General features: G+C 38.7%; 2 protein-coding genes and 1 pseudogene across 2 annotated transcripts; 1 reads left to right on the top strand and 2 right to left on the bottom strand.

Moving 5' to 3' along the window:
- Positions 1-30,777: 30,777 nt before the first annotated feature.
- On the top strand, positions 30,778-106,493 carry PIGK (phosphatidylinositol glycan anchor biosynthesis class K). The gene is made up of 11 exons (XM_016216789.2): positions 30,778-30,888; positions 34,171-34,224; positions 38,519-38,610; positions 47,721-47,856; positions 49,735-49,846; positions 50,998-51,094; positions 51,569-51,686; positions 52,751-52,861; positions 57,044-57,216; positions 76,410-76,494; positions 102,795-106,493. Exons 1-11 carry the CDS (start codon positions 30,796-30,798, stop codon positions 102,909-102,911), a joined length of 1,188 nt encoding a protein of 395 aa, XP_016072275.1. The 5' UTR covers positions 30,778-30,795; the 3' UTR covers positions 102,912-106,493.
- Positions 106,494-111,315: 4,822 nt separating this feature from the next.
- Positions 111,316-111,814, bottom strand: LOC107540078 (large ribosomal subunit protein uL24 pseudogene; annotated as a pseudogene).
- Positions 111,815-123,738: 11,924 nt separating this feature from the next.
- ST6GALNAC5 (ST6 N-acetylgalactosaminide alpha-2,6-sialyltransferase 5) lies at positions 123,739-265,274 on the bottom strand. Its single transcript, XM_016216790.2, has 5 exons — positions 265,201-265,274; positions 264,169-264,402; positions 139,386-139,795; positions 133,262-133,369; positions 123,739-124,189 (listed from the first exon to the last, which is right to left on the bottom strand). Exons 1-5 carry the CDS (start codon positions 265,213-265,215, stop codon positions 123,958-123,960), a joined length of 999 nt encoding a protein of 332 aa, XP_016072276.2. The 5' UTR covers positions 265,216-265,274; the 3' UTR covers positions 123,739-123,957.
- Positions 265,275-266,594: the final 1,320 nt, after the last annotated feature.

The raw sequence follows: 266,594 nt of genomic DNA, 5'->3' as shown, positions 1-266,594 counted from the left end.
TTAGTTAGGAGCCAACTAGTAAATTATCTCCATAGAGAGGAATGGGAAGGTGGAGCGGAGAAGTGGGTGGTGGTGGAAAGCTGGGGATTGCTGAAATTGGAACCGTGACTAGTAGGTGGGGTGGGTGGCATCATTGTTAATTAGATCTGAGGAGTACGCACCCAGTGGGCCATCAGAGCACCCAGGGTGAGTATGGGTGGGTGCATTAAAGCACCAATGTGGGTAAAGGATCTTTGTGTTGCAGACCATTGTCAAGGTGTAGCCATCTTCTTCCTGTCTCCCAAGATGACTCATTTCCTCCATTAAAATATCTTTTCACTGACTGTTTGAAAGATGGTCCATGCCACCCTTTAACTGTGTGCAAGGCTTGACTCTGTGGGAGGGTGTGTGAAAGAAAGGGAGGCTCCGCTCGGAACTCACATCTGGGGTCTGGCCAGAAGAAGCTGTACTGCAACTGTTTCCAAAACATGTCTCTGAATGTCCATTTCAAGTTCATCTTTGCAGACCTTTTCTTGGTTCCATTTCTTCTCATGCAAACATCTGTTTCTCAAGCCTTCCCTATAGCTGCGGTTTTGCTTTACCCAAGGGAGGGAAATCAAGAAATAATTGAGTTTTGTAAAGTAAAGGAAGTTTTTTTGAGCACTTGTGAAGCCATGTGTCAAATGGTAGTCTTGAATGAGGCAGGTGTTCCGGTTCCAGGGAAATTGGTTTCTGCCCTCACAATATGCCACGTCACTTACCAGGCCCAGCTTCCATGTCTTTCTTCATGGTATAGCTAAAGCATTGTCTCTTCCCTAATCAACAGTGCCTGAAAAGTGCCAGCATCCATGGCTTACTTTGTGAACAGGCACAGCTGACATGAAGCCATTAGGACTGAAGAGGCCACTTTCTGCAGGACCTGTCAAGGTCATCCTTTACAGAAAAGAATCTGGCAGAGCTCAGCTCACATATTCCCTCCAGGGGAGGAATGTATCCTAAATTCACATTAGTGTCATCGAGCAAGGATGGCAGCTTGCTTGCATGAAGAGAGTAAATAAGAAAGACTGCATTGCACTAAATATTCTAGACATCCTGAAAAACGTAGTAACTGGAGATATGGCAGATTTTCAGGTAGACTTACGCACTGACAATCAGTACTTTTTGGTGTGTTCCAGATATAAGAAGGAGGTGAGATGTTCATAATTACTTCTGCAAAGGGAATGGTGGCCTAGTAGGGGAGGGCTACATGATGCTCGCAAGCCAGGCTGATGGTTTGGAAGAAAGGAAAGATAAATGACAAGGAACAACAAATACATCCTTGCCATGGGAAAGCTGGCCTATGATTCCCTGCTATGAAGTTCTGAGGTGGGATATATAAAGGGTTCAGGGCCCTTTGCTCTTTGTTTACTCGGGGATGCATTCCTGCAAGTGCTAACAAATCAAGATGATTGCTGCATGTCTGGTGTCTCCACATAGAATCTCTTCTGCTCCCACGTTGGGAGAGTGTGCTGGGTTCTGAGACACAACATCGAATAAGACTGATATAATCCCTGCTGTCAAGGAACTTACATTCTACTGGAGAGTGCGTGTAACCCGTACAGATGGGCAATAAGCAAATAAAAATGCATAAACAACATCCGATAGAGATAAATGAAAAGCAAATAAACAATTAAAATACCCCCCAAAGACATAAACAAGAATATATCAGATAGTGATTAATCAAATGATGGAAAGGAAACACACTTAATTTTGGTTTGAAAGCAAGGAGGCAGAGAGTTCAGATTTGTTTGCTGGAAGTGGCAGAGAAAGTGAGAATGGGGATAAACATTGGGACATAACTAGAACTTTCCAAAGGTCCAGACATCCTTGAGGAAGAGGCTGTTGGTGGGAATGTTTCTCTGGGTGATTACTAAAGAGGGCTCACTGCTGACATATGAGCTTTGTCTCAGCAGAGGGCCAAACCTGCTCTCTCCCTATTAATCAAGCGTCTGTTGGTAGGCACCATTTGCTCTATCCACACAAAGAAGGCTCGAGGGCTCTAGACCCTGAACAGCACTTCCCAAACCTCACACTTGGCTGGAGCCTATGCTTATTCCCTCCCTCATCCACTCCCCACAGATATTTATGCCATGTATAATTTAACTGAGGCCAGTTTAACTATAGAAAATTTTAGCAATAAAGTGCAAAATATTTCTTATGTTGCAGTTCCTTGCCCCAGGAGAGGAGCCTAATGGGATCAGCCATAGGCACTAGTGCGAATAATAATGACATGGTGACAAGTCTGGCCATGATACAAGGTAAGAATATAATGAGTGTTTGTTATGAGTCAAGCACTGTGATAAACATTTTATAAAGTATATTACATATTTATATATGTCATATTTAATTCTTAATCTGTAATATATGTGTTAGTTTCATTATATAAATGAAATCACTCAGACTCAGAGCATCTAATTTCAAGGTAATACTAACAGTGTCAGTCCACCTGCAAAACCCTATGCATCTTCATCCCTTCGGACAGCATCCTCATAATGCCTTTTAAGTTTACAAAGCCCTGCAACAGTATTTTCTTTGTACCTTTTAGTGTTTACCTAAGGGTCCTTTCATTCTTCCTTTCCCTTTTCCTTCCTTCCTTTTTCCCCCCCAGCAGATGTCATTTTGTATTTGGGTTGTGTGTGTTACTTAAAACACAAGCATAACAAAACGTATATAAGAACAAGTTTATCCCAGTAGATTTTCTAATCGTTCAGGGTCCTTTTCTGTTTGAAAGGCTCTGCTTGGTTCAGAGGTTGAACAGACAACACAACTTTTCTATTTATTGAATTTTTGAGTGTTGACTTTTTCTCATTTAGCACAAAAAACCCGAGTATCCTCCTCCTAATTATTCTATTTCCCTCACTAATTGACAACCTACTGGGCCATTTGTATATTCTGGGCAATTTGTAAATATTTTGTTTACCCAGAGAAAACCTAAATATGTAAGACCTTCTATATGTGTATATATTGCCCTGATAAATACAACCCTTGTTTATGTTACAAGACAGTGAAAAGCTAGGAAAATTCCAGGCTGGAGGAACAGGGAAACTGAGAAAAAGTTAAAAAAAAAAAAGGCCAAACAGTGTGGGCTGTTTGCAGCTGGCTTGTAAATAACAAGCCATTATCTTCCCCAGCCAAGGACACTTGAGAGAAAATGGTTAAAAGCCTCCCTAAATGAGAGAATGCAGGAAAGGAGGGGGGAAGGGGAAAGGAAAAAAGGGCAGTTTTATTTTCTTTGCTCCCTAACAGAGAAGCCAGCAGTCTCAGGGCTTGACAAGATAAAATTGCCAGGTGCTTCTCATGAATTCTGGGAAGGCCACAACAAATAAAAAGGGACCTTGAGATTTAATCTGTACCAAGATATTCTAAAGAGGAATTTGAAACCTCTAAACTGGAGGGTATATAATGCCTCAAACCCCCACCCAACTCACTCTTCAGATAACCTGAGAGCCCATTTGTGCTTCATAAGCCAGATAGATGTATGGATTTGCTTGCCTTGCTTCTTTAATAAATGTGCATGCTTTAATTTTTTAATAAATTGGCTTTATCACAACACAATCATCTGGAGTCACTCATTTAAATTCATTTATACAAGCAGGATAAGAACCGAGGTGGGGACAGCCCTCTCCTGACTCAGGGGCTGCTGGATAACACCTTTTCTGGAGTCTCTGTGCTGCCTGTAACATTTATATGTATTCTTTTTAGAAGGTCTTTCTGAGGCTTTTACTTTTTTTGTTTGTGTGGAGTGTACACACAGATCTGGGGTAAATGCAGGCTGAAATAATGGTGAATACCACAATTCTTTGGCCAAAGCAGATTCTTTCCTATTCTCTGTTTTCCTACACTGGCTGAGGAGCTGAGCCAGACTCTTGGATTCTAGATCTCAAAGACCTCTAGGAATTCTTGAGTTAGAGGGGGGTTAGAGAGTAAAAGATGTTAAACTCTGCCCTAATGTCTGAAAGCATTAGGAAAATTTCCAAGTATGTAATAACATATACTAAGAATAGCTAAGATTTGTAAAATCTTCTTTATTTGCCTATCCATGAATTAATGCACTTATTAATCAAACAGTTATGAAATATCCTTTTAGGTCCCAGGCCTGTTTGGAGCTGGGAATATAAAAATAAGACTCAAGGGGTTCACAGTCTAGTAGGAAGAGATGGCCTTATAATAATTAAGTACTGATAAATGTAATAATATGCTTTAATCATATGACAGAAGTAAACATGTGGAGGAAGATTGTTATGGTGGGGACACAAAGGTACATGACTCATATAAATCTGTATTATGGTAAAAAGCACTTAGAAAGTTTTAAAAATAGACTTTCTTTCAATGTTTTTTCACCACCCTTAAAAAATTATTCAGTTTTTAGCTGTTTTCCCTTCCAGTTTCCCCCACTAAATACATAGCTTTTTAGAAACATCGTCACACAGGGAATCTCACACATTTCCATGCTCTACGTAGCCACCTTTGAAAATGGCTGTGTGAGAGTCCACTGAGGAGCTTTGGCACAGCAACCTCGCCATTTCCTCCCAGGGCAGCAAACTGTGGTTGCTCCCACTGCTCTGCTGCTGTAAGCAACTCTGAGATGAAGAGCTCTGTGCATATATTTTAGCCTTTTAAATGATTATTCAAAAAAATTCCCAAAAGTAGGTTACTGGATACAATGGGAAATGCATTTTATGGTTATTGATTTAGTTATCAAATTTCCAGAAGGGCCTAATCCATTTATAGTGCCATCAGCAAAGTTTGAGTGGCTGAGAGTTCGGTTTACTACACTCTCACTAATAAGGAATTGCATTTTTTTATTCTTAATTTTACCTTAATAGATTAAAATTACATATTAAAAAATTTCATCATACCTTAATTCTTATCTACCTTGCTAAGGCCTACCTTCTGTCATTTTCCTTCTAACCTGGACACTATATATATATATATATATATATATATATATATATATATATATCAATATCACCTTTTTCTTCCATTATTTATTCTTCTGCTGCTCTCCCATATCATGCTTTTGTTTATGAGTCTACTATAACATTTGTCATGTTCTCTCTTATAAAACAGTTACCTTCTAGAAGGCATTTATCTCTGTATCTGCTGCAGTGCCCAGTACAGCGTCTATACACATTGTGAGGCCTAAAGTATGGAGCACTTTACCACATTGTCTCATTTAATTCACACAATAACTTGAATGAGGCATTATTTTACACTTCTAGATAAGAAAAAAGTGAAAATGAGTCAAAGATCACACCAGTAAAAACTGACTGAAATATATTCACAAAAATCAATTCCAGATGGATTTCAGATCTAAATATAAATGGTAAAGCCATAAAGCTTTTAGAATAAAACGTACTTGTGACCAAGGAGTACGCAAATACTTCTTAAAGGTTTCATTAAAGGTATTTGTAATAAAAGAATAAATTATAAATCAGATTACATTAAGAGTTAAGAGCTTCTGTTCCTCAAAAGATACCATAAAGAAAATGAAAAGTCACTCTATTGAGTAGGAGAAAATATTTGCAGTATGTATATACAATAAAGGACTCAAATATACAACTTCCACAAATCAGTTAAAAAAAAAGACAATCTAATAGAAAAATAAACAAAAGACTTGAGCAAACATTTCACAAATTCAAGTTCAAATGGCCAATAAATATGTAAAAGGTAATAATTTCATTAGTTATCAGGAAAATGCAAAATAAACAATGTGATACCACTATATATCCACTGGAATGCTTAAATTGAAAAACAAAAACCAAAACCAACAGTAAATACCAGTGCTAATGAGCCTGTGGAGTAATCAGAACTCACATTCTGCTGGGGGAATGTAAACTTGCATAACCACTTTGGAAAACTGTTTGGAAATAACTATTAAAGATGAACATATATATTTTTGTATTCACCAAACATATGAATTACAATCTTCATGGAAGCCCTATTCTAAATAGCCCCAAGATGGAAACTACTCCAGTGTTCACCAACAGTAGAACACATAAATTGTGTTACATTCACAAAGTGGAGTACTCTAAGCAACTGGAATCAGCAGTCTACAGCCACGTCTAACAATATGGACGGGTCTCCCAAACATATTAAAGAAGCCCCAGGTATAAAACATATAAACTATATGATTTCATTTACATAAAGTACAAAAACAGGCAAAACAAACCTATACTGTCAGAAATCAGAACAATGGTTTACCCACGGGGAGGCAAAGTGACAAAGCAAGAGCTCAAGGAGGGTTTTGGGGATAAAGCTCACGTTCTGTTCCTTGATTTGGGTGCAGGTTACATGGGTAAGTTCATCTTGTGGAAACTCATTCAGCTGTACAAATAGGATGTGCAATTTCTGTATGTTATACTACAATAAAGAGATAGAGTAAAAAGTAAAAGATGGTGAAATATAGAATTCAAACCCAAAACTATGTTAAAGTCCATGCCCTCCTAGCCGTTCCTTGCTATTTTATCATTTAATAAGCAGATCAAAAGTGAAGTTGCAGTCCATTGCCCTTTGCTTGTGCCTTTATTATTGCACTTAGAGTCAAATTGCTGCTCCCAGCACCACGATCCTTGTTTTTAAGCAGTAATTTATTTACAGCTTAGTCTCTCTCACTGTGAGGTTCTGAGCTCCTCATAAATAGGGACCATCACCTAGGAATCTTTCATTTCTCAGTGCTGCGGACACTGCTTGGCCTAAAATAGATGCACATGAATGAGGGAATGAACTATCTATATCTGTATCTATAGAGTACTTAGGACTCAGCCGCAGGCATTTAGAAAGATACCCTAGCAGGAAAAAGTAAACCTTCTAATATTTAAAAAAATAAACATGTTGAAGCCTTTTTTTAAATCACACCATGATGACTTGAAAGAGTTAATTCCATTTATAGGGATTCTTGATTTACCATGTGGGAATATCTTTAGGTGCTAAGAGAATCTAGTTCAAGCAATGTGTTTGTAATGTCTAGAAATACAATGGTTTATATATACATGATTAGGTTACACAGGTTACAATGAAGATACTGTAATGTTTTATGATGATTCATTCAGTCAGTTATTTCTTGGGTACTAATTATGTCCCAGGGATTGCTGGCACCACTGTGCTGTGAGGCTTGTAGGTAAATAAAACACATGCATGGAACATACAGGGTTGAGCAAAAGTAAGTTTATATAGAAAAGAACACAATAATTAATAACTTATTTATAATAATAATTAATTAATTAATAATAGAAGAATAAATTCACATACTCAACAACTGTAAACTTACTTTTGCCCCATGCTGTATATCTAGAAGAGGGAAAAATAAACAACATAGGTCATAATTAAATATGTTATTTATTAGAAAGTGATAAATGCCATAGGTAAAAAGAGTAAGGAGGGCCAGAAGCTTGTTACAATTTTGAACAGAGTGGTGAGGGAAGGTGTCATGGAGAGGATGACATTCCAGCAAAGATTTGAGGAGTTAGGGAGTGAGCCAATATCTTGGGGAGCAGCCAGTTCAAATGTTGCGGGGAGGGAGGATGCCTAACTCATTCCGGCAACAGCAAGGAGGCCCGTGTGGCTGGAACAGGGTAAAGGCGGAGAAGGGTAGGAGGAATGGGGCCAAATCACAGAGGACCTTGTAAATTGTGGCAAGTTCTCTGAACCAAACAGGAAATGAGTGAAAGGTTTTGAGCTGAGACTAACATGATCTGACATTTCAAAAAGAACATCTATCTGCCGATTTAGGAAGAGGTAAGAGAACAAAGTAGGGGCAGGCAAAGCAGTGGGGAGGCGATGTGATTCAGAGGAGATGGAGTCAGTAGGGGCAATGGGAACTAGTTTAATTCTAGCTATATTTTGAAGATGGAATAAACAGGATTTCTGGACAGATTGAGTGTGGTATATGAGAGAAATGGAAATCATCAAGGATGACTTCATGTTTTTTGGCTGGAGGATAGGAGAAAACTATTAACTAATTGGCCACAAGTAACTTACTAATTTACAAAGGCAGACACACAGAGAACTGAGACCTGCTGTGAAGGGGTCTGGCACGTGGCGGGTTCTCCCTATTACTTACTGACCACATTTCCGTCTTCATCCACAGTCTGGCTTGTGGCACCCATCTGGGCTCATGTTGCACAAGTTAACCTCTTGTACAAGTGGAAGAGAGGAATGTCCACCTATTGCAGAAATATACTTGGAATTTGCTGTTTTAGAATTTTAGTGTCCATTCATCTGCATAAATATTTTACCTACCAATAGAAAATCTATAATTCCATCAAATCTATTCTTTATTATGTCAACCTAAAAAAATGGGGGGGCATTTGTAATACTTTCAACAGTAAAGATAAATTAAAATATATATGTGTATATATATAAATAAGGAAACAATATGAATTCCGGGAAGTCTCTAAATTTAAAAGCTACAGCTAAAACACATACAGAAGCATTATCTTGATTTAAATAAATGTTCTGAAATATGCTTTGAAATAAAAGCTTTTTTAGTCCATTATAGGCCCCAGAGAAAAACAAATATATGACATCAATTTATTTTTTAAAGATTGTTTTTGCAGAAAATAACACATTTGAGTTTTTATTTTTTATCATTATTGACAAATGGCAGTTCTGTGAGCCTAATGGCCTAATATTTCTAAGTCATGCATATGTGTCAGGACCATTATGCCCTTTTGAGTGTCTACATTGCTTATTTTTGTATTTTTACTATGTCTCATGAACTATGAGTAATACATGCATTAATCAGTTTAGGATGAGTAAAATGTAATCTTTCCACCCAAGGAATGAAATGTGTTGTTTCTTAACAGTCACGAGGCATTCTTGTTGATGTGCTAGAAAATTTTAAAATATATGAGAATTTACTATCTGCTACTGTTTTTTAAAAATCTATTTCATTTAGCCATGTTTCTTCTATTAATTGTTCTGTGATACAATCAATTGAAACTCACAGTGTTTTTCTAATTAGATTAAATCACAAATCTGAAAATCTAGTGGAGATTACAGGAGCAGTGATTATTTAAAGAGATCTCTTCCCCAAATAAATCAACATTTTAGATTGTGCAGAGGAAAACTAATATGAAAGCATTTCTCCAATCATGTCACTCTTTTGTGCAAAAATTTCAGTGGTTAGCATTTTCTGCACTGTCCAATAGGGTACCCACAATCCATGTGTGACTATTTAAATTTAATATATTATTTAATAATGATTTTAATATAATAAAATTAAAACTTCAGGTTCTCAGTTGAACTAGTCACATTCCAAGTACTAAAGAACCATGTGTAGAAGTGGCTAAAATGTTGGTTAGTACAGATATAGATCATATCTATTATCCCAGAAAGTTCTATTGGATAGTGCTGGTCTAAAGAATAAATTGCAGATTTTTTTAGCATAGATTTCCAAGCCCTTCATAATTTCATTCCAGTTTCCATTACTTAGTATATCTTATATCGTATAGATCACATGGACCCATTCATCCTATATATTTTTTTTTTCCTGAGCCCTCACTTATTTGATTCTTGCAGCTTAAAATTAGTTTCTTCTGTTTTACACTTAGTGAAATATTTCCATGTCTACAAGGTTCCACTTAAATGCACTTTCTTCAAAAAGGCCACCTTTATTTGGCCCTAAAAGATTTAATTATTTACTTCCTTTGTGTTCTCTGGAATATTCTTGTATCTCTATCTTACATTGTACCTTATTTATGTATGTTTTTTTCTATCATGTGCTCCAGCCTCCAAAGTATACCTTCATGATTGTATCCCTATACATCTTATCACAGTCATGTACATAATAAATACTCTAAAATGCTGATTTGAGTGTTATGATAAATTTAAATATTCTATTCTGTCAGCATTTGCAGCCCATTATTTGATGTGTTTTGAATTTGTAACTTTATTTGCTCCATTATTGTTTAGAATTATTGTTTTCCAATCCCATCTACATTGACTAGCCTAGATGGGGGTGGGGGGGGCACTAATTGCATCAAGCTATAGACGGAAGTTTCTCTTTTCTTGACTGTAGTTTCGTGCTTGAGCATTTCAGTTGCCTTTGCTGTTACACCTCTTGCCTACAGCCAGTAAACAGAATGAAATTTAAATCAAACAAACAGAGAGTGTCCACTAATCCCTGATAATTGGTGCTAGGTGCTAGGTGTCTTCCCACTCAGCTGCCTCTGGTCACTGGTTTTGCAGAATCACACAATTATCAGGACAGGAAAATGTTATGACCTTGCTCATGCCTTTCTGAAAAAAACTGTTGGCCATTGCTGTACTTCCATGATTTAAAGCAAAACGAAGCCTCATATTAGTTCATCTATTTTCAAATTTCAGACTCCAAATGGAGCCCCGGATGTCATCGCTCCTCTAATTTTCAGGAAATACAGCACAAGACCATGGCATATTCTTTTAAAGGAATTTTCAAATTGTGTTTCTCTTATTTCCCACAGTGTTCTCATTTGTAATTTTCAGAAATTGGCAAGTGTTATTTGTGCAGATTATTTCATGCTAATGAAATGTTGAAAGTACCAATGCTGGAACTACCTTTGCAAATGAGAAGAGGAAGTGTTCGTCTATCTCTGTTGTCCTGAGTATCTGTTTTCAAAGGGTGTTTCCTAACATGGCCCTTGGCTTCATGGGGGCAGTCATCCTCATGTCTTTGGGCTTGATAGCTACCACTCAACAAGAGTGGGAAGAAAAAGTATTCCTATGCTCACCCAGAAGTCAGTGTATTCAAATAAATACCTTTAAATACCTTTAAACTCATCTGTCTTATGGCTACACCAATGACCTCTCTTAGTAGGTGACTTCTACATTTGTGTATCTCCAGCCTTGGCCTCTTTCCTGTGCTCCAATTCTGCCATGAATCTGGGTTGCTAAATATTCATTCTTTTATTCAGCTAACATTTATTGATCACATACTGTATGCCAAGTACTGTGCTCATTTTTTAGGAAACAAAAACATAGCCAGTGTGACAAAATGCTCGAGGTCTCCACAGAGGAAAAGGCTCCTAAACCAAAGACGACAATGCAGCAAAGGACATTGCAGAGTGGAAAGAGCATAAGCCGTGGGGTCAGTTTTCAGCCTTGTCTCTTTCTTACCCAGCTATCTGATGTGCACAAGTTCTTAACCAGCCTGAGCCTCAGTTTTCTCCTTTATAAAAATGGGAATATTATTCTCTAAGTCATTGAGTTATTGTGAGGGCTAATTGATCTGGTTAAGTGCAGAGTCGAAGCTTAACCTAATTCTCTGCCTTCAAATTCCAGTTTGTTGCTTATTGAATTTCTTATTCTATCATTAAGACTCTGATTCTAATTATCCATTGTTCCCTCTCCCACACTAAGCTCCTGCTAAACTGATTTGCCTACTGTTCCTTGGATACACTTGCCTGATGCCTCCTTGCCTTTGCTCGGGCTCTTCCTTCTGCCTGGAATAGTTCCCAATTCAACATGTCTAAATTCTTCTTGCGCCAAGGCTCTTAACGAAATGTAGTCTTCTTCATAAAGCTTTCTTTGGTTTCTGCAGCATGAGGAATCTGCTTTCTATAAAATCCTGTAGCATTTTTTTTTCTCTTATCAGTCAGTTTTTATTTTTTTATTTTTAAATTTTATTTTTGTTTAAAATATTACAGATGTCTCTTTTTCTCCCCAATGACCCGTTCCACCCCGTTCCTTCCCCCTCCCCAGACCCCCTCCCCACCATTGTCCGTGTCCTTGGGTTGTGCATATCTAAATATAAATTCTTTGGTTACTCCCCCCCCTCCACCCACCCGCCCTCCTCCATCCCTCTGACATTCGTCAGTCTCATCTATGCCTCCATGTCATTGAATCTATTCTGTTCATCAGTTTATTAAGTTCTTTAGATTCCACATATAAGCAAGATCATGTGATGTTTATCTTTCTCTGCCTGGCTTATTTCACTCAGCATAATTTTCTCCAGGTCCCTCCATACTGTCCCAAAGGGTATGAGAGTCTTCTTCTTTACAGCTGCATAGCACTCCATGGTGTGAATGTCCCACAGCTTTTTATCCACTCATCTACTGATAGGCATTTGGGCTGTTTCCAGATCTTAGCTATTGTAAACTGTGCTGCTATGAATATTGAGGTACATATATTCTTTCTGATTAGTGTTTCAGGATTCTTGGGATACATTCCTAAGAGTGGAATCACTGGGTCAAAAAGCAGCTCCATTTTTAATTTTTTGAGGACATTTTGCTCAAACTTTTAAACAAATTATGTTTTTTTATCATTCAAGGTAGTTCAAGCACTAGTATGCTATTATAACTTGGGCAATAGTTTGTTCTTGAGTTTGAGGAAAATGTGGTGGCATAATCTTACCTCCAAAATGAAAAAATAAACTAATGGAGTGTGGAACAAGGATGCTCACCTTTTCCCATATCCAACCCTTGTGTGTACACGATTCTCACTTCGTCATATTTATTTTCTTCTCATTATCTTCAGAAAGATGCTTATATGTTTTAAAGTAAATTTAAAATGGTAGTAATAAACTAGGCATAAAAACTAGCTGATATTAGTCCTCGTGAACAACTTTAAAGTGGGCACTTTATTTTTTATTTTCATTTATTTATTTTTGATATTTTTTATTTTTAAATTACACTTGACATATAATATTATATTGGTTTCAGGTGTACAACCCTGTGATTAGACATTTATATACCTTATGAAGTGATCACTCTGGTAAACCCAGTGCTCATCAGATGCAATATATAGTTATTACAATATTATTGACTATATTCCCCTTTCTGTAACTACCAATTTGTCCTTCTTAATCCCTTCATCTTTTTTACCCCCTTTTCCCCTCCCCCATCTGGAAGCTGTCAAAGTGTTCTCGGTATCTATGAGTCTGCTTGAAGTAGGCATTTTAGCTGTTACCCTGGTTCTTGGTAACTGAGTTTGTTGGCTTATTTTTCCTTTAACCATCTCTCAAAACTCTTGAATGCTTGGAAAGATGTGAATCTCTAGAGTTTCAAAGTTCAGTTATTAAATAAAAAGTGGATTTCACAGGTAATCTCAATTGCTTCATATGCCATGGGACGATCAAACAGTAAATAGGTTAAAACTTCGCAAATAATAAATTTTTTCCATAGCAGCAATTTGGTACCTATTGTAAAGTTTGAGACTATGCAATGAATTAAATTATTCATTGCCAAAATAACCTCCTTTTGTGTTTGTACAAATACCAGTAAAGCCCATAGCTCTTTGTTGGATGCCTAGGCTCTCTGACAGGCGAACATGATTTGATGGTGAATTATCACCACTTTCCTGGCAGCCATCACCAGCCAGGCAGGAACCAGCGGGTGCTGGGGCCAAACCCGTGGGCAGCCCCGTATAATTTTACTCGTCCAGTGATACTGCCAATTGTGCCTTCCTTTGCAGGAGTGGCCGTCAGCTCCACTTTTCCCTTAATATGAATATGTATGAATGACGATGTACAATACAGATGTACATATGAATAGGTACAAATGGTTTTGACGAACTCTGTGAGCAACTCTACTGCATTCAGCCTAATTCACAGATATCCTTTCACAGATAAACTTTGCATTGGAGCAAATGAACTTTTCCTGTTTGCTTCCTTGTACAGTTTCTGCCTCACTCGTTGCTAGATTATGAGAACACTGTTCATTTAGCCTCTCTATACATTAAATTTCAAAATCTTGGTCATTTTGTCTGTCTCTATCAGCCAGGCTGCAGACTGCGTAGTGTAAATACTTTCTCTCGAGACTGCCACAGACTTTAAGTTCTTTACTTTTTAAGTTCTTTAGAATTTTATATCTGTTAATAGCAAAATATTTTTGCATTGAATATCTCTGCTACATATTTTCCACATTCTCTAAGATTTGATATCTATTTCTCTTGTTTATTTGATCTCTTTTTAAAATTTAATTGTTGATAGTATTACAGATGTCCCCCAATCCTCCCCCTTCACCTCCCTCCTCCCAGCTCTTGCCCCATCCCAGGCCTTCACCACACTGTTGTCTGTGTTCATTCTGATCTCTTTATTGAACTAGAATTCGGAATGATTTTTAGTTTGTATAAAAGGCCTATGTTATTCAACTGAGCCATGGATAACGGTGGTCTGCTGATGGCCACTCCCCACTGCTGAATGTCTGTATGAGGCATTTCAGTTTGAAATACTTGATCCATGATAATATCAGGGACTGGTGATGTGATTGTTAAACCCTTTTTCTTTTCAATTATATTCACATGCAGCAGCTTCATCTTCACCTTAACCTCAGCTGTGCTGTGTAGTTCCCAGCCTGGGCACCCTCCTGGAAGACAGGAGGTAGCTCTAATGGACGGATCAACTGATGCCACTGGGGAGGTGATTTCTTCTTAAGTGGCACTTACCAGTTTCTCACTCATGGTTATGAGAACAGACTCTGGTAATAATCTGTTGAGTATTTAATACGAGCTGAGAGCACTTCCTTCTCCATGGCCTCCGACTTGCCATGACTGGAAGTTTGAATGTGAGCAGAGCGAGAAGGAATCTCACTTTCCTCCTATGGGAGCCTCCTTGCTGGAAAAAAACTATTTGACCTGACAGTTACATAACCTCTCTACTTTTGCAGCACCACATGGCAACATCTAAAGGATTCTAAGGAGACTGGGAAATCTATTCTACACATGATTATGAACCAACTAGAGAAAAGATTCCACCGGTGTCTTTATGGAACCAGGCAGGCTGGTATCTTAAACTATTCTGGAACCAGTAAGTTCACAGCTGACTTATAATCATTTCCCTTCATGTGGTTTGAACTGTGAGTCATCTGTTCCTCTGAAATTGTGGACACACTGGTGTATTTTTAACTTACTATGAGCCACTCTTCTAGAATAAAACAGAGCAGAGATGCTATATGCAGTTGTCGAGGGGGAAATGGTGGACAAGGTCTTGAGCGGAGAGCTATGCCCTGGGTCTTTCAGGAGCTGATGCAGGGGTATCTTTCCAATCCAGGAGATGAATAAACACAGTTCCCAGTGTGAGTCATTCCTTGGGGCTCCTGTGGCCCTTGGTTTCTGTATCTCTCTCCTTTCTGGTCCCTGGCTTATTCCCCTTTGCAGCTCCCAAACCAAACACTGGTGTCTAAGCCATCATAGAATCTGCATACATACATGTTGAAGCCATTCACCTGTTCATTCCTTTATTTAGCAGGTATTTGTTAAGCACCTATTATGTGCAAGAGCCTGTGCTAGGCATTGGGGATGCTACAGAGAACAGAACAGCTGAATTTAGTGTGTCAAGGGTGGGGGAAGTCAGACTATACATGAAAAATTACACAAATAATTCCAGCTGCCACATTTATAAGTGCTCTAAAGGACTAGAAAGTCCTGACCAAACTCTGCTAATTAACTAGGAATATAACACTGGCCAAATTACTTAAACCTCTCCAAGTTTCAGGGTTTTTTTACTTATAAATAAGAGATTTGTATGAGTTGATGTCTGAAGTCTGTTTTAGGCCTGAACTTCATGATTCTGTGCTTGCATAGTGAAAATATATGTTTTGTATCAAGAGCAGTTGATAAAAATTATTCATTAAATAATAATACCAGTAATAATTATCAGAAGTTTATTTTATAAATTTTCAAACCCTTCGTGGCTATAATGGGAACCTCACTACACTGAAAGAAAGGAAGTAGGTGACCCACTAAATTAAAAAAACCAAACCAAACAAAAACACAGTTACATTAAGAATTAGAGTAAAATGAATGAAATGCCTTGAATCTTAAATATCTTGGTGTCATTTTGGATGAGTAACAGGGTAGTGTGAAGTATTAACTGAAATCTTTTATAGCTCTAGAAGGTTTCAAATAGTGCAGGGATTACAAAAGGGATAACATCTTTCTGAGAAGAAAATTATGAAATTTGCCAATGCTGTGTTTCAACGGGCCCACTTCTTGGCGAGGGACTCCTGGTTTGTTCCCACGTGAAAGGGAAAAATTGAATTGATGACGCTTACCAGTGAGACACACAGAGGAGGTGGAAGACTGGGAAAGGAGAGTGTTTTAGGGGTTATTGCCTCTTCCCCACGGAGGAAGGAAGGGAGGTGCTCAAATGCTTTCTTTACTTGAAGCTGAGGGAAGGCAGCCCAAAAAATTCCCTTCTAACATTTGCAGGGTAGCTGGTAGACAGAACAGACTGACATCTCAAAGCCTGGTGGTTGTCTGCTGACTCCTGGCTAGCTGAGCTGCCCTAGGGCTGCTAGAGTGAAGGAAAGAACCCTAGGAAGAGAAGATGTGACTGTGGTAAGCCGGGTGGCCCCAGGGCAGGAACCTTCCTTGCAAGATCACTGCTCCCAAGAGGCACAGCACATACCTGTGAGCAGATGGGCCTCACCAGAGTGTCCGTGAGACGGGGGTGGGGAAGAGACTCGTTAGGGACTGCTGCGGCATGAGGCAAACAGCACACATGCAACAGGGATGCAGTATGAGGCTAAATAGAGACCTTCCAACTGAGCAGGTCCAGTCTCATAAGGTACCACCAGTGACCCAGGGGAGTTTTAGGGACCTGAGTACTTTATCATAGGGTCTGCTGGGTAGCCTCAGTCACTCCATACTGAGGCAATGGATTGGAAGCCAGATCAGCGGTGATATTCACAGAAAGGGGACAACTCCGCCACCACCAAGGTGGATGTGTTCCTAAAAGGGAATAATGGTGACATTCAAGAAAGATGAAATCGTCCTCGCCCTGGCTGGGTAGCTCAGCTGGCCGGAGCATCATCCCGATATGCCAAGGTGGCAGGTTCGATCTCCAGTCAGGGCACACACAAGAAGCAACCAATGAATATATGGCGAGGTGGAACAATGAATTGATGTCTCTCTCTTCCTTTTTCTTTCTAAAATCAATCAATAATTTTTTTTTTTTTTAAAGATAAAATCAATCATGTATCCCTGGGCAGTCAAGGAAGGAAACTTTTGTCTCTTTCTCTTGCCTGAGATGAGGCTTAGTTAGTCAGGGAGAAGGACTGGCTCCTGACCAAGCCAATAGGTCCCAGATCATAAATTATACCAGCGTCAGGGTTAGGGTTCCAGAGGCCCAAAGTGAAGCAGCAGCTGAACAGAGGACATCGCCCAGGAATCGGGGAAAGCAGAGGACCTGAAGCCTGAGAACTCCAACTCTTCCCTGGCACCTCCTCACCTGGGATCACGTTCACTGCTGTGTTGAGAACAGAGGTGGGCAGCAGAGCACGGAAGCAGGGAGACCTGTCAGGAGGGTATTGCAACAACGCAGCTGAGGAATGATGGTACTCAGCCCATGCGATCCGATCACCTGGGATACACAAATGAAAACCACAAGGAGATACTGCGACACACCTGTTGGAATGGCTGTTATCGGGAGACAAGAGATAACAAGGGTTGGCAGAAGGGAACCTTTGTACACTGCTGGTGGGAATGTAAATTAGTACAGCCACTATGCAAACAATACGGAGGCTCCTCAAACAATTAAAAGTGGAACTAGTATATGATGAAGAAATCCCACTTAGTAAATATTTGAAGGAAATGGAATCATTATCTCAAAGAGATATCTGCACCCCAAGTTCATTGTAGCATTCTTCACAACAGAATACATGGAAACAACGTAATTATCATCGATAAAGAAATGGATAAAGGAAATGTGGAATATAATAATGGAATATTATTCAGTCATAAAACAAAGAAATCCTGCTTTATGAGAAAACATGGATGACACTTAAGAGCATTATGCCAAATGAAATAAGACAGACAGAGAAAGACAAATATTATATTATCTCATTTATACACGGAATCTGGAAAAGCTGAATTTATAGAAACAGAGAGTAGATGGGTGACTGCCAGAGGCTGGGGGATGGAGAAATGGGTGAAGGTGGTCAAAGGGTACAAAATTCCAGTTATAAGATGAGAAAGTTCTGGGGATCTAATGTACAGCTTGGTGACTATAGTTAACAACACTGTATTGTATACTTTAAAGTTGCTAAGAGATGATCCATGAGTTCCAGAAGGCATAGGGCTCCCTCTTCTTTCCTGACACTGGAAAGCAGAGGCTGGGAGCCTGGTGGTCTTATTTCAAGAGTCCTCTTAGCAAGCATAAACTTAACAGGCTTTTGGAATTCATGAATCTGTGTTAGCAGAATATATATTCTTTTGGAGATTTTATATATATATATAATCATATATACACACACACACACGCACACACACACAAATATATAGAGATAGAGGTGGGGGAGAGAGAGAGAAACAACCATGTGAGAGAGAAACATTGATTGGTTGCCTACCATACTCGCTCTGACCTGGGATAGAACCCGAAACCTGGGCATGTGCCCTGACCTAGAATCAAATGCACAACCTTTCAGTGTACAGGACAACACTCCAACCAACTGAGACACACCATCCAGGGCTCCTTTTGGATTTTGAAAGTGGAAATGTCTTTTGCCTTTTAGGATTAATACACATGGTCTACTCTAGTAAGGATCTAGATGTAGAACCATTCCACATACCCACTATAGGTTTTCTGTAATGGGCACCTGAAGGGACTCATTAAAAACAGAAAAAAGAACCCATTTGGACTGATGATGGTCCCCTAGGACTAAGACTATTAAAGCAAATATCAAGGAACAGAGACTTCCCGAACCTCTCAGCAAGTCCCCTGTTTGGTAGAAGAGAGATGAGGTTCCTGGAACATTTTGTGGTGCAAAACTGATAGATTTCAGCAATTCTGTGAGATAAAAGTTCAGAGCCAAAGATTGTATTCATTACCTAGTTTTTGTTATGCTCACCCCTTGACATCTGCAATCTGGTTGGGGTGCCTGAGAAAGCCAGGATTGCATATATTTTAAATGGATCAAATCTGAAAATGCTTGGTACTAAAGCAGCACGCTGCTCTTTTCTTTCTTTTCTTAATTGAGTTATATTTTCTTTATAAAAGCTTTTTTTTCAATATTAAAATGCATCATCACTACACTCACAACCATCAGCTGGAATAATGTAATGGATTTTTAAAAGCACTTTCTTCCTTGATGTATCATTTTGGGGTAAAAATCGATCCTGTGTCCAAGTAATTTCAAAAGCATTTAATTGATTTGTTTCTGGAACATTCCATTTCTACATTCTTAGAATAGAAATTGAATGGTATTTGACATACTTAAACTGTACAGTGTATTTAGCATTCTTTCTAGATATCGTTGGAAGAGCAGTAATGAAAATTGAGTGGATATATTACTTAATTATATACAACGGAATAAAAAATTTATTTTTCTCTGACACCCATAACCTCATATATAACCCTTGTGGCACAGTTACATATTGCTTAGGTACAATTTTATCCTTAATTCTCAGCAGTTTTGTGCCCTTTTAAATCTGCATCACAAGTAGAATATGGTAATTACTCAGGGAACATGATAGTTGCCAGGCTTGTATGTGCAGCAGGTGCAAATTTCACAGAGACAAGCTAATGTGTGCAAAAGATGACAACTCACTTTATTTTCCCATAAATAAATTTAATTTCTATTTTTAGCTCTTGTTTTTAACTGATGGAAGAAAGCATTATCTTGTACACTCTGGCAAACACAGTAACTCCTCAGTCATTTAGGTTTAAATGTGATCCAGTGCTGTCCCTTCTCTTATTTTGCATCTTAATTAATGAGGGAGAGAAAGGGAACAGGATTTGGGAGTGGGGGTAATACATGGCATTATGACATTGGATAAGCAGAGAATTCTGCTCTGGAATTCTCTGAGGTGGCTGGTAATTGTTCATGTGGACATACACTAGGTCTGCATCTGCTTTCCTGTTTGCAGAGTCCACACCGATACCTTCAGATGTGATCCCTCTTAAGGATTATCAGACCCTTTGTGTGTCTGGCTCTCTACTTTATATATTTTGTTCTCCGAAGCAAGGACAAGGTTTGGCCATTGCTCCTCACTTCTCTAAGGCTGGAAGTGACCCAGAACTGTCCCTGGGTTTCTGTGTTCCACTGTCTTCACTCATTGCGGCCCAAGGCAATTCTTTGGGATTCTCTGAACTTCACTTGCAGAGCTCTAGATGTGAAAGAGACACAAGTCCCTTCTCTAGGAGACTCCTCCCCCAGGTTTACAGGGTGGGCCTGTTCCAATCCACCACCCTTCCCCAAGACCAGCTTTTGGAGGGGGCAGGGATAAGGCCTCTGGTAAGGACCTGCCAAAATTTAAGCTTTCTCCTTTCACTCTTGAATCTCTTCTACAAGGAGGTAAGTGGATGTTACTCTGGCTCTTTTATTTTAGGCCTCAATTCTTCTGGAGCCCAGGCTTTTAAAACTCAAAAACCTACTAGTTTTAAGGACCTACTTTGGAATTCAAAATCTAAGTGTTGAGTATTTCTCTTTATGTCCCAGCTGTCTTCTGGAGGCAGTGGGTGCCCTGACCAAGTGGAGGGGGCTACTAATATGAGCAAGTGTGGGAAATGGGCCAAGGAGAATGTAGAGATGAGTGGAGGACACGCTGCTGAGCACCTGACACTCTTACGCCACAGCTCCTGCTCTGACCTGGTGACCATCTCCATTTATACATTCCTCTCTAGGCTGTGTGACATTAGTCTATTTTAATTTTCTTCCTACCTCTTCAATTAGTTCCTTTTGCTCCCTTTCTACTTTTGTCTCAAACAGAGAGGTTCTGGTTTAGGCTTTTGATTTTTCTCTTTTCTTAGCCTCTGTTTTTTGTTTTTTTTTGAAATTTCATGCATTTCAATACATTCATTTGGTATATCTATACAAACAGTGCCTACCTCCATTCTTGACTTAATTTCACATTTCTGCTTGGACCTAGGCTTACCTCAAAATAACATGTCTAATAACAAATTCATTATCTTCCTGTCACCTTTCTAACCTAGTGCCTGCTTTTCTCCCTGTTTCTATTAATGGCATCGCCATTCTTGTAGTGACTATCTTCAGAACTCTTCTTCTTGGCACTCAACATTCATCAAATCTCATGTGTTCTTACTCTGAAATATCTCCGATGTTCGCAACCCCATCCCGTTCTGACTCTCACCCCTGGACTGTGGCAGCTTCTTATCTCAGTATCTGTACTCTGACTTCGCCTCGCCTCTTCCTGCCATGTCCATCCCCTTAAGATCTCTTGGTTACTCTCACCCTGTTTTGATTCTATACCTTGGCTCTTACATTCTATCTTGCTTCTTAGATGAGTGAACAGATTTTGGATATTCTAGTCCGGCTCTGTTTCTGAGTGTCTTTCAGGATATTCTTCAGTTTTGTGTGCCAACACTTGATGAGGATCCCACTTGATAGAACCTAGTCATCACCTGACCCTTACCCAACTGGGAAAGAGTTTCCAATGAACTCACGTTGCTGCCAGCAGTGTGCCGAACACCATCCTCAGATTAATGGTAGTCTTATCCTGTCTTTTCATTTCTTTCTTTCTCAGGGATTCTTAATTACTTACAGGAGAAGATTCAAACATGGTGAATCTTGCATTTAAGTTCCTCCACGTTTTGTCACCAACCAGCTTCTAGCTTTACTATTAATGACTGTCATAAAAGAACGCTTAATCAGCCCCATTAAATTGGTCTAATTACCATCTCTCCAGCACTTTTTGCTTTTGGATATCTGCAAAATTTTTGGTATCATTTCATATATCTGAAATCCCAGCCTCAATTCCACCTATAAAAAACATATTCTTGTTTCAAATTTTGGCTTAAATTCCTTCCTGAAGCTTTTCTCCCAGCTTACTGTATCTCTCCGACTAGAAACAAAATACAATAACAGGAACAGAAACAATGAACCATTATAAACATGTAAACAGAAATATAAAATATAAAGATATCTATACATAACAGTTGCATGTACTGATTGTTACTGCAATTGGATTGGTCAAGCTTTGGATAGGTTTCTGTAGAAAACGAGAGACGATTTTTAATTTCTCTAGCAAAGGTCATAAGGACCTCTAAATCCCCAAATTTAATCTTCCTCAGCCTCTTCCTTCTTGATGTTTATTGCATGCATCCTCCCCAATATCCTACTCCTCCCCCCAGTTCCCTATTGGTCCTTTATTTTCTTCTTCAATGACTGCCTCTTTTCAGGCTGTTTTTCCATCTTTCTTTGCCTAAACCCTGATCTGCAGGTGCTCCCTGAGTGACATCTCCATTGACTCCAAGGACCAACTTATGAGTCACACATGTTGACTTCTGCTTTTGACTCTTCTAGGCATAAGGTCAATCTAGACCAGTGCTTCTAGCTTAGAGGTTCTGTAAGTAATTCACACTCTAACTGTCCCAAACCAAACTCACTATTACGCTCCACAACTCCAGTTTGCTCTGTCTCCTATATTTACCACCTGTGATGGAAATAGCGTCATCTTCTCAGTCACCCAGTCTGAAAGAATCCTCAACTTCGCCTTCTCTTCCCTCAACACCAATCCACTCCTCTCCTTGAAACCCTTCGGGCCAGCTCATTACACTCAGGTTTATGTCAAAATTTTTGTCATGGCCTTAAATGTCCTTCACAAACTGTCATCTTCCTAATTCTCCAACCTTATTTCATGCCACTATTCTCCTTTTGCCAAATTCTAACAACTCAGATTTTTTATTTTATTTTATCTGTGGCTAGCTCATTAGGATTCTTCATATCTTAGTTTAAAGACCACTTTTTCATAGCTACAACTGACCTAACTGAAGTGGCTTTCCTTCTATTATTTCCTATCACTATTTATTTATTTATTATTTATTTATCTTCCATCATCATTTATCCCCTCTATGCCCTCTTCTACCTTCACCCCACCCACCCCCTGCAATCACCACACCGTTGTCTGTGTCCATGAATTCCCTTTTTTTTCTTTTTTGCTCAATCCTTCCACCCCCTCTAAGATTCCCTCCCCCGACCAGAGCTGTCTGCCTGCTCTCAATCTGTGAGCCTGTCTCTATTTTGCTTGTTAGTTCAGTTTGTTCATTAAATTATACATATGAGTGGAAATCATATGATTGCTTTCTGTCTTTGTTCTTACTATGAACCACATATGGTGTGCTCTTCCACTGGCAAACAAGCTTCATGAAAACAGGTGCCATGTCTATTTTTTCACTGTTACAGTTGCAGGTGATTTCCATGGAGTAGGCACTTAATAATTTTCTTTGAATTCTACTTTCAGAATGCCTCTTGAATAAAACTTCCCTCTCCCTTCTTATTGCTTTTTCTCTAGTTTGACTCCATTACTTGAGAAGCAGTGAAGAAGTGTTTAAATATGTGGACTTAGGAGTAAGACTTTTTGGGCTTAATCCTAGCCTCAGCACTAGCTATGGAACCTTAAACAAATTATTTAACAACTGCATACCTAAAATGGAGATAATAATAGCATCTGCCTTATGGGATTGTCATAAGAATTCACATAAATTAGGCAAAAAATGAGCATCTGCACATAATAAGCGTTATGTGTTAGTTATTATTACTTTTTCTACATAAACTCTTATTGTAGCCTCCTAACTATCTCTAGCATCTTTACTGCTGTCTTCCTAAAACATAAATCTGATCCTAGTACTTTGCTACGTGAACATTTTTAATGGCTGTGTACTGTCCACAGCATGCAGTTCAGCACTCAGCGTTTAGCACAACGTTCTTCACAGTCCAGCACCATTTCCCACACTCAGACCCACGCTCCCATGCTCCAGTTACTTGGGTTACTCGTCCTTCCTCAAAAGTTAACAGCATGGCTGTCCCTAATTCTGTCTCTTGGCTCTGCCTGGAATGACCCTTGCCCCTTCCAAAGAGGCAAATTCTTACTCCCTCCCCCTAGCTTTCAACACCGAGTTCTAATGTTGCCTGCTCAGTGAAACCTTCCCTGATTTTACTTAATAATAATGATAGCAATACTAAAAATAATCACAGCCATTAAACTCAGTGAGTACTTGCCATATGCCATTTATTCAAGTGACTGCTGTCTGCCTCCCCTCCTGCAGATTGAGCCCCTTGCAAGAACCATGCCATTCAGCTTGCTATCTGCGGGGCTCACTGATGCCTGTGGTATGGTAGTTAGAAAGTGCTTTCTCTTTCGTGAATTGTGTCCTCACTAAGGTATCCAAAGTCAGTTTTAGACAACTTTCTCTATGTGTAAAATTTCCTTTTAATCGTTGAAATTGGCTTAAAATTGCCACAACTGTGCTTTTTGAAATAAATAATTATAAGCCCCCTTTAAAGAGAAAATGAGAGAGCCACGTGGGGACATAAAATTTGTTTTAGTTATTTGAAATCAACTTAGCCTTCAAATAATAACAAGCTTTAACAGTAAAAAGAAATAAAATGTAAACAAAACATTTATATTCATTTTGTGGTACTGACACAATATAGAAGGAGTAAAAGTGCACTTTGTTATGATTAAATTTGTTCCGATACATCTATACCTAACAGTGCCCTTAAGAACTAAAGTAATTTTTGTTTTTTATTTTCTTGAAACAATATAATGCAGTTATAGAAATTTACTGACATAATAACCCTACATATCTTTCACTGATGGGTACTTCTCTATTCACAAAAATTTATGTTACTGGCAAAGAAGCTTTTGAAACTACACATGGAAAGATTGAATTTTATCATCAGAACTGACAGATAAAATTAGTTCTATGAAAGACTTAGTTTATGTGAAAAATTTTATTTATTTTTTTGCCAGAATATGTCACCACAGAGAGAGATGTCTGGCAATGTGAACTACAACTTTATTTTATTTATACTATTCCCTTGGATAGAAATATTAGAAATACTAATTTGAATTTTGCAGAGATTTCTTCAAAGTTATGGGAAAAACAAGAACATTGAAAATATTTTATTAATTAAGTGAATCTCAGGAAGGCAGTGGAAGTAAATTTTGCAGTGCAGTTACAGATCAGACAGAGTAATTTTTGCCTCTGTAGACCTGCAATTTGGTGTTCTATTGATGCAGGCAGAGAATAAAGTAGAGAACTTGCTAGAGGCAGGGAATCGAGCTGGCCATAGGGATGGGAGGAAGGAAATATTAATAACTAACATAAACTGAGTACTTCTCGTATATCAGACGCTGAGCTGAGAATTTTAGCATGCATATATATGCAATGTCTCAAGAAGTAGGCATTATTGTTTTTTCCACTTTATGTGTGAGAAAACCAAAGCTAAGCAGAGTTATATAACTCACCCAAGGAGACATAGTTAGTGATGTCTAGCTGAGACCAAAACCCAGGTAATTCTGACTCTGCTGGCTGCACCTCTAACCACTGTGCTATAACAGACTCCAGAGGCCCAAAGGTGTGTGCTACAGTTTCTCTGTTCAGTTTTAGCCTCCATAAACAGTAATTCATGGTGATTATATGTAAGATATTAAGTTCAAACTAAGAAATTCAGCAAATAGGAAGTTGAGAAAAGCACTTCTCATCAAGACTGATCAGTGTTGGTCTTGGGGACATAGGAAGAGGCTCCATGTTTTAAGTATGCAACTTAGACAATAAGAAAATTAAATGCACACATAAAAAGATTAAGGTATACATGTAGAATCATACAATTTTTTTATGGCAACTGAAGAGGTCTTACTGCCGAAACCATTATAAAGATACAATCTTCACAATATTCTCAAAATTCTTCAGAGGAGGTAGTTCACAGTCTCCCTAAAAAATATTATACTCATCAACTTCTTTCTGATTTATAATCTAAATCTATCAAACTAAAATTGAAACCCATAATTCCCTTAAGTATAAATGATGAATATTTGCTCATCTATATAGATTCAAGGACACTATACAAAATGCAGAATATAACTCTGCAGGGACATGGTGACATTTGGTTAAGTTCAGGGTCATCACTGGGAAGAATTTTTAAACTGGTGAAAAATTTTATGTTTCAAAGAATTTCTCCATTGTTGATTAATTTGTCAAGTGTTGAGATATAGCTAACTGTCCCATATAATTGTTCTGCTTATTTGCTATTAAAATCTATCCATCTTGCTGTTTGTTAGCTGATGTGGTTAAAAATGTTTGTCAGTAGTTAAAACAACACTCGACTACAATAAACTTATATATCACACATAGAATCATCATTTTAAAATATGCTTTTTTTTTTACTAATAATGAGCTTATTTTGCCTTCTTTGACGTACCATGTCACTTCCTTTTAGATTAATTCACTGCATTTGGCCCTTGCCAATTGTCTTTTCTTGTTTTGTAACAATAACATAGTTGGTCCTTTTTATTGATGTGCTTTATTTTTTTAATAGACTTTACTTCTTAGAGAAGTTTTAGATTCACAGCAAAACAGTGGAAAGTACAGAGTTCCCATATATCCTCCGCCCGCCATCCCCATACATACAACTTCCCACACTACAGACATTTCACCACAGTGGTTACAATTGATGAACCCATATTAATGCATCATTATCACCCCAAATCCATAGTTTATATTAGGGTTCACTCTTGGTGGTCTACATTCTATGGGTTTGGATAAATGTATAATGACATGTATCCACTGTTTTAGTATCATATAGAATATTTTCACAGCCCTAAAAATCCTCTGTGTGCCTATTTGTCCCTCCCTCTCCCCAATCCTTGGCAGCTACTGACCATTTTAATAGTTTCTTTAGTTTTGCCTTTTTCAGAATGTTGTATAGTTGGAATAATAGATTGATTGTATGTAGCCTTTTCAAATTGGTTACTTTCACTTAGTAATATACAGTTAAGATTCCTCCATGCCTTTTCATGGCTTGATAGCTTATTTCTTTTTAGTGCTGAATAATATTCCATTGTCTGGATGTACTACAGCTCATCCATTTACCTACTGAAGGATATCTTTGTTGCTTCCAAATTTTGGCAAATAACATAACTTATTATGTCATCATTATTATGTTATTTCTACGTTGTGATATATTATTTGTTAAACATAGGCACATTTATGCCGATTCTCATTGAAGAAAATCACCACTTGAAATGTTACAGACACCTAGAGAAGCGAGCAAACAAAAAGGATCATTTAAAGAAAACTGGTAACATTTTACTTATTTAACCATTTTGGTAGCATGGTATTTATTAATAGGTTCTATTTTTCTTCCTTTTGATTTTCCTAGAGATGTTATTCCTTAACGACAAACATCCTTAGGGCACATTTATTACAGAGATGTTATTTTCCCTTCTCCCCTTCAGAAGGTAATCTCCAATTACAGTTTGGAAAATTACCACTTATCTGAAAATTGTAACAGAAGATTTTAATGGTGAAAAATTTGGAGTTCTTATTTTTTAATATCTAGTTATTTCATTTGTAAATTCCTTTGAGAAAAATGCCTTTAGTGATATACTTTGTGCTGATTTCAAAATAACTTTTGTCTTTTGTTCCTTCATGTATGTTCCTTAATCTGATAAAAATACAACTTCAACTGGCAAAGAATCTGGGGTCTTATTTTATTCAAGGTCCATAGTAAGTGCATTTCACAAGCTCTTCTTCATAGATTGACTGCCAACTGGTAATATATCTAATAGCTTCTTAATGCAAACTTTGGACAAGAAGGCTATTTAATCATTATTTTATTTTACTTTTTTGTCCAGTGGCTTCAATTTATTAACTTAAGTATTTCATTTGACTGAAATATTTGAGAGAGAAGGAGAATGTCTGATCATTAAACTAAATTTGGCTAAATCAAGCCAAGTGAACAGACCATTTCCAGCACTGAGCTGTTACCAGATAGAAAGAGAAAGAGGAATGTTAGCTATTCCTTTAAAAAACACTAAAAGTATTCATTATTTATGATAATAAAAGTGATATGTGCTCTTTTTAAAAAATAAGAAAAATTTATTTCCCATCTCTGGTAAATTCCTATTTATCCTTTAGTTCTTACATGACGTTTCTTGGGACAGCATTCCCTGACTAGTTAGGCTACCCTGATACATGATGTCACTTGTACTTCTCCTTTGTTGAATTTATCAGAATTCGTTAATAATTTGTGTAATTATCTACTTAATATCTGCTTTCTCTATTATGTCTAAGTTCCATGAGGGCTGGGATTGTGTGTGTCTTATTACCAACTGTATTCTCAGTTCCCAACATATTCTCTAGCACAGAGTAGAATCTCAATAAATAACTTTTGAGAGATAAATGGATAAATGAAAATAGAATGTTCATAGTCTCAATACTCAGAGACTGATAATGTTATCAGTTAAAAACTGGTAACGTTAAAAAAAACCCCACTTGAAATGATCTTAATGTCCATCAAGGACGTACTGGCCATGGCATGAGATGAGGGAGAGCTGTGTGTAAGAGTGTGTGGTGTGTACTTTTCAAAAAGTGATGACATATGTCAGTACAAACAATTTTTACTGGATGGGTGGATACTCAATAAACAAATGAAGATGGTAATTTTTGGGAAGAGGGATTGTAAATGAGGACTGAGGACAGCTTTACTTTTCATTTTATACTATACAGAATTATTTTACTCTTTTCATGGTATTGTATTATTTTATGCTTTAATTATTTTTACTGTTATCAGTGGGGAGAGCTCCTTGCGATATCCAGAGAAAAAGAATTTCTTGACACTTGCACAGGAGGATGAGATATTGTAGAAAGCTTTATTTCTGTGGAATTACACCCAAATATCCAAGATCCCATTTCTCTCTGTCCCACCACAGAAGTGTAGCTGTGGCTTCAGGAGAGCTAGGATCAAAGCCGTAGCTCAGTTTTCATTCCATGCTGGAGCACAGGTGCAGTCCAGCACTAAGCTAGCTTAATATATGTTCCAGTTGCAGTCCATCAGTCCATTGTGTGGGGTCCACAGTGCCACATGGCTATGGAGGGAACACAGGCAGGAATAAAATGGGAGCAAAGAACCAAGAGCCAAGAGCTCCCAGAGCCGGATCTCCTTTTTCTAGGACTCTAGAGGACTATGTATTCCCAAATTTTCTAGGGTTTGTATTGGCCCTGCTCACTCTGGCCAATGAGCTCTGTTCCCAGGTTTGACTGACAGGCATATTCCCTATGTCATCCTGACTTTACTGTGCACGAGCCCATCTTCCTCTTTGTTGGATCTCTTCCCCTAATGATTTGTAGAGAATGGGCCAGTGGTTCCTTGGGCAGTGCAATAGCATAAAATATGACAAGGGTTAATCTCAACTTTTTATAAAGACCTCATTCAGATTCCTATGTAAAACAAAGCTATAAACAAAATTTACATTACAGGACATACAGACAGTTTATGGACACAAGGGAAGACATTAGATCTTCACAGTAAGCAAAGAACTAGAAGTATAACAACCTTGAAGGAACTTTGTACCACAGAATTTAGAGGTGAAAAAATGGCATAATTTGCTGTTAGGTTGTATATTTTGATGGCACTGTAAATCTGTACATTTTGGAAAGCAACATCGATAGCCACTAAAATTTTTGTATCTTTTAACTCAAGTTTTCCATTATAGAAAAGTTATGCAAATAATTCAACAAACGTTAAAAGCAAATGCATGAAGATATTCTTTACAATATTTTTATAGTAAAACTTAGAAAATTTATATTGTCCAATAGAAGGGTAATTGGTTTGGCCAAGGCATCCATAGGGATGGAATTCCATGTTAAAATTAAATGTTAAAATTGTGAAGATTATGAAGCCGCTGTTGACACAGAAGGGGCCATATACTAAATCTGAGAAGCTCCATGGAGGCCTGCATGGTAGGCCTTACAAACTCCGAGACCTTAAGTGACCATAGAGGCTGGTCTGAAATTAAAATTTACTAACTGAAAGCCAGTCACAGCGGGTAGTTAAGTCCTAGGCTGATATCTTCCTTGACAAAGGTCAATGTTTATAACTGAGCCTATTGTCTTTTTGCATCTATGCAAACATACCTTTGGCATAATGTCAGGATAATTTCCCTTTTTCAGACCCCTCAGGGCACAGTGTCCCAAGAGAGCAGGAGACCACAGAACCCCTCATTGTTGTTATCATGTTAATTGTTAACTATTAACTATGGTCTACCCATCAATGTAAAAGAAGTATGTTTCTATTTGTTTTACTATTTATCGAATCCCTGAGATTTCCTCGTTTTGCTTTTTCCCACCTATATCACCAATAGATTTCATGTGACCCCCTTAGGTCCTCTTTGATTCTGCTTCCTGGCAGTTTTCGTCAGTTTGGCTCAAATAAACTCATAAAAATTCTAAAAGGTTCGGACAGCCCTTACCTTGACACAACATAAACACGTTTATGTCATGCTACTTGAAAAACAGAATTTAAAATTGAATGCATATAATGAACATAACTAAACAAATATACACCATCTTATTAAATCCTCAGGCTGTCTTTGAGATAAGTTTTAGCTTCACAATTACGGAAGAAACAAAAATGTAACTAATTCCTACTTGTTCATACTTCATAAGTAATAGACCCCAAACCTGTGGCAACACCCACCTGTTTCTATTTGCAACTGACCCAGTGAATCACGTTTTCGCGCCTACATGCTGGCTCTTCCCACTGCATCCTGATTCACACATCCAAAGAATTGGCAGCACTACGCGAAAAAGGAATTCGCTTCTGCAAGTTTATGGGGTCACAGGTTTTCCTCGCCTTTCAAACTTGTATGTCAACTTTATACCTATTTTACCATGTAAAAACTGGAAATGCAGTTAAGAAAAAGGACCGACGCCCTCCAGCTTCACCCAGCAACGCAGGCAGCTCCAGGCTGGGGATGCGCCGACTTCCTAAAGCTGGGAGACAGCCCGGCCTCGAGGACCGGAGGCTGATGTCGCAAAAACACGCAAAACCAGACGCGCTGCTTTACGGCACGCGCCCCGCCCCCTCCAGGTGCGGGAGGCAGAAATCCGCAAACATGGTCGGCGCCTGCCCCTGCGGCTGGGGTGGGACTGCCCTGGCCGGGTGGTTGCTCTTGTCCTTCGGCAGCTTGGCCACTAGTCAGATCGAGGTAGGAGTCCGGCCCTCCGAGCGCCCGGGCCCTGGGAGGACGGCTTTGTCGTGGCGGTGAGCGCCCCAGCGGACGGCCGGTGCCCGGAAGCCAAGGGGCGCCGCCTGGAGTCGTTAGCCTCTTCCGAGGCGACTGGGCTGTGGGAGGGCGTCGCCGGGGGTGGCGTAGGACACGTCGGTCTGTTTCAGCTTTTGAAAACGAGGAGTTTAAAAGAATCAAACCCTGGGAGACGGGGGAGGACCTGCCCCTTTGCGCCGCCGGCGTGTAGCCCCAGCAGGTGCAGCGGGAGCGCGGAGCGCGGCGCTCACCTGCCTGCTCGGCGACCGCGCTCCCTTTACGGGAGTCCCGCGGGTACAGTGTGTTCTTTTTGGCTCGCAGGACGTGCTGGCCTTTCTTAACGCTTTTACTGTTCCCTGCGCTCTGATGCAGTCTAGATCTCTAGCATCATTTTCGGACCTGCCTATCAGGCACTTGGAAAAGTGTGCAAAGTTTAATCTGTCCACCCCATTTCCCGTGGGGTCGCTCCTAGGCTGGAAACCTGGGGCTTAAAAGAAAACAAAATCCTCTCTTTCTATCTCACTTTTTAATCAAAGCTAAATGCTGTGTTCTGAACTTTTAAAATTGCTTTTACCTGTTTCATTCCGCTGGCTTAATGCAGGCCTGGTCGTTTCTTGCCTAGACTACTGCAGTTACTTTATCTTGTTTTACCCCAGGCTTCCAACCCCCCCGCACTAAGATGCTAGATTAGTCTTCATAAAATGTAAACCTGATCGGGTTCTTCTGATTGAATCCTTTCAATGCTTTTCCAGTGCATACAGAATAAGGTTAACATCATGATCCGGCCTCTGTCTGCTGCTCCAGCCTTCACATTGGAGCCCATTCTGCCCACCACCTCAGTACATTCGGCTTAGACCAGTGGACTCCAGACTTTAAAAGGATATTGAGCATGCACTCTATCTATTAATGAATTACTGCCAATTTACATATTCAGTGTTTATAAAGCATATTTTTGAGATACTGTAAATATGAATAGAGGTTCTATTTTGCTCCTTTATTCTAGTGGATTATCTTGTATATTTCATTTTGGATATCATTACTCTTTTTTCTTATTTTTTTTTGACTGTTACTGTGCTTTTTCACATTACCATGTTTTATACCTTCTGTTCTATCCATTTGTTAAGATACAGTAAAAGCGTAACTTCTTTAGAACCTTTCTCTATCCCTTTGATTTTACTGTTGTAATTTGTACATTAAGCTAGTATAACACTCATCGATTATAAACCCATGTATGCTTTGTACTATTATTTCATCATTTTTCACTTGTAGTGCAATAGCTCCCTAACTAGTCCACATCAAGCCATTCTTTCTTCCTTCCAGTCTGTTCTCCAAGCTGCAGCCAGAGTAACTCTTAAAAGTGCAAATCTGATCTTGTCACCCATGTACGTCTTAACATTGCTTTAAGGGTAAAGAACACAATGTCTGTTATGACCCTTAAACAAGGCCCTGCATACCTTGACCCCTGCCTACACCCCCAGTTCTCTCTCTCTTTCAAACTTTTAGTTATGCTAATCTTTCCGTTTCTCAAAACCTTTAAGCCCCACCTGCCATTAGGGCCCATGTTTCCTTGTCTGGAACTATCCTTCCACTTTTCTTCATCTTTTGGATCCTAACCCAAATACCACTTCTCTAGGGAAACCTTCCCTAACCCTCCTCCACCCCCTTATACTCTTTCATGATACTGTATATCTTACATTTATAGAATTTATAGGTTGTAATCTGCTTAATGTATCTAGCAAATAGGATAGTAACCTCTTTGGAGGCAAGTACTATGATTGTTTTTGCCCATCATTGTATTCTGAGCACTCAGGACAGTGACTGGCACATGGCTCCAATGAAATGATGAATGAATGAATGAATAAATGTTACATTGTAGTGTATTGTGTTTGCATGGTTGTCTTCTTTATTGAACTCTGGGATTCTTGAGAGAAAGCAGCATGCTCCTCAATGATTTTTGTATTACTGTACATTACATGGTATCTGGCACATAGTAGGTGCTCCACTAACTATACATAGAATGAATAAGTAACTTTGCAGTGCCTATATTGTTTAAACAATCACAAAAGAGTTTTACCATCTCAACATTTTCCCTAAAGTCCTAATAATGTAAGAATTTTGGAAGTGGAAGGGTCATTCAGCTCTCATTTTGTACACAAGAAAAGTCAAGTCTAAAGAGCTGAATGACTTACCCCAGTACCGACAGGTGAGGGATATGACCTGGGCTAAAACCCAGATCTTCAAATCCCTAAACAAGTGCTTTATCACTAAAGCACATTGCTTTTTTTAAGTATCTAGGTAGCTGTTGAGAAAGGTTAAAATGTGTGTGTGTGTATGTGTATGTGTGTATATGACACACACACATTTGAGTGAATTTTTTGTTTGTTTCATTCTCCCTGAAATTTCTTGCCAGCTGAAAATTAAAACAGCTAACACTCGTTATACAATTACTAGGTTCCAGGCACCTTTCCTATATTCTGTGAGTTAGATAACATTACCATTTTATAGATGGGGAAATGGAGGCACAGAGAAGTTGAGCAGCTTTCCTAAGTTTATGCCGGTAGTAAGTCATAGGACCCAGATTCGAATCCAGCCAGTCTGACTGAGCTAGTAATTAATACTGCTTGGGAGCAGATCTGAGGTAATTATGGTTTATATTCATTACTATTTTAATATGTAATGAAAGTCATGTTCATTAGGTATTTGGATGGTGAGGTTTTTAATGTTTTATGCTAGCACATATAATTCAGATTCACTCTAACAGATTGGTGAAATGATACATGGCAGTATGCCAGAGAATGTGCTCTGTCAAATACATTGGTGAGTTCAAATAAAGAATTGGCAGCACCCAGCACAGAGTATGGATGAATGTTGACTGTAATTTCAACAGGAAAGATATTAATTGTTATGTTTTGAATCAAGATATGAAATAAGTCATTCACAGTTTGAAGACTGAATGGAAAACTAGAAGCTTATAAATAAGAAATGACTGGGATAAAATGTTTAAAAACAGACAGCCCCTCCCCCAAATTATGCCCCTTAACAAAAAAATAAAACTCATTATAGGTCCTTCATAAGGTCAAAAACTAGCATCTTCATAAACTTATAAAATGATGACTTATTGTTATTACAGCTGTAAAACTCCGTGAATCTTGTCTGTCCTTTGCCATCCTTTAGTCTGGGAAATGTGGCTTGCTCCTAATCTTTTTGCTATTATTTGACTGATAGGAACAAGCAGAGCAGTTCTTTAGAAGCGGCCACACAAACAACTGGGCTGTTCTGGTAAGTCTGTTCTATAAAGGTATAGCATATGTGTCTAAGAAATTCTGTGTGAATTAAATTTTTGAAACTAAAATTTATCGTATACTAGAAATTCTTTATTTTGATTTGCTATATTTTAAATTGACCATATCAACTAGTAATAGTCATTTCCTTCAGTATATCTGTCAAGTGTGATGTGTTAATAACTATAAGAATAAATTAGAGGTGCTGTTGGTAAACAAAGCATTATATAAGATATAGTTATTTTAATGATGGAAACTAGTACTTGTATTTCTTATTTATAGTGTTAGTTTATAGATACTCTCTACTTAGGCTATTTTATTTTTATTAAAATTTTTTTTCTCTTTACAAAAGTATATAGTCATTATAAAAAATTCAAATTATATAGAAAAGCTTAGAAGACAGAGATTAATTTTATGTTATGTGAATTTCACCTCAAATAAAAAAAGAAAGGAAAAATGTCTTCAAGTCCCACATGCCAGAGTCAACATTTCGATGAACATTCATCTAAACTCTCTCTTCATATATAGGCACAAATTATATGATTTTCTGTAACAGGGATCATATTATACCTATTATTTACAACTCTATAGTAGTATATTTTGGGGAATCTTTCGCTGCCAGTAGATATGGAGAAACATAATCTTTTCAAAGGTTGTATTGTTTTCTGCTTTGTGAATGTACCATAATATGCAGTTCATGGGCTTTTAAATTCTAAATTTTCCATTATTTTAAATGGGGCTATGTTGGACATCCTTATACATACATCTTTGTGAACTTGACTGATTTTCTCTTGAGGGTAAACTCCCAGGCATAAGGCTATGAAGCCACAGAGCACAATTGCCCTCTAGAAATGCTATACCTTTTTCTAATCCCAAGCCAACTGTGTACTATTAATTTTTAATCTTTTCTTTTTGACTGCTAGGCCACAAATTAAATTTTGTTTTAATCTGCATTGCTTTGATTCTTAGTAAGTTTTGCTTATTAGCTCCGTTTTTTCCTTCTGCCTTTCGTTGTTGTTGCTGGTGTGAATTATCTTTAATTTCTTTGGATTTATAAATTAGTGTTTTTAATTTCCCAAATAGAATACATGTAATCAATTTTGTTTTTCTTGTGCTTCAAAAGTATTTGGATGAGGGTTTCACTACTGGAGATTCATTTAATGATATTTACATGATTAGAAGATAAAATAAATTTAACTTAATGAAAAAAATGTATCAAAGGGTCCACTGGAAGAAAGGATGAAATAAAGAAGCAAGAAAGGAAGGCGATATTTGTGAAAGAGGAAGGGAGCAGAGGATGTGTAGCATTTCACAGCCAGTAACTCTTATTGGAAAGGAAGGAAAATTGGGGAACTAAGGTGAGAATGTAAAGGAGGTGGTTAGAGGAATTCAATTGAAAGTGTAGAATAACCATAGTCACCTATAATTGACTTTACTAAAATCAAAGGGAGATTGTCTGAATGTTTGAGATCTTGTAAGTTTATTGAGAATAATTTTGTAAAAGTATTTACCTACTGGTTGCTTGAAGTAAGTAAATAGTAATTAGAGTTGGTATAAATTTTTGTACTCCATATAATTTTATTATGATTAAATAGAACAGTATAGTGTGGGCTTATGGCTCATTTTCTTGTTCTCCAGGAAAGAGTACCTTCTGTATGCTGCCCCTAACGAGAGATTGTATGAAGGAATTGGACAGAAGCTGTTCAAGAGAGGAGACAGGTTTTCAGTGACCACTTAAAAGTGGGGAAAACTATCAGGAGGCAGGCCATGACTTACCAGTTTTAGAGGATAAATTGCTCTGCAGGAAACTAAACGCTCTTCCATGATTATCCTCTCTATGGGAATTCTTAAAACGGAATGACTGCCTATGTGTAGACAACTAATCGCCACAGAGGCTCATTCTTTAGAAGAGGAGCCTATTAGGTGATACTACACACACATTAAAGCCTTCTTTGTTTTGGGAAACCTCTAACCAAGTCCCTCTCCAATCTCAGTAACTTGGGTTTCAGGTGAGAAATAGAGGTGAAAAAGGATTATTACTGAGCATTTCACAGTAACTGTGGTTTTCATATTTTGTGCAATATTTTACACATGAACTCAGACTTAGTATAGTGAGACTTCAATAAGTTGTACTTTCTTAAATGGAAAATTGTGAAATTTGACCAGGGCCAACTTGAAAGTACTAAACATGCATTTCTTTCAGTGTTACAAAGTTCAGATTTAAAAAAAAAAAAGTATTTCCCCCCAGTTAGTCTTGTCTAGATGACCAGAGGTAAATAAAATGCCCTTTGCTCTTGTAGTATGACTGAGAAAACTTTTGCCACCAGAGGGAGATGAAAGAAAACTGGCTTCTATTTTAGTCTCAGGATCTACTTTGAATAAAATATTTTGCCTCTATTTAATAAAAAAAGTTATAAAAATTTTTTTAAAGTACAGTATCAAAGGAGGTAAACTGAAAAGTTATTGTACCCCTCTTTGACTCCCATTTTTATTCTTTTTAATGATTATTATCAGTTTCTTGAAATTTCCAATTGATGTAATCACATTTGGGTCTACCCCTCCCTTTAAAAAGATGAATGTATCATACCACATATTTTTTTACGATTTGCTTCTTTTTTGTATTCCATTCAGTGAATATGTGATAATGTAAATTGGCATTTCCTTGTCTCATCTCTTTTTTCCACCTTAACTTTGTGTCTTGTAAATTGCTGATTAAAATGAGGGCAATTTCTTAGGTTTATACTCTTAAATACTGTAATAGATGACAAAAGCCTTTTGGGTATAGTAAAGTGCACTGAACATACTGGCTTTTGTTCTAATTAGTTCAGATATAAATTATCCTGTTTCTGCTCAAGTTAGGGAACCTGTAGATTCTTTGCTACTGATGGGTAGTGATTTCATTTCTAGCTTTTTGGTTTTGATTTTTGCTGATACAGGCAGTGTTATGAAAATCCTTGAATATATGTTTTTGCATACTTCTCTGAGCTAAGTCAAAAGATAAGTACATTTTCAAACTTGATGGATATTGCATATTACCCTTTCAGAAGATTTATTTTACATTCCCATCAGTAGGATATAAGTATTCATTCCTTTACACTTATCACAATACTATGAATTGTCAGATTTTTGGATACTTATCAATTCGATTTGTGTTTTTTAAATTGTGACAAGTTGAGCATCCTTAAGAGTTTTATTGTCCATTTTTAATACTGTTGTTATGAAATGCTTGCTCTCATCCTTTGCCCAGTTTTCAAAATTTGGTTTTCTTATTGCATTATGGTTATTTCAAGTTTTTCATTTCAGTTAGGATTTTATGGTATTTTTTGCACATGAAGTTTTAGATTTTTATGTAGTAAAAAATTTTAGTCTTTTTCTTATTGGATTCCAGGTTGAACATTTATTTTAATAAAAAAAACCTTGCGGTTCCTTTTATTTGCAAGGACAAGAACATTTACACTATTCTCAAAACTGTTATACACTTGCCATCAACAAAGACATATGTTAGGAGGTAGGAGGGTGCTTGGTGGGTAGGTATATTACCACCTGACCCCAGTCTCTTACCTCTTTTGGAATGGATTCTCAAGAGGGCTGACTTTTGAGACATGGTGTTAGATTTTAAGACTTTTGGTATTATTTTTAGAAATGTTTCTTTTTTTAAAATGCCATTTTGTGTCACTTTTTAGAACTTGTATTTTCTATATCATAATATAAAAAATAATTGCAAAACATTCTACTAGTGAAGTTTTTAAGTGTGAAACTAATTTGAATTGTTTCTAGTTTTCTGTTCAGTTTAACAGCTGTATAACACATTCTTTATGTACCTATAAATCTGTTTTGTATGTTATATTTTAGTCTCTGTTTTATGTTTTTCACAACTAAATTAGGAAGCAATCTAGAGTAAAAGGCATATTATATAACCCAAGGTAGCTATTTTTTTCCCTATTCTGTGAAGGGATTATGTGCACTGTCTTTGATTTTAATCGTTTAGAAATGAGAACATTATAGAATCATATAAATTGAAGGTAAATAAGTTGGTTCACATTTGATTGAATTCCCCAAAGATTTGTTTTCTCTTAAGCTGAGTGGTCTTTTTATTTAATGCTAGTTATGAAAGACCTCTCTCTAGAGATACTGGTTTTATTGACAATTCTTTATGTGCCTTGCTGTTTCTAAGCCTGGATTATGATATACTCTTTCTTTAGACATCTCTTTGTCTTACCTAAAGAGAAAGAATTCTGTAACTTTGTGGCTTATTTTGATTCAAAAATAATATATCTGTTTTAATACTTTAGGTGTGTACATCCCGATTCTGGTTTAATTATCGACATGTTGCAAATACTCTTTCTGTGTATAGAAGTGTGAAGAGGCTAGGTATTCCTGACAGGTAAGAATTCTAATAAAGCTTAACTCTGAACTTTAGTAAAAACCACCCTTGTATGATTGTTATTATATTTGTATTTTTGTGCTGCTTTTGAAAAAGATAAGGAAACTTGAAGGTTTGTTTCTTTTTATTGTTGTTAGAACATACCATCATGTATAAAGTAACTTACTTAAGACCATGATGGTAAATTATATAAAACATCAATCAGTACTAAGGTAAAAATATTTGATAAAGTACAATTGTTTAGTGTCATTTATTTAATCATTAAATGCCTCAATGTGGGGTTTTAATTGTAGACAACAGAAGACAATTTTGACTGATTGAAGTAGAAAAGGAATTTACTGAAAACATATTGATTAGTATACCAAATTGATGGGAAGGCTGTAGCTTTAAATAGTCAGGAATAAGGAAGACCAGGTAGCATAGAAGAAATTTCTAAAAACGATGACATAAAACCAATCCATTGATGGTAATATAGCTGTGAATTGCTGAAGTCTAGACTCAGTCAGCTACTGCATAGCTGCTGCTGTTGCCTTTGGAAACTTAATGTTGGTACTCCTGCCTGCTGTCAGCATCCAGCCTTTGCTGTCTCAGCTTCTTACAGCCTCTAGTTCTTAATTAAGAGCCCTTGGAGGGATGTCATATTGGCAGAGCGTAAATTAAGTGCGCTTGTTCATGCTCCGGGGGTTGGGGAGTGACAGGAAGAACAACTACATGGCATTGCTAGCTTCTGTTAAGGGAGGTGGGCTCTGCTTTCTATGAAGACTCATAAAGTGGGGTATTTCCTAATTCCATGGGGGAGTTCAGGTACCAGGCAGAACCTCCACACCTTTACCCTCAGATATATGTCCTCTACATTTGGTCTGTCACATACGATAGATCTATTTTTGCTATTACAAAGCAGTTGTAGAAGAAAGTGCAGTTAATTCAGTTGTCTAGGTTTGATCTCTTTAGCCCCATGTTTCTCTACCTGTGAGACAGTGTGGAAAGAGCTTTGCAGTCAGACAAATCTGAGTTTGAAATCTGGGTTCAGTGGTGATTTTGGTTAAGTCACTTGGCCATGCTAAGCCTGTTTCCTCAGCTATTATGTGGTGATAATAGTACCTTCTTTGCAGGACTCAGGCACTTGCAATAAAAAGCAAAAGCAAATAGAGATATGTAGAAAGTGCTGCAGGAGCAGAAAGGCAGTGAATAGATTATTTTAGCCTGGGAAGCTGACAAGAACTGTAATTGAATTCCTGTATTTTAAATAGAAATTAAGGCAACTCTGTAATTATCATTTTTGAAAAAAGCACATTAAATCTGAGAAAGGGTGATTTGTTATATCAAGTATACTAGTATTATTCTTATAATTAGCCAATTATTATAATTTGTTAATTGGTCCTCCTTAGTAGGTCTGTATGGTTAATCCTTTGGTTTTTAACTCATGTTGCTTTTATACTGTGTGCTCCTCCAGGGAGCTACTATGTATGGTTTGGCAATAGTTTTCACTGTGATAAATGAGTCTTTATTTGATCTATAAGTAATTAGGAAATGTTTAAATGGTTTAAGTAAGATTTAGATGGACTTTTAATAAGTAGAATATTAGCCCAGCTGGCATGGCTCATTGGTTGAGCATCGACCTGTGATCCAGGAGAGCACGGTTCGATTTCTGGCCCCCTCACGTGCCCTGTTTGAGGGCTTGATCCACAGTGGGGGGCATGCAGGAGGCAGCCGATCAATGACTCTCATCATTGATGTTTCTATCTCTCCCTCTCCCTTCCTGTCTCTGAAATCAGTAAAAATATATTTAAAAAAAGTAGAATATGACTATAGGATGTATTTTATGTTTTATAATTAGTAGGTTTGTCCCTATGTTTCCGAGGAATATTATTTAAAAGCTTATTCTTGTTTCAAGTGATTGCCTGTCTTCATCTCTGTTTATAAAGTCTTTGTTGGGGAATGAATTGGAGGTTTAAACAGTTGATGGTTTAAACCACTTGTTATTTAACTAACAGAAATCAAAGAAAAGAGTCTGTTTGGCTTTTCAACTATTATGGTGACTACTCCTCTTATTTGGTGACTTATCCTACTTTACTTCTACCTGGAATTAAGTATAAAAATATAATTACAAGTAAATTTTTATTCAGAAAGTAAAAAATTATTATAAATTAACAGTTTGGAAACAAAATCATTAAGAATAATTTTCAGTTTTAAAGTTTGAATTCAGAATACATTTGAATTTATTTTATACATTATGGAACTTTTTCAAGTTAAAACAACATTATTATAACTTCTGTCATATTCCAGATATGTATACTGAGAAAAATTATTGGTCACTATATTTAATAACAATTAGGATTAGAGCTTTGGGTTTTAAAAAATTTGTTTGCCTTTTTAAAGGAGGATTTTACGTTTGTTTTGAAATGTGAAGTATTTGCATTTAGTTTTCCCATTCGTTTCAGTGAGAAATTAGTTCATGTCAAAAATCATTTACTAAAATACATGTCACATTACCTTTTTGAAAGTTGCCATCAATTTGATAGTTCCATAGATCCTGTGTGAAATGTCTCATTAGTGATGTCACTGCTTTTGGTTTCTCTCTGTTCTTTTGTCTGTATTTCACAGACTCTGATAGTCTTGAGCTGTTCTCTCTGTCTGGAGTGGTTGTTTATACTTCTAGTTCAGGGCTGCCTAACCCTGGCTTTGATTCCAAATCACTTGTGGTGCACGTGGAAAATACTGATTTCTCAGCTTTACCTCTGGAGATTCTAATTTATTAAACGTGAAGTGAGGCCCAGATCAGGTCTATATGTGGTTCTGATACACCGTCAAGTTTAGGAAGCACAGCTTTAACTTTTACCTGACCTTTCAAATTCACTTTAATACTTCAGAAAGCATTTCCTGTTCCCCTTTTTTCCTTCTATGGTATCCTGTGTATACTTTGATTATAACATGATTATACTAATTAGTGTGTTTCCCTTATTAGATTATAAATTCCTTGAAGGGAACAAGGATTGTATTTTATTTCACGTTGTACTTCCAGCATCTAGCACAGTGCCTGCCACATAGTATGTGCTCAGTGAGTATTGGATAAACACATGACTGGGAAATACTTTATCAGTTAGGCACAACAAACACAAGTTTGTACTTTAGAGTAAAAACATTTCTGTCACAGAAATTGTGTTAGCCTAGTTTTTATCAGGTGTTAATCTGATATAAAAGACATTTTAATAAATAGGTTGTCATAATTTTATAATACTATTTCAAAATATTAACTCAGGGAAAAGGGATTTCAGTGGTTATGGGGGAAAATAAAAAGACATGTTCATAAGATATTCACAACTGCCCTGCAGCTTGACTCTTATCATTTTTATACCTAAGTTCCGTGGGGGACAGGCGTCTTGCACTTTGTGTCCGTGCTTTCCGCAATCTTACCCAACCTCAGAGATTTTGTTGTTATTTGCTTGGTGTCAGCTTCCTGAAACATTTCACTATCTTTAGGAAATTTTTTGCCCTCAAATAATTGTTTTGGACAAACCCTCTGTTTCACTATCTCTAGTATGTTTAATGTGCTTAAGATGAGGAAGATAAAAGGCATTATTTTATTTATCTTTTAAAAATATGCTTTTATGGATTTCAGAGAGAGGAAGAAAGAGAGCGAGATAGAGAGATAGAAACATCAGTGATGAGAGAGTCATTGATTGGCTGCTTCCTGCACTCCCCCTACCTGGGACTGAGTGTGCAACCCGGGCATGTGCCCTGACCAGGAATCGAACTGTGATCTCCTGGTTCGTGGGTCACTGCTCAACCACTGAGCCATGCCAGCTGGGCAAGAGAAAAGGCATTATTAAACAGGATTAGTTTTAAAGTCAGTATATGATTTCAGTAAGGGTGAACTGGTTCAAATGATAAGCACATTTCAAATACAGAACAGCAAGAATCTTGCGCTAAGTGTCTAAATGGGTTGATCATAACATAGAGGTTCTGTCAAGCATCTAACCTGGTAAAACTGCCTGTCAGTGTTCTTGTAAAAGCTAATTTTGACTTATTCACCAAGCTAACTTCTTGGCTAATATGTACAACAAATTAGATCACGTCTGAAGTCTCACTTCCAAGACTGTAGCATGATGCACCCCCGGTTTTATTGGCTGTTGAAGTTTTTGCAGCACAGACACATTTTAGAGTGATACTTCTCTAAATACACAAGTTGCTTGATATTAAAAGCTCCACGCTGCTTTTGTCTTACGATCTTTACTGCATCTTCATGTTTCATCCCACCTTCTGTTAATCTCGGGGCAACAAGCATGGAGCTCTCCTGAGGCTGTAACATAATGAACAACCATGTTCTTCACAAAACTTGATTTTTTTTACAAGACTTAACCAGTCATCAACAATCTAGTTTGGGAGGTGGTGCACCTTCGTTAAAAGCCAGTCAAGAACATGGGTGCCTTCTTTTTCTATAAGAACTGTGTCATAGATTGCTTTACATGCTCTTACTATTGTGGTAACTCTATACTTAAGTTTCTCAATAACTTCGTTTAAGGTCTCATTGGTTGTATTGCATATAAAAGAAATATCATGTGTTTGTATGTGACTTCATGGGGAGGCAGTTCTCTCAAGCGATGTTAGTTTAGTTACAGAATAAGGGGTTATGAAAGAATTTTAAAAAGCAAATACAGAAATGATGTAAAGAAACTTCAACGTACTCCACTTGAAATTCTCAGTGCTTTGAAGCTAGGAGCAGTGGGAAATGAAATGAACCTCCAAACAAGAAGCAAATCTTCAGTCCGTAATACTGAGCAATAGAAAGGAAGGGCACTGAGACTTAATCCATTGAGGTCAGAACTGGAAAATGCTGTGCATATTTCAATTCAACACTTCTGTGTACAGGTTAACTGCTCTTGCGTGGCTTCTTGGTGAAATAGCAACAACTTTTTACAGTTCTCTTGTCCTCATAAAGGTTATGCTCTGCTTGGTAGTAATCTTCATTGTCCTTCAGAAACTCCATAAACGTGTGGTGACAAAAAGGAATATGTTTAGTCCTTGAAAATTGTGGCTTAATCATACACAGTGGGTACTGAGGTGGCAGTGACATAGGCGCAGTGGCTGTGGCCACAGGGCAAGGGGTCCACAGTGGTCACATGCAGGATGGAGGCAGTGCAGGTGTTTACAGAGGCACCTCAAGCATTCTTAGTCAGGTTTTATTGTAATTAAAAAGGTTTTGGGAAAATTTTTCAGTTTTTTAAGGGCAAGAACATACTTAAAATCTATAGCTATAAAATTAAATGATTTCTTTATTTAAAATTTAAGAAGTATTTGTAATGAAGTTTAAAGCATAAATACTGGGTATGAGATAATGCTTGTAATGTGCTTAATTTATTAGTGCAGTGCTTGAAATATATCAAATGCTCAGTAAATTTTAGTTATCATATTATACTAAAACACATGTGACTTTGAATATATGAGCCTTAGCTAGCTAACTGTACCCTCATGTAACATGTGTGCTGCTGTTGACTTCCTGTCTCTGCAGTGCAGTTTCTTTCTTTCTTTTTTTTGTTTAAATGTATCTTTATTGATTTCAGAGAGAGGAAGGGAGAGGGAGAGAGAGAGAGAAACCTCAATGATGAGAGAGAGAGTCACTGATCAGCTGCAGCCCCCAACCCGAGCATGTGCCCCGACCAGGAATCGAACCCTGATCTCCTGGATCCTAGGTCGACGCTCAACTGCTGAGCCACGCCCGGCCGGACTGCAGTGCAGTTTCTTGAGTTTTATTTTTAATAAGTTCAAAATACCTGGTGTCATATAGTCTAGTAATGCTAATTGTTTGACATTTGGCAAGTTGAAAGTAATTCCTAAAGTCTTGATGACCTAGCACCTGCGGCTAATAGGATTGTTATGCTTAGCTCATGGTGCCTCGGTGGCAGGATTTATTAACTTGGAGGTTTCTCAGCACATGGGAGAGGAGAAAGAGAAGCCTAACAGCGAATTAGTCTGGCGTCAAGCTAATGGTGAAATAACAAAATTTGTTGCATTTGCTTGATCCAACAGTCATTAAATTCCTGAAGAAGCAATAATATACTGAGTATCCTGAATAATTTATGTCAGGGGGAAAAAAAAAAAGACACCCATGAGCAGAAACCCTGAGATTTAAGAGAGCATCGAAGATCCCTGTGATTCTGAGCCTGCTGCTTTAACTTCAGCTGTTGTTCTGGGTGGGAACGGTGATGTTGTTGCAGATAAGCCTGGTGATCCTAGCTCTGGTGGCTAAAGGTGCTCTATGGTAGTATTACCTGATTAGTAGCATGGCTTTAGAATGTATAGCAATTTTAAGTGAATAGTTTAAAAACCTTTTGACCAATATGTAGTAATTTATTTAAATTAATTTCAGTGAAAAATTTTTATTAAGGTTATCAGTCCATTATAAATGAAAAGTTACGGTTTCTGAAATTTCACACTCTAATGGTCTATGGTGGTAAAAGAGTATTCATCTATTAAAATATATATTTTAACCCACTGGTTCCTGCCTCCTGGTACCTGGTTGGGCCAAGGAAGAACTTCAGGGAGATGGGTAAAGGGCCCTAGCAGTCCCAATGCAGGGCTTACCTGTTCCTTCAATGTTTGGCAAAGATGGTAATGAGAAAGTATTTCTTTAGAACCGCCCCCCACACACATACATTTCTTTTTTGACAAGTTTTAAATTTTCATTTTTATAGTTCTCATTTTTATAATCTATAAAATCATGATCAAATTATTCTATTTAGACTATATCCAAAGAGTGGTAAGGGAAGAAAATATTACCAGTTTCTTTTTTTTTAATCTATAAAAGGAAAGAAATTATGCTTCACTGATATTTATTATATATATTTAAAGTAGTAAATACATATGACTTAGAAATTAGCAGATATATATGGGTTTGACCTCACATTTTTTTTTTTTTACTTGGAGTGCATGATTTAAAAAATATGAAAACTACGTATGTAAATAACCACTGTATTGTTTGGATTCAAACCCAGTTTGAACTTCATACAATTTCAGTTCTCACTTATTATTTTGGTTTTGTGTTGAGAGAAGGCCTATCACTGATGCTTTGTTGTGTGATGGACGTTTTTGTAGGGTCTTGAATAAAAATTGAGTCATCACGCCTGGTAGTACAAAATTGACAAACTCTAAGAATACCATATTCTTGTATTGATTGGATATATTTGAAGGATTTTGTCTTAATTTTAATAAGATACAACTTCCTATTATTATTTATAGGGATAGAGTAGTATGTCTTCAGTGTGGATTGTCTTGGTTTTAATTCCAGCAGTGATTCAATACCCACTCAGTGAAGACTTAAATAACTGCTGTGACGCTAACCTGGTATTCAAGTGAAAAAGACACTTTAAGGAGTCAAGTTAGATCTCAAGATAACTGGTGTTCAAAGAATGTTTATTGGCAAAAGTGTAGTTAAATATAAGATCTGATGCTCCTGAAAAGTAAACAGAGTCTGGAAGTTATGAATTGCATTTTATACAACATATTTTGGTGAACAGACTTCCCATATCATCAAATTATATTGTAGTGTGGATGTCAAAATAGAGAAAAATATGAACTAGAGCCAGGCCTGATGTTCTCTCTTTCTCCTGTTAAATATAACAGTAGTCATTTAGTTTTAGCAAAATACTATCATCCTTCAAATGGAATTAATGTTTTTAAAGTATTATTAGTTTTGTAGTTTTGTTTAATTTATAATTTGATATTTATTTATAGTTTTATAAGAACTATAAGCCTAAGGAGTTTACCTTCATGTATATATTCAAGTATCATACAAATAATTTAACGCTTGGACCAAGTGAGAAATTTTTTTTTTTTTCCTTCCAGAAAACAGTTCTGAATGTTTTTTTAAGTTTTAGAAACTGAACAGAGTGTCTGGTTGGACTTCTAAACCTTTAAAATCCAGTCTATTTCCTGTCCTATTTTTCATTTATTATCCACAAATATAATGGTTTTTAAATGGTATATTGATTATATTAACAGATGGTTATAGTACTTATACTGAGGCTCAAAAATATCTGTAGGAAAACTTGAAACTAATATAATATTGTATGTCATCTGTAATTGAAAAATAGGTTAAAACATCTGTAGGAAAAATGTTGATTGAATTTATAATTTGAAGCTGAAATTACTGCTTTATGATATAGACATTGGGTAGATATTGAATCTTAAACCATAAACATAACCTAAAGGAATATTCTTATTTTTATACTGAGATTAGGAGGTCAGTTCAGTCTTATTTAATAGTGGCTGATAACAAAAAAGATATGATTAATAACTTAATGTAAGTTAATCATCTTAAATTATTAAAAAGAAGATATATTTTCCATTTTAAGAGGAATATCTTTCATCATTCTGTGAATATGAATCAGTAACAGCTGAAGATGTGATCTTTGAATGTGGCAGAGTTGGAACCCTTACAAAATACAAATCTAGCCAATTTTCAAGAAAAATCACAATGATTCAGTTTTGAACTTTAATGTATTTGGAACATATGCAGCAGAACATTTTCTTCTTGTTATCTCCTGCCAAGCTAGTGCATATGCCACATTAATGTTCCCCTTATGTTTGGGAAGCTCAAGTATATGGTAGAATAAAGAATTGTCTGAGTCATGTCCAGTAGTTTTAACGGTAAGATTAAATTTTGTAATTTTCCCTCAAAGAAAATATATGCAAGAATGAAAATATTTCATTCACTCAACATATGATATCCCAGGCTCTATCACTTACTAATCCAGAGTGTTACAGTGGTGAGTAGGATAGAGAAATCCCTGCCCTCAGAAAGTTTGTATTCTGATGGGGGTGGGGGTGGGAAATGATGGGGATTTCAGATTCATAAATTACCTGTAGAAAATAAAACAGGAAAAAAATTTAAATGAGTAACTTCAAGTTCTGCGGGTAAATTCATGCCAGATTTCTCCAATTTCTCTACTTTAAAACTTATACTGAAAAAAATAGTTCTTTTAAATATGTACACAATAATTATTTTTAATGAAGATAAGAGTGAAAATAATTGCCACATGGTATAAACAAAATGTATCTGTTTTTAACTTTTTGGTTTTAAATAATGTATTTTCTGGATTTTTTTTGTCTAGCCACATTGTTCTGATGCTTGCAGATGATATGGCCTGCAACCCTAGGAATCCCAAACCAGCTACAGTATTTAGTCACAAGAATATGGAACTAAATGTATATGGAGATGATGTGGAAGTAGATTATAGAAGTTATGAGGTAAATTGTTTAATTTAGCAACATTTTTGAAATGTAGTTATTGTTACTTTTAAGATCTAAAATAGTGGTAGAATAAAGGTCTTATTTTTTGTCTTTGAACTTGGTACATAATTGTTACTGAAGCCTTGATAATGATTTTGTCTCTGGAGTTCATATTAAGGAAACTATAAGTAAAACTATCACAACATGAATAGTTTAAATATGTATTTAGGATAAAACAATTTTATCTTGGTTTTTATGAGTATTTTAGTGAGGTTTCATGTATTAACTTTTACAGTAAATGTATTATTTGTTTTTCACATTTGATCTAAAATTTTAAGTTTTATATTTTTAGTAAATATATTAATTGTGGAAAAATTAAAATGACTAACAAAAAATTCACCAATATTTCCACTACTTAGAGTTAACCAGTTTTAATATGCTTCTAGTGTTTTTGTGCATATATGATTAAAAATAAAAATGTAAATTTGAATAGTAGCATTATACTATATTTTCTCCTGTGAAACATCATTTTAAGTTTAATAGATTGTGAATACGTTTAAAATTTGAAGTATTGTTTGATGAAGTCTTCCTTGACAATCCTTCTTTTACCAAGCCTACCAAAAGTAAGACACAATTTCCTGTGTTCCCAGATTTGTTTTGCAGCAGTTTAAAAAGTATATCTATCTCCTCCCAGGCTGTAAGATCCTTGAGGACGTGGCTTATATTTTACTTATCTTATATCTAGCAAGTACCTATAGCCCTTTGGAGCATTAAAGAATGTTTGTTCAACAATTAAATGTGTATGAATGTTGGACTTTTTACTTGTTTATTTAGTCATTATAAAATGTAGACCAAAAATTTTCCTTCCTTGTTAGCCAATAAGAAGTTCTGTTAAAACACTTAACATTTTGCTGTCTTCTGGGATAAATTTAAACCAAAGAGCTTACACACACATATACACTCTTATATATACCCATGATCTAGAGATTTTTAGAGAGTGGGAGGGAGGGAGGAAGAGAAGAGAGCGAGAAATGTTGATTTGGGAGACACACATCAATTGATCACCTCCTGCACTCACCTGGACTGGCTGGGGACCTCAGTTAGGGATCGAACTTGCAACCCAAGTACGTGCCCTTGACTGGGAATTGAACCTGCAAGCCTTCGGTGTGCAGGCCGTTGCTCTAACCATTGAACAACAGTGACTAGGACAGGTTTCCTGTTTTTTAAATTTAGATCTGAATACTGTAACTTTAAATTAGCATCACATTCTCCAGTGACTAAATATGCTTTCAAAGAACCCAGAGGTCCAGAAATTCCAGGTTGGGAGATCTAGGTAAAGCAGTATGAATTTTTTACATGTTAAAGATATCCTTAGTGAAATTTAAGTAACAAAATGCACTAAAAAAATCAAACTGATTTATTGTGGAATGTCTTTTATGGTTAATCTAGAATTGACTAAGTAGTTGTACAGATTAACTGCAATAGTTATGTAGCTGAATTTATTTACAAGTTTCTATATATTTTTTATCTTCCAAAAGAATTGCCTATGAAGACAGATTTATAATTTTAAGTTTTTGGCAATACTTTGCATAGCTTTAAAGTTTTAAACTTAGAATTAACTTTTTCCCCCTCCAAGTAGTTTTTACTTGTTAGTTTTTAGTATATATTTTTCAGTGGAAGCAGTAAGTGCAGTAACTTTGATGTGAATATTTAAATAAATATATTTTGAGCTTTTTTCTCTCAAATAAATATATATTTGAGCTTGTGTTTTATTTTCAGTTTATGCTGAGTAATACATAGAGAAAGGATAAAGGATGTTTTTGAAAGTAAAACAAAAAAAAATTATCAGGTTTCCCTAAGTTCTATTTTATCCGATTTCTCACTTTTCCCCCCCAGGTAACCGTGGAGAATTTTTTGCGAGTATTAACTGGGAGGATCCCACCTAGTACTCCTCGGTCAAAACGTCTTCTTTCTGATGATAGGAGCAATATTCTTATTTATATGACAGGTAATTTCAGAATTTAGATACTTAATAATAGAATATATTGCTACTCTTTTCAACAAGAAATTTGCATAGAAAGAAATTTAAACAACTTAAATGGTTTTTGGTTAAAATCATTTGTTATGTAGTTCTCTTTTCTCGTATAACAACGTGAAATAATACTTGAAAATAGTGTAACATTTTGTGCCGTCCCTTAGTTTCTTATTTCTATTCTTTTTACTGTTACCCTGGTAAAGCTTACTACCTTTTATTTAGTATCCTGTTGTAGCCTCTTTGCCTCCAGTTTTGTCTCCTGTTAATCATCCTATTAAAGTATTTAATAGAAATTGCAAATCTGTCCCCCCTCTTCTTAAACCTCTGGTTTCCAGTGATGGAGTCTCAAGTTTTAGTGTGTATAAGGATTACCCAAATGCAGCTACTTAGGCCTTTTCCTGAAATTCTGAATTAGTTTTGCTCCAGAGTGTGGCTCATGAAACTGCATTTTAAATATACTTCCCCAATATGAGCTGCTGTAGTCTTTTGTCTATACTTTGATGATTATTGTAGATAAAGTCCTCCATAATATAGTTAATTATTTAACTATATTATGGCCCTGGCCCCAGAAGAAGTTTGCCAACCCATGGAAGAGAATAAGAGGGCTGATAATTATAATGTGATAATAAAAATGATAGTAGCCAGTATTTATTGAGTTTTACTGTGTGTAAAGTGATATTCTGAACCACTGTAATTCATTTCATCCTCACAGCAACTCAGAGATTTAGGTGCTGATATTCAGAGCTGATACACAGTTGTGTGGGTCGTGCACTGCACAGGAGTCTGGGCAGGGAGATGAGTGGCAGCTGAAATCCAGCATCTGTTTACACTTACTAAGCTTAATAATGGAGCCAGTGGAAAAAAATAAATGTGTGTTTCTATAATTGAATGATAGAAAAACTCTTAAAGGTATTATATCCAGTATTTTTATACAGTCTATCATTATTCTCTTTTTAGTTGGTATAAAACTAAATTTATTTGTTTTCATAGTATTTTTCACTTTAGAGTATAAAATAATAAATAGTATTAAAAATCGCCATGAGTGAAGTAAATATTTATATCTGGATGTATGCAGTTTGCATTGAAAAATGTATTCATTTGATCTTTTGGACTCTTCCTTTAAGGACATGGTGGAAATGGTTTCTTGAAATTTCAAGACTCTGAAGAAATTACCAACATAGAGCTTGCAGATGCTTTTGAACAAATGTGGCAGAAAAGACGGTAATTAGCAAATAACTACTTTTCACAAGATAAGTTAATACCTAATTTTTCCATGGTTACTAGATTTGTAGATCTTATTTTATGAGATTTTAATTTATTTGAATTATTTCTTTTAGATTTATTTTGGAGTTATTTTTAAAAGAAAAACTCAGGGCAGTTTGAGTACCAAATATGTGTGTTGAATTCAATATTCAGTATTCATTTGGATTCTGAATTGTGTGGCAGTGGTAAGGGGGGAGTCAGAGTGGGAGCACGACCACCACTCCCTGTTGTGGTTTTCCTGGACAGAACTATACTTTTAATATTTCTAATGTCAAATTTGTACTGGGAATTCTACTGAGAAGTCTCAATTTTTAACTATGAAATGACTAAGATATAACTTCAACATTATGTTATGGAAGTATTGTAAAAGTACTAGTCAATGTATGATTAACAGCATGATTCATGTCAAAGATATTATCACTTTTCTTTCAGCTACAACGAGCTGCTGTTTATTATTGATACTTGTCAAGGAGCATCCATGTATGAGCGGTTTTATTCTCCTAACATAATGGCTTTGGCTAGTAGCCAAGTGGGAGAAGATTCACTCTCGGTAGGTGATTTTTCCCATTTGTAAACTGCATTGTCTTTGGAATGTGTAGCTATTTCTCAAATTGCTCATATGCTTAATGAGTATATCTTCTATTTCTTAGTTTTTTTTTAACACAAGGAAATTTTGACTACATTTAAAACATTTGTTATAATGATGCTATTAGACATACACTTTTTTGCTTTGCTTTTAATAAAATTTTTTTTCTTTTTATTAATTTTTAAAAACATTTTTCAATTACAGTTTACATTCAGTATTATTTGGTTTTAGTTTCAGGTGTACAGCATAGTAGTTAAATAATCATGTACTTTACAAAGTGATTCCCTCTATATTTCAAGTACCCACCTGGCACCACACATAGTTTTTACAGTATTATTGACTATATTCTCTATGCTGTGATTTACACCTCTGTGACTGTTTTGTAACTACCAATTTGTACACCTTTTTTTAAAAAAATTTATCTTTATTGTTGAAAGAATTACAGATGTCCCTCTTTTTCCCCCCATTGATCCCTTCCTCCCTGAATCTGACTCCCCCCCAGTTTATATGCATATAAGATTTTTATTGTGGTGTAATTGAAGTACAACATTATATTGGTGTCAGGTGTATAACATGATTTGATATTTGTGTATTGTGAAATAATCACCACAATAAGTATATTTAACATCTGTCACCGTAGACAGAGAATTTTTTTTTATATAATGGAAATTTTAAGATCTGCTCTCTTAGCAACTTTCAAATATGCGATACAATGTTATTAATGATAGTTGCCATGTTATACGCTATATACTCATGACTTATTTTTTTACAACTGGAGGCTTGTACCTTTTGACTCCCTTTAGCCATTTGGCCCACCCTCCACTCCCATGATTCTGGCAACAGCCAAATCTGTTCTCTGTATCTATGAGCTTGTTTTATTTTTACTTACTTTTGTTCCACATGTAAGTGAGATCATATGGTATCTTTCTCTGCCTTATTTCACTTAGCTCACTGCCCTCAAGGTTCATCCACTTTATTCTGCCTGTGGTTGAATACTACGCCATTGTATACACTTTGCTTTTTCATAGCATCAACCTGATCCTGCCATTGGAGTTCACCTTATGGATAGATACACATTTTATGTCTTGGAATTTTTGGAAGAAATCAATCCAGCTAGCCAAAATAATATGAATGACCTTGTAAGTATGAGCTTGATTTGATTATAGCACTTAGGTATGCTAATCTTAATGAAGTCTGTTATTCCCAGTGCTACGTGGGTACTGTGTCATGGTGGCCTTGTAAAACTGTTTTGAATCTCCCTTTACAGTAGTATCTCTTTCTTTACTATGGGAGGCCTAAAGATTTAGCCCAGTTAACTTGCTGTTCCCTGAGGTACTTTTCTGTTTTCATTCATTTGTTCTGTTCTTTTCCCTACCAGAAATGTACTTTTTTTAGGTTCACATATTGAGATTCTGCCTATTTTTCAGGAGTCAGATCAGGTACTGCCTTCTTCAGGAAGTCTCCCCAAATTCTTCCCTGTTGGAATTTGCATAAAATAAATAAAGATTTTCAGAGTTTTATTTCTCTTTTGTACCATTTATCATAGTCCATCTTGTTTTGGACTTACTAATTGAGTGTAAGTGTCTTTTTCTCACTTAATGGGAAGTTCATGGAGGAGAGGAACATTCTCTTATATATTTTTGTTCACCCTACAACTTCTAGTACAGTGTTTTGATATGAATCAAGCTCACTTTTTCCCTTGACCTTTCTGCACTGGTTGTATCTTTTTAAGTAAATCTGCTTTGAAGTTGCTATCGAAAGGAGGCATAACAAAAAACTTGAAACAAGAATTCTAGATTGGATAATTACTGTGCATCAATGACATTCACTCTTTTTCCCCATTAATTTATATCTTATTCATTCATTCAAGTATTTCTTGAGTTATTGCTGAGTGCCAGGCTCTGGCTATACCCTTGTGAAAGAGGTAGGCACTGTCTCTGCCTTCATGTAGCCTTGAGAATGAAGGAAGTGCTGAGTAGGCAGGTCTCTGGACTCTAGCACTTTAGCCAAGTAGCTTTACATTGATCTCTTTTATTATATAGAAAACTTTTAGGTAAATTTTTTCTTATTAAAGGAGTTCTACTGCAAAATTCTGAAAACCACTGCTATAAGCTATCAAATTTGATAACATAGTATTACTTACTAATTACTTTTTTAAGGTTATATGTCTTTTAGGCCTGTTAAAATTAATATGAATTTTAATATTAAAACTTGGTATAATTCTACTTTAACTATAAGAAAATTATAGTCACCTACATTCCAGTTACTTTAATTAAGCTTATTCACATTTTTGGATTATACATTTTATGTAACGCATGTCATACAGTCTCAAAAGTTCACAATAAATCCACCTCCCACTTTAAATGTCTAGTAGATTAAAAAATGCTTCTTCCATTGAGATTATATATGAAAGACTGAGGAAACCTTTTATATTGCTCAAAATTGTTATTTTTTTATTTAAGTATAGTCAGTATATAATATTATGTTAGTTATATTAGTTTCAGGTGTACAGTATAGTGATTCAACAGTTTTATACCTTACAGTGTGATCACCCCACCAATTCTGGTGATCACCTATCACAGTGCAAACTTATCACAGTATTATTGACTATATTCCCCTTCACCTTTTTTTACCCCTCCCCTCCCCTCCCCTCCCCTCCCCTCCCCTCCCCTCCCCTCCCCTCCCCTCCCCTCCCCTCCCCTCCCCCTCTCCCTCTCCCTCCCCCTCTCCCCTCTGGCAACTCCCTCTTTGGTCTCTGTTTCTATGCGTCTGTTTTTGTGTTTTTTGGTTTGTTAATTCATTTGTTTTACATTTTTATATTCCACGTATAAGTGAAACCATATGGTATTTGTCTTTGTCCGACTTATTTCACTTAGCATATTACCCTCTAGGTCTATCCATGTTATCTCAAATGGCAAGACTTCATTATTTTTTATTGCTGCATAATATTTAATTTATAATAAATATTCCTCTCTAATTTCATCTGGTCGTTCTACCTCGGTTCTTTAATTGAATTTTAATTGAATGATTATTATAATCCTGTTTAGTAAGAATGATCTGTTTCCTTGAAGTTAAGTAGTGTAGTGATTTGACGTATCTCTAGATATTGTGTAATACCTATTTTCTGTTGGGTTATGTGTATAGAGTAAAACTAATTGAGTATCAGCTATATTCAGAGTACTTTATTAAGGGCTTCGGGAGCAGAAATATTAGACGGCTTGTTGTTTAGTCCCTTAAAAATGTATAGTGTCATTGGTAACAATTGAGGAGCACATTTATAGAGGATCATCTGTTATGTGAAGTCTCTGGATCCTCTAGGCAAGTTCTTTCCTTTCTGAACATATAACTCTTGCTGTGTACCTTTATTATGCTTTTAATATTGCTGTGTAATTGTTTATGATTGTAATGTTCCCTTGAGGCTTTGAGCTTCTTAAGTAAGAGGTATAAGCATCATGCTTTGTACATCTTACTACCCACAGAGTTTAATTACATATAGTAACTGGTTTTACTATGCATTATTATATATGTGTATGTATAGTAATTGTAGGTGCTCAGTGAATGTTTAGTGAATGAATGAAGGGCGTGATGACAATACCCGTTTATATGGTTCTTTTGAATACAGTGGAATTAATGATTAAATTTTTTCTGGGAAGTGGTAACTTTTCAAGCTCATTTGGCTGTGCTTTTCCTACTTTCCTCTCCTGGTGCCTAATAGACCCCTCCAAGTTGCTCACACAGGGGCGCCTTCAGTATGCCTAGGACTTCAGTCTTTATTTTACCTTTTCCTTTGTTTCTTCAGCCTTTCATCTGTTCTGGCCTGTTTGTTTGGCATTTTAGTTTCTTGCACTTCCCCCAACTTTGTTTCCTCCTTTGCTTCTTAATTTATATCCTGCGGTCGTCTTTGTATTTCCTTTTATTGCTTTCCTGAGTTGGGAAGGCAGTGTGATGGTAGGCAAATGACTTAATCTCTTTGAGCCTTAGTTTGAAGTAGAGGTAATAATTTTTATGTGCCTCAAAGTTGTTGGTGAGCTTAAATGAGAATGTGTGCAGGTTGCTTAGCATAGTGCTTGGAGCCCTTGCTTCATAAAGTGTAGCTGCTCTGCCGGTCCCCGGTCTCTCATCGAGGCTGTGATGACCTGGTCGGATGGTCCTGTCTGCACAGGTGGGAAGTGCTGTGGGCCCTGGGCCCTACCCGCAGGCCTGTAACGTGTTCTCCATGTGTCTTGTGTTTCTCCCGAGCTAGGTTATTTGCCTTGCACGTCTCTGCATCTGTAGCTTTATTAGGCATGCTTTTTTTTTTTTAAAAAAAATATCCCATCTGTTAATATTCCCTTTCCTTCAGAAAACAGCTGAAAGACCACTCCCTCTCTTTTTCTTACCAAACTATTGGAAACTCGTTCTTCTCTGAATTAGAACCTGTCACCTTTTTTTCTGCCTGGCTATGTTTGTTTATCTCTGACTGGACTTAAAGCCTGAGGACAGGATCATGTCTTAACAATTTTTGTATCTTCTGTGAAGGTAACAGTAGGAATAGGTATTTTTTTTGTACTTTGCTGAGTGAATGACTGTGTGTCTGTCCTTGGTGATTCGCTGATGTGGGATATCAGGGAGAAGATTAACTTAAAAATTATTATGAGATCTGTGTAGCGATGAAGTCATGTCTTTAGATTGTATTCTTTGGAGCACTGGTGTCGGGAGGCTCTGCGGGTTTATTCTCATCGTGAATAAACTAAACAAGTTACTTGATTTATGGAAAGGTTTCCTTAGGTTCACAGCAGGAGAACAAAGGGAATACGTAGTGGGGAGGCTACGCTTGAATTCCCTGCAATCCAGAGCACCGCCACTTTAAACTTCTTTTACATATTGGGCTGCCATGTAATGTTTTATTTGAGTTTAAAGTTTGAATGAAGGGTCATGATTACAAAATGTTTAAAAAAACCACTTGGGTAGAGCACTCCCCCAAGATGGATATAGATGCAGAAAAAAAGTAATTCTCTTGTCATAGTGTTGCATTTGAGTTCTTTCTCTTACATTTGAGGGTTTAAAATATACTTTGTAGCATATAATTCAAAAAGGTTAGTGTTTTTTCCCCACCCTGGATGCTTCCCTTTTTATCACCTGTCTTATGTCTGTGCAGCTTTTTTAGAATGTCAAGCACTACGATAGCAATGAAACTTTTATCTTTAGAAACAGTAGCATCTTTAGGTTGGGAGAGCTTTAAAAATATACTTCGTTCTACCATATAGTATTATTGGATTTAATAAAAGCTGTATGTGTGTGTAGGCACATGTATATTTATTATTCATACATATTTTTTTCAGTTTCAGGTATGTCCGAAAAGTCTGTGTGTGTCTACTCCTGGACATCGCACTGATCTTTTTCAGAGGGATCCTAAAAATGTTCTGATAACTGATTTCTTCGGAAGCGTACGGAAAGTGGAAATTACAACAGAGACTATTAGTTTGCAACCAGATTTAGGAATCATGGAAAGCAGGTATTCATCTTAAATTATTATTTGAATAGAATATTCTCATCTCACAATTTATAAATTTTTATGTAACATAAAAATAAGAGATGAAAGTTTGTGTTTGTAAATAAAATTGCACATTTCTACCCAGTTTTCATTTTATGTAGGCCCTATGCTTTCAGATTTGTGGGCAGAAGCTGTACTGTCAGTGAGAAGCTATGATCATAATTAGGATTATGCTGTAACTCCAAAATACAAAGTTTGTAGTAGCGTGATTTGAGACTTGATAAAAATGACTAAAATGTTCCCTATAACTGGCTGTCTCGCAGCCATACTTTTTTGTTGATGGAGGTGTATACAGTGGCTCAGAAGACCTTCATGTAAGGTGAGGTATGTGAACATTTAAAACGTTAATCTCTAATGAATGTGTCTGCTGTCACCAGTTGAAGGAGAAGGTGCTAAATGATGTGACATTGAATAGGGAAGTTGGCAGCTGGGCATTCAGAGTGTAATAGGGGCCCTAGGAATCTGGCAGATGCAGGCAGATAAACATAAAATGGGGAAGTGAGCGCCAAAAGAATGCAGGTGCCAAATACAGAGTACTTCAAACTCAGTGTTTCTATGTTCAGAATTTCTTTGGGCTCCAGCAATCTGATTAGTTCTCTGAGTGCCATGTATTTTGGTTTCTAGAGCCTGGGTGGTCTGTGAGTCTGGTTCAGTTATATCTCTGGCTTTTCCCTGTGCTGTATTCTCTTAATCTGGAACGATTTATCTGGGGCTATTGTAAATTAGAAGTGATCCTCCATCAACAGGTGCCACTGTTTAGGATTTATTTTGGAGGCTCTTGGTAAAGGAATGAAAGAGGGAGGTATAAGCCAGGTACTCCCTTCTTGAGGAGTGGATTGTATGTGAGTGAGCAGTGAGTTTGCATTCATACACGTGTGTAGGTATGTATGTGTGTGTATGTGAGAGAGAGACTGAGAGAAGTAGGTTGATTTTGGGTACGTGAATTTTAGAAATATTTATAATGTTCTGTTTGTTTTTTTCTCTGTAAACATTTTTAAAGGCAAAATACTTTGTTAGGATTAAATAGTGTCTCAGTTAATAGCCATTTTCTTGAAATACATATTTTACTAGGTATTGAACTTTGTTATTTGTGATCGTCTACTGCTGTTTGTTGGAATCTCACACTCCAGGAAACTTTTTTGGATTTCCAGTAGGCAACAACATGTAAATAACTCTGATTTTTGAAATAAAGATTTGTAACTGAGCTTATGAACATTTTAGGAATAAATTTAAAATTTAGCACAAAATGCATCTTTTAAATTTAAAATTGATGTTATTATTAATTATTTTCTATTCTGGATATTCAAGGCCTATGATTTTTTTTCTTTTTTAATTTTCTAGAGCTATTGGTTTTTAAAAAATATTTTCTTAGAACAGCAGATAATAACACTTTTATTTACTGTTTAAATACTGACTTTCAAATTAGCTTTGTAAAATAGCTGAACTGTATCTTAATGCTTAGCAACTAAAATTGAAATTGAGCCACTGTATGTCTTTTACCAAATTCATTTTGTAATTTCCCTTGAATTTGAGTCTATAAGATATGATATATCTTCTCTTTCTCTTTTTTTAAAAATATATTTTTATTGATTTCATAGAGAGGAAGGGAGAGGGAGAGAGAGATAGAGACATTAATGATGAGGAAGTCATTGATTAGCTGCCTCCTGCACACCCCCTACTGGAGATTGAGCCCACAGCCCGGGTATGTGCCCTGACCGGGCATCAACTGAACTGTGATCCCCTGCTCAACTGCTGGCCACTCCGGCTGGGTGATATATCTTCTCTTAACCTTATGAGCACTGCACTAACTTCCTTTATAGGCAGGAACCATATTTATATTTCTTCTGTACTTTTTTCTGTTTTCCCCACCTAACAAAATATTAAGTATATAATATTGTACAATAAAAAATGATTTCAGTGGAATTCTACTGTTTTATATATTTTGGAAGAATGGAATTTTGTCTCATAAATTATCGCCATGTACTATTTCGGATATAAAAACAGGTGGTGCTAAAGAGTATTTTAATTTATTTTTAATTGAGAAAATCATTTTAAGCCTCAAAGCCAGACACCAGGCACTGTTGAATTAGAGCACCCTCTAGTGTTTATAAATAAATTTACTTAGAACATTGCTTACAGATGGTTTCATGATTGAATACTGGTATAGGATATGCAATTAATTTAGAAAAATTAAATTCCCAACATGCTTCAGGAATTTCTGCATGGATGCTACAAATGTTATCTTTTATGTGGTGCTATTTGTATGCAAATGTGAACGACAATCAGTGTTTTGAGAAAAGTACATTCGTGAGAGATCAGATATTGTGAAAGTGATTTTATTAAGCGAATTATTGGCTAGAATATTTATGTACTTTTTCAGATCTTAATTTAAAAATATAAATACAGTCGATGCTATTAAATTGTCAGTTATACTTTAAAAAATAATACTTTCTACATTTATTAGGGAAGCAACAGAACTAATTTGTTCAGACTATATTTCATATTTTGTGTACTAGAGTATACTAGACTAAAACCTGAAATGATGAGTAACTTAGTACATAAATCGACTGAAGCAACTATATGAAATAATTGTTTTTATATGTCTTCTGGAACTTAGAAATTGAGTAAGGTACAGTATATAGTTAGTAACAACACTTTGTTTCTGCATATGTCTTATTAATTGTGTTATTGTATTTGCAAGAACAAATGAGGTAAAGTGTGGATTGATTGTAATAATCTTGGCTTATGTAATTTGATTCTAACTTCTACATCTGAGTTGACTTTTGATAAGTATGCAGACAAGTAAATAGCCTGCCCTCCTGAAAGAAGTGACCTTTCTAGAAACTCCTTGTAAGTCCATGTCAGAATTACTCAGATTACCAGTTTTTTGTCTTTATTGTGTAGGGAAAATAGCCTCCAGGTCATCGCTGTGAAAATTCAGGCACATTTTAGTGTTCCAAAATGTAGACATTGAAATTCCTTAGGCATTGCTCAAGAAAAAACAGAGTACTTTTTTCTTTTTTTATAAATGAGTAAACTGTGGCCAAGAAAGGTTAAGAAACCTGTCTAAAGTCACACATCTAATAAATGGTATAGCCAAGATATAAATGCCGCATACATCTAAAAATATATATATATTTATATTATTCTTTTATAATTTACCCTGAGTTTCTTAGCTTGTTTTCTTTTAAAAGGATGTAAAATATAAATGATAGCTCAATGAAGTATCACAAAATAACCACTCATGTAACCACCTGAAAAAAGGAGAACAGTGCCAGTACACTTGAAGCTGCCCCATCCCTTGTGCCCTTTCCCAATTTCTACCCTCTTACACCCCCTTAAAGTTAACCACTCTCCTAAATTTGTAGACCTTTCTCCCTCTCACTCCCTCCCTCTCTATGATATTTTTTCCATTGCTTTTCAGAGAGAGTGGAAGGGGGAGAGAGAGAGAGACATCCATTGGTTGCCTCCTGTACTCGCCTCGACCCGGGGCCAGGGATTAAGGTCTGTAACCAACATACTTGCCCTTGACCACATTTAAACCTGGGATCCTTCAGTCGGCGGGCCGACGCTCTAACCCCTGAGGCCAAACTCACCAGGGCTGGAATTTATTTTTTTGCTCTTCATTTTAGTTATATCACCTAAATATTATGTTTTGATTCTTTTGTCAATATTATGTTTTTGGAATTCACTTATGTTGTATGCAACTGTAGTTTGTACATTTCGTTGAGTTTTTAAAAATTGAGGTATAATTTACTTACAAAAAAATCACCCTTTTTAGTATACCATTCTGAGTTTTGACAAATGCATGCACTTGGGCAATCACCATGACAATCCATCACCACAAGAAATTTCCTTATGCCTCTTTTTATCCAATCCTTCCCTCATATCCCTGAAAACCACTGATCTGTTTTCTGTCCCTGTGGTTTTGCTTTTCCCAGAGTGTCATGTTGATGGAATCAAACATTCTGTAAGTTTTGGAATCTGGCTGCTTTTACTGGCATAATGCAGTTCAGATACATACCTGTTGGTTGTCACATGTATTAGTAGTTCCTTTTTATTGCTGAACAATACATGTGATACAATTTATCCATTCATCAAGTAAAGGATATTTGTTTTTGCCCCCCTCAGTTTTTGGCAATTATGAATAAAGCCACTATAAACATTTGCGTACAAACATAAGTTTTCATTTCACTTGAGTTAAATATGTAAGCGTAGGTTTGCTGGGTCATGTGGAAGTGCATGTTTAACTTTATAAGAAACTTCCAAACTATTTTTAAAGTCATTATACCATTTTGCATTTCTACAAATAGTTGTTCCATATTCTTAATTATACTTAGTGTTGTTTTTTTAATTTAGTCTAATAGGTATGTAATATCCCATTATGATTTTAATTTGCATATTCCTGATGACTGAGGATGCTGAGCGTCATTTCATGTACTTATTTGTCATTCATACATGTTTCATGAAGTGCCTATTAAAGTGTTTTGCTTATTTAAAACAACTAGATTGTTTTCTTACTAAATTAGAAGATTTCTTTATATATTCTAGATATAAGTTCTTTGTCCAATATATGTATTGCAAATACTTTTTCTTAATCTTTGTCTTTCATTTTCTTAATGTCTTTTGAAGAGTAGACTTAATGTTGATGACATTCATTTATGAATTTTTTCTTTATGCTTAATGCCCTTTGTGCAAGGAATCTTAACCTTAACTCAAGGTCATGAAAACTTTCCTTTATGTTTTTATAGAAGTTTTATAGTTTTAGCTTTTATGTTTAGGTTTATGATTTACTTTGAATTAATTTTTGAGTATAGTATTAGGTAGGGGTTGAGATTCATTTTTTCCATATTCCAACACCATGTGTCAAAAAGATTGAATTCCTTATTGAATTATATTGGTGCCTTTGTATAAAAATCACATGTCCATACATGCGTGGGTCTATTTCTGGACTTAGAGTTGCATTGACCTATGTGTCTGTTTATACTACTCTTATACTGTGTTGATTATTTTAGCTTTATAGTCAGTTTTAAATCAGGATGTAAGTCCTTAACCAGTTTTTATTTTTCAAGGTTCTTTTAATGATTCTAGATCCTTTGTGTTTCTAAATTTGAGGAGTATGGACACCTTAACAATATTGAGTCCTCTGATCCATGAACATATCTCTACATTTATTTAGATCTATAATTTCTCTCTGTGTTGTTTTATAGTTTTTAGTGTAGGTGTCTTTCATAATTTATGTTAAATTTATTTCTAAGTATTTTTGGTATTGATGCTATTTTAAAATTTTATTTTCCATTTGTTGCTCAAATATAGAAGGATAATTAATTTTTATATTGACTGCATTCTGGGACCTTCAATCCCAATAAAAATCCTAGCAGGCTTTTTTTATAGAGATTAACAAACTGATAGAAAAATTTATATGAAATTATAAAGGACCTACAGTACTTAATATATCATTGAACATGTGAATTCTAGTCACTGTGTATAAAGTTTACTGGGAAATAAAATAAAAATTTAAATGTACGTAATCAGTAGAAACATCTATTTTGGAGCTGGGCAAAGTAGATTGTGAGAAATATGAAACTTTGTTATCAAACTATTCACTGAAAATTGCTTATAGTAAATTGGTATGATTATGAAACTATGAACTAAGGATTCACCGAAATGGCTCAAACCGTAGTTGACAGGAGTTCTCCCCTACTACTCTACATACTACTCTATTTTTCAAAGTGATTAATTTATTCTTCAGTATAATTCTGTATTATCTAAAGTATCTTATTGGGCCATTTATTTTATAGTGTTATTTATAACTTAGTCACTTCATTTATTCAAGATTTCATGAAAGCAGACTTTCAGAACATAAATTAGATGTGATTTATTTGATTTATAAAGAAACCAAAACTGATAAATTATCCATTTTCTCATTTTACATACATATAAGGTTCTTATTGTTTTGTTTTCAAGATAATATGTTGATCATTTCATGGGAAGATTTTTAAAAACAATTTATTTCACTATCTACAATTAACAAAACATCCATTGAGTTGGTTTATGACTTTTAAGAATAAGTATATGTAATACTATAGCAGAATATAGTACTCTGTCCCTTTGTATAAGTAAACCTCTCAATGTAAATTAGTAGATATGTTTACTAGGGATAGTAATTTCCAATGAGTGTTTATTAATATTTAAACTGTATCAAAGCAGAGTTAGTTTTAATTTAAACATTAAACATATAGAACCTAAAATTTTTAAATTGTGAATAATCTCAAAATGGTATGGTATAATTTATAAAATATAACATTAGAACTTAATCTATTGGGATGTTTAGGGAGTAAAAGTCTGAATTATATGGAAAGGTAGATTCTGGGACCTTTAAGGTTTCTTTTAACTTGTTGAACCTATGTTTTGTGATTCTCTTGGTCTATTTACTAATTATATTATTGCTCTACTCCACCAAATTAATGTCCTAAATGAGTTAAATCAACTTCGTGTCTGTTATATGCCATTATAGAGGGTATTACAGCATAGTAATCAAAGTCAAGATCATTGGAATCAGCTCCTGAATTCAGAGCCTCTGCCATTTACTAACTGTGTAACCTTGGGCAGACTGCTTGACTTCTTTGAGTCTCCATTTTCTCATCTTTAAAGTGAGAGTAATAACTCCATTTCAGGATAATTAATTTTCATTTTGTTTTAAAGCTCTTACAGTTCTGTGCCTCAAATATAGTAACATGCTTAATAAGTGTTCAGCATTATTGAAAGAACATATTGCATGTACTGGTAGCAGTTATTGCTAGAATCCCATTTTGAGTATATTTTTGGCTATTTGCAAAATTCTGCTTTAATTAATCTAGTATTAGAAAGTATTTCATAACTGGAGGTTTCTCATTTGGAGTACTGTGAAGAATTGGGAAGTTGTGTTTTACCAGAAGGTGGCAGTAGCATTACATATCTACATATGGAACACATTTTTTTTTTTTTTTAATGATGAAGATTGAAGGTAGATTATACCACCAAATAAATCATGATATTTGTTTCTTCAGACCACTGACAGAAGAAAAAGACTTTTAATATTGAATTACCAGTTTAAAAAAAGATGGTAAAAATTTCTTTCTGTATGTAAGTTGTTTTGCTTTAATAAGCCTAATACAGTAGTATGGAACTTTGGTTATAAAATAGGTAAAATAACAGGATCCTTTTGAATCACTGCTCTTCTGACATATTTTTAGGAATAGTTTGCATATTGTTAAATACTTAATAAGAAATTGAAGGTTCAAAAAAATCTTATGTTTGTGTGAAGATTATTTATGATTAATTGATAATAAAGTAAAGCAGTTATAATTTATCAGTGGGGAAAACTCAATTGAAGTTTTAAAAAAATTGATTTATATATAACACTTTAGGTTTGTAGCTGTTAGGGAAAGCAGGAGGCAGAAGATATTTCCATTAATAATATAAATCTGTAATCCCATTCCAGAAATTGCCATTTTTGTTGAAATCATGGTATGCTTTCTTGCCTGATTTTCAAGTATTCTGTAGGTGGGATACTGCCAAGTTGTCTCTCCCAGTGCCAGATGGAACCTTTAAGGCAATTTGATATAGTAGAGAGAGTATGGAGGTGAATGGACTTGCATTCAAATTTAGTTTAGTTTTTTGCTTTATCTTTTCAGGCATATTACTTAATCTGTCTGAAACTCAGATATTTTATCTGGAAGAGGGTGATTGACACTCTACCTTCGTAGTTATCGTGAGGATTGGGAATAATGTATGTAAGACGAGCATACGTTGTCAGTGTATTTTTAAGAGCATGCCATGTAAAACTCATCGCAGCCAGGCTGAGGTCTCTCTTCTAGTGCAAAAGGTTATAGTGGGAGTGTCACCATATTTATCTGGTGTATTATAGCTCTATTTCTATAACTTGATTTGTATTTTTATCATCCATGATGCATATTGTCCATTCTGGCCTTCCCATACTTACCTATATAGTTGATTTAAAAAACCCCAAAACACTATTTCAGGACTTTATGCTTATTTCATTGTGTGTGTTTTTCTTACCAATAATTATCTTAGGAATATTAATCTTTATTGTAACCTATAATACTTTTTTATAATACTCATTCTGATCTCATAATGTTGGCATTAAACATCTATAGGTTTTATTGTGGGGGTAATAAGGACCTGGAAAAATGACAGGGCCTTGAGGTCTTTGCTAGCCATATCCTTCGTGATCGATACCAATTTTGAGGCACACCTCTTAAGGGAATTGGAATACTATGATTTTCTCAGAGGTAATCAATAATTTGAAATTTCATGACGAATTATTTTTAATAAAGCCAAACTGTCTAAAACTGTAAGTAAAGTCATTTATGTGAGTTTTCATTAAATTGATATAGTAAATATTTAAAATGTGTTTTTTACAAATGGAATAGATACATTTCTGCAGTTAATTAAAAAATGCTTATTTTAAAATTAATTTTCTCACAAAAATAAAAATCATCAGGAGACTGAAAAAAAAATCATATTTGTTTTTGCCAGGTCTTAGTAATATAAATAATTAATGTTTATGTAAGAAAGGGAACATACTATGTTTCTTCATGAAGCAAACGTTAATGATTAATTCTGTCCTCCATCTTTCTCTTTTTGAAATTTAGGTATACAAAGTTCTTGTCATACTTGGTGATATTCTAAATTTCTTACCTTCTTTACTTGGATGACATTGTCACATATTATTCTGAAAGTACTTTCACTAAGGGAAGCATGCAGCTGCTATTGTTATGGAATGTCTTTTTCAGTGAGATTGATCAACCTCATTTTAATGTCAATATTAAGAGCCTCTCTTTGTCCTTCATCTGATGAATTAGCTTCTAATGTTAACATTTTCCAGTATGGGTTCTCAAAAGTGATGACAAACTAAAGTTAATGAAATACAGGAGTTCAAAGTATATGATCTTGGACTACCTGAAATTGTCATGTGATAACTAAGTGTGGATGCTGGCTGGAGAATTACTTTAGTGAACCTAGTTTAATTGGTCTGAATGACTTTACCAGTCAGAGATTCAGATACTTGGTGAGCAGTTTAAACTGGATTGTATTAAAGTATGCATATCTAATTTTTAAAATGTTTATTTCTTTATACCAAAGATATGTATGTTAAGATTATATATTTGAGAGATGGAGTAAATTTCTATTAGGTGATTTAAAGATTGCATGGTTTAGGACAATCATTTGCACTTTTGCTCTAAGGTATTGAGACAGGTAATAATGAGCTATATGTGAGAAATAAATTATGAATATAGGCAATCTCTGACTTAGTGATACCACCCTCAAGTTCTGTTCCATGTAATAAAAGGAGTTATAAATGCTCTAACTGCTTTGCATAAACATGATATATACATTTAAAATCTTGTATCTAATGATAGGGAAAGCTCTAACTTAGGCTTTAAAAATAATTGATGTGCATAATGATTTCTCTTTAGTATAATAAATATCTCCTAAATTATGATTTAGAAAATGATTAAAATGGTTCTTGTATAATTTTAGTGTTAAAGGTAGTTTTTTCTTCCTTTCTAAATCTTTGAAAATTAGGCACAGTAAAACCTTGAGTATCCAGAAATTAGGTAACTTTTAGTAATAAAGTTGTCAGCAAAGTTCGCTCTAAATATGAGAAATCCCATTTTTACCTTAGATATAAAAACACAGCTTGACTTTAATGGCCTTTGACATCCATAGGTTGAAATTTCATTAGAAGAAAACATTTCTCAATAAAAGGATACCCTAGAATAGTCAGAATTAGGTGGAACATTTCACTTTTTCCAGAACAAGAGATATAAATGAGTTAGGGAAGTGGTTTGAAGTTAATAATAAAGAACAATCAGTTGACTTCATTTTTGGTATTATTACTGACTGGACTTTTCTGAAAAACTCTTCTGTTATAAAGTACCTAGATACTCCATAAATTGCTAAAAAAAAGCATCTTTAAATACATAGCTGAACTAGCAAGAAAGTAGTTGTGTGGAGACAAAAAAATGCTGTTTGATAAATGGCATTTCTGGCTTTTCCAGATTGAAATAAGAGTGGTGGCGCCCCCTTGTTCAGTAGAAGGTGCTGCAGAGGCGTAACTTCCCGCAGTGTTCCTCCATAGTCGGAGCTGATGTTCCAACATGCAGCTTTCCTAAGCAGTTGGCAGTGAGCTCGGACTCTTCTGTCTCTCTTTGCAAGGTCTGCTTAGATTTACCATAAAAAGATTGTCTGTGGGTGGGGTTCCTCTGATAAGAGCTAACCCTTGATGTGTCCAGTGGCACCTTAATCCCAGCACACTTTTACAGGGGATCGTGTGCTTTATGCTGCTTCCGGCCCTAATATCTGTGAGGCAGAAAGTATTTGCAAGAGCCCGTTGCTGAACGGTGCCTCTCAATAGTAAGCTCCACTTTCCTCAGTAAAAGGGAAATCTCTTGGAGAAAAACATATAAGGGGCTAGAACCCATGTGATAAGTAAACACGGAAGACAAGGCTTCCTAAGTGGTAACTGCTGATACAGAAATGCAGAGTTTTGAGTTGGAATGGCTTTGTGGTGAGGGTCAGGACATAAGGCTGGGACCATTTGTTAGCAGCTAAGCTTAAGAAAATTACTGTCAGCTTAAAATTGGTTACCCAGCTAAACTATCGTTAATAAATGAAAAATAAGGACGTTTTCAAACACACGAACTGAGAGGATTTGAATCAGTACACCCTTAATTAAACAACATCTAAAAGAATAAACTTTTTGAAGAAGACAGGAGCTGGAAGGAGAAGTGTTTTTGTAGAAGGGGGAGTGCTTTGCTCATGAATTAGTAAAAATGTAAGTTGAAGTAAAAACTAAGCCTTTTTTATGATTGTAATGATAATAGTGATGATGATAATTATTTGGGAAGTAGGATAAAGTACTAATGTATTTAATAACAATATTGTATAAGGAGAGGAAATGATTGGTTTTAAAGCATTCTGAGGGTTTCTTTTAGGAGCTTTAGCTAGTAAGGTAAGAATTAATTTTACATTTTGAGAAAGACCACTAAATGAACAGAGGAAATAAGATAAAAAACAGTACAGGAGAAAAATAGAATTTAAAAAGGTGGTCATATCAAATTAAAAACAAAGCCCTCAAATATGCTGTTTACATGAGACATCTTCAATAGATGGGTACAGATATTACTTGGAATGTGGCTAAAGTAATACTTAGAGGGGATTTAGAGGAAAAAGTACTTTAAAAATAGCCATCAAGTAAAATAAAAAATAAAAATCTTTTTTTTCCAATTGTAAAAAAATATGTACCCTCTCCCCAAAAACTGCAAACAAATAATAGGATTAGGTGGTTATTACCTGTGACATTTATCAAACTCATGTGGGGCTGACATATATGAACAGAATGAAAAAAGAAAGCATGTTACCTAACTTCTTGGATGGAACTAGTTAATTTTGAAATCAAAACTAGACAAGGAGAGTATGAAAAAAATACAGAACCAACCCCACTTATGATCATAGATGTACAAATCTTAAATAAAATTCAAATCTAGTAATGTATAAAAAAAATACTTCAAAAAAATAAAAATAGAAGCTATCTTAAAATTGCAGGAGTTACTTAGGATTAGAAGATAGATTAATGATCCAGCCAGCTTGGCTCAGCAGTTGAGTATCAATGTAGGATCCAGGAGATCGTGGTTTGATTCCCGGTCAGGGCATGTGCCCAAGTTTCGGGCTAGGTCCCCAGCAGGGCCCATGCAGGAGGCAGCCGATCAGTGACCCTCTCTCATCATTGATGTTTCTATCGCTCCCTCTCTTTGAAATCAATTAAAATAAAAAAAATAGATTAATATATTTCATCATATTATTACAGTAAATGAAAGAGATTTTGTAATTGTTTCAGTAGATGCAGAGAAAGCATTTGATTAAAATTCATCAATCATTAATGATTAAAAAAAGCAACATGACTTAGCAAACTAGAAATAAAAGGGAGCTGCTTTGACTTAATAAAGGCTGTGTATCTAAAGCCAGTAGCGAACATTATACTTTAGGGTGAACCTGTAGAAGCATCTGAATGAAAGCCAGACAAGATAAGGTGCTATAATTCCATCTACTCATCATGGCATAAGAAATCCCAACTAATGCAAGAAGACGGGGATAGAATAGGAGGTATAAGAATCAGGAATATGCAAACGTTCTCTGTGTTTGTTACAAACCAAATAATAGAAAACCTAAGAATCTACCATTTAATAATTATTAAACTTAATAAGAGTAGAGAAATAGTAAGAAAAGATGTCATACTACCCAATACAAAGCAAATAAAAGATTGATAAAGTTTACTGCAACAAAATTAAAATATCATACATAGCAAAGAAAAGAGCAAACAGTTAAAAGAGAAGGAAAATCTGGGTGAAATTATTTGCAACATATATGTCAAAGAATTTCTGTCCAGGTTATATAAGTAACTCTGCACATTGGTTAAAAAAACACCACCACCACCATAGAAAAATGACCAAAGGAAATACAGTGTGAGAAAGAGGAAAGACTCATGTTCAGTGACCATATAAATATGTATTTAAAAGGGAAATGGAAATTAAAACAGTGAGATACAGTTACTTGTAGAAAATTAAGTGGTGATGTTGGATGGAAATGGGAACTTAATGCATTTCTGGTGGGAGTGTAAATTCATACAGCCCTGTTGGATAGCATTGTGGTTGTTTCTAGCAAAATTTAATAGGTACACAAGTTATGACCCAGGAAGTGCACATCTAAATAATTACTCTAGCACTGGGATTGGCAAACTTTCTGTAAAAGGCCATATAGTAAATATTTTAGCCATTGTAAGTCATATGGTCTCCTTGCAAATACTCTGCTGTATTGAAAAAGTGATCATAGACAATACATTAACAAATGAATGGCTATGTTATAATTAAAGTTTATTTACAAACACTAAAATTTGAATTTTGTATAAGTTTCATTTGGCATGAAATAGTATTCTTCTTTGGATTTATTTTTCAGCCATTAAAAAATATAAAAACCATTCTTAGCTCACCGGCCATGTAAAAATAGGTTACAGGCCAGATTTGGCCTGTGGGCTACGGTTTACCCCTTTTGTAGAATATCACTTGTACATGTAGATGAAGGATATTTATTGCAAAATTATTTCTAAAAAAAAAATAATTGGAAGCAGATGTCCATCAATATTAGAATGTCTAAATAAAATGGAGCATTTTCATATACCATATAGCTATTAACAGTAATGAGCTATAATTGATAATCATGCTGACATGCTTAGATCTCAAAAACAATATTGAGAAAAGTGGCTGAATTATACATAGACTGTAATTTATTAATGACACTATGGATATTCTAAATACTTTTCATGATTACAGAGATATGTACGTAAAAGCAAAGTGAAACGACTAGAACAATGCACATGCAACTTTAGTTATATATGCCTAGTAGAGTGTCTTGCACGGGGTAAGGGCTCGAACATTCTGACAGGTCTTTCTCTGACCGCTTCTCACAACTCTTATTTTAGAATTGCCTTTGACTCTACAAAGATAATTCCATATGTATACAAGTTAGCTGGTATTGTGAACTTTTGGAAAGCCTGCCTACAACTTCTGCCAGTTAAGAGGTTACTTCTAAAGTTCCTCAATGAGAACTAGAGCTTGTTTTCTGGAATTTTGTTACAACTGCTTTACTGCGTTGCTTGGGAGGTATTTTTTAACTAGCATGTGTATTTTTATACTGCACTGCAAGCTGACAGTAAATTAGATGCATTTCAACAACTGGGCCATGAATTAACGTAACTTAGATCTCTTGGGACTTGACTTTCTGTTTTCTGTGTCAAATTATGTCTCTTTCTCCTGGCTCATCACTTTCCGTGTGCTTCTTCAAAGTTATGTTTTAATATCTTCTCTCACAAGGTTTTCATTTTGATAATTAGAAGAACGGTTATGCTGTGAGCTTAGGAGGGGATCTCATTTCAAGGAAGATGATGCATTAGATTGTTGTCTCATTGCTATAAAACCTGTCTTCACAACAGTAATCTTCAGTGACTCTTGGGACCTGTCTGGAATTGTAATAGCTTTTTGTGTTTGTCTCTATTGACCAATAAAATTGAATTCTCTTCTCCCTTAGAGTGTCTTTAAACTTTCAGGAATGTCATAGGGTCCCAGGTTTGTCAAGTATCTCTTGTACAACAATATGTGTTGCCATTTATATGAATGCTTGAGCATTTTAAAAAATGCCATGTAGGAGTAGGGATTTTTCTACCCTTTTTTTTACCAAGAAGATAAAATTAAATTAATTTGGTTTCTCTATGTAGTTTTAGTTTCAGATAATTCTTTTGAGCTATGATGTTTCAGAGGTTACACTCACTGGCTAGCTTCCAGTGTTTGTTTTTGATATGTTTAAATAATTTCCTCTTAATAACTTTGGATTACCCTAAATGACGTGTCTTGAATTATTTATTGATCTTCTTAATTTTTAGTTTGTATTTGGCACAGCACAGTGCCCCTGCTTTCCTCTTCTTTTAGTTGTGTATATATATTTCTAGTGTTGGAAAAGATGTTTTGGCCTTCTGCACACAGTAAGTGATGTCATTTTATACATGATAATCTAATCTCAGTGTCTCAATATAGAATAAAAAGTTCACCTCTTTCTGAATCAGCGTTGGCCTTAGATGTGGACACAGTAAGTAATTTCACAGTGTAATTCAGGAGTGCTTCGATAGCACAGAAGAGGAAGAGTTTTGAGGACACCGGGCATCTCTGAAAGTAAAAGAACACAAAAGAGATGAGAGTTTGTAAAGACTAACTTCTTAGGTTTCAGAATTTTTGCCAGCAGTATTATTTTACTTACTTATACAGAGGATTTTGACAATATTTCTGTTGCATTGTGACTTGAGATGGTAGCATTACTGTATTAGATCCACAATCCTTTCATCGTATAAACAAATTCCATTTATTATTGTTTTCTACAAAAACACAGTTAAAAATAGTAAAGTAAAAAATAGGAATACACAGCTTTTTCCATGTGGAAATTATTCCCTTATTAAATTATTTAAGTATATCTTCTTACTGAAGGATCTTGAAAAGAGATAATACAAAAAGTCTTTCCTTTTAGGAGGGACTCAAAATGTTAAATGAGAGCAATAATAGATGGCTTTAAGAAAGAAAACTACCATTTTGTGAGAGAAAATTCAGGTCCCCTCAGGATGGTGGCCATATATAAACTGAAATTAACATTTGTAGTTTTCTCAGTTTCTGACTTACAAGCCCTGGGTTCTGAGGGCTTGAGAGGTGGGACTCAGAAAGTGTGGGTGACCTTGGGTGACAGTCTTGGGAAAGCACTAACTCTGAGAGAATGGAAGGTACCTTTCAGAGGCAGCGGGGGTTCCTTGGAGGCTCAGTGATGAAGGGAAAGAAAGAAGCAGCTGAAGCTGAGTTCAAAGGAAATATGATAAATGAAAAAAAAAAGGACAAATTCTGTTCCCACCACCATCACGAAAGGTACCATTTATTAATGAAACCACACTCCAGTGTTGTCACAGAAGAGGGTGCCCTTGAATTGAGAAACCTAATAAGCCAACTTCTCTCCTTTCTTCCCCCATCACAAGATAACTTGCTATTGCTGGTCCTGGAAAAAAATCTTCAACAGAAAAAAAAAGAAACATCTGTACAGAGTTACTGGGGGGGCGGGGAGAGGGAATGAAAGGACAAATAAAAAGAAAGGAAAGAAAAGAAAACCCACAAAATAGGAAACGAGAAACTCGGCACTGGAACACAAATAACCTATATTAAACAAGCAGTTGCATTATGAAATGACACCATAAAGCAGACACTCCAATACTCACAGTTGAAATGGACAAACAGGAAGATGTATGAAACAGGAGCTGACTGAACTCTAGAAAGAAATTGATGAAAGAATACAAGAATCATTTCTGAAGTGAAAACTAAATTACAAGGTACCCAAGGAATGATAGATATTACCAGAAGTTCAGTAAAAGATATAAAGAATAGAAATGAAATAGAGTCAAGAAACTGAAACTGAAATGAGAGCTAAAAGGATCAGAGAGAAAGTGATGGAGAAAATCCAATCCAAGAACTTGAACCAGAAGAACAAATGAAAAATGAACAGAAACAATATTTCAAATTATGATGAAAAAACTTTTCAGAAATAAAAGGAGATCTGAATTTCCATACTGAAAGGACTCCTATGTGTCTGGGAGAATTGATCTAGAACAATTTAACTTTTAGCTGTGTCTTAGTATTAGTATTAGCTGTATCTTAGTATTAGGCCTTAAGTTAAAAGGAAAAAGAGACCACTTGAGTCTCCAAGCTAAAAAAATAATAAATAATTTAAAAATATAAAATAAAAATGAAAATAATAAAAATGGAAAGTTAGCTTGACATCACTCTTCTAGCAACATACAAAGCAAGAAAATGATAAACATTTTCAAGAAATTAAAAATGAGTAATAATTTTAATTTATTGTGAAACATTGAATATGTAAGAAGCTCCTAAGTCTGTATTGATACCCAAGATTACTTGTGAATTGTGCTTTGTGTGACTTTGAAAAAATGTCCAGCAGTTATAAAGAACATTTTCAAACCTATCTTTGGTTGATGCATGCTGAAGTGTTTAGATGTGAATTGTCATATCTGCAACCACAAAAAAAATTAAAGAAAATATAGAAACATGTTTGGAATGTTTCATAATAGTTACTTGGCATTTATAAAATGTCATTCAAATTGTTAGATTTCCAATTTTTTAAATCTTTTATATTGACTGAGAGATACTTTGTGGGTATAAAGCATTTCATCCTATACATGTTACTTTAGATTTTTGGAATAAACAACGAAGAGTGTCTTTTTCATATTTCTGTATACTTCTAGAATTACTTCAATGATTAATCTTTTTTTTTTAGAAGATATTTATTGAAGCTGTTGGTGCCTTAATTGGAATCAAGGCACTGGCACCAAACGGTGCTGACTAGTCATTGTACTCTTCTCCGCCACAGACATACAGTAAAAAAGAAACAAGCAATAGTTATTTATATATGCTTGGTACAAATCCTTTTTCAGATATATGATTTGCAAAAATTTCCATTCTATGGGTTTTTTTTTACTTAATGTCTTTTGAAGCACAATGTGTCAAATTTTGATGATGCTCAATATATCTATTTTCCTTTTGTTTCTTGGTATGTGTTTTATTTACCTAAAATTGTAGATAGACTTTTAAAATGTACAGTGTGAAATGTTTTAAAATAATATTTCCTTTTGTCAGTGAATGTTTTATTTAATTGTGGTAAAATATACTGTGTTAGTTTGTGAGGGCCCTTGTAACAAAGTACTACAGACTGGGCAGTTTAAACAACAGAAATTTATTTCCTCATAATTCTGGAGGCTAGAAGTCCAAGGTCAAGGTGTTGGCAGTATAAGTTTCTTCTGAGGCCTCTCTCCTTGATTTATAGATGGCCAGGTCCCCCAGGGTCTTCAGATGGCCTTTACCCTGCCTCTGTGGTCTAGTCTCTTCCTGTAAGGACACTGTCATACTGGATAGGGCCCAACCCTGATGACCTTGTTCTCACCTTAATTACCTCTTTAAAGACCCTTTCTTCAAATGTAGTCACATCGGAGGGGTTCAAGATTAGGGCTTCAAAGTACAAATTTGAGGAGGGCACATAACATATACATAACGAAATTTACCATTCTAACCACTTCTAGGTTTGCCGTTAAGTGGCGTATGGGCATTAACATTCTCCTGTAGCTGTCAGCACCATCCACCTCCAGAACTTCTTCCCCTTTCGGTGATGAAACTGACCTTGGACAGTAACTCCCCACCCTCCCCTTCTTTGCCCCTGGCAGCCACCATTCTACTTACTGTTTCTATAAAACATTGTTTTGAGACAAATTTTTTTCATCATCAGTGAGACTCTTCAGAGTTTCCCAAATTAATTGTTTGCTAATTCTGCCAGGAACACACAGACTTTTACATAGCTAAGAGGCTCTTTAAGCTCTGAAATCATATGCGAAATTTTGTCATTTGTTTTTTTAAGTTTACTTTTTAATCACAATTTACATTCAGTATTATTCTGTGTTAGTGTCAGATGTACAGCAAAGTGGTTCTTGGGAGAGATTCCAGATTTTTCATTATTAGATTATTTAACTACAGCCCTAGAGACTTAGACCAGTCGTCTTTGATTGTTTTTCAAGATAATTCAAGGTTTCAATTTTTAAAATTTAATTTTTAAGTTGATATGTAATTTATAGAGAAAAAAGGTAAAAGGAACTTTAAATATGTGAGGTCTTATTGTTTCGAAATATGTTTATTTGCAATTTTGAAAAGGATCAATAATTTAAAAAATATCTTTTCTAATTCTTTTCATTTGAGGAGATTTTTATTACTATTCTACACTTTGCTATTTTATACTGTATTAGATATGTATTATGTCAACTGTGCATATTATTGTAAATATAGATATTAAAATATTTCCATATAAAATAACCTCTCATAGGGTTATTATCATCTTTATTTTTTTCATATTTTCATTCAGCAAACATTTATTGAATATTATGTGGTAAACATTGGATATACCACAAAGAAGAATAAGACATGGTTTTTGTCTTTAAGGAGATACAAAATGTACCTAGCTGGGTCTAAACAAATTATTATATTTGAAAGAAGGAATTGGTGTTTGGTCCGAACAGGCAACGGTGGAGAAGAGCAGAGTGGAGGAGCTGCCAGGCCGCTGGACTGGGTACGGGTGGAGCCGCGGGCTGGGGCAGGGAGGCACTGTGGCGATGGGGCTGGAGCATGGCTGGAGCACGGGCTGTGAAGAGCTTTCCTCTGATCAAAAGCACACCCTGTCCACAGGGAGCTCTTAGACGTTTTTAAGCCTTAGAGTAAGAGGCAGGACCTGAGAATATTAGGTGATGTTAGCTAATTTTATTACTTAGTAATTAAGTGCAGTCTGAATGCACTTATATCATTTAAAAATTACCATTAGGTGGTTTTTCATAGGTTATTGATAAATACTGATTATTTCAAAAACAGCCGTATATATTTGGCATATTTAAATATTTGCTGTTTTTAGATATAGTACTTACCTTCGCTTTGTGTTTTTTAATTCCTTTTTTCCAGGGATAAGGAGGACTGGGTGGATGAGGAACTAGTGGAGCCCCTGAGATATGCCGAGCAACTTCCTGTAGCCCAGATAATACACCAGGTTTGCTTCCAGTTTATTCTTTCTAAAGAAACACGATTTTTGATCTCTGCAAAGTAATTGCCTTTGTTCGGTTTCTCAGAATTGATGGCGATAGCTGAGAGGCCTTCCCGGCCGCCTGTCCCCGTTTAGACTCCACCTATTACAGTTGGGAGTCTCATTCAGAGCACAGTATTAAAAGGCTCCTTGCTGTGTAACAGAATTCTTATAGGAAATACAGGGCAAAATCAGAATTATCTTTTGTGCATTAACAATAAGACTAAATTTTAGAAAACTTTCATTTGAACCACTGTATATAGTAGTTGTTACTGACAAGGAAAAAGAAAAAGTATAATTTGGTGTAATTTTTTGGTGTAAATTACACCAAATTATATTTGTTGAAAACTATAATTTGGTGTAATTTTTATGACTAGGTAAAATGAGAAAACAGTATTTCCCTACTCTTCCACCCCACCCCATTATCAACTCTTGTGAAATGTAATTTTAAATGTCATGTGGGCAGTTTTTTCATTTCCAGTTATAGTGACTTTATCATCCCTTCTACATAACTGTAATCTTAGAAAAGGCAGTGTGGTATTTAATACAGAAGTATTAAAACTTCTATTTCGTACTGTGATTTTGACAGCATATAAAGTCTGCCCTGCTGGGCTAGAATCTGAGACTTTTAAATGGTCTGTTGACAAGAGTTATGGCCTTTAGACATATCAAAATTTTCAGGATCTATAGATTATAGGAAATATTAAAAGTCCTTGGAGATCAGAATTTCTCAGAATTTTAATGAATGTTGTTATTATGAGTCTTTCCATATATCTTTGTTAATCACAATAATTTTTATTTAGCTGAGATAGGTTGATTAGAAGATATGCCAGTTTGAACTTATTAAAAGAAACAGACTTGTACTTTAAAATGTTGCCTATATAGATCTTTTCATTGACATTAAAATTTAATATCAAAGTTCTATGAGATATTACAAATAGTAATCAGAAATGTGCCCCTTTGGGAAGCCTATCTGTGCTTGGTAATCAGGTCCTGTTTATATGTCAGGAATTCCCCAGTGTTGTCAGAGCCTAAGTGACCTAACAGCCTGCAAATGTCACATTTAAAATTCTGTCTTCATGCCTGACTCTCAGCATAAATGCATTAAACAGCAGAGCAGGAGCGAGTCAATATGTTCTTAACAGTAAGAGTGAGTTCAGAATAGGTAAATAGATGCTGCCCAGAAGAACAGCATCTGAAACAGGAAATAAGAATTAACCTTTACGATGACGACCAGATGACATGTCAGTCGCCTTCTTATAGCAGGAGTGAGTCAGTAAACTGTGCTTTACGTAACAGCTGCATTTTGCCGTTATGAACTCCGCGAATTCAAAGGTGAAAATATTTGACCTTGGTGAAAACTTTTATTATATTTTTGGTAGTATAAAAGCTGTTTTAATTTAAGCACTGAATTATGAACATTATAATTATAATTCTGTAGTACCTGAATTCATAAGATTTTGATTTTTAAGAAATTTGCAGGATAGGGATTCATTTTCTTTTATTTTTATTGAATAAAATTAATTCTGTTCTCAAGGGGTAATCAGGAAAGGTCATTGTTAAACCAGGTTCTTATCTGTTTCTCTTGTTACTTCCCTCTACTGACAGTACTGCAATTTTGGGACTGTTACCATGTCTGTCCAAGTAGTCTTTAAGAAACTTGAATTATGTTGCTAGAAATTCATTTATAGGTGGATTATTTGAAAGCAATTTTTCCCCCTAAACACGTGATAATTAGGGTTAGCCAATCCCACAAAAGCTTTTTAATTTTATTAAAAATATATATATTTTTATTGATTTCAGAGAGAGGAAGGGAGAGGGAGAGAGAGAGAAACATCAGTGATGAGAGAGTCATTGATGGGCTGCCTTCTGCACGCCCCCTACTGGGGATCGAGCCCACAACCCGGGCATGTGCCCTGACTGGGAGTCAAACCGAGATCTCCTGGATCCTAGGTTAATGCTCAACCACACCCGGCCAGGCTTTAATCTTTAATATATCTAAATTATAGTATTATAGTATATATATCTAAACTCCACCTGTAACTATTTTTATACTGTAAATAACTGTTTTTCCTCTAATCTTGACATATGCTTTATTTGTGCCTGTTTTGGAGCATGTGTCATTTCTATTTGAAATAATGTTATATATTCACGTCTTATATCTCCTATTTGATTGTCTTTCTAGACATTCTTGATTTCTTGATACTCCTTTCAGCATCTTGCCTTGTACTGTGTGTGCACATATCTGAATGAATTGATATGTATTTTTAATGGTACACTGAGAGTCAGGAGCACCTCTTTTCCCTACTACCCAGAAGTTAGAAGCCAGAAGCCAGGGCCTTTCTCTGGTAGCAGTTTAGAAGCTGCAGGAAAGGAGGAACAGGGACAGGGGCTGTAACAAGAGGAACAACTTGAGTACTAGGAGAGGAATGGGTCTTAGTCAATTGAGTAATTAATATCTTGTGTGTGTTAGATTGCATTTTATTATCAGGAGTTAGACAAGATTCTTTGTATTGCTATTTTATACTGCCAAATTATTTACCATTTTTAGGGGTCCTAGCAAATGTTGTTGTACATCTAGAAAACCCATGAGACTCAAGTTATAAACAATAGAATTAATAAAAGAATCTGGTGAGATAGCCAGATTTAAGATAAGTAAAAGTGATAGCTTCTCTATATTTGCAGTAAGCGCACAGAATGGAAATGGGAAACATTTTCTTACACAACAACCAAAAGAACTATAAAATACTTAGGGGTAAATTTGACAAGTAAACCACAGAACTTACATAATAATCATGGAAATATCCTATGTTTTATAAACAGAAATATATACCAAATTATTTGATGGTGTAGGGAACCTAATATCATAAAAGTATAATTTTTTCTCATATTGGCCATTTAATTAGAATGGAAGCAAGTGTTTTTGTTTGTTTGTTTGTTTTAATGTTAGTGAGAAAATGACCACATAGTTCACGTGGAAGAACAAATATCCAATAATAGCCAAAGAAAGTGTATAAAAGAGAGATGCGCCTGTCCGACCAGATATCAGAACACAGACACTATAATGGAACACAGTAGGAAAGTGGATTTCAAGTATTCTTTATTATAATTCACAGTAAATACATTTTACATATATAGTGACCCTTGGTGTATGTGTATACTAAAAAATAGATTAAAAACTTAAAGTAAAATAAATAAATAAAAATGTAGAAGAAAAGTTAGGCAACTGAGTTTATAATCTGGAAGTGGGGAAGACCTTAGTGAACACAAAAGCCAAGAAAATAGGTTTAGCTCTATAAAAATGGAATATTTTATATGACATAAGATACAACAACATTAAAAGACTAATATTAGAATCAAAACAAAATGTTTACAAAGAAGACAACAGTAAATTGGTTACTATTTAAAATATATAGAGAACTCTTGGAAGTTAAAAGGCATACAAAACAACTTAGTAGGAAAAAATGAAAGAGATGAAAAGCAGTTCAGAGAAAACAAACTAAATGGCCGATGAATAAAGAAAAGAGCCTCAGTATCAGTAAGGAAGTGAATATTACAGATTCAGTGAAATTATTTTATGCCCATTGGTATGGCAAAAATTAAAATTACACTTTGTGAACAGTTTGGCAATTTCTCAAAAGGTTGAACATAAAGTTTCCACATGACCTAGTGATTCCAACTTAGGTATATAAAAACATGCATCCACACAAAAACCCGTACATGCACGATCATAGCAATATTATTCAATAGCAAATCGTTGGAAACAACCCAAATGTCATCAGCTGATGAACGGTAAAATAAAATATAGTATATCCATACAGTGGAATATTATTTGGTGATAAAAAGGAATGAAGTACTGATACCTGCTACAACATGTATGAACCTTGAAAACAGTTATATTAAATAAAAGAAGCCAGTCAAAAGACCACATATTGTATGGTTCCTGTTATATGAAATGTCCAAAATAGACAAAACTATAGACACAAAAAGTAGATTAGTGGTTGCCTAGGACTTAGATGAATGGAGGAATGGAACTGACTTCTAAATGGATACAGGGTTTCTGTTTTTTGGAGTGATAGAAATGTTCTAAACCTAGATAATGTTGATCATTGCATAGCTCTGTGCAATATACTAAATATACTAAAACCATTGAGTTGTACACTGAAAGCGTAAATTTTATGATATATGAATTATATCTCAGTGAAGATATTTTTAAAGTTAAAAATCATCAATTTCTTGCAGAGATGCTAGGGACAGATAGACACTTGCATACCTGGTTGGTAGGTGTCTGATTTATTTTTACCTTCTTAGAAGCCATCTTGCAACATCTCTTCAATATTTAATATATGTATCCTTCAACTCAGTGGTTCCATTCATGAGTATCTAGCATACTCATGTATAAATAAAATAACTAATATATAAGAATCTTAGTACAATGATACTTATATCAGTATTACTTGTGGCCACAATAAATTGGAAACAATATAAATCCCTCTCAGCACAGTTGACATAGTGTGTCTGATTTTCAGAAGCCACAATTCAGTAGAGCAAATATGTCTTTCTTTATTTTCTTAACAGTTGGATTTATTTTTATATCAACCAACCTCATTCCCCTCCTCCTATTTTTGGCTAACGGTAGAACATTTAATTAAGTTACTCATACCCAGGATTTTCTCCCTCTTCCATTGCTTCTTGGGATCATAGAATTGCGGCTTAGGTAACGGGTAGGTAGGTGATGTGGCTTCATGGCACTGAGATACTCAAGGTGTGTCTCTACTTAGATCTACTGCTATACCGTGTGGTTTTGGATCAGCATCTATCTCTTCTGTAATCACGGAGTTAACTGGTGTGCAGAGCACCTCTGTTAATACTTAGCAGTTCATCTCTCCCCATGGCCGCACAGCGTGAGCGGCGTTAGAGGGAGAGAACAGAGTAGGGAATGGAAAAGACCAGCTCCTCGTTTGTTGTCATTCTCTCCTCTATTTTCTCCCTTTTCTGACTTTCTTACTTTTCTTTCTCGCCCCATTCCTCTGTATTTCCTTTTCTTTCATTTCTGTAAGCTAAAGTTATATGAATTCTTCCCAAATGTTGGTGAACTTTGTTAGTATGTTCATTGGAAAGTGAATTAAATGCAGCGTCCACTACATACTGGATAATTATGGTGATCACAGATTGTTGAATTTAGGGGTCTTTGACATGTTAAAAAGCAAAGAGAATTAAGCGATCTCTAGAGGTTACAGAGAACTTGACAAAGGTTACATAGGTTGACAAACCTATTTATGATACTCAGTTTCCTTCATAGGTAGTAAATTCAATGGTAGTATTTATTAAACATTTCTGAGTAGGTATGCAAATTGTAAGATTAATTATATTAACAATTTAGGCAATCTAGTAGTCCTACAATAAAATAAAGTATAAATCATGGGAAAGCGTAATATGCAATTACTGATGTAAGGGGAGTTACTACATATGAAAGTACAGTGAATCCTTTTAAAGATTTATGAAGTTTGTTAGGACATAGAATATTATAAAGAAATAGAAAAGTACATACAGAGAAAGTAGTTTGGTTAACCTAGTACGTTTATGTTAATTTCTCTTAAAGGTGATTATTTTTAAAAATTTTAATCTGTTTACTAGGAAGGCAGAGCTATCTTACTGAGACAGGTGTAGAGAGAAGTTGGAAATTTTTCCTTATAAGTGATTTTACATTTATGTTGCAGGTGTTAATTTTAAAATTAAACCACTTTTAAAAATAGCTTAAATTTAGGATTAATATTTGAAATATGTGAGTAAACTATGGCACTTTAATAGAAACTTGGTATTATTATTGTTTTGTATAAAGAATTGGATGTGCATGGTTCTGATAATTTTGTTGAAGACTTAGATTAATTTCACTTTAACTTGTAAACATAAAAAGTTGATTAGCACCATGTAGGGTTTATTGAATTATGAAATAATGACAACTAGGGAATTAAGAGAAATTTGTATGTAGTTAGGAATATATATTAGTAGTCTCAAGTACAGATATTTCTTAAACTTCCTTTGAAGTAAAATATTTTAGAAATGTACTGCAAAAAGAAAAGGTCAGTAGTTAATAAATATGTATAATTTAGCAGTTATTAACATAACACTTTTTTTGGGTCTCATCTAGTTAGGCCTGTGTTTTATTTTTTTAAAATTTTGTGTCAAGAATAAAATTTAGTTAGCCCTGGCAGACATTAAAATATTTCGACCTGAACTCTTTAGATATACAAAGTGGCACTGATAAAAAAAATGTAGGTAGGTCTTAAGTGCAGAGTGGATTTGAGCAGAATGGATAGAATAGATCACCGAGCTAGCCTAGAAACCCCGTATGTATGTGGATCATATCAATGATAAAAGTCACATCACAGTCAGTGAGAAATTAAGGGATTATTCAATAAGTGATGTTGGAAGTATTTGGGGGCAAAAGATTAGACTCTTGCTTTATAACACATAGAAAATATAAATTCTAAATGGATTATAGAGCGATGGAAAATACCAAAACAAATAAGTAAATTGGTAAACATTTGTGTGTAAGGACTTTCTAAGCATGAAAATAATAGCAGAAATGAAAAAGGAAAATTGATATATTTGACTTTGTAAAAAATGTAAAACTTCTGTGCATCAAAATGAAAAGGCAAATATAAAGTGGAATAATGTTTTTCTCACAGAATTAACATCTTTATATACAAAGAGGTTTCACAGAATGATTAGGAGAAAACCTAACACTCCAGTAGAAAGGAGCAAAGAACTTACACAGACATGCCTTAAAATTTAAAACAAATATGGCTAATAAGCTAATGAAAACATGTTAACTGTTTATTAACAATCTAAGAATTGTTCATTTTGACCATAAAGTACCATTTGAAAAAATCTGTTAGATTAGCAAAGGTATGAAAAGTAATAATAATACTTAGTAATGAGAAAGCACACCCACTACTAGAGAGGCGTGTAATTGTACAAATTGAGGACAGACAATATGGTAATTTGTACCAAAATATGAAAATATGTTAATGATCTATTTAACATAGCTGACCGAACACACATGTTCTCCTTCCTGAAGAACCCCGCTAAAATGAGCATGAAGACATAAAAATACATAAACCCCAAAAGAGAAAATGGAAGAGGAGACAATAGCAGATGAGAGGCAACAAAAATTAGAAGAAAAGCAGTTGAACAAATGGTAACCAACTTAGCAGAGTGGAAGAGCTGAACCCTAACTTCCATCATGGGGGAGACCTGTAAGAACATGCCAGTTTTTACTGTGCAATCCTGGAAAAGCAGGCACCAGGCATCTCAAAGGTTGTGTGCAACGAGGTACTCCGTGTTGTCCTCCTGTTTCGCTCTTAGAACATTGGCATCCAGGCTGACAGACTATCAAGCAGACAATTGGAGAATCCTCCCTGAAATTACTAGCCTAATAGAAAAATAGTGCACATTTTGACATTTGCAAGGCCCTAGTTTAATTGCCAAGTCTCAGTCTACTAGGAAGCCCAGTAGTTGATAAGTGCTGCTGATAATGCATAAAAATCTTCTGATTAGTGTTTTTCCCCCTCTTAATTATGAAGATACAACCAAGGGTCAGACTTTTAGGGAATGTCTTCATTGTGAAAAATAAAGATCAAAATAAATAAATGGAAAAATTCAAATTAACAAATACAGATAATGCCAGGAACAGAAGAAAACATCATCATCACCACCACCACCACCACCACCTCAGAAAGAAGTGAGAAAACATTTTATTTATGAAACAGGATACTATACAAAAAAAAGGAATATTGAGAAAACAAGGAAGACCTCTTAGAAATTAAAGCTATAAAAGTAGAAATAAAAATTTCAGTAGAAAGTTTTGAAGGCAAAATTGAGGAAATCTCTCAAAAGGTGGGACAAAAAGACAAAGACAAGGAAAGTTTATTGCAGAGAAGTACTGGCGAGCTTCCCATCAGGCTCTGGTTTAAATATAGAAGGTTATCTTGCAAAATGTAGTTTCATCTATGCATTGCTATACCTTTTTAATCCTAGAGAATTTTTTTTTTAGTATGACTATTCCATATTGTTTCCTGGTATGTACATTGTTTCTCTTTGGGGGTACTTTTGGCATTTGAGCGGGGCAGTTCTTTTATTGTGCAGGACTGGTCAGTGTATTTCAGGATGTTTAGTGTCTCTGGTCCTTTCATACACTGGTTGCCATTGGCAGCCTCAGTCATTGTGATACCACACAATTCCCTCACCTTTTCTGAACTCCTCCCTCCCCTGGAGGCAGTACTACCTCACGCCGAGGACCACTGCTGGTAACTGTTTGCAGTGTGTGCCCACAGAACCTTTATTTGAGTAGTCCAGTCTCTTAATATTATAATTGTGACATTTAAAAATAAGTATGCAGATGTTCCTTGACTTACGGTGGTGTTTTTCCCCATCAACCCATCCTAAGTTGAAAATATCATTAAATCAAAAATTCATTTAATACACCTAACCTACCAAACCTAGTTTAGCCTCACCTACCATAAACATGCTAAGAACACTGAACATTAGTCTATGTTTGGACAAAATCATCTCACTACTGCTGCCCAGCAGCATGAGAGAGTATTGTACCACATATGGGTAGCCTGGGAAAAGATCAAAATTCAAAATTTGAAGTATGGTTTCTACTGAATGCTAACTATCGCTTTCATCCCATTGTAAAGTCAAAAAATTGTAAGTTAAGTCGGGACCCTTTGTAATTGAGACTGTCTTCTCACTTTTCTACATTCTGAATTGTTGTTTGGGACACTGCAATTTTAGCTGTGCACATGGATTGGGATAATTTTTTCAGTTCTGTCCTTGTTTATAGTAACTCTTTGCATTGTTTTACTGTAGCTATTTTGGCATTTTAATGTTTTTCTATTCCAGTAAGGCCTATTACAGCTAAAGGTTGACTGAAATGTCTATCAAGTAGAAAATATCTGACACCTTTTTAAAATGTTCCTATTGAATAATCGATATCTGGAAACTCATCAAAAGGTTGCTGAATCCTTTTGATGGGTTTCCAGATATTGATAATATCACTCCCCTGCCTAGGGACTATGATTGCTTTAAAACGTTATAAAGCTTTCCCTAATTATAGCATCTTTAAAACTGAAGTCTAGTGAAAAATGGTATTACTGTTCATTTATTTTCATTCAAATTATAAGGCAAGTAATTAAAATTAAACTACTTAAAGGCCATATACTATTCTTTTACTATCAACTGGGCTATGGTTTTAAATTCATATAAATTAATCTCAGCTATCATACTATACCTTCTGACAGTCACTTTAAAAAATGTCACTTTTTAAGGAATAAATGAAACTGTGAAGCTGTTTGAAAATAGTGATCAATATTTCAATACTATTTAATCAGCTTTTTGTAAGTTTGAAAAATCTTGTCCATCTATAAATTTGTTATCATAGTTTCTGATATATTAAATTTCTCTAGTAGAAATGAAAGGTGCGAGTGAGCCTTACTAGTCATTAAGTATTCTAAAATAAAAACAGATACTAGTTTTCACCAAATTTTAAAGATTTAAAAGGTAAAAATAGCTGATGTTTGTGAAGAGACAGTGAGATGCTCATAAATTGCTGATGGGAATGTAAGTCAGTTCAGCCTTTCCTAACAGTAGTTTGTTAGTGTGTGTGTTTATAAATAATGATAGTAATTCTACCTCTAGGATTTTATTCAGAAGAAGGGATTAGATTAGGACAGAAAGGTTTATGTTTAAAACTGTTATGTTCATTACAGCATTTCTTAGGAAATAGCATAATGTAATACAGTGTACTGGAACTGAATCCAAACTTCACCATTTAATGACGGATTTGGGGCAAATCTTAGTCTTTCTTTTGCAAGTCATACATTGGAAATACAATGATGACAGTGGTAACAGTAACAGCAGTGAAGACAGTGACAGCTTCATCTGGGTCCAATGCTGCTGGATATGTCTAGTTAGGGTCTCCAGTTTTCCATAGCAGCTGTGCCACATATTTGCTACAGTTTTTATGCCTCCACTTGTATCCCCTTTAATGCTCAGCTTATGACTTAGCCTCCTAAGTCTGGAGAAACTTGAGGTGATTAGACAAAAACACCTTTAATATACTTTTGATGTACCTTCAGACTTATTTGTATATTTACGAGGCTTTATATTTTCTGTCCATCTCAAAGGGAGAAGCGTGTGAGTTGTATCAGAGATAACCTTGCTTTTACAGCCGGGAACCTTGCTCCATCAGTTACGCTTTTCCTCTTGTCTTTGCACTCTCTACCACTGACTTAGGTGTCTTTAGAGCTTAAAAAAGTCTTCCTCAATCCTGCTTTCTCTTCCAGCTTCACTCTTTCTCCTTTCTCTTGTTGATATTTTAAAAATAAACTAGCTTAGCACCAGAAAAGCAGCCCAGTTATTTGAGCAAAGGACTCAGTAGACATTTCTCTAAAGAAGCTATACAGATGGCCAGTACGCCCATGAAAAGATACTCAGCTTTACATATCAGTAGGGAAATGCAAATCAGAATCACAATGAAGACACCCTTTCACATTTATTAGGATGGCTGTTAACAAAACAACAACAACAAAAACAGAAAATGAGTGTTGCTGAGGATGTGGCGAAATTGGAACCCTGTGCACTGCTAGTGGAAGTGTGGAATGGTATAGCCACTATGGAGGACTGTATGGTGATTCCTCGAAAAATTAAAACAGTTAATATATGATCCAGCAATTCCATTTCTGAGTACATACTCAAAGGAATTATAAGCAGGGATTCAAACAGGTATTTGTCTCCCAGTGCTTGCAACAGAGCTAGTCACAATACCCAAAAGGTAGAAATGACCCAGACGCCCATCAGTGAATAAGTGGATAAGCAGAATGTGGCACGAACATTGAGTATATTACTCAGCCTTAAAAGGGAGGAAATGCTGACATGGGCATGAACTTTAAAGGTGTTAAGCTAAGTGAAGTTAGCCAAACACAAAAGTGTAAATATGATATGATTCCACCAAGAATAGTCAAATTCATAGACACAGCACATAGGGTAGTGAGTGTCGGGCGCTGAGGGAGGAGGGACTGGGAGTTGTTTCATGGGTGCGGTCTCAGTTTGGGATGAGACCACGTTCTGCAGGTGGATGGTGGTGATGGTTGCACACTAGTGTGAATGTAGACACCAAACTGTACACTTAAACATGATTAATATGGTAAAACTTATGTTATATATATTTTACCACAATAAAAACAAGTAAACTAGCTTTCTTCGTTCCCTCACTCTTTTCTCAGTGTACTTTAGCATAGTCTGTATCCCAGCCACCACTCTAACTGTTCTTTCCAAGTCTATGGAATTTCCCGACTTTCATATCATCCCAGTCTTTGACTTCTTTGTGGTTTTGAACTCTGCTAATTGATTGCTCTGAAAACTCTTTTCTTCTTGGACCATCACTGTGTACTGGTTTTACTCCTGTCTCTCCGATTTCTTCCCTTGACAAGCTTGCTGGTCTTCTCCTAGGCCTGTTCTTCGGATTCTGTCTCTTGCAGACTGCTGCTGAGCGTGCACTCCCTGGCGCTGAATCTACCATAATGGTTTTCAGTGGTCGCTTACACTCCAGTGACCCCCAGATATTCTCCTCTCCCTCCTGGGTTGCAGAACAATATTTAATTGCCTGCAAGGCAGCTCCACTTGGACCTTACCACATTGTCTAAAGCAGAATTTAACCCTTTCCTGAGTGAATCTTCTATTATTATGTTTTACATCTTAATGCCACTTTATGCTTAATAATACTGGTTCAGATTCTTGGACTTTTTTTTCTTTCCCTGTCTCTCCTCCCTTCTTCACCTTTCTCCTTCCCTCCCTTCTTTTCTCCTTTGTTCTTTTCATCCCTTCCTCTCCCTCTCACAATATTCATATATAATTGGTTTTCAGTTCCTTTATATTCTGTTTCTTAAATGTTTTGAAATTCATCTACATTTTTTTGTATTGGTTTCGTACCTGTAAACAGGTACAAAAGATCATACTTCACAGTTAATCATAATCATCATCAGAAATAATTAGTACCATTGAAAAAGTTGTCACTCATTTTATGCATGGATAAGTTGAGGTTCAGAGGGGTTAAGTAACTTGCCTCAGATCTTCCATCTTGTAAGTGGCAAAGCCAGAATTAGGATGTAGGTCTGAGTTCAGAGTCCCTCCTAACTGCTATGCTATAGTTCCTCGTATAACATTGTACAGTTTTTATGAAGGAACTGGTCCCCAGGGAGTTTGATGAATGAGGTGTCAGCAGATGTTATGTTTAATGCATGTTATGTTTAATTGAAACCGTATTTTGGTTCAATATTAAGCACATGAGTGTCCATTTATTTAGAATCTGTCCTAAGGACAGGTTGGTAAACCAACCTCTTTACAATTGTATTCTTGCTTTTCTTCTCCACTCCACTGTCCTTGGCTCTCCCACGAGGGCTTGAGACATGGTAGAGATCTGAAGGGATATGAGCACAAAAAGGGACAGAGGTGGGTGCTAAGGGTTAGCTTTGGTTATTTAAAATTTTACCAGTAGTTGACTCATTTGAATCAAGAGAAAGTTTCTTCTATGTGCTCACCTAATCTGAGGATCCATATTTAGTTCAGATAGTTCAGCAACAGTAAGGATTTATAGGTTTTTATGAACTATTCTGATAATCTTCTAATATAACATGATTCAGAATTATATTTTCTGATTTCCATAAAATTGGTGATAAATAGCACATTTGGAACATAACTCACATTCACCTTTTGCCTGTAACTAATTCTTTGTCTCCTCTCCACCACTGGGGGCAGATTGTGATTTGTACAAAGTTGTAAGAAAAATAAGTGTCAGAGAGCCCTGATGATCTCTAATTTATATGAGTGGACCTTGAATACTTGAGGATTAGCTACACATGACTAAAGTAAATAATCAGTAATTAAAAACAACTAGACAAATACACATTTCTTTCACAAGTCAGAGTAATTTAGAGTTCATTACATTTAGAAAGAAAACATCCCTAAGGAATATTAGACATTTGACCCATTGTCTTGGTTTGAATATTAAAATCTTGGTAGTAATTAACTTTACTCCCTTTGTATTACAGCTTTATCATCTTAGTTACTAAGACAAAAGAGCTCAGAAAAGTTTTTGGTACAGCTTTGAAAATACATAAAATTTTTCTTTTTAAAAATATATTTTGTATAAATAATAAAGACTTGTTAATTTAATTTATAATGAATTTTATGTTAATAACATATACCATGATATAATCATGATGACAGTTCTAAATTGAGTCTTTGGTCTTTTAAAATTCATTGTAATTTTGTAAATGTGCCCAGTATAAAGGATGTTTTCATTTTCTATATTCCATTATATCGAAGCATATCACATAGTTTCTGATGTATTCTTAGATTTTCTAACTATATTTGTCTTAAGGGTTAAGTGTAGACCATAATATTAGGGACAGAAGTATGCTTTGGTAGAAGATTGTTGTGTTTGAAGAAATGCTGAGTTTCTGGGGACTGAGACAAACAGTACTGGAAGTGAAGAGATAGTCCTTTTTCCAGGTCCTGGAAAGGAAAAGTGATGTGTCCCTTGGCTAATTTCCTAGCTATATACTTATGCCTATTTTTAAGATAGAGAATCTGTAAAAGGAAGAAAAAGTTCATTATACAGTGAAGAAAATAGAACCAGATCACTCGTTCCCAATGCATCCTGTGCTTGTCGCAGGAAGGTTTTAACTTATAGTGCAGTAAAGTAAGTTACCATTTTAGTTAAAGAAAAAAAGTGAGGGAAATGCACAGTTGCTTTTATCAATTGGCTGTCTTTATTCTATGCCTACTGTGATAAACTTGACAGCAGTTAAACCCAGGGATCCACCAAAGCAGTTTTAGAAGTACCATGGGGAAAAAAGAAAATGAAGCCCAAGCAGATCCCTTTTCAAATGGAGCCAGAAACTGGCTGTTTAGATATAGACATATTAAAGTAGTACCCTTCAGCTTCATGCTTTATACTTGGCAGTAGTTACATACTGACTAACAACAGATTGAAATAGTGTAACTAGGAGTTATTTAATCTGTCATCTAAACTGACCTGAAATTACCTTAATGTGCTTCCCAGTAAGAGCTGAGATTTCATCATTCACTTTAAAACTGATGCATTTCAAAAAAGTCATATTTTATAATAAAGGAATCTAGACCTTTAGTAACAGATTTTTAACATTCAGAATTAACTTTTATTGTGCAAATCATGTTTGGTGGGCAATTAGTGCAGTATATTTCAATTGTAATTTCTAATAACTTCTAGATAAGCACAGATTTCTTTCACAGATTATTCTTACTTGGATCTACATTCAGATATATTTAGCAGTCTCTGATCAAAGTATTTTATTGTTTGATTTTGTTTCTGTATCTTTTTTATTAACCTGTTCCATCTCCAAGGTTAATACCTTGTGAAAACAGAATAATATTCATGTTACCTAATTTTGATTAAGAGACTTCTAGTTTAAAATGTGCCAATAGACATTTTAATCTTGTGGAATAAACATATTTACTTTTAGGCAGTGTTATTAAATGTATAACATTGCTAGAGAGAAATGAAATAATTATGAATAGGAATGTTAGCACTAATTAAATTTTTTCTTCCCTACTAAATAGCTCTACTATTCCTAAAGCTGTTAAAGTTTACAATAGAGTAGATTTAACTGACATTTTAACAGTTGATTTTTAAATGTTTTCAGAATTCTTATTTTACTTCTTTCTTAGCACAACTTATTTGGCTGTTTCTGCCAAAAATAAAATAAAATATTAACTGTAATAGACTATGCACCTTACCTTGCTGTCTTCAACTACAGAAGACAGTGTAGAAGTAGAAGAGGGCTGATTCAGAGTGCTGTCACTGATTAAACCATATTTTGGTTCTTGACAAATATTGACTCCCTCTCTTCTTCTTTCTGTGCTCCTCTTCTCACACCCCCCACCTCCATATTTAGGGGAATGTATTTAAGGGCACAGTTTATTATTGGGGCAGAGAATGAGTTAAAGTAAGGAAACAACAGGAATCACTGACTAATGGGAGGAGAGAATAGGTCAATACTTATACTGCTCCCTGTAACCATTAATTTTTATTGAATGACTAATCCATTGATCCATGTAGCTGATTGGTAAAATTGGGAATACATATGGAAAATTTTATTTAACAAGAATACAACTAGTGGTATACTTCAATAATCAGAAATTTTTGGGGTGTGCACCTGTTTCATTATGTTTATGTCAAAGATACAAATGGCAAGTACAGTGGTACCTCGGTTTCCGAATGTGATCCATTCCAGAGACTGTTTGAGTTCTGAAACATTTTAAAACTGAGGGATCAGCAGCCGCCAGCTGGGCTTCAGAATCTCGCCCTCAGCGGAAGCCGCGGGGCATGTTCCACTTCCGAGGCCTGTTCGAAACCCGAAGCATTTACTTCCAGGTTTACGGAGTTCGTAACCCGAAATGTTCATCAACGGAGACCTTCGAAAACCACTGTAAAAGGAATCTTTGCACAAAAAACACTCAATTTCTGTTTTTAAATTTTTACCTGTTTATTGTATTTATTTTTAATTTTATTTTTCAATCACATTTTACATTTAGCACTATTTTGTATTAGTTTCAGGTGTATGGCATAGTGTTGAGACAGTCATGCACTTCACAAAGTGTTCCCCCTTGATATTTCCAGTACCCACCTGACACCATGCATAGTTATTATATAGTATTATTGACCATATCCCCCATTCTGTACTCCACGTCCTTGTGACTATTTTGTAGCTACCAATTAGTACTTCCTAATCCCTTCATGTTTTTCACCCTCCCGTCCAATGTCCCCTCTCCTCTGCCAACCATCAGTCTGTTCTCTGTATCTATAGGTCTGTTTCTATTTTGTTTATTTATTTTGTTCTTTAGATTCCAGGAGTTCAATTTCTTTTATATATAATATTTCTACTATACAATTTAAATTCATATTTCTATTTGTGGCCACAGGATTTACATTCACTTAACTCTGAGTTTTCCCTAGCCTGTTTCTAAAGCGCTAGTTCTACAGTATGTTAATGATTAATAAGTTAAAAAAAGGGCATATGTTAAATGTCCATAGTTATTTAGATTAGAATGAATGAGGCTGAACACATTACTACCCTCGAAAGGGGCTCTGCCAAGCTCCTGTGGATAGAGCCACATTAGGCTGCTATGAGAAAACCAGATGACCAAATGGAGTCTTACCCGAAGCTTACGTTCATAGGTAGCATCGTATTTCAACTCAGTGAAAGCCAGTACTTATTGAATGTTTATTATACACTTGGCACCGTTAAATGTTTACAAGCATTAATTCATTTAACCCTATATCAAACCTGTGGGACGGATACTATAATTCTCCTTTCCCAAAAGAGAAGCTGAGGTAGCCGAGCGGTGAAATAACATACCTGAAACCAGGCACATACACGCAGAGAAGCTGGGATTGGAGGCCCAGTCGCCAGCTCACGACAGCCTTCTCCTAGGTAACAGCCACTCCTTTTGCTAACTGTTTGGCCTGAAATGATTTGCTCATGCTGTTGTAGTGCTGAGCTCAGGACACCGGGGCTGTGGGAGTCACCTGCTTGTGTGTTAGTCTTTCTTTTCCGCAGCCTGAGATTGCACTGTTCAGGCTGGCTGGCTGCTCACTGCGAGAGCCAGCGTGACAGGGCGAGGATGGTTCAGTACGTCTCACTTCCATTGCTGGAAATACAGCTCCCAGTGTATGCTCGGTGAGAGCAGGGACTGTCAACTTTATCTTTGTATAGAGCTCCTAATTCCCAAATTGAACGGTCAAATGAGGACTCCTCAGCTCAGTTTCTTCCATTTAATGGGAAGAGGCTGAAGTCATGAGGGTCCAGTGTGAGATAAGACAGGCATGTGAGACAGCTGACAACTTCTCATTGGCTGGAATGGAGAAAACAGCGAGATCGGATGAGGGAGCTGATATGATTCAGGTATTAGGGCTTAGAGGTTTACAGTTTAATATGCTCCCCCTGCTTCAGTTCCAAATTGAGTGAAGGATGGAAGCGAGGGGAAGGCAGATCGCAAGAGCCATCCTTGCAGTAGACAGGCATTTTCACCAAGTCGCCAGAGGGCGATAGCTGGCCTCCTCTGTATGTTCATGCTGCTTTCACGCTCCTCTGAGAGCAGCCCTAAGACACTTTTCCACAGCCAGGCTGGCTCTGAGCGAGAACCCAGAAGGAGGTGCATGGAACCTGCCCAGTTCATTTTTCCAAACTCGCCAGCCACATAATTCCCTTCTCCGGGGTCTGGGGAGGGGTGAGGAGCAGGGTGATGTTCTTCTCAGTGGGTGCAGGAGGAGATGAGGAGTGTGACACAAGTGGTGATCTTTGCTAAGGCCAAGTTTTGTGGGTATGGGAACACACGCGATCACAAAGGGACATGATTGCAGATACGAGACTATAACACTGGAGGGCTGGCAGGGCAGACAGGCCTTTTGATGTCCTCCCAAAGGAGGTCCAGCAGGGACCCTCAGTATCACATAAAACGAAGTAGGTAGGAGCAGTGAGGCAGGTGTGGCCCAGGGCATGGGAGGGGCCACCACAGCCATCCATCTGGTCCTGAGACCCCAGTACATGGAACTTTTCAACTGAGGGACCCTGCATTTTAGTTACATGTTAGCCCTTAGGTTTGTGCACATATGTTGAATAATAATAATAAATATTTGTCTTAATATTTTCATTAATCATAATTTTAATTAGTAATAACTATTTGGTACATACACACACACACACACACAAAGGAATGTTCGCTTCTCCTCATGGGACAGCAGAGGCACCTTTCTCATAGGAAATTTTATGATCTATTTTTAGATAGAAAGGTAGAGGCCAAAGAACCCCCTCCCCTCATATGCTGTTTCTCAAGCACCTTCAGTCCAGAGTAGTCAATGGCATATTTTGGGTGGCGTATTCTGAACCCATTCAATAGCAGTTTTCTAAAGCATGGGTTGGCAAACCATGGCCTGGAGATCAAATCCAGCCTGCCACCTGTTTTTGTAAATAAAGTTTTGGAATAGAGCCATGCCCATTTGTTTACATGCTATGGCTGGTTATGCACTAGGAGGCAGAGTTGAGGAGGCAGAGTTAAGTACTTGCTACAGAGATTGTATGGCCTACAAACATAAAATATTTACTATCTGGCTTTTGGCAAAGAAAGGAAAAAAGACCTCTGCTCTAAAACCGTAAAATAATTTATCATCATCATCAATATTTATAAACAACACTAATTAATAAAACTTACATATACCTTAATTTTACTTAATAATTTGTCTACTTTTCTGTACAAATGTAAATGAGAGTGGTCTTTTTTATGACCTACAAATACAAAGGAAACTATGTTCATATACATTTTTATTTTTACAAGAAAGAAATAACCATATTTACAAGCCACTTAGCCAAAATGGCTTGAACATAGTAGGCATTCAGGAAATACTTGCTGAATTTATTATTGATGAAAAATCTAGAAAAATGTAAGAAAAATAATACAGTACAAAGGGATTTTTCTAGCTTTAAAATAGCAATTTCTGAATTTTGAAAGCATCTGTCAACCTATTAGGAAAACATAGGTACATCTTTCATGTGTAGGCAATAGATATATACACATTAAAGGTACAGAAAGTGATGAGATAGTATCTTTATATCTGTAATTATGCACTTAAAATATCTTCTGCTACTTGGATTACAAAAAACAAAGATAAATCATAGTAGTTTTTAAGGTAGCCATTTATATGTAGACATAAAAATCAAAGCATATGTGTATGGAAGTATTTTTTGCTTTAAATAATCGAATTTGTATATGATTACAAAGATCTCTCCACTCCAGTCAGTTGTGCCTGCCTCCATGTGCCAGTGTGGAGATTGAAACACTTAAAGATTCATTCATGTATGCTATATCTTAGTTAAGAACTAAAAAGTAGATTCATTTAGTTCAAACTTAAAATTGTTTTACATATTTTTATAGAAATATTTTTTAACTTCTCACTAGGAATTCTTCAGATAGATTGTGTTATTTCATTAGTGCAATTCTTATATTTTCCTTGTCATAAAACCAAGAATATAAACTAGTAAATTAGTATTTAATATTTGTATTTGAATGTTTTATATTTATTTTCAAGAGGAAAATAGTATATAACAAGTTGATTGTTCTATTGTATTCAAGGCTTGAGACCTTGATAAGGTGTAGAAATGGATTAGATATCACAAATAGACCAAAATGTAGTAGAATCACACCCATTAATTGACTGTAGTATAAGATATAAACTAAGTATCACTGGTGTCCAGAGAAGAAGAAATTCTTACTGAGGTGTGAGAACAGGCTTCTTCTGGAGGTGATATTTGAGCAGGGTCTTAGAGAATAGATCCAGAAGAGTGGGAGGAATTAGACTAAGATCTTTCATTCTCTTTACTTTTAAAAAACATATTTAGTTAATATCTTAATTATTCTCCCCAAGGAATCCAAGAAATAAGTATCTGATGTAATGAAAGTTTCATTTAAGCTTTGTTTGTTAATTAGTTTTCTATTGCTGTGTAGCAAACAAATTTAGTGATTTTAAAGCATTTATTATCTCCCAGTTTTTATGGCTCAGGAGTGTAGACACAGCTTAGCTTCATTTAGTCCTATGCTCATGGTCTAACAAGGCTTCAGTCTAGGTGTCAACCAGATTACAGTCTCACCTGCAGCACAGGGTCCTCTTGCAAACTTACTGGTTATTGGCAGAATTCAGTTTCTCATGGTTGTGGGTCTGATTGAGGCCCTCAGCTAGAGGCTGCTTGCCATCCCTTCCCTGGTCCACTCCACAACAGCAGAGCATCTTGTCTGCTTCCAGTGTATGTGTCTCGCTGACCTCTGTCTCAGATATCTAGACCCTCCTTTAAAAGGCTCACCTGATGAGTCAGCTCCTCCCCTCCAGGATAATCTCTCTTTTGATTAACAGAAAGTCAGCAGATTAGGGACCTTCAGTACATCTTTGGAGTCCCTTCATCTTTGCTCTATAATGTGACCTAGTCACAGGAGTGATATCCCATCATATTCACAAGTCCTGTCCATACTCAAGGGAAGGGATTTCATAGGGTGTCTTTGATTTATAATATTAATATAATTGGAAGAGTACAAATTATATTATATAGAGGATGTAGACTAGATAGATAAACTAATATACTATCACTGATTAGTTAAAAACAGCTATTTTCTAAAGTAATTGTAATGGTAACCTCAGATTATTTTTTCTTTCTTTAAAATACAGTTTAACTGAACCGATATGCTTATTATATTTTAAGAAAAGCACCCCATTGAAACCTTGGAAATTTTTTATTTGCTTGCCAATAAATATATACAATTATGAAAATCCCAGTTTTCTCTTTTTACATAATTTTAATACTTAGATCTGTGCTCTGTTAAAAGTTCTGTGGTAATGTCCTAGCAACATGGGAGACTGAAGACTGTTCACAAGTGGCAGCGCAGTGTTGCTTAGCTACCTATCTATTTAATTTGAAATATTAGGCATTTAAATAATAGGTAGCCCTTGAGCTTTTAAGTGTTTGCGCACGACACGCTGCAGTGTTCAAGTATGCTTTTCACCTTTGCGTTATAGCTGTTATTGTGAAAGGTTAAAAAAAAGAAAAGTGTATTTAATAGCAGTCAGTAGAGTACCTTAACTACATAAAGTCATTTTATGAAAAGCTGATAGGGACACATGAAGTCATAGCTCTACTTGAACAGGAACTCGCCGCCTGTGGGCATGGAGCCCTTCCCGGGCTCTCGGGGGAGCCTCCCGGGGCGGCGGGCCCGCGGGCGCCCGGGCCTCGCCCCCCTCGCGGCCTCGCGGCCGGGCTCGCCTTGTCGTCAGGCCGTGTCCGGGTATTTCGTGCCCTCGGGTCAGTCCACGTCTCTGGCCTCCTCCGGCTTAGTGCGTGTGACTGGCTGTGCTCCAGCGGGTGCAGAGCCCAGGCCCCAGCCGCTGCTCAGGCCCCGGGCTGCTGCGAGGGCCGCGTGGGCTGCGGGAGGAAGCGCCGGTGGCCCCCCCCCCCCCCCCGCCAGCGTGCCAGCGCTTAGTTAAGCTCGGATCACGTGCCCTCGGCCTCGGCAAGGACTAGGCCCCTCTTCAGACTGACCAACCCACCTCCCAGTCTGTCCCGGGCTTGCGTTGGCGCCTGCCCCTGACCAGGCCATTTCCTCTGTCTTCCGGTCCTGTGTCCCTCAGCCAGGCCGATCCTTTCCCGGGCTGGCGCCTCGCCTCTGTGGGTGCCATCTTGGCTCCTAGTGCGCATGCTTCCTAGGAAGCGCGCGGGCGCCTCGGCTCTACGGGGCATGCGCGGGCGGGGGGGGGGCCTTCTCAGTCCGTCCTGGTCCGCGCCTTGCGGGAAGCGGCGGCTGGCTGGGGGGCGTGCGGGGCTGTGGCCTCCCGGGACGCAGGCCCAGCGCTGCACTCAGCCCCCAGTTTGTCAGGCTGCTTCTGAATGTCCCAGTCTCTTCGCTCCCTTCCTGTATTAATATCTAGCTACCTATGCTGGCATGTTTATCTCAGATTCAGCTGCAGTGCAAAGTATAATTACACCAGTCTGTCATTTGATTGTAAGTAAAACCATTGTAGACTGTCTAAAATATTACCTGTAGTTGTTTTAAAAATAGCAAGATTGTTATAATCCAGGAATATCATTAAATACATGCTGAAAAAGCACTTTATTGTGTTGCTGTCATGCTATTTATGTTACTTTTTCTTAAAGTAAGATATCAAATACTGAACAGTATTATTCCGGGTACATCTCCTAATTTGGAAAAAATGAAGATTTTGTAGGTGGAGCCTGTAATACAGGTTTTTCCTAGAAATCCTGTCCCCCCACCACCACCAAAAAAAATGGTTAAAGACATACATATCCATTGTAGAAAACATATTTTCAAAAGTATAGATATATATAGAGAGAAGAGATTAAAACTACCTCTAATCCTACTTCCCCCAGAGAAATACTATTAAGACTTTCATATATTTCCTTCCTTTGAATATTGTTATAGAAATAAAGGTCATATTTTATACTCAGTTTGCATCTTGCTTTTATCTTCTTATTACAGTAAAAGCATCTTTCCAAATCATTAAAATTGTTTAAGAACATTTTTATGACTAATTCTTGGATGTACAATGCTTCTCATATTATATAGATTATTTCCTGTTTTTTATTACGTAAATAACGCTGGGAAGAAAACCTTTGTATTAAATCTTTGTCACCATTCCTAGGTTTCTTAATTATAGATCCTAGCTGGGAATATAACAGATCCCAGAAATGAAAAGATAACATTTTAAAGACCTCTGAACATGTTAATAGATTACTTTCCTGAAAAGTAGATCATCCTTATTAACATTTATTAGTTTAATTTTAAAAAGAGGAAGAAATAATTAGTGTATCATTTCTAATTTGTTTTTGTAATCAAGAAAATGGAATTTTTTCTAATGTTAATTAGCCACCTGTAATTATTACTTTCTGAAAAACTTCATTTTCATGTCCCATTTATTGAATCTTTGTGTCTTTTCTTATTAATTTTTGGGAGATTTCATGTACTGAATTCAACCCTGTTTCTGTCATATTACCCCATTTATTTGCCTTTTAATTTGATTTATACACTTTGCAAAATGCAGATCTTTCAAAATGTTTTTTAAAAACCTTCATTTTCATTCATTGTCTTTAAACTTATAACTTCCTTTACCGTGCAAATTCCCCTACATTTTATATCTTTACCCCATTCACCTGTGGTTGTCACTCACTCAAGTTCTCAAAGGCTTCTCATTGTCTCATATACGAACACACAACTGGATATTCACAGAATGGCTCTTCCTGGCCCCAGTGTTTGCTGCACCCAAACTTGCTGCTTCTTTCAACAGGGTTTCCTAAGCGCCAGGGTCCTACGGCTTCTGCGGTGAACAAAGCAGATACCAATCTCCACTCTTGTGGAGTTTCATCACATTCCTGTAGCAGCAAGGCTGGTGCATCACCCTTTCCCCAGTGCCTGGCTTTTTTCATCACCATGACTTTGCTCCATGTGCCACTGCTTGGGTGCCATCCCCTTCTCTCCACCAATCCAGTTATGATATGTCATTCAAGGACCTGCTCTCCCAAGAAGTTCTTCCTGAGTAGCCACCCACCTGATAGTCCCCTCAGCTTGCTGGGTCTTGGACTCATGTATTCTTCTCTCAACCTGAGCTCCTTAGTAATTGCTTTCACCTTTGCGATTAACAGCTCCATTATGATGTGTCCCTAGGTGCCACTTTACAAAAGTAATTAAAATTTTTTTCATCCAATATTTTCCCATCTAATTCTAAGTCATGTAAAGTGTATTTTGGTTTATAGTGTTGGGTTAGAAACAAAACTGATTTTTAAAAAAATGTTAATCCATTGTTAGAGCACCAGTAAAATATTCTCTTGCCTATTGACTTGTAATGGTTTTTATTGTATACTAAATTCTTAGATACTGGGCTGATTGCCTGCTTTCTGTTCTCTTTCACTAATGTATTTTGCATTGGAACAACATTATAGATTAGCTTTATCATATTCTAGTTGATATTCAGGACTGCTTACCCCTCTCTATGGAGTGAGGTACATCTTTTACCTTACATCTCATGCTATGAGTATTCCTAGTTAGTTAATGTTTCTTATTGTTATTGTGAATGTAATTTTTTTCTATTCTATTTTCTGACTTGTTTTTACTGGCATATTAGAAGGGTTTTAAAAATATATATATGTTTTTATTGATTTCAGAGAGAGGAAGGGAGAGGGAGAGAGTTAGAAACATCAATGATGAGAGAGAATCATTGATTGGCTGGTTCCTGCACGCCCCCTACTGGGGATCAAGCGAGCAACCCAGGCAGGTGCCCTGACTGGGAATTGAACTGTGACCTCCTGATTCATGGGTTGATGCTCAAACACTGAGCTCCACCAGCCAGGCTGGAAGGGTATTTTAAAAATATATTTATGTGAAATCTGAGCTCTTTATTCTCAATAAGTTTATATAGTTGGTGGATAACTAATCAAACTATCTGCAAATAATGAAAATTTACTTCTCCTTCCCAAGTGTTATGTCTGAATTGGCCAGAAATTCCAGAGCAATATTAATAATAGTGGGTGTTCTTATCACAGAAAAAAATGAATCATGGTTAAGAAAAACTATGGTCAGTTTTCTATTGAGAATAAAGTCAGTTAAATCCTTGTAATCATCCTAGATTACATGAATTGCTTTGCAGATATACCATGGGTAAGGTGCATCAAGAGCCTGGGAGATGTTCATTTCTCCAGAAGGGGCCACATCTGATTAACATTAATGGCTAACTTCAAGGGGAGAGGAACTAGACCTCAGACCTAGATTACAGTTGGGAGGAGGAAGGCTAGAGGCAAGCTACGGGAGTTAGTCCCTAGATTCCCCCACTGCATTTCCTTGCAAGCGATTCCTGGCGTGGTGACAAGTGGAGCCAGTCTGTGTCCAGGAAGACTATAAGAGAGAGCTAGAAGCCAGCGTCCCTGCAGTTCCCTTAAAGTGAGGAGGGTGGATGGCAAAGAACATTGGTGAAATTTACCTCTAGGAGACAGTATAGCAGTATTTTTCCTGGACGTCTTTATCAGAGGCTGGCTGTAAATACTGTTCAGATGCCACAGGTGGTGGTTGAAGTTCTTTGTGAAATTTAGCTTAGATGAGGTATGGGGCTGGATTTATCATTCTAGTAGGTTCAGAGGGGATTATCTTGAGAGACCTCCCCGACCTGAACAGCATTCATGGTGGACAGGGCGTTGGTTAGCTGTCCTTCGCGCTGTTCCTATTTATTACCATTGTTGCAGAAACCTGATGCTACAAAAATATTTTTGGAGATTTGTTAGTGGGTTTAGTGGACATTAGATAACTATCAGATAATAGCATAGGTAATAAACAAGTAACTATAGAAGGTGGCATTGAGTACCTGTTACTGGCATGGCCCTACTGATAAATTCTGGTTGATTGGACCTGACATGTTTTATTTTTATTTTTGAGCTCCCCTTCTTCTCTGCCTCCCTCCCCTCCTTCCTTCCCTTCTTCCTTTTTTCTTTTTGTAATGTGATTAGTTGAGATTGAGTGAAGTTGAGCATTAGGTGTCCAGGTACGTAAGAGAAAACCAAACTCTAAGATGTGGATCCATCTAAGAGATTCATGAACCTTTCTTGGATCTAGTTTACATAATGACTGAAGCAAAGTTCAGATTACACCTTCTCTTTAAAATATGATTCTCATCATAACTATCCTTACAATCTTAGCTAGTAATTCAGGAAGTGGAACTCACAAAGAGATCACAGTCACAGACCTCCAGTTCTAGGGCCATAGTGTAGCTGTTGAAATGACAAGTAAGTGGGGGAAGACTGGTTTGCCTTTCCTTGCTGGGCAAGGAAGCATACAGGACACTTGGCTGAGTGTTGAGGAGTAGGGAACGGAGAAGGGAATGTAAAATGGACTCAGGCGGAATTTGACCCCTGGAAGTTAACAGGGAGAAAGGAATAAAGATAACTATAATAGTAGATAGGAGTAAAAGTAGAAGGAGCTACAGATTCAAAGAAAAGAATCTACCAGCTGGGAAAATTTGGAGGAGTTGGCGTTTGAGTTAGTGAGTTTGGAATAGGCATAGTGGAGTAAGGAGCATTCTACCTCAAAGGAGTAACGTGACCAAAGGCACTGGCCCCCAAACAAGTTTTGTTGAATATCAGAATTAATGGAATTGGGTAGCTTTTGTTTGGGTGCATTACAGTTTTTCCACTGATTTACTTAGTGTACGGTACGAGTGTCTCCTGTGAGCCAGGCACTGTGCAGGTAGGTGCTGGGAATGTAACAGGATGACCGTCAGCGCTACGGTTTGTGGAGAGACATAAAACCAACCAACTAATGAACATGTGAATTCAAAGTGAGGACTGTTAGCCTACTACTGGGTAACTCGCGTGAAGGGAGATGGTTGGGCAGGGTAGCCAGGGAAGGCCCCTTTGAGGGAACTGATGTTTGTAACAGCCACTTAGAGATATTTACCGTTTGAGGTCTTTACCATTGCTACCATCCTAAGACGTTTAATTTGACTACATTACTCTGCCTTAAAAATCCACTTGTGAAATTTCTATTTTCTGTCAGTATTTTCTTAATCCACTGCTGAACTATTGACCTCTTGTTAAATTTACCGTGTCACCCTTGTTTTGCAGAAACCAAAGCCGAAAGATTGGCATCCTCCCGGGGGCTTTATTCTGGGACTGTGGGCTCTCATTATCATGGTTTTCTTCAAAACTTACGGAATCAAGCATATGAAGTTCATCTTCTAGACGTGATGATGTATAAAGACGACTGCATGGATGACTGCACCCTTGGATAAAAACTTACATCATATCTTCTAAAAAATACATTGCTCTTGTGCGAATTGGCAAAAAGTATAAGGAAATTATAAATTTGGTGAACTATTGTCTTTTAACTGAAAGAAAAATAATTGTTATTGCAAGTGCTAAATGGCACTAAATATATTTTTTGGTTTTTTCTTTGGTTTCTTATTAGAAAGATGGGACAAAGAGATCAGAATATACTTATTGGCTGTTATGAGAAAATAAGAATTTCCCATTAGCCCCTTTTCATTTGGAAAAGAAAAAAATGTGAAGACATGAAATTCTCCCCAGTAGAGGTAACTTCTGATAGTATTTTTGTGTATGTTCCCCCATTCTTTTTTTTCTATGTACTTTTTTCCCTCTAACATAGAGATTATATAGAACATACCATTTTGTAACCTCACTTTTCATTTTGCAATATGTTATCAACTCTTCCCTCTTCTTGGATGTTCTGCAAGAACACATTGGGAGTGGCTGCGGAGTACCCATTTTATAAATGTTCTGTAATTTATTTAGCATTGTTTTATTGTTGGACCACTCACCTTGTTCCCAAGATTTTCCTTTGGTTCATTCTTTAATGTGTGAATATTTTACTGTCAGTCACTAATGGAATTCTTTAGCTTTCATTGTAAGTAAATATGATACTGACAATCTTCAGGACCTTATTTGTTGTCAGTTTATCTGGAAAACTTATGACCTTTGGGAATTTCACATTGACTGCTCAAGAGAAACAAGCCCTATCATTTTATATTTCTAAGCATTCATTCATTCTGTGATCCTCTAGCTGGTCACTTTTGCTTCAGTTTCCCTATTGAAAGAGACATTGTTTCATCCTGTTTAAAGTAAACCTTGCCCACTGGCTGGATCTGCAGTGTTCCTGAGACAGCCCCATCGAGTGGGTGGACTGTGTGGAAGAATCAGCTCACAGCCCTGCCTTTACGTCCGACTGACGCATCCCATAAGGCAGTGAATAAGCCCCTTTTCTGATCTCTGACAAGATGCAAGAGCTCTTTATCTCCCTCACCAACCAGCCAGCTTCGTACCTTCTATTAACTGGAGGGAGTGTTCAGAGTGTGCTTTGCTGTCAGCCCCGGATATTGTTTCTTCATAGATAAGGGGGAATAAGCCCTGAAAGTTGCATATTCATGTCCCATGGGATACCTTTTTGGATTTTATGATTTATCTAAGAATTTATGTGTAAATCTTTATTCATTGCAGGGCCTGTTGTATGATTTGTAGGTATCATTAAGAAGACAGCGCTTCCTCCACAATAAAGCCTCCTAAAATTAATATTCCTTAGGATTTGTTTTCCTTTTAGCACTTAATTATTACCCTTTAATTATATGCAAATGGTCATACTTTTTACAAGCAGAGGATTAACTGTTATCTCCCAGGTTAGAACAGGTGATATTGAGGCTTTCTGCCAGCTCTGAGGTTTTCATTTTAATTCATCTTTGGTACACTAGAAAGATGAAGAAGGAGAATTTTTACCTTATTATGTGGAAAAGGATCCTTCTGCGTGTAGGAGGAGGGGCGGGGGAACAAACTTAAATTCTAATAGCTGGTTATAGTAGTGCTAAGAGACAGAAAGGTTCACCATTTCACCCTCTAAATACCCAAAGGCTGTGAACACTATGGTGTTCTAAGGGGTGGAACTACTTACAGTAGCAAAGGAAATGTGACTGCTTTTGAACCAAAGTAATTTTTTTTTAATGTATCTTTATGATTTCAGAGAGAGGAAGAGAGAGAGAGATAAAAACATCAATGATGAATCATTGATCAGCTGCCTCCTGCGTTCCCCCTGCTGGGGATGGAGCCCACAACCTGGACATGTGTCCTGACCGGGAATCAAACTGCGATCTCCTGGATCATAGGTGATGCTCAACCCCTGAGCCATGCCGGCCGGGCCAGAGTAATTTAGTTTCAATATAATGAAACATACCCTGAGTGTAAAGACTGCTGGAATGTGAAAGGATTCCTCCTCAGAGGTTGTACAAGGTGCCCTTCTCAGGTAAACGAAACGGGGACAGGTAGTATTGGATGTAATACACAGGATTAATTCCGCCCAGGCGGAGTTTCAGAGGGCAGGTATATCTCCTTCTATTACATTATTGAATTTTCAGAATATAGTTAAAGTAAAAGGCTTAAAATATGTTAAGCGTTTAGCTCATAACCGTAATCTTTTTACATAAAGTATATTCTGCCTTCAATAATAAGCACGTACTCTGCATATGGTAAGTGGGTAATATTGTGAGTGCAATTAAATGGTCCAGACTTTAAATGACCACATAAAAGCACATCCTTAAATATATTCTACTTGAATCACAAAGAGCTGAACAGCCAAAATGTGTTTTCTTTTTGTCTCTTTGTTGTGAGGATCAGATGAGAAGACGTTGTAACTGACCACTTTGGAAACTGTAAATACATGGTGGTAGTATTTTTCTCATTTTTGCTTAGGAAGGTGCTAAGGGGGAAGGTCATGGTGCCGGTGCCCCTCTTCGGTTGCACTGATTTACCTGTCTAAGCTCCTCACTGTGATTCTTGTCTCTTTGGTGTCTTTTTCCCTCCCTGTGGTGTCCTTCAGGGAGGAAGGGAATGTAGAGAAATGGGTCTCGGCAGACACTTCCTGACCTCTGCGGGGAGGGACAGGGTGTATTGATGCCATTCTAGAGGCAGCCTGTATGAATAAAAGAAACCAAGTGATGTGGATTTGAAAATTATGAAAGACATTCATTTGCACTTTATGAAAGGCAAATGCAGTTTGGATGCAAAGCTGATTAAATTGGATCAAGAAAAATTTGAATTAAGTACATAAAATAATGCATGCATTTATGGTTTCAATTTTTATATATCCCCGCTAGTTGGAAATGATGACTCCCACAACAAGCATAACTCAGCTTGTTTCTGCTTACTGGGTATTTTGTACTGTGGTATACGTGGGTAACATTTCTTCCATTGTGTATGTTGTATCGCAGTTACAGTTACTGTGAGAATCGTAATTTGAATTTTTGACTTATGTGTTTCTGGAATCTTTACAACAAATGTTGCATTAACATAGAACTTTTTTCATTGATTTTACCAAAATTAAATCCATCTGTAACAGATACTGTTTTAACTTGTGAAAGAAATATTTTATAAACATACCACAAGGTATGGCTATAATGAGATCGGCAGCCAATTTTGCTTTATGGAATCAGCCTTACTTATTACTTCAGTGTCACGTCTCCTGCCCCAGGGCATTTATCACAGACAGTGTCTCTGGCATCGTGTTCTGCAGCCACCTGCCCTACCTGCGTGTGTAGCTGCTGTGTAAATATAAAGAGTCAATTCATGGACAGCATAGCTTGGTTGTAACCAGCCTTTTTTTTTCTCCCCCTTTCAATGCAAAATTTTTACTCTTTTGGAAATGTGCTTTGAAATATTTGGCTTAACTGAACTGTGTAGACTTTTGAATAATGGGATTGGTAACAGATGAAGGTGTGACTAAGAAACCAGTTATTAAAAATGCGGTTACTTCAGACATGGAAAGGTGGTCACTGTCGTTCTTGTTTTGCCCCCTGGTTTGCTCACAGCCTCAGAGACTTCAGAGGACTTTCAGGTTTGCCCGAGGAATGCCCACTCATGGGTTCTGCTGGGTGGGCTCCTGGGGTATGACCCACGTTCTGTGCTAGAGTTTCAGGGACAGCTGGCAGGAACCATGTAGAATACTTCCTTAGGGGTCATTAAATAAGGTCATAAGTGTAAAGCACGAGGTACAGTGCCTGGCACGTAGGGAAAGTGCAGCCTTTTGTTCTTTGCTGGGCAGAACAACTCCTAGCTCCTGTTTTCAACCTCCACTTGGGCCCAGGGGTCGCCCTTGAAAGAACAGTAGCCTGGGTGCTCCTAGGATGTCCTGTTCCCTTCTGTTTTTAGCAGAAGTCTTTTTGGGGTAACAGTTTCTTTTCACTTTCAACACTATCTGGTTTCAACCCACAGACCCACCCATTTGGTCATAGCGATTGTTATAAATCATCCCTTCTGGGATATTGCCTCTCTGGTCCTGCAAGCTCTATTTGCATAGACGTGCTTCCCCTTTCATTTTATAAAATGCTCAACCTCTCATCTTAAAAACTTAAAATCCTTATGTCCCCTTTCAAATGCCGATGTAGAAATGCTGTATAGAGCCTTTTTTACTTCACTTTGTGGTCTGTTATTTGGATGAAGGGGCAGCGTTCTCTGACTTGGCCTCCCTGCCTTGTATTCATTCATCAACCTTTCTGTGAATCTAGCTTCTTCCACCACTCGCTTGATACCAGTGATCTAACGGCCAAATCTGATGGGGCTTTTCTGCCTGCATTGTACCTCTCTCTCCTTAACATGTAACAATTGTTGGTCACTGTAAGAAACGTTTCCTTCTCTGCCTTCATGGCCTTGCTCCCATCCCGGGTTCCCTTCCCTTAGACTCTCCTTTCCAGTCTTCTCCACGGCTTCTCTTTGACAGCCCACTCCCGATGTCCTGCACAGTCCTGTCCTAAACTCTTCAGTTTCAACTCCCCATCTTGTGGTTTCCGCTATTACCTCTACCTCACTTGCAGCCAAATTTCTGTATCTTAGTATGTCTCTTGGGTTCCATAAGGGCCCCTTTGTGCTCGAAAGGCCCACAGAGATCTCACTCAGCATACCCCAAGCTGAACTTAACCAGCATTCGTTATCACCTCATTACCCAGGTCTGCCTTCTCTAGTTCCTTTTTCTTATTTCATGTTCTGAATCCCCTCTGATGGGCACAGACTGTGCAGATATCTGCACCGTGTAAGTGCTCAACATAGCATTCTGCAGATGACGCTCTTAATAATGAGGTGGGGAAAATGACGTACTCTGTGGAGGCCAGTTGGCTTCTCCCAGCCACCCAGTGCTTGCTCGATGGGTCCGTGAAAAACAGTGGATGAAGACTATGTGTGGGCTCAGCAGCTTGGATTTCTCCTTCCGAAGATTGATCTGGCTACTGCTACTGCTGAACACCTAGTTTAGCACCAGCAGAGACCTACATTAAAACTCAGCCCCTAACCAGTTGTTGCCTCCATTCCCCAGGGGGCCAGCCTGCTGATCGGTAGTAGGTTGATTACATTGGCCGTCACAGAGAGGGCAGAAATGTGTTTGTGCTGAAACAGACATATTCTGAGTTTGGATTTGTATTCCCTGCTCCTTAAACTTCTGCCGGCATCCCCCACTATGAGCTCACAGAGACCCATACCTGCCTTCATGGCACTCTGCAGAGTGCTGAGTCTGATTAAGAAACTCATTTCACAGCAAGGGAAGTGCAGCAGTGAGCGTGTGCCCATGGAATCAATCACATTTGCCACGTACCCCAAAACCTGGCAGTGGCTGGCCCGACTCAACATGAAATGGCTTACTAGGTGATTTCCATCTTCTGGCCAGGCTGTGATCGATACAGAGGCAAGATGGTATTGAATAGTAAGATTCTCCACCACAGTCATAGAAATTGTGCAGATTATGCCTCTGGGTTCAAGGGAAAGGTCCTCTTCCCTGCCAGAGACAAGAACAAAGCATTGGAGCCCCTTCTCACCGCCTTCCCCTCATTCTGAGGCCTTCCCTGAGGGACCTGCACCGAAGGTTGAGAGACGGAGGGAGCACCTCCTTCCAACAGCCTGGTGTCCAAGCTGGCCCAGGTGGCACACGCACCTGGAAGCCGCCCCCCCATTGTCCTGTCCACTCTGTTTTAAAAACCCTGGATTCTTCTAGCTTTAGGCGGCTTTCCTTGCTCCTTGTAATGAGTACAAGGAAGGATTCAGGCAATGAGATTTGTTGTAACCCTGCCAAGAATGGAGATGGATCCAAAGAGAAAAAAACCACACCCATGTTCAAGGCAGACTGTAAATATTCCTGTTTGGTTGGTTACGAAGTGCGTACAGATTAAGAAGGCTGAATGGCACAGTGATTAAGAGCCTGAGCTTCGCATTTCTGTTGCTTGTCAGCTTGATAAATGCACATTATACAAGGAAAAGAATAATTAAAGTTACAAGTAAGAAAATACACTTACAAACCAATAAAACCAAAGGCTGGGGAGAAAAATTAAGGCTGAAGTAAGAGAAACCAAACAAAATGAATAAAAATAATAAATCAAACAGGTTAAAAAGTAAAACCAGAAGCTCAGGAATTATAAAGTACAACTAATGCGGCAGAAGAAATAAAATTTTAGGTGTTAAAATCAGAAGCGTAGAATTTCTTCAAGTGTGTAGCTGTGAATAAAGCTAAAGCAGAGAAAGGGAACAAAAGTGTTTGAAAGTAAAAGCAATGAAAGGAAGAATTAAATGGAATATAAAAAGTAAGCCAGGTAGCCAAAACAATTTATTTTAAACAAAGATGAAAAATAAAGCTAAAACTAGTCAGAGGAATATAATGTCCTCTAAATGCTAAACATTTAGAGATGAAACAAACTGAAAGTAAATGTAGAAGATGAGAGATGAACAATTTAAAACAAGAAGAGCAAACAACTGGAGCAGCCACAAACCCCAGTAGATTGTCTCTGTAACTGACTCCCAAAGTCAGGTTCTCTGCGGAGCACCCCTTGGGGGTCCTCTAGCCGAAAGCTAAAGGTAGCAAGCAGTTCAGAAGGTTGAGCCCCTCTCTCTCCAAGGCTCCTGTGTCTGGATGGCTTTTAATGCAATATCTTGAAGAGCCGGGCGTGGAAACAGGATGGAAAAGTACCCGCCCGGCGTGGCCCAGCCCTGTTGTCTGCCTCGGCTCTGTGGGCAGTCCTGTGGACGTGCCCCTCCCCAGTTGCCTAGAAGCCCAGCAGTCATTCTACAAATATATCTGGTGCCTACAGAGCTCTTGGTGCTGAGGGCATTGTGGACCCCTTGTCCTTCTCTTTATATCGCTGGCTGCAGCTCAGACAATCACACTGCTTTGTAATATTTCTGGCCTCAGTTAGAAAGCAAATCTGGTTTTTAGACTTTTTGGCTACCACCCACAGTAAGAAATACATTTCATATTGTGACTTAGCACATATATGTATATATATATCTGTATGAGTAAACAAGTTTTATAAAATAAGTACCCTAATGTCATATACTGTTTCTATTCTTTTGTATTCTGTATTATAGAATTGTCTCAGGTGGGAGCCGGATCAATAGTTTTCACAAATATTTCACTTCCATTGGCACTAAGAAGTACATTTTACATTGTGACCTAAGACACATATATGCTTATGTATCTATAGAATTAAAAGTTTTAGAAAACAGTACTGACTCTTTATATAATGCACCCTTTAATTTTCTCTTCTATTGTGCTATAATGTTGTTGATGGATTCTGGGTAATATCTGCTACTATTTACATCTCTAAGCTTCCTGCCAAGCAGACTCAATGAGAGTATGGAGAACCACAGCCAAGAAAAATGTCCAGCAAGGAGGTGGAATTATTACAAACATCTTTGTACTGACAATGCACTTGGCTCCCTGGTGCGGATCTACAAAGGAATGTTCTACAAAAAATATAAGAACAGAAATATAGGTTTGGGTCAAAGGATACTGCTCTGAATTGGTGAGCTGGTCTGGGTTAGACTGGATTAAATAACAGAGTAGACAAGATAAGAGAAAATTAGCAAATCGAGGAATAAAATTAAAGAATTTACCTTGAATGTGGCACACAAAGACAAGAAGATGAAGAATATAAAAGAATAATTAAAAGCATGGAAGATTAAATTAGAAGGTCTACTATGTATCTAATATTAGTACAAAAAAGGGAATATAGAGGGAATGTAGGCGAGCAGTAGGTGAAAGGATAATGGTTAATAATTTTCCAGTATTAATAAAAGATGTCAATATATAGATGTAGGAGGTAACTTGTTTACCTGGCAAAATAAGTCAAGAAAATTCACGTGTAGACATATTGTGGTATAACTTCAGAACTCCATTAACAGAAATGAGATTGTAAAAGCAGCCAGAGGCTGAGCAGAGTAATAATAGTGAATGACAGAAGACTTTTCAGCAGCAGCATGAATCAGGAGACAGTGGAACAATAGAGAGGTGAGAGAAAATCACTAATAATCTAGAACTTTGTATCCAAAAAGCAAGGGTGAAATAAAGACTTTTTCAGGCATACAGATCTGATATTTTTTCCCTATAAATAAATTTTCACCAACGGACCTTCTAAAGGATTTACAAAAGATACAAAGAAACCCATATAAAATTTCCGATAAGCCAAAAGGAGCATGGAGCATAGCAATAAGTAAACCAAGTATAAATTTAAACATATATATATATATATACCCACACACACACACACACACACATACATACATATATATTTTGTTTTTTGTTCATTTTAAGTTTTTAAATTTGTATATTAGTTTATTCCTGCACCTTCTCAATGGTTTCATCCTTGTATTTGGCTTTTTCCTTTCCTACTGGGCAAGATTTGTCTTTACGTTCAAGGATCTTTTTGTGGTCTTTGTCTAGCTTTAGTTTAGTGATAACCACCTTGCTGGGTGAATGTCCACATGAACAGTTGTACCATTAGCTTTCTCCTGTCGCACTCGTTCAATGTAGATGACATTCTTCTTCCTGTACACCAGGACGACTTTGCCAATTTGCTGCCCTTTGTAATGTCCTGGAACAACCTGAATCTCGTCATCTTTTCAGGTGGCCATGAATCGAACACTGTACTTCGGTCTCAGCTCTTTGGAAAGAAGAGAAGACATATTCTTCCTGCAAATGTGGGAAGGTGCACTGAAATTCCTTTTAGGGTTCTAGCTCCAGTCAGAAGTCACAAAGGGGTTTGAACTTCATTTTGACATCTTGACCCCTCTCCCTGGCTGCTACTTGGCCTCTGGAAGAGTATGGGGGACTTTGAGGTCAAGAGCCACCATGCCCGTGAATGGATGGCTGCAGATTACATGTGCTTTCCTGGCAAGTCCTCACCCTAAACACATTTATATTTTTTAAAATAAATTTAAACCATATATACTATATAAAAGAAAAATAATTTCCAATGTGTGGCATTGAAAATGAGGCAGATGGAAATAGACTGTATGTAGGGAGTTTATGATTGAGAATTAGAGGGCTCTAAGGTCTTTGATTATTCAGGCAGGGCATGAAAAAATTTAATTTCAAGAGTGACCAATAACAGAAAGAGTATATAACTTCCAAACTAATAATAAAAAAGTGGAATAATAGTAATGATAATCATAATAATCACAATCATAATCAGTTGAAACAAAGACAATAAAGGAAAGAAAAACTGAAGAAGAATGAGTGGAAATTGCAAAGCAAGATTATAGTGACAAGTCTAACTATATCATTAATCCTCCCTGACATTGGAAATAATCTGAACTCTCTTTAAAAAAAATTGTAAAATTTGAGAAAGAAAGGCGTAACATATAAGGACACGAAAGAGTGAAAGTAAATAAATGAAAAGAAAAAAAATATTTCAAAAATATATAGCCAGAAGAACACTGGCAGAAAAATACAGACTTTAAGGAAAAAGCAATTAGGGATAAAAGTGGTTAATACCAAATGATAAAAATTATTTTACTAGGAAGATAAAATGATTATAAACTTGTATGTTCCTCAAAATAGCTAAAGCAAAATATTTGTAGACTTACGGAAGAAAATCTAATACCAGATTGGAGAATTTCAAAATGCTTCACTATTATTTGATGAAGTAGACTACAAATGTCAATTATTGCTGTTTATAGGAGCAACAATTTAAATAAAAAGACAAAATACAATTGAAATTAAAAAGGCGTAAAAGGATACAGAAGAATATAAATATACAAACATTAATGAAATAAAAGCAAATGTAGCTATGCCAATACCAGGCAAAATAGACTTTAAGGAAGGAGGGGATATTCCATGACGACACTTCAACAGGAAAATGTTTATAATCCTAAATACAGTGGTACCTCGGTTTTCGATCGTCTTGGTCCACAAACATTTCGGTTCCGAGCACCGTAAACCCGGAAGTACAGCTTCAGGTTTGGAACCCGCCCCGGAAGTGGAACAGGCCCGCGGCTTCCGCTGAGGACGAGGGCCCAGGCGAGCTGTCGGCTGTGGGTCCCTCGTTTCCACTAGTTCGGAACTCGGACGGTCTCCAGGACGGATCACGGTCGAAAACCGAGGCACCACTGTGTGTATGCACCAAACGACACATTTTGAAAATATAAGGTAAACGTTTACAGACTAAAAAAAAGATAAATTTGCAGCAACAATTTTAGATTTCAATACACCCCTCTCAGTAACTGACAGAACAACACACACAGAAATTAGTAAGTATAGCTTAAGATTTGGGCTACTCTAGTAATGCACTTGACTTAATTGATTTAAAGAATCCTCTGCACAATTAATTTCAAAAGTGAACTGAAATCATACACAGTATGATATTTGACCACACTGGAACCAAATTAGAAAACAGTAGCCAGAACATTTCTAGAAAATTCCTAAGTATTTGGAAATTAAGCAACACACATACAAATAACCCATGCATTAACGAAAAACACACGATATCAGAAAATGTTTTGAACTGAATGATAATGAAGATTCAAGATATACAAAACTTGTAGGATGCTGCTGAAGCAGAATTTAGAGAAAAATCCATAGCTCTAAATTCATATATTCAAGACGAGAAGAATGGTTGAAGGATCAACAGTCTGACCTTCCACTTTGAGAACTAGAGCAAGCACAGTAAATTTAACTGCAGAAAGAAGGAAAAAGTTATATAAAAATAAAAAATTTAAGGACATAATAAGCAAATATACAAAAAAGACAAGAAATCCCTGGTAAATTATGATGAGAAAAATAGATACACTAGATATCCTACAGAAATTAAAATGCAAATGTCACGAAAAACTTTATTCAAATGGGCAAATTTACTAAAAAACACAATCTACCAAAATTGACCCAAGAGGAAATAGAAAAATCTGGATAGTTCTATATATATTAAAGATATTTTGTCTGAAATTAAAAAATCTCTTCACCCAGAAAATTAAAGTTCCAAATGGCTTCAATTCTTCCAAACACTTTAGAAAGAAATAATATCAATATTATTCTTCTAGAAATAATAAACTCTTCTAGAAAATAAAAAAGGAGGAAACGTTTCCCAATTTATTAATGACATCAGCATAACCTTTATAGCAAAACGTGACAAAGTTATACAAGAAAAATTATGTCAAGCTATTTCATGAACAGTAGTGTAAAAATCCTTAAAAATTATTAGCACTCAAATACAATAATATAAAGAAAAGATATTACATCATCAGGTTTATTCTAGTAATGCAGGTTTATATTAACTTTTGAAAATCAATGTAATTTAGCACCATTACAGAGTAAGGGAGAAAATCTATATGCTTATCATAATAGATGCAGAATAAGCATTTGTTTTAATCTAAGACATACTAAAAGTGAAAATTCTTAGCAAACTAGGAATAGAAGGAAATCCCTTTCATCCAATAAAATATATCTACAAAAGCTTGCAACTGACATCATTATTTTTGGTGAAATATTAAACAATTTTCCTCAAGGTTGGGAAGAAAATAGAGATGACCATTCTTGTCATTTCTAATCAGCGCTGGACTGAGTCTTACTTAGTATAATAAGAAAATAAAAAAGGAAGGAATAAAACTTGTCAGTTTTCTCAAAAGTATGATTGTGTCTGAAGAAAATCCAAAGAATTCACAAACTTTTCAAATTACCGAGTTCGTTTAGTGGCTATGCTGGATGTAAGATCAATATAAAAAAATTCTATAACAAACAGGTAGAAAATTAAGTTGACAAAAATTATTTAAAATAGCACCAAACAAACCCATCAAATACATAGCAATAGATATAAGAAAAATGTGGAAGATCCCAATATGGAAAACTTCAAAGTGAGTTCATGAATTAAAGGACTCGATCCTGTTAAATTGTCTATTCTCCCCTGATTCTTAAAATCAATTCGATCTCAATAGAAATCCTAGCATGTTTTATTAAATATGGAAGGTGCTAACTCTGATTCTAAAATCTTGTGTGCAAATACAAAGTGCCCAGAATAGCCCTAGCCAGTCTGCTCAGTGGTGAGAGCGTCAGCCCAAGGACTGAAGGGTCCTGTGTTCAATTCTGGCCAAGAACATGTACCTCTCGGTTGCAGGCTTGATCCCGGCCCTGGCCTCTCTCACACTGATGTTTCTCTTTCTCTCTACCTTCCACTCTCTATGAAAAACAATGGAAAAAATATCCTCGGGTGAAGGTGAAAGCAACAACAAAAAGCAAGTGCCCAGAATGGTTAAAACAATACTGAAGATGAACAAGCTGGATATTCTCTACTTCTAGATATAAAAACTTATGCAGTTATAATAATTAAGATACCATAACAATTGTGTAAGAATAAAAAATGGTACAGAATTCAGAGTCAAGAAACACCAGCATAATTTTTATAGCAAAACAATCCAACATATATGGTAACCTCATTTACTACCAAAGCACCGCTCTAACTCAGTGGAGAAAGGTGGTATTTACAATAAATGGTGCTGTGTCAACTGGATTTCCTTAAGGGAAAAAAACAAACAAAAACCTTGACCCCTGCTTCACATCATGTCCCCAATATAATCTGAGATGACTCATAAATCCAATTATGGAAAAGAGGAAAAAAATAAAGTTTCTGTAAGAAAATATAAGAGATTAATTACTTTCATGAAATTGGACTTTGTAAGAGTTATTAAGTAGCACACAAATTATACATGAAATATGGATCAATTGGAATTAAAATTATTAAATTAAGAACTTTTAGTCATCAAAATATGCCATTAAGACAGTGAAAAGGCAAGCCACATATAAAAATATATGTCACAAATGACTTGAATCTAGAGGGAATTCCCACACAAAAGAAAAAACTTGACAATTCAATGAGAAGAATGGGGAAAATCTTTGAAAAGGCATATTACAAAGAGGATATGCAAATGGTCAATAAGCATATAGAAAGACGCTCGATATTATTATTCATCAAGGAGGTATAAATCTAGACTCATAATGATTTACGACTATACAGACAGCAAAAGGGTTACATTTACAAGGGCTGACATACCAAGACTCAGTAAGTACGTTCATTTATAACAGCCTTAAACTGGAAAGGGCCCATAGACCACCAATCCTAATTTAGAATTGGTCATTCAAATGTGAAGTGATACTATCCAGCAACGAAAGAAGAAACGACTGCTATATGGATCAACAGGAATGAATCTTACAAACATAATTTTGACTGAAAGAAACTAGACACACAAAGTACATATCATATAATTCTATTCATATGAAATTTAAACACAGGTAAAAGAAATGTGCATTGATGGAGGTCAGTGGTTACCGTTGACAAAGGGATTGACTGAAGAGCACGTGAGTCAGCCTTCCGGGGCGCTGGAGGTGTATATATTGTGATCTTGGCAGTAGTTACGTGGGCGTACAGATCTAGCAAATTTCATCAGTATATATACATAACATTTGTGTACTTTATTGAATAAAAATAACTCAGTAAAAATTAGTGACTTGCAAGATATTCTTCAGGAAGAAAAAGGTGAAGGGGAAATAGCCCTGCCAGATACCAAAAATTATTATCAAGTTACGTAATTAGGACTGTGTGGTATTAGTATAGGGATAGACGATTTAGTTAGAATGGACCAGAGTACATAGAACAGAAGTGAATGCCCCATATCTGGAGATTTGATTGCAGCTCATGGAAAAGAATGATCTTCAAGAAATGGGTCTGAGACAGTTGGTGTCTATATAAAACAAAAGTGATTTCTACTTCACTTTATACAAATATACAAGTCCCTTACTTTCTCATGAAAGGCAAAACTTTGAAAATTTGAAGAATAAAATGTAGAAAAATAATTATTGATGAGGGCAATAGAAGATTTATTAAATGAAATGTAGGAATCTCTAATCATATAAGAGAAGAAAGGAAACATGACTGTGTTGACATTTAAAACTTTTCTGTTCATTGAAAGGCATCATAGAGAAAAAGAAAAGACAAACCACAGATTGGAAGGAGATATTTGCAACACATACACTCAACAAAACATAGTATCTAGAATACATTAAAAATTCTTTAAAAGAAAAAAAGTAAAGTAACCAGTAGAAAGGTGGACAAAGATGAATCGCCATTTCACAGATGAGGTGATACTAATGAAAAAATGCTGAACTTCATAAAGAGTCAGGGAAATACAAGTTGAGATCACAATGAGATCAAATTTACATGTATCAGATGGGCACAATTTGCAATCTGAAAAAAGCAAGCTGAGTATTAGCAAAAACATGGACAACTACTGTTAGGAATATAAAGTGTCCAGTCACTCTGGAAGACAACCTGGCAATATCATGCACATGTGAGTAATTTTTCTCTATAGCCCAGCAATTCTATTTCTCGGCATATACTCTGTATAAAAATTCTTGTACACGTGCACTAAAAGAACTTTCCAAGAATGTTCATGAGAGAATTATGTGTGTTAGCAACTCACTGAATACCTTAAAGGTCACTAAAAGAAGAATGGATAAAAATAAAATATGACATATTTGCACAATGGCATTGTGCAATAATGAAAAGAAACCAGTTACATGCAAAGGAAATGAATAAATCTTGAGGGGAAAAACAAGTATTAGAAGACTAAACACAATGTTATAATAATATTATGTTTACTAATATGCAAAACTAAACTGTAGATTATTCATTGATATATAATAAAACTATTTAAAAGCAAGAGAATGGTAAATAGAAAATCCAGGACAATAGAAGGAACACTCACATAGTTTCATGGCTGGTAGTGATATTCTCCTTAAGTTTACTTCATAATTTACATGTTTGTCACTTATTATTTGTTATGTATCAAATGTTACATATACTATAAATATAATATGATAGGATATGATGAACACTCTACTAGAAATTGCTACCTGTAGGGTTAAATTTCTGCCAGGAAGTACATGGTAACTGAGGGAAGACTTTGGAGACAGACCCTGTGGCTTCTAACCCAACTTTTCTACTTACTAGCTGCCTCACCATGGGAAAGTTACTGAAGGGCCCTGTGCCTCAGTTTTCATATCTGTAAAAGGGGAATGATAAAAGAACCTATGTATTTATTGGGACAATTGTGAAGATTAAATTCACTTATATATGTAAAGCACTTAGAATAGTGTCTGGTATGTGGCCAAATACACAAACTCTCTCAGTCTCAATGCACAATGCACAGTCTCATTTGCACAATGAGATAATAGGATTATTATCTCAAAGAAAATGACATTGTACAAAACACACAGCAGATACTCAGTAGATAAAATATAATTGGAAGATTTTGATTCAATCTCATGGATTTGGGTTTGAAATTAAAGAACTAGTCACATGGTAAAGAATTAAAGATGCTAACCCTTGGGATGATTTACGTAGGTAGCAAAGACTTTCTTTTAATGTGTAGTTAGACACGGCACCTACTAGATTTTTCCGAACATCCCTGTTGGGATTCTGTTTGAAATCTTGTTCTGGTATCTTTTTAAATATTTTATGAAATAAGATTATGTGATTGTAATAAAAATTTTGAAAATGTGGGAAAATCTCTAATCCTATCCATTCAGAAGTAAGCACTTTTCTCTGTATAATGTTGTGTCTTCTAGAGCTTTTCCTACACTTCACAAAATGAAAGCGAGATTATGCAGTTAAGTATGTGGAAGAGTAGACAATGAAAGAAAGGAATTCCAGTGATGAATACGGTCCATGTTGAGGCCGCCTATTGGCTGCTAACTCACCTTTACTGACTTCATGCCATCTTGCCCTCACATGTAACCTGGCGCTAACTGAACACCAGGTGCTGGCCAGGTGTTAACTCAGGAGCCTGGGATGCTCCACCTTTTCCCAGGAGCTCTTCTTTCCCTCACATTTGGGTAGAGATGAAACCGGTTTGGATCGCTTCATAGAAACACAAGGGTTTTGTTTTTTGCTTTCATTTTGTTTTTAAAATAAATGTACACTGAATTTTTAGAGACCCTCAGTAACCACCAATTGGATTTCCAGCAGTTTTGGAAGCTGTCAGTTTCAAGGCAGCCTGTAATTCGTCTCAGTCTAGCCTCCCTTTTGTAGTTGAATCACAAAAGTCAGAGCCAATGCTGCCCTTCCCCCTTTCTGCATATGGTATAGCATTTGCCAATACTGAATTTAACTTGTGCCACTAACAGCGAGGACACAAAGCTTGCTGAACTTCATCTGTGAGTTCGGTACAGCCAGCATTAGCAAACCCAACGAATTAGGCAACATTCTAGCCAAATATAGGTAAGCTCTGCTGATTAAAAACATTGTAAGTTTAAGGACTGATCTTATAAACACCACTTAAAATTTAAATATTTTATCACCTATTCTGTCTCCTGTACCTCTTAAAAGGAAGAACATATATCAATTACCATCCCAATAGGTCAACATTAAGAGGTTATTATCTGCCCAGCCAGCGTGGCTCAGTGGTTGAGCATCGACCTATGAACCAGGAGGTCAGGGTTCGATTCCGGGTCAGGGCACATGCTCGGGTTGTGGGCTCGATTCCCAGTAGGAGGTGTGCAGGAGGCAACAGATCATTGACTCTCTCTCATCATTGATGTTTCTGTCTCTCTCTCCCTTTCTCTCTCTGAAATAAATAAAAACATATTTTTGAAAAAAAGAGGTTATCAACAACAGACATTTATTGAGTGCCTATTGTGTGCAAGGCACTGTACTAGGCATGAGGCTACAAAGACAAAGGAGAAATGCTCCCTGCTCTCAAAGAGCTTACAATCTAATTAGACTAACAGGACACATACATAAAAAGACAAAGAACAACCCAAGGTAGCATATAACATTAGGGCTCTGAGTAGAAACAAACAGGAGTACAGCCTTTTTTTTTTTTTTGCATTTCCATGGTGGCTCAATACCCTGAGTTGGTGGGGATGAGTGAACTAGAATAGAGGGGTTACTCCTGTTTGTGTTTAAGTCTTGTGGACACTCTACCACCTCTCTTCATTCCAAATTATCTTCTGGCATGTGCTAGAACCTAGGCAATGGGTTCACTTTTCCCTCCAAGGCCTTCGTATCATAGTTCTCTTTGAGGTGGCCTTCTGATAGGGTGACCCACTATCCTGGTTTGCCTAGGACTATCCTGGTTTTAGCACCAGAAGTCCATGTCTTGGATGTCCTCCTGTCCCCTTCTCCCCTGGAAACCAGGATGGTATTTCTAAAGACCTTTGTCCCATAGCCAGACATAATCCTCTCGCTTAATATGGTCATAGTTCTGGCAGAACCCACCCCAAATCTGTTCCCTAGATAGGTCTTTAGTCTAAAAACCTACAAGGGAGACCTTAACAACCCAAAGACTGCTGGTTTAAGAGCACACTGTAGACAAAAAAAGACAATTGGAAGACAATGACAGCAATAAGACAAAATGAGGTTCAAGAGAGAAGCAGCGAGGATGGAAGAAGGGATTGGGTCAGGTATGAAATATGGAGGCATGTTAACATCACCTCCTAACAATGCATAAGAGAATGGGAAAGCAGACCTTCTCTCAGGGTAGGTCCATTGGACATTCTGAATCATTGCCCCATGGAATCCAGGGTATACTTCTAAAACAAGGTCATGCCTACATGAGGGCAAATATTTGGTTTATTATAAATAGGTACTTAAGTGTTTAAATAACACTGTCTTAGTCCTAACAGAATTTCAGGTTTTCCTTCCACTTTTAACTAGCATTCATTTAGCTTCTAAATCAATATTTTTAATCTTTCGGGGCGGGGGGGAGAGTGAAGGACATTGATTTCAAAATAAGGCTTTAGCCTTCCATTTAAATGTAACTCAAATAGATCAGTAATGGAGAGAATTTCAGATAACAAAGGTAATCTGTCTTGAGAAGTGTTGTCAGGGATCTGATACACATATTTAGCAGTCACCTAAAGACTCCAAGAGACCACACACAAATTTCTCTTTTAGGTACAGTGCTTTGTGTTTTGCTTTCATTTATTTTTTTGAAGAAAAGCTCTAACTTTGAAAACCTAGGAAGCTCCTGAATCACTCTGGTGTTACTTCTAGCCCTTAGGAGCCCATACCAGGGTTAGTGAAGCGCGGGGACTCAGTTATCAGACACCCATCAACTGCAATGGCAATCACACAGCGAAGACCTCGCTCAGCACACTGAATATTCACCTCCTAATGTTCTTTTAATGTACGCTTTCTTGGGTGAATATTTACTGTAAAATATTAAATGTAAGTTCCTCTTTTCATGGGCCATTTGAGGCGATTGATTTTGTTTGTGAATTCCTGTATCTTTGCCCATAATGGCTATCTATTGTAACGGCCTCTGCCAAGTGTTGCTGCATTGACATAACAGACACCATGGACCGTCCAGCTGTGGCCTTGAGCTGCTGTGGTCTTAAAGCTGGGAGGAAGCTGATGACACAGCTGGGGAGAGGAGAAAAAAGGTCTGTAACATAATGAATATGACTTAGGCTTCAAACACAATCAGATACTGAAATCGCTGAGGTCTGTCAACATGGTTTTATAGTCACCTTTCATATGAGAGTTGATGTTTAATGGTGTCGAATGGCATTAAGACCGATAGTTATGAAATAGTGGCAATGTAAGGATTCAATTGCCCACGACCAGGTCCATCAGCACAATCTATCAGAATTCTAGGCATTTTCTTTAAATGCTGTAATAAAACCACTGCCTAAGCGATAATTTCTTACATTTATTTATACCACCTTTTAAAAAAGATAAATTCACATACTCACATGTCCTAGCTACACGCATATTTAAAATATTCCCAGTGAAGCCAGAAATTTCAGAATTTGGTTGTTTTTCACTCTTTTGAGTATTTGAGAGGGAGGAGTTACAAAAAAAAATATGAAGCTATGATGAGGTCTTTAAGAAACAAACAAACCCTAAAACTTGAAGATAACACAGGTATTTGAGATATTACTAGATTAGTAATGTATACCTCTTTGCATTTCCCAAGTACTCCTTTCTAATTTTTCATAAAAATGGAAGTGGTTAAAGGAGCTACTTACATCTGAACAACATAATCCCTTCAAGTGATGGTAAGGGTTGCCTGTAAGTCAATTATCTGAAATTTATACACTTTTCATATGTTCATAAAGCATTATGCATTCAGAGTCCATGCTGCGGAAGAGATTGTACTGGAATAAAATTCTCTTTACAAACTATGAGAAAATTTATAGAACACATTCCAGTATGTTTTAAACAGACATTTCAATTGTCCTGGCTTTTAACAGCTCAAGCCACACCACGAAGATACCAACTTTGGTTTGCTATGTAAATATCTAGCCTGTGTTTGCATCTCAACGACAACACTCCAGATAATTAATAGTACTAGTTTGTGCAGGGACATGGAATCTTAGTACTGCTGAAGGACAGGGAAAAGAACTGGTAATGTGAGACAACTCCTTTAATCACAAGCCAGGTCATTTTCTGTAAAACAACGTCAATCTTCATACATGATATTCTCTGGTGCCTTCAGATTTGGCATTAGAGAAACTAATGCTTCCTAAGCCATGGGTAAAGAAAAGACTGTTACATTTTTTAAAAGACTATTTTTGAACAATATTACTTGCTTAAATGAAAATCTTTCATACCAACTAGCTTTGGCTCTGAATAAAATAAGTTCTTTACACTCCTCCCCACCAGAGAACAAGTGGTAGTAAATATGATGTAAGATTTGCAGTGAGTGAATCTAAATAGTTCATAGGATAAATGAGTGATATGATAGGGAATCTCCTTGCATTCCCTTCTCCTGACAGACTCACAGAATGTCAGTCCCTTGTTCTTGTAGCCAGGCAACACCATGGAAATGCTCTCTCTCTAAGGGGGAGTAGATTTTAGTTAAGGAGAACCAGGGAGAAAGTATGCTTTTAACCACAAGAGGGAGATAGTTAGTAGGGCAATATAAAAGGCTCCTTAAAAAGGCCCCTGCTACTGTGGGAGCCCCATCATCCCAAGTTCAAAGTCCTCAAATGGCTCAACAGGAGGCTCGTAGAATTTTAGGCTTGGAATGAAATGTAAGAGGTCGTCTAGTACAGTGACATCATTCTGCAGAAGAGGAAACTAGGGCTTAAGCGAAGTGGCCTACATCAGTTATTACTAAAGAAAACTATCTTTAAGTTTTTCTTCTTAGTATCTTTTTGTGTGACACAGTTTTGGGTTTTCAATTTTGTCATTTGGAGCATTTCTGTACCTTGGAAAATGTTATAGCTATTCTTGAAGCCCAAGGGTTCAGAAAATGCAAGACAACATTTCCGGGCGAAATTCCAACAGCGCGCTAACAGCGAGCACTGTGAGCACGGTAGCTCATCAACCCATTCCAGGCTTTTTCTGACCGTTGTTTGGGATTCAAGAGTTAGAATAAATTACCTAAATAAAGATAAAGAGAACTTACCACATAATAATCTATAAAAATACTGGCCTAGAGTACACTACAAAACTCTCAATAAATAAATATCGGGCATCTGCTTTATGAAAGTCCGTGGAGATGTGCTCTTTGGAAACCATGTCCACACTTGCAGGCTGCTTTTTACAAACCACACACACAGGGTCCAACAGGTGATAAAGGTTATAGGTCAGGTCAGGATATAACTGGATAGAAAACTGTTTTTTGATGTGGCATTTCTATAAAGGAATACAACTAATAAATACTGCTGAGTAGCTCACGTTTCAGTTTTGAAGGCAATACTTAAAGAGATTCAAGATGCTTTTAGCCATGGCAGCATCATTGAAATAAGTGTTCTCCCTTTTTGAAAGGAGAACACTCATTAGAATGTATTAATTCTGGCATTTTCCTGGAAGCCAACTGCACTGCTCTATAGTCACGTCTCGTAGGCATCTGCACATGGTACTTCTTGAGGAGTGACGCTATTTCCAGCCAGTCTGTTCCTCTTTCGTGTCTAGGGCTCAGGAAGTCCAGCAGCCTGGTGTCTGATACACCAGGGATCTCAGTCTGGCGTACCCCTTCCTCAGAACATAGGTTTAGTCTCAGGATGATTTATAGCAAGTGACTCTGGTTTCCAGTCTGGTTGAAAAAAGTGAATATTGAATGTCCGTGCCCAGTTCTTAAAGACTCGTTTCTCCGTGATGAAGCGGTGATGACTGCCCTTCCGCCCTCGCTCATGGGAGAGGTACATTGTACATTCATCTGGCCCAAAAGGTTCGTAATAGTGATAAGGGACTGAAGGGTGATTGGAATCCCTGCAGGAGGAAAATGAGATAAGTGATTACAGAAAAAAAATTCCTTTGACTGATTGAGGTAAGATGTTATCTTTAAGAAGCTGTTAAGCACAAATCATATTTTCAAGTTAAATGAATTTCAACAAATGTTTATTACTGATGTTTAAGCAATAAACAAGTGGAGAGGTTGTGAGGTTGTGAAATAAAAGCAGTGACCATATCAGACAGAGAGATTCAAAGTGCACGGTAGGACGTTCAGGCTTTGGGGATTCAAAAACTATATATTATTAACAGCCAACTAGAGTCCTTATTTCTACTCTTACAAACCCATGCAGTGTACTTACTACAAGCATCTCTAGAGATATTTATAAAATAAAAACAGGTCATTCCCCTTCCCCATTCTAACTCCCAAATTGTCCAGAGACTTCCCATGATATTAAGAGCACGGCCTTATAGGGTGTTACATGATCTGACTCCTTTCCAGAGCCTTGGCCTAACCCACCCCGCTTCGTCTCTATGCTCCAGTCACACTGGCGTTTCTGGTGTCAACCCCTCCAAGGTCGCCCCTACCTTGAGGCCTTTGCCCCTGAGGGCAGTCACCTGGCTAGAGCATTCTCTCCCCAGTTCACTCCTCTCACTTTTAAGGATCGACTCAAATGTATTCTCAGAGAGGCTTTACCTGGTGCTCTTCACTCCCTCTCACTCAGATTTATTTTCTTTACAGCATTAGTCACTGTCTGAAACTGCTGTTGTTTCCCTGCTTATTGTTTGTTTGCGATGACAGGTCTTTGTCTTGTTCCTAGTAGGTGCTCAAAAAATAATTTTTGCATTTCAGTTGTTGAAAGAAATTTATATGGAGCTAGCAGCTACCCGGCAAGTCCCTAAAGACTCTCTCTTCTCCAAGAATGGCAAGTTGATGGTCTTATTTTGATTGCACAGGAGAGAAAGAAGACAGCAGATACGATGCCACCCTTTTCTTCCTGTTGTCTAGAAAGACAACGATGTACTCAAATGTAGAGTCTCTAAATCCAGAAATTCCAAATCCTCAATCCCTGCCGTGTAGCCTGACTATCCCAACATTTCCATGTCTCTGTATCCCTGTCTCCTCTTCAAGCAAGAAACACTGGCTCATTTCTTCAAGGTAGTGTGTGCCCTTGTTGTAGGGTTATTAAACTATCTAAAACCCAAAGAGCCCTGCTCTCAGACTGGTTTTCATGCTAGGCCAGTACACTCCACTTCTTCTGTTTTAGAGTCTAGATGATAAGATTGGTTATGATATCCCAATAGATAAGCCTCCTACCTTGAGCTACACTCACTAACCAGTCTTGTGTCAGAGACTATGCTCTTCTTAGTCTCTTCTTAGCTCTTTTCTTAAAAGGGCCAGGCATCCCAGCAAACCACCTTTCAGCATCTAATGTCCTGGGGTCCCTTCTCCGGTCACTAGGGTCTACTCTAATCACAGCAACTTGGTTTTCCAAAGATGCTCATCCTACTAGATACGTATTCATTTTCTTCAGGGGAGATCAATACACAAATGGCTTTTAGAGTAGCAACTTTACTGGGGTCAGGGATCGAAGTCTTTTATCAAGAGGGGTGTTGAGTTTGTGGCTTTGACAAGAGTACACCTTTGAGCTGCCTCTCCCCCGAGGTTAAAGTTCTTTCAGGAAGAGAAATCTATTTTTGTCATGCAGGGTTTAAACATTCCTCATCCTGGGTTGGATGCTGTGCTGAGTTAATACTTTGCATCTCTATTATACCTGTCTCAGAAGTATCTCTATGTTCTATCGTGAAACATCAGCAGCTGTCCTGCCTAGTTATTATAGATATCACTTATTTACTTACCCTAGACATTAGAGTCTCCTTAAAATTTTAATAGAAGGTGTTTTCAATACAGAAAGTGCATGTTAGGAAAAAATTAAGTTGGAACTACCACTATGGGGGAAAAAAAAAAGGAAATAGAATCTTGTGAGACAAATCTCCCCAAATTCATATGACATAATTTGGGGAGCCATGCCAAATTCATGCCACTGCAGCAAATCTAGGGTTAAACTTTTCTTCTGGTACAAATCATGCTTTAAATCTGATTCATCTAAGTTTTGGACATATTCTTGGCATCAGTCTCACTGAAGAAACAATTAGGTTTCTAAAAATAACCATGAGATTGATTTGGCACCTAGGAATAGAGGGAAATTGGAAACCAGCCGAAGGATGCTGGAGGTCAGTTTCCTCACTCAGGATGACCATCTTTTTGAATGAAACCTTATTTGGCTCGATACTGATCACCTAAAGGGAGAATTAAATTTACATATTTGGTAAATTTAATTTCTTAATTTCAAAGTTGTCCAAATAGGTGGGGGTTGTTTGCATCCATTAAAACTCTGTCCAAATGGCAGAAACGTGCTTTGTGGGACTGAGGGGGCAGATCGGAAGCAACGGCGAGAAAGCCCTGGGTCGCCAGCCTGCCACCGGCTGTAATCCACCATTCCGCTCAGAAAGCCCTTCGCAGCTCAAGGTTAAACCTGACTTTCTAAAGGCTGCCGAGGCTTTTTCCGGCTTCACCTGATCCCAGGGAAAATAGCAATAAATACCAGCAGAATTTTCACACCGGGAGGCTGCTGCTGTAAAGGGAGGATCTGGCACCAAGTCCCCGTTTGGGGCCAGGGGAGCTGAAGGAGTGAAGGTCTGAGGGCAGGGTTGGTGCGATAATCACAGAGCCAGTTACCCCAGCGGCTGCAGCCTGTCATCAGCACTCCGAGGGCCAGTGTGGGAACTAATAGTGCAGAATAATGTGAAGAAGGATTTTTTTTCTTTATGAAGGAAGCAGGTGGGGAGAGGGAGAGAGCTAATATTTAGTGCACAGGGGGAGCTTTAAAGAAATACCGTTGTCTGCGTTCCACCTCCACAGATTCGGGTTTAATTGACTTGGAGAGGGTCCCAGGCATGGGCATTTAAAAAAGTGCCTTAGGTTTCAGTATCAAAATAAATAATGGCAGCACTGGATTATAAAACCCATAAAATAAAATAAATATCCATGAGTCCATGATGATCTCAATAAACAACTGAATAATTAAATAAATGAGGGAGATGAAACGGCATTTCCTGAGAGAAGAATTCCAATTAACAAATCTAGGAGGAATGAGGGAATAGAAATCACCATTAAAGGAGAATAGTAATGGTTGCAGGCAAGATGCACCAATGAAGAGAACATTAGTGGGGCTATAGATGGGAGAAACAGGTTATTTGCATACACTATCTTTCCCCAAGATACTTATTAATGACAAAGAGAAAAGTTGTAACTTTACAATGAGTAAACCCAGCAGACATCTCCTCAACCAAGTGATAAAGGTCAACATGGCCAGTGATTAGACATTTTGACATCATGTACCTCTTGATATGAGATGTGAGAAGGGCTTATGGCTTCTATGATATTCTTCCCAGTAATGCATAACCTCAGTCTAATCACAGAAATATAAAATGAGGGGCATCCTGCAGTGGTGACCAGAATTCTTCAAAAGCATCAAAGTCATGAAAGATAAGGAACGACTGAGGAACTGTCATGGATTGGAGGAGACTAAGGGCACATGACAAGTAAAAGCAAAGAAATCCTGGATTGAGCCCTGAAGGAGATAAAGGACATCAGTAAGAAAGCTGCTGAAATCTGAATAAAGTCTGTAGTTTAGTTAGGAGTATTGGACTGGTATTAATTTCTTGGTTTTGATAATTGGGGCATAATTATGCAAAGTACTGACATTAGGGGAAGCTGGGTGAAGGGTATACCAGAACTCTCTATGATTTTTGCAACTTTTTCTGTAAGTCTAAAATATATCAAAACAAAAAATTTAAAAGATAGATAATGTTAAAAATCTCCTTAGGGAATTCTAATATGCAGCCAGGAGTGAGATGGCTGATTTAATTAAATGCCCGTTAGCCTTGGTGCTTAGCTTACATTACGGCATCTCCTCCCCCATCAGTCTAACGTAAGTATACCTGCTGTGTTTGATGGGGGGGCACCTGACACCCAGGTAGAGTCCAGGGCCTGGCTTTAAGCACATAGCCTCATTCAAGATGCTTGACTCTTTCAACCCCAAAACCAGAGCTCAGCACTCTACGTAGACTAACTTATCTGATCCTCACCAGCCCCCAGTGAGAAAGGTACTGTCATTATTGCTATTTTATAAATGAGAAAACTCATGCAGAGAAAAATTGAAGTCTCAGGGCCTAATTTTGGACAAGAGCCTCCTCTTAAGAGTGAGGCTTTGTGTCTTGGAAGAATCTCCTGTCCCACCAAGTGGACTTTCTGTACTAATGGCGCCCCAGGTTTCCGCTGGGGTTGGCTACACATGGCTGGGAACAGCTTTGCCCTTGCTGCATTTTCCCAAGCACCTGTCTGTAGAAGTGTCCCGTGCTTGGTGCAGCTGGTCACGGTGCGGCGCTGAGGCCTCATGCTCATTGACAATCCTGCCCACTGATGTTAATGGCAGCAGGAGTTTGTCATGTTCCGTTTTCGAATCTTATAAAGCTAAGCTGTACAATTGGAAAGAAACCTCATAACATTAACAAGCAAGGGAGGATAATTCCATTTCCGGGTATGATCTAGGTTAACCCTGCTCTTTGGCTTTGCGGCTGGATCATCTACAAGGTAGGAAGGGTGCCTTTGCTTCTCTCTAGACACCCTCTCTAAACACACTTCTGTTTTTGGCGTGGTACTTGGCATATAGGAGGGAGTCAGGCGATGTTTGAGGAAGGGAGTGAAATCAATAGCTGTCAGGTGTCTGCGCTGCTCTGAGATTGGCTTTCAGGGGTCTCGGGGACACTGTGCACATTCAGAAGATCATGTTCCTACAGCAGGCCTTCCCAGACACTGCCCAGGGCCAGTGAGGCTCCCTGAGCCCCCTTTCTCCTGCTGCCTCGCTTCTCTTTAGAGACTCTTTCGGAAGGTAAATTGCTGCACACCTTGGAAGCTGGTGGAATAAAACTTGTGTATTCAGGGCACACTGAGCATCAAGAGACTACAGCTGTTTACCTGTTATGGGGCAAAGAGCCCAAGTGAGTCACCTGAACTCACCCCCCACAACCCAGGCACCTCAGGCGGTGCCATTAACATCTCATAATATATCTGTGGCACCCATGGGCAGAGGATGAAAGTAAAGGAAACAGCCAGTCACAGGTAAGAGTTGGTCGAATTACAGCAAAGAAAGAAGAAACAATAAGCATCTAGGAAGAAAGATAACAATACGTCTAAAGACTACATCATAGACTGTGGGCCACAGGGTACATCGCCGTTCCTCGCCCGCCCTGCGTAAGCGTCTGATTCCACGCCGTGCACTGTGGCTGCGCAGGAACTTCTGTTATGCTGGCAGCTGGATTCATGTTCATGAGCTAGTAACTCTAGTAGAACCAACTCTCTGATATTCACGATGCCTTTGAGATGTCCTTCACATTACGGATGAGATATTAATTTAGTTCCATGACAGTGATCACTCTGAGTCATTACTCCTCTAATTAATACTGAAGAAATAATGGGTAACTGAGAGTTGTAAACTTGGTAATGGGTTAAGTATGACCAGAAATAAGATTATTAGATAGAATTTAAATGTTTGGCCCGTTATTATTGCCAATAATTTACTGTGGAAAATGAGATAAAAATACTCACTGTAACTTAGTTTGGAAAGCAATGATAATAGATCTTTTTCACTGAAATTTATAGTCCACCTGGAGAGTGGATTTGGCTTCCTGTATGGATAGGGCATGATTTAAGGGTTCACTGTCCCCACAATAATATATTTTGATGCTGCCTAAGATGCAGCATGGGATTAATTTTCTCCAGCTTTCTGAACACGGATGAGCCTGGAGTCTGGTGATGAAGGCAGGATGCCAGAGCCCCTCCTATAAGACCCAATGTGGGCTCTGGTTGAGAATGAAACAGGTGGCCACCAGTGACTTACTTCTAAGGACCCTTGAAATCTGAATTTGCCCTTTGCAATTACACTTTTTATTCACCTGACACTTTTGGTCTTTCTCAAGGTCAACAGCTTCTGAGAGGCAGAAATGGTTATTTTCACCCACATCAGCAGCCTTTTACTACAGCACTAAACAGAGAGTAGAGGACAGGACCATTCATTCACTTAATATTTATGGCGCACCAGCTATAGGCTAGGATGGTAACTATCCACTGTCTTAGCACTAGGGCTCCAATAGTGAGGCAGACACACAAAATCTCTGCCAATGGGGACTTTACATTCTGATGGACTCAACCAGCTTGAGCCCTGCCAAAGTCTCTGTGCTCACAAAACCACCCTTTACCATTTTTGCCCTGTTGATATCTTACCTCCTAATTCCTAGCACTCATGACACATGTACCCTGCATGACACATAGCCCCTTACAATCCTCAGCTTCTTTCAAAATAAAGACCAAAGGGGGAGTGCTGGCCAGCCAGGCTGCCTGACTGGCTGGTTTGGGTGTCAGGGCCATGTCCTAGGTGGAGAGTGCCCTCTCCAGCTGTCTGCAGTCAGAGCATGCCCCCCACGACCTGGGGAGCCCTAACCTCGCTTGCTTAGAGAAGACACGGTCCGCCCAGCACTTGGGTGCTGGGCATCCCTGCCCACTCCTCTGTTGCTGGAGATCTGCTGGGCTGAGCAGCTGGAAGAAACAAGCCAAAATTTAAAAAGGGGGTGGAAATGGTCATTCTTTGGTTGCAGATACTGTTTGCAAGTCATTTGACTCTAAGAGGCTTTGCTGTGCTCATTACTTTTGGTGTGGGTAAGGCTTATCATGAGCCTCTAGGACACCAGAGCTGTGTCCTATTCTTTGAACTCCCCCAAATTCTCAGCACCTTTCAGAGTAAATCTCAAGTACCCAGGATAACAATAAGAATGATTTCATATACCTTATGGTATAACATTAATGTATTAGTAATAATAATAATCTTTCCTGAGCACTAATTGTCTGTTGGGTGCTATATCAGATGCTCTACCTTCATGATCTAATTTCACCCTCCCCATGACCTGCTTGCTCTTATTATTTTCTTATCTCCACTTTGCAGATGAGAAAAGCAAGACTCAAGGTCTCCCAGTTAGGACCCGGGTGCCTGGTGGGTCAACCAACATGTTCTGAGATGAAGATAAAAGGAACCTGAGCATCAGTCTGTGAAGGGAAGGATCATCCTGGTCCTTCCCTTCTCACCCTTGTGAGCAGGCATTACGACTGGGCAGGATGCTCTCTCCAGCCTAACCCTCTCCTCCAGGAGGCCCCCAGCACAGTTCTCCACCTTTTCAGACAGGACGCTAGGCATAGGGTCCTTTGGAAGAGTTCTTGCTGTAAGCATCTTGTGAGAACAACTACCACACCTTTTGGATGGTGGCCAAGAGACAGAAACCTAGAGCTGGTGGCAGCAAGTGGTGCGTGGACAGTATCTTGACTTCCTGGTTAGTGTCATTCCATAAATTGTTTCCATCTACGTACAAGAAGCCTTGATGAACTAACTCTGAGTAAGAGAAATGACAGGCTAACATGCCTTTCATTTGTTTTCCATAATAAATGGAAGATTTCCTTGAACACTCTAAGTCATTAACATTTCAATTTATTCATGCGCTTTCTTCTTGGTGTCCTAATGGCAATTATATCTGCCATAGAACCATGGACTTTGATAGCTCTTTGCACGCCCATAAGGACCGCTCCCACTGTCTTTGTTAGCCTGTTGGTTTGAGGAGACAGTTTGCTTTCTTACACCATCCTGCCTACTTTTTGCACATAGATTATTAAACAGGGAAACAAGGCCAGTGACTTAAGTGATGAGGAACTGGGTGAGAATCCAAGCTAACTCTTGCCATGGACTAGGCCCTGTTCCAAGCACTTTACACGTATTAACTTATTTAATCCACCTGCAACCCTATGGGGTAGAGTCTATTATTATTATCACCTCTACTTCTAATGATGAGGAAGCTGAAACACCGAGAGAGACTGAGCAATGTGCTCAAGGTCACATTAGGTGAGTAAGTGGCCAGGCTGAACTTGGAACCTGTGCATTCTGGCCCCAGACCCTACACCCTTCCTTACTACATTATGTCACTCCTGGGGACGAGAGAATACAGGCACATAACAAAGGCCTGCTCTGTCCACACCTTTCCTTCTCTTCTGTGACCTGACTCTAACATATAAATTACTACTCCTGCTGTTAGGTTTTTGGGTTTAAAAGGGTGGGAGAAAAGTGGCCAGTTGGAAACAGCATGCTTAAATACCCTTTTCTCATTCTTGCTTCAAACCTCTGTAAAGATTTTGCATCAAGGCCCATGGCTTTTGAGAAGTTGTTAGGTTTAATACATGTGAAGCAAGCAGAAATTTTACTTGAACAACTTTAAAACACCCCTCCCCTCCAGGTTTGACCATTTGAAAATCAACATTGAGGCCATGGGCTGGCCATCGGTCACTCCTAAAATGACGGGCACTTCCTGAATTTATAGGCATCACCACCTTAAATTACAGATGAGTTTTCAATGAGCTTTGGCAAATCGGTGCATTTGTTAGGACACCAAACTCTGCCCGGGCACATGCCAGAAGGTAACTTACGGTAGCAACAGAGATGTGTGCTTATGTTCTCTTTAAAGTGATGCATCAGAATAATTATGCTTGTGCTTTGGTCTTAGAAGCACAAACCAAAGCTATGTGGTGGTGAAGGAATGAGGCTCCAAGGAATATTTTAATTTTAGAAAATAGGCATTATCGTCAAAGAAATTGCCCTGTTTAATTCATTAAAAATTACCACATTCCTTTCAAATGAGAATAAAACTAACATTTCTTAATGCTTGTGCATCGTGAATATTATGCCAATTACTGCATTACTTTTGGTTGATAAATATTCAGAGCATAAATGAAGCCCATAAGATGGATTAATTCTCCAGCAGAACAAACAAAAACTTTCAATATTTTATATCACGTAATTAAATGCTGTTTGTTGTTTCTAGAACCAGAACTTGGGACATGTTAATTAATTGCTTCAAGAAGACAGACATGTTTTGTGGTTGACATTTGGAATCAGATATTTATAAACTCCGCACGACACTGCTGATGAATTACACTTGCAGAGTAAATCCTACCTGCAGAAGTCCGGGGGCACCATGCCATACACATTGATCCTGTCGCAGAGCTCCAGCGCAATCGTCATCGTGAACCAGCCAGTGCTGAGCCACGTGTTGGAGATCTTTCTGGAAGGAACAACAATTCAGTCTGCAAGCTGGTAAGATAATCATTATACCCACTGCCATCTTAAATCCTTTATGGAGCAAGTCTGACTATAAACACACACATTCTCTTTTTCCATTTGGTAAATAGCTGGAACTTTTTACCAGACAGATAGCTCTACCAACACCACCATGTTCCACAGCACAATCATAAATGATGTTGATGAGCCATCATGGTAGATTTGTGACACTAAAGGATGCTCAAGGGACTTCTTCATCATCAAAGATGATGATCACTGTTTCAATGTTCAAGTGTATATCACCATAATTCAATTTCTTGTAAGATGATAACCCCCTTGTGTCAACCCTTTATTAACTAGAATACTTGACGAACTAGAAATATTCCTTGTTCCCCAAGCAGAGTGGATAAGAGTTTATTACATATGATTAAACACAGATGTGTCTGACTATCAAATGATCAATCTATCAAACAATCTAGTTGAAGCTTGCCTAACACCGGCATCTTGATTGAATGCCTTGCCTTAGGAGTGCAGTAAGACCTCATTTAACATCGTGCATAGGTTCTTGGAAACTGCCACCTTAAGCAAAATGACTTATAACGAAACCAGTTTTCCCAGAGGCTAAATGATATAAACAGGATTTAAGTTCCCATGGCATATTTCTGGCAAGAGAAACATCACCAAACATTTAAATAAAGACCCAAAGCACTTTTAATATTAAATATTAAAATAAATACGAACTACACATACATTTAGGAAAGACTAATAAAAAGGTAAGATGATTGTTTTCCAACTTGTTTATTCCAGTGCAGGGTTGTGGTTGGCCAGAGCCTATCCCAGCAGCTCAGGGCACAAGGCAGAACCCGCCCTGGACAGGACACCCTCTGTCACAGGGCACACTCACAGACGCCCCCACTCACTCAGACTGGGACAATGTGGACACAGCAATTCACCTCACATATTTTGGGGATGTGGGAGGAAACCCACACAGGCCTGGGGAGAACATGCAAACTCCACACATGTTGTGGCCCTGACTGGGAATAGATTTCTCCCCTCATGAACATTATGACAAAGCATGTTGAACAAAATGACGTTATTTGAGGACCTGTAGTACATCCATTGGAGAAGTGGCTAATGACCAGAGGAAAAGGTCCCGAGGCATGCTTATGGTTAAATGAGCATAGGCTTTATTTTACCTCAGACCGTTCAGAATCCTCTGGACATTTTTATTGGAAGGACCAAAAGTTTAAGGAACTGTGCATTCCAACATTTATTCATTTGTCCACTCAAGCATGGGTGTTGAGCTCCAGCCACATGCCAAGCCTAAGGATAACTGTGGAGACACAACATCAAGGTCTGATCGGACCCTGTGAGAGTGACTCAGTCTACCACGCTATGCTGCTGTGGACAGTAATTCAATTCTTTGGGGTTGCACTTCTACTTTTTTTTTCTTTTGGTGCTTATGGCATGCCTCGTTAGCCAGTTTCAAGCACCTGTCCCCAAGGTCAGACTGCCTGCTTGCCCAGCCATAGCACCACATGCAACGTGAATAACAGGACTGCAGAAAAGCTTTTCTACTTGCGCTGTGTGGCGTCCCTCTTTCAGAAGGAAGACTTTTTGTTAAGCAGCTTGCTTATTTCCATTTCACATAAAGGACAAAAAAAAGGGCATTTAAAAAAGTCCTTTCTTTTGTAAACACTTGATGGGAATGAGTGATTTAGTCATTCCTGAGTTCAGGGCTTCAACTTTCTAGAGCTTAATCCCTTTACTCATTTTTGTTTTCCATTCCATTGCACGCTGACCCATTACTAGCCCAGGAAGCACACTGAAAAGCTCCTGAAGATGAGAATACCCGAGTTTGTATCTTAACCAGTTTCTATTACGAACCCGCTGAATGGCCTGAGGCAGGCTACTGCTGGTCTTGCAGCCTTGATTTCCCACCTGTAAAGTGGGCAGGGGAAGCCCCATCTTCCTGGGCTCCTTTGAGGACTAAATGAGAGAACGCCATAAAAAGTATCTAGTCTGGTGTGGTGATACATCCAGATCCCTTCTTCCTCCCTGGGTTGCTAGGTTGGAGCAGATGAACTAAATAGATCAGCCATTCCCCTCGGTGCCCTTCAGCACCCACAGAGAAACTGACATCCTTCCAACATTCTGCTACTTGCTCTGTGTAGGAGCCATCATCAGTAGTGTCATCAGTAGTCCCTGCAGTAATCACAAAAGTCTGGAGCCTCCAGGCTACCTGTATATGAACGATTCCCCTTTCTTCTCACCAGGGATCTATTCATAAGACCTCTGGGAATGAAGGAGGGGGGATGGAGCCGAAATGACTGAATGGGAAGGGGGAAGGGAAGGAAGTGCCTTGTTTCAAATTAGAGCCTGTCTTCGCCTACGTGGCTGTGACAATGGGATGGCCGGCTGTTCTGTTCTCGGCTCAAACAGGGTGAATGACTAACTGGGAGGATAGGGAGCCCAGACCTGGGAATCACACCTGTGTCCCTGTGCTTTTAGAGTTGTTGGAAACACCAAGAGGCCTTTTCCCAGTGGCAGAAACTGGCTCATAATTTTGGCTTTCTTTTGTGTGATATAGTAGAGATCACAGCCACAGCCTGAAATACAGGAGGATGTGGCTCTACAGAAAAAGGTTTCATGAATAAAAACGGGAAGAATACAAAGTGGAATAGAAACTAAAGTGAAGAATTCTTTAAAGTGCCACTTAAAATCCCCCAGACTTTCTAAATAATAGCCTTTTGGGATCACATGCTATAGAAATGCAACTGCTTTGTGCTGTCTTTCTTTAAAAGACTTGAATTCATTTTCCCAACAAAGGAATCGCTACTGTTTTTACACTTAATCAGTTGTAATGAAGGAATTTGAAGAGCTGTCATGTGCTTATTAGGGAAAATTATCAGATATTCTTTTCTATGATGAAGTAACACACTGAGCTGATAATTCTATAGTGCACACTAAATTACAATTAAAGGCCTTTCTGCTCCACCAGAATCTCATTTATAATCTCTATGGAAATATTCTTCCTGCAGTTATTTCATTTATGCTTCCTTTATCTAATTACTATAATATTGGTTCTGAATCATATTTTCCTAATGTACCCTTATTCAATTATAAAGTTATTTTCAAGTACAGTTACTTTCTAATGGTAAAGTATACCACTTGGCCATCTATGTCATTTGTTATGCTTCTTAATCGCAGATTGTTCCTGAGTCATTTTTTTTCTCCATTTTTAAGTAGGGGAAAGCTTCTATAAATCAAATCTATTGAATTATTGTATTTTGTCAAAATACTAGCCTGAAATGAATGTGTTGATCATGAAATCTATAAAATTAAATATTCCATATTTTGTGTATCTTCAATACATGCTACATTTTTGTTGGGTTTCAAGAAAAGCATAAAAAGAGGAAATACTGTGGGACCCTGAATGTTTTGTGTTTTAATTTACAGATGTAGTTTTGTTCTGAAGGGCTGTTTCGGACATGGTTCTTTTAGCTTGGAGTAGGTTGCAGGTTAAGAATACAGACACATGAGAAAATTGAATCGATACTATATTAAGATAGTTTCCTAAAGGTAAGAGCTACAGAGATTCTAGAAGTCACGATGTACCTTAGCACCCTACAAATCCATAAGTGTAATTCCCCTGAGTTGGGACTAGGTAGACCCTCATAGATGGATGTCTACACATGAGGGGTCCAGTAGCCAATCCACAAAGATTTGGTTTCTTCCTTCCAGCTGGGCTCACCAGGGAGACAGACCTATTGAGCAACAGGTCTCCACAGGTCAGAATTTGATGAATTTAGTGAGTGTGATATGTCTTTATGTGAGATTGTTACCCAAAGGTCCAAGTGAACATAGAGTGGAATGACTAGTCACCAAATTACCAACTGAAAATAAATTCTTAAGAAGATCCAGAGCAACGTGTCATTATCCTAAACAGTGAACATTGCAGCAGTGTTTCAGGAATACTTAAAATTAGAAAACAACATTAAACTGAAAGGAGAGAAGTGTTTTCTATTGAAAAGAGTGTTTCTACTTATTTTGATTTTTTCAATCAGTAAAAACAAAACTGTAAATAACGCCCCTCATTCTTTGACCCGTATAAAATGCTCTCTTGGTTAAATAACTCATTCAAATGAGTGACAGTCTCTCTTACTTGTGGTTTTTTAAAGGGCAATAAGTGACTGGATTTCGTGGCAGCCGGTGATGATGACCAGGATCCCCTATGTGATCTACTGGTTGGGCTGACCAGGGAGGGAGGCCACAGTGCCAGCAGCCAGCTCCCCTTCTCCTCTTTCCACCAGATGTCACACCCACTCCTGCCTGGACCAGCTCTCAATGGTCACAAGGTTTCCAGGATTTAAAAAGAAAAAAAAGCTCTTCTAAGCAAAGAGCTTGGGAACATTAGGCTTTGGTCTTTCTTTAAAACTGTGTTCTCCAATAATGAGCTGCCTAAACTAGCCAAACAATGGATTTAGTACTTTATATCCTTTATTTTTTATCATATCTCTTTAGTTTTAAGATATGAAATTGACTCAGCAACAGCTGCAAGGGAGGGGATAGGTTACATCATTAGATGTATATTAATTATAAAAGTACATGTTTAGAATTAAGGAACAGGGAATTTAATTATTAGGTCAGTCCTATGAGACCTAGTCCCTGTGTCCTTCTCACATGTGAGGTCAAGTAAATTGTCCAAGGAAATGTCCAAGGCCACATGACTAGTAAGGGACAGGGTCCGAATTCCAGCCTAGAGCTGTGTAACTGGAATGCACTGCGCTGCTCCTTTTGATACCTAGCTGTCCTTGTTTTTCTTCCACATTTGGCCTGCATGTCTGCCTCATCTCAGGCCACCCCTCTTCCCCTACCGGCCTCCCCTTACTGCCTTAGGGACTTTTCTCCTACACACTTTTCTCTCCCTTTCCCAGGTTTGTTTTTTTCCTGGATAAATACTTCTTGACCTAGGTCTCAGATTAAATACATCTTTTTGAGAAAACCTTTCCCTCATTCCCTCATCTCCTAGACCAGTGCTTTTCAAAATATTTCAGCCGATAGTGAGAAATACATGTTATATCGTGATTGAGCATAGGCACATACATGTATGTGTATGTATGTATGGTTTTCATTTTATTTTTTAAAGTGTGTTCAGTGATTTTTAGTGTGTCCACAAGGTTGTGCAATCATCACCACTATCTAATCTTAGAACATTTTTATCACTTCAGAAGGACCCTCTTACATATGCATACTTATATATGTAAAGCCAAAACATATTATTTAATGAAGCAATACTTTGCCTTATTTACTATGGGTGGTGAATGCTGATAGTGTCTGTTCTATGTCATTCTATTCTGCTCTATTCCACTACATAAAAAAAAATCTTGCAGTGACTCACTACGTTGACTTCATGTCCCGTTACTGAGTTGTAACCACCAGCTTGGAAAACCTTTCCCTGGACTAGGGCAGGCCTCCCTGCCCTCAGGTCGCAGCAGCACTTTCTTCCCCCGGCTGACGCTCAGCACGCTGGCCACTCGGGGTGCATGTCCGCCTGCCCTGCGAGCTTCACATTCCAGGAGGGCAGGGTCCACGCCTGCCTCCGTTTGGACTGTGCCCCTGGTGCCCGATGCAGTGACTAGGTACTCGATCAATACCGGCTGACTCAATACATGTCTGCCTTTGCAAAGGAAAAAAACAAATCAACCCATATATTTCTTTTTGGTGAGTGTTCACACAAGACAAATGAAATGCGGCAAAGCTATTATCTCGCACTTGTGGCCAGTGTAAGCCAGCAGCCGTGGGCCTCTTCCTCCAAAATCGGGATTTGGCCCTGAACGACCCACACAACTGTCTGGCTTCTCCATGTCACTTTGCCTTTTGAGCTCAGCTCGAGCAGCCCGGCTTCCAGGAGGAACCTGCAGATGAGCTGTGCCCAAGGCCCGGGCAGTGGGCCACGGCATTGCTTCCGATGAGCCGCGCAGCAGCCGCTCTCCCCGCCCCCCCCCCAGCCCCGGTACCTGTCCTTGCCGGTCTCCCGCTTGAACAGCTCGTCGAACTGCAGCATCTTGCGGCGCGTGACCAGGAAGGCCCTGAGCCGCGGCAGCACCTGGCTCAGCAGCTGCAGGTGGTTGTACACCTGGCCCTTGCCGTCGCGCCGCATGTAGCCGCTGGGGCCCCAGAAGATGAACACGGTGCCCTGGCTCACGTTGAGCAGGTCGTGGCGGTTGCGGAGGATCCTCTGGATGCTGGAATGCGCGATGACCCGCAGGCTCGTGCGATTGCCCACGTCGCGCCCGTAGCCGCGCGTGGGGGCGTCGTTCATGCGGATCACGCACTCGGTCTGGTCGATGTGGGGGCCTTGCCGGCTGCGCAGCAGGTGCCCCGAGCTGGTCACCAGGGCGCAGTCCCTGCAGTGCATTTTCAGGGGCTGAAAAGGCATGGGAAGAAGGACACCATCAGCGGCGGCCCTCCGCTGGCCCCAGGAGTCACTTCCTTGCCTCGGAAGGCTGCCCAGCTCCCAGCTCCTCTCCCTCACACCAGAATATATTCCTTCTGCGTGCGCTGAACTCATCAGCACTCGCATCCTTACCATTCTCTTCTAAACTGGTGACAGGGAGCGTTGGACAAGAGGGAAAGAGAGCTAGCGTCCGCCTGTCAAACCCCCGGCCCCAGGCTTTGCTGACAACATTTCCCAGTCATCACGCCAGCCCGGCAAGGTTGCTCTTACTGTCATTGCACAGGCAGGGTGCTCAGACTCAGAGATGCTAGGACATTGGTCCAAGGATGCAGAGCTAGCAAGAAATGAAGCCATGCTTTCAAATCCAGGTCCTTCTGAATCCAAAGTGACCTCCAAATCCAAGAAAAGACCACACCACAAACTGCTGTGACACTAGCTCTAGTGCTCTTAATTCACCTTATAGAAAGTTAAGCATCTATCAATATTCTTGGATGCTTTACAAATATGTTTATCCCAAGTAAACACGGTCTGAGAATCACGTGGGAAAAGACACACAAATTGTAACCCCTCAGATGCTATAATTTTGGAATGACAATTAGGCAGTTACCCCTGCTTTAAGGGGAGAGGGAGAGAAATCGAGTTGGTCCATCTTTTAAAATGTAAAGAAAGCCTGGAGGTCGGAGCCACAGACCTCATCCAGTGAATATGTATGTGCCCTGGGAAGGCCTGGCCGTGTAGTGCCCACCAGGGACAACTGCAATGACAATGCTCATTTCAACACCCTGAACCAGTGATTTGCTTTCTGAACACCTGCGTGCTAACAAATTAAACATTCCCCTGTTCATGTTTAATGAGAAACATCTCTTAGTTGCTGTTTGAAGATAATCTAATTAGGGCCTGAGGCCAAGGCCAGCAAGTGCACAAGAAAATGACAGTCAAGAATGTTCTGAAGGAAAGCTGCTTTGTAAGATTTTCCCCAGAGCCTCTGCCCTTTTTCCCCGTTAACTCTGAACAGGACACACTGGCTCTCTGTACAGTCTCAGGAAATCGGATCTAATTTAGTGCTGCATATATTCAGTCCTACATTTATTCTGGGAGTTTCCTGAGCTATAGCTCTGTCTTCAGAACAAGACAGAGTACCTGAGGACAGCCACCTCATGGCATAGTGGCCAAGAGGGGATGACAGCCTTGTCTTCACCACCTATTAGCCATGGAACCTTGGCAAACCACTAATCTCCACAGGTCTCAGTTTTTCCATCTTTAACTGAGAATAGGTAATGAATGCCCTTATTTTACCTGGATCGAATTAAAATACAGTATTGGATTGAGCCATTTGAAATGGCTACTATTTGAGCAGCAAAAATTGGCAACTGCAGGGTGTTGAAGCTGATCCTTACCATAGGACATGGCACAGTGATCATTCAATAAGTGACAGCTGTTATTGGGATTATCAGCTCAAGTGGAAGGCATTGTAGATACTCACTAAATCAGTACTGATCACTTTGGGTTGGTAATTGACACATGGGCTTATGAAATGGCAATTCTATGTTTCACATTCATTCATCATTTGACATCTAATTATTATTAGGTGACAGAAAGTATGCTGGGCAGTAAGAATGCAAATGGAATGGAAAAGCACAATCCCTCAAGGTTCATACTTTAGTGAGGGATAGTGGGGTCAGTGAAGGTGTGCAATAAAGTATAACAGGGTGAGGAGGGGCTGTGCTAAAGCGTTAGTAAAGGGGACTCTGTAGAGCACAGCAAGGCTAGGGCACAAAAGAAAAAGTGGTTGCTTTGGCTAACATTTTCGAATGTTCTCTGTATGCCAGGTACTGTTCTGAGCTTTTCTGTAATTGCATTAATTCTTCAAATAACCCTATAAGAAAGATACTATATTATCACCCCTATTTTACTAATGAGAATATCAGTGGCTAGAAAAATGAAGGAACTTGCTCAAGATCATATTGTTAGGAAGTGGCAGAGCTGGGATGTGAACCCGGGAAATCTGACTGTGGGGTCCATGGATGCAGTGCAGTAGAACAAATAGAGTAAGTGTCATGGGATGTTTGCTTAACTCATTGCCCACCTCCTTTCCTCCCTCCCAGAAACTCAGCGATGCTATTTCCTAATCAGTAGTGGTGGTGGTGTTGTTCGTAGGGCACTGGGCTGGGTGGATGCAGCAAAGTGGCGAGGGCCTTCTGTCCACCCCCTCCATTCCTCGAAGCTCATTCACAGTAGACTCATCCCATTAGTCTTAAGTTAATGATGGTGACATGTGGCTAAGACCAAACTTTCCCTTTGAGGAAAACCCACATTATAGATACCCAGAAAGGAGCCCCTATTCCCCTCAAGAAACTGCTGGAACCTGGCATAGGCACCCCTTCTGAATTCCCTGGGTGAACTGCTGGGGGCAAGGGACAATTTCATCAGCCAATGTCATCTGCACACTGCATTGTGTGCTCATCCCCAGAAGTAAAGTCTCCTCCTGTCCCCATTTATCCCCGCTTTGCCCTCTTTCGCCTCGCCCCACCGCCTTCCCTCTGGCTCTCACCACACTGTTGTCTGTGTCTCTGTGTTATCTATATCTATATCCTATATCTCTATCTATATGTTTTTTTGCTTAATCCACTCACCTTTTTCCATCTAGCCCCCAACACCTCTCCCCTCTGACAACTGTCAGTCTGTTCTATGTATTTATGCTTCTGTTTCTATTTTATTTGTTAAATTATTTTGTTCATTAGATGCCACATATAAGTGAGATCATATGGTATTTGTCTTTCTTTGACTGGATTATTTCACTTAGCATAATATTCTCCAGATCCAGTCATGCCGTCACAAAAGGTAAGATTTCCTTTCTGATGGCTGAGCAATATTCCAGGGTGTGAATGTGCCACAGCTTTTTTATCCACTCATCTACTGATGGGCACTTGGGCTGTTTCCAGATCTTAGCTATTGTAAATAAAGCTGCAATGAACATAGGGTGCATATATTCTTTTTAGTGTTTTGGGTTTCTTCAGATATATTTCCAGAAATGGAACTGCTGGGTAAAAAGGTAATTCCATTTTTAATTTTTTGAGGAAACTTCATACTGTTTGCCACAGCGGCCACAGCATTCTGTTGTATTCTCACCAACAGTGGATGAGGGCTCCCTTTTCTCCACACCCTCACCAGCAAGCGTTGTTTGTTGATTTATTGATGGCAGCCATTCTGACAGGTGTGAGGTGATATCTCATTGTGGTTTTAATTTGCATCTCTCTGATGATCAGTGATGTTGAGCATCTTTTCATATGTCGATTGGCCATCTGTATGTCCTCTTTAGAGAAGTGTCTATTCAGATCCTTTGTTGATTTTTTAGTTGGATTGTTTTTTTTTTTGGTGTTGATTTGTATAAGTTCTATATATATTTTGGATAGTAACTCCTTATTAGATGTATCATTGGTGAATATGTTCTCCCACACAGAGGACTCCTTTTTCATCTTGTTGATTTTTTTTTTTTTTTTGCTGTGCAAAAACTTTTTAGTTTGATATAATCCCATTTATTAATTTTTTCCTTTGTTTTCCTTACTTGAGGTGATAGATCTATAAGAAAAGTCTGAAATTTTACTGCCTATGTTCTCTTCTTGGATTTTTATGGTTTCATGACTTACATTTAAGTCTTTAATCTATTTTGAGTTTATTCTTCTGTATGGTGTAAGTTGGTGGTCTAGTTTCATTTTTTTACATGTATTTGTCCAATTTTCCCAACACCATTTATTGAATAGATTATCTTTACCCCATTGTATGCTTTTGCCTCCTTTGTCAAATATTAATTGACTATAAAGGCATGGGTTTATTTCTGAGGTCTCTGTTCTATTCCATTGATCTATATGCCTGTTCTCATGCCAGTACCAGGCTGTTTTGATTACAATGGCCTTTTGTGTGTTTAGTTGGGTGACACTTAGGGTGACCAACTCAACCAGTTTGTTAGGGGTTGTTTGATTTTAGCATCCCGAGAAACCTCTACTCATGGAAAAGTCTACTCAAAAGTTCCTACAGCCCGGCCAGGTGTGGCTCAGCGGTTGAGCGTCGACCTAGGATCCAAGCAATCGGGGTTCGATTCCCAGTCAGGGCACATGCCCGGGTTGTGGCCTGATCCCCGGTTGGGGGCATGCAGGAGGTAGCCGATCAGTGACTCTCTCATCATTGATGTCTCTCTCTCTCTCCCTCTCCTTTCCTCTCTCTGACATATTTTAAAAAAAAGTTCCTACAAAGATGACAGTGGCATCTGCAAATAGCATGCTACTCAATGATGATTAGGGACAAGAGACCCAGGGTCTAAAGCAGGCTTATCACAAATCTAGTACTTGACCTTCTCACCTGTAAAACAAAAAGAGGACCAACCAGATACTTGTGACCAAATGACCTTCGTTCACTCAATCATTTAAAAGACATTTCTTAACACTTAATACACCCCTGAGGTACTATGTAACTCAGTACATTTGCTCAATAGGGTCACTTTGTAAGATTTCATTCTGCTGGACCTTAAGGGCATTGGAACCTACTTTTTCTCATCAGACTCACCTAGAATTATCATCCTGAATTTTCCAGTTTGATTTATAATTTCAAGACATTACGCTGATTTTCACAGGGGGAAACAATCTGAAGGAAGGTCCCAGCACCTCTTTCTCCCATGATTAAGTATTCTGCTGAAATTCTCAGAGCACAGGCTATTTGACAAGTGAAACCTGTGTCACCTTATGGAGATTCCAAGGCCTTCTCTCTTTATTCTATGCCCATGTGAGTTCAGATGAGGACCCTCTCAGGGAAGGCCAAGGCTCCTGACCCTCTGTGACCCTCACTGACCCTCTGTGATTAGTGGGCACCACCCAAACACACGGGGGTCCACCCAGTCCCAGACAGCCCTCCCCCATGCTTCCGGACCATCTATTTAGCTTTGAGGTATTGATTACCTTGGACACCAACACCCACTCTTTGAGTTGTGCAGACGCACCAAACAATGCAAAAACAAATGAAGTCTGAATTATGCCTTAAGTGTCTTTTGGTAACTAGTGCCAACAAAATGACAATAGCTGTTCTAAACATAATGTTATATTTCCCACAGCTGACAAGAGCATGTGCCAAAGGCTGAATCACTTCCAAAGGAGGAAATGAAGTCTGTTTTTTGCATTTGGAGGGACTAACGATGTCTTGGGAGGCAGAATGATTACAAATTATACAAACTGTGTGACCGTTTCTTGGGATGTGATACAGTGCTCTGAGAGGGCTGTGATCTTCCTCGACTCAGGACCATTATAATCCTTATTGTCTTACTGATGGGTGGAAATACTCATGCCTTGGTGAGTTAAGATTCCTCGCAGTATTTGCATGGTCTTCCCCTGAGCATTCAGATACTGGGTTGAATCGCTCAGTGGAGTGTGGGAAGGTGAAGTTTGGGCTCCACTAGGCAGCCTGGGAGATAAAACTCCAACAAGGGGAGGTGGCTCCCAGTGAACTCACTGCCCAGCAAGGTCTCTGACTTTCTCCTCACAGTATTCAGCCTCCCTGATTCCTGGGGACATTTTCCTTACAGGCTTATTTGGTGAGGTGCTCCATCCATTGGTGGGAAACATGGGCACCCAGATTAGGTCACTTTAGTCTTGGTAATCTGACCTTGGGAATCTCTCTTGCTATCTGATCCACAAAAAGGACTCAGCTAATATTGACTAGGTGGATGGATTGATAAATGAGTGAAACCCAACCTCTTGCCTTCTCTGTCCTCTGAGAAAACCTACCTCCTGAGACATGAAAAGAAGATATAATGTAGTGTCCTAACCAATAAGTTGCCCACAGACCCCAGCCCTTTGTATTAAGGCCATGAAGAGAAGGGGGACTTCATTGTGGAAGCCTCTGTCTGCAGAGAAGGAGGCTCCTGCCATTTGCCTCAGGGCAGCCACTCGGCCCAGGGAGTCATAATGGCCAGAGCCCAGGGAACTGCTTGGAATTAATGGCTGGCTGGGAAAATGGTCCAGGACACAGTAAGGGCCATTAAGCGCAGCCAGTTATTAATCCCCAGTAAGAGCTTGATGCCAAGGTCATTAGAGCTGTTGTGAGGTGAAAAATGCCCAGGAAAATCTACAGCACACAGAGGAGTTACCCACCCTCCAACCCACTGATGCTTAGAGCTGCAGGCCAGGCCCCAAGAGCGTGTGGTACAGGAGCCTGTGAGAGGCAGGGTGGCTGGCTCTCTAGATGAGGAGCATGTGTACATGCACACACACGTGCAAACACAAAGCTTAACACTCGATTTTTGCTGTCACTTTTGCTTTATAGTAATGTGTAAGCATTTGTCACTATCCCAGTACCTAAGACAGTGTCTGCAACTTAGCGAGGGCTTGTGAATGTTTTAAGATGTTTTAAAAGGTGAGAATGAGTCTCTTCCCTCACCATCCCACCCCCTTTTAAACCTACCCCCCCAAAAAATCAGGGAATAGGGGAGCATGACAACTTTCATCACAACTTATTCCTTTGGGCTGCAGTGACAGGAGCAATCCCTGCTTGACAAAGCATGCTCGAGGAATCAAGGTCTGGTTTCTGCCACAGCCCAGAGAGCAAGAGCAGAAGGAATTCTCCCCGTGACCCAGCTGATGCCTCCAGAGCTTTTCTTAACAGAACAGACCAGGCCAAGTCAAATTAAACTTGACACCTAACACACCCAGTGATGTCCTTGCAAACATTTGTAGCACAGCAATCTCAGGCTTCACTTTTCAAAATTCTGATTTATTTGGCAGAGGGAAAGGTACCTCAGAGCATAATGTCCATTAGTTCAGTAATGAGACCAGTCTTGCTCTGGGAGCTGCCTGTTGGTCTGGAGCAAACAGAAGATATATTAAATGGCTTCAGGTGTTTCAACAATCTCTGTACTTTCCAATCTGATGTTTTCCTGTAATTACCGGGCTTTTATTAGCTGTCAATCTCAGTTCAGCCTGACACTGGATATAAGCCATTCTGGTTATTTAATGTGATTCACTGGAAAAATGTTACCCTTCTAAGCAGCTCCTTTCCCTCTTATTCAATAAAAAGCCCACCCACCAGCATTCACTGCTGAGAAGTCCTCCTCTCTCCCTGCAAGGCCACCTTCCATAATTTCCATCTACTGGCTGGCTACTGACGATGTGCTCTATGGGCCACAGACAGTATTGAGCAGTGTTTAAAGGACAGCCTTTGGAGTCACTGGCTTTGAACCTGCTTCTTCTACCCCTTAGGCAGATAATTTTGGGCCAAGTGGCTTAGCTTTTCTGAGCCCCAGTTTTTTTATCTGTAATCTGAATACTGTAGAGCCAGCTTCAAAGGGAAAGATTGCCATGCCATTTAATGGCGTACCTTCCACCCAGTTGCTCAAGACAGTTCAAGGATCATTCTTGATACCTCTCTTTCTCTACTCCTTACAAGTCATGCAATCCTGTTGGATCTACCTTTCCCCATAGATCCCAAATCCTACTACTTCTCACCATCCCTGCTGCCACCACCTTCATCAGGCCACAGTAATCTCTCTTTAACTCTTGCGGCAAACTCATAACTTCATTTCCTTCATTCTCTCTTTCTGGTCTCCATGAAACTCCTGAGGTGTCCTTTAATATATAAATCAGACCACGTCACTCATCTGCTTAAATCCTCCAGGGGCTTCCTGTTGCACTGAGAATGAGAAATCAGACTCTTGATCAAACTCTTTATTTACCATGGTCCTCAGGACCTGCAGTTTCTATCCTGTCTATCTCTCCAGCATCATCTTGTACAGAGCTCTCCATTTCTCCACTGCTTGCTGTCTGATGTGATTAATATGAGCTATTCCCCCACCCAGGCCACTCTTCTTCTGATCTTTGCATGACCACTCCTTCCCGTTCTTCAGGTGTTACCTTCAGTCTCTCAAGTAGGCCTTCCCTGACCCTTAAATCCACACTGCTCTCCTTTTCTATCTCCTGTTTTCCTGATTAATTTTTTTAAACTCATGTATCACTACCTAAATAATCTTAATGATGGCTTGTGTGTTTATATGTTTATTGCCTTTCTCCTATATTAGGATGGAAGCTCCATGAAAGAAAGGCCACACTGTATCTTCAAGACCAAGAACAGTGCACAGCACAAAGAAGGAGTTCATCAAACATTTTTGAGTAAATAGCATTCAGCCATAAAAACTAAGGAAATTCTGCAATTTATGACAACCTGGAGGACACTATGCTAAGTGAAATAAGCCAGATAAAGACAAATATTGTATGATCTAATTCACTTAAAAAATCTAAAAATGTCAAACTCATAGAAAGAGAGTATAATGGTGTTGCCAGGGCCCTGGTTGAGGGAAATGAACAGATGTTGGTACATACATTCATTTATAAGATAAATAAATTCTGGGGATCTAATGTATAGCGTGGTGACTATAGTTAATAATATGGTATTGTATACTTGAAATTTGCTAAGGGAGTAGACCTTAAGCATTTTCACCACACACACACAACACACACACACAGTAACAACATGAGGGGATAATATGTTAATTAACTTGATTGTGGTAATCATTTCACAATGTGCATGTATATCAATCATCACATTATTCACTTTAAATATACACAATTTTATTTGTCAATTATACCTCAGTAAAGTGGGGAAAGAAATGAACAGATTTTGATAACTAAAGTTGGAAAATTCACCTTACCTCGTTGATTATAACAAAGTGAGTTCCATGGAATTATTGAATAACATTCTTGGCAGAAATATCAGTGATTATCTCTGCCAAAAATCCTAAGAGTATGGGTCCCAGACCAGCAGCAATAAGAAAGTCTAGGAACTTGCCAGAAATGCAAATCCTCAGGCCCTACCCTAAACCTTCTGAACCCAATGTTCTGAGGTGGGCCCCAGCAATTCGTGTTTTAAAAAGTCCTTCAGGTGATTCTGATGCATCCTCCAGGATGAGAACCCCTGGACCAGGCCAGTACCCCATTTTACAAAGGAAGAAGCTGAAACTCTCAGGAGGTTATGTGATTTGCTCAAGGTCACATGCAAAGGGCAGCACCTGAGATAACCCCAGGTTTCCTAACTCTTAGATACCTAAGAAAACCCACCTATGTCCATACACTGTTCAAAGTCACTGGGGACTCACCAAAGGAAAAGCATGAATTGATAGGGCCCTTAAGATGGAACCTACAAATGGAAGTGGTATGGTGGAGTTGGATAAGTAAGAACATCCCTTACTTGACATGCCATGCTCAGCAGGGCTGCCTACATCTGCACCACCTGCCTGCTTATTTGGAATAAGCTTATTTGGAATAGCTACATAGCATCTAAAGCCCCTATGACAGGGAATACACCAAATGCCTCTGTGCACTGTTGGGGCTGTTCTTGCCCCAGAAGCTGGGCTACTGTGGCTTCTCTCCAGCCAGCACAACCCCTCAGAGGTGTGGCTAGTGAGTACCCTACTGTCCCTTGTGGGTTAAATTGTGCTCTCCCTTCGAAAGGTAGGCTGAAGTCCTAAACCTCAGCACCTATGAATGTGACCTTATTTGGAAAAAGGGGTTTTGCAGATGTAATTCAGATGTAAATTAAGATGAGACCATACTGGATCAACATGGGTCCTAAATCCAATCGTTGGCATCCTTATAAGAGGAAACTCTGAGACACAGTGACACACAGGGAGAAACCATGGATGGTGGAGGCAGAGATTGGAGTGATGCATCCGCTGGCCAAGGAACACTGTGGACTGTCAGCAACCACCAAAGGCTGGAAGATGTAACGTAGAATTCTCCCTTAGAGCTTTCAGACAGAGCATGGCCCTGCCAAAACCTCAACTTCAGATTTCCAGCCACCAGAATTGTAGAATAAATTTTTGTTGTTTTAAGACACCCAGTTTGCGGTAATTTGTTCTGGCAGCTCTGGGGAATGAATCCACTGCCATCCACCCACCCACCAGTGTCTCCACCCACCAGAGCTGCTTCCTGGTCTCTCAGCTTTCACAATTACAGCTCATTCTCTGCGCAGCTGCCAGAGTGAGACTTTAAAGCATAAAGCCTGCCATTCCCCTACCCTGCTTGAAGAATGAAATCCAGATTCTTTACGTGGTTGGCGTCTTTCCTGCTTCATGCCCCTCACCTCTTTCTTCTCTTCATTCTCCAGCGCCATTGACCACCAATCTCCTTTCTGCCCCTGGGACAGACCGGGTGCTCCTTCTTTGTCTCTGGCTTTTGCTTCCGTAGTTATTCACATGCTTGGCCCCTTCTCACCTCTCAGTTCTCAGATTAAAAGCCTTCTACTCCAGGAGGCCCTCCCTGACTGCCCCAGTTGAAATGGGCCTTCCCCACTTATTACATAACAAAGATATTAACCAGTGATAACACCAAAGAAATGTTCAACTAAGGTGCCTGGCATGGTTCTAAGCACAATCCTGAGAACAGCTTTGAGACACAGGTTCTACCATTTTCCCTACTTTATCAGATAAGGAAATTGAGGCACGAATTCATCACTTGTCATGACCCTGTTTATTTTCTTCATATTATAATCTCTAATGATTTACATTTTTTCATTTCTTTCTTGTCTGTCCCCACCACTAAAACATGAGTGCCATATGGCAGGGGTCATGATATATGCATGGCATAGAGCAGGTGCTCCAGAGATAAAGAAATCTTTAATACCCCACTAATTCACTTTCTTGGCAAAAAGTAGGTGTTTTGGACAGGCATGGATGAGTTGCAAGGCAAACCTGTTTTCAGAGCCCGTTTCTTCTCTGCAATGCTAGTACAATGGTTGATGTTACGCACTGGCTCACCTCACAGCCTTTCAAATAACTCCCTGATGTGATTTCCTTCAAAGGTCACTTACATGCAATTACTTCCTCAAGGAAGAGATTGGATATAAAGTCCCCCTGTGCTCATTAAAACAAACAAAAAGATGCATTTTCATTAGCGAGAGGAGAGATTTAATGCTGCCAGACAGGCCTAATTCCACAAAGCTGGTGTCTTTGGCTTCTGCCACGTTTGAAAGGGCCCTGAGATAAATACAGCATGACCCAAATCTGGGAAGATAACTGAAAATTGATGGTCAAAGGCAAGTGAGTTATGAGAATTTGGAAGGTCCACATATAGCTCACTTAAGTGGGGGTCAGGTCAGGAGGAAGGAAGCTAAGGTTTCAATTGACCAAATGAGAAATAATATAATTGAGCAGGACATTAAACTTGTAGTTTTGAAGTGGTAAAGGCACTGTCTTGGGAGCCATACTTGGGTTCAAATTTCAGTTCAGTCGTTTATTGGTTGGTACTTTCCTATTCTCAGCTTCAGTTTTCTCATCTGTAAAATGGCCATGGTAGACACTTAGTAAGGAGTAACTATTATGCCTATCATAGCTGAATAATTATCGATACTAAAAGAACCCTTCTGGATAAAGTCTTACCCCCTTCCCCTCATGTCCACTCACTCACTGAGCCTGCTAACTCAACCTCCTTTATCTCTGTTGAATGTGATCATTTTTATCCATCTGTCCATGGCTTCCCCCACCCCACCCCTGGTTCAACCCAGCATCTTCACCCAGTCATTGCCCCATCTCTCACATCTATTTTTATTTTCCACACCAGGTAGAATGGCCTCTCTAAAATGTACATCTTATTAAGACATGCTTTTGTTTATTACCCCTAACTGGCATCCTGTTGCTTTGAGGATGAGGTCCTACCAGGGGCTTACCAGTTCCTGATACCTTGCCAAGTCCTATATCGGCCACCCTTTCGTGGCTCCCTACACTCCAGTCACACTGACTTTGGACTTTGTAGCTCCATATGGCTCCAAGTGGCACTGCTCATAAGGCTTTGCCTCAGAGCTTTTTCCATGCTTTCCCTGGAACCTGAGTTTCCTCAACAGTAAACCAGAACAGTAATACCTACTTTACAGAGCTATTTTTTGAGATAATAATAACATTCAGAGTTTCCCTTCCTTTTCTCCTCTCTCCATCTATAACTTATTCAAAGCATTATTTCCTTAGAGAATCTTCCCTAAACTCTAAGACTAGCTTAGCATCCTGTTTCTCCTTTTATTATGTTCATCACATCTGAATTAGGGTTCAATGTCTCTCATCCCCACGAAGTGGCAAGGTTCTTAAGAACTGGGTTCATGTTTCTGTTTGGGTCACCAAACACAGGTCACCACAATATCCTTAGGATCTAATATATAGTAGGTGTTCTATAAATATTTGCTGCACAAGTAACAAAATTGGTTCATGCAGGTGAGGGCCATTCAGAACCATAGCCTCTCCCAGGCTTTCTGTTTGGGTTTCCATTTCCATGTGATATGCCCAAGTGTAGACCAAGAGACAAACTTATTCAAAAGAGAATATTTGATTTGGGACAAATACTCGTTTTTCTCATAGAAGACTGAGTGGTACAAACTAAACTGATTACACCGAAACCTTACTTCTACTCAGTTTATTATCTAAGCATAAAAAAGTTTCCCAAATGAGTCATTATCTGAGGTTCTGGACACTGACTCTTGCCAAGTAGCAAATAACCAGATTGTGTCAGTGTTGACACTCTGGTTCAAGCTGATGGTTTGTTTATTGAACTGCCTACTTTAGGGGCTCTGAGAATAAAGGAATGGTCATCAGTAGCCTGGATACAACTCAGCACCCCAGCTGGAAACACATGAGTAAACAAAATCATAATTTTTCACTTTGCCAAGCTCAGTAAACACCATCGTGATGAGCTACCAGTGAGGCAGCCATTAGCTAAATAAATAAAGCACGAGGCTAGGAACAGGATCATCGATGCAGGCACAGTCTACTCATTTGCTGATGGACATTAGCTGTGATGTAGGGAGGTACTGTGCCACCTGCTTTAATTTGCTAAACATGATGCCTCCTCTGGGCCACAGAATGACTTACTTTGTATTAGTAAAAAATCAGCTTTTTTTCTTCTTTTCCCATTTCATTTTCTCCACACAGAGTTATTAAGTACCTACTGTCTGTGTAATGGAGCCTCTTGGGCAGGCTGCCCAGTATACAAGTGCTTTCCCTCCTCTGGCTGTACCTGAGCTCAGAGAGGGCCTCTAAAATACAAGGACGCTGGTTCCTAGCAAGAAGAGACAGGTTTCCCAGTTCTTTCAGGAGGCCTGGGAGTGGATGACGGTGGAAAGAATTGAGAGTTTCAGGCTATTTTTTTTTAGAAATTAGGAAGATTTTTTTACCCAGTCTTCTTTTTTTTCTTGATATCCCTGTTTTGGCTCCATTCATTTATATTAGAATTTTCTTTAGATTATGCTCAACCACATTAGTAAATCCACAACTGATCCCGATTCTCAGCTGCAGCGATCCACTCTATGGAAATGTCTCCCATATTCTGACTCTCCCTCCATCAGTTCCCTGGGTTTTCACTCCCTGGAGACCTGTGGTTTGTTTTCATTTCTATTGAGGGGGCCCATGAAAACCAAGTCTCATAAGTGCCCAAATAACAATAATGACTACCAATTTTTACAGAGAAACGTTTTATATTATTATCATCTTAGTTAACCCTAAAGTAGACCAATAAGGTTTATATGGCAACCTTGGTTCATATTTGAGGAAATGGAGGTTAAACTGCTCAAGGTCATAGAGTTTCTAAGACACATACTGTGTTGGCCCCTAAGTTAATCCCTCTCCCAGGTGTGTGCATGCTCTTTTGCCATAACAGGCAAGAGAGGGTTGAAGAGGAAAGATTGCAAAGAAAAGATGATTAAAGAGTCAAAGAAAGAATGAAGAAAGCCTATAGAGGGGAGGGACTAGTAGAAAACAAAAATGGCAGGAAAATATTAGAAAACAAAAACTAGAGGCATTGAGATGACACAGTGAGTATACAAATTCTTAGTGGCCAGAAAAGTTAAAGAGGAAACTTTGCAGCCCAGCCCAGAGTTCTGGAGGCATTCAGTGCAGGAACAAAGATTTCCATACCACTCAGAAGTCATCAGTATACAACACACTGCATTATAATAAGTGACATTCATAATGGGGATTCTAAGTCATCAAGAGAAGCTTAAATTAGGTTAAGCTTTGTTCACTTAGGTAGGGAAGTATAAAATCAATTTGAAACCTTCAAAAATAATTTAGACAAATAAGAGTTGGTGCTAAAAGGGATTGTGCTTTTATGTTATTTTAAGCCTCATTTGCTCATAAAATTCATTCTTCAACCATGCTTCAAAATGAGGTGCTAGACTACTTTGAAAAGTTATTGCTGAAGGGTAAATGAGCTTTTCTTTCCTCACTCAGGTGTTAATGGGCATTCCACCAAAATTCTTGCTTCCCTTCAATAGCCATAGGTGGAAGTGGCTGCTCAATCAGGGGCTGCATTTCTGGGAACCCTGGGCCTCCCAATGGAATAGGAATGGAGGTCATTGGGGAATTTAAGAAACAGGTGCCTTCTCCATGCTCTTTCCCTTTTGAATGCCTTGATAGAAATGGTACAGTGAACTTGGAAGCCATGTGTCAAGGATGGCAGAGCCAAAGAATGGAAGGAGACCAAGGCTGTGGATTATTGTTTGGGGGAGATATTAGGAACTCTCACTTTTTTGATTAAGTGATTAAGAGCCATTATACATATTTTGGATCTGTTTATGAAGCAGGCAGAAATGATTATATCAGGCAACCAGGACATTTCTTTTTTGGTCCACTTATTTAACTAAGTGGCCAGAGTGCAAGGGTTGTTTTCTTTCTGAAGTACAGTTCTGATTATATCAGTCCTGCTCAAAGGTCTTCCACACTCCCTATTACCTACAGAGGAAAGTCTACAAAAAGTGACCCTTCGTATCTTATTTTTTTTTCCTAATACATTTTGAGAACTCTAAACTCCCCCAAACTGGACCACCATTCCTATTTTACTAGAAAGCTCTGTTTCAGCTTTGAAGGCACCAGGCTTAGTGAGTTGCTCTGGCTAGGTTGAGCAGAGGTGAACACTTTCATTTTTTGTAGTTATTCCTGGACATGCCTGGGGTGTCTGAGATACCCAGGATTTGTCTTGAGAGACTATAGGAGGGTTAAATAATTTGGGGCTTGAAGGACTAAGTATCCTTCAAAGCTGACAGTGCAGGAGGCCAGGGCAGGGGTCACTGAGGGAAGGCATGGCAAACACACAGCCTGACAGGCCGTATCCCCCACTGGCCTGGCCAGGCTCATTTTCAGCTGCACTCGCGGCTGATGTGGTGTTTGTTTCTAAACTAAGATTTACTGAGGAAGGATGCCAGGACTGTAAATCAGTCCTCAAATGCAGGAGGACATTTCTATCTAGAACACTAGTGGTGTTTAAAAATATTAAACGGTGAAACTTTCCCACTCTTTAACTGCTATTTTGTATTAAATAATTCCACTTCCTAATGTACTTTTCCTGTTGGATGGCACATAGGACCCTCACCCGCAACACATCTGGAGCTGAACTCATCCCGCTCCTCCCCAACTGCCACTCTTCCTCTCATGGGTGAAAGACCCAGCCCCACCCAGCTGCCCAGGCCCCAAACCTGGGAGTCATGCTTAATCCCTCCCTTTTCTTCTTACCTCAACCAAGGAAGCATTAAGTTTTGTTGTCCTTCATGGGCAGTTTATCTCAACTCTGTTCACTTCTCTCCATTCTTACTCTAAACACCCCAGTTCAGCTCTCTATCGTCTCTCAGCTGAATTGCTGAAACTCTTTACAACTGTCATTTATTTGTCTGGGCCCCTTGCTAGACCACAAATACCTGGGGGATGCTGTCTTATCCACGGAGCTTAGCTCAGTATCTGATACACAAGAGGTGCTCAATAAAGGGTCACTTAAGCTCAGGCTCCCAGCCATGGGAAGAGGGCAATGAGAAACTGAAATAGACCTCTACCCAGCTCCCAAGTGTCAGTCCCCTGAGGCTGGGTCATAAACCCCACATCCAGGTATAAAGAAACCTGAACACAATTCAATTCATCTTCAGTATAAGGGGCAACATTTACTATTTTCTTGTAAGTAATGAGTGGTCAGGAAATATATTTTTAGGATTAATTACATTATAGAACCATGAAAGGACCCATAAGCACTGTGCAGCTGGCATCCTTTTGCTCTCCTCTGTCATTAACTCTCATAACTTTCTGTCTTTGGAGTGGAAGTGAAAGCACTCCTTGTCACACTACTTTCCTCAGTTCCTTCCATCACCTGGGAGGACATTCACATTGGAGGCAAGAGTTCTTGGGCACTGATGACCCAAACCGCTGTGCCCCTCCTGGCACCTCCCTGCCTTGTTTTTGATCAGTTTAAGGATGGCCTGTAGGGTGAGGGCCAGACTCCAGGAGTGTGTTCTGCACCATTTCACTCACTCATTCATTCATTCATTCATTCATTCATTCATTCATTCATTCATTCATTCAAAATCTATTTCTTAGTAGTTTACTATGTTCCAGGTACCGTTCTGTGTGCTAAAGATACAAGAGTGAGTTAACAATACAGAATCTCTGCCATCATGGAGGCTACATACAAACCGAGGAGATGGAGAGTCAACTGATAAAAAGCAAAACATGAGCAGAGGTTGACACCTGCTGTCCCCTCTCTGCTGCCTTTGAAGAGGCCTGGCCATGGAGCCAGAGCTGTATTTCCCCTGCCCTGGAGAGTCACAAAGGTTGCCCTTCTGAACTCCTCAATGACACGTCCGCAAGCCCCGCCAAGGCTGCAATTGGGCCTTGAGATGATTGGGTCCCAGCTCCGCACAAAGGCAGCCGGCCAGGTGCATGCGTGTGCCTGGCAGGGAGCAGCTTTAAACGCCACTGGCCGTGCGGCGCCCTTACCCAGAGGCGGCAGGCTTGGCGGGAAGGAGGAAATTAGCACCGGAGGCTCGGGCTGATTGATCCACAGTGCCCACGGGTCTGCGCATGAGGGTCCGTCCCCTCCCCAGGCTAAGAGACTGGTAGTCTTTAAAGTCACATCTCCCGGGACGCTTTCCCCCACAAAATCAGCAGCAAACAAGCCAAAGACGGCATGACATTTACATGAAAGGAGCGGCCCCGGGGGTGATGGAACCTGCCCGAGGTCACACAGTGCCTCAGTGCCAACAGGGGCAGGGAATTCTGATGAGAACTTCGGGGCCTAGCCCGGCTGGCTGTGGCAGTGATTGAGCATCGACCCAGGAACCAAGAGCTCAGGGTTTGATTCCCGGTCAGGGCACATGCCGGGGTGTGGGCTCGATCCTCAGTAGGGGCGTGCAGGAGGCACCCCAATGATGATGTTTCTCTCTAGCTCTCTCCCTTCCTTTCTCTCTAAAAAAACCAAGTCACCATATTTTAAAAAATCTTTGGGCCTAGGTCCCTTCCCATGATGCAATGCTGCTTCTTCACAGAAAGTCTGGGGGGGGGGGTTATTCTTTCCTGACAATAGTTTGGACAAGTGCTGGCCTCCCTATGGAAGTAAGTTCTGTGATAGAAGAATGAGCTCATCTACCTGTATTTACAGGGAGGGGAGTCAGGTCTGTGAGCCAGACTGCCTGTTGGGGGAGGGGCGGCAGGAGGGAGGGAGCTTGGGGTGGGGCCTGTGACCTTGACACCACGGGTAGAGCAGTGAACTGCCCAACTGGCTAACACCTTATTCCGGCTTCTTCTAACACTCCTCTCTTCCTTGCGTCACTTCCATTTGACCCATCCATTCCTCGCCCTACCACACAGTCAGCATGTGGCCACTGCCTGCCACCTGGCCACGCAAGGATCTCACTGTGGCCACAGGAGCACCCATGTTCCAGACCTTTCTTAACCACATTTCCTGATCAGAATCCATCTAGTCCATGACCTATTTTTCCCCGAAGACTATTCAGATACCCAGAGAAAGCTGATTCTCACCAAATAAATTGTGTCCAGGCATAAGAATAATTTAATTGTTATCTCCTTAATTCCTTGAACCAAAGGAGTGACTGTCACATGAAATAGCTGGCATTTTGGTGTCCTTGGACGGAGCAGGTGTGTGTGTGTTTGTGGTGTGTGTGTAAGCGAGGCCTGGGGGTAAAGAGCAAGGTTTCAGAATTGATGGGCTTTTCCAGGACCTTTTAATGCCTATGATGTTTATGCTCAGACAAAGAGAATCCACAGAGGGAGAGTTGGGGACCAGGGGTAGATGCAAGAGAAGTTAGAAGGGGCAGAAGGCCTTGGAGATGACCGGACCAGGGTTTGGGTGGCAGAGAAAGGTGCGTCACAGCAGGTAGAGTCAGGGGGTAGGAAGGTTCTCTGAGTCCCTGCACTGGGCAGCGGGGGTCTGTTGCTTCTTATACTGCAATGGCCTTTGGTCCATCACATCAGGCTTGGAAGCTGCCGAAAAGCTCTCTGTGTGGTACGTCCTTCTGTCGGCAAGGACTGTGGGCTTTTTAGACATATTCTAGCCTGGCCACCACAGGCAGGTCCACTGCCCCTTTTCTCTTTGCAGAGAGTTTCTTTGCCTCATATGTCAAAGTCCTGAAAACCAAGGATTTGGCTAAGTCACTGAGGTCTTCATTGGCCTCTCAGAGGCAAAATGCTCTCCCAACCCACATTGATGCACCTGCCATCTGAGACCCTGATGCCATCTGAGGGCACTGTCTTCTCAACTTGCTCCTGGGAGGACACTACCTTTTGTTCTTAACCTTCCACGCATCCCACAACATTCACAGCAGAAGTGAGGCTCTGACAGCTTGGGGGCATCAACATAAATCAATTCATTCATCCGTTCAACAAGTATTTCTTGAGTGTAAGCTCTTGCCACGGACCATGTTAGGTACTGGGAATTCAACAGAAAATAAAAATAGTTACTGCTTCTGCCTTCATGATACATACTGTTTAGTTGGGAAGACAGATGCTAATCAAATAATTGCACAAGGACATAATTACAAACTGTAACAAATGGTAGGAAAGAAAAACACAGGGTGCTATGAGAATAGTTTTGGTAGGGAGCTGATCCAGTCTGGTGTGTGGTGTCAGAATCATGATGTGGTCTTGGCTTCTGAGAAGCCACTAGGCTTTCGAGCCCACATGAACCAAGTGGGCCTCTCCTCCACTACCTTGGCCTGGGCTGCGGCTTGCTGTCCCGGCTACCTCTGACCTGTCACCTTGACAGTGACCCCTTTACCTGAATGGGCTCTATTCAGCCAGCATTCACACAGGACACCTGCCTACGGCACCCAAATCACTTGCCATTTTGTAAACTGTCCTACTCGCTTTGTAGCTCAGGCTTTTCTAGTCGTCTCTGCAATGACCCAATTCCCCATACCCCACCCTCAGCCTCCCAGTGCTCTGCCTGTGCTCTGTAAACACAGCGTAATAAAGGGCAGAAGGGACAGAAAAAAATGCCAGCCCTAAATTCTAACTTTGAAGGCTTCTGCTTCCTTCCCTGCCAGGATTTTTTGAGCCTACCCCAGATTTCAGGTCTGCTTTTATGAGGTTTCCTCCAAACCTGGGTCATCTCACAGTTCAGAATGGCGCTGGATCCCATTACTGAATGCTGCTACGTCAACACAAACCACTGGTTCCGTTCCGTGCCCCTCAGTGCTAGAAGGGCTTAAATAGCATTTGTCCGTGCAGGGATGTGTCCAACCCTGGTGGCCCTTGACAAAGATTCCTTGATCAAACTCTAGCCCGGCTCCTCTGAGCCTTCTTTTCTACCAGGCCTGTGAACCTTGGCCTGTAAAGACTTGAACAAACACTAACATAGCTCCAGGCTGCATCCCTAGGAAGACACCGGCTCCTCTTAAAGTGCCTGCCTGAGAAAATTCCAAGCTGTCAAAAAACTGTACTGCTTGTTCCAGCCAACACCCGAACACAGCCCTGTCCCCCAGTCTCTGTGGGAGGGTAGGTGCCTAACTTCGAAAAGCGCCAGTTAATAAGCCCAGATGGATTTCACATGGACCAACCCACCCTGCTGTGTTTTTATAATTTTTTAGCTCCCTGATGCTGCCGAGCCCTGGCTCACTTCCTTGCTGTGTCCTCACACCCCCTTTAAAACCTCAGACACCTCCGAACATACTGATCTTGAGTTCAGTTCACGTTGGGCTCTTTTCCTTATTGTTTCCCTATATAATCAGGACATTATTGATATAAATCTGTCCATATCACTTTAACTAGTGTCCAACTTTGTTTATCTTTCACACCCTGGGAGTGAGATTGGGCTACTGTCTCCTTGCTCAGAGCTGTGCCTAGAACTGTGCAGGGCACTTTTCCTTAGTTACCCAGAAAAACAAGTTCCTGTTATAGGCCAGAAAAACTTCTGCTGTATTTATTTGCTAAGGCTGCCCTAACAAAATACCACAGAGTGGGTGGCTTAATAACAGAAATTTATTTTCTCATAGTTCTGGAGGTTGGAAGTCCACGAACGAGGTGTTAGCAGGTTTGGTTTCCTCCGAGGCCTCTCTCCTTGGCTTTCAGATGGTGCCTTCCCACTGTCCTCACACGCGGCCTCTTGTTCTGTGTTGTCTGTGCCCTAATTTCCACTTCTTATGAGGACATCAGTCGTGTTAGATTAGGGCCCTCCCTAAAGACCTGATTTTCACTTAACTACCTTTTGAAAGGCCCTATCTGCAAATAAAATTATATTCTGAGGTGATGAGGATGAAGGCTTCAACATACATGTTTTGGGAGAACACAATTCAACCCATAATTGCTCAATTTCCCCAGAAATATTTATTCAAAAAGAACACAGATGCCAGAGGAAGAAAAACAGAAGGGTTCCTAGATATTATTTCTTTTAAAAGGGCCAATCCAGGGGTGTGTCCCACTTTCAGATGTGAGAAGATTGGGAGTGAAATTCAACTACCTCAAAGAACTAAGATTTGTATATTCATTTTTCTCAATATATATAAATGGGACTGAATTTTTAAGTTAAAATACTAGTCAAGCCCAGTTTTCATAACTATTCATTTTACAGGTGCACTGTGTGACCACACTGAGGTAGAAGAGACAGATGCCTCCTTCTTTGAGTTTCATATCTAGCTTGTGTTACTTAAAAGCGCTGAGTCCAATAAGTGCCTTTATTTTCTGGATGCAAGCACTCATTTGAAGGACACACTGTGTCTAACACAGTTGCAAGCAAATTCTGCATCGCACTGGCTTCTTTAGCTTACATATTTTAGGGGCACAAACCTCACATGAAGAATCAAAACTTTTCAGAAAACACTTTCTTGGGTCTGGAAAAATAAAATGTGAATCTGAGCATGTGTTAGATGGCAGGGGTAACATGCTGTGTCTGTAAGTCTGTCAGGAGCTCAGTTTTCCTAGGAAAGCTACAGTTATATTATGAAGCAAAGCTTCTGTTTCAGTGAGGTGTTTGCAAACACCTTACTTTTCTGTCTTTATGGAATTAATGGTAAGGGAAAGCTTTCATTAGAGTAATTAATATATCACTCTTCTTAGAAGAGAGAAATGATGTATGCTGGTCTCCTAGGAACCAGCCATGTCCCAAATAGCACTAATCTGAAAATTCAGACCCAGTATTTGATTAGCTAGAGGAAACAATTTTTTAAAAATAAATATGTCTTTATTGATTTCAGTGAGGAAGGGAGAGGGAGAGAGATAGAAATATCAATGATGAGAGAGTCATTGATCAGCTGCCTCCTGCACGCCCTTGACTGGGGATCGAGCCCGCAACCCAGGCATGTGCCCTGACTGGGAATCAAACCTCGATCATCTGGATCCTAGGTTGATGCTCAACTGCTGAGCCACGCCTGGCTGGGCAACAATTTTTTAAATCCTCACCTGAGGACATGCTTACAGAGAGGAAGGGAGAGAGAGAAAGAGAGAAACATTGGTTGGTTGCCTTCCGTAGGTGCCCTGACGGGGGATGGAACCCACAACCCATGTATGTGCCTTGACTGGGAATTGAACCAGCAACCTTTTGGTGCTCACGAGGATGCTCAACCAACTGACCACTCCCGGCGGGGTGGAAAAAATTTTCTAAAAAGGCAAACAGGGGTGTAGCACAGGCTACCGAATGGCACATCAAAGTCTATATATGAAAAGCATTTCTGTTCTTATTAGAAGGTCTGATTACATGGTTCTCAGATTTCCCCTTAAGCCTCCTGAGATGAGCGTAAGGTGCAACCTTGTAAATTGTCAGCACATATAAAGCTCAGATTTAGAGAGTGGTTTGCACTGTGCATCCTATGAAATGTGTCCCACGAGGAAGATTAGCATCAATCACAGGCTTATTGGAGAGGGAGTTGGAAGCCAACGATAACCTGGCACTATCAACTAGAGTAATGGTCTAAGAAGAAAAAGCAATCAGAGAGGAGAAAGGAATACCCCAAAAGAAAGACAAGAGTAGAAAATCAGAGTGCAATGTATCATGTTGATGAACAGGAGCTGTTATCCAAGACAAAGGCTCCCGTGAACAATGCATGTTCTCAAACAATGGCGATTGCCTACCGCTCGGCTTAGGGAGAATGCGAGGAGACTTACACACCACATCCAGCAGCCTGGCTCTGGGCACGGCGGCACCAAAATGTAATGAAGTCATTACTGCTCCGGAGTCTTGCCCGTCCTACTTGAGAATCATTTGCTAATTTCAGAGGCTTCTAAAAGAGGAACTGTCATCCTAGTTTCACAGATAACTTCATCTTGGAAAAGAAAAAAGCAACATGCTCCAGCTCCAGTCAATGTGGTTAGTTGGATTCTGGTAGACTTATCGGAGTTGCTATTTTTTAGGATGCTTGTGGATAAACAGGGGATGCAGGGAAGGTGTGACCATGTTTTAAAAAGGAGGCTGGTCTGACTACTTTCTAAAAAGACCGATTTGAAGTTTTTCATATCTTAGAATTCTTGGACACTCCTCTTATAGAGAGGTATCGTCTAATATCCCTTGCCCTAACTATGGGCTGACCTTACTGCCTCACCTCTAATGAATGAAATGCACTGGAAAGTATCCCTGGGTGACTCTAGAGGCTAAATTTGAAATGGTGATATGGCTTCTGCCTGACTCCCTGTTGGCATGCTTGGCTGGAACTCAGCAGCTATGTTGTGAGGAAGTCCAGGTAACATGAAGAGGCCATTTGTAGGTGTTCTGGCCAACAGCTCTGCTGAGGTCCCAGCCAGGAGCCAGCATCAGCCCCAAGACACGTGGCAGAGCCTTTAATGATTCCAGCCCCAGACTCTGACTACAAGGGTATGAATCATATGACAAACCTTGGCGGAGATCTGCCCAACTGGATCTAATCAATCCACAGAACTGAGATATAATAATAATAATGAGTCTTGTGTTTTTACACTGAGTTTGGGGTCCTTTGCTCCTGATACATTCAGAAAGAGGAATGGCATAAACCCACTGCCCCTCTCTCCTAAACTACAGAACTATAAGGAGAAAGAAGCTGAAGAATCTTTGGGACTGCCTCATGAGTGCAACACCACAGCCTTAAAACCACATTCTAGGCACTTTAAAAATACCAATTTAACAGAAGAATGCCCTCTCAAGCACACTTGTCATCTGCACAGGGATCATAAGGAGACACCACAGTTGAAAGAGCATCCCCCATTTACAGTTCAGAGTTACCACTAAAGCCTTTCCTCCGTGTTATTAGTGCAATTCAAGTTTTCTTCATTAGCAAAATGACACAGGGAACTGGCTCAATTCTTTGCATTGTTTTGACAGTATAGATGCAATCTGAGGGGCTTTCACGGGGAATGTGGTCTGGGTCTTCTTCCTAAACTGCTGTGTTTGCACCATAGCCTGATGTCTGTGCTCTGATTCCAACTCCTTTTCTTTCTCAGGCCAGAGTGAAGTCTAAGACAGGCACCTGGAGGAGGGAAATGAAACATGAGACACTCCTACCTTCCCATAATTGTGAGCAAAATGGCAATTTTTAAATGTGACAAGCACATAAAAACAGAAACAAACAAAAAAACATGTGCCAAGGCTGCAGGCACACCCAAGGTGAGTTTTCTAGAAAAAGGAAGGAACCTGCTAAACACTACAATTGCAGCTGGGCCAGAACTTTCAGCAACCCTTCTGCTGCTCGGTTCATTGCCAAAAAAGGAGTCAGGCGTGACTTTCCATCAAGCGGGTTAATTCTGAAGTCCCTCCAGGCCATGCTTTAGAATTAACATGGAGCGGAGAATGGAGATGGTGCCCTGGACAGTGTGGGGAACTTTCTGGTGGAGGTGCCTGCACGAACTGCTTCTAGTTCTCTGCTCCCCCGTTAGCTGCGAAGATGAGGCTACCTGGGGGAGAAAGCATGGGGGGTGAGCACCAGATGCCACAGTGCGATGGGCACAGCAGCCAAAGCAACCCTGGCCAGGCCGGGGGCCTCACTGCACTGAAGGGCTCCTCCTGCCCAACATCACCTGTGCCCTGAGGCACTTCACTGGTGACAGCAAAGCACGCTGCCCCTATGGCTCTGCTCAGCCGGCAGGGAGAGGGCCTCTTTCTCTTTTCACACATAACTGTGTAGAGAAAGGATGCGTTATTCAATGCTCCATGCCACCGAGCTGTGGGGAACAATTTAATACCTCTGCTTTAAAAAAATTACATTTGGGAGAATGCAGGTGCACTCTCCCCATCCTGTCATTCAGAGGGTGTCACTGCTCTACAATGGAATGGTTTAAGCAGAGATGACATTTTTTTTCCTTCCCAGGAGCTAGAGGGATTTGATGTGTTTCACTTCCTCCTGGGGGCTTCAAGGAATCAGTGTGCCTTGTCAACAGGGCCAAGGGGCTGGGTAGAGGCCCCCCGAGTTCTTTCTCTGGCTCCCTGGGGAAATGTCATTTTCATCTGTTACATCATTCCCTTATTTTCCTGCTTTCCTATCTCATACCCACCTCTTTCTATAGTATTGAAAGTTCCTAGATAGAAACTTTCAATAATATACAGTAAACAATCACTTTTCCTCCTAGTAAGGGGGAAAAACCAGGGGTTGCAACATTTCAAAATCAGAAACTTTCTCATTTAAACACATAAAAGAAACACACAAAATCCAGAATTTTAGCTTTCCTTGGAAACTTAGAGGATCTGGGCCATGGGGTCCTCATTCCCTCAGGATCCCAGGCATGGGGAGCTGACACCTACAGAGGGCATTTGCCATGTGCCCTTGGCACTGGCCAGGCCAGTCTCCCACATTCATAGCCCCTGCCTGGCTCCTGGAGGCATCTGTGTTTGGACCTCCTGACACCATACCTGTCGGATAGCCACCAGTTTTGTTCTCCAGTGAACAGAGAATAACACTCTTGGTCATTTACTATCTTGTGGAAACATCCCCTGTTCTACTTCATTGACATTCTGATGCTGAAGGAAATAGAAATTGGTGTCATGTACTTAAAGGAAGGCTCTCACTCCAAGTGCCCCAGTGTTTACTGCCTGGGAGGCAGTGGAGAGGTACTAGTTCCCCCCTTCTTTTTGCCTTTTCTTGGTTACACATCTTGGATTAGATTTGCTCCCCTTATGCTCACCAACTCAAATACTGCAGGAAAGCCCAGTCTCCTTTTTCGTTTTTTTGAATGATCCTACCCAGACTTGCAGCACATAATGTCTTATTCACGTCATTGCTAATTCTCCTTCCTTTTGAATTGCTCGTGTCAGTTAGAACTAAGACGCCTTCGTACTGAGGCTTACCACATTGTTTTTAAAACAGGTGTGAGTATATTACTTTCACTCAATTAAAAAGGTAACATTTGAGAATTTGTTGAAGATCCTAATTTCAGTGCAATATCCCAAACACCTTTTGTGGATGGAAGACAGATTAAAGACTTGAAAATGGTGATATTTTCTCCAGTATGAAACATTTGGAAAAGAAAATAATATAATTTAAAAGAGTGTGTATCTCAGTGAGGTGTTTGTTTGTTTGTTTTTTAAATGAGTGAAAAGACGAACATACAAAAAAGTCAAAGGCAGTGTTAAATACCATGTGAGAGCAGCTGGGATAGGAAGCCTGGCCTCAAATCTCAGCTCCTCCCCTGACTAGCAGCAAGTGACCTTGATCGAATCACTTAGCCTACAGTCTTATTTGCCCAGCAATCACCACTGTGTACTTTAAAGCAGAAACATTACGTCTGCTGTAGCCACTCTAAGAGGTTCTGGATGGTGAACAAAAGTCAAACTTCCTTCCTCCTGGAAGGCAGGAGGGGAAGGGAGGAAGGAGGGGAGGGAAGAAGAGGAGGGGGGCAGTGAAGGCCTGGCTTTAAGGAGAGAGCCACTTTCAGGCTGACGAGCTTCTCTAGGTGTAGGCCCAGGAGGCTCTCCAGCCCACCATTCCCCTTCCACCTTGTATTCTAAACTCCACCCATCTGCCTGTTAAACTCTGTCTTGCCTCTGGGGCTTTGCATAAACTATTCCCTCTGCCTGAAAAGTCCTTTCCACCTGGCTCACTCCTGCTTGTACTTGAGGTCTTGCGCCATTTCCTCAAGAAAGACTTTGCTAGACCACCTCAAAGGTGGAAGTTGGTGCCCCTCCTCCATGCTTCCAAAGCACCCACCCTCCAACAACTTTAGTAAGGTCCACATTGTATCATATTGCTTTGCTTGCTGGCCTTTCTCCCTGGATTGTGAGCTCCTTGAGGATACAAATAATAAGCACATAGAACATAGTGAGTTCTCTGTAAATTTTTGTTGAGTGAATAAGAGAATAAAGGACTTGCATATGCATGAGACAATGGTAAATTGAAATCTACTGATTAAGAAAATATGGTTTAGGGAAAAAAATATTTTGCACTGAAGATCTGGAATCAAAACCCAGCTTTGTCATTAAGTAGCCACACAGCATTAGGAAGGTCATTCAAATTTCTAAACTTTCTTTTCCTATGTTGTAATATAGGATTTAAATACTCCACACTTTTCATTTTCTCACAATTAATTGTGAGAAAAATGTGATAATTTTTGCACATGGCCATGTTTCTCAGAAAATTCCATTCTGGTTATTTCTCGGTGGCTAATGTCCAGAACCCAAAGGCCCTCTCTGCCTGAGGCTCCATCAGCTCCCATGTACAAGGAAGGAGGTGAGTGGGTTTGGGGCACAATGAGGGTGAGGAAGCATGAACATAAATTTTAGTCTGTGCAACCTCTGCTTTCTCCAGGACCCACTGGCCCACCCCACCCAGTCGGTCTCTGCCAACCTGGGCCAGCAGTGGATTTTAGGGGCTGCCAGTCAACTTAGCAAGAACACATTCCATTTTACAACATCCTCTGAGAGAGCAGTGGTTAAAGTCACAAAATTCATCGCTTGGATCTATCCAAGCCTTTATTTTAGGAGGGGGGGATCTGCCTCGCTGCATCCTTTATTCATAACTTCCAGAAAAGCTACACTAAATCTGCCATTGCCTCCTGCTAATTGCCTGTAAATCACCCATGTGTGAAGTTCCACATGCCTATCCACAGGCATAAAGTTGAAGGGCCCTACACATTCAGAGGCCCTGATGGGGAATCCTGTCATTGGGCTGATGGAATGGTAATAGATGTGGAAGTAAGTGATGCATAATGGATCATGGGATTTAAAAACCAGCCTCCACATCCGAGCTGCTTGACAAGGTTAGGGGATTATATGGCTGCAGCCGCATCAATTATGAAATAGAAAATACTCTCGCCTCCCTCTGCATCTCACAAGGTGGTAAACATTTTCTACTGGCTCCCTCAGTAAGAACAAAATACTCGCTTTTTATCGATCAGTCTGGGGTCTAAGTAAGTGGAAGAGATAGGGAAAGCCGGTCCCAAGAATGATGGGCAATGATCCTTTACTTATGACTTTATCCACAATTTGGCTTGACAATTGATGGGAAATGAAGTGTGATCAATTTCAGCCGACTGTATGTTGTTTCCCATTGACTGACCTGCCAAATCCTTGATTGAATAATTAGTTAAAGTTCAGTCTGAGCAGCCATTTTGCACAGCCCTCTCCAAGGCAAGTCTTAATGGCATCCCAGAAAGGCCAGCCTGCCACTGAGAACTGGGACATTAATTGTTTATCCTTTCACTTAAGGTGGTGAGCCCCGTGTCGCGGTAAATAATTGTACGAGTCCCTAAAGGATGAATGGCAGCTGGGAGTGAGGCAAGTCACTTATTGAAATACAATGTAGCATTAGGATTGAGGGATGGCTTTCCACAGAGGAAGATGCATCTAAATGCAAATAGAGGCCCAGGAGAAAACAAGTCACAACTCATCTCTGGTTAAAAGAGGATGCTGCTCAGTGATTGATTAAGACGAGCAGCTACAGTTCGGTGAGAAAGTTGCTGGTAAGTGCAATGATGTAAAAAACGAAGAACTACCTCTCAGCCTCTACCCTCGAACCAAAAAGCACCTGGCCCTGTGCCTGAAACATAGTGACTATTCAAAAAAGATTAACTCCTTTCCACAGCAGCTCTAATTTCACAAAAAGGGCATCTATTTTCCAGGTGGTATTAATATGAAATTATGCACAGAATCCCAGATGAGGCTCTAGAATCAGGGAGTCTGACTTCATATGGAAATGTAGACCTTGACGTGGGGTTCCCGAGGCTCTAGAACTAACTGGGTTTCTACACTCCATCAAAGAGTACAAAGGAATTGGGTGACCCGCTGGCCAGTTCCCGTTGTTGGCAGCGCACCTGCAGGATGGTGTGGCTGCTTTTGCTTTGTGTTCTCTTGCACACACTGCTCCCTCTGCCTGATGTTCTCCACATCAGCCTGGACAGCTGCAAATCTTTCCTGACATAACACAAGGCCTCCTTTAGGGGGCTTTCTTGGACTTGACTTTCTTATCTCTCAGAGGTTTTGAGTGTCCCTGTCTCATGGATACTCTAGTCACTCTCAAATATGTCCATGGAAACACCTCATGAAGCTGGTGCTGGTTTTCTTGTCTGTTTCCACCACTCAACTGTCAGATTCTTGGGGGAAAGGGCTATTTCTTCTTTATTTCTATACCCCCTTCCACCATATCCCTTTCTGTATCCCCTAAAGTAACTGCCTGGTTCATCAGAAATACTCGATAAATGTTGACAGATGAATAACTGAATCCTAAGATGTATTAGAAACCTCTCCTAATTTACCCACAGTCATCTGGAACTTTAGCTAAAAATGTCTAGGCTGGCCTGTTACAGAAGCCCATCCACTGGCTCGCAGTGGCCAAGGGCGCCCAACTAAGAGGAGCTTCATTCGAATCAACGAGGACTTGTCCTAGCCTTCCCTCAGCACAGAAGGGTTTCCACAAAACATAAGACCTAACAAGGTTTTTAATTAGATGTAAGTTAGCCTATCACATTTTGTACCCCTTCTTCTACTGTCCCTAGTTTTAACTGGCATTTAGAAACAAGACCGCCTTCCATTCCCAGGCTGGGTGAAGCCTTGGAGCTACTTCATCTTGATGGTTTCCTTTCTCATTTCCAGAGTAAGTGCTGATCTGGAGCTCTTGTGCCTTCCTTACCATCTTCCCAACTGGTTGGAGAGGTTCTGCAAAGTCTATATTCCTATAGGTTTGGATATTAATCAGCTAGGTATGGTCCTGGCCACAAACAGATGATCTTAGTTTATCTAAGACTCAAAAAACTCCTAATTGTTACTTCTGCAGAGAAGGCATCTTTCTTTCCCTTCCCACGGATGTTTATATCTCTCTACTGTCTAGTGATGCAGTTCTCTCCAGTCTAATTTCCAAAAGTTTCTGTCACTTTGATCAGTGTAGTGTGGTGGTTAAAGTCTCAGGCACCAGAATCACCAGGTCTGGGGTAAATTTCAGCTCCACCACTCACCACTTAGGGATCTTGAGCAAATCACTTAGCTCCTCTCTTCTGTAAAATGATGATAATAATACCACCTTTTTCAAAAATAAATGTGAGGATTAATGGTGATAATGTATGTAAAACACTTTGAACAATACCGTGTATATGATACGAAGTTCTTATATACACAGTTAATGTGTTATCATTATCACTGTATTACAAAATAAAAATACAATATAGATATACTCTGTACAAAATAATTCTATTATATGCTGCATATACAAAATATAAATTTGTTCTATACACAAAATGAAAACAAAATATTATTATATATAAAGTAAAAATGAAACAAGTTCAACTAGTCTGAGGTACAATTATCTGAACTAGCAATGAGAACATGTTCTCAGGGACAGTTATTCTCGAACCTTTAGAACAATTTGGAGTATTTGTTAAGAAACAAAAAGAACTGGGCTACATCCCTGGGGAATAATGGTTAATGTCGAACATTTTTTCTGTCCCCTGAAAACTCCTGGGGGTAACATGCTGCTGCTTCCACCAGTAACACTTTTGCATCCCTGAGTCTCCACTTCTGTTTGAATGTGTGGGTGACTTTGGACAGGCCAGAGAGACCAAGACACATGAAATAAAAAATGTTTCTCCATCTCGTAATTCTGTTTGGGAAGTCAATGTTTCCAACAGTAGAAGCTCTCATTGCTCTAATCACTATTGTCTTCCTGAGTGCCACTCAGCCACTCACAAGTTACTGTTCCTAGTGGCCAACCTTGGGAAACAGCGGGAGCTATTCTCAGCAAGGGCTCACCTACCAGTCAGAACGTGCCGGGGTGTCCTGTCCCCTGTTTTAAAGGGGACAATAGTGATAGCCTCAGACTTCAAGGAAAATGATCACAGGTTCTTATTTGCACTGAGACATCAGGGGATGAAAAAAAATCCTACCTCTTGAGGGTCCTTAACATCTAAATAACATGTCGATTTCTTTGGGAAGATAGAAGCAGCTCAAGCTTCTTTTCAAACATCATTTTCAGAACTGGTGGACTGAAACACTTTGTCCCTAGGTTGCAGTTGCTTTTAGAAATAGTCTAGAAACTTCCATTTTCAAACTAATAAGAGGATGAACTTTGACATAGTCAAGGAGAGGAGCGGCCAGGTGTTCAGCCCAGTATGCCCAGGTGTCCTGGAGCCATAGGTGCAGAGACGGTCACATACCGGCTTCCCAGGGTTGAGTCCACAGGCCACGCTTTTAGATGAAGCGTGTCTCAGGCTGAGGGAGAGTACTCTGCGGGAGGAGGAAAATGCTGCCCAGGGAGGAGCTGCCAAGGACCACCTGTTGGAGGTCTTAACCTCAATGGGCTCAATGGTATCGGGCAAAGTTATTATTTCACATCGTAGGCCATCTCTCCAGTCAGAGCTGAATAAATCTTTATGGAGCACCGGCTGTGCCTGGATAACACAGACACAGTGAGGCTCCATGTCTATAGTGCTGTCACTTCACGGATGGTCATTGGAAAAAACGACCGGGACTTTGCTTCAAGGTCTCCTGGAGCAAATACTGTAATGCTGTCAATGAGGCTATTGCTACCAGGCTGACAACCCCTTCAATTCAATTTTTCCTGCTCTGGTCTAGAAATTACAAAGAACAGCACATGGGAAGGGATCAAGGTCACTCTATTTAAAAAAAAGTATTTTAGTATTTTCCATAAAAGAGAAAATTGACAATATGTCCTAAGAAAATATTCTTAGACTGGGAAGAAACTTGAAGACATCTCAATTTCCACCGTGATAGAATTATGATTTCTCCTGGGGGGGAAAAGATGACCTTACAACAAGGTAGGAGGTGAGAAAAAAAAGTGAGGCGGGAAATACGGGCCCTGAGGGAGCTAAATCTAGGCTGGCAGGTGAGCTTCCTGCGGCACGGGGAGGGCAGGGAGGCCGTGTTCACGCTGCCTTGCAGCTCATGCTCTAGACCTTCGCTGAGAAGCTTGCCTTCCACCTTCATTCACTTCCTCTCCGGGTCCTCTCCTACTGATTTCTTTATCTCCCTCCTTTCTCCATTTCCAAAGACATGCAATCTCCCTGGCCACCCCGAGGCAGCATCTGACCCTTAGTGTCTCATGTTTATGGTGAAATTGGATTGTTCCAGAAAATGTGAGTAGCGTGGTTCCCATACCCATGATCCCAAATTCTCTCCCTCCTCGCCTCCCCTCATGAAACTCCTGTTCCCATTCATCACAGTCACCTCCCAGCCCAACGCCGACTGGGCACAGCAGCCACTGTCAGCTGAGTCCGAGCTGGGACACAGGAGATGGAATACATTCCCATTCTGGTAGTGGGCTCTTCCAGGAAGTCTGGTGGAAAAGTCCCCAGGAGATATTTAGGAGGAAGGGGGTTTCTTTCTAGCAACCCCAAAATCATTCCAGGCAAGGTGCTAGAGGGTTTTGTTGTTGTTGGGGAAAGACTGATTTGCTATTGCTTCTGGGACAACTTCAGGTCATAGAAAAATTGCTCAAATAGTGGGCAATAACCCAAATAGGAGTCCAGGACTGGCTGTGGATAAACAGCAAAATTCAGTTTCATAAATGTCTTTGTCTGAGTTTGAAACGATGCTGGGGTGGTTCGCAGAGTACCTCCCTGTAGTTTAGATTCTGGCACCAAGAGCCAAGCCAAAGGCACCTCATTGTGGTGATGAAACTGTAGATTATAATAGCGTTTATGAAGATAACAGACTTTAGCTAACATTTTTATCAAGTGCCTACTACAGGTACAGTGCTAAGATCTCTGCATGCATTCTCTTAATACTTCCAAATTTCCTGAGGTAAATAGTATTATCATCCCGTTTTATAGATTAACAAACTGAGACTCAGAGGTTAAGTCATTTGCCCAAGGTCAGTGCTAAGAACTGACAAATCTGTCTGACTCTAAAGTGCACACTTTGAGCCCTCGCACATGCCATCTTCTAATTCTCTCCCACTGTGATGTCCGATTACGCAGAGACAAACAGCTCGGCTGCTACCCCAAAAAAGCTCTTGTTCGTGGAGTGAGCTTTAGTTGGCAAAGGTACTTAACCTGAGTGTCTGAGCACCTCTGACCCACTGGCTGGATGGTAAGCTCATCTCATGCAGGTGCTGAAAGGCTGTAAGACACTTTTAGTCTATAAAAGTCAACCTTTCCAACAAAGTAACGTTAGTTTAAGAATATAGAATTCCACTCTACTCCCACAGGACTAAACACACACACACACACACACACAAAATGTCTAAAGAAAATCTGTGCCCTAGACTTCCATCAGTATTCAGCTGTATGTGGCTCTTCAGAGCCCTTTGAGCTGTAAAGATCAGCTTCCCTTCCTCAAGCAGCAGCGAGGCCAAAACTTTTAGCCATAAAACCTTGCAGAAAGCGTAAGGGAGGTGAGAAACAAATCCATCTGTTTTGTATAAAGATTACAAGTTAAAAGTCAATCTTCATGTCCTTACAAACCTTTACATCTGCTTTCTGGCATTCAGATATCTGGAACTTTTAATTAAACAAACTATTTTTCTATATTCACATGTTCATAAAAGTACAAAGGGGTGGAGAATGGGAAATCACAAGTATTTTCCAGGCCGAAAAACAAACAAACAACTTCCTGGATATCCGCGGGGATCCAAACACATTTATTCTCACTTCCAAAACTTTCCCACCTACAGGGCAATTGAAGCCTTGAGAGAATAAGAAATTGGACTATTTTGTTGGTGGCTTTGTTTCCAAGGCCTAGAAGAGCTCCAGACACATGTAGATGCACAGTAAGTGCCTGTTAAATGAATGAATGAGCACACAGAGCACACTTTAGATCAGCTGGGACATGTAGTTCTTGGGGCCTGTGTGCAACTTCAGAGACTGTTATGTCTCACTCGTTGGTTTACAACAGCAGGAGGGTGTTTTCAGATAACCCAGAGTTCATCAGAAAATTGAATTAAGCAGGCAAACTGTGATGGAGTGATAATAGTAATGGTCCCAGCTCTTTTTCTGCTTCTTGGTATCCACACCCTTTGGTAGTGCCCTCCACAGTGACTCTGGGCTTGGTCAGGTGAGTGGCTTTGAGCAACGGGACAAGCAAATGTAATGCAAGCAAAGACCTGAAAAGCACTTGTGCACAGGGGCTTGTCCTCTTGCTATTCTTGGAACCTGGTCACCAAGCTAACAGGCCTGGGTGAGACTGCTGGACAGTGAGAGAATCTAGACCTAGCCACTTCATTGCCCTGGCCAACGAAACTAAACGATCACCATACATATGACTGAAGCTATCTGGGAACAGTGGGCACCCGGCTAGCCAGCCAGGTGACCATAAAAGCATGAGCTAGGCCAACAGGGATGAGATAAGCCCATCCCAGTCCAGAAAAACCACCCAGTGGAATGGTGAGCTGAATAAATGAATACCGTTTTAAGCTATTAATTATCGGGGTGGTTTGTTCTGCACTGATATTTAACTGATAAATGTTTCCTAAATTACCTGATCAAATAACTTGCAGTGTTGATTAAAAACTATATATTCCTACATTATTTTGCTTCTTCAAAAAATTAAACATAGAATTACCATACGATCCAGCAATTCCACTTCCAGGAATATGCCCAAAAGAACTGAAAGCAGATACTTGAACAGATATTCATCCCCCAGTGTTCTCAGCGTTATTCTCAGTAGCCAAATGGTGGAAGCACCCAAATGCCTATTGATAGCTGAATGGATAAACAAAGCATAGTATAGACATGTAGTGGATGCAATATTCAGCCTTAAAAAGGAATGAAGTTCTGATATGCTATAACATGAATGAGCCTTACAAACATGCTACGTGAAACAATCCAGATACAAAAGGATGGATATTGTAAGATTGCACGATTTCATTTCGAGGAGGTACCCAGAACAGTCAAATTCCTGGACACAGGAAGTGGAACAGTGATCACTATTCTGGGGAAAGGGAGTTATTGTTTAATGGGTACACAGCTTCAAAAAAGTTCTGCTGGTTAGTTGTGCTGGTTGCCCAATGTGGATAGACACTAAACAGTGATTAAAATGATACATTTTATGTTATGTAAATTTTACCACAACAAAGAAAGAATCCCCTACACATTTCTGAACCACCCTTCAGAACTACTAAGTCACCACCTCCAGGGTGGGAGCAATTTGTACCAGACAATCCCATCTCCCAAATTGTCTTAAGGTATAATTCAAAAGAACATACTTATATACCAAATCAGAATTAAAGTAAGTCTCTTCCTCTTTATGAACCAGGACAATCCCTAGAAAAGTCACAAGACATTGGCTTTGTTGGAAGGATCATTTTAGTATCTAAATCTCTCCTTATTATGGAAAAGAACCAGATTTCAGATACGACACAAGAGAAATCCCTTACTATTCTGGAGTCCAAAGCTGGCAAAGCCGCCTGCCTCCCATTTGTTTAGGCATCAAGGGAAAATACCACATTGAATCCAAAAGGTAATTCTAACCTTTTATTTTCCTACAATATTGGAACAAGAATAAATTGAATCGCTCTGTCTGAAAAGAGCCAGCTGTGTGAGTTTACTTCCCTTTCAGTCAGCAGGTCTAAGTAATAATGAAACAATGTTGCATGAGAATGATTCTAAAATAATTTTCATTCCAGATAGGAAAACACTGCTACTCTTCTCTAAGAGACTGACTGCTATTTATGCAAGACAGGCCTTTCAAATGGTGTCCTCAGGTAGGTAATTCACATGGCCAAAACTATTCCATATTCTGCAGTGTATAATTACAAAAGAGAGTTTCATCTTCAAACATTTCACACATATTAGTCACAGAACTTTTAATGCCTCTGGATTTTCGGTGGATTACTCACTGATGGTTCACAGTCTCCAGAGAGTTTTAAAACTCTAAACTTTAAAAACTTAAGTTCTAATAGTGAGAAGAAACCCAACTTGCAAGTGGTATGTAAAGGAAAACAGATTTTCTTTTCCTGAGAATAATGCCATTCATTCTGCTCAGCTCAGAACATAATTCCTCTCCTTGTTCAGAGTCTTTACAGATCGTCATTGGATCTGAAATAAGAATACGCTTTGTTCAATTGTACAGTGCAATTGTCCTAAACATTTTTTCCCTTAAAACGTCATTTACAGAGTGTTTCAAATAAAACACAAAGGAGATCCTTTACTGTACAGCCCGAAATTGTTAGTTTCAAACGTAACCTGTATTATAGGTATCTAATTTTATTTCTTTAGTACAAAATGAGAGAAAAGATTGAATCTTGACATGCTACCCACAGTAGTATTCAATGAGTGGTAATTTAGTCGTCTGGATTCTCTGAGGGATCAACTAATAAAAGTCCTATAGAAGCTTCAATCCATATGGCAAGGCCTTCTAGATTAAAGCACCGATAGGCTGGAAACTTTCTATACAAGATTTTCAGGTCATTTTGAGCCAAAGCTAGACTAATCTGTTGCTACCATGCTCCACGCAAAACTCCTCCCTGTAGACACATGGCAACCTCGTCACGTCCCTTCATGCCCTGAACCACACTGTTCATAACCGTCTCCTCCTGAGCATTCTCCTACCCTTTCTTGAAACTAGGAATTATTGCCTCCACAAGGCCATACACACTCTGTGTATCTCCTACATGCGAGAACTAATCCTTTATCGCTTAGTTTACTTCTGGAGTTTCTGCTTATTTACAGAGTTATTTTTCGCTTTTTGTTTCAAATTCATCCACCGTGAAACAAACAAAAAAATAGATTTGGTTTGTAATTTGCACTTCTTTCCAGGACCTTACCTCTTTCTGCTCTGCTTTACCTACGAGTATGACAGCCCATCAACCACCTATTTTTATCCAGGGCTCATGTGACATTCCTGAGTCTGACCCTTCTGGGGACTCTTCTTGTTAAAATATAACACGTTCTGGTACAAATCCTGGAAGATTACTCTCATGTGTTAAAGTGCCATTTTCTTTCCCGTCATCTCTGACAATCTCACCTGCTTGGATGTTGTGATATGATTTCCACCTCACACCTTTGCAGGTTTTTTTCTCACTTGAGATTCTATGGAGACACTAACACTGGGAAAATGGAAAAAACAAAATGTACTATCTGCCTATATTTTCCAGAGCAATTCCCTGACAATGTCATCCTGGTTCCAACTGTATATCCTGAAAGAAATTCCAGTCTTTTCATAAATTTAAGCCTTCTGGCCTCAACTCTGCAAACATGTACTATCATGAGGACTCCAAACCCATCTGCAGAATGTTTAAAATCTTGATTCAAACCTGAAGCTGTAGTCGTTAATGTAAATGCAAGCCACCAAACCTTGCTTTTCCTTCCATGTCACTGAATTAACTTATTGTAACTACAGACAAGGTAGGATTTCAACCACAAAAAAATTCAACAATATAAGCTGAAAATTGGCGTGCTCAACACACTATATTAGCATTAGATACTGAGTGTTTTTGAGGGCAGGGACCTCATCTCATTCACATTTGCCACCTGAAAGCTTTGCAATATCTGGTGCTGAACAGGCACGAACACCTGTGTTGAGTGAAGGATAAGACATCATCACCATCTACTCTACCCACCCTGATACAGAGGAATCCCGTAAATGCAGGAGATGCTACCTGGTATGGGGAACACCCACTGGCCTAACTCGGGCTTGAAAGACAGGGGTTCAAAGCCTGGTTCTGCCAGGAGTTAACTGTGCAACTTTGTGCAAATTGCTTAACCTCTCCAATTCTCAGTCTCATCTGTAAATGGGGTGGGGGACAGCATGCCTGTCACCTTTCTAATGAGGACATGCTTCTGAAAGCTCTTTGTAAATGATAAAGGCGCCTACAGCCCTGCAACATGATTGAGCCACATTTACTAAGAGAAGAACTTTCAAAGACAGTGAAACTTAGTGGTCTCTCTCTTCTACTTATCCATTCATTTAATATAGACTATTCTGCTCCTCCTGGGCTCACTGCTGTTTGCTGAGAATTAAATGGTGAAAAATTAGAGAAAAGAAGGGTGGAGAAGAGAAGAAGAAATAGAAATTTGAAAAGTGCAGGTAATTTGGCCTTCAGTAAGAATGTGGCCCATATAGGTTTGAAGTAGGGTCTCTGAATCTGCTCTTTCCTCACTTCATTCCAGTTTCCCTGCCTCTCAATGCCATGTTGAATTAAATACAATTCCTAGTATTTAAAGATACTAGGTTTTATGTAACAAGACCTAAATGCAAGCTGACTACTTAATCTGGTGCTTGATCCAAGAGACACTGATCGGTACTAAAGGTAGGGGACTTACAAATTGGTGGACAATTCTGACCATATGTAATTTTCTCATTAAGGCTGACTTCAGAACCAACCTTAGTTTTGAGGTGCACTAAAAATTTGGGGTTTGGGCTGAGGTAGAAAGGAAATGAGTCTTCTTAGGCCTCTATTCTAGGTATAAGCCCACAGTTTTACAGGGGCCAAGACCACCTTCCTAATAATGTCTTCTGGAGGTTGGGCTGGAAGCCTAGCAAAAATAAAGTGGGACTCTCCTGCCTTTGGCTGATTATTGCCCTGTGTGTGTTTCTTTCTTGATATTATAAGAAATGACTGCTGCGGTCTGGGACAGAATGGGAATATTCCTGTCCCCTCTCACTGGTGGCCCATAAATAGCATCTCAGGGTCATTCCAATTTCTAAAATTTCATGTACAAGTTACCTCAAATGGAGGTTCTAAGTGTGCTCATGGTTTTTAACACATGTCATTCACAGTATTTTTCTCTTTCATTAAAACGAGACTTAAGAAAAGGTGTACAGCTCATTCAGCAGGAGGCCACAATACAGACAGCTCTGAGAAACTGGAGGAACTCTGTTCTTACTCCAGGTCACATCATTCTGAATTTAGTTGTGACTGTTCTAGTCACCAAAAAATTTGCACCTGATAGAGTAAAACAAAGTCATTTTGGAAAGAGAGCCAATGACCAAATTAATTCTTTTATGGAGCTGTCTGATTTGATTAAGTTGTTGCACTACATTTTAAAACTCATTAACAGGAGCTATCAAGCCATTTTGTGATTTTTTTTTCTTGTGTCTTTACATTTACTGTCCTAGAAGGCTTTTGGTGTCAATCAAAATAGAAGACAATGCTGAATCACTGGCTTTATAGCATAATTCAGCAGTGGGAGAATTCCGCTGTCTCTGTGAAATATGACCTTGCAGCAGTGGCTGCTTTGCCTGTTGTCTTCTCTGATAAGAAAAATATATTTATAATGACACTGTGGGTGCATGTATATTTTACAGTGTATGTGATTTCATAACAGGTTTGTTTAATCTTAAAGAAATTCTCTCCAATGTTAGGCATAAAGGGAAAACCTTTAAAAACAAGTCCCTTCCCCCTCTTTCTCTGTTTCAACCAGCAGTTCCTCAGATAGATTCTATGTCAGGAAGCTCCAGGGGAGAGAAATTCACAAATGAGAAAAGAAGGAATATGGCTTTCCTGGGAGAGCTTACTGAAAGAAAGAGGAGACAGTTGGATAAATCTGCAAGAAGGAGATGAACAAGGAGCGTTTTCCAGGGCTGAAAGCCAAACATAACACAGTAGAGAATTAACTGCTTAGATACAAGGTACAGAGCCTGGCAAAGCAAGGCTTTGCAAATTTCTCCAACAATAATGATTTCCTTAAACAGAAATCTCAGAGATTTGCCACTGTAGGGAAAGTTATTTCTAGTAATACAAGAAAATTATAAATAGGAATTAAATTCCTATGTGTCCAAAGGATAGTGCAGCAATATGCCATATTTATCTCAAAATCCATTAGAGAAAGCTTCAGTGAAACTTACGAGCGATGGTGCTGTTTAATGAGTACTAAGGATGCTCAATACATTAGGTTAATAAAATGTTCATTAATTTAATACACATTGATTGAGCCCTTGCTATTTTCCAAATTTTGCACAAAGAAAAACTATGATCTATCCAGGCCTTTGAGGCTTTTGAAGTAGCTGAGTAAACATAAATGTAAAAATGTAATTACTGTGCAATGCAGAGATCAACAAAATCCTACAAAATCACAGAGGAAGGAACAACTAAAACTAGAAAGTTCACAAAGGCTTCATGGTAGGGGTGATATTTGAGGTGTTTCTTCCTTTTTTTTTTTTTTAAGCTGTATTGTTTCCATTTGGTCCAATGCATGGGAGAGGGCTCCAGGGTGGTTCAAAGAATGGCTAGTGGTTTCAGGGAGAGAGGCTCAGGCGAAAGCCAGATACCAGGGGAATGCAGAGGAGCCCCTCAAAGGCCTCTGGGCTCCAAAGGCTCCTAGTCATGCCTGGGGGTGAGCCGTTCGAAGAGATACTGGCCCAGGCCAGCCTGGGGGTCAGGTGGTCCCCATCTTCTGGATGAGTTTCACCCTCCCCAGGAAGCGGTTCTCCAGGAGTCACAGAGCTGAGGGTTTGCACGGGTAGAACCCCAGGGCAGTAGATAAAAAAGGCCTGGTTCAGGTGCTTCCCCAAGGCTCTGGCGGCTTCCACGGCATCCTGAGTTTTGCCCCACTCATCCCAGGAAGGCTTCAACACGGCCTGGAAGAGAAGGCAGCCACCGCTCTAGCTTTGTATTTTAAGAGATGCTCAGCGCCCTTGCCCTTCTTCTTGGCCAACTCTCAGAAGAAGTGGCCCACACCCTCCAGAGCTACATGGTCCAAAGAGAAGCCCAGAGAGAAGTAAGTGTAGAAGGCCCATAGGTGCAGGTTAGCCGGGCAGTTGGTGGCAGCCTCCACCTTGGGGAAATAATTCTGACAAATTTGGGAGCTCATGGTTATTCGGCAATAAGGAGTTAAGGTAAAACACACACACACACACACACACACACACACACACACACACACACACACACACACACAAACGGTGTTGGCTGTTCTCAGAGGCTGAGGGTGGCTGAGGTGGTTCCAAAGGTGGTGACTGGAAAAGAGATTGGAAGGTGGTCAGAGGCTGGAAGAAGGGGCGTCCCAGGGTCTGTTCAGTCCAAACACTGTTGAAGCAAGAGACAGATCCGGACGCCCACCGAGGGCACTGCTGAGGCATTTCTTAAAATAGGAACTAACTACCCAGAAAGAGAAAAGGGTGCACGGCACACAGAGAACATTTTAGAGAACTGCGGAAGTTGAGGTGCTAGTTTCGAATGAGTGTGTGAAAAATGAGGCTGGAAAAGCAAGGTGATTTCCATGCTAAGGATTTGAGACTTTATCCTATGGATAAGAGGCAGCAAATTAATTTTTGTACATGGGGACAAACTGTGGTCCAGTTTCATTCTTTTACATGTGGCTTTCCAATTTTCCCAGAACCATTTATTGAAGAGGCTTTCTTTACTCCATTGTGTGTTTCTGGCTCCTTTCTCGAAAATTATTGGTCCATATGTGGATTTGTATCTGGGTCCTGAATTATGTTCCATTAGTCTGTGTGTCTGTTTTTCTGCCAGGATCATGGTGTTTTGATGATCATAGCTCTGTAGTATAATTTGAAGTCAGGTAGTGTAATATCTCTGGCTTTGTTCTTTTTTTTCAGGCTTGCTTTGGCTATTTGGGATCTTTCATGGTTCCGTACAAATGTGATGATTTTTTGTTCTATTTCTTAAAAGAATGACATTGGGATTTTGATGGCGATTGCATTAAATCTATATTACTTTGCGTAATATGGCCATTTTAACTGTGTTGATTATTCCAATTCATGAACATAGGATATTTTTCCATTCTGTTGTGTCTTTTTCAGTCTCTTTTAATAATGCTTTGTAGTTTTCAGTATAGAGATCTTTCATGTTTTTTGTTAAGTTTATTCCTGGGTATTTTATTCTTTTGGTTGCAATTGCAAAAGGAATTTTTTTCTCTCATTTCTTTTTCTGAAGTTTTGCTGTTAGTATATAGGAAGGCAGTGGATTTTTGTACATTGATTTTGTATCCTGCAACTTAACTGTATTTGTTTATTGTTTCTAATAGTTTTTTGGTGGAGTTTTTAGGGTTTTCTATGTACAGAATCATGTCATCTGCAAAAAGTGACATTATACTTTTGCAGCATTATTCACGGTGGCCAAGACATGGGGACAACCAAGGTATCCTTCAATAGAGAATTGGATAAAAAAGATATGGTACATATACACAATGGAATACTACTCAGCCACAAGAAAAGACGAAATATTGCCATTTGCAACAACATGGATGGATGTTGAGGATATTATGCTAAGTAAAATAAGACAGGCAGAAAAAGCTAAGAACCTTATGATTTCACTCATATGTGGGATATATATAAAACTTAAACTTGTGGACACAAACAGCAGTGTGATGGTTGCCAGAGGGAAGGGGGTGGGCGGTGGGTGAAGGGGGGGCCTAATATATGGTGACAGAAGATGATTTGACTTTGGGTGGGAGGCACACAGTGTAATATACAGATCTTGTAACATAGACATCCACACCTGAAACCTATATGAACCTATTACCCAATGCCACCCCAATACATTTAGTAATAAAAAAGAGTAAAAAAAAAAAAAAGAGGCAACAAATTGTTAGGTAGCCCAGAGGTCATTGGGTAACTAGGGAGGGCATGCCTTGCCTAGAAGCATGCAAATTCAAATGTAAAAGTACACTATTGGGCAAACACCAGGAACAATTTTTGGGCCCAGCAACAAGGGAGAGCTAGTGGTAGTCTTTATTTTATTGTTTAAAAAAGGGGGTGATGAGAGCAGAATTGCACTTTGGAAAGATAATTGGCTGCAGTAAGGGAAAGAATTGGCAGTGGGGAATATTTGGAGGCAGGAAGAACTTTTAGGAAGCTCTTCAGTTCTCTAGGAAAAAGATAAGGATCTATGTGAGATAATAGCAGCAGGGATAGAGGAGGAGAGAGTTAGAAGGTAGAGCTGAAAGACAGAGTCACTCATTCATTCATTCATTCAAGAAATATTCATATCAATGCCAGGCACTTGGGAAATAGTACCAAGAGGAAAAGACATGAGCTAGATGTCTTCACTATAGACTTATGACCACCTGGGTGTGGAAAGTGAAGGAGCAAGTGTTGAAGGTCATCTTTGAGATGTGCTTTTGGGAAACTGATCCCTACCTAGACTATAGAAATAGCTGGTTTCTTCGTCATTATAAGAAGCACCGATGAAAACTTTTGAATATTTCCTTATTTCTCTGACAAAAAGGAATTCCTTATGTAATTTATCTGTTTTTGCTACAAAACAAAAATTAAGAAGGCTGTAAAATATTAAATAAGGTTCCAAATTCAGGAACAGACACAAGTGTGTGTGCTGGGGAAGGGGTGTCAGGATGGCTTAAGATAATGGGTTAGGCTTTCGGCATACAAGTTTCAGATGCTTGTAAAGCATCCGAGGGAGAGTGTCTAGGAAGTAGCTAGATCTATGGACTGGGAGCTCGGGAGACAGAGCAGAGCTGGAGAAATAGTTTGGAGTCTCATTAGAGAAGATGTGTAAACAATATCAAAGAAATGAGCAAACCTGCCCAAGAGAAAGAGTAGAAGTAGCAGAGAAAAAGACTGAGGTAGGAAAGCCAAAGGTTAAAATTAGGCTGGGAAGAAAACTGTTTATGGAAACTGAATGAGAAGTGGTGGGGGATTCAGGATAAAATGGCAATAAAAATTCAATGATTTTCAGATAATGCTCAGCGGGTGTGTGTTTAAACAATTTTATGTCTTAGCTTTTAAATCTAGATATTTGTTCATTTGTGCACAATGATGCATAACTGTGTTGAGCCCTAAAATCCACCTTTTAATTGACATGTAGCCTCAGGTTTATGTTTTCTTTGGAATAATCTTATATTTTCTTTCAGTAAGCCGACAATCTTTGCAACATGTTTGCTATGGAATAAAGTCCCTTTTGAATTTTGTTTAGTCATTTGGTGGATCCATAAAGTACTGTTGATCTTCTGTCTGTGCCCCCCCCCCCCCCCATATCCTCTCTCCACTCTTCTCCTCTCTGCTCTGGAGGCTGATCATTAAGATTGATCAATGGGCTGTAGTTGCCATCTGGCTTTTGATTGGGTTTGGCCAATGAGAGGTTCTGCAGGAGCAGGAGAGTGAGAGGACAGAGGTTGGTATTTTCCCTCCATATGCAGTCTATATCCCTTTATTGAAGGCTACAGTTCTTCCAGGAAGCCCTCTCTATACAATACCTTCTATGGGTTCCTATACCACTTTCATTCTTGGCCCCATGAAGCCTGGAGATAATACAAGACTTCCTGCCAATTCCAATCCCCAAGATACTGCACTACTGCTTGACTGCTTTCCTCAGTTCCTGGTCGACGGTTCATAGTCCCACAGAATTAATTAGTAGTTCCTTTATTAAATTCTCAAATCACCCAGATGAGTGCGCTATCTAGTTTGCTGCCAGGAACAGGCTAATTCATAAAATACTTGGTCAGTTTTCACTGATCCATTTTTCCATTGGCTCCTAACATAAAATCAGGAGTTTAATTGAGAAGATTAGGTAGGAGAGGAAGCACCACTAACTCTGAGAGGGCGCAGGCTGCCTAACTTTTAGAATCTGGCTCTCTGCGCAGAGCCTTGGAACTAGCACCAAGATCATTCCTCTGGGGCATTTCTACTCAGCCATTTGGAAAAGAGCAACAGAGACAGTAGAAGGCTGGGAAAGTCCACATTTCACCCCAGCAGAACTGACAGGCTGGGGGGTGCAACCTCAGGTGTCTGGATTTTCAAGTAAATGTTATTTGAGTTCATGCTCAGAACCATCAATTCTGTGGTGAAGTTCCATAATCAGATTGCCACACAATGAACAATGCCCACAGTTGCGAAGATGTTCTTGTACTATTTTTTGGCCATTGTGCAAGGAAAGTAAGGTGGCAGAAGAAAGTATCTTCAAGTGTATAAAAGAATATCCTTCTGGGAGAGGCTGGGGACGGGGTAGAGACTCTCAGCACATATGCATGGCTGTGTAATGCAGCCTTACACCGTCTCTACCTGGAAACCACCCTCGGGCAAATGAAGATCGGAAAAGTCAAATAAACTCAATTCTTAATAAAACTTCAAGACAGATTCTATTATATTTTCAATATTTTCTAAAAACAACTGAATTCTCCAAGGAGGAAGTAGAGAGATGCTGAGGGAAAATCTTAAGATTTCAGTGGCAGGAGGCCAACCTTGACAGATCTCAGGAAACACCACAAAAAGTCACTTCCAGAAAGTGCAAGATGTGCCTTGAGAGGCAGAAGCTGGACCCTTTGCTGGTAAAAGTGTGTACAGAAACAGGTCACTTTCCACTCCCAACAGAACCACAGTGAGTTTAATAAAAACGAGGAAGCAAGTCCCAAGGAAGATTCAGACAGACAAGGCACATTCTTAGGAGGCAGTATCTTTGTGGAAGCTCTGAGAAGACAGCCTTTGCATTGCTGTGCTAACCTGGACCTGGACAGGAATGCTAACCTGGACCTGCCTCAAGAGAACTCTTAATAAAATGCCTGGTCTAGAAAAACAAAACAAAAAAATCATTCAGTGATGAATAATTAAAAAAATAAATGATCACATCATTGATACAAAGATACTCTAAGAAGAAAAAAGGTGCAAAATTTTTGGGCAAAGTACATCCATTTATAAACTATTACCTAGGGCAGATGAAAATTGTGAACAAAGGTTTTGCCTTGAATTTGGATGGAAAAAAATACAAAATGAAGCAATCGCCTGAATGAAAAAAGATAAATAATAATACAGAAATGGAAGAATTCAGGGAAAATATGGTTGAGTAGTAGCAGGAAATAAAATACAAACAGGCAGAGTTAAGAAAGGTGTACAAGAAGAAACAGAAACATTAAAGAAATAAAAGCAAAAAAGAGCATAAGAGTAAAGAGATAGTATGGAAAACACAGTAGATTCACAGAGCATCAGAATGAGCAATTTAATGCAGTGGAATAGAAGTAAACAAAGACCCATACTTACGATGAGACATAGTTCAGTAAAGTTACTGGGTTTAAAACAAAAAGTCTTTTGGGTAGACAGGTGAAAAGATTAAGCCAATTTTACATAAAGAAAAAGATCAAACTAACCTTATATTTTTTACAACACTGAATATCAGATGCAACATCTACAAGATTCTCAAGGAAAGAAAGTTTAAGATAAGGATTGTATATACATGCAAACTCTTCTTCAACTACAAAGATTGCAAAAAACTTTAAGATATGAAAACTGGAGAAATATTATTTTTCTGGTCCCCCTTTTTGGAATACATATATGTGTACATAACATTTTTTTTTTATCCATTCATCCATCCAATTTATTTTTATGAAACCAGCATACCAAGCCTTGAAAAAGAAAAGCGTAGGAAAACTATAAACATCTCACTTCTGAATAGTGTTGTAAAAATCTTAAATAAATTATTAGCAAGTAATTAAAAAGAAAACCTTTTCATAATCCAATATATACATATGGAAAAAACTGCATTAAATATAAATAGAAAGCTCCAGACATGATTATAAAGCACATTTCTATGCAAAATACTACCTAAGTCAAGAATTCAAACATCCCCAGCACCTTAGAAGGCCCTCAGATAACTTTGTCCAATCACCTCTCTCTCTTCTTTAAAGGTAACTATTACCCTTACTTTTATGATAATAATTTATTTATTTTTATTTCTATGTTTATCACCTAAGTATGCATTCCTAAACACTTTAGTTTTCCCCACTTTTTAACTGTATATAAATAAAATCATGCAGTATATATTCTTTTGTGTCTGGCTCTTTTGGGGATTGTGAGAGACACGTTATATTTGTGAGATTTATACACCTTTGCACATAGGTTTCTAATGTTAACTTCCATTAATATGTACTATTTCATTCATAAAAGTACCCCAATTTGTCTGTTATTCTGTTAACAAACCTGTACATTATTTCCAGTTTTTGAGTGTTATAATGTTGCTCTACATTTTCTTGTCCTGAAGACTAAAAAATCATTATGACCAAGTGAAATTTATCCAAGAATGCAAAGATGGTTCAATATTGGGAAATATATAGATCTAATTATCATTTTAATGGGTCAAAAGGGAAATAATATGAAAATATCCACAGATACAGAAAAATGTTTGAAAGATTAAAATCCATTCTTGATAAACATTCAACAAAACAGTAATCAATGGTTAGTTGCTTAACACAAGATAATGTATCTATCTCTGTCCCAAAGCCAATGACATTCTTAATAGAGAAACTCTAGAAATATCCTCACAAGCAAAGGAGAGCAAGTATTAACATTATCATTTAATATGGTACAGGCTTACAATCTCATAAAATTATTACAAAAAGAATTGAGAGGTAAAAAATTGGGAAGGAGAAATAATAATAAGATTTTATATTTTAAAAACTGTACTAGCAATAGAGAAATGCAGTGATGTATTAGCTTATAAAACTAACACATGGAAATCAATAGCCTTCATACAAGACTCCATTTACAACAGCAACAAAAATAATAAAACACCTATAAATAAGTTTGCCAAGAAAATGTGCAGGCTTCTATTAGGGGGGAAAAGCCTATAAAACAGGCATAAAGAATATAAAACCGGACTTCAGGAAATGAAAAGGCATACTACATGTTTTGATATGAACATACAAAATCATAAAAATGTTAATCTTCCCTAATTTATAAATTTAATAAAAATACCAACATGTTTTTGCCCTGTAACCAGAAAAGCTAATTTTATAAAATAGAACCATCAAAAAACAAATAAGAGGGGAGAACTAGCTTTATTAGAAATCAAAATGTTGTAGAAAGCTTCTGTAACTAAAGTAGTCTGGTTCTGCTTTCATAATGAGGCAAATGAATACCTCCAATCAGCACAACAGAACACTACAGAAAATTGCAGGACACTCTTACTCATGGCCCTAGATGTAAAAATCCAGAATAAAATATTAGCAAAATGAATCTAGCAAGACACACACACACACACACACACACACACACACACCCATGATCAGTTGGGGTTTATTTCATGAATACAAGGTTGGTTTGACATTTCAAGGATTGATTAATATAACTTACCTTATTAACAGCATTAAAAATCAGTGATATGTTCATCTCAGTAGATCAACATTCATCCATGTTCAAAACGTTTAGCAAGTTATAGGAGAGAACATATTTAACCTGATCAATGCTATCTACAGACACAAAACAAAACAATAACTTTCAACAAACCTTTCTAGAACTGAGATGAGACAAGACTGGCTGCTATTACCACTTTAATTCAACACTGCACTGGAAGTCCTAAACAGTGCACTAAAGAAAGAGCAAGAAATAAACGGAGTTTTTTGTCAGATGGCTTCTAGACTTATGGGGTCACCATTTCATAAGATATATAAATGCCTAATCACTATGTTGTACACCTGAAACTAATATAATATTGTATGCCAACTATAATTGAAACATTAAAAAAATTTAGTTTTGGAAGGACACAAAATTTTCTTTGTTTACAGATATGATTGTTTACACAGCAAATTCAGAAGAATTCAGAGATTAATTATTAAAATGAAAATGAACAAATTTCACCTACCTGCAACACATGACTTTCAAAGACTGTTGAGTGAAAGCCATGCTCAAAGGAATACTTACTGTATTACTCTATTTATATAATGTTCAACAAACTGACAAAATTAAGTTATATGATTTAGTGACATATACATAAGTGATTATATTATAAATAAAAACAAAGAAGTGATTATTATAAAAGTCAGAAAAGCTACTTCTGAGGGGGAATTTCTGGGTCATGGGAGGGAAAGCAGTGTGATAGGAGATTAGAGAGGGGCCATTAAGAATTATCGGTTTCATCCTAATGGCAATGGATTTATTGAACAGTTTTGAGCTAGAAAATACTATTGATCTGGCATTTTTCAAGGGGACAACTGAACATTTGCGGGTTGTAGGACAGAATTGGAAACAGAGAAGAAAACCAATTAGGGGTGGCTGCAGTAGTTCAGCAGAGGGATGTTTGTGGCTTGGATTATGGGATTATATTAGTTTTCTATTGCTGCTGTAAAAAATTACCATAAACTCAGGAGTGTAAACAATACAATTTATTTTACATTCTGTAGGTAGAAGTCTGATGCAAGTATCACTGGGCTAAAATTGAGGAGTTGGCAGAGTTGTGTTCTCTCCTGGATACTCTAAAAAGAATCCATTTCCTTGCTTTTTCCAGCTTCTAGAGACTACATACGTTCTTTGACTCATGACCCCTGACCTTTGTCTTCAGAAATAGCAACATTGCATCTCTCTCACCATTCTTTTGTAGTCACAACTGCTTTTGTCACTGACTTGAGCTGGAAGAATCTCCTCTTTTAAGGACTCATCGGATTAGAGTGGGCACACCTGGATAACACAGGATAATTGCTCCATCTCAAGGTCTCTAAACTTAATCACATCTGCAAAGTGATTACCTTCTGGGAAGGTAAGGTAAGGAATTCTACAGTAACATATTCACAGATTCTGGGGAGTAGGGCATCTATTAGGACCTATTGGGATACCTCTGTGGGTTTTTATTGTGCCTATCACAGAGGTAAATGTGAAAATGGAGAGAAAAAGACACACAGTATTCATCTGCCTTTGAGAAGCTGTCTGGGTGTCTCTGGTAGCCTCTGCTTACCATTCTTTTAAATGCTGATCATCTAAACTAGGCCATGCTGTAATTAAGACTCCCCACTCTTCAATTCTATCCCAAAAGTGTTCCTTAGTCCCCATGTTGCTTAGTCCTACGTATTATCTCTTCTCAAGGTCAAAGACATTCAGCCCAACTCGTCTGTCATTATGCATAATGTCATGCTGGCTTTGTAGGCAGAATTGTATCTACTTTAATAGAAATGGTTGTGAATGCACAACAATCAATTAACCAGACCACTCACTGTGTGATCTTACCCTATTATTAATAAAGCATTGGCTGGTCATGTTCAATTCGATTTATCTTCTAGCTGGAAAAAAATGCATGACTATTTGAGTCTTTAGTCACATTCTTTAATGTGGTAATTAAGCAAGTCTAGCTAATGGGCAATATTGCTCTACTATCAGAGTCTTCGCCTCAGTCCCTCCTTAACTCTGTTCCCAGTCATCCTACCAACTCCCTTCTTCTCTGTTCTCACCAGATCTTCCAAAAACGGCCCTAATAATCCTATGCACAAATTTTCCACAGGATGGAAGAACTACGTTTCAAGAACTATATTTGGAGAAGCCAATTCCATCTCTATAACCGTATGAAGTATAACATAAACAACTCTATAAAAAAGTCGATGTTCAGCTATTCCCTACAGAACCCTGGGTAAATGGTAAGAAATTATAAATGTCCCTTCACTTTTTGAGTCAATTGAATACATTAATGAGTGAAAAAAACAGCCATACTTCTGTTTTTTTAGACTTAAAAAAAAGAGGCTGATTATCATGCAGGGTTAATATGTAGCATTTTGGTTTAAAAGATCAAATTAACACCATCTCTGTGTTATACTCTTTATTTTTATACTTTCCTTAAAATAAACGTGTATGCATGTGCGTGTGCATATGTGGGAAAGAGAGAGGAGAGAATTCATTCACATATTAAGAATACTTTATCCTTAGATATTAATTTCAACACTCAACATTACCATATGCCTTTAGGTGCTTTAGTTGCTTCTGATAAAAAAACAAACAAAAACCACTTCATAAGCTTGCTTTGGATTTTTTGGACCTCCACTCTAGGATCTGCATTGCATAAACAGGTCTTTGTTAAAATGAAAGTAGGAGACATTATCACACATAACCTTTGAGCTTTGGATTTATAACTACATCTCCTTTAAAACCTTTTGACTTTCCACGGTAAGTCTCTAAACTTTCTGTGAGCTGCTTGACATTTGATCTGGGTTCATCCAAGCTGCTCTTCCCAGGGTCTCCTCAAAGTGTCTTTAAACTCTTGCGGCAGTGATGTGACTAGAAATGAACACTGTGCTTTCAGATAGAACCAGCTAGTAGCTCTGAATTTTTTATTATGTTTTCTTCAACCTTCTTCCTCAACATTCCCTCTTAGCTATTCCATCGGTCTCTCAGGCTATGTATATGTTTGTTTCAGCGTTGTTTTCAGAGATTACCAAATAATGATTTTTAAAAAATCAGTTGACTGTCTACCTGATTAAATGATTGTTCAATATTGTATTTGTTTCATTTTGGACAGTAAGCCCTCACCATTTGCTTTACATGAATTAATTCATTCATGCATCCAACAAAAATTTTATTCAGCGCTCCCTGTGGATCAGCCTTCTAGGCACATGGGATTCAATGGTGGCAAAAGTAAACTCTGTTCCTACATTTATGGAGGTTATAGTCTGGTGGAGAAATGACCCAATAAAAAATGTACAATTATAATTACTCCAGAAGTACAAGTTACTGCGAAAATGTGTGATGGGACATTCAAGGAAGACTTTTTTGAAGTGATGTTTGACCTGAGATCTGAAAGAAATACAAGTATTGACTAAGGGAAGAGATAGGATGGGTACATTCAAGGGAGCAGGCCCAGCCACAGAGAGGCAACAACCTCTGGTGGCAAGAAGCATGGACTGTTTGAGAAGCTGAAATGAGGCCAGTGAGGTTGGTGCACAGAGAACAAGGAATTTCACGTGACAGATGATGCTGGAGCAGCAAGCATGGGGCAGACAATGAAAGATCTTATGGGCCCTACAAATTTGCTATTCATCCCAAAACAAGAAAAACTAATGAAGGCTTATTCAAGGAAGGGTGACATCATTCAATTTTTTTGTCCCCCTCTCTTTCTTCTTTCCTTCTTTCCCCCCTCCCTCCCCTCCCTCCCTCCCTCCCTCCCTCCCTCCCTCCCTCCCTCCCTCCCTCCCTCCCTCCCTCCCTCCCTTCTTTCCTTTCTTTTTCTTTCTTTTCTACTTATTTATATCCCAGGGACATGTGTGTACTATGAAGAACGATTGTAAACAGGGTACTCAGAGAACTTTGAGTAGGGCTGATGACCTTCTGAATTTTCAATACAGAGATCCTTAACTGAATTCATAATCTTGCCCCCTCAAAAGTGCTTTATGAGCAATCCCCAGGCAGCAGCAATCCCCAGGCAGGTGGCCATAGTTGGCTATACCCATGTAACATGCACTTAAAAGGGCAGTATTGTTGGCCTTGCTTTTTCACCACCTCTTGAGCAAAATGAAGGGGGCTTGGCATATTACAGAGTCAGCCTCAGAGAGGTTGCATAGCACGCAAGGGCTCCTATACTCATTTCTGTTCAGGTGCCTTTCTTTTCTTATCAGTCTCCAAAGGAAAATAAACTTCTTTTGATGTAACACCTCTTGTGATCTCAAGGTAGAGGCTTTTAAAGGGGATAGGATAGTCCCTCACAACTTACTCAGGGCAAAGCTCCAGCTGGGTGCCCTGGCAGAGGAAGAAGTAGTAGTTGCTCATGAGAAGATTAAATCCTAACGAAGAATTGGGGATATAAACAAGTGAATAAGAATGCGACAATCCATAAAGCTGAGAAATCTGACGAGCAGCCAACTTTGAAGGGCAGTTGGTCCTAAAAAACAAAAAATAACTCCTCAGAAATGAGAGCCTCAAGTGCCAAGAGGCTGGCACTCAACTTGCAAGAAATTTACAAGCAAGCCTACCCCTGCCCCTGTTGATTTTGTGCTTCTAAAAGCATCAACCACATTTGGACAAGGCCCTAGCTTGCCCTTCATTTCTCTAAACATCTGTCCATTTCTAAGCAAACTAAGCCATGATTCCCTGTTCTACTGTGCTTGAAGGCCAGAACAGAAGGGGTAGGAAAACAAGCCAAAAGCAAGGGATACTTATAGAATTAAAGAGTTAAATCTAAGAAACAAACCACAAAAAAGAGAAATATATAGATATTATTATGCTGTCATGATAGCTTTTAAAATGCAAAATATATAATTGTATTTATATTAAAACACTAAGAAAATACGCAGGCTTCAAGTTTCTAGACATTAACTAAATAAGGATCTCTTCACACGTCCTTCAAAACCTAAAGAGATCAACAAGGAGAGCAAATAAAGCCACCCATTGCCCTTGTCTACAGCAAAACCAGGAGACAGAGAATGCTACAAATCTCAGTTTACACAGAGGAAGGGAAACAGGAATCTGGAGCCTGCAGAGCCAGTGCTGAAGGCCTTGCTGGAGCTGAGTCAGGTGGAGAATGCTTGGAAAGAGGAGAGGAAGCAGAGCGCAGGCCTGGCAGAGCACGATAGAATCATTCCCAGGAAGAAAACGGGGCCTGAGAGGGTAAATACTGACAAAGGTCCTTAGCTGCTGGGTCAGAACAGCACTACTGATGAAACAACAGGAGAGGGTTTGAAAGTGCACAGGTCCAGAGATGCTAGTCTTGGAAACGTACCTTTTTTTGGAAGAGGAGAGGTGTCCTTGGAGCCTAAGTGGTGGAACAGAAGAAGGAATCGGGTGTTTGAGATTTAGGGTTCATCAGAAAAGGAGAAGCCCCTCCAAAGATGTCATCTATTTTTTTTTTAATACTCACGAGAGGAAGGATAATTTTTCCCATTGCTTTTTCAGAGTGGAAAAGAGGGAGGGATGGAAGGAGGGGTGGGGGAGGGAGAGAGAGAGAGAGAGAAACATTGAAGTGAGGGAGACACATCAACCGGGTGCCTAGGGTTGCCCCCTTCACTCGCCCTGACTGGGGGCTCAGAGCGAGCCTGCAACCCAGGTGTGTGCCCTTGACCGGGAATCAAACCCGAGACCCTTTGGTGTGTGAACCAACACTCTAACCACTGAGCCACACCAGCCAGGGAACTGTCTATTTTAAAGAAAGTGCACTTCACTATATTGACAGAAGACAGTGCTCTTGAGCTAAGAAACCAAGTGAACTTCTCCAAACCTTACCACTGTCTATACAGAATCACTCTTATTGTTGGTCTAGGTTGGAAGAGACAAGATAATCCAAAGTTAAAACAGCACATACCATCCCCACAAAGTTACTATGACCTTGGAAAATGAGAACCAGAATATTTCAGTGGGTGAAAATTCTCTCCTCCAAAATACTACAAAGCCGAAGAAAACTGTAACACAACCCCTAAACGAAAGCACTAACATATATTTAAAAAACATCTCTGCGAAATAGGTGAAGGAGGTTCCAAGTAAAAACTTCCAGCCATAAAGTAAGCTATGGGGATGTAATGTACAGCATGGTGACTATTGTTAATATTATTGTTAATAATACTGTATTGTGTATTTGAAAGTTGCTAAGAGAGTAGATCTTAAAAATTTTCATCAAGAGAAAAAATTTTGTGTCAATGAATGATCATGGATGTTAACCAGACTTATTGTGGCGATCATTTCACCGTTACGTTGTGTACTTAAAACTAATATTTTTATGTCAATTATATCTAAATAAAAAAATAATAATAAAGCACATCAGCCAAAAACAGAAGTGCTCAGATGTCTCCACAGCCCCTGCCCTAACCTTGCCCTGCCCAGGTGGTTGACAGTTGGGGCTGGCTGCTTAGTAAGTCAAGGGAGACTTAGTAGAAAACTAGTAAAAAAAAAGATCTAAAATTGACTATAGTGAGTTATTCTGATGAAAATACAGAAACTCAAGTGGGAAAGCAAAAGGACATTAACAAGTTTGGAAGTTTATTTAATGTGGATTTATGGACTTTGTGACAAAAAAACATTGATTAACCATAACTTACTACCAAACAAAACCCAATGTGTATAATAGTTAAAAATAAAATTGACAAACACTTCCATAGTCCTTTCATTGTCTCAGGTTTCAGGACTCTAGCTCCCTTAGTACTTTTTCATAATTTAGTCCACTTTACAAAAGGCCACAATGACTGTGAGTATACTAAAAATGTTATTAAAAATATAAACATATTGACTTAATGACTAGCACATTGATTGCTAAATTTATCTGCATCTCTGTGTAAACACACTAAACACATCCCTGCCTGACACATGTGACGGTCACAGGTTCTTAGAGCAGGAGAGGGCCCTTGAAGTGCATGCAATTTAGCTTTACATGCGAAGTGGGTATTCTGATATGCATCATAAATGACAGGGAGTCAGGCCTTCAGATGAGGTCTCCATATGCTGATCTTACCCAAATCTGTAATAAATAAATAAATAAAAAAGCTACCACTGGGCAACCTCTGTGTGCTAGGAACCATGCTGTTTTTTATTTTTTTTATTTGTTTGTTTGAATAATAGCACCTGCTTTTTTTTCTCTATGCAAACTATCACAATTGAAATGCCATTTTACTAATGTGTTCATTCGGTCCCTGTCCAGCTCTCCACTGGACCATAAGTTTTTGAGGACCAAAATCATGATGACTTTGCTGGTGCTCTATCCCCAGCCCCTTCTGCATAGCCTGGAACTCATCAAGTACTTGTCAAATGAATGAACACAGCTTTGATTCCTCTTCCTGATGGGGTGTTTCTTCAAAGCTGGTAAAGGTCAGAACCGAAATTCAGATCTAGCTTTATTTGGCCACAGAGGCCATGGTTGTTTTCTACCAAGCTTCCTGGTCACCCAATTAGTTTGAAAGAAATCTATTAATTAAACAATTTCAAATTAATAGCACGAGTTACATTCAATTCCGGTGCTCTCTCCCCAGAGCTAATAAAGTGTGGGTTTCAAACCTAAGCTTTAATTTTCTGTAAGACAGTACTAATGCCACCTCTGGGCCTGATGCTTTTATAATGTTTAATGTTACATGTTTCAGTGTCTACACACACTTAACACCCTTGATCAACCCCATGATTGCCTTTTTCCCCTTAATTGAAACCATGCAGCACAGTTTAAACCAATAGTGTGCTGAAGCCAGCCTATACTGGCTCCCAGAACTGATTGTTAAATTTTCAGGGCATTTGTGAGCTGGATATTAAGCATAGCCATTATTAAAAATTAAACTTACAGTAAGATAAGTTATATGAGAAACAAAGGAAATTTCAGTAGAAAAAGGATAGTCTTTTTAAGAAACGGTGATGGAACAATTGGACATTCGTGGGCCCAAAAATGAACCTTGACTTAATACCGCACACCACATAAAAATTAATTCAACATGGATCACGGATTTAAATGTAAAATGTAAAACTTTAAAACTTTCATAAGAAAACTTAGTAGAAAACCTTCAAGATCTAAACCTCTGTGAGGTGTTCTCAGACATGACACTAAGGCCATGATTCGTAAAAAGAAACGCTGACACATTAAGCTTCATCAAAATTTAAATTTTTTGTGCTATGAAAGACTCTTTCAAGAGGATGAAAAGCCAAGTTACAGACTAGGAGAAAAAGCTTCCAAACCACATATCTGACTAAATTCTTAAGTGTAGAAAATGTAAAGAACTCTCAAAACTAAACAGCAAACAATCCAATCAGTAAATGGGAAAAGATATAAAGACAAAATAACCAAAGAGATAACATGGGTAGCCATGAACACATGAAAAGATGTCTAACATCATTACCCATTAAATAATGCAAGTTAAAATCACAACGAGGTATATATGAAAATAGCTAAAATAAAAAATGGTAACAAAACTAAATGCTGGAAAGGATGCAGAAGGACTTGATCTCTCATACATGCTGGTGGGAAAGTAAAATGATACAGCCACCTTGGAAAATAGTGCAGAAGTTTCTCGCACATATCTTATGACCCAACAATCATGCTATTGGACACTGATCTCAGAAAAAGGAAAAATTACATTTACATACAAACTTGTACAGAAATGTTTATGGCAGTTGTATCCATAATAGCAAAAACGGGAACCCCAACTATCCATCAGTGAGTGAATGGTTAACCAAACTGGGACATCCACACAACGGAGCAGTGCTCAGAAATAACAAGGAATGTTACACACAACAGTGTATAAAAACTCCAAGGACTTATACTTAGTGCAAAACGTCAGTCTCATAAGTTCATATACTACATAGTTATATATTTTTAACATTCTGGAAATAATAAAACTGTAGAAATGGAAGAGAGATTAATGGTTATCAGGGGGCAAGGAGGAAGTAGTGACAATATAAAGAGAGAGCACAGTGGAATTCCTTTGTTGTGATGAGACACGTCTGTATCCCGAATGTGCTGGTGGTTACACAAATCTATACATGGGATAAAATGGCAACACACACACACACACACACACACACACACGCACCCCTCCACCCCCCCCCCCCCAAATGAGTGTCTATGAAAATGATGATAACTGCCCGGCGGGCATGCCTCAATAGTTGAGCATTAACCTATGACCCAGGAGATCAGGGTTCGATTCCCGGTCAGGGCACAGGCCCGGGTTGCGGGTTTGATCTCCAGTAGCGGGTGTGCAGGAGGCAGCTGATCAATGACTCTCATCATTGATGTTTTTATTTCTCTCTCTCCCTCTCCTTTCCTCTCTCTGAAATCAATAAAGATACATATATTTAAAAATGATGATAACTGATGAAAGTCTGTAGTCCAGCAGTGCCATAGCAGTCTCAATTTCTTGTTTGTGATAGTGTACTACAGTCATATAAGATGTCAACATTGGAGAGACCAGGTGAGTGATATGTGGGACTTTGTACCATTTTGTGACTTCTTATGTATCTATAATTATTTCAAAATAAAAACTAAATGAAACAAAAACAGGAGAAACAAATACTCAAAATTCATTACTTTCTAATTGTTTTACCACATTTTATTATTAATCATGGCATGAGGTTATTTACATTACCTGCACGTTGGATATATTAGTCTGCTCAGGCTGCCATAACAAAGTACCATAGACTGAGGGGCTTAAACAGTAGACATTTACTTCTCACAGTTCTGGAGGTTGGGACATGCAAGGTCGAGATGCTGGGCAGATTTGGTTTCTGATAGGGACTCTTTTCCTAGCTTGTAGATGACAGCCTTCTAGCTGTAGCTGTGTCATCACAAGGCAGGAAGAGAATGAACTCTGGTATGTCTTCCTCTTCTCTAAAAACACTAATACCATCACAGGGGCCCCACCCTCAAGGCCTTATCTAAACCTAATCACCTCTTGAAGGCCCCACCTTCAAATACCATCATATAGGAATTTTAGGGGGACATAAATATTCAGTTCACACCAGTGGAAACATTATATAAGGTCTGCTACTGTGCCTTTCTTCCCAACTCTGCACTCAGTGATATCTCACCGGTAGCAAGAAACCAGCCATATGGTAGTATTTATATTATAGAAATAAGCAAAATGTACAGATCATAAGTTGGTTTATTATACTGTTGACTGTTAAAAAAATAATGGAGAAAATGTGCATATGATAGATTAAACTTGCAAGTGTGTCATGTCTGCAGCCATTACATCATGAATGGCATAAAACTGAAATTATAGTCTTTCATTATTTGAAACTATTGTTTGATTCAGGCAAAGAAATCATTCATGTTATTGAAGAGTACATCAAGTTCCAACATGGGTTTTTTGTGTTTCACTTTCATCTTAGTCATTAAGTAACCAAAAATATCAACCATATTCATGCTGGAACTACATTCATTCATCAATTGCAACCACAGGTTGGCTGCAGACACCAGAATTCAGCAGAAATCAATGAAAGCATTCTTTGAGAACCAATGGGTTATATAAAATTTACAACGAAGAGCATTGCATATTTTATCATTGTAAATTGTGTGTTACCTTTATTTTAGTAAAATTCAAAATAAACTTAAGCGTGTATAAGTGCATATTTTTAAAGTGTGCTAACATTTAAAACTTTTACCAGCACTGGTTTAAACCCAGTCTTCTCTTTTTGTTCTTCAGTGGAGCTTATTGTGTTGTATCAGGCTTTTACCTTTTGCAGATTCCCTATTTCCAGGAGACTGATTGCACCCATACCATGTTCAGATTCATGGATTCACAGAATCAACAACCTCAATGACCTATTACAACAGTAAACCCCTTTGACTTTCCAGGAAAATGCTCTAGTTTTTTCCATAAAGAGAAGCTCACACTGGACTGGGTCAGTTCCACTTATTTTAGTTTAGATTTTACAAGTTTTCTAACGGCTTTTCCATTTCTTTTGGCATTACAAAATCAGAAAGTAAGAATTTTTTTTTTATTGTTTAAAATATTACAGATGTTCCCTTTTTTCCCCAATGACCCCTTCCACCCTGCACCCACTCCCCACCCTAGGCCTTCACCGCACTATTGTCTGCATCTGTGGGTTATGCATATATGCCTATAAGTTCTTTGGTTAATCTCTCCCCACCCACCCTCCCACCCCCACATTCCCTCTGAGATTTTTCAATCTGTTTCATGCTTCTATGTCACTGTTCTTTAGATTCCACATATAAGTGAGATCATGTGATGTTTGTCTTTCTCTGCCTGGCTTATTTCACTCAGCATAATATTCTCCACGTCCATCCATACTGTCCCAAAGGGTATGAGATTCTTCTTCTTTATAGCTGCGTAGTATTCCATGGTGTGAATGTGCCACAGCTTTTTTACCCACTCATCTACTCATGGGCACTTGGGCTGTTTCCAGATCTTAGCTATTGTAAACTGCGCTGCTATGAACATAGGGGTGCATATATTCTTTCTGATCAGTGTTTCAGGATTCTTAGGATATATTCCTAGAAGGGGGATCACTGGGTCAAATGGCAACTCCATTTTTAATCTTTTGAGGAACCTCCATACTGTTTTCCATAGTGGCTGCCCCAGTCTGCATTCCCGCCAGCAGTGTACCAGGGCTCCCCTTTCTCCACGCCCTTGCCCACAGGAGCCGTTTGTTGATTTGTGGATGGTGCCATTCTGACAGGTGTGAAGTGATGCCTCAGAATTTTTTTTATAGCACGTGGTTAATGAGATTAGTCACATTGGGTGTTTATTTACCAAATACTTTACACTCACTGTCCCTTTGTTGTCTGGCCATGGACTGGTCAGAGATCAAACTTCCCAGATGATTCGTGTGCTCCCATGCATGGTTTGAGAGTTTTGGGCTCGAGGCTTCATTTATTCTGGAATGCCTTTCACCCCAATTCCAGTGCTCAGCACCTGCTCTTCTTTTGATGTCCACTTCAGCTCCCTCCTCCCCTAACCCATTCGACATGGAAACAATGCCATCCTTTTCTTTGACTTCCCCTGGAATTGAGCCAAATCTTCCTTCTGACTTCAGTTCTATTTGTCCCTTATATAACTGTTACAAGTGTCTGTGGCTTATGTCAGATGTTGCTATTATACGTCTGAGGGCACAGCTCTTTCCTAATTTATCTCTAAATTCTACCACAATGACTAGGCTAATGTCTGTACATAGTAAAGGCTTTACAAAGTTGGTTCAATGGAATGAATGTCACCAAATGGATGAGTTGGTCATCTCTCTAAGCCTCAGCTTTCTTACTTATAAATTGAGAATAATAATAAAGAGATTGTATCTTATAGAGTTATTGTTAAAAATAGAGCTAAAGTATATAAAATGATTAGCACAGTGTCCAGCTAATGTTGTCTGCTCAATAAATAGTGTGTGTGCATAACAAATATGATACATATAATCTAAACATGTGGTATATATAATTATCATTATTAGTACTACATTAGCATGCTACTGTTCTTGATATCCTGTTTAGGTTTCAGTAGCGTGTCTATGAATTCTCTAGCACAGTGTGGGGTCGGGGCATTGGCCTACGAGTCAAGAGTCAGGAGATACCAGTTTTCAGTTCAGTCATGCCCACTGTTCATGATCTTGGGTTAGTCAATCTCTCTGAGCTTCAGTTTCCATGTCTACAAAATGCGTGTGAAAATGGAGAGACGCTGAGCCTCTTTGAAGCTCTAGAGGTCTACAATTCCACAATGATATATGACAAATCCCCATGGGCTGAGCTGGGCTCCCAGTGACAGGCAGCACTCTGCCTTCTGTAACTTCCTCTCTCTAACCCCATGGCCTCTCCCTCAGAAATGGGCTAAGGCTCTCTTGGTGATGTATTAGTGGGTGCAAAGATGCTCAGACATTCCACTTTGTGACTAGGAGCTGGAGAAGGGTTATTTCCTTCTGTAGTTTGTGACCATAGTGAGCATCTGGAAGTCGTAGGGGGAAAATCAATGCCAAAGATTACCTAGGTGATGTACCTAATGGTTTTTCTCTTGGCATGTCACTGTGGGAGGGCTGCTTCCTGAGCTGATCAACCTGGTGACACTGCTCTAATACATTCTCCCTGCAAGCCTTGTATGACACAGAGCTGATGACCTCGTTACAGAAGCAAGAGCACAGATGCCCAGAACAGGGTGTCTCAGCTGGGAGATGCTTGTCTAGTCCAAGCATTTGATTTTATACATGATGAAACTAGAGCTCAGAGGAACCAAAGGACTCCTCCAAGGCCACAGAGCTACTTAATGGAAGAGCTGGGTCTGGGAAGCCCACCTCCTGGAAGCCTGGCTTACAGCTTCTGCACCCATTCCAGTCCCATCTACCATGGGCAAGGATCATTTCTGATGGCAAAAGTGAACCCAAACTGGCCCAAACAGGTGGCATGCAGAACACTGTCCTACCCTCTGCCCCCTTATTCTCAAATAAAGTCTGATGGATAGGCTTTCAGAGAGAGTTGACATAGGTTTGGGGAAAAACTAATTTCAATTCTTAACTTCCATGAAAATAGCAAACATTTCATTTTTAATATATGTGCCACATCTTTCTAAATGTGATTATTCGGAGGCAGTAAGAAACAGATGCCTCCAAGGCCCCCACCCAGTTCTTTTTAGCACAGACCCAATAACACACCTGAGGGAGTGAGTTACAAGAAACAGTGATTGCTTTTCCCTAATGTGTCTGTCCACACTCAGAAGGCAGCTGCTGGACCATGGGCTCCAGAGAGGAGTGCAGACTCAGGCTCAAGTGGCACAAGGCCTGGCACTTCGAGGACATTTAAAATGTTGGTCGGATGAGTCCAGAAAGTGTCATTCATACTGATGACCAAGGTGTCACAGAATATTCAGAAGAATATAAAATGGCTTCAGCAGTAGATACCCTTTAAGAACTAAAGATAAGGTTGATATTGAGTATCTTAACCTTAATAAAGCTTAAGGTTCTTGATAGGTTTTTGGAGTAAGGAAATCAGACATATATCAGTCACTACAATGGGAGTAGGTATGGGATGAAGGGAGGTTGAATGAGAAGTATATTCTTACTTACATTCTTTCTTATTTCAATATATTTTTATTTCATACAGCTTTCTCTTTCATTTTACTCTTTAAGAAAATGGTGTGCAGGGTGACCTGGAGTCTCTAACACTGAGATGTGGCACCGTTCTGGAATCCCACGCTGGTGAGAGCCAGTGCCATCATTCAATGAATCTCTCTTTCTCTCTCTCACTGGAAAGTTTTATTTCTTTTGAAGGACTTTGGTTCTGAGGAGAGAAATCAGGGAGTTGACTGCTACATTGGGATGAGTTCAATGGAGTTAGAAAAGTCTCTTATGGCAGAGACAGTGTAAATCCCACTTCATGTCCTCTTGCTGGATCCACACATTCCAACCTCCTGTGCATTAGGTTTAAACACGGGGGTGATTTATGATCAATGAAATGTGGGAGGAAGTGACACAAGGTGCTTCCAAACCTGGCCCTTCTAGACACTTGGAGCAAACTTTCAGCTCTCTTTTCCTGACACAGTGGCCTTGCAGGCTACCTGATGGAAGAGGGCTGTCTGATTTACTTTGGACTTTTTGAGTTAGTGCAGAATAAACCCTTAGTATGTTAAACAATTTACTCTGGTTGTTGTTGTTGTTGTTTTGTTACTGAAGTATAGCCTACGCTACCCTGATTTTTCTTCTGATTTATCGAGTTCCCATCTGAGGATGACATGGAGTGGGGAATGGGAAGTGGGGGAGGCAGGATTCAGGACAGGAGATTTCTATAGGATTAACAATTTTGCATTTGTCTAGAGATCCTCTCCTGCTATCCTGTTTGGGAATATAAATGTGTTGATACAAGATAGAGGGGTTTGAGAAGAAATTATACACATGCCCAAATTTTCTCTCCTGCTTTAACACATTTTAGAAGTCCTAGTTTCCCCAAATTGTTCATTTTTTGTTTTAATGTGTTCCAAAAAAATCTTTTAAGATAAAATATAAAACTTTTAAGTGAGTTAATTGCTTCAGATGGTTTTTGTAACTTTTTAATAATCATGATCTAATTTAAACTTTAACAATTTGCTAGTTAAAATTACTTATTTAGTTTAAAGGGCTTAATTTCTACTTACTTCCTGCTATATGATAGAGAAAACTCTTTTTTTCTTTTAATCCTCACCCCACCATATGTTTTTATTGATTTTTTTGGAGAGAGAGGAAGGGAGAGACAGAGAGAGAAAGATAAACATCAGTGTGAGGGAGAAATATCACGATTGCCTCCCCAATGCACCCCAACTGGGGACTGAACCTGCAATTTAGGTTGTGCCCTGACTGGGATTGAATCCATAACCTTCTATGGTATATGGGATGAAGTTCCAACCAACCAAGCCACCTGGCCGGGGTGAGAAAACTTCTTAAAAATCTACAAGATAGGGCTTTTAGGTCAGAATTATTTATATTATCATCAACATAGATGTATAAAATATATTCATCTAAACTTCAGTTACCACCTAATGAAACAAACAAACAACAAAAAAACTAATTCATGAATTCTGAGCCTGGTTCTATTTCTGTTCTTGAAGTTAATCTGTCGCTACTAAATAAATTATCATTATGAACTTGAGTTGTTGACCATGTAGATTAGAATCATGGATGACTGAGTAAATAAAAATGTGATTGAGTTTGAATAAGTATGTTTCATAGGCCTAATATTTCATAATAGAAAACCAAACTCAGCTAATACTTCCACATACTAAAATTATATAACTCATACCTACTTAAGTTAATTTTGTAATCTGGAAGGATGCCAACCCATCCATTCAAGGATAGGAACACCCATTTGAAAATAGGTCAAGTTATATGTTCAAAAAAATGTATGGGTGCTTACCCATTTATACACAGAATGCATCATTAAGTTTAGACATAAAAACATAAATCCAAAATCACTTAAATTCCTAGGTAAATTTCATTTAAAGTGTTAAAACGAAACACTTTAAACTTTTTTATCATCTACAGACCATTCTGGCTCACTCTAGCAAAAAAGCTCACAAGGCAATTTGGGTTGGAGGCATTTTTCTTCTCTGACTCTTCCAAACACAGCCTTGTATTAGCATGTTCAATAAAGCAAGTAACACTTCCACTTGATTGTTTGAAACCATTCTTGACCCTCATTTTATTCTAGTTGGAGGTAATTACTTGCTGCTAATGCAAAGTGCTAAAGGCAGCCTTAAATTCTGTTGAATTATTATATAGATTGGGATTCAGACTCAATTCTACTCTTAAAACAACACTGTAATTCTAATCTCTACTTTGTCAAATTCAAAAGTCAACCTATTTTTCAGAGTGAAAACTTCTTACTTATAGTAAGATATTGGCCTTGGAACTGCTGGAAGAAATGGGTGGGTTGCCTTGGGAATGAGGTCAGGAATGAATACATCAGAAATGGTGGAGGTGAGTATATATTATTTTTAGGATCTAATATACATCAGAATTGTACAATGTAGCCTTTACTCTCTTTTGTCATATTTGGTGCATTGAAAATACAACTTTTGTTTAGGCAATCTAAGGAGCTACAGAGACTGGATAATTTCATTTTATCTGAGTCTAGATGGAAACTCTGAATAGCAACTCATTCAAATTCAAATCCATCATTTCTGTACACTAAGAAGCCTTGCCTTGATTAATAGTATTTACGGTAAAAGGAAGCTGGGTCTCTCTTCCCCTCATTCCTGGAATCAATAAAAACAACAGTAAAAGGCTGTTTTTTTCTGTGAATACCTAAATGACTTCACAACCATTATTCCACTCAGAGGAAAAATTATTCTTATATCACAGCAAGGGGGAGGGAATGTACGGTTCCTATTAAGACTAATGGAGGCCGGGATGCAAAGTTCAGTTGTCAGGAAAGAAGTTAGTTGCCACAGGCCTGGAGAGCTAGAGGGAAATTTACTAATTCATTCTTCCTAAACCAAGGAGCTTATTGTTTTACTCGCTTTCCTTCATGAGAAAGTAAAACCCAGGATCATTATATATTCCAGTAAAGGGTACATGAAATATCTTCCCAAAATTAAAAGATGGCAAATAGAATAATAATATAAGCTTAAATATATGGGGTTGTGTGTTAGTTATTTTTTCCTCAACGTAGAAAATTTAAGTCTACAAATGTAGAAACATCATACTTGAAAAATTGGGACTAATGGGGGATGATTTATGACCTTGGTTCATCCCAGGAGGGCAGGCCCCAAGCACATTTTTTCCTACAGTTCTACTACTTTCCATTTTCTAAAATTATGCTGTTGGTCTAATCAAAACACTAGTTTGACACAGCCTTTTTAATCTTCCTTTTTTTCCTCCTAAAAAAATCACCTCAGGCATCACAGATCCATTTTATTGGAAACCATGATCAATCTTGTACTTAAAGAACAACTCAGTGTTAACCCCAGGCCTTCTGGACACTTTTTGGTCAGGTTTAGATTGAGTGCTAACATCTTAGAATGGCAGATGGGACTCGGGCCAAGAAGGAGGGTTTCACAGGCCCTCGCCATGTGTGGCACATCCCCAAACCACGTGACCCAGTGACTCTGGCATTGCCCTGGCCTTTCTGTTGAGCCAGGACTGAACCCAGACTCTTTTCCAATTTCCCAGGAGAACCACTATGGCCCATGCCCAAGCTGCCAAGAATCCCCAAGGCAGCTGTGCTGTCTTGAGCTTCAGGGCCTCTGATATTTCAAAAAATGGTCAAATATTCACCTACATTGGTTTTACTCAATTTGCTGAGCATTAAATGTAAGGAAAACACAATTTTTCCTCAGGTGAATTCTGGGGAGAAAAAACTATAACTATGAATCCAAAACAAATGCTAGGGAGGAAAAACTGGCGGAGGGAAGCAGAGGACAGTTTCCATGAAAGCAATGCCATTAGGCTGGATGTTAAACTCTATCTCTTGTTAATATTAAAGCCTGCCCTTAATCAAGGAAGCTGCCTTAAAAACAATGCACTAGCTTATTTCGACGAATGAATTCTTTTGGAAGGATAGTTCTTCAGATTTCAATGTACTCATTCATTCGCTTATCAACGAATATATGGTGAATACCTAGTATAGGCCAGACTGTGCAGGGCACCAGGGATGCCACAAAGAGCAAATGGACAAAAAGTCCCACCTTCATGTGGCTCACATTCTTGAGAGTGGGTAGGGGGTGCAGAATGAATAATTAGGGGGATAAGAAAGGGAGATAGAGAGGGGGAAGTCTAATTTGTTTTCAGTACCCTAAATACTCTTATATTTATACCCCTCAGGCCTGTGATTGAACAATAATTCTTTACCAAACAAAACTCTCTCTTTTTCATGTTGTATTATAATGAAAATATTACATTTCTTAGCTCCAGATCATTTTGACCTGTGAACTATTAGCCGTGGAAATAATAGCCTTCTACTTCTCTCTTTAAAAACACAGCAATTCCAAAGGCGTCGTTGCCAGTGTTCTCAGGCAGACGCGGGACACGTTTACTCTGAGAGTGATTTCTGGCACCATGTGTCAGGGGAGGCACTCTGGTTTCTAGCAGGATGAAAACTGTTGCCTTGGGCAGCCTTGGGGCAAAAAGAAGCAGCAGCAGGGATACAGGGGTCTCCTTTCATTTGATCCGCCTACACTTGGACTTGTGCTCCTCAGCACATGACCACTAAGTAAATTACCTGCTGGGCATGCACAATTCTGCGGCACAGTGCGTGTGCAAACCCACACCCTACTTTTGTTAAAGAATGCAATATCCACGTATTGCTGTACTCCAAAGAAATGCCATATTATTTGAAATGAGTACTACCTGAATCTTGAGGGTAGAAATAAAGGCGTTCACAGAATTTATGATGACTCAAATTAGACTTTTAGAGGTAACTCTTCAGCTTGCTTCTCTGTATCTGGGACAAATCCAGTGCAGATTGGCTGTTGTGATTTTGCATCAAGTTTTGTCTTGGCTTAGGTTAGGGAAAGGTACGCCAGATGTCAGTGGAGGTGGAGGGTGAGAGGGGAGGGAACGTCTGCCTCACCCATCATCTCACATTCCCAGGAGCCCTGTGGTTGCCCTCATCAATTTCAGAACTCTTTTTGGGGGGTCCAGGTTGTTCTGATTTGGGCTGGGGGAGAGAAGCGTCTGAGAGTAAACCAACAAAGTGAGTTCCAGAAGGAATCTCAAACCACAACAAGTCCAGAGTTGCCAAGACCCAGAGGTTCAGTTGTACTGAAAGCTCCAGGAAGGTGGCACCAGTTCAGCTCTTTGCGTCTGAGCACTCTGTGCCCAACACAGTGCTTGGCATACACAGAGGGCTTAACAACTGTTTCCATAAATCAAATGAAGGAACACACGTGTGAATGTAAGCAGGCTTTTCTCCAGAGGCTCTCAGTGACTGATCTATGAAATATCCGTTGCTCCTATGATTTTGGAGAGCAACTGATGGGTGCAGCTTGACTAGTTTACCTATCATGGTACATTTCCCAGTCCTGAAAGAACGTTGGCCTGTCATGGGACAAACACAAGTAAATGAATGGTAAAGGAAAACTAAATGTTATATTAATTTAAGAATAGAAATAGTCGAAAACAATTTAAGAACTATTGCTTGCTAAAGCAGCTGGCTCTAAAGTCCAAACTGTCCTTATGCTACAGGGTAAAAGAAAAAGGCAGATTTGGGGTATTCGTTCTCCACATGCGCAGAGGAGGGGAAACGGGAAGCATGTGTGAGGAACCAAACAAGCCATCCTTTTAGAAGCAAAGCTGGGTGCAGAAGAGCATGTGCGTACTTCCTCCAGGACCTTGGTCAGGCCTCCACATGCTTCCACCTCGCTCATGCAGGTCTGACCGCTCCTGCCCCTATGCCCGTTTGTCTCTTCACCCATGACTAGTGCTCTTCAGAAGTGACCCCGAGTGACCTGCTCCGTCCAACACGTCTCATTCAGGGAGCCCTGGATTTGCAGTTAGCAAGGGTATTACTTTCCGGGAGCTGCCCTAACAAATTACCACAAACTTGGCGGCTGACAGAAAGAGAAATTCATTCTCTCATAGGTCTGGAGTCTAGAAGCCTGAAATCAAGCTGTCAGCAGGGCCGAGCTCCCTCCAGACTCTAGGGAGAAAATCATCCCTTGCTTCTTCCAGCTTCCGGTGGCCCCGGGCTTCTTGGCTTGTGGCTGCGTCACTCCCATCTCTGCCTTCATCTTCATATGGTCTTTTCCTCTCTGAGTCTGTGTCTTCTTCTCTTCTGTCTCTTATAAGGATACCTGTCATTGGATTTTGGGCTCATCCATGTAAAACCAGGATGATCTCATTGCAAGATCCTTAACTTAATCACATCTGCAATAATTTTTTTTCCAAAAAAGGTCATATTCACAGGTTCCAGGGATTAAGAAGTGGACATATCTTTTTGGGAGCTATCACTTACCCCATTATGGCAGGTGAGGCCAGCAACCAGTTCTTTTAACTTTTAGGGTTCAAGCTGACCTCAGCGCATTACCTTACACAAAAAGTCAATGATGACAGTGTCTATTAAGATAATGTGAACTCCTCAGTGTGGGCACAAAGATAAATCCAAGTCCACGTTGGAAGGAGCTGCTGACTAACTTTGCTGAATGCTGCCTGTTACATGTTTAATGCAAACAGCAGGGCCAATGCTGAGTATTAAAGAATGTACAAAGGTATTAAAGAATGTTTAAGAGGCTTGTGTGACACCTAGAAATTACAAACTGTCTGACCCATTACCCAAACTTGCAGAGTTCTCATTCCTGACATCTGGTCACTACAGTCACATCCTCTATACCATGTCTCTAACTGCTACTTAACTAGAGCTGTGCCCCATCATGACAATTTTTATTTAATACCCACATTTAAAATTCTAATTTTGTGAGGTTCCAAAAAACAGTTTTCAGTGAATCTAAACAAGCATATAAGCCATAGCCATCCAGTGAAACCATCTAAGATGGTCAATCCTATAATTTTTGTGTCTGACAACAACTCCTTTGGAAATACTTTCACTTTTTAAAAGGGAGAAACAGATGTTTGTATCACTTCCACAGCCAATACTTTACAGGTCAAGACGATCCAGAGCTAAGAAATGTAATATTCATTATGATACAACATGAAAAAGAAAATCTCTGTTTGGTAAAAGACAGGTGGCAGAAAAGTGAGGAGGCAGAGAAGGGAAAATTAATGCAATCCAATGCTTGTAACTAAGCTTGGCATGAAAGGAAAGGTATTTGAAGTCTGCCACTGTGCTTTGGATGGTTCTTATCATCACTGTCAAGTGGTTAGAAGAGAGGCAGTGTCAGATACAGCAGACCTTTTCCAGCTGGGGGGCAAGAGGTCAGATTTTAATTCCCAGTTTACCACTCACTATGTGACTTGGGCAAGTTATTTTATTTCTCTGGATCTCATGTTTCATCATCCTGAGGGAGCCAGATTACTTCATTTCTAAGGTCCGTTCTATTTAATACATGCTTGAAATAGCCTGCCCTAAAAAATGCACACTAATGTGTGTGTTAGCTAATGTTTATTAATTATTTGATATTTACAAGCACCACACTTGTGCTCCATGATGTCAGTCTTAATTACTTATGAAGGCTTCAGGGCCTAATAATCATAACAGCACGAACAACAAATAACATTTATTGAGAACTTATTTCATGCCAGCTATTATACTAATGGTCTCACCCATTACTTGAGTTCAGAAATATGTCCTCTCGAACATCTGGTCACCAGAGCCACATCTTCTGTATCTTGTCTCCAGTTGCTACTTCAACTAGAGCTTTGCCTAGTGATCATTTTAAATTTAATACTCATAATGAAAATGTTAATTTTGTAAAGTGCCTCAAGTACAAGTTTTGAGTGAAACTATACATGTGTAACTAAGTTACAACAATCCAGTGAAGCCAGCTGCAAATGCCAGTCTTATGATTTCTAGGTTTAACATGCATTTGCATGTAGATAATTAAATACAACCACCCTATGAGGCAAGTACTCTGATTGTTCCCATTTTACAAATAAGGAAATTGAGAACTTACAGATAAGGAAAAAATGGAAAGATTAATTAACTTATCCAAAATCATTCAGCTAGTAGATGGCAGTCATGACTCAGATTCTGGAGTATAATATACACTGCAATGTAAGGTCCATGAAGGTAGCAACCACATGAGTCTTATTTGCTTTTCTCTCTGGTACCTAGCGCCTTGCACAATACCTGGCTCAAAAACAGGTGATTGTAAATACTTGTGGAATAAATGAAGGTCTAATTCATATACCTCACTCTTGACCACTATGCTGTATCCATGACATAACCTTCCCAGTGATCTTATAAGTGGTAACAAGGGAGACTCCTCTAGTGAGCATTGGTAGATTAGCATAATAGGTAGATTAGCATAATTTCATCTATCTCCACTCCTGGAAAACCAACTGAAACCAGTTCACATTTCGTTGACCATGACCACAAAGGATAATGGAGCTGTGGGGTATTTGTGTCAGGATGCCAGTGTGAATAAGCCTGTTTCCCTTGGTCTTTGTAATAGAAATGACATTCTCATTGACAGTGGATCTTGATTTCACTTTAGGAAAGCTGTCTGGCTAATCAGTTGTGTGACTGACCATCTCTTGTGGGAATTATGATTAGTTTTCACCATGCCTCTGCTTTTTGACCACAAATAAGATTGTTTCGTTCTTCTATCACCAGAACTGTCTCTTTGTTAATGTGTTTCCAGCTGTTAGGCAGGATAGATAGCTGCTAGGGCAAGAGGAGGGAAAGGTGGGAGAAAAAAAGGGGAGTTTATCTCATCCACAGAACAAAGAAGTTAGCAGTCTTGGGACTTGCCAAGATAAAATCACCAGATATTCTCATAAATTCTGGGAAAAGCCACAACAATGTAAAAGGGGGACCTTGAAATCTAATCTATCTGACAGGGGAACCTTGAAACCTATAGAAGGAAAAAGTGTAAAACCCTTGAACCCTCATCAGGCAGGGCACTCAGACTAGCTGAGTTGCCTGCTTTTGCTTTATGCCAAGTGTATTCTTAATACATTTGCTTGCTTTGCTTCCTTAGTAAATTCACTTGCTTTGCTTCAACACTGCTTTCTGTCACTTGTCCAAATTCTTTCTCGAGAGTGTAACAAAAGCAGAGGAGGGGAGAGTGCCCTCTGACTCCTATGGCTCTCCAGTAACACAGCCCTTTCAGAAAGGAGATAGTGTAAGTGTCCCAGTGGCACTCCACCTGTTAACACTAATGCCAAGTAGGGCAATCCATCCCATGAGAGTCGACAGAGTGCCCCTGAGACAAAGTGGATACCACAGCTGAAGCCGTAAGAGCCTAGGATGCAGCCACCTCCAAAACACTGGTGGGCAAAGGAAACTTCCTGGAGGAAAATTTGCTACAAATTGAAAACACTTAACTCTGTGGAATCCAAGGAGGGTTGATTGTTTAGTAAATATTTCATTGAGAACATTAGCTGTGGAATTCAGATGCTTATGTAATGCAGATAATTAAATGTAAATAATTAAAATTAATAATGTTTGAAGTGTTAAGCATAATGTGACAAGTGATTCATCAGTAATAAAGGGGGGTCCACTGATCCTGAATATCTGCTCACTACCTTTAGTCACAGTAGAAATGGCCTGCATTAATTCTTATTTTCCACAGAGTCAACCCTTCAATCCAACTTGGCAAAAAGCGTTGTCAGTGAGTGTCTTCTTGTAGAAAGTACTATAATCCATGTATCTTTTCAAAAGAACAACACAAAGCAGTTACTGAGGTGTGTGTGAAGGAGGCGGGGGAGATTCTGTGAAGATATTGCCAAAAATCATACTTCTAGTCAGAAGGAGCTAGAAATGAAACAAAGATGAATCCACATTTGTCTAGTGAATTATGTAATGGAAATAAGCTCTCTAGAGAGTTGTTCCATTTAGTCTTTTCTCCTGCTCTCGTTGTCTCATCTTCAATCATTTCCCTTTTCCTCCCAAGTAGCTAAAAATAATGCTTTCAAGTGTTCCTTGCTGTACAAAGAGAATTCTCTCAATGTGCCTCTTGTAAAAGCAGTTCTCCTCTCTCCTTCCTTCCTCATCAAACTTCTTGAAAGAATGGAGCACATTCCCTCCCTCACCCTCTGTAGCCCCCTTTCCTGGTGCAGCAGCCTGGCTCTGCCCCCAGCACACCAGTAAAAACTGTTCTTACTACAGTTACCAATGCTAAACTACCTGATAAACCCAACAATCTCTTAGGACCTCTATACAGCATCTTATGCTTGTGACTATTTTTCTGAAATCTCCTCCCCCTTTGATTTTAGCTCTAAAATTTGCTCCCGATGCTCCATCTACTTCTCAGATTCCCAGTTTTTAGATCCTGGCCTGCCTTTAAGTATGAGCTTTTCCCTCAGTTCTTTTCTTCTCTACACAAGGGCCTGCAAACCAAAATTCAACAGACAAAAGATGGAAAACAAATGTGTGAAATGGATGGGAGACGAGGGTGTATAAGACAATAGAGAGTGGTGGAGTCTGTGGCAAATGGATATTGAATACCCAAGTCCTAAAGGCATTCGAATGGGAATATAGTCAGTTTTGATCTCTTCAAGGGCCTTACTGAGAACAATGGATTATGAGCATAAACTTTACTTATCAAGTAGGTCAAAGGAGAAAAAAGCATGTTTCTTTTATGTGCTCCTCTGGTAATGATGGGAGTAACATCAGTATCAGGTACATGTTCATGTTGGTTTTACTTTGTTTTTTTATCATCTTAATGTCTTTTACCAACAAGTAGTAGCAGCTAGTCCTAAGTGTTCTAGCCAGTCCAATGCATCCATTCCTTGTTCCTTAAAGTTTGCATGTACTCTGCCTTGGAAGTGTCTCTTGGGTGCTTGTCTTAATTAATGCATTTTGCCCTTTCCTCTGCAAATCAGCAGCTTCAACCCTCCCTTACACCACCTTCTGTCAAGTTGTCAATCATTTTCTTTAAAAAAAATTTATTGGGAACCTAACATGGTTTGGGTTACAAATTTATGTGTTCTGAGTGGTCTGCCTCATTCCTATTTTAGTGCGTAAGTCTTTTAGTGCATGATTTTGCAAAATTTAGGTCTTTAAGAAAAACCTATACAATCAAACATCACTAACAACAACCAAAAAGAAATGACAATCAAAAAACAAAAACCACTTGCAGGGCCAGTTTAGGCCTTCTGTTCTGTCTCCCCTCCTGGACTGATCCCAGACCTATATACTCTAGCCCAGACCTATATACTCTCTTGAGAGGCAGATGATATTCAATTATCTACAAAAGATCTCAATGTGGCATCTCTGAAGAATATGTCCAATATGAGCCTTTTAAAGCTCCCCTTTCCATACCACCGCCAACACACATGTGTACACACACACACTACACACACATTTCTTACTTTCCACCTTCAGTAAATAACAAAGTTCTATTGGTTCCCACTCATCTGACCGTTCTGCATCTAATTCTGTTATCACTTCTCTCACTGGAACCTGGAGAAATCCTCCAACCTTGAACTGCTTCTCTGATACCATCCCTTCTTTGTGTCAGTGTATCATGCACACTGAGGTTTCATACAGACTTGAGAGAAAGACAGCAAGGGGGATAGATGAAAAATGAAATTGGCTGTTCTTAGCCTTCTATTTTGGTCAGAATCAGCCTTACCTCTTCAGGGAAAGTGAGTCATAGGAGAAAAACAGTCAGGCCATCCTGAGATCACCTAAATTCATTCCATCTGATAGCTGTCAATAGTAGATGAGGCTGATTTTCTGAGCATCTGGCACTTAGAAGGTGGTTGGTAGATATTTGCCGAACAAAGGATGGTGCCTTAGGAACCTGGGAACTCCCTGCCATTTTTGCCCACATTACTCTGATTTTGGATTCTGCCTTAAAATCTTCCCATCAACAAAGAGAAAGGGGGAACTACCTGATATTTAGTCAGAGGATATTTATTCTGCTTTTTGGGAAAATAAACACAAAATGGACTTTGAGGGATCTCTTGTTTCTTGGAGATGCCAGGGCACTGATGATGGAGAATGGGAATGACCTTGTAAACATAAGGGAACACTTTCTTTTTTAGTCTTTTTCTTTTTCTTTTAGTCATACCTTCTGATTGTACCCAAAGGGAACTCTTTGAATCTTAATGTGTTCAAGCATTAGTTATTCTTAATAAATAAGTTACATATTATTAGTCTACTTCCATGGTTTGTAAATCTCCATTTTAAATGCTTATTTAGAACAAAGTTCTTTACCCCAAATTAATTCAGTAATTTCCAATTACCTGGCTGGTTAGAAATAAAGCTTCCCACCTGGCATTTAATGTTTCATAATAGGGCATTATCTACCTGTCCACCTTCTGCCCTCCATTCACTTACATAAGGACAGGCTGGAGTCTTACACTCTTTCCAAACATGTTCTATGTATGCCCTTTTCCTGCTTTGGCTTAGTTTTTCCCTCTATCTGGAATGTCTTCAACTTTGGCTTCCCCCATCACCCTTTTAGGCCCAGATGAATTATTTCCTTCTTCGCAAAGACTTTCCTGATATGCTTTTCCCTTTAACACAGGATATGAGTGCTCTTTCTTCTAAATCCCAAATTCCATAAGAATTCAAACAATAATTATATGAATAAGGTTTATTACATGAACCTTCCAATATATTGATTATTGTATTATTTTTACTATATTTTTATGTGTTTTTTATTATCTGTGTCAATTTATTGACACTGACCATCATGTCTTAATCAATTCTGCATTTCATGGGACAACCAAATGGGATCTCCAATTCTTGGACATGGTGGCCTGCCTCCTATTCTAGTTCCTTTTCTATAGAACCATTATAATTGGATCTTTTCAGAGCCCCACCCTGAGTTCTTCCAATTTCATGTACTTTTTATGTTGCCTATTTCCATGGCTTTAAATAATATTTGCCTACTAACAACTCCCAAATATGCATCTTTAATTACGGTTTTTCATTTGGACTTCAGATTCATACAGCTAAGAGCCAGCTCAGATATCTAAGACTCAACATGTACAAATGAATTCTTGATCTTTAAACCTGGGAAAGAGAAGAAAAAAGAAAAATCATAAAAAAGAGGAAAATAACCCTTACTTAAAATGGGAAAGGCCTTTCCAACCATCCTAGAACTCTACACTCATAAAAGGACCTTGAAATCACCCAGTCATGTCCTCATGAAACCTCACATCTTTTGGTACAAAGTCCAATCAATGTTCTTTCCACTATATCACCACAGGATCTCTGTTACTGGCCTTAAAAACAACTTTAGTATTCGTGATCAGTAGTACCACAATACAATTTCAAAAGAAAAATGATTACACAATTGAAAATAGATCTCCCAGATTTACTTCATTTGAACAACTACACAAATACTATTTAATTACCTTATAATAAAGTTTTCTTAATCAAGGATTGCCCCCACAAAAGGAACTGTTCCACTGAATAGATTCGCTCTCCCTCAGACTCCAATGGCACATGCACATAATGCCTCAAAGAAAGAACATCCTTTAGTGATACTTGCCCATGGGCTTTACTCCAAGAGGAAAGGCTCATTCACAAGACTAAACAAGCATTATTTTTGGTGTATATCTTTTCCTTACTATATTTTAGAGTATGAACAACCAAATAAACTGCATGTTTGGTTCTTACTTCAATCTCAAGATAGACATGTTGCTTCAAATAAATGACAATGAATCAGACATTTGCTTTAAGGAGCCGTGTACCAATAAACAAAGTGATAGACAGGAACACTATTTATAGTACATACCACAAAGGCGTAATATTTTAATTATGTAATGAACTTCAAATGAATGTAAAATACTAAGGCCCCTAGAAAATAGTCAAATAACAAGTTACAAAAGGAAATAATACTATGAGCAAACAAACATGCAATTTTTTTAATCCATGTAGAGGTGTCTTTATTGCCCATTAGTTTTCCTTTGAAAAATTAAGAATATTTTTTACGTCTGCAGAAGATAACCTTTCTGCTGCACTAGAGGAAAGTTCAAAGTGCTTGGGGAGTCAGATAGGAGCCAATTCCTGGTTCTTTCCCAGACTAACAAATGACCGCTCAGAGTCTCAACTTCCTTTGGAAAGAAATTGGTACAATACCTCAAAGAGCTGTTCTACCTGAGATGTTATACACAGGGTTTGGCACAGAATCAATACCTAGTAAGTATAAGCTCACGAAAGCAGGAATTAATTTTGTTCACGGTTCTATTCCCAGGGGCTAAAAAGTGTCTGGGCTTTTCAGGCATTTAACAATAGTAATAATTCTTGAATTAAATTGCATCAAAATTACATGAAGTACCATCTTGTTATAGGTCTTTTATAAAGATCCAAAATGCATGGCTATAAAGGTTAAGGCCCAAGGTCTTTAGTTTTTTATTATCATTAAATTTATTGTGGTGACAACGGTTAGTATGAACATATATGCTTCAGGTGTGGGTTTCTATGTTACAAGATCTGTATATTGCTCTGTGTGGCCACCACCCAAAGTCATATCTTCTTCTGTCACCACAAGCTCTTTGGTTTTTATAGCACTACCTTTACAATTCAATTATTCAACAGCTAGGAAATTTCTCCTTTACAAAAAAAAAAAAAAAAATAACCAAGGAATTTAAATCATAATAACCAACTAAAACAACACCAATTTCATTCCCAAATTATTAATATTACTTCTAGTTATTCAGCACTTCACAGCAGAATTAATACGCCAACTTCCACATTTACATATACATATCTATTCAGTTCAACAAGAGTATACAACACCACACAGAACATTGTCACTGGTGATCATTTGTACCTAAATAATAGAGCTCACTGTTTTATGGGTCTTCATTGGGATTTTTAAAAAAAGAATTCTGCACAAGAGATGACATCAAAAAGGGAAAAACCCATAATATGATTCCTCCACCCTCCTTTCTGGATTTGTATTAGTTTCCTTTTATTAATCTAAGCAATAAAACCTCTTTGACATACTATTGTTATTTACTATTTATTTCCAACATATTTCCAAACAAGAATTTAGAGCAGTCCATTTTAGCATGCTGTTAGTGTCTTCAATACAGAATGTGGTTCCCTGGGAGCAGCTGTAAAATTGACTATATACAGCTAACTCAGGATAGCGTGCTATAGAACCAATTTTTTTCTGTGACAAATAAAAGTGTTTATTATATGCCCACATACTTACTATGCTGAAATAATTTCTATTAAATCAATACTTAAGCAAAGTAAACTCTGACTTATGAATACTCTATATAGCTTAAAATACTACCTGTAGATTCATGATATAATTCATTAGCTCGAAATTTGAAAATCATGACTGAAGACCCCATAGAGGCTTTCTAAAGAAGGCTGTCCCCCTCCCTTCCTTCCTTCCTTCCTTCCTTCCTTCCTTCCTTCCTTCCTTCCTTCCTTCCTTCCTTCCTTCCTTCCTTCTTTCTTTCTTTCTTTCTTTCTTTCTTTCTTTCTTTCTTTCTTTCTTTCTTTCTTTCTTTCTTTCTTTCTTTCTTTCTTTCTTTCTTTCTTTCTCCATTTTTCCCTTTCAGGTTTGCTTCAGAAGATCTGACTAGCAAAGGCTTTCCTTTTAGCCCGTTAATAACTACCAAAATATACACAGTATTCCCTGGGCTTTCCCCATCTCAGGGTTTAGCATGCAGGACTTATTCTCAACCCAATTACCTGGATATAAAGCAGGAACTTTGCAGCATCTCAAAACACCTAGGCCGTTTTAGAAAGGCATTGCTATCAATAACCCCAAATGGGGATTTTATTGCAGACAGTATGTGAAATGGCACCTTGCTGACAAAGCCATTGCAGAACCTGGGTGATAATATTATTATAGTAATTACCATATGTCTTACATCAAATGCAACTCCAGTTTTACTATCTTTCAGGTTTTCTGGAAGGAGATAGGGGGAAGCTGTCACAATTCGACAGGTAGCATGTCCTCTATTCAACTGGCAGTCCTCCTCTGAAAAACAAGCTTTCCTTTCTACACAAGGAAATACAATTATAAATTATAACTCCATTTGCATGGAGAACAAGAGAAGCCCTGGGTTAATTACAGGTAAGGCTCTGTTTACATTCCCTGGGGCTGGTCGCTGCCAGATTCCATTTCTGAGGTGAAAAAAGTTGCTGGAGTTTGGACGAAATCCACATTTTTTATTCCATTCTTGCAATTCTGTGTGGCCAAAGGGAGCCTGTCACTCAAAGATCTTTCAAACGTAACCTCAGAAACCTCCATTTTCCAGAGCCTGAATGTAGTTAAAGTTCAGAGCCCAAAGTCTAAACAAAAGGAAAGAACGGCGACAGTTTGAGATCATCCAGGTGAAGATCGGGAAGAGGGGGTGGCAATATAGTTACTTATTAGCATTATATAATCAATTGATCAAATATAAGGCAAAGGAGTAATAACAGGAGAGAGCCAAAACCAATAAACTAAGAGAACTATTTACTGACAAGACATTGAATTTCTAAAAAATAATTTTCCTCTTCTGTATTGCTTCCTGGCCTCTTCGTTTCTGGCTTATGGGCTTTTTTTTTTTTTTTTTGGCTCAGGAAAGGGTGGACTGACCATACTATCCTCCACTGATGTCAGGGATGTGTCTGTCTCCCGACTCCCAAGTTCACGGAAGAGAGCTATTTCTCCTGATTTAGATTCAGCTTTTCAAAAATATGGTCATAACAGGTCTTATGCTATTTATGTTCTTGCCAAGCTAATTTCAAACTGTTTAGCTGTCTGTGACCTAATAATCTTTTGAATTCCGTATATTCTAGATGTCTAAAGCCAGCCTCTCTCCAGTTATTATCTACCATATTTCCATATTTCATTTCCTTCGTACTTCTCACTAAATCACTATCTGATCTATCTTTTTAAAAACATTTGTTTATTTTCAGTTCCATTGTCTCTCCCCTCCCCCATCACATGTGTATAAGAATATAACAGGCATCCTTATTTGGAGTGTAGGAGAGCACCAGACACACAACAGGTGTTTAATCATTACATTAAATGAAAGAATACACTGCTGTAATAATTTCAGAAGACCTGAATGTTGGCTTTGGAGGCAGCCATTGCCAGAGTTCCATGTAGACACAGCTGAGCTAGATATGGAGGATGTTTTACTTATAGACCATTTCTCTAGGAGCAACATTTTAATATTCCACTTAAGAAATGAAATGGAAAACAATTCTAGTTTTATGGTTTAGATTCTCTGAAGAAAAAACAAGTTACCTCTAAAGCTATGAAAAAAGCTCTTAGATTTATTGAATTTCAAGTCCAGCCTGTGGTTGCTTTGGCAGGGTGAAACCAAATGATTTTGTGGGCCACATATGGGCCGGACGTTCCCCGATGAATAGCAGTTGTAATGCAGGCATAGTTCCCCGATGAAACAATCATGGAGAAAAATGAAGGATGACTCACCTCTTTACATTTAAATCCAGGGAGGAAGGAAGTGGGGACTGAAAATAGTTCCAAAGGGGGAGAAAGTAAATTAATATTAGCCCTTCCAGAGAGAGAGGAAGGTGAGCATGCCACCTCTTTGCAAGGACCATGTCCTACAAGTGGAATTCCTTCATTTCAACCTGAAGATCTATTTTTTTCTTTTGTGCTTATGCTAAATTAAAAACAAAACAAAAGCCTTATTTGTCAGCCGAGAGGCATGAGACTAGTTCATATGAGTGCGAGAGGGATGACCTTGGCAACAGCCTTAGAAACTGGGCTGCAAGCTATTGCTCAAGTTCAGGTTTCTCGTTCTAATGTAGACAAACCAAAATCTCTTCCTCAACTCAATCCTACCCCGCTTACTCTTAGCAGATAGGAAAACCGAAGTCATGTGAATTCCCTGATTTCTCACCCACACCTACGAATGTATCTACGCCCACACATAGGCTGATTTCTTTCCCTATGGTCTGAGGGACTGTTTCTCTCCCCACTCTGAGTCTAATTCTTCATGGTGGCCGCTCCACCCCTGCCCTCTTATCAATCCTGGGCTTTAACAATGATCCCCTTCCTTTCCCATGCTGACAACCTCTCTTCTAGTACCTTTTCCTGGCCAACAAATATAAGTGTCTTTCATCATTTAAGAAAAAGTCTTTCCTTGACTCACTGCTCCTTTCAGCCATCACTTAAGTGATTTCCTTCTATCCCCTCACTCTTGAAATCCAACTTCTATCTTCACTAAGGTCAGCAGTCTCTTCTCAATTCCTAAATCCAGTTAATTTAGGTCTCATTTTACTTTTATTTTTTGGTTACTCCCTTCATTTTGAAACTCTCGGTTTCTCTGACATCACTCTCTCCTAAACCTCTGCTTACCTTCCTGACTTAGCTTCCCTTTTGCTGGTTCTTGTTCTTTATGCCCCTGTAGTTGTTTCTTTCTTGGGCTTTGTCTTTAGTCTTCTTTACCATCTACAGATGATGAAGTGACTTAATCCATTTCAGCAGCTCTAATTACCATCTGGAAAAATCCTAATGATTTGAAAAAGAATCTCTCTCTGGTCCATATCTCTCTTTGGAACCCTAGATATATGTCTGATACATTCCCAACCACAGAAGCATGTCAAACCAACACATGAGAAACTAAATAAACCATCATCTACTAGCTGAAAGTCTATTACATGTAAATTATAAAATGTTGTAAAATATTGTAACTGTTTTATTATTAAATATCATACGCCTAAATCCCTCAGCCAGGCTTGGTAAGATGGCAGAAGCTACTAAAATGAGGAAAAGAAATGAGTTCCAATAATTAAAAGGAATATATCTTGCTTTACTCACAAAATATGCCTAGAGGTTAAAATTCAGATAAGTCAAAATACCAGTGCATTAGTTATCTATTGCTGATACAATATTACTACAAATTAGTAGCTTAAAATAACACATTTGTTGCCATAGTTTCTATAGATCAGGAGTCTGGGCATGAGTTTGCTGGGTCCCCTGCTTAGGGTCTCACAAGGCTGCAAGCAAGTTGTTGGCAGGGGTTGTGATCTCATCAGAGGCTCCACTGGAGGAGAATACAGTTCTAAACTCAATTTGGTTATTGGCAGAATTCAGATGGTAAGATTGGGTTCATACAATTGAATTAATAAAATATCATGGCGTGCACAGCCCATGATATGCACCAAGCCTTGAGGATATACAGATGGCAGGCCCGGATTCTGCCCTTAAATGCACACAAGGGAGACAGATACTTTAACAATATAATGTGGACATGAACAGGGAGCAGAACTGTAACAGCCTTGGGAGTGATCAATTGACCCTGGGCAGAGGTGGAGATAGGAGTGTGAGGATGGCAACAGGCCCCGTCCTCAAAATCAAAGATGACAGGTTTTGAGGATGGGCAAGAGTAGACACGCACATCTCTAAAATAAGGCACTTTTCTCACTTAACGCTGTCCAGTTATGCACTTGACATTTACTAGTTGGAGTAGACTTACCCATGTGATTTAGTTGGGGTAAACGCCATGGAAGCTACAAGGAAAACCCTCAGTGGTTCAAAATAACTCTAAAACCTAGGTAAGGCGATGGAACCAATGTGCTGCACTTACTGCTATGAAACTGGACAAAAATGCCCCTACTGAATTACAGTATATTAAGAGCTTTGTGTGACACAGCTGATATGGAACAAATACAAGTATTTCCTTTTATTAAAAGTCACACTTTCAAAGGCATAATTTTGGTACAGCACAGGGTAATGACTATAGCTATAATACCTTATATCATGTTAAAAATCAATGAAGGGTGAAGATATGAGTTAAAACAATTCAGATTAGGATAAAGCTGGTGACCTTTATGTTCTATTCCCTGGTCTTAGCGAAGAAACGAGAGAGAAAAGCAGCAGAGTTGGTAGTCAAGTGTGAGACTGTATTTCACCCTGTTTGGTGCTAGAAGTCCCACAGTATAAATTGTTGAACAACAGCCATGTAATACAAGGTCTATCTGAGCGCTCCCTCCCAACTGTGCGCTGCTCCCAGAATGTCCCCATCAAGCTTCATTTTCTTCTAGTAAATCACACATAGAAAAGATGACCACTTTCCACTTTGAACCCCAAATGAGGCCTACAACATATGGTTAATCTTCTGGAAAGCAGCATTAATATTGGCATCCACAATTATACTGGAATCACAAATAAATGGCTTTAACAGATTTACAAACAACCTTTATGGATAAACTCATCAATCAAATTTAAGTGTTTGAATAATGCAATAATGCTACTTATTAGACAAGTCTAATGAGAATGAATACATTTTATTGTTGCCAAGAGTAACAAAATATGATGGAAATCACGAGGGAGTCTACAAGTAAGGGAAAAAAGGCCTAGTGTCCCAATTACACAAACAGGACAAGTGTGAAGAAAAAAAAACTTGAAGCTCAATTAAAATAACAAATCTATGAAAATACACAAATTTTAAGTGCTGCTGTCCTTTGTTTATTTTGATTTCCTCAGGGCTCTTTTTCCTATACATGCATCCAGCTTTTCTTTTAGGGTACCACAATTGAGCCTCTGCTAAGCCCTTGTCCATTCCCCGATAGTGATAAAAGAAAAATAGTCTCACTTCACTTTCAATTTCTGCTGTTAATAAAATTTTGAAGATCACAGCTACTTTATTTTTCTGCCAGCTTATCACCTCACTCCCCTCAATACGGTGTTATTTATAGAGGTGAGAAGCTGAAGCAATATAAATATAACCCACAGTAAGGGAGCAGAAATGGTGGTGCATTCCTAAAGTGCATTTTATACATTCATTAAGCTATTTTACTAGAATTTTTAATAATAAAAAAAGTAAAAGCAATATAATGTTAAAAAGGCAAAAGCCAGATATAAAATGATGTATTAGGTGCTATTTCAAGGTATTAAAGTTTATACATAATTTAAAAACATTATAAGCAAACCCAAAGACAACAAATTGGGAAAATATTTGCAATAAATGAAGCATGTGTTAGTAATATAAAATAAATCTTTACAAAACAATTTAAAATAAGACAAAAATCCTAACCTGAAAATGGGCAGTTTACAAAGGAAATAACATGGTCAATAAATATATGGAAAAAATGTTTGACTGCACTATTCATGAAAAGCTACTGGGTAAAAATGACTTATTTTTACCTAATGAATGGAGTAAATATTTTATTTTCTCCTAGCAAATTGGGACAATATTAGTAATAGTGATAAGGGCATGAGGAATCTGATACATTACTATGAGCATACATTCTCATAACCTTTCTTTTGGCAGTCCTAAAACAGATATCAAAATTGATCCATTAATTCCCCATCTAGAAATTTATCTCAAGGAGCTATTAAGTCAAGTGCAAGAATGGATGTGTAAACAGTTTCACTGAAGCGTTATTCTGGAGAACAAGAAACTAGAAACCACCTACATATTCATAAATAAGGAAAAGTCTGAATAATTTCTAAAATATCCATCCACCCATTTAAAAGAATTATCTGCAACCATTAAAAAGAAAAGTTTTCTATATTTCTTGATGGGGGGGGAATCTCACTGAAATAAAATTGAATTAAAAAAGCCATGATACAGAGAATGACCCGTTACATAAATCACAGTGGTAATTGTGCGTGTGGGTGTGAACAAAGAGGAGAGTATTCACTGATACACTAACAATGGTTGCTCTAGGTGATAGGATACTTTTTTTCTATGTTGTTTGAATTTTCTAAATAAACATGATACTTTAATTAAAAAAAAATATGCAAAGATAAAAGTGATCATCACTTGATATCAAGATTTTTCCCCTCTTTTGGAGCTTTTGATCTTCTCTCAGTCTTCTACTATTTGCTTCATTTTTGTAACAAGAAATAATAAAATTAAGTAGCAAGAAAGAGTGAAAAGAGCAATGCGGCTGTTGGTGCCTAGATTCCCCTGATCCCACCAGGCAAACACATTTGATTTGTTGCCCCACACATGGGTCACCCATAGTGGGAGGTGGGGAGATGTCTGTGTTCTGCAGACCTAGCCAGGTTTCGGTAACCAGGCAGTCCATCAAAGCTGCATGTGGGTTGGAAGTCCTCGTTTCAGTGTTGCCGGTTTATGGATTAAAATGTGTCAATTCAGGTCCCAGCATCTCTTCCAGGGAGGTGCATCACTAGTTATCCTTTAAAATATTTCACTAAAGTTGACAAAAACAAAACATGCAAGTTGCTTAAAATGGCAATTTGCATCTCCCACAGGTGCAAGGAACAGAAGAAATTTTTACACCTATTACTAGAACTACAGAAAAAAGTTGAAATTTTATTTAAATATTTGTTTTCAAAACATATAACTAATGATGGAATGTATCGTGTAGAACACATAGGTCTCTTCACTGCTTCTCTTCTTTAGGTATAAAATATTTGGCTTGAGTGACTGTCCCTAATGATGGAGGCTTTAAAACTCCAGAATGGGTTTCCGTGGAGGCTCTGTCACTTGACGTTTTAAAGCAAATGACAGACTGCTCTAATTTTGAATTAATGTGAGTACAGTATTGACTGAAGGCAGAAAAATGGACTCTGCTCTGGTCTGCTCAGCCCTATGATTTAAAAAAATATAAGTTACCCTGATGACAAAGATAAATATGTCTTTAGCTTTGAATTGGCAAATTCAAATTGATTGCTGGAATCTTTAAGGAAACCAGGACAGCCAGAATAACTTACTCTTTTTCGTTTCAAAAAAGTGTGTGTGTGTGGGGGGGGGGGAGGGTATCTAATTACTGCTCTGGGTAGGGTAGAGAGGAACTTTGGTATCTATGTGACAATATGTAAGGAAGCTAAAGAAGCATGTTTAAACTAGTCCATCAGTAAAGTTGGCATTGCAGACGTGAGCATTTTAGGAAAAAGACAGTGTATTAAATACTTTGGGTTTCTAGAAAAGATGGCAGAGTAGGTAAATGCTGTACTAGCATCTGCCCACAATCACATCAAAATTACAAATAAACTACAGAACAACTATCATTCAGAATCACTTGACATCTAGCTGAAGCTGAACAGAAGTCTTACAACTAAGGCTATAAAGAAGAAACTGCATGAAACTGGTAGGAAGGGCAGAGATGCAGAATCGGCTGGTCCCACACCCATGTGCAGCATTCCTCTCTGAGGAGTGAGGGGTCCCAGCCCCGTGCCACACCCCCAGCCCAGGGTTTCAGTGCCAGGAAGAGAAGTCCCCATAACCTCAGGCTGTAAAAACCAGCGAGGATTGTGGTTGAGTGGGACAGAGGGTTGCTGGAGTCCCAGATGTTTCTCTCAAAGGCCTGCACATGGACTTAGACTCACTCCCTCTGAGCTTCGGTGCTGGGGCAGCAGGTGGAAAGGCACCAGGGACGCACAGGGAGGAACTGAACTGCCTCACATAAGAGCGAGAGCTGGAGGGGCAGTTTTCTTCCAGACAGAAGTGCTCGCAGAGCCCCAACCCCCGCTCCCACAGAGCTAGCAGGTGGGTGCCATATCTGAGTCTCCATTAACCCGGCTACCACTGTTTGCCCCACCATAGTGATTCCCTGAGACCCTGCCCCAGCCAACTTGGGGGCTCACCCAAACCATTTCCAGCGTTTTTTTTTCATACAAATGACCTGTCTTGGTTCATGCTTTGGACTTCCCTAAAATTTCTCAAATAAGCAGCTGGTTTCTTAACAGAAGCTTTGCAGGCCAGAAGGGATGGGCAAGAAATATTCAAAATGATGAAAAGCAAGGGCCTACAACCAAGATTACTCTACCCAGAAAAGTTATCATTTAGAATCAAAGGACATATAAAGAGCTTCCCAGACAAGAAAAAGTTGAGTTCATCACCCCCAAACCAGTATTACATGAAATGCTAAAGTGTCTTTAAGAAGAAGGAAGGAAAAAGATCTAAAATATGAATAATAAAATGGCAATAAATAATTATCTATCAATAATCGAATCTGAAAAACAAAGGAGCAAGCAGAACAGAAACAGACTCATAGATATAGAGAACATCTTAATGGTTGCCAGATGGGAGGGAGGTTGGGGGTGGGTGGGTGAAAAAGGTGAAGGGATTAAGAAATACAAATTGGTAGTTACACAATAGTCATGGGGATGTAAAGTACAGCATAAGGAATATAGTCAATACTGTAATAACTATGTATGGTGTCAGATGGGTACAAGATTTATAAGGATGACCACTTAGTAAGTTATATAAGGTCTGGTCACTGGGTTGTATACTGGAAACTAATATAATATTGTATGTCAACTGTAATTGAAAAATAAAAAATTATTTAAAGTCAAAAAAAGGTATTGGATATTAGATCAGCTCTCTACTAACCCTAGGGTAAAAACTAGAATTCTTTTAAAATAAATCCCTTTAATAAAATAATATACTTTGTTATCCTCCATTAAGTCCAATAAACTGGTAGACACAAAGTTTGATCTCAATAGTATGTGTGGACACATCTAACCACTCAACAAATACTTGTGTCTCCACATAAAAGTAACTGTTGTTGAAGTATCAAGATGCCAGATAAACCTGCCATCAAGATTGGAACGAACCTCCCCAAATAGAAACACTGTCTCTAGGTATTTAGGCAGTGGAGCGTCCCTTCGGTGCTCTGCCTTTCAAGTCACACAGCTGGAACCGGAGTGAAAAGGCTTTAGTGGAGAGTAAAAGCAATGCTACTGAAGAGACCCTAGTTTGTAGGCTTTGAAGATGTAAATAATATTTCTTTTATCTGGAACAAAAGGTCTTTAATTCAGGCCTCAAATTATCCAAACTTAATACAGTTACATCACACAAACTCATCTACACTTATATACTTACACACACACACACACACACACACACACACACACACACACACACACACACACACACCATTAAGACCACTCAGCAGAAATCTCTCTCTTGCTCTTTGGTGTTACAGCAGTGCTGATCTCCCACTACCCGGCTTTAATGCTCACTTCAATACCATCATGCTGTGTCTGTCTATTTGCACGTTTTCATTTGGACTTTCATTTGATGTGTTTGCAAAAACCCAGATGTACAGCATGTAGTATCTTCATTGAAACGACACAGTAATTTTTTCAATGTTCAGCTGATGCATTATAGTTTCTGTGAATATCTGTATGGTATTCGCTGAATGTGATATGGGGCAGTCATGTCTTGGGATCATGATTTTCCAAATACGCTTAATTACATCAATTGTTCTGCTGCAAATCCACAAAAATCCAACCTCAGTGGGGCTGGTAATGGAACTGGGTAATCCTTTTATTCATTTGTAGTTGACAAATACTTTCCACATGAACTGTTCCAAATCCCGTCCTATGGCTGAAAGTCTCCAATCTCCATTCACTCTTTCATTTTATAGTATCATTTAATTTAAAAAATAACTTCATTTTAAAATAATTGTAGACTCTCATGCACTTATATGACACAATACAGAAAGACAATATCTCCCAAATTGTAACATCTTGAAAAACTATAGTACAGTATCACAACTAGAGTATTGACATTGATACAGTCAATGAGGAAAACATTTTTTTTCACCATAAGGATCATGTTGCCCTTTTATAGCTACACTGACCTCCCTTCCCCTCCTCCCAAACTCTTCTCCCTAACTCCCTGGAAGCCACTAATCTGTTCTCCATTAAAAAAAACTTGTCATTTGAAGAATATTATATGAATGGAACCATCCAGTAAGTTACCTTTCAAAATGGACTTTTCCCCCCCACTCAGCATAATTCCTTGTGGATTCCTACAAGTTGTATCAATAGTTCTCTTTATTGCCGAGCAGTATTCCATGGAGTGGATATGCCAGTCTGTTTATCTCTTCAGTCACTGAAGGACATCAGGCTCTTTTCCAATAGATTTGGCTATTATGAATGAAACTGCTATGGACATACCTGACAGGTTGCTGTGTGAACGTAAGTTTTCATTTCTCTAGGATAAATCACCAAGAGTGTTATTGCTGGGTGATACAGCCAGTTTTATGAGAATCCGCTAAACTGTTTGCTGAGGCGGTGTCATTTTACATTCCTCCTGGCAATGTGCTAGCGATTCCGTTCTCTGTACCTTCGCCAGCATTTGGCTTGTCACTAATTTTTATTGCTTCATTCTGGTAGGTATGCAGTGATATTTCATTGTGGTTTTAATTTTCATTTAACTAATGAATAATTATGTTGAACATGTTTTCATGTGTTTATTTGCCATATGTACATATATCTTCTTCAGTGAAATGTCTGCTCACATCTTTGCCAATTTCCTAACTGAAAAGTTTTTTTTTACTGCTGAGTTCTGAGAATTCTTTATATATTCTAAATACTAATCCTTTGTCAGATAGGTGGCTTACAAATATTCTTCCAAATCATATCTTATATTTTTCTTTTAACAGGGTCTTTGTTGAGCTGAAGTTTTAAGTTTTTGATGAAATACAATGTATCAATTGTCCCTCTCGTGGACATGCTTTTGGTGTCAAGTCTAAGAACTCTGCTTAGCCCTGGCTCTTGAGGACTTTCTCCTAATATTGTTTTCTAGAAGTTTTGTTTTTTACGTTTTACTTTAACTGCATGATGCATTTTGAGTTTTTGATGTATAATGTGTGACATTTTAGTCAAGGTTCACTTTTTTGCCTATGGATGTCCAACTGCCCCAACACCATTTGTTGAAAATACTATCCTTCCATTGAATACCTTTTGCACCTTTGTTGAGAATCAGCTAAGCATATTTATGAGGGTCTGTTTCTAGGCTCTCTATCCTATTCCAATAATCCATGTACCATGCTACCTTGATTACTGTACCTATATAGTTGGCTTTAATATCAGTAGAGTGATTATTTCCTTTCTTCTTTTTTAAGGATAATTTCAGCTATTTTAGGGCCTGAGCCTTTCCATATACACTTTAGAATAAGCTTGTCTATGGCTACCAAAAACCTTGCTTGGTTTGACAAGAATTGCATGAAATCTACAGATCAATTTGGGGAAAGTTGACATCTTTACTCTGTTGAGTCTTCCAATCCATGAACACATAGGTCACTCCATTTATTTAGGTCTTCCTTGACTTCTCTGTCAATATTTTATGGTCTTCAGCATACATATTCTGCACAAATTTTTGCAAAGTCTATACTAAATATTTCATTTTCTTTGGAGTGACTGTAAATGGTTTTGAGCTTTTAATTCTATTTCCATATGTTCATTGTGAGTGTATAGAAATGCCACTGATTTGTGCCCATTGATCTTTTAACCTATGACCTTCCTGAATTCACTTATTACTCTAGGTTTTTGTTTTTGGTAGATTCTTTGGAATTTCCCATATAGATAATGATGCCATCTGCAAACAGAGATAGTTTTATTTCTTCCTTTCCAGTATCTATGCTTTTAAAACATTTTTCTTGCCTATTTCAGTGGCTGGAACTTCCAGTATTATGGGTAAGGGGAGTGGTACCAAACATCCTTTCCTAGTTGCCCAGCTTAGAGGGAAGCCACCTCTTTCACTGTTATGTATGGTGTTAGCTATAGTTTTTTCACAGATATTCTTATCAAGTTCCTTTCTATCTTTTGTTGGCTGAGAGTTTTGATGGTGAATGGGTGGAGGATTTTGTTCGATGCTTTTCTGTGTCAATTGATATGATTATACCTCTTTCTCTTTTAACTTGTGATATGGCAGATTACATAGATTGATTTTCAAATGGTGAATTACTTTTACACACCTTGATACTCCCTTTCCTGGAGCTTTTACATTACAAATTCAATTTTATTAATAGTTATAGGGCTATTCAGGTTGGAGCTTGGTAGTCTGTGATTTTTGAAGAATTGAGCTATTTTTTTCTAAGTGGTAGAATTCCTGAGTGTAAAGTTGCTCATAGAATCCTGTCGTCGTCATTTTCATGGATGCAGAGTTTGTGGGGATGCCTTGGGTTTTGTTCCTAATGTTGGTCATTTGTGTCTTTTCTCTTTATATGTTTGTCAGTCTTGCAGGAGCTTTATCCATTTCACTGAATTTTTTTTTTAGAACCAGCTTTTTGTTTCGTTGATTTCCTCTGTTGTTCTTTTCTTTTCAATTTCTCACTCTCTCTATACTGAAGATCAAGGCTCCAAGACAGGAAAAGAAGAGCTTCTGTCCTCCCTCAGTTTTCTTTCCCGCTCTTGTGTCTCCCCTCCGCCTTCCCTCCTTCGTCCCTGTGTCGGGGGAGGGCTCCGTCTTCCTCCTTTCAAAGGCCAAGCCCCTGGCCCCTGCTCTGCTTCAGCCTTCTCCTCTGGGTCCATGTCACACATCGATAACTTCGTTTTCTTTTTCACCTTCAAGCTTCTCCTCAGCCTATAAGTTTGCTCCCCCCTCCATCCCACCCTAAATAAAGTCCCTCGGGGCCATAATTCCCTTCAGCATCGGCCCTCTCAGGCAGGTGGCCTACATTCCCCGACACTAGGACTTCATTTCCCAGCCATTCTGGTTGCTTCCTATTCTTGGGACTTCATCCCAACCACGTCTCCCTTTATTTCTGCTTCTGCTTCTGCCTCTCCTGACACTAAAATGACAGTTTCTCCTGCTCTGCACAGCACTCTCTGTTCTTCTTTCCGCCTGCAGCTTCTGTTTTCATGTGGCTTCTGCCCACTGTCTGCCTGTGTGTGTGTGGGCCTTGGCATCACTGTATCATTTGTGCTCCTGCATTCAAACCCTTCAAGACAGTACCCGATCAATTGGCTGGTGACTCTCCAGTTCAAGTCACCTGGCTGGCCACATCTATTTTGTAATATTAGCTCATGGGCTGACTCTGGGCCAGCCGTGGTTCCCTGACCCAACCAGCTGTGGCCGGCACAGCAAGGCCGTGTGGGTGCAAAAGGAACTTGTTAGAAGGGACCTGGGGTGGGGGGGTTCATGAAACACTCAGAGTAAACCACAATTTAAAATTCCAGATTGGGTATATTTGTGTTAGTTTGGCCATTCTTAATAAAGTAGATAAGTGGATTCTTCAATGATTGACATTATATCTGAATGGGCTAGGTTTTAAAATAAAGCCTAACTATCGGTGCTTTCGTTTAAATTTCTTCATAGTTTCTACAGCACGCAAATTTGAAACTCACCAAAGATTATCAGTCATGTGGCTGTTTTCTTTTAAGATGTCAAAGAGTAATGAGGTTGATTCATGAAATGTCACTGAATTTATATAGCAGGTGAGATTTTTAAATTTCTAAGCTTTGTTCTTTCTTCATAGAAGGCAATATTAAAAAAAATCGCCAGTATATCAAAAGGCCAGCTGTATAGAGCTGACTAGAGAAGCTGCTATAAGATACTTGACTCTCCTTTCCTGGACATGACATGCACACACTTTCCTTTCCTTCCCCCCGCCCCCCTCTAATTTACATGCAAAAAATCTTCATCAACAAAACAGTGACTACAACATGTCAAAACATGATGCAGAGCCTTACTTCTCACTGCCTCATTTTTCCACAAATATTTCCATCTCCAACCTTCAGAACAGTTTTTCACTTTATTTAACACCATATTTATAGTGTTTTCACTGATTTTTATTAGCAGTCCTCAGTAAAATTGGTTATGGCTCTTTTCTATTATTTCTTGGGCAAAGCTAAAAAATTCAAATCTTATACTTCAGTTCTCATTCTCTTTCTGGTTCCAAATATTTGATTACACAGTTATTTTAAGGTAAAGGTATTCTGGGTTTGCCAGGATTATAATGAAGGAGGTCAGAAGTTCATTTTCTTTTTTGGAAGTAACTAAGAGCTCTTGGCTTCATCTTTGGGAACTTGGCTTACTTCAGCCCATGTTTCCTCAGCACTTATACTCTCTAAGGCGGTGGGGATGTTAAGATGAATCAATACAGGTTCTAAATCAAAGACTTCACAGCCTAGCAGATGAGACAGCTGGATATAAGGTTCATTTATGCTCAATGTGACCACTGTAAGTTTCCTTCGGATGACAGAGGAAAAGCACATTTCAGGCAAGAAGATGACTGAGTCACACCTTGAAAAATGAACAGAAACTCATTGAAGGGAGAGGATGGGGCTCTGTAGGGTGTGGGGTGAGGGGCAGTCCAAGAGCGGGAATAAACAGTGTGGCCAACTGGTGGGGGTGAAAAACAAGCTGTTTAGTACCTGAGGAGCCGAGAGGTGAGCAGGCTGAGCGCCAGGGCCTGCTCCTGCCATGCTTAGGAGCTTCCACCCAGCCCCGGGGCACGAGGAAGCTCGGTAGCCATTTGAATTGGGGGTGCTGCGCCCACATTGTTCTGAGGAAGGATTACACAGTTAGCTGCGGGAAAGATGGATTTGAAGGGGTAAAATCAGAAGCTGGCGAACCAGGTCAAAAAGGGCTGTACTCAACCACTGAAGAGAAAGGGAAAGGTGCAGGGCAGGGGAGTAGAGGGCTACTCACCTGGGGAAATGAAAAGGTGGGATTTCAGTGTTATTTTACAATATTCGAACGACACCCCAGTAAACCTAACTTACGGATACAAAGAAATAGAGAAGAAACAGTGGGCAGAATAGAATCCTTACAATTCTTCAGTGGTAAAGGCCACTTCATATCAATTTTAAATCTGTGTGTGTGTGTGTGATATGCTCTACTTAACAGAGTCACTTGTGTAGCTGTCCAGCTGAAGAGAATGTTCAGTGGGCCTGGAGTACCAAACTTTCACAAGCGCCAAGCAGTGAGGAGGGCAAGGAGTGTCCAATACCTGACATGGGCCTCATTCTCAACACTGATTCCAGGGCAAAAATTGCCCTCATATTTAGAAACATTTTATTGAGATCTTTTCCTCATTTTCAACCTTTATTAGAAGCCAGGAAAGAGCCTTCATGAACATTATCAACATAACTCTTATCTATGTCTCTGTCCTTCAGAAAAAAAGATAATTTCTATCCAATGGATTAACTGTATTTTTTAAATAACTTTTTATATGTTACCTGAATAATAGATTATCTATTAAAACATGAGAAACCAAAAATTTTAATTATTTATAACCCCATTAAACTAAAGGCAATGGGAATATGCATGTGTGTACGTGTGTAAGTTGGCAGTTTAATTGAATCACACCATATATGTATGTTAGTGATTCTAGATCAATAATAGATCATAAACAAATATAGGACAGTTGCCTCTGCCATTAATATCTAGCCTAAGTTTTCCTAGCTTGGGTTTTAGTACTGTTTAATGTTGGCAGTAAGTCAGTTTTTGTCTATTGAAAATTTTACTCTATACTTCTTTAGTTTTTTTTAAGCTTGACTTTGTGTTGATTATTATACCAGTAACATTTATTATAAATTGAAAGGAAAATCCCTCTTTGTTTTTATGTGTATGCAGAGAGCACTAATAAAATACATGCATACAGTCTCAGTTATAGGCAGGGTCAAATAGTGAAGTCAAAATTCCCTTTTCTAAATCAAAACTTGTACTGTTGGAGGAAGTGGGGCTCAGAGCCTTGTCCCCTGACTTTCTCCTCACCATGAAGGGGTCCTTGTGGAGGCTCCACAATTAACCGAGAAGCGATTAACTCTAGAGAACTACAACGACTCTACTTGGGATTTAAAAAGTTGTTTTAGTTTGTTCCTTATAATTATTTAACAATGTACTTTGTGAATATCTATACTAAAGTTTACTGGCATTTAACACAACAAAGCTTAATTTACAGGAACCTATGCTAACATTTTTTGCTTAACCAATCATAAGGAAAAACTTATTGCTGGACCATGAAGCTCTAGCCAAGGTAACATTTAAGGTACATCCAAATACAAGTAGAATACTAAAAGGAAAGAAAAAGCCTCAGAATGTGTATTGACAGGCTTAATCTTATTTTCTGCAAAGCCAATGACACACAGCTAGATTTTAACTGGAGCATTAAAAGAGATATATGGGAAGGTTTATTTAAGTCTTGTGGTTTCTCCTTACTGAGCACTGAACATTGCTTCAAAATCCCATCCTTTAATAATTTCATTCATTTTCAAGTGATGCTTAAAGAAACTACTTTTTCTATTACCTGAAAAATAAAATTTAGACCAAGATTAAAACTAGAAGAGAACATTTCTGGATCATGAAATTTTTAGTTCCAGCCCCTAAGACCAATGTATGACATTTGAATGTGGCCTCAAGAGTTTTGGTTTTTTTTGAAAGGAACTAAAGAGACAACGAGAAGACTGAGAGTCTCTCTGGCAATGCACGACTCTTAGGATTCTGAGCAAGGGATGGGTTGACAGGGACAATGCGAAGCAGACGTGTGAGGCACTGAGTCACCGCTCTGATGTGATCTGTCTCAGCTGCCCACCTGTAACCTCCGTCTCAGAAACTCTTAGTTAGAACACAGGTATAAGAAATGTTGCTTTCAATCCAAATTTGAATTCTCTTCTTGGTTTGAAGGGAAACGACGCTCAACCGCTAAGCCACGCCCGGCCTGGCAAGAAAATTTTTTAATGCATATAACTTGATCATTCTTGCCTTTATTTTGGTAGAAAATGTGTTTTCTGTTCACCTTCCATATTCTCAAGTACACAAAATGATTATTATTGCCACCAAGGAATTTTTATAAACATGTTAAAATCTTCACAAAGAGCTATACCAGCCTCAGGTCTTCCCTGAGTGAGCAGATTTGCTCCCTTGCTTGCCCCTCATCTTCTAAGAGCGAGGGAGTTCTTTAATTAAAGACGAATGTGGCTCAATGGACTGTGCTCTTTCAGTGCATGGGGAATCTTAGAGCTAATGAGGTTAACTTTGTGAAAGCCTGGTTTTAATCATCTAGGATTCCTGTGGGTGCTGAATTTGAATTATGCTAGTTTGGGGCCTTGACTACTTATTTAAATATACTATTTATTCACCTAATGTGTAATCAGAGGAACACATTTTACAGTTACAGGGATTTTGAAAGGCATACAGGGGAAAGCAAAAGAAGGTTTACAGTTGTTCATGTGGAGAAAGACATGCGGGTTATGATTATTACAACAGCTTTATTAACTCAAAAGACTGCCACAGTGGCACAGTAAACCTACTTTTGCCCTACCCTTGTATAAATCACCAGCAGCTGTATTTTTATCTATATCAACATAAACATGTTTAATTTTATAGCTATAGATGTCAATATTGATAATACACATCCAGTTCTAGGCATTAAGAAATACGTCTTCAAACTCAGATTAATAACATATGGGAAAATTGTCTTTAAGAGCACAAGGTCCTCAGTGTCTTATGTTTTAAAGTTAGTATTGAAACTCTCTTTATAAGTGTTTCACCAGGTATCAGACTGGTTATTTAAAACTAAAATGTCCAAATCTCTTAGTTATAAGTACAGGCGAAAACAAAACATCTTATCTACATCTAGATAAAAATGTTTGGTTGGCTTCCTTGGGCAATCAAGTTAGCGCGAATGCTCTCCCCTGAAATAACTATATTTACTTAGCTTTTCCCCATGAAAGGTTAAAAAAATTATACATCTTCAACCACTGCAATTTCGACACTGTTCGTGTGTTCTAATCCCACGATTGCATATATTTACACAAAATAAACAATAAGATGCAACTACAATAATTATAGAGGAATAGGCAACAATTGAAAAAATTACAAATTCTCACTAAAGTAACACTAAGTGATATGAATATCATCAGACAAACCAAAACAAGGAAGTAAACAGTTTTAATTAAGAAGAGTAAAACAATGCAGCACCAGACAATCTGGCAAAATGCCTCGGTCTCAGCAAATGGAAGCAAACTATGCTGCAAAATCTGAGGCTAAAGGTTTAAGGGTAAAGTCCTTTTTCCTTTAAATTTGTTTCTAGTCCTATAACTGAATGCTTAACATCTTGACTTTCCTAAACACATATGACTAGAGAACTTTATTCCTTGGTGATATCTTATTGTTATTTCAAAGAAAAGAGAAAGAATAAGTAATAAAGGCTGAATAATAAAATATGAACTAAACTAAAATAAGGAAGACCAAATAAATAATAAAGACCAAAATAATAAAACGTGAACACACGATAGACAACTCGGTAGAATTTTAGCTGGGAAAGAGCAAGTCCTGCTTTGATTTTCTTGCCCTTTTTTCTATAAGCTGTCTCCAAGTGTACATCTCATTTGCAAGGATTTAGAGTCTGAGGATATTATCTGTTCAATTCATTTTCTCTTTTGAAAATAATAGTCCTAAGACAAATCATGCAACTGATATATCTGAGCTTTCTATAAATTGTCTTATAGTGTATTTTATTTGCATACTAACATCTCACTTTGTTTTCTATTCCAGATAAATATTCTTAATACAAAAAATTGGACAAGTTGCCTCTTTGGCTTCTTTTGCAAGGATTTGGTTAGATCTGAGATCATGTCTTGCAGCCTATGACTGAAAAATTAATACTCTGACATACCAGAAGTCTTCACAAACAGCTTAGATTTATCTTTCAATCTAGCTTACTTGTAATTCCTATGTCACTTCTTTACATTTACTATTTTATGTTATATTTCATAACAACCCTGCAAGATAATCTTTTATACTAGTCAAATTCCCATTTTACAGAAGAAGAAACTCAAACCGAGACTTTGAACTCTTAAGTACAAAGATAGGAGTCAATAGGAAGCAGTTAAGCCAAGATTTGAATTCTAGCCTATCTTATGCATTTATATAAACATTTGCTGACTGCTGATTCTGCACTAGATATGAGGTTGTGAGGACAGAAAAATGAATGTGACATGGTCACTGTCCTTGAGGTACTTAATGTCTTACGGGTTACAGAGACACAAACATGAACAATTTCAATATAAGATAGAAAGTGCTGAGACAGAGGCCTAAAGAGTTTTTACTATGAAACAGTTTTCTTAAGGCAATATTAGATGCCTCGTGTATTTTACAGTCTAGCAGCCTGGCTTTAATAAAACTGGTAGTGATGATTAAAAGCAGAGATAAATCTGATTCTTTAAGAAATGAAACTAATATATAAGAAAATAAAATTTCAATTTCTTAGAGCCTCAGAGACTTGCATAAAATTGTAAATATGATTCACTGATTAAATGATTAATAGAGTGATCCATTATTCATTCATTAAGAAGTGATCATTAAGTACTTGCTGGGGGCAGGTACTGCAACTGGCTTTGAGGACTCAAGGATGAGCAAGGGAGACAATAAGGGAGCTTACGGCTGCTCAAACCAGCCGACAGAGTGTGTTCGGGTCACGAAGGGAAGGGGGGAGTGCCGTGGAAGCACATGGAACACCTCTAACCCCGATGTTTTGGAGGAAATAAGGTCTCAATTGAGATTATAAAGTGGCCAAGCAAAGAGCAGTGGCCAACCTCAGTCGTCTGGAGGCAATCTGTAGTATAAAAGCCTCGAGAAGAAAGAGAACAGGGCAAAAATCAGAACCTTGAGAATTCAGTTTGGGCCACGGGTGAGAAGGGAAATGGTGAGATGTGAATAGGCACCATTATCATCAGAAAGGCAGTGTCATCAGAAAGGAAACCTATTGCATTAAAATAGGGTTTTCCTGAGTATGCAAAATGAACACTCCTGCAGGTTCTCCAGGTGGTCTTGCACGTGGGAAATACCCTGTGTACTACCTTAATAGAAATATAATGCACTAAAAATTAAGTTTTTTAGTGTTCCTAGTTAATAAGATATATGAAAGTAGCAACAAAATATAAAGGAGGGAATAGGGACCATCTTGGAACTAAAACTAAGGTGAGCTAAGGATGTCCACCTAGTTGGAATCCGCAAAATGTAGTAGAGTCAAGGCTAAGTTCAAACATCTGTCCTGATGGTCCCAATGAGGAGATCTCTCTGCACATGCAGAGTCGGGAGCAAAACCTCATGTAAATAAAGCATGCAGTAACCAAGAACAAGGTAAGGTGGAGTGGGCCCTCAGGGGAAGTGGGAAGAACTGGAGTTCAGGACGAAATCACCTGGCAAAGCACTCTGGTGGTAAATGAAAGGGGCTGTCCAGAGCCTGGTGATACATAAAGTATAGAGAAGGGTTTTCTCTCACTAGTGTAGTTACAACTAGTGAAAATCAACTAAATGTCTTGTCACCATCACCCCACAGGAAGGATTTTGTCTTGGACTTTTATGAGCTACTTGACCTAAGCTAGTAGCAAATCTGAAAACTTGCTGCCTCAGTTGCTCTTTCTGTCCCTGGCTACCACCAAAGATAGCTGGGCTTGCTCAGAGACGATAAGGAATGGGGAAGTCACAGAGGCTAGAGTAGGATGCAGGGTTAAGATCATAATTGAATCCTATAAGCCATGTTAAGGATTTTACTCTAAGAACAGAAACCCAATGAATGGGTAAAGAAAATAAACGAGAGTCGAGTTTTAGAACGATCCCTTTGGTGGTAATGGAGGCAAACGAATGGATGACCACAGCAATACTAGTTGGACTAAGTAAGGTTAAAGGAGTTAGGGTAGGAATACTGGTGACCTCTTCTAAATGGGCAAGAGAGGGCGAGCAGAACGAGGGTGGATATAAGAGATACATGAGACTTGATGGATGGGTCTGTGTAGCATTTGAGATGGCAGACTCCAAGGATGGTACAGAAACATATAATTTTGGAAACTTGTTTATCAATGATTAATAAAAATAGAAATAGAAAATGCTAGTAAAGGCCCAAGTATTGGGGTGGGGGTCAAGAGAAGGCTGAGATGATGAGTGTTTTTTGAACTTGTTGAATTAGGCTATCTGGGGGCATTCAAAGTATCTAATAAGTCACTGAATATGAAGATCTGGAGCTCTAGAGAGAGAACGGGTGGAGATACAGAGGTCTTGCATTAATCTGTGCACTTCTTAGCAAAAAGAGACAAGTTTAAGTTCCAAACACATATGCCTTACTACTTAGGAACTTTCTGTTTATACTCCATCTTATCAATCAGAAGCATCTTCTTAAAATTCCTGTCATGCCTTTATTCAACAATCAGAAACTAATGGGAAAAGTATTATATTTAATGACAGTATATCTCTGAAATTCAACACTTTAAGTGGCATTAATTCTCTTTCTCATCATGTACAAACTTTTAAGAGTAATTGTCTGATCAGGAAGTTCAAAAGTTCAGATATTATTTGAACTGCCTTTCCCAATGTAAACCTCACTTCACCTTTTGCACATTCATGCACAACTCTGCCGCTTTATTTCCCCCCAGAAGCATGATTCCTGAGAAGTGCTGCCCACAAAAACCAGGGTGAGAAACCTGAACGAGAGTGGCTTTTCCTTAGAAGCTCTTGGAGAGCTCACTTTGGTTAGGGGTGTCTCACTTTTCTTGTCACAGTCTCCATCTCAAAAGGGCTAATTTTAACTTGGTTATATCACAGCCCAGTAGATAGGAATTTTGGCAGGTAATTTTTTTTTTACATTAGTGTGGAATTATTTTGTTACTAGATAATAGCCTAAAATATCATGTGCTGCTGTTTGCTTAAGAAAAAGAGAAAGAAAGGATTCATTATGGCTTTTCCTCCCTCAAAATGATGCGTACATTTAAGACAAGAACAGTTTGCTTCCTTTCAAGCAGGTAGTGAAGGATAACCCTCCGAACGCTTACGAGACTAAGGAGGTTCTGCCACAGCCCAACAGGCACCCTTCTCGACCTTAACACCAGGCAAAAACCATTCTGCTCTAAGGAGAGATGACAGTAAATGAGAGACATGAATGTATCACTCGCCACCCCCAAAGCTTCCTGTCTGCATCCAACAAACTGAAACAAGCCCTAGTACATTTATTGGGAAGATTTTTCTGGCTAATCCACCCACGAATACAATTTACAAAAAACTGACTTAAGAAACTAAGGTTTTATTCTGTGAAAATTGTTTTTCACAACAGAATAGAGGATTTGTCTTAATAACTGGAAAAATATTTTTATTTGTTATCAAAGCACAGAACTGGAAGAAAGATCCCTTCCTCCAATCACAGTTGGAAGAAAAGTGCTCTGATGGTGAGCCATTCCATTTGTCAATGAAAGACGGGGCAGGATGTCTGATTTGGACAGGAGCAGGCCATAGGGAAATGTACTGCTCCCTGTTTCGTCTGCACCCCCACTGTGTCTTCTATCTCTATGTAAATCTGGTAGGAAGGATGCCAGAGCAGCCTGGCCAGTGTGGCGGGCGATGACCTGGCCTTAGGAAACCTCCTGGACTGCTTGCTTCCAAGGCAATAAAAATGAAATGGCTAAGCTGAAAGGAATCTAGTCTTTCCACGCTCGGAAAACACCCCATAACTCTGATTCCTGCAGGTGATTATTATCTATCCACTTCAGCCTTGGGGAAAATCTCTCCCCCTGCATGAAAGATAACCAACCAAAGATGCATAAATAATAAGTGTACAGCTCGATGAATCTTCACAAAGTAAACACGCCCTTGTAAACAGCACCCAGATGAAGAAACAGAACAGTCACACAGCGGAAGCCCTTCCTCTGCTTTCATTCACAGCCTCCCCGCCAAGGATATGCACTAATCTGTGTTCATGAAACAGATTCATCCAGTCTATTTTTGAACTTTATTTAAATGGAATCATAGAGTTTGCATATTTGTGAATGGGTCTTTTCATTCAGTGGTAGGTTTGGGAGATTCATCCGTAGTATGTGTTTTTGTAGTTTATCCACTCTTGCTGCCACGTGGTGTTCCATTTTGAAAATACCACAATTTATTTGTTCAGACACTGATGACTTGGGATTATTATAAATAGCATTGCTATGAACATTCTTGTATATCTCCTTTAACGGATATATTGATGCCCGTCATGGCACCCAGTGACTGGGAATTCCTTTTCCTCTTTCCAACCAAGCCTCTAATATAACCCTCCCTTTGTAAAGACCAGATCTCTTAATCACCTCAAGGACATGTGTAGTAAACGTTTCCTTTTTCACATCTGGCATTTATTCACCCTTCTTCCAGGAAGATTAAGCTCTACCTATTTACAGCTCACGTATTCAGGCGGGAAGGACCTCTTCCCCTGAAACAGGCAAGGAGCATGTGGCCTGAGCCTAAGCCAGTTAGAGCATCACATTCCTGTTTTATTTTTATAACAGCTTTATTGAGATATAATTCACATACCATACAATTCACCCATCTAAATTGAATTCAATGGTATTCAGTATATTCAGAGAGATGTGAAACCATCACCGCAATCAATTTTGGAACATTTTCATCACATGCCCTTCAGCTATCACCCTCTTATGTACTAATAACCCCTCCCCCCAGCCCTAAGAGATCACTAGTCTATTTGCTTATTCTGGACATTTCAAAGAAATGGAATTATATAATATGTAGTCAGTTGTGACGGGCTTCTTTAGTAAGAATGAAGAAAGTACTTCATTCTTTTTATGGCTGAAAATACTCAATTGTATGAATATGCCACATGTTGTTTATTGATTCAGAGGTTCATCTATACTTAGATTGTCTCCACCTTTTGAATAATACTGCTATAAACACCTGAATATGAGTTTTTCTGTAGCTAGATGTTTTCATTTATATTGGTATATGCCTACGAGTGGAATTGCTGAGACATATAGTAACTCTTATGTGTGACCATTTGAGGAACTGCCAGACTGTTTCCCAAAGTGGTAGCACCATTTTACATTCTTACCAGCAGATTATAAGGGCTCTAATTTATTCACATCCTTGCCAACACTTATTATCATCTGTCTTTTTGAATATAACCATTCTACTGGGTATGAGAGAATCCTAGGGGGTATCTCATTGTGGTCCTGATTTACACTTCTCTGATGACTAATAATCAGTTGGAAATCTCCTCATGTGCTTATTCTCCATTTGTATCTTTTTTGGAGATAGGTCTATTCATATCCTTTGTCCATTTTTAAATTGGGTTATCTGTCTATTTATTATTGAGTTGTAAGTGTTCTTTATATATCGTGGATGCAAGTTTCTTGTGAGATATAGGAGTTGCAAATATTTTCCCTCATTCTGTGAGATATCTTTTCACTTTCTTGATAGTGTCCTTTAAAGTATAGAAAATCTTAATTTTGACGAAGACCAATTTATTTTTGTTGTTGTTGCTCATGCTTTTGTTATACCTAAAAATCCACTGCCAAATCCAAGATCATGCAGATTTACTACTAAATTTTCTTCTAAGAGTTTTAAAGATTTACATTTACACACATCTTACATTTAGGCCTTTGATCCTTTTTGAGTTAATTTTTTAGCAGCCATAAGGGTCAAATTTCATTATTTTACAAGTAATTACCCAGTCATCCCAGCATCATTTGTTAAAAAGATTATTCTTTCTCCGTTGACTTGTCTTGGCACCCTTGTTAAAATCATTTGACCATAGACATATGGTTTAATTTTGGCCTCTCAGTTCTATTCCACTGATCTATGTCTATCTCTATGACAGTAACATCCTACTGTGATTATTCTCACTTTATGGTAGGTTTTGAAACTTGAAAGCTTCCAACTTTGTTCTTCTTTTTCAAGATTGTTTTGGCTACTCTGAGTCCCTTGCAATCTCATAAATTTTAGAATCAGGTTGTCAATTTGTAAAAGAAGCCAGTTGCGGTTACAACAGGGATTGCACTGAATCTGAAGATCAATTCAGGGAGTACTGTCGAGGTAACAGTATTAAGTCATCTGATCCATGAATTAGGAATGTTTTTCTATTTATTTATTCTTCAATTTCTTTCAACAATATTTTGTAGTTTTCAGAGTATAGGTTCTAATGTCGTTTGTTAAATGTAGTCTTAAATATTTTATTCTTTTTGATGCAAATGTAAATGGAATTATTTCATTTCATTTTTGGGATGTTCATTGCAAGTGTATAGGAAGACAATTGATTTTGGATCTCGATCTTATAACCTGCAACTTTGCTGAACTTGTTTAGTTCTAACAGTTTTTAGTGTATTCCTTAGAACTTTATACAAGATCATGTGTCTTTTTTTTTTTGAAAAGAAACATAATCACAATAAAAAGGGATAAAGTTAATCTCAATGTATCATCTTTTAGCAATTTTCTGGAGATTGGAAAATAACATCCTCTGACCCTAAGAGATATTTTGCAAAGGAATTCAGGGAAGAAGCAATGCATTCTGCTTTCTCAGCTGACTGTACAATTGGGCTGGGGGGAAAAAATCATGTGTAACATTTTGCAATTAGAAATAGGTTATTACACTTTATATTGCCACCTCGTGAACATATTGAAAAGAAATTAAAAATCGACCATATAATAAAGTGATAAAGCAAAATTTAAATTGATAAAGATACTTTGGAACCTCTCTAAAAGAATAAATAGGATTTTATTTGCTAGACTAGGCAAAAGATCAGGAAAATGTTACCCAGTTCAGAAGACCAATGCAGTGGAGTTTCTCTGCAAGTAGCAAATCCATTTATAGCCAGCACAAAATATTTCTCATTCAATAGGTCTTATATTCCCAAAGTGTCCTGTTCTCTTGTTTCTTGTTATTTCTCAGCAGTTTCTGAATGTACCATAATTTATTTTCATGTTTCCCAGATATAGTGTTTGATGATTTGTAATAAAAGAGCTAAAATGATAGTATAGTCAACTGCAAGAACATATATCATCACAGCCGGGCCCGAATGCTTCCACATAAAAACCTAGGTTTTAACTACACTCACAAGGAAGAACACTGCCTCACTGTAAAGGGAAGAGAGCCAGCCCTGGGCTGAGGCGAAAAGACATGACGTATTTTCATATAGACTGTGGGCTGTATGAGAACTGGGCAGATGGGCGTCGCTTTACTATTTTACTCCTCGTGGCAGATGCTGACAAAGGACATGGGCAGGTGTCAGCAGGAGCAGCCAGGCCCCTTCCACCCTCACTGGGAAGGGTCCTGCAAGGTTGACCAGTGCGCTGTGACATACAGCAAGCCCCTTATTCCGTCCTACGGACACCGAGGACTAAGGGAGTAAGGCGTACCATGGGAATACACAATTTTTAATGTCCCTGAAGTATTCTGTGGTCCTGTTGTTGACATATATGAGTACACGAATTCTCTCTTTTCATCCAAAGAGGGTGTTGGAATTAATGTACCACAAGCACTCACTGCAATTATTCTGTTTCCTTAAGCTCTGTGTTCTAAAGCAAAACATTTGCTCATTGAAGACTACCAAGGAACTTTATAAAATATTTATGTGAAGCTACTCCGACACCGAATGAAGCTAATAATGTGCTGACTGTAAATATCATGTTATTTTCTAAAATACCGATGTTCTGAGCAAATAATAATCCGTTAATATTTTCAAAGTTCATTATCTTAATTAATTATAGATTCAGATAATTCTCAACAAACCAGTGTTATTAAACTAAGGAAAACATTTATTAGCAATAATGTATCTAAATGTGATTTTTTAATCACTGAAGAAACAAGAAACACATATTTAAGAAAAGTTATTCCTACTTGCAAAGCAAAAAGGTGAAGTATTTGAAGTGATGACTATTGTTATCAGTTTGGCCACTTTTGAAATTAAACTGGCCATTTTCCTGTTTGCATTTGTTCCTCATTAGCGTGTCCAACTGCTTGGACCAGGGTTTAAGGGGAATTTATTAAAATCCTAGAAAAATATAAATAAATGGCTCCTCCTTATGGCAGGTTTGATAAACGTTTTCTTTTGCAAAAGTATATTTAATTCTGGACTCACACCAAATATTTCTTTGAGAAATGAATATTTCCATTCTCTTGTGAGCTACACAATTTTTCATAATTGTAGTGAAAAATAAATATAAGATGCTTGGTATTACTTATGATTGTAATCATATAATTTCACATCTCAAACTAATTTCAATACTTATCCCATTCCAATGCACGTTTATCACACATCTACCACCAGCAGAGTACTTAGTTGCATTTTTTTATTATTTATTTACTTTAATTTTTATAACATTGTGTAAGTTTAAAGGGTACAACATGTTGATTTGATATAGTTATACATTGCAATATGATTGCAATTGTAACGTTAGCTAACACCTCCATCATGTCACATAGCTATCATTTCTTTTTTGTGGTGAGAACATTTAAGATCTAGTCTCTTAGCAACTTTGAAATACATACTACAGTACAGCTGATTATAATCATAATGCTGTGCATTAGATCTGCAGCACTTCCAACTGCAGGCCTGTGCCCTTTGAGCAACATCTTCCCAATTCCCCCCCTCTCCCCATCCCTGGTAACCACCATTCTACTCTGTTTCTACAAGTTCAGCTTTTTTAGATTCCACATATAAGTGATTATATATATATATGCATGTGTGTGTGTGTGTATATATATATAAATAAATAAAACACATCTTTTTTATCCATTCACCTGCTGATGGGCACTTAAGTTGTTTCTATATTTTGGCTATTGTGAATAATGCTACAATGAACTTGGGAGTGCAAATACTTTTTGGATAACTTGTTGTTTTCTTTTGGATATATACCCAGAAGGGGGATTGCCGGATTATATGGTAATTTTATTTTTAATGTCTTGAATAATCTCTAATGTTTACCACAATGGCTGAACCAGTTTACATTCTCACCAACAGTGCACAGGAGTTCCCTTTTCTCCACACCCTCGCTAACACTTGTGATTTCTTGTCTTTTTTATACCAGACACTCTAACAGGTGCAAGACGATGTCTTCTTCAGGAAGATGATACGTCTTCTTCAATTTCTTTCATCAAAGTCTTAACAGTTTTAATTGCATAGATCTTTCACCTCCTTGGTTAAATTTATTCCTAAATATTTTATTGTTTTTGATGCTATTGTGATGCAATTCTTTCCTGATTTCTTTTTCAGATATTTCTTTGCTAGTGTACGGAAACAAACTGATTTCTCTATGTTGATTTTATATCCCACAACTTTCCTGAATTTGTTGATTAGTTCCAACATTTTAAAGAGTTTGGATTAATTATTGGAACATCACCATCTTCACTCATAAATCGCATGGCTCAGAGATAACACTGTGAAATGTAAAGTGTTTTTTTTCCCTTCTGAGTATGGCCTCAGTCACCAAACGACAAGTGACAATGGGGAACCCATAAAGTCCATAGGGAAGGTGCAATGAGCACAGCTGAATACAAAGTCTCCTTGCCTAAAGGTCCCCCTGCCATCTCTGTGTGCTCCAAACTCACATGTCGCCTGATATCATTACCTATATTTGGCTGATTTTTGTCATAACTCCCCACATAAAACTCCTTAGGATCTGAAACACTGCTGCCACGGGGACAGTGGCCAGGCAGGGGGTGTGCACTCTGTCTCTGGAATGGGCCCGCTCAGGTTGACAGAAGGTCAGTTACAAAAAGACCTCATTCATGTTGCTCCAAAGTAGATTCAAAGCAATCCTCAAAAAGGTTTATGATGATTAAGTTTTTGTTTCAGTTTCCAGAAGGTCAAGGTGAAAACTCTGGGCATTTGACAGATTTAAGAAACAAGTGGTACAAAAAATGATAGTTTTCATACAGATGCTTTCCATAACAGCATTGTCTTGATTTTATTTCAAAGGTAAGGGAAAAATCTAAAAGCTTACCATCCACAACTGATTAGAAAATGTTTGCATCTGAGTGCCATGGCCACATTTCAGGGCCAAAAAAACCCTGAATATAACTAGCATCTTCTATGGCTGATAATTTCCAACTGATTCCTGGGCATGGGTATTGCACCGAAGGAGTAATATTTATTAGTTTATTATTATCTTATTAAATGCACCCAATAATCCAATGAGTTAAATACTATACTCTTTACATTATAAAGAGGGAACCGAGGCTCAGGAATAATGAAGTGAATTGTCCCAGATCACAGTCAATGAATGGCAGATCTAGGATTGAAATCTAGTCTCTTTTGAGAATGTGCCCTTAAGCATTAATGTTATAATTTTCCCTTTTGGGTGCTCTGCCTGCCTGTAGCTCACCTCTCCTTGCCTTCCACACCACTTTATGTCTCCATGGGCCATTATGTGATTTCATCTTTCACTGCTATGAGGATGGAATCTAAGTCAGTCCATCCATCTGTCTGTCCATCCCTTTTTCCCTCCCTCTTTTTTTTCTTTCTTAATAGACTTTTACTGAACACTCTACACCAAGCTATTGAGTGCTGGATCCCCAAATCTCACACAACCCTGTAGGGCAGGGTCTACATTTTTCCCCACTGTGTTATTTCCGGTGATTGCCAAGACAAGAAATGTAAATTATAGAGTAAATACATGAATGATATTTAGATCAAATCCCTGGTCTCTGGTAAACCTCACCTACTTGGGGCTACAGCAATGAAGCTGGACATTCTAGCAGATGATGTTGCCGGTGGGATTGACCAAGTTCCCGCGCATGATGAACACACGGTGATCCGTGCTGAGGAAGAGCTTATGCAGCGGCTAGGGCACCCACCACTCACTGCCCATTTAACCCTCCCCCCTTTTCTTTGCACAACTTGACAGATTGAGTGGAGAACCTTAAAACGAGAAGTTTAATTATGTGTGCTCTGGTTACTGTGTGTACTTTATGTCGGTCCATTTGTTTGTTGCTTAATCCAGATATAGGAAAGTTGATTTTTTTTCTTTTTTCCTAAATTTCCTCTGTATCAGCTACAAGTGACCCTTCTACTTAAAAAAAAAAAGTAACTGTGCTGTTGCTTAAGAGTCTTCTCTTTTCTCACCTCAGACATTCACTGCTTTATTTAGGAGTAAGATTCATTTGAGTGAAACATTTAAAATACACTCAGATGTTTCCGGAATGAAAGGGAAAGTTGAGATCCTGCTTTTGCTCTACTCATAAAGGTGTCATCAGAAGCCACATTTATCTTCACTGCTTCACATAATGGCAACTGCCTTCCAGGGTGACTGGAAAATCACGGTGACTACAGAAAACAAAATTTCTAAACGTGGCTCTCTCTAGTTAAGATCTATCTTATGGTTTTGCTGCTTATTGCAAAATGCAATCTTGGGAAAGAACAGTGAGAAACAAAGAAGCCCTAAATAACAAGAGCAGCTATAAAAGAGGCACAGTCTTTTTCTCTGTCCATAGTAGCACTCTCATGGGAGTACTTTTATTAGAGACTGTCATGCGAGAGTTGTGAAATCAAGCTTCCTATGAGTGTGAGCTCTGAGAGACCCGAGAAATTTTACAACCTTTTAACTACTCGCTCAATGGTGTACAAAGAAGACCTACTCTTAGCTTATATATACCAAAAAATTCTCAGCTGCACAGGCATCTTTACAGGACCTTTGGAAATAAAAGATCATGGCTCTTTTTCATGACAATTTATAGTCATTGTCCATGCCAATCTTAAGCACATAAGGACATATGATGGCCAGTGTGACTGGTATATATATGTGTGTGTGTGTGTGTATATATATATATATATATATATATATATATATATATATATATATATATATATGACATGTGTGTGTGCATATATATATATATATATATATATATATATAAAATAATTGATGGAATATACCTGAGAGTCCACAAATAAACTTTTACATTTAGGGCCAATTTATTTTTGACAGGGGTGCCAGAGCAATTGAATAGAGAAAAGAATAATCTTTTCAACAAATGGTGCTAAGACTACTGGATATCCACAAGCTGAGAGATGAAGTTAGACCTCTACATAACATCATATGCACAATTAATTCAAACTGGACTACAAACTTAAGAAGTAAAACTAGAAAACTCTTAGGAGAAAACATGAGCAAATCTGCATGACCTTTGATTAGGCAGTGGTTCCTTAAATATGACACCAAAGACACAACTGATAGAAAAATGAACAAGTTAGTATCATTAAAATTAAAAAGTATCCATCACTAGGTTAACGCAAATAAAAATCACAATGAGGTACTACTTCATACCCACTAAGATGATTAGAATGAAAAAAAGAAGACGACAATACATCTTGGGAAAGATGGATAAATCTGAACCTTGGCAGGTGGGATTGTAAAATGGTGCAGCCTCTTTGAAAAACCACGTGGTGGTTCCTCAGAAGGTTAAACTCCGGATTACCATTTGATCAAGCATTTCCACTCCTAGCTACATACTCAGAGAAGATGAAGGCATGTGTTCACACGAAAACTTGTATTCAAATGTTCATTATTTTGAATATCCAAAAATTGGAAAAACCAAATTCCAATGAACTGCTGAATGGATAAACAATATCTGGCAATCTTCAAGGGAATATTATTTGTCAATAAAGTTCTGATACATGACCGGGCTGGAGTGGCTCAGCGGTTGAGCATCGGCCTGTGATCCGGGAGATCGAGGTTCGATCCCCGGTCAGGGCACATGCCCGGGTTGCGGGCTCGGTCCCAGCAGGAGGCGTGCAGGAGGTTCATCACTGATGTTTCTATTTCTCTCTCCCTCTCCCTTCCTCTCTCTGAAATCAATAAAAATAAAAAACTTAAAAAGTTCTGATACATGAATGGCTTTAAAAATTATGCTAAATGAAAGAAGCCACTCAGAAAAGGCTAAATATTGAAGGATTTCATTTATATAAAATATCTAGAATAGGTAATCCATGGAGGCAGAAAGTATATCAGTAGGTGTTTTCCAAGGACTGGGAGGAGAGGAAAATGAGAAGTAACTGCTATGAGTGTGGAGTTTCTTTTAGGAGTGGTGAAAATATTCTAAAATTAGATTGTGGTGATGATGGAAAAACTCTGTGAAAAAAAGCTAATGAATTATATACTTTAAAAGGGTGAATCATAGATAAATAAAGTTTATTAAAAATCTAATCTGATAAAAAACATTTATTGTACATTTCCTTTATTGTCTGCTTTTTCTAAATATATTGGGAGCTCCAAGTTAGAGTTCTGTTGCATCTCCCAGTGGTGCACTTAGCTGAGATTTGAGATATAATAACTGTCATATAAAGTTGACAGCTCAGTTGAAAGTATCTAAGAATGTCAGTTAGGCAAATCAGAAAGTCCATCCACTAATCTATTCTTACTGAAAAAGTAATTTTTATGTATATTCCAGCCAAATGAGATAAAGATAAATTAACAAAATAATAAGAAGGTTAGGGTAAAAACAACAGGGGAGTCTTCTCTTACCTGATTTAAATCCAAAGTTAAGAATCCAATTATGATTTAATCTTCTTGTGGGTTTTTTGGTCTGAAGTTAAGGCTGCCCTTAATTTTCGTCCCCTCAGTTGTTCACTTAAAATTTTCATTCCATTCACAGAACTAGATCTTTTATTATTATTTTTTACTCTATGCTTTAGTTGAAATCTCTTGCCATATTTGATGATCAGTAAATAAATTACTGATACTGTTCTATTCCAACACTTGCTATAAGTGGTTTTTTAAAAACTATGCTTGGGACACTGTGCTAAAAGAATTATGAAATGAAATATATTTGTTTTCTGCAAAAGAAGTCTGCATAAAGAAGAATTTTATTGTAAAAAATATGCATGACGAATATTATATAGTTAAAACTTATATTGGGTGAAATGAGAATTGATATTTTTATTTGGAAAGGCTTACTATTATTTGTTGTCACTCTCTTTATATAATCTTCCACTTTCCCACTTTTGAATATCTTTTAATTCTGCTTAAATTGATACATATGATGTGATCTCATCTGTGTAAAAATGTACATAGAAAAAAGACTGTACAAAATCATTACAAAATTTTTACAGTGGTTATGCTATATCTAGTTTATAAAATCCCTGGAGATCTTCATTTTATTCTTCTACTTTTATATATTTCTAAAATAACCATATATCAATTAAAAATAATATTTTAAAAATTTGCCATTGATACAAGCACTTCAGATAAAATTCCTTAAAAAGCTGGATAAAATGTTTTAAAATCTTTCTTATTAAGTGAATGAACAAAGAAGTAAGGAAAATACACAAAGGTTGAAAATAAAGCCAGAGTGTAAATTTCGCATGTTGAGTTGACAATGGAGATAGAGGCTGCTTTGAGGATAACTTCTGATCTGTGACCCAGAGCCTTGGATTTCAACAGCCATGTAGAAGGTCAGGAGGCAAAGCGTTGAGCCTGAGCAAGTAAGGGAAACCCCGAAAAGCCAATAACTCTCAAAGAGAGAGTAAATTAGAAAAATGAAATCCATGTAACACAAGGATAGTTCTAGGTGTTCTTGGCTCTGGGTGAAGGGGGTAAAAAAATAATCTTCCTTGAGAATTCATAAAAATCATGTAGATTTGTGGTTTATAGTCACACTATTGGCATGTGTGCAGAAGGTCAGGCTTATTTCAGAGTGGTAGTTCTTAGCTAGTAGGGCCCCCAGAAGCTTGGCAGAAACAAATGGAAGCTTTCTTTGGAGGATGCATTTTCAACAGAGCTCAATAAAAATTTCTGCAGACATAGACTAGAGGTACGTGGAGTCACAATACACACACACACACACACACACACACACACAAACACAAATAATGGACATAAATAAATTAGATTCCTTGAATAAAATCATAACAAAAACAAAAAATATTTAGACCTCCAACAATTTAAGATCCTAGAGTTACCAGATACGAAAATAAAATGTATATAAGGAAGAAGATATTATGAAAAAAATCAGAACAGTTTGAGAGAAAAATCTAGAAAGGACTTGGGGTAAAAACTTGGTGAATGAGTTAAATAATAGATTTGACACAGTTGAATAGAGAATTAACTAAGTGAAAAATCAAAAGAAATACCCAGAATGCAGTAGAGTTAGACAAATAAATAAAACATAATGAAGAGATAAAGGAGAGCCAATATATTTAAAGAGACAATGGTTTAGATTACCTAAAATGTAATGACAATTCACCTGATGCCAAACAGCTCAGCATCAACAATGCGATGGAGAAGACACAGATATTAGGTCTTCAAAGTACTGACAGAAAATCATTGGTGATCTTGAACGATGTTCTCTTTCAAGAATGTACACAAAATAAATATATTTTCAGATATAATTTCATCAGCAGAACTTCTAAAAAATTTGTTTCTGGAACAATGATGATGGAAATCTAAGTTCTAAGAACTTACGTGGCACAGCATAGCACCAGCAATGCACGGATTACATTGAAGATTATACGGCGCCTCTGTCACAGTGTTGTCAACAGCACCACAAAACCCCTGCAGTGGCATATCCATACAACAGAATACTATTCAGTCGTAAAAGGAAAAGGCTTCTGATGCATGCTACAACGTGGATAAACCTTGAAAACATTATAAAATAAGTCAGGCATAAAATGACGAATATTTAAAGACTCCACTTATATAAAATATCAAGAATAGGCACATTCATAGAGACAGAAAGTAGAATAGAGATTACCAGGAGCTAGAGGGCTAGATGAGGGAGTTATTACTTAATGGTTATCGAGTCTCTGTTTGGGGTGATGAAAAAGCTTGGATATAGACAGTGGTGATGTTGACAACGCTGTGAATATTAATGCACTAAATTGTACACTTAAATTGGGTAAAATGTTAAATTTTATGTTACGCGTGTGTCACCACAATAAAAACATTTTGAACAACGGGTGGGAAGGATTCGGTGATGCTTTAACCTGGAGCATAAAGGAGCTCAGGCAGCAAAACAAAGACTAGATAAAGAGCTTTTTGGCAAAGATCGAGTGTTTTCAGACTCATTCCTTTACTCGGAAGCCACCAACCAAGATGCATAAAATATATCCCCTGCCAGTTGGCCGTCACGAGAGAGGCAGACCCTGATGTCTCTAATGACAGAATTATCCTACCTGTGGACTGCAAGAATGATGAGAGTTCTGAGGTTATGCCAAAATCAAGAAATCACAGCTAGTACATATTTGAAAACTGTAAGAAATAGAGTTGCTCAGAGACATCATCGAGGACCAAAAGAAACAAAGAGCAGAGAAGAACAGTCATAGCATTCAATAAGTGGTAGGTTAAAATAAGATACAGGAATTAAAATGTTTCATGAAACTTGAAGATGAATAAGAAATGCATAAAAGGCTGCTAATTAAGGAGAGGGTGGTAATTATTTGTGCTGTACAATTTCTTCCTAGGAAAGACAGTTATGTCAAAGTAAACCTGTATTGTACATGAAGAGGGGATGAAATCAGAGTGGAGCCCCAGAAAATAAAGGCAAGTATCTGGAGTGGGACCAGGAGACTGTGCAGGTGGACAGCAGCGCCTCACTGTGTCCTGGACGCCTACATGAGTTTGCCACGGCTAAGTCCCCAAAGAGCTGCTGACGGGTTAGAGGAACTTTAGAGAAAAGTGACAAGAAGGATTAAGGGACTATTAGGAATGATTTGTAAAACTTATGAATTGTGGAACACATTCTGTAACTGAGCAAACAAGGGGGAGTGAAAGGTAGGCCTGGAAGCATCACCGTAATTAAAAAGTGCTGGAGGGTGGTAAACAACGGGAAAGAAAGGTATTTCTACTCTAGCAGAGAGATGTACGTATCTGAGGATTAATAAGTGCAGAATTCACCACAATTATCACCACACATTGCCTAATTATTCTAACTCTAACTGGAAGATATTTTGGTTTTAAGCTACTAAATAAGCCTTTCACTAAGATCTAAGTGTTGTTCATGCCTTTCTTTATATCATGGACCACATCTTATTGGTAAAACAAGTACACATGGACCCCACATATGTGAATAAGAAATGGGAAGGAAGTACATTAAAATATCGCATATACACACACCTGATATGTATGAAAAAATCTGTAAGGAAACACATTGTTATCAGCAATAATTATGTCATGGTGGTAGGTTTATGAATAATTATTCTTTTTTCTTACCCTTTGCCATTTTGAGAAGATCAGTGTGATGCATTTACAACTGAATGGGGTTAAGTTTGTTTTCAGAACCAGCACTCTGGCTCTCTGCTCCCCTCTCTCTCCCAACCTGCTATATAGTAGGGATAATGCAGAGGAAGCTTTTCCCAGATGGAAGGCATTCCATGCCCTCGGATAGGGTCTACTGGCATAGTTTGCATGAAATACTACTATGTTTTGGTGTTCACAGGTTGATAGAAAACCCTGGAAGATATGTAAAGTAAAATTACGGCCCTTTTCTAAACTTCAAACTTCCAAAGAGTGAGACATCAACAGAATGTCCTTTGGGCCCATTAAGAATAGTCCTTTACTTGGCAGGCCAGGCAGTACTGATATTCACAACTCCCACCACAACCTGAGCCTTTCCATCTTAGAGGGGCACTATGGTGCTCATTCCAGAAAAATAAAACAAAGGCAATTGTTGCGAGTCCTAGCCAGAGGACCTTATCTTGACAAACTGATTCTTGTTCTGTTCTGTTCTCAAACTGCACCTGCAGTCACACTCAAATGTAGTAATGTCAATAACTGTGACCCCTTTGTAGACACCGCACAGCCCATGATAAGCCACCCCTACTTGCCTTTCCAGAACCCAGTCAGCATTTCCTGTCTACACAGCCAGGCAGAGAGCCCCTCGGACAACAGGGAGGAACTACTGATGTCATATCTCACTCTGGTCCTTATTCTTGGTCCTGTGTCCCATTATTTAATCTTAACACTTCACTACCACAGGGTCATTCAGTTGGGAAATCCTGTTCTCTGACTTTTATTTCTGAACTTTTGGATTAAAACCCCATCACATTTCCAACTAAGCCCAAAACCACACAGTTGTTAATAAGAGTAAGGGGCATGATTCCTCCAGGGATTCGTGATAGCTGGAACATCAAGGCAAAGCTTCATGTGGGGCACTGGTGGCAGGGAACGCACAAAATTCCTATAATCCCTTTTCCCCTTTCCAGGATTTGGAACACACTCAGAATGATATCATTTCCTGCACTTTGATTGTTCAAAACTTGAAACAAGCAGAGTGAAAATGAAATGAGCCAGCTTTACGATTCGCAGTACAGAGTGGAAGCAGATACCACTTCAGGTAATTGGAGACAACTTGGAAATCCCCAGCAGCAGCCTGGCAGGTGTGACATTGCCAAGTAGCCATAAAAACAGGGTTCATTCTGGTACATATATTTTTGCTCCCAACCAAATGAATGAATTAGGAATCAGACTCCCTCTTGACATATTTTACATTACTTTATGGCCAATTTCCTTCTGACGCAAGGGAAATAGAAACTTTACTTTTCTTAGAAGTTGTTATCAAACTTAAGCGGTTGAAAAGAATGATAATTGCTTTCTCTATAACTATGTGGGAAATGAAAGGAGAGGAAACTACTCTCCACCCCATACTTCCAGCAGATCTATACCTGGTAAGATTTATTATGCAACAAAGTCTCCCTTGACAAGGTTATTCTAGAATAAAGTCTCCCCCAGGAGAACTGTTATATAATAAAGTTTCTTCCAGCACATTCATTCCACACCCCACTGGCTCTGCTGCAGGTGGTGGGTTTAATTCCTGTAGTAGCTAGCATACATTATGAAGTCTCCATGCACACAGCCTGCTTCAGCCTTAACCATAACACCACTGTGTTTGCTCGTCAGTATGGGGTATTAAGATGCACAGTGAGGTGCGATGTTAGGCAAAGGTGGAGTGCCATCTGGGATCATCCTCAAACTCTCTTCACTAACTACTGAGAGGCAGTCTTGAACCACTAACCTCCTGTTGTTTGAGAGCTGCATTCACACTGTCTGTGGCACCACATTGGGGCGGGCAATCACAAAAAATTAGGGTTGGCAGAAACCTTAGGTCCCTTTGTCTTCTGGCCACCAGCATCACCTAATGAAGATCACAGCAACAGTCTAACTGGTCCCTCTTCTTATAAGCTAAGACTTTTCTGACCTGCGCCACACCGAAGGCACGGTGATCCACTGAAATGCACATTTAACAGAGTCACTTCCCTAATTTACCGTTTAAAGACTTCCCCAGAGCTTTCAGGGTAAAATCCGACCTCCACACTGTAAATATTTCTATCCAAACCTGCACCCGAATTTTATGTGTTCCTCTGCCTTTTTCATAGGTGTGAGTTTTGTGGAGCCAGGCATCACGCCTTATTCACCGTTGCCTCTTCAGTCCTGAATACAAAGGGAAATATATAGTCAACGCATAATATTATTTGATAAATGAGGGAATGAATGAATCTAGTGTAAGCTTCTTTTCTACAGATGAGCTCAGGCCAAGAAGTTGCATGCCTTGCCCAAGGCTCACAAGTAAAAACCTTAAGCATGCTCCCTGCCTCCTATGACACCCACACTGTCCTCAAACACGGGCATTCTTGTCTCTCAACACCTGGCCAACCACTCTGGAAAGGTCAGCAAATGCCGGTCTGTACTTAAGAGGAAACCAGAAATTAATGCTCTACCACATACGTGAAGTCCTTCTGCCCCTACTTACCATTTCTGTCATTTCTATGATTAGTAAGTCTATTAGCCAGACTTGTTCAAATCTCTTCCTATTAACATATAATTACAACAGGACTCCGTTCACCCAACATTCAACAGAGATTTACTGAATTTGACGTGTATAAATTACAGTTTTAGGTTCTGAAAATGCCAGGATGTGTAAGTTATGTTCCTAGCCTGAAGAAGGCACAGCTAATCACGGAGACAAGCATGCAGACAAATAATCACAACATTGTGTCATGAGAGGCGTGTATAAGAGACAGAGATGATGTTAGCACTTATAGAGGTATAGTAATTATAATACGTATTTTCTCCACAGTGATTTTCCTGTGGGTAGGAACTAGGTCTTTCCTCTCATTTTCTCCCTTGCGTCTAACACATAGTAGGTACTCAGTCAATATGTGATTGACTAACTGATACATAGTTAGCAGAAGAGAATGTGGGATCTACTCTGCACAGAGGTTGTATCCGGGAAAACTTTAGGAAGGAGATGCTTGAGCTAGATCTTAATGAATGATTAGTTCTGTACCTGGTGGCTAAAAGGAGAAAAGGCATTCCTTGATACAGGAAGAGCAGGTAAGTGTGAAAGAGCAAGCTGTGTTCCCAGGGTGTGTGCAGCTTGGGCTGAGGGGAGCGGTGGGAGGTGAGGTTCAGGAAGCAGGCCAGGCAGGCCCTGTGGGGGCTTTGGGAGCCTTCCTACGGAGTCTGAGCTCCGTGCTCAAGGCAATGGGAAGCCATTAGAAGCATGCAAATAACATGAAGAGATCTGTAAATTAGAAACGCAAGGATGCAGTTCAGTCAGTGGAAAGGTCCCTTATGTGCAATTAATTTTCAGAATACGCTTTCTCATAAAGAGATGTTTTAACTCTGCATTTCGGTCTGCCAAAGCATCCTCACAATCTGTGAGGTTCCCAGGAACACTGCCGACACCTTCTTAGCCATTCAAAGAGAATAAAGTTAAAAAGTTTCCTTTTCATACTGAGTTACAACTTACCAAGGTTACTTTCCCTGCCATAGGTAAAATGGTTTCTTATTTGCCCAAAGTGATTCTATCTCGGAGTAAGTATTCCATCTCAGAATTTAGGACAAGTGGATGATTACTTGTGGAATGGCAGCTCTTCAAACCCTTGGTTAACTGAATATCCTTACAGTGTTTTCTTCCCTGCTGCGGAGAAGGTAATTCAGCTAAATGACTGGTCTGTTCATGACATTTTCTGTTGGCTTGGCTTACTTTTTAAAGGCAAAATCCACTCTGATTTGCAAGTTGTTCCATTTACACGGACACCGTACATTTCACGCAGCTTTTAGAGGACCCATTGCTAAGTCAGTGGTTGGGCGAAGTAGCTCTTTTTAACTATCCAGAAGCATATTCTCATATTCATTTCAGAATAATAAGATGTTTAAATATTTATTTCTTTCCAATAATGGGGTAGGCCTTCACTCTTCATTTCAATAAATTCTATTCAAATAATGTTGCGTCACTACTTAGAATATATCAGCACTAAATCTCCCTCGTGCTAATGATATTCACATTAGAGACCCACCTTTCAGCCTCAGCTCTGCCACTAACCCACAAGTTTGGGCAAATCCCATGACCACTCATGAATTCCTTTTGATAATTTTGAGTTTTCCTTTTAGCTCTAAAATTCTGAGTATGTTTTAAGAGATCTGATAAGTACCAAAGTGCAGAAATGAAGCAGTTACAGAACTGCAAATATGGCAGGAGAAATAGTTATTTATGATGTGTAGCTATTCATTTTCAGGAATTCCAAATGGCCTGAAACTCTTAATGCAGGCTTATTCTGCAAAAAAATAAATAAATAAATAAATAAATAAATAAATAAATAAATAAATTCAAATCTTTATATACATATACTAATTTATTCAACGAATATTTATGGAAGGCCCATTTTATTAGAGGCTGAGAATACAATGAAAAAAGAAGAAAAATCCCCAAACTCCAAGAGCTGATTATCAAGCGGAGAAGGCAGACAATTTTAGATAAGAAATAACAATAAACCGGAATAAGTATTATCACGGGATCCTGGCTATGAAGACAAAACATAGCTCAGCTCTAACCTGGCCTACAAGTCAGAAAAGATTTCCCTGCAGATACGCCGTCTAAAGTGAGAATATACATGTCCGTGGCTTTTATTTGGGAAACCACACTGAATGGAGCATGTCACAAAAATATTTATTTGTCCCAGGCCCAGACTAAGACTAAAAGAGTTTGTGAAGAAGCTGAATATATCTCATACATGTCCCCGGCCCCCAATTTTTATCAATCATTTAATCACAAATTTACTGACTCCCAACCTAATTCTTCTCTTGAATCAAGTTCACAAGGTATGGGTAATGATATTATTACTTACGATGTAATCATTCCTTGTCTTTCTAGCCTTAAGATCCTCACAGCTGCTCTAAGAGCATTAATGGGCGTATAGGAAGTTTTCAGAATGATTTGTTGATTAATGATGAGTTTTAATTTTTCAAAGTCTTTTTTCATCTTTAATCTCTTTTTACCCAGTGTTTGCAAGACAGGAATTATATTCTGCTGCCTCTTGACCTAGGGCTATAAAAAGTCCTCTCTAAAACAAATGCCAAGATTCACAGACAGTTCTGATTGCAAATATTCTGTCTTGTAACCACAATTATATTCAAATTCATCCTACCAGTTATAAGATTGGCTTAGGAAATAAGGTCACCATATGTTACAGAGATAGTTGAACAGGATGACCACGTTAGCTCCCTTCAAGAGGCCAGGAGATCCTTTGCCATCCCAAAGAAAAATCATCCAGAGGTTGTATATTTTGAATAAAATCAATCCACTTTGAAGTTGGTTTGCTATCTAAGTTGTTTACTAATTATTCATTGGATGTCATATACTAAATAATATATATACAAGCACACATGTATTAAAAAGGGCTAACAAGTAACAACGTTTTAGTTTGAAAGTTTTATGACTTCTAAGGTAGTAATAGTCTTGAGCCTATTTTATAAAAGAGAAAGATCACAGAAATTGCCTCTTTTTTAGTGTCAGAGTCATGATTCATTGTCTCCTGGTTTCGTATTATTATTCAGAACTTGCTTTATTATTTAACCTTTCTTGTTTCTTCGTCTTTTCTCTCCAATTAGATCAAAGGTTCTTTGAGAATAGGGACTGTGTTCTTTCTCCAGAATACCCACTTTTGCAATGATTAGGCGTTCGATGAATATTTACTAAGGACTATGGTCAGCTCAAAAACCCAGAAACAAATGAGCTATAGAACTGCACACAGCGATGAGTAAAAAGGTTTCAAATGATGATTTTCAAAACTTCAATGTGCACAAGAATTGTAAAGGAAGCTTGTTAAAATGTAGGCTCTAAAACTCATTCCCAAAGATACTTATGTTTTAAACAATTTCTTTTTTCTTCTCATTATTATTATTATATCAAAGAAAGATGAAACATACGAGGGCCTTGGGACTGCACTGATGTTTCTTGTAAAGAAAAGACTTGGCATAAGGTGAGGTAGCTCTGTCCTTCTTGGCATCCCCCCTCCCCAACTCTTGCCACACACTCTACTTTCTTTTTTCTTTCAATAAATACTTATTGTGTGACCCCTAAGTACCAAATGCTGATCTAGGGCCTGAAGTGAAACTGGTCAACAAGATGTACAATTACTTTGCTATCACAGTGCTTAGATTCTCTTGGAGGGAGGGCAAACAATAGACAAGTAAACTTGAAGATTATTTAAGATATTAAGAATTACAAGGAAAATAAAACAGACTGATATAATAGAGAATGACTGTTGAGGAGGGGGCTATTTAGAGACTGTTGAGGAGGGAGTCACAAGAAGATGACATCTGATCTGAGGGCTGAATGACCAGAAGAAACCACCACACCAAAGATCTTGGGCAAGAGCTTTACAGAGAGAAAGGAAAGAGCAAGTGCAAAGGTCCTGAGGCAGAATGAGTGTTCAAGGATCAGCAAGGAGGCCAGAATACCTCAATCCTGAGAGGGAGCCAGGTCAGACTCATCCCCAAGGTACGGCTTGGGATTTGACATGGAGGTGTCTTGAGACTCCTCCTGTGAGAAGCTGGATAAAATACTCCTGGCTCTCATATAATTAAGGAAGATTAAGTATTTTAATGAATGTTATATAAACAATTCTCCCATTAAAAACAACCACATTATCACAGCTCCTCACCCATGAAAAAATTAGTTCATTTCATGATTCCTTTTGGTTGATGCTTTGTGAAAACAGGTTTCATTATCATTAGCCCATTATACTTCGTAATCCCTGGGCACTGAAAATTAGCTCGCTTTGAATTTACTCAAGATCCAAATTATTTATAATTCATTGGATGACTTTAATACTAAAAATAGAGTTCAATAAATGGTTTAAACTTGCATTTGAGAATTTACATGCTTTTCTAAAGGAAGAGCACCTGTGCCATAATTTCAAAGTAAGTTATATGGCATGTGACATTTTTTTTCTGGTTTTGAATTATTTTTCAACTCTTGCATTGATTTGTCTTATTCAACTGGGCATCTACCAATGAGTAGCTATAGCACTCTTATTTCTGAGCAGTTTGCTTTGCTTGAATAACTGAGGACTTATGGGAAAAAAGAAGCAAAGAAAGGAGCAAGAGGCATGTTACAGGTGTGTATAAAATCTGTTCCTGGGAGCTACTACTGAAGCAAGGAGGGAGCAGCTGAGCTTCAGACCCCATTGATCACTGCCCTTTCCTAAGCCACCTCTGAAAAGGGCAGTCCAGGTGACAAATGGGCCTTCTGTGATAAGGGCTCCTGTCCACTGGAAATGGGAATCAGCTCACAGTTTCATTTCACAGAGTCTACCAGATGGCAAATGACTTTATCTACCCAGACCAGATCCAGACTGGAAATAGAATGGTGCTCCACGCCCCCTACCACTCTGCTGGGAGACTTGGAGCTTTCCTCAGAGAGTTGTTTGATTAAGTGTACATGTGTCTTTGGAGATATTTTATATATATATGGTAGTTCTCAATGCAGAAGATTCCCCAAATTGTCTTCTTTGTTTTGTGTCTGGCTAATATGATTAGAATCAATGGCTTTTAAAAACGGGAACCAGGAAAGTAATGGCAAGATATAGATACAGTAGCTGCAAGATGGAAATAAACTGGTAAAAAATTGGGGGGAAAGGGGTTGGAAATGGAGAGAAAGAATCTAACAAAAAAATTGAAATGCCTTCATTATCACAAGAAGCTCCAACTAGCCTTCATTTGGTCCTACTGGAATTACAATTTTAGCCTGTATTGTCTGTAAAAGAGGAAGTAGGAAATATGACCATAGAAAGTGATATTTTAAGCCTCAACACATGTTGCTCATCACTGACTTGACTTGCAGCATGTCTTTCAACAAAGGCACACAGTGATTTAATCTCAACAGTAATTTAGTCTGCAGCCGTTTGAGACAAGACTATCATTGCAGACAGGCTGTAATTTGTGAAATTCAGGTGCTTGGGATTAGGACCACCTGTTGAATTTAATCTTGGCGTTATAATGTTAATGCCATCATAAACAGAAACACTACCTATTTAGCAGACTTTGGGACCTCTGGCCATGGAGATGTGAACAATTTCCTAAATGGTATCTGTAACTCCCTCCAGACTCTGTAAATCAACGGCAAGTAAAAAGTCTGTTGGAATTCTGATTCAATCTGCAGCAGCATATGGCTTGGTGGTCATCACATTCAGCACATCCTATAATTTTTCTAAGGCCTGATGTGAGAGTGAAAACCAAAAACCAAAAAAGCAATCAGAGTAGCATCTGGTAATGTAACAAGAATAAAAAAGCTTTCATTTCTTACCCTCCCCAGTGGTAATGGAAAAAAAATTCCTAGCAATATTCTAACAAATCTCTGCCTAAGAAAGATTATAGAAAGATCCCAAGTAAACCTGATTAAGCAGCGCCTTTGGAAGCGGACATAAACATTTTACACATGCACATTCAGACAGCCATCAGAAGTGGAGCTCTGCCTAATCTCTCGCTGGCTAAATAGCAACAGTAAAGAGGGTCAATGACTGCATTTTGAGCAGAAGTTTATATATAGCTCAGTCGGACAATTGTGATGATGCCTAGAAAGAGGGCATAGATTTTAAGATTTTCATTTGTTCCTATGCTTGGGGTGGGGAAAACCCCATTGAACCCTTTGGGTATACAATTTTGTGAGATGTTGGTTTTCTAGGAAATAATTTTATTACTATTAATTATGTGCAAAGGTTTTAGTGGTCATGTTTATAATTCTCTGCTAAGAATTCCAAGGACATGCACACATATTCATCATGCCCATAACGCCTCACAATTTATAAAACCTATTTACTACAGATTATCTCACTTTTTCATATAGTGTCAACATTCCTTCCAAAAAAGAGCTGTTCTTCATTTTAATGAAATAAGGTTCTGATACATTGAAAATGGAATACAACGTATTTGTGTGAATAAACACTGTTTTGAAAACATGAGGGCATCATATTTTGCCTCAGGCTATCAATATTCTCAGCTGAAGTCTGTCCACTGGAAGAGCACAGGGAGGAAAGGATTAAGAATATCTTCCCAAGGCCCATCAAAGCTTTCAGCAAATGTACCTTTTGACACCCCTATTAATCAAAACTCCACCAGTTTTTTAATAGGCACTTCCACTAAACAACAGCTATGAAAATCCCCTAAGTTCAATATGTTCATCATATACCAGTTACACATAAACACTACATCCTTCCAGAGTCGGAGGCCGATCTCTGAACTTTCCTAGAACTCCAGCCCTTATCAGTTGCTCTCACATGCAGATACAAAGTATGTCATCAATCAACAACTTAGAATTCTAATTGAAGCTGCAATTGTAAAACTGATGACCCTGTTTACTTTTGTTTTTGAGTCTACCACCAGACCCTCCCCAAAATCACTTCCTAATGAAATTTCTCCCCCTTTTCTGCTTCTCCCAGTTCTTCCCAGTGCAAGTTCCATGTTTCCAAAGAAACCTTCATTGATACTTCAAGGGGCAGTGATCTATCTTATCTCTCTACCCAACAGTACTAACAGTTTATATCTTTCATTTCTTATACATTTATATCTATCATCTATCATCATCTATTTATCATCTATCTATATCTATCTATCTATCATCTATCTCTATCTATCATCTATCTATCTATCTATCTATCTATCTATCTATCTATCTATCTATCTATCTATCATCTATCTATCTATCTATCATCTATCAATCATCTATCATCTATCTATCTATCTATCTATCTATCTATCTATCTATCTATCTATCTATCTATCATCTATCTATCTATCTATCATCAATCATCTATCTATCATCTATCTATCATCTATCTATCATCTATCTATCTATCTATCTATCTATCTATCTATCTATCTATCTATCTATCTACCTATCTATCATCTATCATCTATCTATCTATATCATCTATCTAGCCATTTACACTTCATTGTTTTTCCCTGGACAGGCAACAATCCCTAAAGGCTGGGTCCTGCCTTAAATTCTTTTGTACCTTCCAAAAATCCTTAGCATTATTCATTGCACAAACGAGTGTAAATCTTTTGATTGCTACTTTTATGAAGTTTGACTTTTTTTATGCAGGGTAAGAACAATCTTTTCACACAAAAGGAGCACCTGCTAAATATTACTTTAGTTCACAACCATAAAACCTAGTAATATAAAAAGCAGAATAGTTGGGTGGTTTCAAGAAATCCTCTAGCTTTATAGAGCAGACACAGAATGGAACTGTGTTTTAATCAAAATATATTAGCAGCTTCAAATAAATGGGGAATACATTTAAACTATATTAAATTGTCTTTTCAGAATCAGGAAACTTGATTAGGATTCTCCCAAAGGCTTCACACGCTGAAACCAGAGATTCATTATTCCAGGGAAAAGTGGCTCAATTTAAAAAATTTATCTTATTAATAATTATTAGCCAAACCATGCAGCAGCTTCCAGGAAGGCAGAGGAAAACAGGCCCTCAACGATGAGTTTCAAGCCAAAGGAAGCTGAGTTGGTGCCTCCAGCCTTCCGCGCCTGCCTGGGCACCTCTGCCCAGGGCTGTGGCAATTCTGCCCCGGGCAATCCGAGGCAGAGACCAGAGGGGCATCTTCCAGCCCGAGCAGCAGCCGCAGACTGGCCGCTACTCGCCCTCGGGTGCGCGGTAGGAGGTTCGCTGGGGCCGGTACTCGCGCCATCCCGCGTCTCCTCCCGCAAGGGCGAGACTCGGCGGCCAAACCCAGGGCTCCAGGAACCCAGCACCCACCGGCAGCTGCAATTCTGGAGATCAAAGGGCTCTAGTTCCAGGGCTTATTCTTGTTAGGAAATTAGGCTTTGGGGTCCACTCCTCCCATGCCCGTCCCCTGAAAAACTTTGCGTCTTTTTCTAAATAGGAATTCATATCAAGTAGGAACTATCGCATCCCACCCCGGCGAGTCGACTCCCCCTCCCGGCCTCCTAAGGGCACCGACTCGCGGCACCTCCCAGCCCGCGGAGACAGGGCAGGTTTAGGTGTGCGGGAGTCCCCGGCTGGGGGGCGTGCGGGTGGGCGAGCGAGCTGTCACCTTGTGGTCCGCCACGCCGAGGTATCCGTCCAGCGGTCGCGGTCCTGCGGGGGCCCCGGGGCGCGACGGGGGGCTGCTCTCCGCCGACGGCTGCGCGCTGCCGGTCGCTGCCGCCTGCTGCTGCTGCTGCTGCTGCTGCGAGGGCCGGTCCTTCTGGCCGCCGAGGCTGCTGTACACGAGCAACAAGCTGGTGCACATGGTGGTGAGCGCTAAACACACTGCCAGACCATGGCGCTGCGGGGGGCAGGAGAGAGCGGAGCGCGGCTGAGAGCCCACCCGCTGGGAGCGCGCCCGCGGAAAACACCCGCAAGGCCCGGCGGAGGGGGGACGTCCCGGGACGGGAGCTGGCCAGGGTGCTGGTCCCGGGCGCGCGCCGCGGGGCACGGGCGGCGCCGCCTCCGCGCGGGCCCGGGGGCTGCTCCGGGTGCGCACGGCGCTCGGCCGGCGCCGCCTCCCAGATCCCTCGGCAGAGGGCAGGTGGTGCGCGGCGCCCGGCTCCTGGAGCGAGAGCGCGCGGGCGGAGAGGGCAGGGGCGGGGGCCTCCCGCACTTCGGGGAGGGGGCTCTCTCACCCGCGCGCCCGCTGGAATCTCTCGCCCTCGCACCCTCGGCTTTCTGGACCCGTGGGGCATTACCTGGGCCATCCTTGCAAGTTTGAAATCATACAAGGAAACCAAGAAAGTCTGCAAAGGTCCCCCTTCCTCGCGCCTCTTAGTTTTCGCCAGGCGGCTGCTTTGGGGCATCCCCCGTCCCCGAGCGACGCGCCCACCCCTCCGGCTCTCCTCTGGCCCCTCAGACTTCCTGCTGAGAGCCAGCAGCCCAGGCGGCCGAGTTCCATCCCGGCTCTGGGATACCTGCCCAGGCAGCACCCGGGAACCGCGAGGGGCTGCGGGGCAGGTGGAAAGTTCTCCCTTTGTAGCGGGCGACCTCGCGGCGCTGGGTGAGGCGCCCGCGGAGCTCTCCCGCGCACCCCGGGGGCGCTGCTACCGGGGATCCCCGCCTCTGCTCCGAGGAGTTGTACCAAATGACTCACCATCAGGGTCTTCATTTTGGGCACCTCTTTTGTGCAGAATCCTCAGGCACACGCGTCCGGGGCCACTTTTTCTTGGAGGGTTTCCATGATGGGTGATGGGGCGCGGGCGGCTCGGATGTCAGCCCGGGGGCGGCGGCGGCCGAGCGGGCAGGGGAGCCGCGGGACCCGCGGAAGCGCGGCGGTGGCAGAGATTAGAGACAGAATTAAAACTGAACCGGACCCTCGTAGCCTCTCCGTGATCTACACAACTGCCGCCTGCCGCCGCCTGCTGGGTCCTAAAGACCTCTGCATCCCCCTTCCCGCCCCCAAATGTTCTTTTAAGCCTAGTGGAATTTCTGGGGCGAGAGAGTTAACCGGGCCAGTGCACCCAGCTCTTGGTCCGAGGGCTTATTTATCTTTTATGAAGTCATCCAAAAAAAAAAAAAAAAAAGAAAGAACCCAACTAGATTCTGAACGTGATTCCCATTTGAAAATTTGCAAACTAAATTTTCTGTTTTGTAATTGTGATAAAACCAAGTCAACCGCCCAAATGTTAATAGCCCTATTTATAGCATTTTGCATTTATGTTTATATATTAGGAAATCTATCACAAAATAATTTTTCCAAAAAATTATTTATTCTTTCAGTTTTCCAATTGTAAGCTTCCTCATGTTCTCTTCTCCCTTAATTTTACTTTTCAAATCCAGTTATTGCCAAGCAATCTTTTTATCACAATTTTCACCTAAATTATTTCCTTCATTGTTTTAAATATTACAATTTATATTGCTATCAGACCTTCGAGATCTTTAGTGTTCATCTAAGTGATTTTCAAGTGTAAAAACATTCAGCACATCGTATCCACATGATTAACCAGACCTGTGGAATCTTCCTAATTTTAATGAAAGATTTCTGGCTTCTAGAAATAGAAATGCTTACTGCTTATTTTATAAGACTCCTAGGGCCTTTGGTGCTCTGCTTGTGTTAGTCTGTTGCACCGATAGTACACAATATCACATTCAAACCTTTAATTAAAAAATTTAAAAACTATTTTTTTTATGTCGCACCAATATCCTGTTTAAAGGATCCTCCCAGTCATGTTGAATTACAAATGGCATTTGTTAAATGTCTAATTTAGCTAAAAACATATTTCTTGTGGAATTGCTCAGTGAGAATAGTTGTATTTATTAATATATTACTTAACACCTCACCTGTAGCAGTGTGATGTTAAAGATTACATTAAGATGGAAATGATCAGCAGGCCAACTGAACCATAGGCATAATAAGAGCTTTCTCAAGGCCAAAAAAGGCATTACAATCCTTTTTTAATCTTCACTAATCCATGGCTGGACTGATGGTACAACAGGAACTATTTTTAACTTATGAGGCATCTTCCTGTACTTAGTATTAGGGAAGTT

The sequence above is a fragment of the Miniopterus natalensis genome, chromosome 9 (assembly GCF_054644295.1).
Source record: "Miniopterus natalensis isolate mMinNat1 chromosome 9, mMinNat1.hap1, whole genome shotgun sequence".
NCBI classification, from domain to species: Eukaryota; Metazoa; Chordata; class Mammalia; order Chiroptera; family Miniopteridae; genus Miniopterus; species Miniopterus natalensis.
This window is presented reverse-complemented; position numbering and strand designations above follow the sequence as displayed.

What these genes read in the sequence shown, in the direction of transcription:
- PIGK (XM_016216789.2), top strand. Translation starts at nt 30,796, where the DNA reads ATGGTCGGCGCCTGCCCCTGCGGCTGGGGTGGGACTGCCCTGGCCGGG. An exon ending in AGGCTAGGTATTCCTGACAG is followed by an intron (nt 38,611 to 47,720) that starts GTAAGAATTCTA and finishes TTTTTTGTCTAG; the next exon opens with CCACATTGTTCTGATGCTTG. An exon ending in TAGCCCAGATAATACACCAG is followed by an intron (nt 76,495 to 102,794) that starts GTTTGCTTCCAG and finishes CTTGTTTTGCAG; the next exon opens with AAACCAAAGCCGAAAGATTG.
- ST6GALNAC5 (XM_016216790.2), bottom strand. An exon ending in CGGGAGACCGGCAAGGACAG is followed by an intron (nt 133,370 to 139,385) that starts GTACCGGGGCTG and finishes TGTTCCTTCCAG; the next exon opens with AAAGATCTCCAACACGTGGC. An exon ending in GTGCCCCCGGACTTCTGCAG is followed by an intron (nt 124,190 to 133,261) that starts GTAGGATTTACT and finishes TTCCTCCTGCAG; the next exon opens with GGATTCCAATCACCCTTCAG.